A 288,358-nucleotide genomic window follows, 5' to 3' on the forward strand; every position below is an offset into this window, starting at 1 on the left:
GGGCCGTATTTATTTTAACTCAGTCATGAAAAGCACACAGAATATGACTTGAAGATATTTTTTTCCATCCTGTTCATGCATCTGCCTCATTTATGTTGCAAGGTAATTGTACCAACAGAATAGCCCAAATTCCACAGCCACCAGCAAAAGAGTGATGTTGTTCATTGTACTTACAGCTACACGTTGCAAGTTTTGAGTGGAAACCTAACTCTTCACATATCCTTTGCAGCCCTGGGCTCTCAGGGAGGGTTTTGTGGCATTTGAGAAGAAAAGCAACCGCAAAGCCCTTCAACCAAACTGATTAAAGAATCTATGCAGTCTGGAAATTGGGAAGTGTATATTAGGTTATTTAATTCAATACAAAACTATGCATGGAAAAAATAGGGGGAACTGCAGTGTCAAGAAGGAGGGGAGAAAATAGACAAAACAACAGACAAGAAAGAATGTCTACATAATTAAATTCTTAAGTATTATTGAATTAAAGTTATGAGATAAAAATATTTTTCAGTAAAAGATGTGTTTACACCTGGAAGCACTAAGTAGCAATTTCTTGTATGTTTAAGATATCTGAGTTAATACTCAGTGTTACGCAAGTACAATAACTTTACGTTCTTTATAGATTTTAATCTCTAATCTAAGGACGAGACACTGAAGCTTCTGGAAGAGAAGGTCAAACAGATCAAAAGCTTCAAGATCTTGTGTTTAACTACATATCTGCAATCTCTGAAATCCACTGTCCAATTTAATCCAGGTAAGTAGTGAGCACCTTTAGGCTCACCATTATCCCTAACATTAAATCCAGCCCTACCACTTCTAGCCACCCTTCACAGCCATCTCGTACATGTGGTCTTCATGGGATTGATTTTCATTTGGCCTCCTTTCTCCATAACTCAAAATGTAGCTTAAAAGTGAAAAAGCAAAGGGAAATGAAATTTGTGCAAGTATGAAAATCATTTCCACTTAGTAAAATACATTTAGTGTCTCCAGGATATTAAATCACATTTTAACGTATTCTCCTTATCTTGTTTCCCCTTCTTTAGATATAAATAAAACTTCTTTAAATCCACCAGGATCCTTGCTGCTTATGACACTGTAGCTCACAACCCATCATAGATTTTCCACATCTTGAGTAGTAGCCAAGCAACAGTTTCCAACTATCAATCCATTCATACACTAGTGAATATTTATCATCTAACACCCACATCTTTTTCCAACAGGACCTTTAGGTTCCTTGAACTTCTTCCAAAATCTGTTCTTTCAGGACATGTGCCAGGAAGATTAAGAATGAATCAAATATCATGAGTAACTCAGAAACCCAACTTAACATTTAACTTCTTTCCTTAACTCTTTAAAACATAGACTGCCCAAGGTGAAAAGAAATGTTTGCACTACGTGCCTTCCACCCACTCTTCTCCCTCAGGATATGCATTCAGACAACATGACAATAAAACAAACACCAAGATGTAATAAAATATGATATTAAAGGTTACTAAAGCACTATGGATTGGAGTAACACAATAGCACAGGAAGAACATTGGCCAAAAGATAGAAACAGAGAGAAGAAACAAGCTGGTCATTTTCAGGTTAGCAGATCTCACTGGTCAAATGCCACAGGGATTAGTACTGGGTCCTTGGGTATTCACAACGTATATAAAGGACAGATGAAAAGACAGAATGTGACGTATTTGCTGATAATACAAAGCTGGGTGGAAAGCAGGAGACAAAGTTAAGGGAATGGGTGAAAAGGTGACAAGATGGGTTAAAAGCAGGATATATGTTATTCATTTTGGTTTTATAAATAGAAAAAAAACATTTATTGAACAGTGAGGAATTAGCAATTACCAATAGAGAGGGATCCGTTGGTTCTTGATGCAGAAAGTAAAGGCATCAGTATAGAAGTAATTTGCAAGGCAAAATGTATGTTTGCCTTTATTGCAAGGAGTGTGTAGTGTCTGGGTTCTTTGTGTAACCCTGCGGATGAGGAACTAGACAGACTCAGGATCTCAGCACAGTTTGCTTGCTTATTCCAGGGGCCTCTCTGGACTGATTCTGTGGACCTCTGCAGGCAATTACTGCAACTCCAAGGGCGAGCTGATCACTTGACTTGGCACATAACAAGGTCGGGGCCTTAGAGCTGCAGTCACCCTTTAACAGCCTTCCCCTTTTAAAAAGAAATGACAGAAGAACATTATTTACGTATGTGCAATACAATTGCAGCATTAACGGTATCGGATGTCTCCTCAGCCTCTTAGACTTCTGCAATGTTGTTGGTGTGTCTCACTTGGGCATCAGCCAATCATTCCCTTCAGGATTCATCAGAATTTCTCTTGGGCTCTCTATTGCCACTTCCTCTGTAGCTTCTTTATGTACTGTAATAATATTCTCATTGAGCATATCTTGGGAATCATGTCTGAAATCCACGTCTGTCTTACGACTGGTGTTTTTATTGGTCTCAATCCCAGTGCTCTCACCCTCTCAAACAGTTTCCTTTAGAGTTTCAGTAGTCATATCAGTAGAAAGATCATGAATCCTTAAAGTCTCCTGGACCCACTTCTACTTCTGTATCCATGTCTGGGGAACTCCATCCTTTGTTCCCGTGTCAGTTGGGGTTTTGCTGCAACACTGCTGAGTTAATTTGGCCTCCTCAATAGATTGAAATCAGACATTCTCAAATCCTTTGTGTTTGCCTTTCTTCCTTGGTATTTCTTGAAAAGCAACCTTTTTTAAATTCTTCATTGTCCTCAATTATTTCAGTAGTGTGTGGAGCATCATTCTTTGCTTGCCTCAAAAACATGTCACCTTGTGCTCCAAATTTTTGAGGACCAGTATTCTCCATCCTTGCTGTGCTTTGCTTAACTTTGCTTAATTGCAGTTGCACTGAATGGTCTGAATAATTAGACAACATCAAAAAACTGTGGATATTGGAAATCTGTAATAACAACAAAAAATGCTGGAAACACTCAGCAGGTCAGGCAGCATCAGTGGAAAGGGAAACAGAGTTAATGTTTTGGGTCACTGACCTTTCTTTAGCACCTGAAACTCTGCATGCATGCCAAATAGGGACTGCATTTTCATGTAATCTCGGAACCTCCTGATGTATGCAGCTCTTACTTGAGATCTACACAAACTCTTTTTTTGCACATCTCTGAACTTTCCACAATTATTTGCAATTTCCCAAACCCACTCAGTCTGACTTTGTAGTCTGGACTTGCTGTAGTCTTGCATCCTTGGCAACAGTGCAGTGTTCAGATAGTCCTTCTGGGTTGAGGATGACTCAATCCACTCCAGTTCTGTGGTATTGATGTGGATGATGAAGCCAATGTGGAACCCATAGACAGTGCCACAAGTGGAGCAGGCGGTATTTGATGGGATGTTCCTGCCACCACATACGTTGATCTTCTGTGTTATCTGAGCGTGTGGACCAGAGGTTCTCAGTGCCATTCAGAGTGCTGTTTCTCTATTTTGAGCAGTCAAGAGCCAGGGATTCCCACCTTGGTGGGAAGGTTTAACTTTGGTGGGAAGTTTTCGAGAATATCCCTCTATTATTTCCTCTGTCCACTTGTCTGTTTTATGGGCCCTCAGTACTTAAGATGTTGGCATGGGAGAAGATGTTGTCATTGGTTCACTGATCGTGCCAGTGGAGCTGGAGGATTTACAGAAACAAGGTTGGTGATAAATCTTTTGAGATGCCTGCTGTAGGTAGTTCATGTCTCAGAGCGTACAGAAGGATGGAAATCACTCGTGCCTGATATACTAGGAGCTCTTTTCCAGATTTGAGGTCAAGGAGAGGTTGATTCCTGGATGAAGAGATTGTTGTATAAGATAAATTGGTCTATGTTCAAGGCAGTTTAATGAGAGGTGATGTCATTGGAGCAAACAAGATTCTGAAATAATTGGCAGGATAGAGGCTGGTTGTTGTTTCCTTTGTTTGTAAAGTCTAGAGTCAGGGATGTTGTCTCAGGAAAAGGAACCAGCCATTTGGGACTGAAAGAATGAGAAATTTCTTTATTCAGAATCTTTGTAATTCTATATATCATTAAGTGTAATGAAGGGTGAGATTGATAGATTTTTAGATACTAAGGAAATCAAGGTATATGCAAATCAGCTGAAAACTCAGACTTTAGGATGAATTACGACACTGCATAAGCAGAGCAATGTCAAAAGACTATGTAGCCTTGTCCTGTTCATGATTTGTGTTCCCACATTCCTATTGCAGAGCAATTGGATAGGATTGGAAGAGTTCATTTTCCCAACCAATGCCGATGTAATTGCAAATACCTCTATTGTCAGAAATCATATCCCACAGGCATTTGAAGGCCCAAACTATCAGGTTGCTTTAAATTTCCATCAGTTTGCAATAGAGTAATAAAATATTTTGCTCTGTGCTGTCCCTTTAAGAAGCATTTAATGACAGTGCTGTTTTAAAATGAGTGCCACCATTAAAATAAATAACTTTTTTTCTTTGTTTTGGAAATTCCCATGTGGTTAGCAGTTCCAAATGGTCTATTATTGTACAGATTCCTTTAAAAAAAGCTTAAACTCAGCTAATTACTGGCTTCATATCTACATATTTCACCTGTATTAGGATAGCTGCATGGAAGCACAATTTTCACACTTGTAAATTTGATATTGGTTGGAAACGAAAAGACTTTGCAATGATCTCCAGAGACAGTTAATTGGTAATTGTTTACTTAAAGTGTTCTTTGGGCCCTTTCTTTTCATGACTCTTTTGATTACATGCCCACTTGGAAGGTTTTTTCCCTGAATGTACAAGTCCCATGAGTGATCTCCTCCCATCCTTTTAGATCTACAAAGCAGATGCATTGGCTCTCACCCACCAGAGATGTCAGCAGAAGTTACTCTGGTTGACATTCCAGTCCATAAATGAAGTAATCATGGAGACAGTAAGGAAGTGATCCAGGCATGCTCCATGGCCGTGGGAGAATGATGATCTTGTCTGCAGACCGATGACCTGTGTTAACCATTGTCCTAATTGCCTCTTTCACATTTCGTGTTTGCAGAAGTGAGGCAAGTTACTGTAATTAATATTATTGCAAGTTAATGGTAGCTCCAGAAAAAAAGCATTTTGAAGATACTTTAATGATTTAAAAGCAACCTTATTATGCATAGTTTTAAAGATTGTAAGGAGAAACATCTCTCATTTGATCTTTCTCATGTGGTTAGGGTAAGGGGGATCCTACTCCTTGATGACTAACTGCATAATTGCATCTCCCAATCTTGTGTAAGGCAACAGTCACCATGCAGGACACTCTCCTCAGTCTTGTCTGAATGTTAAACACTGCACCACCAGATCACTTTTATCACTAATCAGGGCTGTGCATACAACTGACAGGAGGTCTTTTGTAAAGTGAAAATAAAAAAGAAACTGCAGATGCTGGAAATCTAAAATAAAAGCAGAAAATACTGGAAATATTCAGCAGGTCAGGCTGCTTTTGTGGGAACAGAAACAGAGCTAATGTTTTAGGAACATTATGGAGGGATACAGACATCGCGTAGCCAGAAGGGATTAGTTTAGTTAGGCCTTTAATTACTAATTTAATTAGTTTGGCACAACATTGTGGGCCAAAGGGCGTGTTCTTGTGCTGTACTGTTCTATGTTTTATTTTCTGTGTTCTATGTTTAGAAACTCTATGTTTCTCCTCCCACAGAGGTGGTCTGATGTGCTGAGTATTTCCAGCATTTTCTGTATTTTGTAATTACCCGATCTGTGTTTAGTGTCTCCAGTTTAGAGGAGACAGCAACATGTACTAAAAATAAAGTACATACAAGCATATTGTTGTTTCACCTGTATGGAATGCTGAGAAGTAGGGAAGGGGAAAAGGACAGTGTACCCTTCCCGTGTTTGCATAGGAAGACAGCACGGGAAGGGAAAGGCATTTAGGGTGACTGAAGAGGGAGTCCGGATATTGGGGAAGGAACAGTCTCCTTGGAATGCTAAGAGTTGAAGGCAGGTCAGTATCTGAAAGGTGAGATATTTTAATTTGAAGGTAGGGTCAAAAGAAGCAGGGTGGAAGGAGACTCGAGTGCAACATAAACACTAGTACAGGGCAATTGGACCAAATGGCCTGTTACTATGTTGTAAAATGGCATGCAATTGTTTACAGGTATGGTGAATTGGTTCTGTACCGATGAAATTGTGAAAATACCAAGGTTCAATATGTACAATACTGAATCAGTCTGTATTCCACTGAAGTACCCTTCTGAATAAATTTTCTTGCACATTCCGATATATGACTAAAGCAGGTTTTTATATATTGGGCCTACTCCCAACAACACACAGAGACCAGCATTTCTTCTATTTCTTATTATAACATTAGTGGTTTGTTAACCATTTGAAAACTCGCATTTGAATGTACCTGTATTGCTTCTCTTTTCCTTTTCTTCTCTCTTCTCCTGCCTGCTCTTCCATCACCCACATTTCCATCTATTTATAATCAGTTCAGATTATAAAGCAGTTCAGATTCAGGGCAGTGCCAATGCTAAACTTTCTTTCCACATCTTTCTGAGATCTAATAACTGCAATGGTACTTCATGAAAATTTTAAACAATGTGCTTAATATGCGGATGGTATTTATTCTGCTTCAGATGCTATCAATGATTTTCATTTGAGTTTCTCCCAGCACTTCCGATTTCACAGCAGAAAGTCCAGCATTCATATGCACCGCAATTTAATTATTCCCCAGTGAGCACTTGTATCACCAGGTAGAAATCCAATGAAAATAGTGGAATAGTAAGTTTTACACCACTTCTCCTGACGGTCCAGAATATTTCCCTTCTCTGCCAGAACCAACACATGTGTCTCCTTTTCCAGTCATTGCATTTCAATGCCAATTGGGACAATAGAAAGAAGTGTATAAAGTACTGGAGTAAAACCACAAAATGTTGCTCAAGGCTTCTGCAGATGGACATTTCATCTGTTTTACGGCTGACCACAATAGAAATGTGGATCATAAAAAATAATAATTGGACAATGTGAATCCTGGGTGTTCTTGTACATGAAACACAGAAGATTGGCATACAGATGCAGCAAAGTAATTGGGAAGACAAATGAAATGTCAGCCTTTATTGCAAAGCAGGTAGAGTGTAAAATAGGCAAACCTTGCTACAGCTGTACAGAGTGTTGGCGAAGCCACACCAGGAACACTGCAGACAGTTCTGGTTTCCTTATTAAAGTAGATTCATTAAGTTGATTCCTGAGATAAATGGGTTGTCTTATGGGGAAAAGTTGAGAGAGCTGGGCCTGAGGAGCAAGAGTTGATCTTATAAAAATACAAGATTCTGAGGGTGCTTGATGAGGTAAATGCTGAGTGGATGTTTCCCTGACAGGGGAATCCAGAACTAGGGGACATGGTTTCAGAATAAGGGGTTGTTCATTTAAGAAGGACAGGAGGAGGAATTTCTTCCCTCAGAGGAATCTTTGGATTCTCTCTAGGGTGGAGAATTCCAAGTCCAAGATTTATGATCTAAAGGGGTTGTGGAGAACAGACAGGAAAGTGGAACTGAGGCCAAGATCAGATCGGCCAAGATCAGATCAGCCATGATCTTTTTGAACAGCAACACAGGCTTGAGAGGCCAAACAGCCTACTCCTAGTTTTTAAGTTCTTATATCCCTAATAACTTAGATCATATACTGGTCTCAAAATTCCCCAGTAATCAACTCCAGACTGGTTCCTGATTCACTTGCAGCAATGACATAATATTCATTAATTCTCTGATATGAACATCAAACAAGAAGAGAGTTGAGTGCACTAATAGTTGGCATCCACATCTGGCATAAAGTGTAAACACTTTATAATATAATTGTTAACATACTGAGGAACAGGCATTTATTATAATTAATAACATTTGTGATTTTGTCTTCATTCTGTTCAGGATTGAAATAGTGGAAACGAGCTGTTCTCCCATGATAAACTCTTGGCATATCTGGTGTTCTTAGATTATTGTCCCATTATTATGTTCTATAATGAACATTTGGATGTTGTTGAGTGTACCCTTACGAAGGATAGACAGCAAAATCTCCGAGCAAGCTCTTTGCAAGAGGTCACTAGTGGCCATTGTTGACAGGTTTCTGTGATGCTTCAGTCACTGACTGCTGTACTTTGCAGTCTCTTGCGACAAGTAGTGTTTCTAAAGTACCCTCCTTGTGGTGTGGATGGGCCACAAGTAACATTTAATTTGAGCAATTTCCCACTGATCTTCCGTAAACCCATCCTGGGGGTCAGTGATGAGTCTCTTTGTCAGGTACAATCAGAGATCCCAGTTCAAGACAACTGCACAATCATTTGCTTCTAACAATCAAACCCACATTTCACATCCATATTTTCATTCCATTCCAACACGAACAGGCTATTTATTACACGGCAACTCTGTTCATATTCAAACTGCTGTGACATAATATATTAAAATACATAAGCATCCATTTGTTAATGATGAATGCATTTGACATGCAATGTAGATACGTTTTATACATTGTCCTTCATAGCCATTTTCAGTATATAATCATATTTAAAGATGTTATTCTGAGTGCTATACATCCAAATCAGATTCAGGTGTGTAATGCTGCCATGAAAGATTTAACCAAGGATTTAATCTCTTTGGAATTAGTGACAAGGCTGAATTTTCTCATGGTAAATTCTGCTCTGCTACTAAAGCCAAGGATATCCATACCACAAACCCCACCCACCTCACCTCCAATGACCTTCTCAACCTTCAACGTATTCACCTCAACTTAACACGTCCACCTCCACCAAACCACGCCACTGGACACAAAAATCCTGTTCACCTGAGACAGCAAGGGTGAAAAGAAATACAATCTCAAAAAAGTGTCAAATTCAGTGAGGCAATCTCTCAAAACCCAGGCCACCCACAGATTTTAGACTATAATCTAGACTGATAACTTCAATGAGTGCTGCACAATGGGAGGCGCTTTCGTAGGTTGAGTTACCAAACTGAGGTTCCTACTTACCTCCTTGAGTGAATGTAAAAGACTATGTGACATGGCTCTCTAGATTATCTTGTAGTAAAAATCATGATGACAACATGTATTTTCATAACACCATTTTAATAGTGCAGTATGCATGGCATGGTAGCATAGTGGTTAGCACAATGCTATTACAGTGCCAGCGATTGGGGTTCAATTCCTGTCGTTGTAAGGAGTTTGTACGTTCTCCCCATGACTGCTTGGGTTTCCTCCCACATTCCGAAGACGTACAGGTTAGTAGGTTAACATGGGTGTAATTGGGTGGCGCAGGCTCATTAGGCCGGAAGGGCCTGTTACTGTGCTGCATAAGTCAAAAAAAAGTTTTTGAACTTGGATTCTTTGTTTAACATGGCTCCAGAGAGCCATATCACATAGTCTTACTCAAGGAGGCAAGTAGGAACCTCAGTTTGGTAACTCAACCAATGACAGCACCTCCCATGAACCTTTGAAGAAAAGTTTAATATTGAAAACTAGAACAGTGCAAGATATTTTCAGTGACTTAAATTGATGTTTTTGTTTTAACCTCAGCTATAGCTCATATATATGCCTGTTCCTTCTGAACAATTTGCTGCCACACCATCCAGTTCCTTATTATCAGTGAAAAAGGGAGTACTTATAATACCTCAGGCCTGATGTACCACTAGCCAGCTGTACTGTTGTTGGCATCTACACCTCTGCAATGCATTATGGAAGTCAGACTGTGTTCGTCAGACTTCGCTGCCATTCCTTCTGCCCCACCTCTGGACTTGGCACTGAGCCCAGAGGTGGAATTTTGACATGCTGAGCTGAGATGCTGGCGTGCATTTATTTGAATGGAGTCACTGACCTGGATTGAAAAGGCATTTTCTTTATATTTTATTCAATATTAATGTTTTAATAACTTTTGCACTTATGTTTTAAGTCAATTTACTGTTTTCAAATTTTTATTTCAACTTTTATTTTATAGCTACTTAAATCTACTTCAACTGCTTTTAAAGTGCATTCAAGATGAATGGACATTGTTCCTTCACATCTAATATGGCATGGGGACAGCAGGCAAAGATCATTTATGATACTTTTTGTCCAACATGAAAGCCCATTCCCTCATGCAACTTTTGCTCCCTACCAACTAAATTATAATTGATAGACATAGGTGGTGCCAAATACACCAATATACAGTAAAACTCCATTAATACAACATACTCAGGGCTTTGGTGGTGCTGGACTGGCAGACTTTCCAGACTATTGAAACTTTATCCATATTAATACTCCAGTGCACTTTTAATTCACTTTTTCTTAAAAAAAGATATTACTCAGTCGTACAATACTTTTTCTAGAGAACCTAGCAGGTTGAAAAGAAGCACTGGAACCAGGGCTCTGGTGAGTCCAACCGGAACATGTGAAAAGGAAACTGTTGGGTTTCAAAGGAGCGCAGAAATGAGGCTTGGTAAATTTCAAGGGAACTCAGGAACCAGAATCTGATGAGTTTTGAAGTGTGAGAACTGGGCCTTGGTGTGTTAAATGGAGCATGGGAATCAGCATCTGGTGAGCTGGATGCCGAACCATCAGGATTTCCAATCAAATAGCAGGTCATCAGAGTTTAACTGTAGCTGCTACAGGAGAACATGTAGCCGATTTACTCCACCTTGTCAATTTTGAATCAAGTGCTATCAACCACAGCTTCGTAACAAAATTAAATTACTGAAGCTTTATTGGTGGTCACTACTAGTAATACAAGCAAAATATGGAATATTCAGATGGAATCATGTGAAGTCAGTTTATGAAATTTGAAGTGATGAACTTGCTGGATGAGATCTATTGAAAATACCTCCAAGAGCATGGGATGCATCGCAGCTCAGTATGGCAACCATTCTGCTCACGACTGCAAGAAACTGCAGAGAATTGTGGACACAGTTCATCACATCATGGAAACCAGCCTCCCCTCCATGGACTCTGTCTACACTTCTCGCTGCTTCAGTAAAGCAGCCAACATAACCAAGGACCCCACCCACCCCAGACATTCTCTTCTCTCCCTTCCCATAGGGAAGATATAAAAGCCTGAAAGCATATACCACCAGGCTCAAGAACAGCTTCCATCCCACTATAATAAGACTATTGAATGGTCCTCTTGTATAAAATGGACTCTTGACCTCACAATCTACCTCATTACAGCCTTGCACCTTATTGTCTACTTGCACTGTAACACTTTATGCTGCATTCTGTTGTTGCTTTTCTCTTGTAATACCTCAATGTACTGATGTGATGAAATGATCTGTATGGATGGCATGCAAAGAAAGTTTTTCATTGTACCTTGGTACATGTGACAATAATGGGGGGGGGGGCGGTGTTTAGGGGGAGCAGAAAGGAATTGTTGATGTTTTGGGAACATCAGGACTGAGTGGAGAAGGAAGGTAGCTGGTATAAAGAGTAGAGAGGGAGGGGTGAGACAGGGGTCAGTAGGTGATAGGCAGACTGAGGGTTGAGGGATGATGGGCAGAAGAGCCGGGTGCAGAAGGGGTGGTGTTGGGAGACAGAGGTAGATGGGTGGAAGCAGACATTGGGGGGGTGCCCAAATCTCTCTCCTGCCTCAAGGTACTTCTTAAACATTTGTCAGAGGTTGGTTTAATGTCTCCAATCATAAAATTTCCAAATGTCTTGGTATCATAGTTGTCTGATGACACTTCAGTGAAGAACCTTGAAATGTTTCACTAGATTAAAAGCCATATATATGCACAGTTGGTTACTGCAAGCTACTCGGTTGTCAAAGCAACCCAAATCAGGAAAAATCTTCCTCCCCCAATGGAGGAAACAAAATTGGAATCTTTTCCTCTCCCTTAACAGTATTTTGTAAATATGTGTGCCCTTGTTGCATCAGTGCATGTGATTTTCACCAGTTGGATAGCATACACCCAAGTATTCAGATAATTCTCCAGTTTGTTTGATGCATTATCCAGACATTTTGTTACTAGTACAAGAAAAGATTTCAGTGATTCAAATCACCCATGCAATATTTGGCACTACAGAAAATCATCTTGACATTTGAACCATATTGGGACAGACCTGAAAAGGTGGTGATAAATACTCTGTGATTAAGACTTAAATAAATTGCAAATATGCTACAGAATTGAAAAGATCAAAATATACCAATTTCTGAAGTTGCAAGAACTTCTATCAATTGAAATTTCAAAGCAAATGCTCTTAAAATTTGTACTTCCACAAGAAATGAAAACAACCTTATTTGAAAACTGATAGTGTGGATGCATCTAGCTGTACAGTTAGTGATAGGAAAACAAAATTTGCTCATACGGTGCAAATCTTTAAAAGTGCAGCATTCTCTTTTTAATTTTCTTGTGGATGCTGGAATATTTATTGATGCATTGCAACTGAATGAGCAGGAAAAATGTGCATTAAATCTGTTAATTAAGCACTATATTTGTTCAAGTGCATATTTATTGCTTTTATTACTTCCAGCTTGGCATCCATCGTGGCTAAACTCCATTTACATGATTTTGTTTTAAAGTACACTGAAATATCATGAACACTGCATCTTAAGAATTACATTTATTTGCCCCCACCCCTTCCAAGTGCCATAAGGCATCTTTTGTGCAGTGACTCTCCTTATAAGTGGTTATGTTTAATTTGCAAATGAACAATTAGAAGTAGCAAACATTTTACTTGCCAGAGCCCAAAATCACAATTGTCAATGGTACTGAAAAGCCAACAGTTCCAACCTCAGTTGTGCAAACACAAATGAATAAACAAACAAACCATGCATGAATAACTAGACCCATTACACAGTTAGGATAACATCTCTCAAAAACAGAAGTACAAATACCTGCATTGTCTCAAATGATGTACGTCATGGGAATGCTGGATAGCATACCAATTTAATTTTTTCTTATAATCTTGCAGTTTATATTGTGTTCAAACCTACTAAACAATTTGAAACTCATTCTTGTTTTCATTGAAAGCGTAAAGTATTGATAGGTTATGACCTTCAAAATAGTGCAAGCTTAAATGTTCAAATTTGCAACAGCGAAAAAAGCATCATCATTCTTATCCACATTTTTTTAATATTAATATATCTTCCATTAGAAATTTCAGCACTTCTGAAAACCAGCACACATGGTTGAACTGCACTGGAATAGTAACTTTTTAATATACAACACTTTTAACAGTAATGTCTCCATCTACACAACTGCAATCAGATCCTGTTAAGTTTTCGTTAAAAGCCATGTGCATCATGGTTGTTATTAAGAGGGAGTTTCTTAAGCACTTGCATACTCTGCTTGCAAACAGTGCCAAATACAAGTAACATTCATTACTGGCATAAAGGCTGCCATCTCAAGTCTGAACACAGGCAGGCTAAGCATCCAGACCTGAAATGGTAAAGACAACCTTGGTGTCAGCAATAGGTGATGAGAGTTTAATTTATTTAGGGTTAAACCAACTATGAAAGGAAGAATAACGTGATGCTGAATTTGATTTTTGCTTGGCTTTGTTGCATGACAAAAAAAAGTTTTTTGTGCTTTTGTACAATAAATTGCATCATTATTTTTGAAACTAACACAAAAGTTGAAGACATTTTAAAAAAATCATAGCAATTCATTAAACAATTTTGCACAAGTTGTAAACCATCATCATCAAGCAGTAGTGACCGAGAGCATTAGAGACTGACTGACCTCTTCTAAGGCTTCAACAACATTGTTTTCAGTTAATAATTAAGAAATGTGAATGAATCCATTTTCCTACAATTTTTATTTTCCCTGTAATCAGGCACCTAATCTCCCTACAATACTATTAACACCATAGGTGAAATTAGGAGTCAGCAACTAAGGAAACTTATTGGTGCTATGCCGCTGAATCAACTGGGTGGATTGCAATTTTAATACAGGAGCTGCAGCTAGCCAAGAAATAGCCCAAGTGCTCCCCTTACTACCATCACTTTAAAGTGACACAGTAAAATAACTGGTCCCTCCAGAACTTCTGTGCTTTCTTACTGACTCAACATTCTGTACCCTGTCCCCAGTAATCTACCCACCATTCAGTTCAGAATTCTCTGCCACCAATTTTGCACTGTGGCAACTAAAAGTGTGCGTGAAAGAATGTGTGAGGGAAATGAAGAGAAGACAAACATCAATATTTGATCAGCACTTCTTCGTAATGTATGTTTGTGGAAAAGATCTTTATAATCTAGATGAAAAATATAATCTGGATGAAAAACATTTTCTTAATAGCAATTGAGATCAAACACAGCAAATGATCTCCTGTAGCATGTAACAAGGAGGCACACCTTAGCTCTTTTGTAAATGTAGCTTTTTCACAGATTAATCATTGACCAATTTAATTTCATGACTATATAATATTGTAAGTTCTAAACAAAAAAGGAGGCAAGAATCACTGTTTACTCCATACTGGGGTTGCCATGGGCCCTTGTGGTGATCTATCTACTACAATGAATTCCTCAGGGTTGTCAAAGGCTTGATAGTGGATTAGTAATTCCTGGATAGCACATTCCTCAATCTGAAAATAGAAAAAAAAACACTTATAAAATTGAGATATAATAGTAATTTTTAAATAACTTCCTGGTTAGTTGAAAATCCACTGGCAACAGACTACCATGTCCCCCACACGAACATGATTTAATCATGGGTAATAAACACATCATATACAACCTTAGACAGAAACTACAAGGAGAGAAGATGAATCCAATAGGTTTAGATATTTTCCATCTGAAAAACTTGTTTAAATCAAATGAGATGAACAGCTATCAATAATCTAGGCTCCAGACTTTTGGGATATAATATCTGTAGTACTGGCCACAGAACCAATTGCTTAGTTTTTTCCCTCCTGAAACCTTCAAAAGCATTGCACTCTCAACATACAGAGAACTGGAGAGATGGGCTTTGGATCAGTTGACAGTTTCACTTGTCTTTTTTAACCCCAACTGCAAAGTAGTGTTTGAAGTTGTGCCCTATGCCTTCGACTGTCTAGCTTTGAGCAAATTGTAAAGCAGATTAAAAGAAAGTGCTCAGTGACCAATGCTGTGTAGCTGCAAGCTAATTGTGATTGTACAACTCCATGACCAATTATACACAGCACAAAAACATGTCCTTCAGCCCAACTCATTCAAGCAGACCAAGATGTCCATCTAAGCTAGTTCCATTTGCATGTTTCACCCATACCCCTCTAAATCCTTCCAATGTACCTGTCCAAATATCTTTTAAACACTCTAGTCATAGAGTACTACAGCACAGAAACAGGCCCTTTGGCCCATCTAGTCCATGCAGCCTGGTTTCCTACCTAGTCCAATCTACCTGCACCCATACTTCTCTCATTCATGCACCTATCGAAACTTCTCTTAAATGTTACAATTGAACCCGGATCCACCATTCCTGCTGGCAGCTCGTTACACACTCGCACCACCCTGAGTGAAGTAGATCTCCCTCAGATTCCCCTTAAATATTTCACCTTTCACCCTAAGCCTAAGACCTCTAGTTCTAGTCTCACCCAACTTGAGGGGAAAAAGTCTGCATGCATTCACCCTATCTACACCCCTCAATTTTGTACACTTCTATAAGATCTCCCCTCATTCTCCTGTACTCCAGGGAAGAAAGTGCTAACCTATTCAACCTATCCCTGTAACTCGGGTCCTCAAGTCCTGGCAACATCCTTGTAAATTTTCTCTGCACTCTTTCAAGCTTATTGATATCTTTCCTGTAGGTATGTGATCAGAACTCCACATAATACTCTAAATTTGGCCTCACCGTCCTATACAACTTCAACATAATATCCCAACTCCTGTACTCAATACCCTGATTTATGAAGGTCAATGTGCCAAAAGCTCTCTTTACAACCCTATCTACCTCTGTGATGTCACTTTCAAGGAATTATGGATCTGTATTCCCAGGTCCCTTTGTTCTACCACACACCTCAGAGCCCTCCCATTCACTGTGCAATTCTTACCCTGGTTTGTCCTCCCAAAGTTCATCACCTCACACTTGTCTGCATTAAATTCCATCTGCCATTTTCAGCCCATTTTCCCAGCCGATCCAGATCACTTTGCAAGCTTTGATAGCCTTTTTCAGTGTCCACTACACCCCCAATCTTGGTGTCATCCACAAATTTGCTGATCCAGTTTACCATATTATCATTGAAATCATTAATATAGATGATAAACAACAACAGACCCAGTACCGATCCCTGCGGCACACCACTAGTCACAGGCTTTCAGTCAGAGAGAGAACCATCTACTACTACTCTCTGGCTTCTCCCACTTAGCCAACATTGAATCCAATTGACTACTTCATCCTGAATGCCAAGTGACTTAACCTTCCGGACCAGCCTTCCATGCGAAACTTTGTCATAGGCCTTGCTAAAGTCCATGCAGACAACGTTCACTGCCTTCCCTTCATTAACCTTCCTGGTAACCTCCTTGAAAAACTCTATTAGATCGGTTAGACATAACCTACCACGCACAAAGCCATGTTGACTGTCCCTAATCAGGTCCCATCTATCCAAATACTTATATATCCTGTCCCTCAGAATACCTTCCAATAATTTACACATAACTGACGTCAGGCTCACCTGTCTGTAGTTTCCTGGCTTATTCTTAGAGCCTTTCTTAAACAACAGAACAACATTAGCTATCCTCCAGTCTTCTGGCACCTCACCCGTGGCCAAGGATCCGTTTTAAGAATCTCTGCCAAGGCCTCTGCAATTTCTGCACAAGTCTCCCACAAGGTTGGAGGGAACACCTCATCAGGCCCTGAAGATTTATCCACCCTAATTTGCCTCAAGACAGCAAGCACCTCCTCTTTCATAATCCAGATACGGTCCATGATCTCACTACTCTTTTTCCTCATTTCTGTAGACCCTGTGTCTGTGTACCGAGTAATCAAAGATGCAAAAAATCCATTTAAAATCTCCCCCATCTCTTTCGGCTCCATGCATAGACGACCATCTTCAAGAGGACCGATTTTGTCCCTTGCTACCCTTTTGCTCTTAATATAGCTACAGAAACCCTTTGAATTCTCTTTCACCTTGTCTGCCAGAGCAACCTCATGTCCTCTTTTCTCTCCTGATTTCTCTCTTAAGTGTTCTCTTGCATTTTTTATACTCAAGCACCTCAGTTGATCCTAACTGCCTATACCTGATATGCACCACCTCCTTTTTCTTTATCAGGGCCTAAATATCCTTTGATAACCAAGGTTCCCTAAAGCTGTTAGCCTTGCCTTTTATCCCAACAGGAACATACAGATTCTGTACTCTCGATATTTCACTCGAAGGCCTCCCACTTACCAAGCATCTTTTTCTCAGAAAACAACATCCCAATCCACGCCTGCCAGATCCTTTCTGATGCCATCAAAATTGGCTTCCTTCTATTTTAGAATCTTAACCCTAGAACCAGTCCATCCTTTTCCATAATAATCTTGAAATTAATGTAATTATGATCACTAGATCCAAAGTGTTCCCCTGCACTCACTTCTGTCACCTGCCCTGTCTCATTCCCTAAGAGAAGATCCAGTATCACATTCTCTCTAGTTGGGACCTCTACATATAGATTAAGGAAACTTCCCTGAACACATTTGACAAACTTGATCCCATGCAGTCTTTTTACAGTATGGGAGTCCCAGCCAATATGTGGAAAGTTAAAATAACCTATTATCACAACTTTAGATTTGCTGCAACTATCTGCTCTCTCTACAAATTTGCTTCTCTAAATCCTGCTGACTATTGGGAGGTCTATAATATAATCCCATTAATGTGGTAGTTCCTTTCTTATTCCTCAGTTCCACCCAAATTGCCTTGGTAGTCAAGCTCTCCAGTATGTCCTCGCTGAGCACTGCCGTGACATTTTCCGTGATGAGTAATGCCACCCCTTCTCCCTTTAATACCTCCCTTTCTATCATGTCTAAAACAATGGAACAGTGAATTGCCAGTCCTGCCCCCTCCTGCAAGTTTCACTAATGGCTACAACATCATAATTCAACATATGGATCCACGCTCGAAGTTCAACTTCCTTACCTACAATACTCCTTGCATTGAAATAGACGCAACTCAGAACATTAGTCCCACTATGCTCAATCTTTCGGTTTCCATCTTTGCTTGTAGTCTTAACATCTACTTTCCCCTTTGCCTCTCCATTTGCTCTCCTGCCAATCTGGTTCCCACCCCCCTGCAACTCTAGCTTAAACCCTTCCCCCCCCCAGTAGCACTAGCAAACCTTCCCACAAGGGTATTGCTCCCCATCTAGCTCAGGTGCAAACCGTCCCATTTGTACAGATTCCACCTGCCCTGGAAGACAACCCAATGATCTAAAAATCTGAAGCCCTCCTTCCTGCACCATCTGCTTAGCCACATGCTAAACTGCACTACCTTCCTATTTCTTGCCTCACTAGCACGTGGCACGGGTAGCAATCCTGAGATCACCACCCTGGAGGTCTTGTCTATTAATTTAGCACCTAACTTCCTGAATTCACTTTGCAGGACCTCATCACTTTTCCTGCATATGTCATTGGTACCAATGTGTACCATGACCTCTGACTGCTCACCCTCCCCCTTAAGGATGCTATGGACTCAATTAGAGACTTTGCTGACCCTGACACCTGGGAGGCAACGTACCATCCCAGAGTCTCATTCTTGTTCACAGAACCTCCTGTCTGCTCCCCTAACCAATGAGTCATCTATCACTACTGCTTACCTCTTCTTCCCCCCCCCCCCCCCCACCCCTCTTCCATTCTAAGCCAAAGAGCCAGACTCAGTGCCCGAGACCTGACCGCTGTGGCTTTCCTCTGGTAGGTTATCCCAACAGTATCCAAAACAATATACATTATTATGTAGAGTTTGTATGTTCTCCCTGTGACTTAGGTCTACTCTAGTTGCTCTGGTTTCCTCCCACATCCCAAAGTTCTAAACTGGCCCTAGTGCGTAGTGATAGAATTTGGGGTACTAGAGGAGGATGTGGGGAGAATAAAATGGAATCAGTGTTGAATTAGTGTAGATGGGTGCTTGCTGGTCAATGTGAACTCAGTGGGTCAAAGGCCTGTTTCTGAGCTGTATGACTATAATATTCCCTGTTAATACCCCAAATACACCTTTAATTCATTTTTAAAATTATGTTACATAGTACTATTTTTCCAGTGAACCCATTAAGTTTTAATGGATTCAGGGTACAGGGGCCCTGGTACTTTTCAGAGAACCATCAGCTAGTGAACCAGATGCTAAGCCATCAGGATTTCCAAATATTCTGTTAGGTTTTCAGATTTTTATTGAACTAGGCTACCTTTGACTCTAAATATACACTTTGATAAATACGTCCTGAACAAAATAAGTCCTGATGCAGTTTCGACCCGAGACATCGACAATTCCTTTCCTCTCACAGATGCTGCACGCCCACCGTATTCCTCCAGCAGATTGTTTGTTGCTCCAGATTCCAGCATTTGCAGTCCCTTGCGATTCCAAATGAACAAATCACTAAGAATTGGGCTGGAAACCACCACCCCACACCCCTCCCCATATTAGAGCACTTGCATATTTAATTGCTAGCTTTCTTTTCTTTCATCTGAATTTTTCGTATAGAGTTTTCCATAAAAGCTTTTTGAAATTGTTTACACTCCAACAACAGTTTACCTGTTTCATGTAACATTACCTGAATCAATGCCAGTGGCTTCTCCCTGCTCCTCACAAGTGCAGCCTCTTGCTGACGTTCCTCTTCTACAATAGCCGCGAATGTAATCGGAGTCATTGTTGGTTGACTTTTAGCAACCGTCATTAACCAAGGACTGTTAGAAATGAAGAAATTTCAAGTTAATAGACTTCCTGATTTAGAGACAGTAAGACCCAGTTGCTCTCATCATTGTTAAGAATTGCTGAGTATAAATTACATGCAGTTAGAAAAAGATTACTCATAATATTCTGAACCTTACATTTTTTTAATTGTTAGCAAGAATTATTTTGCTGAATTCATATTGTTGAAGCAAATACAAATACAATTTAAGAGTAAATTACTTCCTGTGTTTGCACTAGTAGCTTTGAATTTTTAAGTGACATAATAGGTCCAATTTACAAAGTGCTCATCATAACATTACATACATATTACAAAGTAAAATTCACAAAGGCAAGGCAAAGATTTATTTGCTTTAACAAAGTGGTTTACAATAAAGGCCTTATAAGGTAGATGATATGTAAATAAGCAATTGCTATGTACAAGCTAAAAAAAATGGGTTTGCAATCCTGGATGCCTACAGAAGTTCACCGATGCGTATGACATAAATTGAGACAAAGATGATTATTGACCTTCATAAGTGATCCACTAAAAATTGGGGAGAATGAAGTCACCATAAATCAGTCTTCAATATGGGTCAAAAATGTTTTTATTCATACTTAGGCACTGCTCTTATATTTAAAATTAACTTTGTAAAGCTTGATTTTATCTTTGGTAGAGACTCATTCATTTTCAGCACCACAAAATTCATTATACTCATTCTCTTGGTCTGACACAAAGTCTCATATCCGTTTCACTTTCACACCATGAAACAAGAAAAAAAATTCATACCTTGGACACATATCATCCAACTAATGACACCACACACGATTACAGAAATTAGCATTAGGGCCATATGCCTATAATGCTAGTTCCACTAACACAGCCTGTAATGGTCTAGAGTTGGTCTAGAACATAGCCAAGTTTACAACACAAGAGGCCACATAACTCATCATGTTTCCAATGGGTATTCACGAGAAAAATCTCAAAGCAATTTTGTTGCCAATTTCCTCAGAACTGTTAACCAAAAGAGTTACCGATATTTTTAAAATTCCCTTCCCAACATTTCAAGATCTCTACCAGCCTAAGTTTTTCCTCTTTTATTCAAAATTTCTCACTACAATACTTCACAAGCAAAAGCACAGGAATATGGGGTTAATAAAGAAAGCAGTGTTGAAGTGAAAAAAAAACCAGCCCGTCTTATTAAATGGCAGAGCAGGGTAAATGGGCCGAGCGGATAACTTCAGCTTCTATTTCTTATACTACAAAAACAAGTAAGTGTGATGATATTTGAAGGAACACAAACAAGAAGTGCTGGAGGAACCCAGCAGGTCAGGGAGCATCTATGGAGAGAAATAAACAGTCATCAGGACTGGAAAGGAAGAGGGCAGAAGCCTGAATAAGATCGGGGAGGGGGAGAAACACAGGCTGGCAGGTGATAGGTGAGTCCAAGTGAGAGGGAGTAGGTTGGGGGGGGGGGGTGGTGAGGAAGGAAAAAGTAGATACAAGAAGCTGAGAAGTGAGGTAGAAGAGGCAAAGGGCTGAAGGAGGAATCCAGTAGGAGAGGGCGGTGGACCATGGAATAAAAGGGAAGGAAGGAGGTGGGGAATAGATAGGCAGGTCATGAAGGTGGGGCAAGGGGAAGGGAGTTTCCCCCACACTCATGACCTGCCCATCTATTCCCCACCTCCTTCCCTTTAGTCCATGGTCCACTGACCTCTCCTACCGGATTCCTCCTTCAGCCTTTTGCCTCTTTCTACCTCACTTCTCAGCTTCTTACATCTCCCCCTTTCCGTACCCACCTACCTACCCCCCTCTCACCTGGACTCACCCATCACCTGCCAGCCTGTGCTCCTCCCCCTCCCCCCACCTTCTTATTCTGGCTTCTGCCCTCTTCCTTTCCAGTCCTTATGAAGGGTCTCGACCCAAAATGTCGACTGTTTATTTCTCTCCATAGACGCTGCCTGACCTGCTGAGTTCTTCCAGCACTGTGTGCGTGTTGCTCCAGATTCCAGCATCTGCAGAATCTCTTGTGTCTCTGATATTTGAAAGGCTGGTATTTGCTTTAGTCTGTTGTACAGCATTAAATAATCCTGGAAATTTTTAGCTGAACCAATATTTTGGCACTGTAAATTAGTCAGGATTGCAAACCTTAGCTGTCAGATTTGTGCTTATGGAGCTATGTTGTTAGCTTCACATTTGTCTGGAAAGAGAAAAGAAAAACTTAAAATTGACAGTAGTGTTTCTCTTGTACTCTCCTTGGAATCAACTGCAGAAGAAAAATGGTAGGAAAGAGTGAAGATGAACCAGTGTTCATACTTCTAACCAGCTAACAAGTGAATGAAATGCAAAATTTTGACCAATTACAGGAACCTAAGCACAAGCATTTATCAAACACTACATTACCTGCACTTCAACTGACTAATTTCAAGTTTAATAGAGTACTGCAGGCATCAGTGCTTGGTCCCCAGCTATTCATAATCTATATCACCAATTTGATTGAGGTGACTGAGTTTGCTGATGATATGAAACCAGGAGGAACTTAAGAGTAGGGAAGAGGGTGCAAATAGACTTCAAGTGAATGTTAGCAAGGTAAGTGAGTGGGCAAGAACATGGAAAATGTGAAAAAGGGTGGTTATCCACTTCAGTGCACAAACCTTAAAAAGAGAATTTTTAAAAAAGCATTAGAGATCAAGTTATGTTGATGTTCAAAAAGACCCAAATGCCATTGTACACAACTCAATAAAGGCCAATATTCAAGTGTGACATCTGAGGGCGTGTTGGCCTTTATTATGATAGGATTTAATTATAGGAGTAAGGATGCCTTACTACAGTTGGACTATTGTGTAGAGCTTTGGTTTCCTTACATAAAGCAAAGAGTATACTTGCCATAGAAGGACTGCAACAAGGATTCACTAGACTAGTTCTGAGTTTCGCCATACGAGGAGAGATTGAGTACACTTATCCTGTAATCTCTAGAGTTTAGAAGAATGAAAGGAAATCTCATTGGAACCAACAATTTTTTTGGTTTACAAAGTTCAACAGGCTCAGAATAAAGGGTAGGAGATGAGGAAAAATTTCTTCATACAGAGGACAGTGAAGCTTTGGAATTCTCCACCCTGGAGGCTCAGTCGCTGAGTTCATTCACAACAGAGATCAATAGATTCTGGAATAGTAAAGGAATCAAGGGCTATGGGAACAGGGCAGGAAAATGGTGTTGCAGTAAAAGATCAATCAAAACCTTGATGTATGGCAGAGCAGGCTCAAAGAGCCAAATGACCTAATCCTGCTCCTATTTCTTCTGTCTGAAAACATACAAGATCCATACTGATAACCAAGAACAAAGGAATTTGCACAAGATCTACTTATTTCAGAGCTCAAGCTACTTTGTAAAAAGACAAGACATAGTTCCTAATATAAAGTACTTCAGTAAAGAATGAGTTGACTGAATAATTCTATGAATATTAACAAATGAACATGAATGTTTAACTGAAATATGATTTAAATTAGTTCTCCCCTTGAAAACTTCACATGCACTTGACTGTACAGCTAAATAAATCAGGTTTTTTTTGATAAGATGTTGCACCATTTGCACAGGGAACAACAGCACTCACAAAATGTGCAAATCCTATAGAGAATAGTGATATAAAGATTGAAGTATTAAAATTGACAAATAAATTTAGCATCAATTGGTCATGTTGTGCTATGGATGATCCAATTTATAGTAGCAGTTGTGCCTAAAAGATCAGTAATATAGTTAGAGCTGAAGCTTTTCTTGTTCTAGAGTGGAGGAAAGTTTGGATTAGAAAATCTGAACATTTGAACTTGTTACGGACTCAGTGAAAGTCCCTTTAAGATAGAGAGTGTGTGTGTATGTGTGTGTGGGGCGTGCTTACATCAATAGAAGATAAAGGACGTAATGACGTTGTTGAAGAAGTCAGAAGAAGAAAGGAGAGAGAGAGAGAGAGAGAGAGAAGGGAGAGAGACACCAGCCTGCTTGTTTTCTCTATCGATGGATGAGAAACAATAACTGTGTTTGCCACTGAAATCCATGTATGGAAGTTGGAAGTAATCCGGTGGAGTTCACTTTGTTGCTGACCTGTAGAAGGAAACAGGTATTTGTGTGTGGACGACCATGATTCGCATGCTTTTCGGGGTGGGGAAGTCACTACCGAGTAAACACTGGAGTGTCGTTTGGGGTTCCATCGTGGAACATTTGGATTTCGTATTTACTCTCCCTATGTTCTCTACATCTACGTCTTATCTTCTGACAACAGTGGTTGTTGAAGAAGCCCTTGCTCATGTTTCACCTTATGGCTTGCGGAACTGAACTTTAAGAACCATTCCGGAACTTGGAGTTTGGGACTTTGTCACACACACACACACACACACACACACGTTTAGTTTTGGGGTTAACGTTCGAGGTTTAACATTTTTGAATTCTAACATACTAACATTTTTACTTTTATTTTACGTATTATCATAAGTAGTAATTAATAAAATAGTTTTTAACACTGAATCATGCTCAGTGTGTTTCTTTTGTTGCTGGTTCGTGACAAACTGGATACTGTTAGTCCGTTATGTGCTGATTTAAATAGAAGCAGAAAATGCAGGTAACACCCAGCAAGTCAGGAAGCATCTATTTTTATCTCAGCTTTCCAACATCTGCAGCATTAAAATATCAATTTAGTAAACTGATTTCAAAGTGAAATACTTTTCTTGAATTATTTACCTGATTGGTTGCTCATATTTGTTGTTATGCTGCTCTTGTTGTTTAGAACTATGTTCCCATGAGCTGGAAGGCAGGGAATCACCCGTTCTCTCTGATGACTTTTCTTCTACCAATAGGTCACGGAATGATTTTGGGGAGGAGAGCCCACTGAATGGAGTAGCCCTAAATGGAAGTATTTTGTAACAGTTAACAATTATATTTTGAAGTAACTAAACAGAACTAAATAAATGAGTATTGTTTCTGAGTTACATCAGAGCTGAGAGCATTGTTTATTTTCACTCCAGTTTTCAAATTTGTTTTTCATAAGGGGTAATCTAGGCCTTTTACCTTTGTTAACTTTCAATAAGAAATTCAAAACAGAAAAAGAAAATTAACGAATCCTAGTTGCATGCAACATGAAGCTGACAAATGAAAAAAAAATCACAAAGAAAACACCAAATATCAGTACTTAATACAACACAAAACAGATCTTGTACCTTAAATATTATTTAAAATCCATTCAATTTAATTTGCCATACTTGATCTTACCAAGCACTTCCCGTCTTTAATGGGGTTAATTGTGCAATCAGATTTGATTTCAAGGGAGGGCTGTCCAGTCTGTTGCTTGTGCTTGGCTCTTTAGCAGCCATTGCAATCATCTTCCTTTGTTTCTGAGAGAGCTTTCCTCCATGGCACAATGATTTATTCCCACTGTGAAAATATTGCATTGTTAAACCTTTCTTGCAGTGTTACATCGTTCTGGCAGACAATTTTGGAGAAAGAATTGCTTTGTATTTCAGTCCTAGAAATGTTATGGCTCTCTTTCTAAATTGGAAGAGTAATAGAGTCATGGAGAGATACAGCAAGAAAATAGATAATTTGGCCCACTGAATCCATGCTGCCCATTAACCACTCACCTACACTAATCTTACATCAATCCCATTTTTTCCCCACCTTTTACATAGACTAGTAGAAATGCTAGTTAAAATCCTCAGAATTCTTAACATATCATTACAACTTGTCTACTTGATTCCTAGGAAATTATTTCCTGAAGACCATAAGACATAGGAGCAGAATTAGATCATTCAGCCCATTGAGTCTGCTCTGCCATTCGACCATGGCTGATTTATTTTTCCTTCTTAACCCCATTCTCCTGCTTTCTCCCCATAACCCTTGACGCCCTCACTAATCAAGAACCTATCAACCTCTGCTTTAAATATACCCAATGACTTGGCCTCCACAGCCGTCTGTGGCAATGAATTCCACAGATTCACTACCCTCTGGCTAAAGAAATTCCTCCTCATTTCTGTTCTAAAGGGACATCCTTCTGAGGCTGTGCTCTCTGGTCCTAGACCTTCCCACTACTCGAAACATCCTCTCCTCATCCACTCTATCCAGGCCTTTCAATATTCGGTAGGTTTCAATGAGATGCCCCGTCATCCTTCTAAATTCCAGCGAGTACAGGCCCAGAGCCATCAAACGCTCCTCATACGTTAACCCTTTCATTCCTGGGATCATTCTCATACACCTCCTCTGGACCCTCTCCAACACCAGCACATCCTTCCTCAGATATGGGCCCCAAAACTGCTCAATACTCCAAATGTGGTCTGACCAACGCCTTATAAAGCCTCAGCATTACATCCTTGCTTTTATATTCTAGTCCTCTCAAAATGAATGCTAACATTGCATTTGCCTTCCTTACTACCAACTCAACCCATATATTTATTAGATATTTATTAATCACATGCACATCGAAACACTGAAATGTGTCTTTTTGCATTACTGAGAATGTGCTGGGGGGGCAGCCCATAAGTGTCGCCACTCTTCCAGCACCAACTTAGCATGCCCACAACTCCTAACCTGTATGTTTTTGGAATGTGGGAAGAAACCGGAACACCTGGAGGCTACCGTCAGGGAATCCTGCACTAGGACTCCCAAGTCCCTTTGCACCTCCAATTTCTGAATTCGCTCTGTTTGGAAAATAGTCTACACCTTTATTCCTTCTACCAAAGTGCATGATCATACACTCCCCTTCACTGTATTCCATCTGCCACTTCCTTGCCCATTCTCCCGACCTGTCCAAGTCCTTCTGCAGACTCCCTTCCTCGACATTGCCTGCCCCTCCACCTATCTTTGTATCATCGGCAAACCTAGCCACAAAGCCATCAATTCCGTCATCCAGATCATTAACATAACATGAAAAGTAGCAGACCCAACACTGACCCCTAGGGAACACCACTAGTCACTGGAAGCCAACCAGAAAAGGCCCCCTTTATTCTCACTCTTTGCCTTCTGCCAGTCAGCCAATCTTTTATCCATTGCTAGTACCTTTCCTGTAATACCACAGGCTCCTATCTTGTTTAGCAGCTTCACGTGCAGCACCTCGTCATAGACCTTCGGAAAATCCAAGTAAACAACATTCACCAAGTAAACAACATCCTTTGTCTATCCTGCCTGTCACTTCCTCAAAAAAAATTCCAAGAGATTTGTCAAGCAAGATCTCCCCTTAAGGAAACCATGCTGAAGCATAACAATAAAATTTTTATCTTCATCATCAGGACTGTACTATACCTAATCCATTATCACTTGCATATCAAGCCTTAGAACATTCATGATAATACTAGTTCCTTTCCATGGAACTTAAATAAGCCAAGTCTAATTCGACATCTTTGCCCAATGCAGACTCAAAAAGGGTTGTGACGAAAATAATGCTCAAATGTACATAAAATATACATATCCACTGTGTGGAAAAGATTCACTTAATAAATGGTGAGAAAACATGCTTATAAAAAAAGTATGGGATGATAAGAAATTATTACTGAGGGCTATGGCTTATTGATGCTAACAAGGAGCAAAATCCCAGTCTCAGAATGAAAATTTTAAAGATTTGTCTGAAGAAGGATCTTCAACAAAAAGAAAGCAAATTAGAATAATGTTCTACAATGTGTAAAAAAGCAGAATGGAGAATAATAGTGAAGATCTTTGTTCAGATTATGTCGTTTGAAGACCTTAAAAGCTTTATTCTCACCTTGCATTGGTCTTTGGCGCATTGACACATTTTTGCATATTTTCTTCCATTTCCATTATTGCTCGTAGGCCTACAGTGGGAGGGCTTGCAGGACTAATAAAAAAAATTAATTTTAGGATGTCAAGGAGAATTTAGTGAGTCACATTTAAACTGCTCTAATAACAGAAGGATTAATAAAATTAAACATTAGAACTATAAAATAGTCTCATGTATTGAAGCTAAGAAATACTGGAAATGCCTTTCTGCAAGTAGGAGATGGGTCAGGATGATAGGAAAGAAAGATCAAAAGCAGGATCACAATGATGGCAAGGAATCACTCAAAAGAGCTGAAGGAAAAAGCAAGAAACTCAAGGAAGGGCAAAGAGGGCACAGTAGAAAGGTGCAGCAGGAAGAGCAAGGAAGGTAAGATGGATTTGCGAGCTGGTACAATCACAGCGGCCACTTTTTGCACAACTTGCTCCCCCAACATCAGTTAGACTCAACATTAGGTGAGACATAATGAATGGCCAATATAATTCTGCGTAACCTCTCAAACTGAATTTCAAACCAGATTTCTATTTATAGCATAGTAGGCCATTCCTCTAACTTCTCTGGATGTCTTGCAGATACAACTGTGAATCCATTGTATTGTTAAATCAAATAATTGAACCGTAATTTTTTCAGCCTTAAGGTGAATACTGAAATTACAAGTTCATTTAATACAATCATCATTTATTAACGTTCTGCATTTCAAGCAAGCTCACTTTCTGCCCCTTTAACATCCTCCTTATAATTTACCCCTTTGTCTAACTTTTTGGACATCCTTTTTAATATTTGCTTAGTTGACTCGGTAACCATTTCTATCATGATCATCCCTCTGCAGTACTTTGGGAAATGTTTTTAAACAGAGAAAATATAATAATTACTAGATCATTTTCTTCAGCTATTCCCTCTACAATATCAATGAACTAGAAACAATTTGGACAGAATTTAGCCCTGCAGTACTCCAAGAGTTATTCCTGCAACTCTAGCCATTGTTCATCCTCAAATTTAATTACTCCATCTTCAGCGGTTGTGCTATTAGCTGTCAAAATCCTAAAGCTTTGGAATTCCCTCCACAAATCTCCCTACTTCCTTACTTCTTTTTCTCCTTTTTGAAGGTCCTTAAAGCTTACCTTTCAGACCAAGCTCTTGGCCATCTGCCCTTATAAACTCACTGACTTGGTTTCAGATTTTCTTTCACAACGTCAGCACAGAAATAGGCTCTTCAGCCCAAGTCATCCATGCCGACCAAGATGTCTATCCAAGCTAGTCCCATTTTCTTGTGTTTGGTCCATATTCTTCTAAATCTTTTTTATCCACATAACTGTCCAGATGCCTTTTAAACATTGTAATTGTACCCACCTCTACAGCTTCCTCTAAAGTAGCTCATTCCATGTACCCATCACTGTCTGAAAAAATTTCCCCTCAGGTCCCTTTTAAATCTTTCCCCTCTCACCTTAAATCCATGTCCTAAACTCCCCACCCGAGGAAAAAAGACTATGGCCATCCAACTCAGCTACGCCACTCATTATATTATATACCTCTAGAAAGTCACTCCTCAACCTCCTATGCTTCAGGGGAAAAAGTGCCAGCCTCTCCTTATAATTCAAGCCCTTCAATCCCAGTAACATCCTTGTGAATCTTTTCTGGAGCCTTTCCAGCTTAAAAACATCCAATAGCTGAGCAACCAGAACTGTGCATAATACTCCAAAGGTGGTCTTACCAACAATGTGTACAATTGCAACCTGACGTCCCAACTCCTGTACTGAATTCCCTGATCGATGAAGACAAGCATGCCAAACACCCTCTTCACCACCTTGTCTACCTGAGTCGCTACATTCAGGGAACTATGTACCTGTACCCCTAGACTTCTGTGTTTTACAACTCTCTCCAGGGCCCTACTATTTACTGTGCAAGTCTTACCCTGGCTTAACAAAAATGCAGCACCTTGCACTTGTCCAAATTCCATCTGCCATTCCTTGGTGCACTTCCCGAGTTCATCTAGTATATGTTGTAATCTTGATAACCTTCTTCACTATCCAATGCTCCTGCAAAGTTCTTGCAATGTTAAAGATATTGCAAAATTGCAAATTTTTGCTGTAGACTATACTAAATCACTACAAAGGGACCAAATGTAGAAATGACATGATATGCAGGCAAAACATATCATAAAATCCATTCACTGGACATTTTCTTTTATATATATCTGAAGTGGTGAAAAGGTGCAGAGGTTTGTGAAAAGATATGGGGGATTTGTTCAAGAAAGGTGTTTTAAACACATTTTCTTGCATTTGAGGACACCAAAAAGAGTGGGAATTCTAGAAAGCTGCAAGTAATTCACCAGATGTTCTTTTAAAAACAGTACATTCATACTAAGCATAATATTAATATAAAGGTTTTAGATTTTCTGAATTAGAAATTGTGTACTTCACCTCAGAGAACCGGTCGTCCACCCTGTAGCACTATTACAGCTGGATCCAAGAGAGAATTTTGGGTTCGACTCCTTCTTAGAAGGCAATATTTTCTCACTCATTTTTGCCTCTTCAGTTGGACTTTTTCTTTCTGAAATACGGATTCTTTCTTCAACCTAAAACGTGAAAAATCATCTATGAAAATACTGATCATTGACTGCTGGTTATAAAGGATTAAGGCAATTATGTGACAAAGGACAGACAGTAATAGATTACAATGCAGTAAATCCAATTGACAGGTTTGGACAGTGGCAAAGTGAATGGCAAAGTGAAAGAGCAGAACCTCAGCAATTCATCATCTAAAATTATTATATTTTTTGCAACTGGCATTACTGAAAGATTTGGGTATCCTGATTGACAAGATTGTGAATTAATTGTTCTGCTGCCCCTTTAAAATATTGGTATTATCAGCAAAGTAGGAAAGATAAAACTGGATTACTCTCATTTAGAGTACATTCACTACCGCTCAATAAATACAATGCATCTACCTTAACCTTGACAGTAACTCTACCCCATTTACTCCTCTGGATATCATGTTCATGGAACTGCTAACAGCCTCTTCCAAATTCTTTTATAGGTCAAAAATGGTACTGAATGCAACCAAGTCAAACTAGGATGGCAACTAAAGGTTACTAAAATTTAATTATTGTATAGGTCAGCTCCAGATACTAGACAGCTATTCTTTGTAGACTTGAATGGGCCAGATCTTCCTAATGAGTAGGCAGCTGGTCCATTGCAAACCACAGATTAGTACCAGTACATACATCGGTATATTCCAGAGTTTCACAGCTGCACACTGCAACAGTGATGTATGGAACGTGTTCAAGGTGAGATGGGATACATCCAATCTCCATCTCTGTCCCCGGAATCACCATCAAGTTCAATGGCATTCCACTGCAGCCCAAGCACTGGGGCCTGATACACTGCAGAGTCCTCACCTTTATGCCAGCTATAGCGGGGACATTTAGCATGGCCCTACTTATTTGAATGTTACTGCCAATCTTCATTTTTAAAAAAGTGAAAGTGTTTTGTTGATTTTAATTAATATTAATTAGTTTATATTAGTTAAGTGATTTGAAGTAAATTCAGTATTAAGTTTTTAACTAGCAGAAAAATATCTTCTATTTATTTTCAACTGTTTCTAAATTTCTTCATTCAAAGGGTAGTGAATCTTTGGAATCCTCATACGTCTACCAGAGACTGGAACTGCAGCTTCATAGCTCCAGCAGTTTGAGATCAATCCTGCCCTCCAGTGTTATCTGTGCAGAGTTTGCATGTTCTCCCTGTGACCTTGTAGATTTTTGACAGGTGCTCCAGTGTCGTCTTATGTCCCAAAGGTGTGCAGGTTGATATATTGATTGGCTACTGAATTGCTCGTAGTGCGCAGGTGAGTGATAGGAGCTGGGGAGAGTTGATGGGAACATGGAGGGAATAAAGTGGGATCAGTATAGGATTAGTGTAAATAGGTGTTTGATGGCCAGTATAGACTTAGTGGGCTGAAGGGCCTGTTTCTATGCTGCATGATTCTAAATGTTTCTGATCATATGAGAAATAGTGAAAAGGCACAAGTTGTCAGAAAGCCATCAGAGCACTCTAAGGGTGGGGCCTCAGTCTGAAGTACCCAAGGTCGAGTCACTACTTGTAGTACTCTGATTTATATAACAACTGCATGGAGGCCTTGGGAGTTGCACAACTGCATAAGACCATTGTGGTTACAGGGCATAGCATGGGGGATGATCACCAGCCACAAAAGGGCTCAACACAAATCCCACTCCTCACCCACTAAAACTATACTTGGAAATTTTAATTTGGATATATTCCAAAAATTGTGTTTGGTTTGTGTCTGCTATCATCTTGGTTTTATAGTTAAAAGTGGAGTAATCCACATGTGAAGGAAGCTATTCTATGCTAGAGAGAAAGCAAATTTATTCAATACAATTCTATTATGTACATACTTCATGCCCCATAGCCATTTTAATTAATTTGTGTAAATGACAGGTACAGGATTTCACATTAGTGATTTTTTTAAAATCACGATTCATGCTAGGTTGGCCTCTCCAAATGCACTTCACTTCCCCTTTATTCAATAACTGCTTTATAAAGCCTTTCAAAACAGTGATGAGAACCAGGCACCAAAGTAATGAGGAGCCATGACAAACCACAAAGGATAGGGTGTAATAAGAAATTAGGGAACTAACAAAGAATTGCCAAAGCCCTCCAAAACTGTGAAGTGTCACTAGGCTTTCCTCGGGTTTTGTTTCACTGTAACCATCACAAATCAACAACAAACTGTATTTAAAGGCAGACCTCTGACTTCTCCTGGCAGAATCCAGCTGCAAAGTCAGGTGAAGCTAATTCTCTGGGGCTGGCTACTCCGCCAGCATAGCTGCCTTCAGAATCAGACATCAACAGTTCTTGCAGGGATTCCACTGAATTGGTTTTAGCAGGTCTTAAAAAATCTGCAGAAATAAAAGGCGGATCTTACAGCAATAGTAATAACAACTTTTGTACAGTAAAATATTCTCAATGTGTATGTCATATCTTAGGTGTTTTCACAGCCCATAAAATGGTGGCACACTTTTAGTAAGTAACTGTAACCACGTTAATTACAGAATTATTGAAAGATGGCTTTTACCTGCCATTTAAGAACTAAAAGTCTACATAAGACCAGCTAAATAAAAACCTTATTTTCCTCCAAAGCAACCATAACAAAACTAGTGGATCAAATTGATAACTTGCTCTTTGTTTGCATCAGAACAGCCACTTATGCTCGCCATTCTTCTTCCCACTTTTTCCTTTCAATTGTGTAATCCGGCCTGATCAACACATCCCCGTGGGCTAGACTACATAACATCACAACATTAACAACACATTAAACAAAGGAGCTTAACTGTCCTTTCAACGGCTGTCTATCATTTCACCCCCATTACTAACAGTCCCTTTGTTCCATCTTTGCCCTCATTCACTTTCTCTGTTACTCAGATTAACTGGTTTTAAACTCCTATATCCCAGGAAAAAGACAGTAACCATTCACTTTATCTATGCTCCTTGTGATTTTATAAACCTCAGTAAGGTTACCCCTCATCCTCCTATGCTCCATGGAAAAAAGCCCCAAACTATCCAGCCTCTCCTTATAATTCAAGCCCTCCATTCCTGGTAGCATCCTTGGGAATCTTTTCTGCACCCTTTCCAATTTAACAACATCCTTCCTATTGCTAGGCCACCAGAACTGCATATAATACTGCAAGTGCAGTCTCACCAACAACTTGTACAGTTGTAACATGACATCCCAGCCCTTGTACTCAATGCCCTGACCAATGAAGGCAAGTGTGTCAAATGCCTTCTTCACTGCCCTGTGTGTTGCCACTTTCCAGGAACCATGTACTTGTACCCACTAGTTCTCATTGTACAACACAGTCCAAGGCCCTGCCATTTACTGTGCAAGTCCTACGCTGGTTTAGATTATCAAAATGCAACACTTTGCTCTTGTCAGAGTTAAATTCTGTCTGACATTCCTTGGCCCACTTTCCCAGTTGATCTAGATCCTGATGCAACTTTAAATAACCTTCACTATCTGCTATAGCACCAATTTCGGTATCATTCAAAAAGTTACTAACGATGCCAACTACATTCTCATCCAAATCATTAATATAGATGGGGAACAAGAATGGACCCAGGATCAACCCTTGCAGCACACCACTGGTCAAAGCCTCAAATCCGAAAAACAACCTTTTACTACCTCCCTCTGACTCCTATCAAGCCAATTTTGTATCCAATTGGCTAGCGCATGGATCCCATGTGATCTCACCATCTGGACCAGCCTACTAAGTACGATCTTGTCAAAGTGCTTACTAAGGTCCACATAGACAATCTCTATGGCCAATCCTCAATCCACTTGGTCACCTCTTCAAACAATCTCAAATTTGTGAGACAATTTCCATGCAAAACGCCATGCTGCCCATCCCTAATCAGTCCTTGCCTTTCCAAGTACAGATAGACCCTGTCAGAATCCCCTCCAGTAACTTGCCCACCACTGAGGTTCGCTCCAGTTAGGCTCACCGGCCTGTAGCTCCTTGGCTTGTCCTTTCAGCCCTTCGTAAATGAAGGACAACATAAGTCACCCTCCAGTCTTCCGATACCTTCATGCAGAATGTCTACATACTTTCACAACCCTGGCTTGAAAATCTCAATGTTTCTTTCTTCTGTTGAGATTTCCTGATATTTTTCAAACCTTGCTGCCTGCGTTCACTAATCTTCAGAAGCACAAGCTTTTGCTAGTTCTTTTGTGAACTACTTTAGTTTTTTCTACAGGTTTTACTTCACAGGTGTTTTTAGCTACTCATTCATCTGTAAACTGCATGTCACTTGTGCAAACTTGACAGCTCCAACAATGTCTTCCTATTTCCCTCCTAAAACAGACTACCTCACTGCTGCCTTCTGAGATTCCATCCAATTATCTTAATCAGTTTCTTATTCTTTCAACCTTAAACCAGGACTCAACACCTTAGCGAGTGCTGTAGTGTGGAACCACCATTAGAGGCCCATGCCACATGTCCTATAGTTCTTTTCCCTCACATGGGGCTAAGTATTTACAGAATCCTAAAGGTATCCTGAGACTCGTAGACTTTTAAAAGTTAAAGGCATCAAGTGAAATGCAGCAAAGACAGAATACTCAGTTTAAGCATCATGTCAGTAACAATCACAATGTCAGATAATGTATGCAACAGTAGAAAGTAACCACTTTCACTGAATAGTCACTTCGATAGGCCACTAAGGATTACTACATTACAAACTTACATAAATTGAGTACTTGTGCAACCTATTTCTAACCGTCCAGCATGCAGGATCCGCAAGCTGCATTATATGGCACCGAGGCCGAAAACCCGAAACATTGCACAACCTCATGAAATCTTGTCCCAACAGATGTTTCTGCCAAAAGACTAAACACACCAAATGAACAAACCTTGCATTTATGGCATCATTGCCCATAGTACAATTTCAGGAAGTAACATTTCTCGTTTTCATAAAAGATTGATTGGGGGGTGGGGGTAGTGGATATGAGAAGCATCAGGAAATCAAATGATTGGATGAAATTACTCAGTAATTGCACAAATCCATAACATCTGAGAGCAGTTAAGCAACCCAATTCTTTATTAATAGAAAATACTGATACCAAATTGGTAAGCAGCAGGAACTTAGTAGTAATATTGCTAAAAAAAATTTGTAAAGTTGTAATGTTTTTAATGTACAGAAAATTTCAGGTAATCAGGTCTTTTGCAATATATTTTTTAAAAATGAATAAAATGTTTATTCCCGTCAAAGTAGCCTTAAAGATCTTGGAAGTCCGTGGAATTATTATTTTAAGCAAAGTCTGTCCATCCATTAGGAACCCTGCAATTAATGTGAAGTACTTGGCTGCAGTTTTAATGATTAAAATGGATTTAGTTAACAGTTCTGCAAACATATGGCATCCTCCTAACTGGCTGCAGTCCACAGCACCTTCAATAGTCACTTTAGCTTTGCACATTATTTTCCGAAAGATCTTTCGATCTAAGATGCCCATGCTCATTCTGCATTGTGGCCTGACCTACATTCTATGCTTTCTTCAGAGGTATGAATCAACTAAAATTGTTACCACTCTCTTTTGCTCAGTTATCCGTGCCCCTCCCAAAGAGTAGTCTGTTTCCCCAAGTTCCTTCTAAATTACTAATGCGCTTGCTCGTTCTAGCTGATTTTTAGTTTTGTTCAAAAGTATTCTGGACTTACTATGGAATAAAAAAAATCAAGATAGACTTTGTGTGAAGTGATCTTTGGTCCAAGAGGGGGTTTGGCTCCCAGAAGTTTTGCAACTATCAATAACTATATTTAACTCTTGATCTCAGACAGGTCTTCCACTACACTTCCATTAGCTTGAAAGGACAATACTCGGACCAACAGTACTATCAGTCCTTTACCCCAACCCTTTGCTACCCCATTCAAAACACTACTTCAGATTTTCATAGAAATGTACAGCACAGAAACAGACCCTTTTGGCCCACCTCGCCCATGCTGTGTTGACTATCTATGTTAATCCCATTTGCCCTCATTAGGCCCATATCCTTCTACTCCTTCTCTATCTAATTACCTGTCCAAACACTTTTAGAGATTGTAATAGCATCAGCCTCCACCACCTCCTGTGGCAGTTTGTTCCAAATATTCACCATCTTCCGAGTGAAAAACTTGCACCTTAGATCTTCTTTAACTTTCTTCCGTTTCACTTCAAACCTGTCCCCTCTAGTTCTAGACTCCGTGCCCAGGAAAAAAAGATTCTGACCATCTATCCTCTTCAATTTTATAAACGTCTAGGAGGTCACCTCTTAGCCTCCTATGTTTCAGTGAAAATAAACCCAGACTATCCAATCTCTCCTTATAACTGCAGCTCTCCATCCCAAGCAACATTCTGGTGAATCTTTTCTGAGCCCTCTATTACTACCACATCCTTCCTATATTGTAGCAACCAGAACCGTACACAATACTGAATTCCGTCTAACCAATGTTTTGTACAGCTGCAACTTGACATCCCAACTCTTACAGTCAATGCCTCAACCTATGAAGGCAGGCATAACAAATGCCTTTTTCACTACCTGTGTCACCACTTTCAAGGAGCTATGGACTTGCACCCCAAAGTTTCTCTGGATATCAATGCTCCTAAGGTCCCTGCCATTTACTCTACACATACTACCAGAATTTGGACTTCCCTCACTTGTCTGGGTTAAATTCCATCTGCCTTCGCTCTGCCCAATTTTCCACCTTATTTATGTCCCATTGTATCCTTAGGCGACCATTTTTACTATCTATGACTCCACCACTTTTCACCTTAGCTGCAAACATACTGACCAAACCATCTATATTCTCATCCAAGTCATTTTGACACATTACAAACAAAGGTCTCATCACCTATCTCTGTGGCACACCACTTGTTACAGACTTCCATTCAGAAAAATACCCATCCAAAACTACTCTTTCCTACAAAGACTCCTTCCTGTGGCTTGCTCACCTGTTGAAGTTGGGCTCTGAATGAGATCAGATAAATGATATCCTCCCGAACTGTCAGATCGTCGTCTCGGTTTCTTCTTTGCCTTTGCTTTTGCCTTTTTGAGAAGTCTTTCTCTGAAGAAAAAGAGATTTAATTTGCCTGTTTAAATCACATGTCGATTTTACACAAAACGTGACAGAATTTAGGTTTTTCTACACTTTCTCATCTAAATACTTAAAGGCAAAGTACCTAATTTTCGGAACTTGCAGAAGTAAATTATTCATCACAGTGCCAATTTATGTTTTTGACATGGGGGCTAATTAACTGATTTAGTCGAAACAAAATTGAATAATCCAATCTCTCACTAGGCAATGATAACTGTTATCCTCAAGTAAAAGGAGCAAATCACAATTACGCACATTTAATAATAAGGCACATTGCTAAATTTAGATAAACTTTTAAAGCTGCCTCACTAAGCTGGAAACATCATAAAAAAAGGAAGATAAGTTTTTTTAAAAAGGGGAGGAATCTATTAGAACATAGAACAGTACAGCACAGGAACAGGCCCTTTGGCCCATGATGTTGTGCCGAACTAATTCAACGGCTAACTAAACTAATTCCTTCTGCCTACACAATATCCATATCCCTCCATTCTCTGCATATTCATGTACCTTTCTAAGAGCCTCTTATATGCCTCTATCATATTTGCCTCCACTACCACCGCTGGCAGTGCATTCCAGGCACCCACCATTCTCTGTAAACAAAAACACTTGCCCCGCACATCTCCTTTGAACTTAACCACAAATGTATGCTCTCTAATATTAGACATTTCAACCCTGGAACAAGACACCAGCTGTCAACACCATCTATGCCTCTCAGCTTATAAACTTCTCTCAGGTCCCCTCACAGCCTCCACCACTCCAGTGAAAACAACCCAAATTTGTCCAACCTCTCCTTGTAGCACATGCCCTCTAATGCAGGCAGCATCCTTGTAAACCTCTTCTGCACCCTCTCCTAAGCCTCCACATCCTTCCTATAATGGGGAGTTTTCTGCAGTACAGTATTCTGCAGAATTCATTAAACCAAATTCTGAGAGGTCAGCCAATTAATTTTGGAGAAACCCTGTTTAATCCCTCTTCACCATATGTAGGAAACTTACGAAATGCACCATCTCAAAAATTATCTTCAACGACTGCCCTTTACCTTCATTGATTAAGGAACCGGAAATTTTTCATAGTTTGGTAGCACTAAATATCCATTACAGTTTTAATCTTCTATTGAACTCCATTCCTGATAATCAGTTTCACTGAAGTCAGTGGAAGAAATACAGAGAGCCAGTAGCATAGCATCCTTTTAGCACTGGCCACTCAAGATGAATGCATCTCCCAAGGCCTTCTTCTGGGGACTGAGTCCTGCTAAACCAATTGGCCCACACCTCAAACACAAGTGTAAATAACCAGAACTCCTGAAGATCTGACATTCCAACATTTCTGAACATAAAAAATGCCTGTTATACTGTTCCCAAAACCTCTGGGGTTTTCTATTGCAGATGTATTTGTCTAATCAAATACATCTTCAGTTGTTCTTGAAAGCATTTAGTACAAAGCTGGTTAAGAATCAAGAAACAGTTTGGGAACCAACTAACTGAATCACAGAATCAGAAACTTACTGCACAGAAGGAGGCCATTGTGTTAATCTTAGCCAGTAAAAAAGCTTTTAGTGTAAACTTGTGTGGTGCAGTTGGTAAGTTACCAGACCAGTAATTCAGAGGCCTGGACTAATAATTGAAAGCTGCTAGTTCAAATCCCAGCACAGTAGGATCAGTTAACAAAAAGCATGGGAGTGCTAAAGAAAAAGCTGATGCATTTGCAGAGTATTCAGCCAAAAGTGCTGCGGAGACAATTTATCTTCATTTGCTCATGATCAGCCAATTTGATTTACCCTACTTGATATCAAGAAACATCTGAGAGCACTGGATAGAGAAGAGGCTATGGGACCAGACAACAACCAACTGTAGTCCTGAAGACCTGTGTTCCAGAAATAGCCACACTGTAGCCAAGCTGTTCAAGTACAATGACAACTAAGTGAAAGCTACACAAGAACGCCCTGTTCACAAAAAGGACAAATCCATTACGGCTAATTTCCATATAATCTGTCTACTCTCAACCGTCAGCCAAGTGATGGAAGTCATCATTCACAGTACTGTCAAGTGGCACCAATATCCGACTCAATGCCCAGTTAAGCTTAAGAGAGGACCAACTGGCCTAGGACTTCATCACAGCATTGGTCTAAGAATGGACCACAGAACTGAATCCCAGAGGCAAGGCGAGTGTGATCGTCCTTTCACCAGAGCATATGACCAAGTGTGGTATCAAGGTGCCCTGATAAAAAGGGAAAACCTCGAAAGGGAAAACACTCATGGTTGGGGGTCATAGCTTAACACAATGGAAGATTATGGTGGTCAGAGGCCAATCATCTCAGACCCAGGATAACACTGCAGGAGCTCCTCAGAGCAGTGCCCTAGGCCCAATTATCTCCACCTGTTGCATCAATGACCATCATTTCCATCATAAGATCAGAAGTGGGGATGCTAGCTGCTAATTACACAATGTTTGATTCCATTTGCAACTCCTCAGCAAATGCAGCAAGACCAAGACAACGTTCAGGCATGAGCCAATGAGAAAAGTACCAGGCAATGATTATCTCCAACAAGACAGTCTAATCACCTAACCTTAACATTCAATGGCATTACCATTGCGGAGATCCCCACTGTCAATATTCTGGGCAGAGGGGGGAGGGGGCATCATCATTGAGAAACTCAACTGGACCAACCACATAAATATCAGGGCTACAAGGGCAGAAACTCAGTCATCTGAGGCAGCTTTTTCACCTCTCGACAGCCCAAAGCCTTTCCATGAACAAGGTACAAGTCAGGAATGCAATAGAATATTCACCAAGTGCAAATAACCAGATCAAAAACTTTACAAGGACAGCAGCCAGTAATTAGCACCATATCCACCAACAGTAACATTTAATCCACCCACCACTGGCACACATGGCTGCAGAGTGTATCATCTACAAAATACACTCAGGCTCCTCCAACAGTAGCTCCCAAACTTGTGATCTCTACCATCAGAAAGGACAAAAGCAGTAGGTTCATGGGAACACCACCAACTGGAGGTTCCTCTCCAAGTCGCACATCATCCTGACTTAGAAACACATTGTCTTTCATTTTTAATGGGTCTAGACCCTGGAACTCCCTTTACAACAGCACTGTGGGAGTATCTTCACCAGACATACTGCAGCAGTTCAAGAAGACAGCTCATCACATCTTCTAAGGACAAATAAGGCAAGGCAAGTAATGCTGGCTTTGCTAGCAATGCTCAAGAAAAAAAATAAATAAAAATCGCTGGCAGTCCCGTGGTCTATGGTACATTAAGTGGTCATCCAGATCCTTTTTAAGATGCGGGAGTTTCTGTCTCCAACATTCTTTCAGATGGTTAGTTTCAGACCCTCCACCTGATCCACTCAACTGTTTTAGCAAAGCAACTCACCTTCCCTCTAATTCTTCTACCAAATACCTTAAACGTACGCTCCCTGGTTATTGAACTCTCTGCCAAGGGGTAAATAGGCTCTTCCTATTCACAGCTGACCTTACATAATTTTATAAGCCTCAATTAAATCTTCCTTCAGCCTCTTCTGCTCCAAAGGGCACAATCCCAGCCTTGCTAATCCTTCCTCATAATTAACAGTCTCTAGCTGTTGAGAAAACCTCCTCTGTACTGGTTTTAGTGGCATTGATTAGTAAATCATACCAGATCAATTTATCAAGGACATTTTCCACTTTCCTGCATGTTATTTTACTGTACGTGTCACAAACTTCATCTGCAACAAAGATACAATTTCTAAGTGGAAAGTATATCCTGATAATGTAATAGTGCCTCAGCACAGATGGGATAGATAAGTTTTCAGCTCTTTTGAACAGCAGGTGGATCCCTCAAAAAAAATCAAAGAACTAAAAAGAATCAACATTTAGCTGTTCTCATGAGAATCACGGTTTAAAAAATGTTTTAGCATAGCCACCCTTTTAATCTATTATGAAACATCTTTTACTTTCCCACCACCAACTTTAAGGGTGCAGTGCAGTGTCCAGCATTATATTCAAGTCACTATGCACTGACTTCTGAATGCGTCAAAATACTGTTTTGAAAATCAATGACACTTCACAAATGCATCAATAGACTGCGCCTTGCTATTTTCCTCCCATGGTCAAAAAACCCCAGCCCCGCAGCAAGTGCGTTTGAAGACAGATCCAGAGTCAAAAACTGCACTCCATATTTAACATCCATGATTGCCTCAATTAACAAAAAGATTTATAGAACATTAATTTTTTCATGCATCTGAAACTTATCTATCCGTACACATCTTTTTGATAAGAATTCAACCCTGAATCTGTGTGACTTATGGCAGAGTAGATATTAATTCAAGTTAAACAGTGATTCCAATAAAATTTAAACAATGCCACTGCTCCCTCAGCTGATCTAAATTTGAAACTACCTTAACTTCCTAAAACATTATCATATTTCCTAAAGAGTGCTATGCATGTTCAAACAGAAATCATTAGCAATAATGTATCTGAGTCAATAAAACAATCGAATGTTCATGGCTCCTATCCAGATGCAGTTGCAAAGGTATCAAACAGCGTAAATATTCCAACATTACACATTTATGACATGTTACATACTACTCATAATCAGCTTTTCTTTTTAAAAGTAGTAAATCACTATGTTCCTATGTAACACGTAATGCATAGGCCATGTACTGATCACAGTACTGTGGCGACTCATCGTCCGCGCAAGGAGTGGCGAGGCCCAAGATGGCACTGGGCCTCCATCTTCCCCAAGCGACGGGGAGGACCTGCACGCGCGTTAAGTTTTGATAACGTAGTGCGTACGTCATTTCCGTTTTCGGAGGGTGAGAACCGCACCACTTAAAAGGCCCGCGCAAGGCGGGTAAATAAATCAGTCATTCTACAGCTTGCAGACTCGTGTCTTTATTCTCGCATCGCAGTAGCAGCCGCTACGTTGGTGACCCCGACAGTCCAAACAGATTTTGGACCCACACAATGACCGACAATGCAGCAGCCAACACAGTGGCACTCAAGCTGCCCACCTTTTGGACGTTTCGGCCCCACGTGTGGTTCGACCAGGCCGAAGCCCAGTTCCATCTGCAGCAGATCACCTCCGACTCCACACGGTACTACCACGTGGTCACCTCCCTGGACCAGGAGACAGCCGCCCAGTCTCCTCCGGAGGAAGATAAGTACCTGGCTTTGAAGGCCCTTCTCATTCCGACCTTCGGCCTCTCCAGTCGTGACCGCGCCACCCGCCTGCTTCATCTCAACGGCCTGGGGGACAGATCTCCATCGGCCCTGATGAACGAGATGCTGGCCTTGGCTGAGGGACACAAGTCCTGCCTGATGTTGGAGCAGGCCTTCCTCGAACAGCTGCCCGACGACATTCACCTGCTGTTGGCTGACACCGACTTCAGCAACCCACGTGAGGTAGCCTCACAGGCAGATGTCCTGTGGAGGGCCAAACGCGAGAGCGGTTCGTCCATCGGCCAAATCGCCTGACCGCGTGTCCAACGCCTACCTAAACCAGTCCCAGCAACCGAGCGACCACACCCAGAAACACAGACGATGACACTGACGACCAGCTGTGTTTCTACCATCAGAGGTGGGGCGCAGAGGCCCGATGCCACCCACCCTGCAAGTTTCAGGGAAACGCCAGGGCCAGCCACCGCTGATGGCTATGGCAGCTGGCCACCAACACAGCCTCCTATTCGTTTGGGACAAGCAGTCCGGGCGTCGTTTCCTTGTCGATACTGGAGCAGAGGTCAGTGTTTTACCTCCAACCAGCCGCGACACTCGCAGCAGGAAACAGGGACCCGCCCTCAAAGCCACAAACGGCACAACAATACGAACAATCCAATTACAATTCAACGACAGCCGTTTTACCTGGAACTTTACCCTTGCCACCGTCGCCCAGCCACTCCTGGGAGCCGACTTCCTCCAGGCCCACAGCCTGTTAGTCAACCTACGAGGGAAATGGCTAGTGCACACCAGAACCTCCCAAACTTACTCTCTGGGAGAAGCCAGCCTACCAGCCCCACGCCTGGACTCCGTTTCCCAGTCTGGCAACAAAATCACCAAGCTCCTAGCCGAGTTCCCATTGGTTCTGGCACCTCAGTTCACAAATTCGATGCCCAAACACGGGGTGCGGCACCACATCACTACGACAGGACCACCCTTTCACGCCCGAGCACGACAACTACCTCCAGGCAAGCTCCGCCTGGCGAAGGAGGAGTTCCACCGCACGGAGGAGCTGGGGATCGTTCGCGAGCGACCACACCTCAGAAACACAGACAACAACACTGGCGACCAGCTCTGTTTCTACCATCAGAGGTGGGGCGCGGAGGCCCGTCGGTGCCGCCCACCCTGCAAGTTTCAGGGAAACGTCAGGGCCAGCCACCACTGATGGCTACGGCGGCTGCCCACCAACACAACCTCCTATTCGCTTAGGACAAGCAGTCCGGGTGTCATTTCCTCGTCGATACTGGAGCAGAGGTCAGTGTTTTGCCACCGACCGGCCATGACACTCGTAGCAGGCAACAGGGTCCTGCACTCAAAGCCGCAAACAGCACAATGATACAAACTTTCAGTACCCATACAGTTCAATTACAATTCGGCGACAGCCGTTTTACCTGGAACTTTATCCTTGCTGCTGTCACCCAGCCGCTCCTGGGAGCCGATTTCCTTCAGGCCCACAGCCTGTTAGTCAACCTGCGAGGGAAGCAGCTAGTGCACTCCAGAACTTTCCAAACCTACTCCCTGGGAGAAGCCAGACTACCAGCCCCGCGCCTGGACTCAGTTTCCCTGTCTGGCAACGAGTTCACCAAGCTCCTAGCCGAGTTCCCATCGGTTTTGGCACCTCGGTTTATAAATTCGATGCCCAAACACGGGGTGCGGCATCACATCATTACCACAGGGCCACCCCTTCATGCCCAAGCACGACGACTACCTCCAGACAAGCTCCGCCTGGCAAAGGAAGAGTTCCACCGCACGGAGGAGCTGGGGATCGTTCGCAGGTCAGACAGCCCCTGGGCCTCCCCCCTGCACATGGTTCCCAAAGCCACCAGCAGGTGGAGGCCCTGCGGCGACTACCGCAGGCTGAACGACAACGCCACCACCCCGTCCCTCATATCCAGGACTTCGCAGCAAACCTTTCTCCAAGGTGGACCTTGTCCGGGGATACCACCAAATCCCGGACCACCCTGACGACGTCCCCAAAACTGCACTCATGACTCCGTTCGGCCTCTTCGAATGCCGTTCGGCCTTAGGACGCTGAGCAGACCTTCCAGCAGCTGATGGACGCAGTAGGCCGCGACCTGGACTTAGTGTTCATTTACTTAGATGACATTCTCATCGCCAGCCGTAACCGCCAAGAACGCCTTTCCCACCTCTGCCAACTGTACTCCCGCCTCAGTGATTTCGGCCTCACTATCAACCCAGCTAAGTGCCAATTCGGCCTCAACTCTATCGATTTTCCTGGCCACAGAATCACCAGCGAGGGAGCAACACCCCTACCCGCCAAGGTAGACGCTATCTGCCATTTTGCCCGTCCCAACATGGTCAAAGGCCTGCAGGAGCTCATTGGGATGGTCAACTTTTACCATCGTTTCATCCCTGCAGCAGCCCGTATCGTGCACCCTTTGTTCTCGCTGATGTCTGGCAAGGGAAAGGACATCGCCTGGAACGATGAGGCTGCGGCTGCCTTCGTTAAGGCCAAAGAAGCCCTAGCAGACGCCGTGATGCTGGTACACCCCAGGACAGACGTCCCAACCGCTGTCACGGTGGACGCATCTAACACCACGGTCGGTGGGGTACTGGAACAACTAATTGAAGGCCGTTGGCAACCCTTGGCGTTTTCCAGCAGGCACCTTAGGCCACCCGAACTTAAATACAGCGCCTTTGATCGAGAACCTCTAGCGCTGTACCTGGCGATCCAGCATTTCCTGTACTTTTTAAGAAGGCAGGCCTTTCACCGCTTTCACTGACCACAAGCCATTGTCTTTCGCCTTCTCTAAGGTCTCCGATCCCTGGTCAGCCCGCCAGCAGCGACATCTGTCCTACATTTTCGAGTTCACAACAGATATCCAACATGTCTCCGGAAAGGACAATGTCTTTGCTGACACGCTCTCCAGACCGACCATCCACAGCCTGTCCCTGGGTATAAACTACGCGGCCCTGGCTGACGCACAGCAAGCCGACGACGAGCTGCCCAGCTACAGAACCGGCAGTCTCAGGCCTGCAGCTCCAAGATTTCATAGTTGACCCAGGACAACGGACCCTCCTATGCGACGTCACAACAGGTCAGCCCCGCCCTATAGTTCCTGCAGCCTGGCGGAAACACGTTTTCGACTCGGTACACGGGTTGGCGCACCCGTCCATCAGATCGACTGTCCGACTAGTCGCCAGCAAGTTCGTCTGGCACAGCCTGCACAAACAGGTCAGTGAGTGCGCCAAGACCTGTCCGCACTGCCAGACATCAAAAATCTAACGACACACCAAGGTCCCGCCACAGCAGTTTGAGCCTACCCGTAGCAGGTTCAACCACATTCACATCAACCTCGTTGGTCCCCTGCCTGTTTCAAGAGGAGCCCGGTACCTCCTTACCGTCGTGGACCGGTTCACGAGGTGGCCAGAGGCAACCCCCCTTTCAGACATCACGACCGATTCCCGCGCCCAGGCGCTGCTCACAACTTGGGTCTCGCACTTTGGTGTTCCGGCCCACATCACTTCAGAGAGAGACGCCCAGTTTACCTCCAGCCTATGGTCTGCACTAGCGAACATGCTAGGAACGCAGCTGCACACCACCACGGCCTACCACCCTCAGTCAAATGGGTTGGTGGAACGTTTCACCGCCATCTGAAATCAGCCCTGATGACCTGCCTGAAAGGTCCTAACTGGGTCGACGAACTTCCTTGGGACCTGCTCGGCATACGCACTGCCCCCAAGGAGGATCTCCACGCTTCATCAGCTGAACTCGTGGACAACTCCCCTGGTCGTCCCAGGGGAGTTCATACCCGCCCTTAGGGAGCAAGAGGAATAACCCGCGGCAGTCCTAGGAAGACTGTGCGAGAGGCTCGGCAGCTTGGCACCGATTCCCACTTCGTGACATGGTCAGTCCCCATCCTGTGTGCCCAAGGAACTACGAGACTAAGTTCGTTTTCGTTCACAGGGGCACAGCACAGGCACCGTTGCAATGACCATATGAGGGGCAGTTCCGGGTCATCAGAAATAATGGGTCCACCTTTACTTTGGACATTGGGGGCAAGGAAGAAGTTTTCACGACGGACCACCTCAAACCGGCCCATTTAGACCTACAACAACCGGTCGACATCCCAACACCGTGACGCAGAGGCTGACCACCCAAGCAACGGCTAGCACAGCCCGTGAACTTTGGGGACCGTATCGCCAGTTCTGGGGGGTGGGGAGGTTGTGTGGCGACTCACCGTCCACACAAGCGAACCGGCTCGGTGGTCGGGGTGTGCGTCGTCGGAGCAGCGAGGCCCAAGATGGCACTGGGCCTTCGTCTTCCCCAAGCGACGGGGGAGAAGTCGCGTGCGTGAAAAGTTTTGATGACATAGCGTGTACGTCATTTCCGTTTTCGGAGGGTGGGAACCACGCCGCTTAAAAGGCCCGCGCAAGGCAGGTAAATAAATCAGTCTTGTTCTACAGCTTGCAGACTCGTGTCTTTATTCTCACATCACGGTAGCAGCCGCTAGAGTACGAACAAATCATCAATACTTACTGCTGCTAAATGCCAAGTTACATGGCAATCTTTCAGCATTTACATCCCCCCCCCATGTGACCTAGAGAAGAAAGTTACAAACTTATCAGATTCCAGGGGGAGTTCTGTCAGCACACTGAAAATGCTGGATTCAATAAGAGTCCAAAAGCAATAACGCACTGAGATTCCCCAACACTTATGTAAGGGAAATCTGTGCTCAAATCCTGCATCAGATTAGACCTTCATTTCAGTTTTACAGCTGCGAGGAAAAAGGTGAAAAAATAAGGTACATTATGCTTTGTTAAATTGTGCTTGCTGTAATGTTTTATTTAACAGAATTTTAAGGTTTTGGTGATATTATTGTGAAAACATTTTCAGGGACACAAACATTTCAAAAGTGCACAGCACACTGGCCAACTGGTAGAGCTGTGCTATACAGCTCCATCAAGCTTGGTTCAATCCTGACCTCCGATGCTATCTGTATGGAGTTTGCACATTCTCCTTGTGATTCCTTGGGTTTCCTCCAGATGCTCCAGTTTTCTCCCACATCCCAAAGGTGTGACTTCGCTATCTATTAAAGGTTTTCTACCAGTTTTGTGGGCTGTGCTTATCGTATCCTCCCATGTGAGCCAATTACATCATTTGAGGCCCAGTTTCACCAGTCACGTCCGGGGGCTCTTGGCCACCAAGTTTGGCTTCATGGAGGAGGCAAGTTCAGGACAATAGGTGAACCAATGAGCAGCAAAATCTGGATCACTATCTGCTGCTGTGAACAGGCTCTCAAAGCATCTGGTCCATTGTCAAAGCATCAAAGAAATATAGCAATGGAGAAACACCCTTCAGCCCATCACATCTGAGCTGACCATCAAGCCTCCAGTTTTACACTAATTCTCCCCACATTCTCTGCAAGTTGCTCCCCAGATTCTACCAACTCATTAACATACTAAGGGTAATTTACACTGGCCAATTAACTTACCAACCAGCACATTTTTGAAATGTATGACAAAACCTGGAGGAAACCTACATAGTCACAGGGAGAATGTGCAAACTCCACACAGGCAGCACCAGAGATCAGAATTGAACCCAGGTCACTAGAGCTGAGGCAACAGCTCTACCAGCTGCACCTCTATGCCACCCTCGTCATCTGAAAGTTGGTACCTCCAATAGTGCAATAGTTCTCTCAGTACTATGAGGGAGTGTCAACCTAGATTTCAGTGCTGAAGTTAGTGGATTGCAACTTGATATTCTTGGTGGCAAAATTATTACAAACTGAGCCATGGGGAATACTGCTCAGGCACGATCTAATTGAATGGCAAGACAGGATCATAGGGCTGAATTTTCTTTTTACCCTTCCAGATCCAACATATTCACCACACCTCCTAGCTTTATTCCCCTGGTTAACTTCCCCAGCTCCATCAGGTGGATTTCATTTCACTCAGAAGTTAACCACACTATCTCACAGCCTTTTTTTCATTGCTGTCTTCAGACACCAATTATCCCCTTACAACAGCATGAGGATTCCAAAACCACAAACCTAACAGATGATTTTGCACAATGGCAGCTTTACAAAGTGTCCAACAATTTAAGCCAGTACTGCAGGGTGACCTTTGATGCAAGCATTTTCAATGCATGTGCAAACCTGCTACTTAAAAAGATTTACCAGTACTCAAACTATCAGGATTGAAATACAGTAACATTTTTCTTTTTTGGATAGTACAGAAGATAAAGGAAAACAAATCATTTCAACCAAGGCAGTACAGCCACCTACTTGGAAGGTTGCTCAATGTCCAATTCAATTTTGCTGGTCGCACAGTCATCAATCCCTTCGCCCAGAAAACTGATATCCGGACCATCTGGATAGGGAGTGATAATTCTTTTTTGCATTGCTGGAATCTGTAATTTTAAAAGTCAGAAGTTTCAAAACTCAGCTTTTGAACAAATATAAAAAGCAAATTCTATAAATGTAGTAAAGTATTGTGGTTTTATCTACCAAAATACACAAGTCATAAAAGCCTCAAAGTGATCTACCCATGGTTGATGAGAGAAATTCAAGTGTTATATCAAGCAAGAGGCTTATAAAGTTGCCAGGAGAAACTATAGGCCTGAAGATTGGGAGCATTTTGAGGCCAAACAAAGGAGGAACAAATTGATAAAGACAAAGCATAAGGTAAGAACTGATTGGTGAGAAAGAATCATAGAACAGTACAGCACAATACAGGCCCTTCGGCCCACAATGTTGTGCCGACCTCTAAACCTCACCTAAGACTACCTAACCCCTTTCTCTCACATATCCCTCTATTTTAAATTCCTCCATATGCTTATCTAGCAATCTCTTGAATTTGACCAATGTACCTGCCTCCACCACCACCCCAGGCAGCGCATTCCATGCCCCAACCACTCTCTGGGTAAAAAAACGTTCCTCTGATATCTCCCTTGAACTTCCCACCCATTACTTTAAAGCCAGGCCCTCTTGTATTGAGCATTGGTGCCCTGGGAAAGAGGCGCTGGCTGTCTACTCTATCTATTCCTCCTAATATTTTGTATACCTCTCTCATGTCTCCCCTCATCCTCCTTCTCTCCAAAGAGTAAAGCCCTAGCTCCCTTAGTCTCTCCTCATAATGCATACTCTCTAATCCAGGCAGCAGCCTGGTAAATCTCCTCTGCACCCTTTCCAACACTTTCCACATCTTTCCTATAATGAGGCGACCAGAACTGGACACAGTACTCTAAGTGTGGTCTAACCAGAGTTTTGTAGAGCTGCATCATTTACTCGCAGCTCTTAAACTTGATCCCACGACTTATGAATGCTAACATCCCATAAGCTTTATTAACTACCCTATCCACCTGTGAGGCAACTTTCAGGGATCTGTGGATATGAATCCCCAGATCCCTCTGCTCCTCCACACTACCCAGAATCCTGCCATTAACTTTGTACTCCGCCTTGGAGTTTGTCCTTTCAAAGTGTACCACCACACACTTCTCCGGATTGAACTCCATCTGCCACTTCTCAGCCCAGCTCTGCATCCTATCAATGTCCTTCTGCAATCTTCAACAATCCTCCACACTATCCACACCACCACCAACTTTTGTGTCGTCTGCAAAGAAAAACAGAATGTAAGAACTCTTGTAGAAAGACCAACGAGGGCAAGTGTTGCCCTTTACAGGCAGAGACAGAAGGAGTTATGGGGAATAAGGAAATGGCAGAGAGATTAACCAATTACTTTGCACCCATCTTCACTGAAGTCAACAACACACAAAACCTGCCAGATATATTAGAGAATCAAGGAATTGAAGGTACCAGGTATTAGTATTTTTTTTTGACTAAAAAGGCTGGTGAACATGAAAGTTGATAAATCAGAATCAGATTGATCATCACTGACATATGTGAAATTTGTTGTTTTGCAGCAGCAGTACAGTGCAAAGACAAAAAAAATCTATAAATTACAAAAATAATAAGTAGAGCAAAAAAAAGGAATAATGAGGTAGCGTTCAGGGATCATTCAGAAATCTGATGGCAGAGGGGAAGAAGCTGTTCCTGAATCATTGAGTATAGGTCTTCTGGCTCCTCTATATCCTCGCCAATGGTATTAACAGGAAGAGGGTTTGTCCTGGATGGTGAGGATGCTTAATGATGGATGCCACCTTCTTGAAGATGTCTTCAGTGGTGGGGAGGATGGTGCCCATGATGGAGCTGTCTGAGTCTATTACCCTCTGCAGCCTCTTGCAATCCAGTGCATTGGAGGCTCCATACCAAGCTGTGATGCAACCAGTCAGAATGCTCTCTACTGTACATCTACAGAAATTCATAAGTCTTTGGTGACATACCAAATCTCCTCAAACTTCTGATGAAGTAGAGCCTCTGGTGTGCCTTCATGATTGCACCCTGTTGGGCCCAGGATAGATCCTCTGAGATGTTGACACCCAGGAACTTGAAGCTGCTCACCCTTTCCAACACTGACCCCTCAATGAAGACTGGTGTGTGTTCTCCTACTTCCCCTTCCTGAAGTCCACAATCAGTTCCTTGGTCTTGCTGACGTTCAGTGCGAGGTTGCTGTTGTGACACCACTCAACCAGCTGATCTATCTCACTCCTGTAAGCTTCTTCATCTCCATCTGAGATTCTACCAACAGTAGTGTCATCGGCAAGTTTATAAATGGTGTCTGAGCCGTGCGTAGCCACACAGTCATGAGTGTAGAGAGATGAGAGCAGGGGACTAAGCACACATCCTTGAAATGCAACTGTGTTGATAGTCAGTGAGGAGAAAATGTTATCGCCGATCCTCACTGACTGTGGTCTCCTTGTAAGGAAGTTGAGGATCCAGTTGCAGAGGGAGGGACAGAGGCCCATAGTTTGAAGCTTGGTTATTAACACTGAGGGAATTCCAAAGACCCTGTGATTTACGTCTCAGAGCTTTGAAAGCAGACTCAACATGGATTTATGAAAGGAAAATCACGCTCAAATAATAGTTCTTTGACTAATCTGAAATTCATTGAGGATGTCACTAGTAGAATTGATAAGGAGAACCACTGGATATGGTGTACTTGGAGTTTGAGAAGCGGTTCCACAAGGTTCTCCACAGGAGTTTGATCAAAGTTGGAACACATGAGAATTCGTTACTGGACAAAGCAAAGAGTGAGAAAAAACAACTATTCTCAGCATGACAGGCTGTTACTGATGGGGTACCACAGGGATCGATAACTGCCCCAAACTTTTCACAATAATATTTTGGCTGAAGGGACAAAACACATTTCTAAATTTGCTGATAATACTATGCATCACAGGCTCAAAAGAGTAATACAGCATGGAAACAAGCCCTTCAGCCCAACTCATCCATGCTGACCAAGATGCCCACCTAAGTTTCTCCATTTGCTCAGTTTTGACCCATATCCCTCCAAACCTTTCTCAATGTACTTATCCAAATATCTTTTAAATGTTATTGTAATTGCCTCAACCACTTTCTCTGGCAGCTCATTTCATATACACACTTCCCTCTGCGTGAAGAGTTGCACCTCAGGTCCCTTTAAACCTTTTCCCTGTCACCTTAAACCTGTGCCCTCTAGTTTTTGATACCCTTTCCCTGGGGGGGAAGACTGTGTGCATTCACCCTGTCTATGCCCCTCATGATTTTGTACACCTCTAACGTCACTTCAGTCTCCTATGCTCCTAGGAATATAGCCCTGGCCTGCCCAACCTCTCCCTATAACTCAGGCCAGAGTCTTGGCAACATTCTTGTAAATCATCTTTGCATTCTTTCCAGCTTAATGATGCCCTTACTATAATGGGATGATCAAAACTGTACACAACACTTCGTGTGGTCTCACCAACGTCTTATACAACTGCAACATGTCTCAACTCCTATACTCAATACCATGACCGACAAAGGCCAGTGTGCCAAACACCTTCACTGCCCAATCTACCCGTGACACCACTTTCGGTGAACTATGTACTTGCATTCCTAGGTCCTTCTGTTCCACAACAATCCCCACGGCCCTACAGTTCACTGTACAAGTCTTACCCTGGTTTGGCTTCTCAAACTGCAACACCTTACACTTATCTGAATTGAAAGCCATTTACCAATCCTTGGCCCACTTACCTAGCTGATCAAGATCCCCTATAATTTGATAACTTTCTTCACTGCTTATGATATCACCTATTTTAGTATCATCTGCAAACTTACTAACCATGCCTTGTACATTCTCATCCAAATCATTTATACACATAACGAACAATAAAGGTCCCAACACTGGTCCCTGTAACACACCACTAGTCAAGGCCTCCAGTACAAGAAACAACCTTCCACTATCACCCTCTGCTTCCTACCATTGAGCAATTATGAATCCTCCTATGGCTGAGGAAGATGGAAGGATGCTTCACTGGGACATGGACAAGCTGAGCGAGTGGGCAAGAACACTGCAGTTGGAATTCAATATATTTGTTAAATGATAAGCAATTGGGTAGCACTGATGTTCAAAGAGACCCAAGTATGTTTGTACACAAGTTACTGAAGACCAGGTGCAGCAAGCAAGAGGGAAATGTTATGTTAGACTATTATGAGAGAATTTGAATACAGGAGTAGAAAGTGTTATCGTAATTGTCAAAGGCCTTGGTGAGACTGTCCCTGGAGCATCATATACAGTTTTGATCTCCTTACCCATGCAAGGATGCATTTAGTATAGGGGGAGTGCACTAAAGATTTGCTAGACTGGTTCCAGGGATGGCTGATTTACCACAGGAGGACTACAAACACTTTAAAGTTTAGATGAATGAAAAGAGATCTAACTAAAACATACAAAGTCCTTAAAGAGCTTGACAGACCAGATGCAGGGAAGAGGGTTCCCCTGGTTGAGGAGTCTGGGACTATAGGCCACTGTTTCGAAATAAGGGGCAGGCTGTTTAAGGACTGACATGAGGATAATTTCTTTTCAGTGAGAGGATGGTGCACCTTTGGAATTCTTTACGTTGGAGGCCTGTGAAGACTCAATGATTGCATTCATTCAAAACAAATGTTTTTTGAACATTAAGAGAATCAAGGGATATAGGGATATTGCTGGGAAATGACACTAAATAGCTCAGCTATGATGAATGGTAGAACAGGCTACAGGAGCCAGATGCCCTAATCTTACCACCTTTTCTTGTATTCTTCCGTTCTAATGTTTGTAGGAACTTGAGTGTGCAAACTAGCTATTGTATCTTCCTAGTATACAATTACCTACAGTTGAAAAGTACTCAATTTATGATAAAAAAGGCAAAAAGGAAAATAAGGTGGCATAGCACAATTAATAAAAGGGACAAGATCAATTATAGCAGTGGGAAATAATCTTGGTTTGTCAATCAAAAATGTAGAATAGTATATGTTCTGACAAAAAGTCTCAGACCTAAAACTTTAACGTTTCCACAGATAATGCCCAAACTGCAAAGTGTTTCCAGAACTTTGTTTTTATTTCTTATTTCCACCTTCTTTGGATTTTTATTTACAATCAAAATGTTGAATTAGAATCAGTTTGGATGGAACTAAGAAAAGTTGGTAGAAGTTATTTACAGGTCACCAAATTGTAATTATGAATATTGAGTTTCGTTGATTAGGAAATTAGATTAAAAAGGTATGAAAGCAAACAGGCCACAACTAGCATTTAAAGAAATACAGTAAAACATTAATCTAGCATGCACAGGACTTTGGTGCAGATTTTCCAGACTGTTGGATGTTATTTTATTATTTTGTTAGATGTTATACTTATCTTAAAAGATATTACATAGTACCTTTTCTGAACATGGTAAGTTTGAAGGGAGTATGGGAACCAGGGCCCCAGTAAGTGGTCAGGGAACATGATTACTATGGCCCCGAGCTGGAAAAAAGCGTGGTAAAACAGGGCTCAAAGAAGCAGGGTCCTGGTGAATGCAAAAATCACTTAGTGAGAAAGATGCTGAATCACTGGGATTTCCAAATGGTTGAATAGAGGATTATTGACGTTTTATTATTAATACATCATTTGCAAGATAATCATCCTTTAAAGTACAAAAGCCCAAACAAGAAAATAAATCTGCCGTGACTGACAGGAAAAATTAAAGATAGTCTTAAATCCATGGAAGAGGCATATAAAGTTGCTAGAAATAGCAAAAGATCTGAAGATTGGGAGTATTTCAGACCTCAGCAAAGGAGGACCAAAAATCTATAAAGAAAGGGAAGATACAACATGAAAGTAAACCAGCGAGAAACATACAAATGGATTGTGAGTGTTCCTATAGTTTGTAAAATGGAAAAAGCTACCGAGGTCAAATGTGGACCCTTTAGAGATAGGAGAATTCAAGGGGGAATAAAGAAATGGCAAAGGATTTAAATAAGTACTTTGTCTTCACAGGAAACAACCCAAAAAAAATCAGCCAGGAATACCAAAGAAGCATCTAGTAAGAATAAGGAACTTAAGAAAAGTAGTATTAAAATGTACTAGGGAAGTTAGTGAAACTAAAAGACAACATAATAATGCAACTTGACTGCATTTTGGTTCTGAATTTAGGTCTCGTATGAGAAGATACATTTCCACATTCATTTTTCTAACAAGACTAGATGTTACCCCAGTTCAATTCAGAAAAGTATTGAGATTTTCATGTGGTTCACTCACTTCTATCTCCGGAAGATCTAAAAATTCTTACCATATTTCGATAAGCAATTGACAGTTCCTTCAGCACTTCATCACTGAGAATATCCAGAGATCTGAAATTAAAAACCAGTAGCTATTCTCAATACTCTTCTTTCTTGTAAGCCTTCAGTTTGCATGTTTAGGTCAAAGTCACTTCTTATTCAAGTTACAGCTTAATGGCTTAAAACAATTTTAGAAACAAAATCAAAATTAAATCTGAACCATTTGTATTTAAAACAGCATCTCACTTAACCAATTTTATTTGGCTCTAACAAAGTGAAGCACGGGAAGGAACTGTACAATCTTAAGATAGATGAACGAGATAGAGAATGAGAGGGAATAAGATAGGGAATGAGACAGGGCAGGTGACAGAAATGTGTGCTGGGGAACACTTTGGATCAAGTGATCATAATTCCATTAATTTCAAGATAATTATGGAGAAGGATAGGACTGGTCCTCAGGTTGAGGTTCTGAACTTTAATGGCATCAGAAGGGATCTGATAAGATATCTTTATAAGTCACATGTATTTCACTGTGTTTCGATGTACATCTTTTTGCGTAGTGTTCTGGGGGCAGCCTGCAAGTGTCGCCACGCTTCCAGCACCAACATAGCATGCCCACAACTTCCTAACCTGGAATGTGGGAGGAAGCCAGAGCACCCAGAGGAAACCCACACAGACACGGGGAGAACGTACAATCTCCTTACAGACAGTGGCCGGATTTGAACCCGGGGCGCTGGTGCTGGAAAGCGTTACGCTCACCGCTACACTACGATTGGGATAGGCCGTTTTCCAGCAAAGAGATGCTTGGTAAGTGAGAGGCCTTCAAGAGTGAAATATTGAGAGTACAGACTGAGAATTTCTCTGTAGCTGTGACACTTCACTCTGTACTGTTATTGTTTTTACCTGTACTACATCAATGCACTCTGTACTGACTCAATGTAACTGCACTGTGTAATGAATTAACCTGTATGATCGGTTTGTAAGACAAGCTTTTCACTATACCTTGGTACAAGTGACAGTAAAAAACCAATACAGAATATGTTCCTGTTAGAATAAAAAACAAGGCTAACAGGTTTAGGGAAGCCTGGTTATCGAGAGATATTGAGGCCCTGGTAAAGAAAAAGATGGTGCATATCAGGTGCAGGCAGTTAGGATCAAATGAGGTGCTTGAGTATAAGAAATGCAAGAGAACACTTGAGAGAACTCAGGAGGGCAAAAAGAGGACGTGAGGTTGGTCTGGCAGACAAGGTGAAAGAGAACCCCACGTGTTTCTATCACCATATTAAGAGCAGAAGGGTAGCAAGAGACAAAATAGGTTCTCTTAAAGATCAGTGTGGTCATTTATGCATGGAGCCAAAAGAGATGGGGGAAGATCTTAAATGGATTTTTTGCATCCATATTTACTCTGGAGACAGCCACATAGATTAAAGAACTGAGGCAAAAGAGTAGTGAGGTCATGGACCGTATCTGGATTATGGAAGATGAGGTGCTACCTGTCATGAGGTGAATTAAATATCAAGGGCCTGACAAGGTGTCCCCTCGGACCTTGTGGGAGACTAGTGCAGAAATTGCAGGGGCCCTGGCAGAGATATTTAAAACATCCTTTGCCACGGGTGAGGTGCCAGAGGACTGGAGGATAGCTAATGTTGTTGTTGTTCAAGAAAGGCTCTAAGAATAAGCTGGGATATTCATAGGCTGGTGAGCCTGACATCAGTCACGGATAAATTATTGGAAGGTATTCTAAGGAACAAGATATACAAGTATTTGGATAGACAGGGCCTGATTAGGGATAGTCGATGTGACTTTGTGCATGGTAGGTCATGTCTAACCAATCTTATGAAGTTTTGAGAGGTTACCAAGAAGGTTAATGAAGGAAAAGTGGTGGACATTGTCTACGTGGTCTTTAGCAAGGCCTTTGACAAAGTCCCACATGGAGGCTGGTCCAGAAGGTTAAGTCACTTGGCATTCACGATGAAGTAGCCAAATGAATTCAACACTGGCTTAGTGGGAGAAGCCAGAGAGTGGTAGTAGATGGTTGTCTCTGATTGGAGGCCTGTGACTAGTGGTGTGCCACAGGGATCTGTGCTGGGGCTGTTGTTGTTTATCATCTATATTTAATGATTTAGACGATAATGTGGTAAACTGGATCAGCAAATTTGCAGAAGACACCAAGACTGGGGCATAGTGGACAGTGAGGAAGCCTATCAAAGCTTGCAGCATGATCTTGACCAGCTAGGAAAATAGGCTGAAAAATGGCAGATGGAATTTAATGAAGACAAGTGTGAGATGTTGCACTTTGGGAGGACAAACCAGGGTAAAGACTTACACAGTGAATGGTAGGGCTCTGCGGTGTGTGGTAGAACAAAGGAACCTGGGAATACAGGTCCATAGTTCTTTGAAAGTGGCATCACAGGTAGATAGGGTGGATAAGAGAGCATTTGGCACACTGATCTTCATAAAATCCCAACTCCTGTACTCAGTGCCCTGATTTATGTTGAAGTTGTACTGTACATTGGTGAGGCTGTATTTAGAGTATTATGTGCAGTTCTGATCACGTACCTACAGGAAAGATATCAATAAGCTTGAAAGAGTGTAGAGAAAATTGACAAGGATATTGCCAGGACTTGAGGACCCGAGTTAAGAGTTAATCAGGAAAGGTTGAATAGGTTAGGACTTTATCCCCTGGAGCGCAGGAGAATGAGGAGAGATCTTGTAGAGGTATACAAAATTATGAAGGGCATAGATAAGGTGAATGCATATAGGATTTTCCCCCTTGGGTTGGGTGAGACTGGATCTGGAGGTCATAGATTTAGGGTGAAAGGCGAAATACTTAAGGGGAATCTGGAGAAACACCTTCACTCAGAGGATGGTGCAAGTGTGGAACGAGCTGCCAGCGGAAGTGGTAGATGCAGGTTCAATTATAACGTTTAAGAGAAGTTTGGATAGGTGCATGGATGGGAGGGGTTTGGAATGATATGGTCCAGGTGTAGGTAGATGGGACTAGGCAGAAGACCAGGTCAGCATGGGCCGAAGGGCCTGTTTCTGTGCTGTATGACTGGATAGATTCTGAGCCAAAGGGACATATTAGGAGGATAAACCAAAAAATTGGTAATGTTGTTTTCAGATGTCATGAACACACACAGATATAGATAGATGATGGTACTTAAGGGAAGGAAGTCAAGAATATTGGTTGGCTCTTCAGTGAAAAAAAATCTTGGTACTCAGATCTGTTCCCTATATCAGTAGCTATCTCTATTCTCCTCTAGTACTTCTCAGTCCTCCATCTTTAAGCTCATGCATCCAAGCCCTCCCCCAGTGGCACCATGCTCCTAAATTTCCTGCACCTCTTCACCCCTTGAGCTTCAGAGACGGAGATTTGAGTTGACCTATCCTAACTACTCCTCCTTTTGCTTGATGTAGATTACTGTTTGACTATATTTCATTGAAGATCTGGGACACTTCTCCATGTCAGAGGTGATTGCAAATTTGGAAATTATAGTCTCACTATGGACTAACATCAAGACACACCTTAAGATGGAACTGGTGTTTGCTCTTGGAGGCAGCTACCAATTAATTGTAGAGGCTCCAGAGATTCAGAGTGTTTATAGAATTTGCAGAGCTACATGTGGAAAGGAAATTTTGTTGCAGCCATGTTTGATGGCAAGTTTGAGAATTCTAGGAGGCATCTTTTTTTCATATTTATGTAATTCAGGAAAAAAATATTTTAATACAATGGTATTTTCTCCTTTCATTATTCACCCTTAGTTTAAGAAATAAAAATACAAAACTGACAAAAATTTATAACTTTTTTTTAGTCCAACAAGTCGGTATTGGTGTTTATACTGCTCAAAGGCAGTAGTCCTCATCCATATGCCTGTCCTTTGCTCTCATCTTTGATCACAGTTTAAACAAATCTCAAACCCAACATTCTTAAATGTTAATAAGGAGGAGATTTTGAAGACCCCTGCCAAGCGGAAATAAGAAAGTGGCGTCCTAAAAACCAAAAGGGTCTGACTTATAGTTCCTTTCCACAGTTATCCAGAGCCTAAGGCATGGCAGCTGGAGAGGCCCTCTCAATTTGTAATATTAGTCATACAGCATGGAAACAGGCCCTTTGGCCCAACTCGTCCATGCCGACTTGTGTTGCCCAGTAAACTAGTCCCATCTGTCCATGCTGGCCCATAGCCCTCTAAACCCCTCCTATCCATGTACTTATCTAGATGGCTTTTAAATGTTGCTAATGTGTGGCCGCCTCAACCACTATTTCTGGCAGCTCCTTCCAAATATGCACCACCCTTTGCATGAAGAGGCTGCCCCGATATCTCTCTTAAATATCTCACCTCTAATCTTAAACCCATGTCCCCTTGTTTTAGGTACCTCCTCCCTGGGAAAAAGGACTATGGGCTTTCACCCTGTCTATACCCCTCATGACCTGATATACCTCTATCAGGTATCAGGTACTTCTATCTGATATACCTCAATCTCCAGGGACTGAAGTCCTAGTCGACACAACCTCTCCTTGTAACTCAGACTCCCAAGTCCAGGCAACATTCTGATAACTCTTTTCGGCACTCTTTCTAACTTAATAACATCTTTCCTATAACAGATGACCAAAGTTGTACACAATACTTAAAGTGCAGCCTCAACAACGTCTTATATAACTGCAACACAACTTCCCAACTCCTATACTCAATGCCCTGACTGAAGGCTAGCATGCCAAACACCTTCACCACCCTATCCACCTGTGACACCACTTCCAGTGAACTATGCACTTGCACTACTAGGTCCCTCTGTTCCATAACACTCCCCAGGGTCCTGCCATTCACTGTACAAATCCTACCCTGGTTTGATCTCCCAAAATGCAATACGTCACCTTTATCTGGATTGAAAGCCATTTGCCAATCCTCAGCCCACATACCTAGCTGATCAAGATCCCTCTAACTTTTCATAACCTTCTGCACTAATACCTTGAACCCAGACTTGTACTTTGGACACTCTGCACAGTTTTGGCTGGTGCTGGAGCTATAAAGGAACCTACAAGAAAAATCATTTATTTTTAGACCTAGGCTAATTAGGATGATTCTAATTGCCCCAAAAATAAACTTAACTAAAGCCTTAGAAAGTAAGACGCAAAAGCGTAAAGAGGACTACACACAAACAAATGATTTAATTGTGGTAGTAGGCCACAGCCCATTAAGATCACTAGTCACTTGATGGTAGCCTCAACTCTATATCCCTGCCTACTTGCACTCACCAGTCATCCTGTTACTCATCAAGAATTTGTCTACCTCTGCCTTAAAAATATTTAAAGACTCTGCTTCCACCACCTTTTGGGAAAGAGTTCCAAAGACTAGCAATCCTCACAGGAAAAAAATTGCCTCATCTGCCTTAAATGGATAACAATTTAGTTTTAAACAGTGACCCCTTAGTTTAGATTTTCCCACAAGGAAAAAAATGTCTTCTCCACATCCACCCTGTCAAGACCTCTCAGGACCTTCTACATTTCAATCGTCCCTTCTCATTTTCTCAAGTCTTTCAGATACAAGCCTGGTCTGTCCGAACTTTCCATATAAGACAAACCACCCATTCAAGGTAAACCTTCTCTGAAATGCTTCCAAAGCATTAACATCCTTCTTTAAGTAGGGAGACCAATACTGTACACAGAATCATAAAGTTGAAGGAATGCAAGAAGGCGGTAAAGCACTGTGGAAGATGGTGGTGGGGATGGGGGTAGAGGCTCAATGCTGAATGGTTGGTCTCCAATGGTAGAACAGCAGAATGAACACCAACTGATAGCACTATTTTCTGAGTGCAATATGTAACATCAATAAAAAAAAATCAAACCATTTATAAAACCTGATAAGAATGCTAAATGGACTATATTTGCAGACAATTGATTTTACCTTGTTTCAAGTAAAGCTGGCATATTCAGACATATGAATTGTAGACAGGACACTTTTAATTGTTCAGCGTTGTACATTGCAGCAAACTCCAAAAGTTCAGAAGCATTTTTCAAAGTTACTGAAAACACAATAGAGTTAATCTGTTAAAGAAAACATAGCCATGCATGAACAGGAAGAGGCCATTTTGACTCCAACCCCAAGTATAATCCAGCATTTGGTAAATAAAAAAAAATTGCAGATGCTCGAAATGAAACAGAAAATGCTGGAAGCACTCAGCAAGTCAGGCTGCATCCGTGGAAAGAGATTCAGTTAACAGTTCAGGTTGAAGACCTGAACTGGGAAAACAAGTTAGACCCGGGAGTCATGAAAGGAGCAGCCCCATCAAAAGGGGAAAGGAAGTTGTATCTGGTGCTGGAAATTACCAAGGATGATTGAATACACAGGCTAGTTAGATGGAAAGTGAGGACTAGGATAACTATTCTTGGTCTGTCCAGATGGAGATGGGGTAAGAGTAGAGATGTGGGAAATAAATGAGATACAGTCAAAGGTTCGGTCAGTTAGAGTAGAGAGGAAGCATGATTCAAGAAAGTCTCATCATGTGACCAAATACAATAGTGACAGAGGAACTGGGTGAATGGAATGGTCCTTACAGAGAGCTCGGGCGGGGGGGTGGTGTACTGTAGACAAGATAGCTAAGGAAGGTTATAGGCTTGTAACTAGCCTTTCCCCGAGATGGAGACCAAGATATCCAAAAATGAAAAGGAAAGATCAGAGATGTACCATATAAAAAGATGAAAGCCAGGTAGAAATTGGCAGAAGTAATGGAATTTTCAGGTTCTACACAAGTGCAGGCGAATCAACTGCATTTAATTTGCTTTGCACCACACTCTTTAACATACTCATCCAACAATTTCAGTTCTGAAAATTTCAGTCAAACACAAATAATAAAGCTACAATTTAAATTCTCAAATGCTAAGGAAAAGAAAATACTTGTGGCATTGCATTCTTTGTTTTTAAGGTGATAAAAGAAGTTTGAGGCAAATAAACCAGTATTTTCAAATCTCACTAATATGAATTGCATGATTTTATTTTACCAAATATAAATATTGCTAGAGCTAGTTTAAAAAATTTAATGTATTTTCAAGAAGATTTTCTAAAGTTTATTTCTATGTATTCTTGTTCTAACTCTGCATTCTTTTTGCTTTGCATTATCCAGCAGAGTAGTTTTCTAAACCTGTCACTCAGTAACATGCCCAAAAGACAAATTTCTTCTTTGCTTCATGGGCAAACACCTTTAGTTTCCAATCTTTCATTACACAGGGAGCATGGCTACAGCTACATGGATGGCAACTTGCATCCTAACATTTTGTAGCTTGGTGTAGTTCTACCTTTGGATGATATACTCTGCTTTCTGTGCAGTTTTGAAAGTCAATAGCATAACAAACAATGAGCTATCCATAGCCTATATAATCACTATATTAAAACCCAACCTCAATAAACATTATTTTGCCATAAAAGGATTATCTATGAACTCCAAACAAGACTATATGCTAGTTAGATTACTGGATTTCTTTGGACTACAGAACACGTTTACATCTGTTTGAGAATTTCAATCCAATTTTTAAAAATCTAGAAAGAAAAGCTAGTGCAGAAAAGTAATCATGAGCTTTCATTTCACATTAGAAACCCAAGTAATTCACTAATGTCCTGAAGCAAAAAAACTGTCATTTTTACCCAGTTAGGCCCACTCATGACTCCAACCCCACACCACTGTGGTTGAATTTCACTGCCAAATGAAGTGACCCACAGAACGAGCAAGTAAGCAAAAATCACTACAAAGAGCTAGCTGCAGTGGTTCGAGGTGGCAGCTCACCGCTACCTTCTTGGGGCATCCAGGATAGAAATTAAATAGATGTCATAAACTGGCTTTGAACACTTCAAACGCATCCCAAGAATTGATTAAAAAACTTAAACAGTTGGCAAAATGCAAGATTATTGTTTAGTCATAACCCAATATATGGAGACCTTTACTAACCCCATCTGAAAACATCAATATGACAGCAAAGATGTGCACATATTTGTGTAAGCTGCCATTAAGTGTTCCCTTCGCAGAGTACCAAGTCTCAATTCATTTGATTCTGCATCTCCTAAAAATGGGTACTGCATAACTAAGCAAAGCAGCTCACATTTTTCAGTAATGGCCACTTCACAGATTTCCTTGAGACGACTGACAAGCAGCTGATCGGCCACCACAAGCACGTTACAAATAAATTCAACGTCCTGTGAATCTATGGGAAAAATACAGAATGTGATCATTTATATTTATCATCATAAAAACTTATTTGTAAATGACAGAGTAATTCTTCACAGCAAAGCTAATAATCGCTCAGAGCTTTTGATACATCATGAAAGGCAGTTGAAGCAGCTGTAGGGTCACAATGTTAATGATTTAATCAGCAGTTATTTTGTTGAAATTAGTGCAAAGTGGTTTTCAGTGCATGAACAAGATAGGCATAAATAAGAAACAGCAACAGAAGATAGCCATTCAACCCCTTGAATCTGCCCTGCCATAGGCTGATCCATTCCTGCCCCGATTCCCTTGCTGACTAAAAGTCTATCAATTAACAACCCTTTTGAAGAAAAAATATTCCTTATTTCCTTCTTAAAGAGGCACACCCTTATTCTGAGACTACTCTCCCGATACAACCTCTTGTCAAGCTCCCTAAGAATCTTACATGTTTCAATAAGGTTGCAAGTGAGCTTTATTGCAAGGTTGCAATAAGGTAAGCAAGTGAAGTCCCAACTTATTCAACCTTCTGTGAAACAGTTCAAGTCAAGTCAAGTTTATTGTCATGTGCACAAGTACAGTGAGACACAGTACAATGCAAAACTTGCTTGCAGCATCACAGGCATATAGGTACAGACAAGACACACAATACAAATTGCACATAAAATTATACAATTAGGTGAAAAAAAGACTGCAAAAGAGCTTTGTGCAAAAAAATAAAGACACAATTGAAGACAAGTCCATGGTGGTGCAAGATGTGGTCCATTGTGTAATCATAGGGTTAGGGCTGTGCAGGTATGTTCAAAAACCTGATGGTTGTAGAAAATAAGCTGTTCCTGAACCTGGTGTGGGACTTCAGACTTCAGTACCTCCATGCACAAGGTCCAATGAGCAAATCAAATTTTGCCATAACAAAGAAAAAAATCCAAGTATTTTATTTTAAGAATTGCACAGTTGTTTAATACACTAAGATATTAATTTGAATTTGCCTCAAATTAACCCCTTTTCTGCTGGCCACAAACATCACCCACAGTCATTTTGCTTTTGTCAGTGAAGACACTTGAAGGAAAGGCTGCTGCACAAGAACTAACAACGTCACTCAAAATTGACAAGAACTGTTGCAGAGGAAAGTATAATTTGGCTTGCCAATGGTGAGAGCCTAAACTGCTAAGATATTCTACTTCCCAGAAAAATTCTTTGAAGCCTACCATGCATTGAATGATTAGCCTTTTACAGTAGAAATAATCCCCAATTAAATGCATCAAAGCTTCAAGCCTGGATGACAATACAAAAACTGTTCCAATAGTTAAGGTGACCAATTTCCAGTAAAAGAAAAAATTGCTTCACTTTAAATGCCAGGATTTCTTTGTAAGACCACTGGCACTGCAATCTCAGAGCATGTCTTTAATGAAAAAAATAATCACAGTACAAAAAATAGTTTAAGACAATCTTCTTTTCCATCATGCAGCTTTCAACCTTGAAAGGATTCTTGTTTTTGCTGACTCCTTTTCTGCTATAGTTCTGTAGGATAAGTTAATCTCCATCTAACATAATTGGTCATTCTTCGAGTATTGGTTGGTGGATTCACCTCCTACTGCATTAAAATAGAGCAAAATCCTGTCTAATATTCATGATATTTTATTCTAAGGATTAAAATATCAAGCACTAAACTATTGGGAAATTGAAGGGAGGCTTTTAGAAATTAATTGCATACATTTGCATGGCTTAATATGATTTGCAAGACAGGAATCAGGTAGTTCTGACCTTTAACAGCTGGAGCTTCATCTGTATAAATATAATCCAAAATAACTTCCAAAATATCAGAATGGATGGGCATTTCCAGTGCTGTGCAAGTTGACGCCTAAATATGAAAATAGAAAGAAGAATGGATAGGGAATGGGGAGGCAAGAAAATCAAAGTCAAGTCAGTTTTAGATTCCTTCAATTATGCTTCATTATATTTGTCATTGCCTCTCAAATTACTCACCTGGAGGCTTACTACATGTATAATATGTAGAGTTAATATGTAGTGTATGTTAGAGTGTTCTAATGGCCATATTTACTAAATAGCTTAAAAGAGCACTGTATAAATTTGAGTCACCTAAAACAGCAGCATTCCTTTAACCAGATTAAGGGAACAGTGGTATTCTTTTAAACACCAGCAGGACAAAACCCACCAGAGGTGGCACCAGAATGTGGCTTTGGGGGCACCACAACATTGATCCCACTAATCCTCATGGCATCTGGCCAAATTTAGTAAGAAAACCTTCCTACTGATTACCAACTTCAATCATCTCCCTGTTAATGAATTAGTACTCCTCACTGTTGAAGGGCACTTGGGGAAAAAAAACCAAGGTCAGCCAGGTACTCTAGGTGGGGTGAGGAACAGAGGATGGGGAGAATTCAACATCCATCAACAAGGAGGCACAAAAGACTGCAGAACCGGTTGGGCACCCCTGGTCAACTGTGAATAGTTAAGTGAGTTATAAGTCATAAAGTTAAAGATGAAACATTCTTTTCAACATTTTAAGCAAGATTAGTGCATTATTTTTGTTTTGTACAATTTTAGAGTGAAAAAGGAAAAGAGCACCATGCAAAAGTTTAGGCACCCCAAGAGATTTGAGCTCTCATAATTTTTACCCAGGTCTCAGACCTTGATTAGATTGTTAGGGCTATAGCTTATTCAGTCATCGTTAGGAAAGGCCAGCTGATGCAAAATTTCAAACCTTGACCCAACAATCAGCAGCCATGGGCTCCTCTAAGCAGCTGCCTAGCACTCTGAAAATTAAATGACGCCCACAAGGCAGGAGAAGGCTATAAGATAGCAAAGCGTTTTCAGGTAGCCGTTTCCTCAGTTCGTAATGTAAGAAATGGCAGTTAACAGGAACAGTGGAGGTCAAGTTTAGGTCTGGAAGACCAAGAAAACTTTCCGAGAGAACTGTTCGTAGGATTGCCAGAAAGGCAAATCAAAACCCCCGTTTGACTGCATAAGACCTTCAGGAAGATTTAGCAGACTCTGGAGTGGTGGTGCACTGTTCTACTGTGCAGCGACACCTGTATAAATATGACCTTCATGGAAGAGTCATCAGAAGAAAACCTTTCCTGTGTCCTCACCACAAAATTCAGCGTCAGAAGTTTGCAAAGGAACATCTAAGCAAGCCTGATGCATTTTGGAAACAAGTCCTGTGAACTGATGAAGTTAAAATAGAACTTTTTGGCCGCAATGAACAAAGGTATGTTCGGAGAAAAAAGGGTGCAGAATTTCATGAAAAGAACACCTCTCCAACTGTTAAGCACGGGGGTGGATCGATCATGCTTTGGGCTTGTGTTGCAGCCAGTGGCACGGGGAACATTTCACTGGAAGAGGGAAGAATGAATTCAATTAAATACCAGCAAATTCTGGAAGCAAACATCACACCGTCTGTAAAAAAGCTGAAGATGAAAAGAGGATGGCTTCTACAACAGGATAACAATCCTAAACACTCCTCAAAATCCACAATGCACTACCTCACGAGGCACAAGCTGAAGGTTTTGCCATGGCCCTCACAGTCCCCCGACCTAAACATCATCGAAAATCTGTGGATAGACCTCAAGAGAGCAGTGCATGCAAGACGGCCCAAGAATCTCACAGAACTAGAAGCCTTTTGCAAGGAAGAATGGGCAAAAACCCACCAAACAAGAATTGAAAGACTCTTAGCTGGCTACAGAAAGTGTTCACAAGCTGAGATACTTGCCAAAGGGGGTGTTACTAAGTACTGACCATGTAGGGTGCCCAAACTTTTGCTTCAGGACCTTTTCCCTTTTTTATTTTGAAACTGTAAAAGAAAGAAATAAAAAAGTAATCTTGCTTAAAATATTAAAGAAATGTGTCATCTTTAACTTCATGCCTTTTGGAAATCAGGTCATCTTTTACTCACTTAGCTATTCACAGTAACAGAAATTTTGACCAGGGGTGCCCAAACTTTTGCATGCCCCTGTATGAAGATAGACCACCACAGAAGTCCAAGTCTAAACCAATCAGATTTGGCTGGTTGAAGATGAAAGAACAAACATAGGCATGAAACATCTTGACTTTGTTATCTCATATCCACACATTGCCAATATTTTTGACCATATGACATGACTGGCAGAAGAGACCACAGTGCAGTAACTCATGGAAAATGCCCTTCTTGACATCTATGTTATGTGATACCATGATCCAGATAAATGATGTAAATTCAGAACAAGTCCAGCACCTCAATGCTGAACAATGATCTGCTACATACCTTCAACTGCAACAGAACTGTAATCGCATAGTCTAGCTTTTTCCCATTCTACCATTAGCATCAAGGCAAAGTTCTTGCCTACATTAATAAGCAATGAAAAAGAGTGTGCCTGGAACTGCCGATATTCCTTAAATGAATTGCCAGTCTGATAACACTACAACACTGGACTACATAGCAGAAGCAGCATGCTGTAGACAGAATTAATCAATCCCAAAGCTAATTGGAATTGGTTTATTATTGCCACATGTACTGAGATACAGCGAAAAACTTGTCTTGCATACCATTCACACAGATCAATTCATTACACAGTGCATTGAGATAATACAAGGTAAAACAATAACGGAATGCAGAATAAACTAACAGCTACAGGGAAAGTGCATTGCCGGTAGACAATAAGGTGTAAGGCCATAACAAAGTAGATTGTTAGGTAAAGAGTCCATCTTATCGTACTAGGGAACCATTCAATAGTCTTATAACAGTGGGATAGAAGTTGTCCTTGAACCTGGTGGTATATGCTTTCAGGCTTTTGTATCTTCTGCCTGATGGGAGGGGGGAGGAGAGAGAATGTCTGGGCTGGATGGGGTCTTTGATTATGCTGGCTGCTTTACTGAGGTAGCGAGAATCAAATCAGCAAGAATTGATCAGATTGAAGCTCTGCAGTCCTAGCAGATCCATCTCAAGCTCCTCATGGGCACCAGCAATCACAGGAGCCAATCAGCCAAATCAATTTGTATTCACTGACATCAAGGAAAAGTTTAGTCCACTGTCTAAAGCAGAGGTAAGAGACCTCAACAATGTTGTGGCTGCAGTGCTAAGAGCAGGGGCTTGAGGCTGCTGCACTTCACATTAAACTCTTCCAGTACTGAAATTTGCCCAGATCTATCCTACCCACAAAAAACAAAACAGGTCAATTTTACCATGAGGAAGAATAACCCAAATATTTAGGTCTACTTTCAATTATCAGCAAACAGTGATAAAATCACGCAACTCTTATTTATCAATAAAATGTTCATTACTGCCAAGCTTGAGTCCTGGACCATTTAACCTCATTCTAAACATGGGCAAGAGTTGAGTTGAGAGATGCAAGTTTCTGCCCTTGGGATCAAAGCAGGATTTCAGTTCATGTGGCATTATTAAGGATCCCTAAACAAAATTAAAGTCTCTTCCTGCCTACCAATGTTTTCAATAAGCTGGTAACTGAATTACTGCCAGCTGTGCAGAAGTTCTGATTAGGGAATTTTTGTGAATGGTTTATAAATAAAAGAATTTCGTATTCTGTAGTGAAATACCTTTCGTTCAAGGTTGAGAGATTAATATTAATGTAATAACACCAAGATTCCCTTCCTTTTCTATCTACCTATTTATGTTATAGGCTGAACCCTGTGCACACTCACAAATGTCCCCAAGGTCAACTCACTGACAATCCAGATGAAACTTCCAAAGGTCTGACCAGGCCACACCTTTCCTGACTGCACCACTATTGTAGTTAACAGTTCTCATCCTTAAGGTAATACTCCATTAGTCATAAAAACTTGTCCCCTTTGATCAAAGACCAAGTTTCATACTGGCCCTCTCTACTGGCCTACGTAAACAGTACTTTGGCTCTCTTCCACTTTCCTTTCTGGTATCTATATCAGCTGTTTGATGCATTTTTCGATGTTACAAAGTTATTTTGAATGACATTCCAGGTGATCAAATACAATTTCAGTATCTACAACAGGTTACCCTACTTCAATAAGATATTGGGTATTAAGACTATTAATAGACAAGGTCAGAAAAAAAAACTTGAAAATTTCCCAGTTCTTCTGCTGTTTAACCCAAGCTAACTCTATATTGACATGAAATGCCATGTGTAGAGAAACAACCCCTGCAGGCTCATATTTCAGAAAGCTTCTTAGAATAAAACTCAGACATACAACTGGCTCTGCCACGTGTCTCTTTTACTGTCCAACTGCCTCTATAGCCATACAGCCCCATTAATGGAGGCACTGTTGCTGCAAGTAATACAGAAGTCAGAAGAAAATTTCTCCAATGACTAAAGCCATATCTAACACAAAAGATGGATGAGGTTATTGGAATTTAATAATCTTAGCCCCAGGGCTTTGTTATAGAAATTCAAGTCTTTACCAACTTTCATTGCTTCAGCACTCATATGCACCAGGATAGGGATGAAATTCCAGATTGTGCTAGCAAATAACACTTGTGCCATGCAAGTGCCAGGCAATGAAAATCTCCTACAAAAAGTTTCATCACCTTCCCATGATATTCAATATTATTACCATCACTTCGTTTGAGCGATCAATGATCAGAAGCTTAAAGATCCAGTTACATCAATACAAAGGCTACAAGAATTGGTTGGAGGATATCCTGCAGAAAAGAGTCCACTGTATTCACATTAAACATCCATTCTCTCTGCACCATGGATGCAGTATGCACCACTTACGTGATGCACTGCAGTGACTCAAAGCCTCTACAATAGCACTTTCAAACACAAAAGTACCTTCCCAAATGACAAGTAGGCAAGTGCATAGGAACACTATCAACAAGTTCCAGGTGAAATTATTAACTATCCTGACTTGAAAATATATGAGCAATTCCTCATCATCACTGGGTTTCACATCCTGTAATTCCCTGTGTAACAACACTGAGAAACCCATTCAACATAAAGGTTTCAGTAGAAAAAGACAGCTAACCACCAACGTGCAGACAATTAGGGTGGTGCAGTGACACAGGTAGTGTAGCTGCTGATTCACAGATCCAACAATCCACATTTAATCCTGACCTCTGGTGCTGTCTATGGAGAGTTCTCCGTGTGACCACATGGGTTTATTCTGAGTGCTCTGGTTTCCTCCCACAAAGATGAACAGGCTGGTAGGTTAATTGGCCACTTTAAAAACTATCCTACTGTGTAGGTAAATGCAGAATAGGAATTGATGGGAATGCAGGGAGAATAAAACAAAATGGGGCTTAGTATAAATAGGTGCTGATGGCCAGAGTAGACTTAGTGGACCAAGGAGCCTGCTTCATTTCTGTATGACTCTGATAAATGTTAGCCTTGCCAGTGATATTAACATTCCATAAAAATCAAAATATTCAAAGACAAATAGAATTTAGATGGACTATAGAACATCTGATGTTGTAATAGTATCAGAATACTCCACAGTAAAAACTTCCCTGTATTCAGAACTCTTTTTCTGGAGAAATCATTTTCTATTTTGCACTATACAAAATGTTTGGTTTATGGAAAGAGTTTAAACATTAAAAACTTATAATTCAGACCGTTAGTTTTAACTTGGAATTTCAAACCATGTTAGTTATAAATACCTCAATCCAGGCGTTACTCAGCATACTGTGAAAGTACTCTAGAAGAAATGAAAAGCCACTATCAATATTCCTGAACAAAAATAAAAACTTACAAATAAAAACATGTTAAAAACAGGCATCTTTACCGAGTCTTGCACATAGCACACATTTGTGGCAGACAAACTCCTTTCCATCTTCTGACTTCAAAGTTACATCGCATAAATAGGAACTAAGAAACAAAGCAAAGGAAGGTAAAAAGATGAATCCAGGAAAGATCAGAACAATGAAACTGTCTGAGAATAGAACTATCTGAAGAAAATATTACTTTTATTATAAGTAAAATCTTTACCATTTTATAACAGAGCAAGGACTGTTTTGATGTACAGTACATAGTAGTTATAAACATAAAGGGCTTCTGGAATTTGCTTCTCTTCCTCTCAAATAGGTACAGATCTCATGTGCGTTTTATTTCATGAGCATTGCCAGCCCTGTGGTACCACAATTAAGCTGTCATTTTTTTTAAAATAAATCTTTACCCTGAGAGCCTGCTGCCTAACTGAGTGAATGAAGCAGTGAAGCTCAGTCCAAAATCATGTGCCTCAAAGTTAGTGCCCAAATAGCACTTTGTAGTAGTTAACTAGTGCTACCTTGTACAGCCAAATTCTGGCTGCCATTTCATATACAAAGGAGACTTAGTTAAAGCCAGAAAACCTATTTAGTTAGAGTGCTTGCAGAGAGAAGTATTCATCTCATCCTCATAGGATGGATTTGAATCCAAGTCCAAGTGCTGGATGGGGCATTGGACTAGCTACTCCTTCCCTGTCCTGGTAACAAATGTAACACATCTCATCAATTATTTTATAAAGACATCCAGATTTAATGCAAACAATTTGAGCATTAAAAGGAGACAATTCTAGAACTGAAAAGACTCAACAACCTTTATGCTCTGAAGACGAGATATATTTCACACAGAATGCATCAAGAAAGATGTGCCAGCTCTAATATAGATAAAGCAAGTCAGAAGACAGGACCAGAGAGTCATGAAGAAAGCAATCCCTTCGAAATGCTGAGGAGGAAAAGGGAAGACGTGCATGGTGGTGGAATCTCATTACTTTGCCTTCTCTAAATGCAACAGAACTGGCCAGTTCATTTGTGATATTGGCTCAAGGTTTCTCAGGCTGGCTTGCCAGACATTTCCTACAGCTCTAACACTTCACAACTTTTACATTCTTTTGTGTGTTCTCACTCTCCAACTTCTCTCATTTCATTGGCTTTAAATTCCTTTGTTCAGATTTTTTCATTCTAGCTGATGCCATTAATATATCATATGGATGGACTTGTTTATGGCTTTTCCCCATGGTAACCCTGGCTTCACCATTTGTCCTATCCATGCTTCCCCAACTATAAGTTTAAATAACCTTGTTTTCTCTCTTCCCCAGTTCTGACAATGGCCATCAACCAGACATGTAAATTGTTTCTTTCCACAGATGCTGCCTGATCTGCTGAGTGTTTCTAGTATTTTGTTTTACTTTAGATTTTCAACATCTGCAATTTTTGTTTTTCCACATATGATGAGCACTTTAATGTTCTATTCTTACATTTTTGAAGAGATATTGTACCTACCATTTTTTTTGAGCGAACTTCAATTTGCTTCCACTTATTTTATGCACAACTTTTATCTTCCAATTTTCCAATTTAACCCCATCTAGCCTGCAATATACAATATGTGGACTGTTATGAAGCATCAAATTACACAAGTGTAAACCAGGATGAAAATCCATGACCATTCCATTTCCGGTCATTAATTTTTGAATTTCCTGATTCAGATAAATCATACCCAATTTTTTTCATCCAAGTATACATGTGGAATGCTTTCCGAAGAACTTCAATGTCAATCGCAATAAGTAACAGGAGCTCCCCCATACTTTGTAAGTGAAACTAATCCCACGAAAGCAAATCTCTCAATGCTAATCAAGAGAATTAATAGGAAAATGTACACAAGGTTACCTTTTGTAGATACAAAAGAGATTTATATTAACAAGATCAAAACTGCTGAGAACAATGAAACCAATAAAGGTATTATTCTTAATCTAATGCCTTTGAACTATGCACTTGTATTGCAACTCATTTAATTGGGTTTTTACTCAGACCTTACCTTGCAGATAGACTGGAAAGGCCAAGTTTTTTTGCGGTAGCCTGCAGCATTTTAACTGGATTAGCCTCTTCATTAAGCCCTTTATTCTTTTTGCTGGTTTTACTTTTAGACTTCGATTTCTGACTCTGCTGGTTTTCATAAACCTCTGATGCAGATTTTCCTTTTAAATCTTCACAAAATTTGAATTTCTGCACAGAGCCCTCCAATTTGGATATCAGTGGATCTTGATAAGTTTCTATTTTATCCTTGAATTGGATTTTTGGTTTGTAGCCATCAGTTAGCAAATCACAGGTGTCCGTATATATGAACTGCAAAATATAGGCAAACAAGTCGGCCTGAATCTTATCCAGAACGTACAAGTCACATCCCACTGCATCATCATCTTGTAAATGGGCATCAGGGATCTCAATGTGTTCTCCATCAGGAAAGAAAAGCTTTCGAAAGTAGTCGGATCGCATGGCCAGGATGTACTTATGACTGGGAAAAATCTGATTGCCAACTTGACAAGTGACATCATGGATGTTGTCAGTTTCACTGGCTTCCCTGAGAAGTTTGCCAAAGTCTTCAGTAAAACTTGAAGAAGACGCATTTGGAATTTCATAGAGGCTAAAAAAAATTAAACATTCCATGAAAGGGTAAGGGTGCAAACAGAATACTGAACTAAGTGACACAGCAAACCATGGTAAAAGTGAATTTGGCAGAACGAATAGGTTAATGCAATGACCATTTATGATTCGTCATAGAGAAATGCGAACACATTTTTGGCAAATAGGCTATAAAAGGAGAAAATGGAAGTTTCGATAGAATGGTCAAAAATACCGGGATGGTAATATTTACATCTTAAAAATGTGGCAAGTCAAACAGAATAGGCTATAGAAAGAAAATGGCTCATGGCATATTATATAATTAAAAGTGAATGCAAGGAAATGATGCACAATTCATATAGGCTAGACATCAGGCCACATTTGGAGAATCAGATGCATTCAAGCTAATCCATTGCAGGAATATTAAAGGGCACATAAAGAGCATCAGAAAGACTTGAACAATGAGGGTCTTTATCCCAACAAGGGAGATTAAATAGAGTTATCTCATTGATCAACAAAATTATGAAGAATTTTAAGATGAGTTTCACCGATTGGCAAGTTGGTAGCCAGGAGGCATAGTCTAAGAATCATAATTAGGGAATAAGTTAAAACTATATTTGTGAGATAGAGATGTCAGTTTCATAGTACTTGAAAAGGAAGAATGTAAATCAACAGATACAGGATGCAAAGCAGGAAAATTAGATGAAAATAGATGGTGCTCACTGAAGTGAAGCAATGCGTTGAAAGCCCATCCATGCTATCTTTCCTATGATACTTTAAAGAAAATATTTATAAGATTTAGTTTCAAAAACTTATCCTACATAGTTCCTTTCATAAGCCTAGGTCACTTCAAAGCATTAATCAGAAATTCTTCTTTTATTCTAAGAACAGTCATTGTAAGTAACACAGTAGCTCACATAAATAGGAATAAGATAAAAAACAATTATTTCAGTTTATAAATGCTATCAAGAATACTGGGGAAAAACTCAAAATACTGGCATGGGATATTTAATGCCTACCCGAGAGGATGGAGAGAGCCTTGGTTTAACACCTAAGATGGAAGATCGCATTTTACTGTATTGCTCTCCCCAAGTACTGCTCTGAAAATATAAATCTGGATTTTGTGCTAACAATTGACCCAAGGGCAATACCTTTACAAATCTTTGGTCAAGTAGAAAATTAAATCATTTAATTATACATTTTCAATTAAATCCAAAGACATCAGGTGTACTGTTACTTTTGGTGAGGCATTTTAGAAAGTAGTACAATACAAAATCTGAGAAGACAACGCCCACAAATGATAAGAATATTTTAGCCTGGAGCAGCAATTTCTTTACTGCAAGCTTCTAATATTAGGCCAAATAAGATTCTAGATGATTGCATAGGTTTTTGCACATCTCAGATCCCCGTTTTTCATTTTCCACTTCCTTGTATATCCATTCAGCTTGTCAATTTATTAACAAAATATCCCTTTAGTTGATTCTCCTCCTTCCCTTTTCTCTGCATCTTAGAACTTGTTTAACTCAAACCTTTCCCAGACCCAGTGAAAGATTATCAACCTGAAATGTGAACTGCTTTTTTCCCCTGCACAGATACTACTTCAGCTGCTGAGCAGTCCTGGCAGTTTTTGTTCACAAGTTAACTTAATTCCAGTTCTCATAGCAGGACTACCATTTGACACCTTTCCCAACAGGTAAAATGATACCTGTAGTAAAGGATATTTCATCACACTGCTTAATTTCATACAAAGCAGTAATAAAACATCAGTTACATATTAAATAAAAGTTTAAATTGCTTAACAAGAAAACAACCACTGCCAGCAGAGGTTGTGGAGGCAGATACATTAGGGACATATAAGAGACTCTTAGATAGACATGAATGATAGAAAAATAGGGGACTATGTGGGAGGGAAGGGTTAGATAGATCTTAGAGCAGGATAAAATGTCGGCACAACATTGCGGGCCAAAGGGCCTGTACTGTGCTGTACTGTTCTATGTTCTAAATTAAACTAAGCTAACTACATTCTATAATTGAGATATTGAATGCAGTAGAATTTCAATAACCTGGTACTCTCAGGACTTTGGTGCCAGACTAGCAGATTTTTCAGACTATTGGATATTATTCCTATTAATACCCCAACACACTTTTATTTCACTGTGTTATATGTTATACAATAATATAACAAATTTTTCAGTAAACCCAGTGCGTATAAATGGAGTAGAAAATAGAACCTGGCAAGTTTCAGCTCGTTTCCGACCTCTGCCGGGCTTCAGCCACACACCCAACTCGTACTCCAGACCCCAGGCTCACACTCTGGACTAACAAGTGAGCCAAATCCCAAACCACTGGGATTTCTGAACAAGTGGAAAGTGGATTATCAGAGTTTCACTGTATTTTTGTCTGAACACTTTCTTAATGTAAGAAATATTTTATATTTCTACTTTCAAAAATGTGCATCATTGTCATACAGCATTGGAGGCCACCATTTGGCCTACTGGGTCTGTCAGTTTTAATGACAAAGCTATGCAATTAAAACCTTGCCCATTCCTCCCACACCTCCACCCCCCTCCCCCAAAAAGCATGGTTTGCCAAATATTTAACCAACTAATTTAGTAAGCCCGCTTCTACCACCCTCTTAGATAGGGCATTTCATACCACAACAACTCAGTTTAAAATACAATTATTCATGCTGCCTTTGTTTTCCTAATCACCTTACATTTGACAGATTTTGTTAGGCAAGGTCTTTCTTTCATTCCTGGGATGCAGTCATCACTGGCAAAGCCAACATTTATTGCCCATCATAACTGCATATAGGAGGTGAGCCTCTTTCATAAATCTTTTCAATACACATGGTAAAAGTAGAGTGTTTCAGGACTTCTGTCTCAGCAGTGTTGAAGTATTGGTGATATGATTTTAAGATCTGAGGGGCATTTGAGGGGCAAAGGTGCACCAGCTACCTTTGTAGATGATGGAGGTTATAGGTTTAGAAAGAGTGACAAAAAACCCTTTGTGATTTGCTGCAGTGCAGCTTATATATTGTACACACTATAGCCACAGTGCATTCATGACGAAAGAGTCGCCAATCAAGTTGATTTCCCCTGGGCTTTACCAAGCTCAAGTGTTTATGGAACTGCACTCATCCAGGTAAGTGGTGAACATTTTATTTCCTGACCTGCTTCTTATTGATGATGGAAAGCTCAATGACGAAGCAGCTAATCGCAGTTGAGCCTAGAACACCATCCTGAGGAACTCAAGCAGCAATGAAAGGGAGGAGGGCAGGGGTGGATGAGATGATTGGCCTTCAACAAGTATGACTCCGGTCAGCTGTGAACTTTCCCCATTTTATCTTAACTTCACTTCATTTTAACAAAGGCCCAGTCACACAAGATTTGGTCAAATGCTGCTTATATCTAACCTAGAATCTAGCTCGTTTGCCCATAATTGGACCATGACTTTAATGAAGTCAGGAGTAGAATGATCATTGCAGAAATGAAAATGAGCACTAGTGATCTAATTGTGGCCCTCAGTTATTTAACGTTATCTTTCATCACTTCAATGCTGGTTAATGGTGGACTAAATGAGGTGGCAGTTAAACTAATTTTAGTCTACATCTTTTGTTGGGGTATAAAATAATGTAAAGTGAAGCCAGCTGAGGCACAGATCAGACATGATTTAATAGAATAGTTGAACAAACTTCAGATCGAATCACTAACTCCTGTTCTTATGTGCCACAATTTCCTGCCATACCACATCTGCTATTTTACAAAAAAATAGTACATCACTTGTGATTTTGAGAAATATAGTTGACCTTGAAGACAATATCCTGTTAGCACAACATCATCAGCTATGCTGAAAGTCAGTAGTTAGAATGTTTGTGATCTAATTAGCTACCAGACAGGAAGAGGGACAGGGACAAAAGGAGTTTCCTTCTTTATGCCATTTGTCCTGCTAGGTAAGTGAAAACTATGCATGGACTCTGCACAAATTAAAAAAAGTTACCTAGTTTTAGGATCAGACTGTAAAATAGCAAAGTTGCGCCCGTTTGAATCAGTGGCAACAGAAACAGCACGATGAACACATGGAAGTTTCTCGAGTTTGATCCTTTCATACAAGCTGCTACTCAATTCTGTAGTGTTAATCACTTGATCCATAGGATTCTGCAGAATGCAGGACAATTCATCTAGTAAAAAAGGAAAAATAAATTCAAGCAATATTATACTTTTTTAATGAAATAAGACTAAAATTCAAATCAGATGTGCCTTGGGAAATTAGAGTTTACACAGCTTCCTCCTGCATTAAAAATAATAAAAAAAATTTTGAGATGTGTATTGAGAAAATGTTACATGTCATTACAGCAATTCAGTGGTGTGTGAACAGTAGGAATATTATTTTTAATGAGAGAATCTTGTTCTGCCAGTGATAGATTATAGTAACCCAAGTACCAAAGCAATGACAGGTCTGATGTAAATTTCTAAAGACTTTGATCATAGTGACAAGTCAGAATACGAAATCCATGTCAGAGATCAATAGTTTTAAAAACAAAATCAAACAAACTCTTCTCCTTAATTCTTTCCATATCTAAGCACAAAACAAGATAAACAACTGATGAAAAGTCAAAGATGAATGGAGATGTGTGCAAGTTTTTGTTTTACACACCGAGTGGTGGGTGCCTGAAATGCGCTGCCGGGAGCATTGGAGGCAAATACGAGAGAGGCATTTAAGAGGCTCTTAGATAGGCACGTGAATGTGCAGAGAATGGAGGGGTATGGACATAGTGTAGGCAGAAGGGATTAGTTAGGCACTTGATTACGAGTTAACTTGTTCGGTACAACGTTGTGGGCCGAAGGGCCTGTTCCTGTGCTGTACTGTTCTATGTAACCTGAAACAATAACTCTGGTTCCTACAGATATTGCCTGGCGTGCTGAGAATTTCCAGCATTTTCTATTTTTATTTCAGATTTCCAGCATCTGCAGTTTTTGCCTTCCAAAGGAAAACATCTCTACTGCTATGACCACCTGGGTAATCAACCAATAATGATGAAAAATATCAAAATTCATAGGCAACAGCAAAGCTGTGCATTTAAAGTCATGCCACATAATTCTGTTTCCTATATACATACTCACAATTCATATTAAAAAAGAGCAATCAAATTAAATAAGCATACAACTAGTCAGTCATTCACAAGGATCCTAGTCAACCACTGAAGGCATATTCTCTGGTTGCCCCACCATATGGAACAATACAGAAGTGAGCTAGATAACAGCATGGGCAATATGGAATCCTATTGAATTAGATATGTTAACAAATGCAGGCAAATAATTAACAACTTCAAATTACTATGTAAATTTGCACAAGCTAAAACTTCTCAAAAATTTTCTTTTAAATATAAAAATGTATACATCTGTAGAAGCATTCGCGGTTCATTTAAAGATACTATTACTAAAACAGTTAGCATCTCCTAGAGCTCAATTTTAACATAAATAAAAACATTAAAGGTAAACCTAGTCGCACCAAGGCAGAATCAGGTGCAAGAGCTCAGCAGCACAAAAGTGCTCAGTACAAATTTAAGCACAATATGTCCTTGATAATCTGTTAAACTTAATAGATGGAAAATCACAAGCAGCTTGTACTTGGATCTACAATGAGTAGTTATACCTGCCAATTTTTGCATTCAGGCACTGGAGAGGAAAATCTGCCTTAAGCCAACATTTCAGTTTTGGCTTTAGTAGGCTGATTCAGCCTTTTTTTTTTCAGAAAATGAAGTGTGGTTTTGAAATCCACAAATGCCAAGAGCTAGTTGAGGGTTGTTTTGTTTTAGGGAGGAGAATAGGCTAGAAAAAAAATAGTATGGGTAAGAGACCAAAATTAGGACAAAGTATTCATATTTAGCATTTGCAGGCAGAATTTAGATAATTTATATTTAAATATTATTACAGATACCATCACTTGGCACATTAAAGAAAACATACCACATGTGTAGCTCGATTTATGATGCACCAAAGCTATAATAAACTAGTCAAAGGCATTATCAACTAATTCTGCTGTGTCATTAAACTTTAGTCCATACAAACAAATCATTTCAAACACGACTGAAATTTTTACCTTTCTTTTCCAAATTCCTCTTTTCTGATCCGGTCCAGCTTCCTGTAAACCCATCTCCATCTTGTGTTACAAAAATCATTCCATTCTTGTTCAAAGCAATGTCAGACATGAAAACCTGTCGTCCATATGCCCAACGGCACTGTTTAATCAAACAGTTTGATGATCTCCAACAAAAAACCTAATAAGGGAAAAAGAGGGTAACTGATTATATCCCCTCCTATAAATAATACATAAAGAATGATTCGCTAAGCAAAATCTCCTCCTGTATATTCAAAAATTATGAATTGGGAATGATACACTTGGTCAGGAGATTTATACAGAAGTCAGTATCCATGAATCTGACTTTCAACAATTGAACCTTCCAAAAAATCTAGTCACCTTGTCATGCTTGACAAGGTCAGGAAAAGAGAAGCTCCTTAAGAAGGTCTCCCTATCCCTTTTTCTGCACAATTCAATAAGTGACCTAGATAACTGCAACACAGAAGCAAGCTACAGTAAAATTCTGTTAATCCTGCACACTTACGCCTTTGGTTGTGCTAGACTAGCAAATTTCTGGACCATTGGATGTTATTCATATTAATAGTCCAAACAAGATTTTTATTCACTTTGTTTTCAAGATGTCACACAGTAGAATGATAACTGTTGCAATGCACCCACTAAGTTTCAGGGAACTGCAGGCACCAGGATCCCAGAGATTAGGAGGGAGGCAGGGGCACCTGCGAGGTTTATCATTTTAATAGAACGACATGTAGAATATTTTCAAATGGAAAGAACTGGTAAATGTTGGTGTACAGAGAAACCTAGCTGTGCTCGTACATGAAATAAAACTTGCTGGTTAACAGTCACATTCAAACCTATCAAATGCCCTGTTGAAAGACAAACACATCACAAAATACTCAGAGCAATGCCCTAGACCCAACCACCATTACAATGACTTCTCCATCACAAAATCAGAAGCTGGATTGCCTGATGGTATTTGGTCAATGTTCAACTCTTCAGAAAATGAAGCAGAATGTGCTTGCATGCACAAATTAAATGGACAATATTTCAGCTCAGAGCATTATACAGCAACCAGCATTTGGCCCACAGGAGTGAAGGGCATTGACCATCTCCAATTAGAGAGATTCTGACCATCTCCCCTCACCAGCTGTGGGATTTAAATTCAGTTAATTAAATAATGGCAATCAGGAAACTATTGAATTGTCCTGTATAATTCACAAATGTCCTTCTGGGCAGGAAATCTATTATTCTCATCCAGTCAGCCCAAATGCAACTCTTGACACAGATTTAATAGGATAAATATCCTCCTTCTGAGTCATAACAATTCTATTGTTCTGAACATTCAGTAATATTACCAGTATCAAATCGCAACCATCAATATCCCAGAGGTCACAGTAGACCAGAAACTTAACTGTACAGACTCTCCACACATACAAATAATGCAGACACAAGCTACTATATCATGGCAAGTGATTTGCCTTTTGACTCCTCACATCCTTCCCAACACTTAAGGCCCAATCCAGGAGTGTATGTGAAGGAGTAATCCTAACTTGCCTGGATAAATGCAGCATCAAGATTTAAGAAACTGGCCATTATCCTAGACAAAACAGTGCATTTGATTAGCAATCCATCCATCAATAGGGCATAAACTAAGTGTTATCATAATTATGGCAAATGTTAAAATACTGCTTAGAAAGTGCACACTGGCTGCAATATACATTTCTACATGGTGTAGTGCAGCAACACGTCAAGACTTCCTTGACAGCACCATCAAACCCAAGACCTTCATCATCTGGAAGGCTCCCAGCATGGAAACACCACTACCTGTAAATTATCCTCCAAGTTAAACATTAGCCAAATGTAAAAATATATCAAAGATACTGGGTCAAGATCCTGGAAACCTAACAGTATAGCAGGTGTAGCTTCACTACAGACTAAAATGGTTCAAGAAGCGACTCAGTGTTACATTCTCCAGGACATTCCAGGATGGTCAATATTGTTGTTTTCACACAAATCATCCAGAAATTGACAATGTGTGTTAGCTAGCTCAATCCGTGCCTTCAGTGGAACTCGCTGCTACTGCCATAAACAGAGTGCTTGAGTTTAACCTACAGGTTTCAGCACCTCCAGAAAGTTCAAATTTTGGTAATCAATGAGGATCCAAATTCCAAGGTAAACCAGATGTTTAAACAGGTATGCCTTATTAGCACATCACATATTTGTATCAAATGAACATCTTTGTACTCCTTGTGCAAATCACTTTCTTTCAGAATTACTTTATGTTGGCTAAAAAGGCATCCCTTTCTTCATGAATCTCAAGAGCAGTAACTGAAGTTGACTCGTGTCATAATTACCATGTTAGAGAGCTAAGAAAGCTGAATTTCCGATTCAAGGTTCTGCACTTGCTTAGTAAAATGGATACATAGAGCAACTCATCCAGCAGAATAAAAGCAATAGTCGCTCATGAAAATTAAATAGAGACAGGCTTCAGTTAGTAAAAACTGGTGTCCATCAATAACAAAGTGCTACAAAAACACTTACGTAGAAAAGATTCTTTGTAGCAATAATTTTACTAAGGTCTTTGTCTACCAACTTCAACCCAGGGAAAAAAAAATTCATGTTAGAAATAGCACTTGAAATGTCCCTCATTCTTACCACTGAATTATCTATTGTATTTCAAGCATGACTATTAAGCTAGCTAGTCTCACTTCTGCTACAGAGTTCAGCACAGTAGGCGGCTTGTGCTCCTGCTAATTGCCCATTTGCTTATATTGATGAGCTGCTAAGTGTACAATATTTCTTCTGTAATCCATTAGGTTGTGCAATTCCTGAAGCTTCATAGTCTTTAATAAGATCTGTCTGCCCTTTCGATGGGTCTTGACATTAATTTCCACTATCATCGCAACATAAAACTTTATTACATCCTCGAAATTGCTCGTTCTATGCTGAAAGAAGATTTAAAATTTCTCATTCAACAACTTACTTAGCTGATTTTACATTCACTAGGGTGGACCGGAGATGGATTGAAGTGGATAATTATACAGTTTAAATATTACAACCATCTTAATGTTTTTAAACTACAACAATCACTGGTGCAATTTCCATCTTTTGCACACCAGCATTTAACATTGCCTGAACAGAACACACAGAGATGAGAACCCTAGGCAGCAATGTTGTAAACTGGTTATAATGAAATGTATTTAATTTCTTCAAGAAGACAACGATTAGTTCATCTAGCCTTTCCCTTTAAGCCGCCCAATAGGTATTTTATTCAATTTGCAATCTAATAATCTAGTATCCTTTTCACTCAAGAATTCATTCAGCACTTAAACAAAACTTGGGGCGGCACGGTACTGTAGCCGTTAGCACAACGGTATTACAGCGCCAGCGATCAGGGTTCGATTCCCGTCGCTGTCTGTAAGGAGTTTGTACGTTCTCCCGTGTCTGTGTGGGTTTCCTCCGAGTGCTCCGGTTTCCTCCCACATTGCAAAGACGTACGGGTAGGTTAATTTGGGTTTAAAATGGGTGGCGCGGACTCATTGGGCCGGAAGGGCCTGTTACCACGCTGTAAAATAAAAAAAAATCATAGTTTTCTGCTTCATATCAGTTGATATTTCACTCCCCCAATTCTAGTGCCTTTACAACGTATACTGTATAATGTGTCTTTAACATAGGAAAACATCCAAACACATCACAAAGGAAGAAAAAAGGTAGTTGAATCAAAGGCAGTAATAATAGGAGTAATGGCCAAAGAAGAGGCAGAAGTGGATGAACAAAGATGTTAGGCAAGGAATTTAAGAGCAAGACCACCAAACAGTTAAAGGCACCACTGCCCTTGGTGGTAACTGCTAGTAAGGAAAGAGAGTTTTAACACAAGAGTGAAATGAGAGGCACAGAAGGTAATGTACGATGGCAAGAACAGGAATGATGTGCTACACAGTATTCTAATTTGAGGCTTGTATGAACAGTGATTTGCAGAGTGTTGTGTACGGGAGAGTTTTGGAGTAATTCAATCTAGAAGTAAAGATACAAAATGAGCTGATGGGCTAAAACAGAAATAGAAATGGTCAATGTCAAAACAATGGAAGCAGCTGGCTTAGTCCTTATTTAAATAAAATGTCACCAATGCTTCCTATTTCCTTTGATGCTCTAGCATGGATCTCTAGCCAGCTTCTGCTCCACTGTTATACCCCCTACAGAATCCAGCTGTGGAGAATAGGAAAGACTGGACAGCAAGGTCCAGGACGTGGGCATCATACATGTCCCAAAACTAGCAATTACACCAAGAGTACTGAACTATCAACAACACCTGACAAAATTCAGGCCACAGTATTTTAAAAATGAACTGCTACTGTGACTAAAATGAGTATTAATGCTCGGGCCACTAGATGGCATCTGTAACATAAATTCAGCATAACCAAACTTCAACTAATAAGTTTCAGATAAATATTTTATGATCAAGCATTCGGTCAAATTTCTTTTCAGGTCCATGAACCACAACATACCTTAAATATTATAAAATTAAAGTTATTTTTGATAAAACATGACATCATATTTACATGGAATTGGCTAAGGCAGACCAATGTGCCAAGAAACACAGTTGCCACCAAACTATATACTAGTTTTACATGGGCATGAAAACCCCAAAAACAAGATAAATTAACTTCTCTAAAATAAGTTTGTTTAACTTCCAGATTACATAAAACAGATTATTCCATTGGTGGCATGAGGAAACTCTGCTGTAACAACAGATATAGAAGGGTGGTGATCAGTAATTCTCCACTTTTTTGACAATACCTGTGCCTAGCCTCCACTTGCCAACACCCAAGGAATCATGGCCAACAGCAACAACTCAGAACAGAAAATGTGAATCTTAAGCATCAGCATACTTCCTGTCAAGTTCTAGGGTTCTGGGGGTGGGGGTGGAATCTGAAGCACAATTTAAAAACAAAAATCAAACTACAAATGGAATATTAATATGCTGTTTATTCTATGATTCAATACCAATTCTGTGACTAAAATTTGTATCTTTGCTAAAAGCCACTAGATGGCACCAATTACACAGCATATACTCTGCTCCCACATGAACAGAGGCTGAACAAAGCTCAAAATCTGTATCAATGCTCAATGACAAATTTACAAAAATTCTGGAGGAAGTGTTGAAGAGAATGCTTAATTGACAAAATGGCAGCCTAGTGGGGCAGTTCGTAGAATTACTGCCTCACAGCAGTAGAGACCTCACTTCAACCCTGAGCTCAGGTGCTGTCTGTGGAGTTTGCACATTCTTTCTCTCTGTGATCACGTGGGTTTCCTCCCACATCCCACAGATGTGGGAGTTGGTAGATTAGTTGGGCACTGTAAATTGTCTTTGGTGTGTAGGTGAATGATAGAATCTGAGGTGAGTGGAGAATACAGCTTTAATGTAGGGTCAACGCAAATAAGTGGTTAATGGTTGATGTGGACTTCATGCTGTATGACTCTAATAGGTTTCCTTGTTTTGTTTTGTTCATTGCAAATGCCTGTAGTGTAAACTACCTATCCCCACAAGACCTCACATTAAACAAAATATATCTTTACATATTTGCATAATTAGCAGAAGTCAATGTCACATAGAACTACTCAAGGACAGAAACAGAAATTAGTACTATTACCTCCAACTGATTCAATTTAGCAGAAGGAAGCCAACTGAAACATGCTCAAACTAGAGATTTTAAATTCCCAATCCACTTCCTTTTGTGACAAAATTTAGGCAAATTATTTTGTACAATTTGTGAAGAAACCAGAACCCACCAAACTTGAGAAAACAGAAGCCAAAAAAATAAAAACACTTCACATATCGAACATATAACGTTAAGCAGTGGGTAACTGCTTTCAGTACCAATGCTAAAAAATATTTTGAACATTTTACAAACCTTCACCCTTCAAGTATATCAAATTATAATCAAATCTTTGCTTCATCATCTCTTTTCCATCTTGTTCATGGAGAAAAAAATGGTCTAATTTGTGATTCTGGCAAGGTTATTGCCCATTATTAGCTAGCCAAAGATGGTGGAAGTCCTCGTGTAGCAATTTTTTTAAATGATCATTTATTGCCTTGCTGGCTGTTTAAGAGGACATTAGGAATCAGTCATGCAGTTTGGCACTTAAGTTGTGTGCTGATCTGGCTAGCTAAGGGTGGCAGTTTTCTTCCTCTAAAGGCCATAAGTGATGTGGCTGGCTTTTGTAACAGAATTAACTGTTCTGTACTAAACAACTTTAAAATGTCATCCAACTTGTTGATATTGATCTCATAAAATAGTATGACAACTCAGCAAATGCTACCAAAAAATGAGATTAATGCCTGACTATTTTTAAGCATGGGTATGAAGCTGAGTAAGGAGGGGGATGTAAGGTAATACCTTTTCAAAGTATATCCTTTCTCACCCTGCTCATTCCTTCACAGCCCAGCAGAATACAGTCTTTTAGCTGCAGGACATAGAGAAACAAGTTACTCTGAGCAAAGAAAAGCAGTTCAGAGCAGACACAGACCTTTCCACAGCCTGTGAGGCAACTAATCTCAGTTTAGGAATACCATCCAACTCAAATCTGTGCACCTTTAGGACAGTGCACACATCACTGATCAATGCTATGTGTCACTATCACAGTAGAGAGGGGAGGGGGGCAAAATACATCTCCACTTACCCTGCCTGCTTCATCCAGGGCCAGTATACAAACTTTTTCACCTCCTCCTTCATTAAGTACCTGAGGATCAACTTTATGATCCAGATGTCCACCAATAACAAGAACTTTCTTCAAGTTTAATTGCCTGCACAAGTCCAAAGAAACAATTAAATTTAGTATCTCTTAAAAAGGTAATTTTACATTCACACAAAAAGGTAAGAAGTTATGGCAACATCCTAGATAACAAAAGCAATACAAGGTCATTATCTAACTCAATTACTCACCCAGACTACTATTTAGATGCAGCATAAACATATTTAAGTTGCTCCTTAAATTTCTGACTTTAATCATTTCATTCATTATCCTTCATCCTTTTTTTTCCTAGCATCTGAAGTGTACTTTTCACTAACTTATACTTAACAACTACTGGAGCTACTAGCTCATCTCCTGGATTTATTCCATAATCTATTTAATATTTTATGTGCCAGCATGAGGACTGTCTGTCTCCATTTTCTCCCATGACAATACAGATTGAAATCATTTAACATTTCCTCATGGGTCAAGCCACCTGCACTCCAAATTATTGTTGTTCATCTTTTTTGTTTACTTTCTCCAATGCTGGTAAATCTTTTACACAGCATGGTGGCCAACACAGCAAGTAGTATCAATCAGTGGTTCACCAATTGTTTAAATATTGACAGTAATCAAGCTAAGCATTATTCTCATTACAAGCATAATTATAAAAATACAATACCACAGTGCTCATATTGGGTTGTTCTTCCAAGGAAAATAGATTTAATATTTTATTACCTTCCACTTCTTCTAACATATCCGTACAAGTTGAAGGAACAACCTAGAGAATTATTTGCATCAATAGGCTTACTTAAAATGCCTTGGATAATGGCACAAAGGAGTGGTTTAAATCTGAGATCCACTTTCTGAAAAATTATCAAGCTAATTGCAAACATATCTGGTTTTGAGATTCAAAAATTCATCAAAATAGTCCAAGCCTTCTGCATCCCCACCCCCCCACACACCAAAAAAGACAATCTGGCTCTCTGCAAAATGGTTCAGAGAATCACTGGCTGGAAAGCTAGTTAACACCACAAAATGGACATGCTGATCATCATCCAAAAACAAAACACAGCAGATACTGGAAATCTCAAATAGAGAAAGAAAATGCTAGAAATACTCAGCAGATCAGGCAGCATCTGTAGAGAAAGAAACAGTTCTTCTTTTTCCACATATGTTGTCTTACCTGCTCAGTATTTCCAGTACTTTATTTTTAATGCTGAACTTCGTTGGATTCCCCAAACTGTCCCTATCATCTAAGAATTTTCCAGTGTGCAGCCTCATAAATTCAAGTTCAGTAGATGCTATAAACCACCTTTAAAGATTTCCTCCATAGTAGTTAAAATAAGATTAAAGGCAATTAATTACCTTGAAGCAATCTTCTTGCATTGATAGCCTGTTAACAGGTAAACATCTCCTCTTTCTGTAACACAGACTGTGGCCCCATCACTTGCTGCTACTAGAGAGATCACCACATCCTTATGATGCAAAGCAGATACTTGACGAGGTACAAGCACACAACGTTCCCCATTAGGATCCATTAAGTAACCTGAGTCAATAATTACATAAACTGTAAATATTAACATGTGGGGATAAATCAAAGGAATTCACAAGCATGCAAATAAACACTCACCCTTCGGAGCCCTAAATCTTTGAAAGGCAAGACCAAAATGTCACAAATTCAAATCACGCAAAAGCAACAACAGTTACTGTCTTAAAAATGTACATTTACAATGATAATATGCCAATACATTTATCATATATTTTGTTTTTTTTTTACAGAGGACAACTTATTCTGACCAACCATATTTCCCAAAATTACACATTTAAAATGACACTAGTTTGCTTAATAACCCATGCGCAAATTGTTAATAACCAAGAGCACACGAGATGTTAATGATGGCGGAGTGGAACAATGTTCATTTCACCTCTCATATCCAAATATTTAATCATTTCTGCCCTCAAATAACTGCAAGTGTCTGAAGTAAAACAGAGACCTTACATTTTCAATTAGATCCCAAAGACAATGCTCAAAGTTAAAATCCCACACTAATGCAATATAGTGTGCATTTCTAAAGATGAGGCAGAATAATAGGACTTTGTGCTTTATACTAGCCTATCATGGGATACAAAAGAAAGTGACAACACTTGATATTGATGCAATAAAAACAAAGTGGAGGACCATGCAAAGTGAAAAGAACAACATTTTAATTTCTGTATACCCAAGGACTGAACTTTACTGTTCTAATAGAAACAAAAAAAATGCCATGTGGCTTACTTGAATTTTTTTTTCCCCTTTATAAACTGATAAAACTTAATTCCAACAATAAATAGTATCTATGCAGGATTTACATTTTGCTTTCAGAATGCTGCATGCAGTTTTTAAAATGCACATTTAGTTACTGCCTAACTCTTGTCCATGGCAGAAACTGGCCAATGGTGTGACAGTGGTGAAAAGAGATAAATCATGGAAGGAAATGGGATGAAAAGTTCCCGGTGTGCTTCATTACGTAAAAGAAGGTAAACATTTGCCACCCAATTCAGTCTTATGGTTTTCATTTTAGAGACCATGTCATCTACTACAATAGTTTACAAAGTGAGGATGAAACTCTTAGGTGGGTCACAGAATATTAAACAAAAATGGGTTGCATTCTCCACTTAGCTAAATAAAACACTGGTTCACAGACTGGAAAACATATTGTTGGATCATGTGGGTGAAACTTTTAGTTAAAGTGGGTTGCCTGAAAACAAGCACTAGTTTAGCTGAAATTTAGTCACAAAATTTCTATATTCAACCAAACAACTAACAGTCTCAATAAAAGAAAACCAATAAGACATTGTAATTAACATGATCATCTTTTGTGCTAAACCCATTTCCTGGCACACTGGAAAGTAGGCTCACTTCAGTTCCTTGGCTTATATGAATAAAGTCCCAATATGAATGATATGATCCACTATGTCCTTAGAAACAGAATTAAGGCCAGCCTTTATCACCATGTCTAACAAATGTCAGGGATGTGACACATGTAGTTCTAAGTCAGGGAGAATGGGATTTAAATCATGAAAAAGATTTGCCATGTAGCTTGCAGAATCAGTGCACAGACATGCCACATCAGCCCTGACTTTGATTACAATTTAGTTGTGCTCATAGTAACCAAAAATCAACAACTTATTGGCTGGTTTATTTAAAATTAAAAAAAGTTAATTTACTAAATAGTAATAAGACTGAAACAAAAATCCCTAACCAAAACCAAAAATTTTTAAAATAATTTAAACTCCTTGAATAAAATGGCAGATAGGGGAGGGGTATTTATGTGCAAAATTATCGTGACATATTTACCAGTTCAAGAGTCAAATGTGAAATTACATCTTACCAAGCTGACCACCATTCAGCCCCATGGTATACAGAGCATCCTTTGTCCACAGAACAGTGTGAAACCTCCCCACAGCAACTCCAATCACAGTTCTTCCTTTAAGGTTTTTGGACTGTACCTTTACAAACATTTTAAAAAGATGTATTCTCATAAATGTTAAGCACAAAAGTGATAACAAGTTCTGTACTTATTCCAAATCAACAGGCTTACAAAATTACTTAATTCCACAAGATTTTAGAATTTGTACTTTGACAGGTATAATCAAAAATTAAGATCAGTAAAAAGATTAGAAGTATTTATACAGAGAATATCTCCCATCATTATACACCTTAATTTTTTGGAAAAAGTTACCAATTGTGTTACTACAATTTCCAGTTTGCGCAATGATGTGCAAAGTAAAACTGGTCAATGATAAGCACATCAACCCCTCTTTGACCGTACCCTAAAGAACCTGTTGTGATTACCTGTCTTGGTAAACTACTGCTGGCAGGGGGAGGTGCAATGCCCAGCTGATTGTAAATATTCAGTCCAAAAGCATAAACAGATCCATCTTCTGTCAATACAATGGTATGGTCCTTCGCAGCTGCCACCCTAGAACAACGGTGGCTTGCTAATCCTTCAACCATTCGGGGAACCTAACAAAACAGCATTTATGCAGCAAACTTTTATTCAAAAAGTTTCAGCAGAAATGTTTACATGTACCTTTAACAATGTTTCACCAAGCAGCTAAGAAAAAGTTAAAGAGGTGAACTGTAGAAGCAGCAATTATGATCATTAAAAAAGTATTATACAAAGTCTTAGGAAATAATTTTAATTTCTAAGCAAAAGGGGGCACTAATAGTAAAGGATAACCCATAACACCATGAGACATAGGAGCAGAATTAGGCCATTCGGCCCTTTGAGTCTGCTGTCATTCAATCACAGCTGATTCATTTTTCCCTCTCAAACCCATTTTCCTGCCTTCTCCCTGTAATCTTTGATGCCCTTACTAATCAAGAACCCATCAACCTCTGCTTTAAATATACCCAATGACTTGGCCTCCACAGCCATATATGGCAATGAATTCCACAGATTCACCACCCTGACTAAAGAAATTCCTCCTCATCCGTTCTAAACGGACATCCCTCCATCCTGATGCTGTGCCCCCGGTCCTAAACTCTCCCACTACTGGAAACATCCTCTCCACGTCCACTCTATCCAGGTCTTTCAATATTCAGTAGGTTTCAATGAGTTCTCCCCCCAATCCTTCTAAACTCCAGCAAGTACAGGCCCAGAGCCATCAAATGCTCCTCATACATTAACCCTTTCCTACCCAGGATCATTCTTATAAACCTCCTCTGGACCCTCTCCAACACATCCTCTCTTAGATATGGGGCCCAAAACAGCTCACAATACTCCAAATGCCTTATAAAGCCTCAGCATTACATCCTTGCGTTCATATTCTAGTCCTCTTGAAATGAATGCTAACATTGCATTTGCCTTCCTTACTACCAACTCAACTTGCAAGTTAACCTTTAGGGAATCCTGCACTAGGACTCCCATGTTCCTTTGCACGTACAATTCATGAATTCTCTCCCTGTTTAGAATATAGTCTTTGTCTTTATTCTTTCTACCAAAGTGATAACCATACTCTTCCCTATGCTGTATTCCATCTGCCATTTCTTTGCTCATTCTCCAAAACTCTTTTTTGCTCTTATGCAGTCTTTGACTTCCCTTGTCAGCCACGGTTGCACCACCCTTCCTTTAGGATGCTCCTGGAGCGCAGGAGAATGAGGGGAGACCTTACAGAAGTATACAGAATTATGAGGGGTATAGATAGGGTGAAAGTATGCAGGCTTTTTCACCCACAGGTTGGGCGAGACGAGAAGAAGAGGTCATAGGTTTAGGGTGAAAGGTGAAATATTTAAGGGGAATCTGAGGGGGAACTACTTCACTCAGAGGGTGGTGCGAGTGTGGAATGAGCTGCCAGCTGAAGTGGTAGATGTGGGTTCAATTGTAACATTTAAGAGAAATTTGGATAGGTACATGGACAAGAGGGGTATGGAGGGCTGTGGCCCAGGTGCAGGTAGATGGGACTCGGCAGAAAACCAGGCTGGCATGGACCAGATGGGCCAAAGGGCCTGTTTCTATGCTGTAGTGCTCTATGACCCTATGACTCTTCTTCTTTGGGATGAAATGATCCTGCATCTTCTGAATTACTCCCAGAAATTCCTGCCATTGCTGCTTTACCATCATCCCTGCTGGAGTACCCTTCTAATCAACTTCGGCCAGCTCCTCTCTCATGCCTCCGTAGTTAACTTTACTCAACTGCAATACCAATACATCCAATTTTAGCTTCTCCCTCACAAACTGCAGAGTGAATTCTGTCATATTATGTTCACTGCCCAAGGGATCCTTTAGCCTAAACTCCCTAATCAAATCTGGTACATGGCATAATACCAAATCCAGAATTGCCTTTTCCCTACTGGGCTTGACCACAAACTGCTCTTAAAAGCCATCTCGTTGGCATTCTACAAATTCCTTCTCTTGGAATCCAGTACCAACCTGATTTTTCCAATCTACCTGCATGTTGAAAAAAAACATGACCACCATAACATTGCCTTTTTTACATGCCTTTTCTATCTCCTGTTGTAATTTGTATGTCACATCCTGACTACTATTTGGAGGCCTGTATATAACTCCCATCAGGGTCTTTTTACCCTTGCAGTTTCTTAACTCTACCCATAAGGATTCTACATCTTCTATTCCTATGTCACTTCTTGCTAAGGATTTGATTTCATTTTTTAAACCAACAGACCCCCACCCCCTCTGCCCACCTGCCTAGCTTTTTGATAGGATGTGTATCCTTGGATGTTTAGCTCCCAGCTGTGATCTTCTTTCAACCACAACTCTGTGATGCCAACAACTTCATACCTGCCAATTTCTAACTGCGCTATAAACTCATCTAGTTTATTTCATATACTGCGTGCATTCAGATACAACACCTTCAGTGCTGTATTCAACACCCTTCTTCTCAAATTTGGCTCCATGTTGCCCAAAGTTAAATTCTTATCCCTTTCTAAACATTGTCTTATTCTTTATTCTGGAGACTTCAATAACCTCTCCTGAACTCTCCTTCCCTTTTATTTTATCCATATTTTTCTAAACTGTTGAACCCACCCACCTACCAAATTGAAAATGTTAACTTCTCATTTTAATGTTAGTATGTTGGGAGACAAGTGATAAACTCAACCTCAAGGAACAGAGCCATTCCTGATATATTGGTTAAGAGGTTGAGCCCTTCCACTTTAATACAACTCCATGATTGCCAATCCCTGAGCTCTTATTCTTCCCTTCCAATGGCTGCTCCCCTCCCAATGACTGTTGGTTATCACACTGCTTCCTGAAGACTGCTCCTCAGCTACCCATCCAACAGACAACCTTGATTATTCCTTATGCCGGGAAGCATTTTATAAATAAAGTCAGTCCCTGCTGTTAAATTCAACTATCACCAGTAAAAATATAATCTGGATTTCATAACGGGTGGATCAGTCCCCAACATCTGTTTCCTATTATTGTTGTAGACATACTTCAAAAAGGATAAAATGGTACCCCAATTTAGAATCTTTAAAAATGTAAGACACCCCATACGCCTCAACTATGTGGGAGAGGGGAACAAAACAAAATAATGAATTCCAAGTCAGAGGGAGAGAGGTGGCAAAAAAAATCACTGAAACTTTGTTTGATGACCTAGGTTACTGGGAGATACTGTTAAAAGCAAAATGCAGGGGCCAAAATAAGAGTTTCAAGACAGCTGGAAGCTCTGATATTCAAAATGAAGCAAAAGGGAAAAAAAAAACAAGAAAAAAAGTTTTTTTTTGGAATACCCATCCAGAATATTCAGCGACTTGGTGATCAGACAAAAAATTCCTAATATCTCAAAAGCAGGAAACTCATTTCTCTCCCTCATATCATCAATAATAGCTCATTCTTTATCTCAATGTCATTTTACTCTACTGACACCAAATTCTTTGATTCTTAATATCAATTGATGTCTTTCGTGAACACAGTCAGCAAATAAGCTTCCACAACTCTCGTGGGTAAAGAATTGCAAAGCTTAATCACTCTCTGCATGAAGAGATTTCTTTTCATCTGTCTTAAGTGGTCAAACCCATATTTTGAAACTGTGCCCCTGGTTCAAGACTCCTCCCCTAGCCAGAGGGAACATCAATTCTGCATCTACCCTACCAAGCCCCATTAGAACGTTGTATGTTTCAGGAGAGTATAGACCCAGTATCCGCTCAAGAAAGAACAGGTCCAGTCTGCCTAATCTTTCTTTATAGAACAAATCCACCATCCTAGGAATCAACCCGGTCACCTTTGCTGCACTCCTTCTATCCAGGGCCCCATATAATTGGAGCAAGTCTAACTCAGGCCCTATTTATTTGGAACAAGACATCTCTACACTTATACATGTTCTTACAATAAAGGACTATGTACTATTTGCCTTACTAATTGCTTGCTGCACCTGTATAATTCCCTATGATAATTCACAAGCTTTTCTCCTTCACCAGTGAAGCACCAACTTTATCATTGTGAAAGTGTTGGGATAACTGACAATACAATCCTCAGCAGTTTGGGAAATTTTTTTTTAAACCAATATCACTTATAATCAAAGAGTGGGACCCAGTTCACGATAAATACACTTAGCCTACTAAATTCTGCACGTTCAACATCTTTTTGTTCTGGAGAGGAGAATGACCACAGACAGGTTGTTACATCAGTTCTAACATTCTGGTTATGCATTCAGATTGTTTCACAGAATCTCTGAATACAAGAAATCACAAAGGTTAATAGTAGTCTCAATTTCTGCATATCCAGGCCTCTTTCTGTTGAAATGTAAATGCATAATCTTCTCACCTGTTGCCAAATCAGGTTAGATGATCAAATGTGAGAATAAACTAGAAAACAGACTCCACTTGGAACTTGAAAATGGATCAGGCAATCTGAAAAACTCCAACAGTCCATGCAACTCTAACTACTGCCCAAGAATAGGACTACAAATCAGTAAATCCCAACAACACTTATCAGAAGTCTAGATATGTGATATTGCCCTCACTTGGATTCACCAAATTATCCTAGTCTCCAAACAACAGATGCATGACAACCATACTGACAACTCTCCCTTTAATCTGAGACTATGCACCCTAATTTTACATTTCATTCCCAGGATAAACAACCACAGCATACTTATCCTGTCAAGCCCCCTCAGAATCTTTAACTTCTTTCACTAGCATCTTGAACAAGGGGGGGGCAAACTACAAGGGGCCAGTCATTTAAAATTGAGGTATGTGGAAATTTCTTCTTGCAGAGTGTGGTGAATCTCTGGTATTTTCTGCCTTGGCTGGTGGAGTAAACTGGGTCATTAGAAGTATTTAAGGTGGAGGTGGATAAATATTTGATAAATTGAGAAATAGAGTATGGAGAAATAGCATAGAAGAGTTGAAGCCAGCTTAGATCAGCCATGATCATATTAAATGGTGGGGCAGGCTTGAAGGCCTACACCTGCTTTTACTTTCTTGTGTTCTTGTTCTCCTAATATCCAATGAATATAGGCCAAATCTACTTGATCATTCCTCAGGGTATTCTCCCTGTTCATACTACGTAATAGCATAAAATATATTCTCCCCTTTCCTAAAACACTATAAAAATATAAAAGATTTTTATTTACTAGTTACATGTACATCAAAACACAGTGAAATGAGTCTTTATGCGTTACTGAGAATATGCTGGGGGCAGCCCGCACGTGTCACCACTCTTCTGGTGCCAACACAGCATGCCCACAGCTCCTAACCTTTACATCTTTGGAACGTGGGAGGAAACCAGAGCATCCGTTGGAAACCCACACAGACACGGAGAACGTACAAGCTCCTTACAGACAGCGGCAGAATTTAACCTGGGTTGCTGGCGCTGTAATAGCATTACGCTAACTGCTACACTACCCAATCACAAATAAGTGTAACAAGATTTTTCTTTTAATTTACATACAAGGTACGTTTGTTCATCTCCATGTCCAAGGCGCCCTCCCTGACCATGACCGCAAGTATATACTTGACCTTTCTGGGAGAGGAACACAGAATGGAACTTGCAAAGCACAACCTGAAGGCATAAAAGAACAAAATAAAGTAAATAATTTGAAGAGTGAAGAGATTTTTGTTGTTCTCAATTTTACATGTCCAAGTCTTGTCTGTCCCATTGGGTTATGGGAAATAGTTTCCACTAGTAATTATAGAAAGCAGTATCTTGATCCTATTACAGCAACAGCTTCAAATTTGGTTTCATTGCCGTTTTCCCAAACCATAATGGGTAGAATAAACTTGATGCAAGCTTTGTGTCAAACAATACAAATCTAATCCAGAGCAAAGTTCAAAACATATTAAAGAAATAAGAAAGGTAGGCCCATCTAGCACCTCAAATCTGTTCTGCCACTTAAGATTAAGGTTGATCCGATTGTTAGTTTCAATTTCACTTTCCATCATGATCCCCCTTAAAACGTAGTTTCTGCCAGAATTGAAAAATCTCTTTCAGCCTTGAATACATTTAAAGGCTTAGCATCCACAGCCCTCCAGAACTCAGAATTCCAAAAAATTCACAAACCTCAAAGAAATTATTTTTCAGATCAGCCTAAAATGTACCTCATGATCTTGAGATCATGCCCCTGATTCAAGAATCCACCAGTAGAGCAAACATCCACAAAACATTCTACCCTGTCAAGTCACCTCAGAATTTTATGCCATTTTTCAATTAGATTACTTCTTGTTGTTCTAAACTCCAAGTACAAGCCCAATCTACTCAAACTTTCCTCCTAAGGTAAATTCTTCTTCCCATGCACCAATCTAGTAAATTGTCTTTTCACTACATCCAAAACAAATACACCTTTGATTAAATGAGGAGACCAAAACTGTTCACAGTATTCCAGAATGATCTTACCGAAGTAGGATCTATTTTTATTGAAACTTGTCCAATTGGAACACAATTAACTTTCAACCAGACTGTGAACAATCTACTAAAAAGCAACCTATGATTAAAGCAGTAATCTGAATGATACTTCGTGAACAAGATAAAGCTGTAGTAAACCAAACCATTGCTTAGTTTGATAACCAAGACATATAATGCATTTTAAAAATTCATTTGTGAAGTCAGTAGATCTACACATACCAATCAGCATAATACTCCCATTTTAAATTACATGCTATACTATTCAAAATTTTGCAATATCCATTCCTTTTACCTCAAAAAAAAACTACTTCATTTCCACAAAATACACAATTACAAGTTCCATATCCCTTCCATTACATTTAACTTGCCTGAATTTAGCTTCCTTCCCAACACTGTTACCAACAACGCCTATAAATATTTGAAGTGAACTACAAATAGCAAAACATGGCAATCACTTTCCCAGGCAAATACCTAACACTGTTCATAATCTTAGTAATACTCCACCCTGCCTGTTCATCTACTGTTGAAATCCTCATCCATACCTAGGTATCTCTTAGTTATTGCAACCCACTTGGGTGGCTCTCACATTCTACAATCCATACATCTGAGGTTATCCAAAACAATGATGCCCCTGCTCTAATTCACCATTGCTTGTAGATATACTTGTTTCCTAGTTAAGTAACACCATGATTTTAAAATACATCCTTGTTTTTAAATCTTCCCCTTCCACCTACAGCCTTGCCCTTCTGTAATCACCTCCAGTCCTACAACCCTCTAACATGATTATTCTCCTAATTCTGACCACCTTCACACCCCTAAAACTAAGCACTCACACAGATCGGTGACAGTGCCATAAATAGCCAATCCTCCAACCTCTAGAAGTCTCGTGCCAAACTTTTACACCTCTCATTGAGCCTTTAAAATACTCCTTAAGACCTACCTTCTCAACTAATCTCCCCCACAATATTGACTTCATGTGGTTCAGAGTATAATTTTGTTTCATAATGACCTTGAGATGTTCTACCACTTTAAAACCAGTACACAAATATAATTTTTTGATGATGTCACAGAAAATAAAGCTTGTGCTTTTGTTTTAAGTCTTATTCAAATTTGAGAGATTTAAATCTCAAGCTCAGGATGCTTAATATGATCTATTTAGAGGATAAATGTAGAGGTGTTTTACAGTTTTCTTAAACATTTGAAATCTTTTTTTCAAATACAAGACAAAGGGCACACACTTCAGACTAAATATACATAACTAAATTAGTATTAATAGACATTTCACAGTCTCAGGATATTTGGAATACCTCTACTAATCAATTAAAGAACTAATGTTTTTCTGAGAAAAAAATCCAGCTGTCAATTTATGTAGAACATTCTGCAAGCAAGAAAATGAGATTAGTGATGAATTCATGTGCTTTGCTTTAAAAGAGTATATGGGAGATGGGACTTCTCTTTATACTTTGAAAAGTGTCATGAGATAAGGGAGCTCCAAGACGCAGGCAGGGATAACTCAACATCTCACCCAAAAGATGAGACTTGCAAAAATATAGCACTTTTTCAATCTGATGCATCGACCTGTTTTAATGGTCTTGGGGGTAAAGCTTGAACCAACATACAGAGAGTGCTACCACTGAGCTAAGGTGACACTGCAAGATAACCATTGGGAAAATTATGAAATGTCTTCTGTGGAGCCCACATTTTATTATAGGAATGGATTTTAAAATATAGCATTATTGTAGGAAATGTTTTATACCTGTTTAATATAGGTCCCTGATCTCGAGAAGTAATCTACAAGCTCAGGGTGATGTTTGCTTTGTTGGTTTCCATGACCAAGAGTAAAATTAGTGTTGTTACCCCATGTATAGACTTCAGTAGGATCTAGAAAAAAAACTTGAATATACACATCAGAAGTAAAAGACATTAAACCACTAAATAGAAAGCTCAAATATTCACATCTAAATCCACTGATTTATTAATTCCAATTGCCAAAGCACTTTTATAGAATAAACTAAAAAAATTTTAAACAAAATTTGATTTGTTTTCTTTTACAAAACTTTAAGCATATTTTCTCTTGCTCTAAAGTTGATCCACTTTGTAACTAGCCAAGCAGGATTACAGATTGCCTGCTTACAGTATTTGTTGATGTCAACTGCAGGCCGCTCCCATATTTTCTCTCTCAAGCCAACCAGTTAGTTTTATCTGCAACTCTAGTTCTCAGAAGGGCTTTCAATGAAGCTTGTCTGTTTGCAAATTATGACCGTATTAAACAGATGGTAGAGTAAATTGCAAATAATGAATCTCTAAGCTAGTCTTGTATTTAAGTTGTATGCATAAGTCACTTTTAAAATGTCATTGAATGTCTCTCCAATTCCATTTGAATCTGGAGCTGATAGACAGTAATATGTGCTCAAAATCTTTCTACTACAAAAATGCAGGAAGCTCAAAAGAAGTTGATAGTCCTCAAAAAGAAACTGCAGAGAGAAAGAGGTAAATACCAGTCTTTCTATAAATCACATATGATGGTCGATCTTTCATGGCCAAGTCGAGCGTACATAACCCTTCCTTATCCTGCACATAAAGGCTACTCCCACCGTGCTGCAAAACAATATGGAGAAACTCTAAATTAGAAACTATAAATTTGACATGCTTCAAAGCCAGAGATGTACAAGACAAAAGCCAAGGAACTCTGAATCCCGAAAATTTAATGAAGTCAGCACCAAATTGTAATTTTAATAAATGGTATAGTCGTGACTCAAGCAATAGAAAGACCTTCCAATTACAGTTAAGTTTAGTTAGTTACTGATTTGCTCTTCCCCAGTATTCTGGATTTTGCATGGAATGGCTGTCAAGTTTGGGATTTCCACACATGCTTGCACAAACACAAAAGTTTCACACACACCACCAGTGATTTCTCAGCTGCTCTCCGATGCTGGACTCAGAGTTTAGCAAATCTGCAAATGTGTGGCAATCCCTCAGTACTTATGCCAACTTAAACCTGGCGCCAGCAAATCTCCTACAGCAATTTCAAACTAGGAAAATAGTCACAAGGAATTAAGGTGCTGGTGTTTTAATCTTTTAATTGTTCAAATGTTTTATTAAGAAAGTTAAACTGTTTATCTTCTAACAGTTTGCTTTTTTTTAAAAATAGTTTTGGAATGTTTTGAATGATGAATACATTTGCAGGGTTCTGACATCCAGCTAAGTTAGGGCATAACACAGCTGGAGGCTGCAAAGGTCCGTTTTCCCGCCAACCCCCCCACCAGAGTTTAATGGACAGGATTTAAAGTGAAAGACTTTGTTGCCATGTGCCCTTGCCACTGACTCAGTACTCAGCAGCAAGTTCTCTGCAGGGTATGTGAGAAAGGAAAGAGGCAGGAACAGCAATCATTGATTCAGTTCCTCAAATTAACTCCGTTAAACATCTGCAACCCAACTCCATAATCCAGCTTTTCACCTTACCCCTGAAGATCCATAGTTGATAAAAATCTAAGATTTAAAAGTAGCAACTGATCTAGTATCAATTGCCATTTGTAAGTTCGAGACACAAATGTTTTGTTTTCATTTGTAGGATCTCGACATCAATGGCAAGGCCAACATTTATTGCCCATCCCTAACTGCCATCCATAAACATTTCCACTTCTGTCCAACTGTATCATGGGAGGAAAATCACTGATGAAGTAGCTGAAGATTGTGTTGAATGCTTCCCAAGTTTGTTCCTAAAATGTTTGCCTATAATTTCTATGCCCCTTCATCCTAGACTTCCCAACCCGCCAAGAATTTTTTCCTCCTAGACTCCCCAACCAGCTGAGAAAGTTTCCCTGCTGGACTCCCCAAATAGTGGAAATGGTTTCTCCGAAGACTAACACTGTGTTGGCCTTCAGTGCAAGAGAATTTGAGGTGTCTTACTTCAAGTACATACAGCCCTTGTGGAACTACACTTAGAATGTCTGTATAGGTCCTGTCTCCCTACTGAAGGAAGGATATACCTGTGGTACAGAGTGTGCAGCAAAAGTTCACCAAATTGACAACTGGGGTGACATTTTTGTCTTATGAGGAGATAAAGCAAACTCAGCCTATCTTCTTTAGGGTTTAGAAACGCAAGAGACTGCAGATGCTGAAATCAGGAGCAACAAACAAGATGCTGGAAGAACTCAGGTCGACATTTCCAGTCAAGACCTTTCAAATGAATTGCAGTCCAGATGAAGGGTCTCAACCATTTCCCTCCACAGATGCTGCCTGCCCCACTGAATACCTCCAGCACTTTGTTTCTTTAGGGTTTAGTTGAATGAGATGTGACCACTTCAAAATGTACTACATTCTTATGGGGCTTGAGAAGGTAGATGCAGAATTGATGTTTCAGGACAAAGGCGAGGAGAAATTTCAGAACCTGTTGGGTGAATCTTTGGACTTCTCTACCCAAGAGGGATCTGGAGGCTCAGATGCCAAGCATATTCAAGACAGAAATCAATTTTTTTTTAGATATTAAGGGAGTCAAGAGATATGCAGCAAATGCAGGAAAATGGTGGTGTTGGGGTGAAAGATTAGCCATGATCTTACTGAGTAGCAGAAAAGGCACAAGGATGGAAATGGCCTACTCCTATTTCTTATGTTATTGTCCCAAACCAGCAGAAATATATTCTGCCCTAGACTCCACCAAGAGCAAAACTGGTTTCTCCAATTACTCCTCAACAATCTTATAGGTTCATTTTCCAGCATTGTACTGGATAGTTAATTGATAGGATTTTTCCCCAGCATCGATTCTGTTAACTAGTCTAAGCTCTATTATTCATCGTGTTAATTAATCTGGGGTGTCAGCAAATTTCAATAGAATTGCTCATGTACAATATCATTTGTGCAAATCAAAATTCAGCACAATTTCCTAAACAATATATCACATCTGTATTCCATTAATGCTGTTACAAAAATCAAGTCTCTATTATATCTTATAAAAAATAATAAACAGTTTGCTCCTTTGTGTCACTGGTTACTGCCTTTGAGTCACTTCAAATACATAATGGGTTTTGAGTGACTATAAAGTCTGAATTTTAGAATTTCCTCAACTCCACAGAAGATCTTTGATGCCAAACCAACCTGAGGGCTGATCATTCAATGACTTTCTTTGATCTGTTTTCTCCTGATAACACAAAACAAGATGAAATAAAAGAAAACTTCTGTATTACAAGATCAAGAAATTAACCATACAAGTGGACTCCTGAAATAATTTTTAAAAATACAAAATCAGAATAGATTACAATACCTTCAAAAGAAACATAGCACAATCAATGTGTCCATAGAAGATACTTCTGTGCAGGGCAGTCCATCCAGATTCTTTGTCCTTTGCAGAAGGATCAGCCCCTTTTCTTTCAAGAAGCCAACCCAAAACTGACTTTTTACCACAAGATGCAGCCATATGTAGAACAGTCCTACCAAAGCTATCCTTCAGGGAAGCTGCATTGTAGCAATAAGATGAAAGGAAGACCTTATTCTGGCCTTCCGTTCCCTTTGTCATCACCGAAGTCACGTCGAGGGCATGCTGCAAAGATCGGCATTTTGGAGTGCAGTCAGCAGTCACAGAATTCATCTTGTATCCTCTAGCCAGGTCTTCAAATCTTAAGGGCTATGGAACTTGATGCCTAGAAACTATCAGGGCACTAGATTTGTGCTTGTGTTATAAAAAAAACACCGCACTCTAGCAATTCTGCACTCTTAGTTACATTAACTCAGTACATGGAAGCAGTACGGAATTAGTTCAAGATACTGCTTTTTTATATTATAAAACATTATATATAATATGGCTCTCTGTTGCAATTAAATAGTCAAAAATAGAAATTTAGTTAAATCTGTGGAAAATAAAAACAGTTGTAAACTTCCAGTCAAAATATAACCATCGCACCCTCCTGAATATTGTTCCTTTGAAGCCAACCACCACAGGGGAAGGGAAGCTCCCCTTTGACTCTTTTCTTCTTTAAGCCTCCATAATTGCAAATGCTACCTGTAAAAAAAATCAAAAAACAGATCAGTGCTATCTAAATATTTCCAAGTATTGTTCCAATTTACTATTAGAAATAAAAAAATCCCTATTTACCCACATATAAATTTTGACAGGATATCTTTTACAAGATTGTGGAGCACGATTAGACTATTTCTCCGCTTAAGCTGTCCCACCATTCAATGAGTCATGCCCGAATATTCAAGGCCCAACAATGAGTCCACATACAATCCTTTGCCCCATTTCTTTTAGTCGTTTCGTAAATTAAATCTATCAGTTTCAGATTTATGTTTATTGTTGGCCTAATATCCACTGCCATTTGGAGAAACAAGTTCCAAACTTTATGTACTCCTTTCAAATGCACTCCCTAGTTTTGGACTTCTCAACCAGCTGAAATGGAGAGGAGCCCTTAAAATCTCCACAGATTCCTTCAAAGATCAATATATGTTCCAACAAGGACTTTGTACAACTACGGTGTAACTTTACCTTCGTGTACTCCAGTTCACCAGAATTAAACTAGCATTTCATTGACATCCTCTGATTATTTTCTGGACCTGTTCATGTCATTGTATTGTTCAACATACATGTGCCCACTCCTTCAAATCTTTTTGTACCTCCAAATGCTTTTAGTTTGTTACCATTTAGATTATACTCTTCCGTCCTTCCCACATCCTAGCCAAGCCTACGTGGCCCAGTTTCCACAAATTTATTCACCATTAATCTAGTAATCTCTCTTCACAATTGAATGTTTCACTCTATACAGCCTTCACTATCACCTATCTTTGTATATGGACAAAGGTGACCCCATCACCCAAGTCATTTATACATAAAGTGGAAACTCAAGGCCCCACAGATCTATGAGCGATAGTATCATTCACGTCTAAAGTATGAGTATCAGCCCATGATTATCTCTCTCAGTCTCGTGCTAGTCAATCAATTTCTTAGTCAGGTATACAAGTCTCTTTCACTTCCATCGGCTTCAATTTTAGCTAATAGACTCTTAAAAGGGACTTTATGAAATGCCTCCACTAGTCCACAGAATTAACATTTCCCTGCCCACTACTTCTGCTAGTTCTTCAAAACAAAATTCAAGCAGATTTTGCAGAAATGACTATCCTATACAAATGTATTTTGTGTTTCTTTGCTCAAGAAAATTGAGGTGGTCAGTCATTCTGCCCTTAATAACAAACCCTAATAATTTCCTGACAACAAAAATTAGACTAACTGGTCTGCAATTACTTGGTTTTCCCCCTCTTTTTCTTCTTAATAGAATTTTCTGGATTGGGGAAATATTCCATTTTAGATGCTCAATTTTGTAACTTCAGTGAACAGTTTCCCAATGGGCAAGGTAACTATAAGATCATATTTTGGGCATCTGCAACGTTCTCACCCACTTCCTTGAAAATCCTGGATTGGTAACCATTTGGGCCTAGGGATGTGTTATTCCCATGAAATGTTATTTAGCCAGTACTATTACATTGCTGATTCAATAGTTCCTACAGAATAAATGGAATTTTCTTCTCTTTACAAGGAACAGTTAGTGTGCCATTTCCTTATTTTAAATTATAAAATTATTATCTGCTTTAAAAGGGACCCCCTGACCATCAGTTTTTCCCCAATAGAAATGTACCGAAAGGCAGAGTATCTTTCTTTAATTGATTAGAAGTTGAATGCTGATAGCGGTCTTTTAATTTTTCATGCCAGTCAGTGTTCAAGTTTCTGAACTATAAGTGAATGCCTTATGACCCTTCGGCACACTCTCGAACCAACATGCTATGGTCATCAGTGCATATGCCCTAACCCTTGAAGCTTTGGACAAGGCAAAGGAAGATATCAAACTTGGGCGAAAAAATTCCTTAACCACATGCCAATGGGAGACAAACTCACTATCATGAATGACTTCACCACCAATAAAAGAAGTGACTCAACCCTCTGGCAAAGCACGACCAACGAGAAAGAAGCAAGGTAGGCCAACTCCAGTGGGGCCATCCTCTTGACAAAATGGTTATAAGTAACACCCTGTTTCATCAGTGAAACAAAACATAATGTCACAGCAATCTCCCTAGTCCAAGACATGACACCTGCTAGATTACATCATCTAAGCAAGGGACCACAAACATGTGTAAATCACTCACGCTGACCACCACCAATGACTACTGGCCTGACCACTGCCTAATCTACCATTCTCTCCATTAACCCCAAATGTCAAAAGAAGTGATCTCACAAAGCATGAATGGAGACCCCACAAGGTGAGACAGTACCTCACAAACAACCTATTAACCCAGGACTGCAGAAGCTGCAGTCCATAGCTCACAGGTTTCTCTGAAGTTTGCCCTCAGTGGCTAATGTGAAGAGAGTCTAGTTTTTTTTTCTCAATAGAACCAGGACTAGTTTGATGAGAATGACCATGAGATCAAGGGACTAATTAACCATCAAGGTAAGGTGTCCCTGAATTGGAAAAGAATGACGATACAGGTATTGAGGCAGAGGTGCAATAGAAAACCTGGCTGGAGGATGGAGTACAGGAGGCTCAGCAATTTGCTGATACACAAGATAGTGACTTAAGCACTTTAAAAGGCATGTAGGGCTCAAACTCAAGGCCCCATTTCACTTAGAACCAGAATGGAGATTAACTCATCAATACTTGCTGGAAGGAGCAAATTGAAAACCTCCTCAAGACTGTGTCCTTGATGTGAGTGCCCTTGACTCTATCCCACAGCAACCTACTTGGGCCAGCTTCCACCATTCTTAACTGACAAGCAGCAGAAAGTGTCATATCCCACCAGAAAGTGAATAAGACACCGGGAGCAGACGTACCCCCACTGAAAATTTAAAAACACAGCAGTGAAGACCTTCTGTCACAAATCGCCTCACTGCCCACTTCTGGGAAGAGAAGGATATGCCACAGGAGATCAGAAATGACCATCATCAAGAAAGGAGACAAGTCCGATTGCAGGTAAGCCGAGAGTAGTCTCCCTGCTGTCTACTAAAGGGAAATTCATCCTCAACTACCTCCAGTCAACGGCTGAAGAATTGCTCCCTGAATCAGTGTGGATTCCATCCATCCAGAAGTACAGAGGACATGATCTTCACTGCATGACAACTCCAAGAAAAATGCAGGGAGCAGCACCAACCACATACATCAGCTTTCTTGACCTTACCAAAGCCTTTGCTCTATCAAGCAGCAGGGAACACCACAAATTTGGCTACACAGAGAAACTTGCCTTCATCTTACAGTTGCTTTATGATGGCACACAAGTTGTGATATTAACCAGTCTTGAAGACCAGTGTCAAATAAGATTGTAAACACTATCTCAATTTTTCTTGGCACAACATTGCATCTCACCTCCAAAAGATATCCCACAAGAGTGGAGCTAATCTTTTGAACTAATAGAAAGCCTATGGCAACTGCACTCCAGAAACAAGATTCCCCAATCAGCAAAGGTAGAGTGCCAAGCCATGACCAACGCTTTCACTCAAGCACAAGTGGATGGGCCTTACACTCAACCTCTGCAAGACAAAAAAGGTCCTCTACCAACCTGCCCCAGATGTAGCACACTGCCCACTGGTAATAAAGGTCCAAGACAAAACCCGGAAAATACCTACCACTTCCCATATCTCCAATGCTACTTCTTGGTCGAAGCCGATATAAATTAAGGTGGTAGTGAATTTCATCAATGTGCCAGAAGTCTTTGATCAGTTGAGAAAAATAATATCTGTACATGAAGATCAGAACCACAGATTTAGCACAAAGCTCATGGTTTGCTGGATAGCAGTGATCCCTGCCCTCCTATATGCTTCCAAGACCTGGGCTACCTGCTGCGGGCATCTCAAAGTACTAGAAAAACACCACCAATGCTGTCTCCACAAAATCTTCCAAATTCATTGGAATGGTAAGCAAACCAACATCAGTGTCCTCTCCCAAGCCAACATCCCCAGTTTGGATCCACTTGTTATTTTCAGTAGGCTATACTGGCTGGGCCATGTCATTCACCAGACTTCCAAAACAAACACTCTATTCCAAAGCTGTCATGAGAAGAAAGGATTCAAGGCTGTGTTCAAAGCTTCCTTGAAGAAATGAATCATCCCCATTGACTCCAGAGTATCTTTGGCCCATGACAGCTCAAAGTGGGAAAGGAGCATCTGGGATGACAGAAAACCTTTAAGCCATACATTAGCACAAATAGGCCCTGCAAAATGGTGGAAAGGAGAGGACAACCTCAAACCATTCATCCACACCATCAGCCACAACCTGCCACATCTGGGGAAGAATACAGGCATCATGGGGGGGTAGGGTTACATTCCTAGAAAAGAGTAAACAATGTGATTTTCTATAATGTGAAGCATGTCATCTGCGCATGCGTCCAGAAACACAAGTTGAAAAAAATTGTTTATCTGTTTACTTTTTCACTTAAATTCTATAAGAGTGAATTTTATTCCATATCTCAAATTTTTGGGTAACAATTTCTGAATTCTGTTCAGGCAAGTTTTCATTACCCAAACAGCTGTAAGGCCAGGGACACCTGTATGCTGTTCCCACATTGGCCTCAATCACCTCAGAACCTACAAAACTGGAGTGGATACAAGTCATCCTCGATCTCGAGGGGCTGCCCAAGGAGTATACAAATCACTGAAAATTAACATGGAGGTACAGCAATTAGGAAGGCAAAGATTATGTTGGACTTTACTGCAAAAGGATTCAAATACATGAGTTGCTCCAATAGCATGGAGCTCTGGTGAGAGCACTTCTGGAATACAGCGTACAGGCCTGGTCACTTGAGCCAACAAAGAATATACTTATGATAAAAAGGGAGAGAGCAAAGGTTCACTAAATTGATTCCTGGCATGGAAGGTTTGTCCTATGGAGGAGAGATGAAGCAAACTGGGACAATACTATCAAGTTTAGAAGAATGAGGGGCAATCTCTTTGAAACTTGAAAAATTCTTCTAGGACCTGAACAGGCAAATATTAAATGTTTCAACTGACTTGTCTGGCTACAACCCAGAGTCCTGATGCAGGGTTTCAACCTGTAACATCAACAATTCCTTTCCTCCCACAGATGCTGCTTGACCCACCGAGATCCTCCAGCAGATTACTCTTATTACTCCAGATTCTAGCATCTGCAGTCTCGTGTCAATATAAATACCAAGCAACAAGAGAAGTTAAGTGGCTGGGTATTGCGCAGCAAACAACTCATCTTCTGGCACCTCAAAGCCTTTCCACTATCTATAAGTCAGGAGCGTGATGGAATAGATTCCACTTGCCTGCATCAGTGCAGCTCCAACAATTCTCAAGAAGCCCAACACCATCCAGGACAAAAGCAACCCGAGGACTGACACCCCGTCCATCTCTCTAAATATTCATTCCCTGAATCAACAGCATACCAAGGCTGCAATGCGTTCCACCTTGCACTCAGCTGAAAGTCAAAAATCACAAAAGCTTTGCTATCTGTTTATCCTCATCTGTCAAAGCTGCAATGCACATGTATCCTACCCCCATTCAAAATATACTGTGTTGTATGTACTTGGTCAGAATCAAATAGAAGCTAGCACTGAAAGATGTTTTTACTCTAATGAAGCCTCTCAACAAATCAGTTTAATCTAAGGCTATAAATAAAACATGGTACAATGGTAGATTTCTCCAAATAGAGCAAATCAAGACTACAATATAAAAAAATAAATCAGGTCTCTTTACGAATCAAGACAATAGTTCACCAAACCTCAATTATAGTTAATTTTTTGTCATGAAACCAGATTTTCCAAAAGCATAATATTAGATTGTGTTTCTGCACTGCTGCATTACAATTTGTACAAAATTAATGACTATTCAGAAATTCAGCCAAGTTTTTTTTCCCTGAGACCTGTATTTCAGGCCTTGTATTTACATGATCCTGGTTGTAATATTTTCCATTTGTTTTGAGATTTAAGACAGTTCACATGCCATTTAAGGGAATCTGACACACAAGATGTATAAATGATCTCAATGTGCAGTTGATTAAAATGAGATGATACATTCTATTAGCAGAAATCAGAATGCATTTATATTTTCATTCATTCCAGGAATGAAAATTCAGTATTGCGTCATGTCCCTGTAACGACTGAAATATTTTCAAAGTATCATATTTTTTTGTTCCCTCTATTTTTTGGGGTTGGGGGAAAGAGCATCAGTCCCACATCAAGCTGAAATGGGTCATTTTGTTACAATGAAAAGACCCACACAAAAACCTGTGCAACTAGCGCTGGTATGAAAGCTGAAAACAGAATATGGTGCATTATGGCAGAGATCAAGATTTTTCTGGAGTGTACTACCTGTGGCTACTGAATGAAGTAGAGACCATGTTGACATTTAATAGGTTTATAAATAGCTCAAAGAATTAGCAATAGTTCCATTATACAGTGTTTTAGCAAGATTTTTTTTTAAATCCAAAATGCTCAACAGGAGTGTAAGAAACAAAAATGTAATACTATGCCAGATAAGGAAACATTAATACAAACAAGAAAAAGTTTCTGCAGAGAAGTTGCTTTCCTGATAGCACCTCCATAGGCGAGAACATAAACATACATGTCTGTGATAGCTGTTAATAAGGACTAAGCTCATGCTGCTCAGCTTTTGAATTAACAAGTTCAAGGCTGGCAGACAACAAAGCCTTTTAAAACCCTTTGAAGTATCATTTAATGCCTTCAAGATGCAAATCATATTTAAATAAATCATCAAAATAAAAACAAAATGTTTCTATGCACTTTCAACATTTAATATTGTAAAGCAACAAGGGAAAAAATAGAAGCGCTGTTAGTCACTTTGAATAAAATAAATAACTTTGAACATGAAATGGCCATCCATCATTTTCTACATTGGACACTTTTTTTTGAAACAGGACCACACTATATCAGGGGAATCACTGGTATATGTGTCAGTAATAACCAGAGGTACTGAGAGAGGACACCTAATTGGGGAACAGATGTAACTTTGGGCTCGAGAGGTCTAATCAATTTCTTTGATTCATTTACAATATTTCACTGCATTGCAGACTTATTGAAACCACTTGTAACCTTCATTTGGAACCCAGAAGTTTATATTCAGTTCAATATATTTGCTTGTTTCAAAAGCAAGGTACCTAGTGAGTTTACTCCATCGAACCCCATGCCCAGTTCAGACTGCCAGACGATGGTAAGTGAAACTCTTATTTTAAGAATCATCCATCATCTTTCCTAGAAGACTATTCTTTTGCTAACCTCAAATGTCTGAAAGAGTTCCCAAAATAGAAAAAGTATAGTTTAATATGGTTGCCAAGAGCAACATTTCAAAGTCTGAAACAGATGAATTGTACTCCAACATAGAATGCACTCATTTTCCTTTTTTTTGCCCTTTCCTGAATGCAATGAGTTATGCAATGGCAACAATTCCCCAATACCAGCAGCCCACTGTGGAAATAAATCTACAAGGCATGTAATGGCAAACTACTTTACCACAAAACCCACTGTAGTGACGCCGAACTGTCACCACACATTTGTGCACCCTCTGCAGCAGTTCACTGCTCGGGACTCAAGAAAAACAGTCAAAATTTCCTCTCCTAAAGTTGCCAGTTAACAAAATTAATTGAAGTATACTACACCCACTACTAATCTTTGGTATAGATTAACTTCACACTCTAGACCTGGGTTTGAACAATATAATTATGGAGAAAACAATTAATATGAAAAGACAGATGCCACAATCCAACATTCCCAAATATTATAGCTATTGATAACAAAGTAATAAGTCCTCAAACTTCAATCACAGAACCAAGAGATAAATACAAATTTCATAAGTTTCAAGAAAGCCCACTTAATTTCACACAAGACAGGCTATCAAATGGCCTGTCAACAATAGGAACAGATGGCCAAAGAGCTGTTCTTCAATTCACAGTATGGATTCTATCTAGAGGCATAATATACATGATTTTAATCCACATCATCTTCAAGAGAAATGTAGGGAAGTGGGAGGCACGGTAGCATAGCGGTTAGCGTAACGCTATTACAGCGCAGGCAATCAGGGTTCAATTCCTGTTGCTGTCTGTAAGGAGTTTGTATGTTCTCTCCTTGTCTGCGTGGGTTTCCTCCCACATTCCAAAGATGTACGGGTAGACCAACATAGGATTAAATGGGTGGCGCGGACTTATTTGGCCGAAAGGGCCTGTTACTGTGCTGTATAAATAAAGTTTAAAGGTAAACATCAACCACTATACCTGACCATTTTTGATCTCACAAACATCTTAGACTCAAAATGAGGCAACATCCTTTTTAGATTTGGCTCCCCTCAGAATCTCATCTCCAATTTACATTTTCAATATGATGACATGCAAGCCCTTATCTTAACCAATGGTTCACATCAGACCCAATATCACTACAGAATGTCGTTGAGCAAGGCTACAACATCATTCCAACACTTGTCGCAATCTTTCTGCTGCAGTGTACCTCCAATGAGCTACCCACTTGAGGCAAACTGCAAAACAAATGGGAAATTGTTCAAACTACATCACCTCCTATCTGGAACCAAGTTCACCCTCTGTTTCAGTCATTAACCCACAGTATGCAGATTATGCTCGTTCTTATGTACATGCAGAGGACGAGCTCCAAGCTATCATTGTTTCATTCTCTGAAGCATACAAAAAAGAAATGGGCTCCCATTGAACATTCACAAGTCAAAAGGTCCTCTCTTAACCTGCCCCCATCGGACAACACAGGCTTCCCACAATGGAGTTTTACAATAAGACCATGGAAATTATGGATCACTTCTTATATTCTAAAGCTATCATTCAACAAAGGCTTTGAAAATATCAATGATGAAATTCCGCGATGCCTTTGGGGCAGCACCATAACTTTTGGTTGTTTGAGAATATGTATGTTTTATAATCAAGACCTCAAACCCAGCACACTTCTTCTGAGAAGCAGACTGGCTACAGCACATACCAACCAGATAAAATTCTCAAATCCATTGACAGGATAGACAAACTAAAATTACTACCTTCTCACAGGTCAACCTCCCCAACACTGAGGCTTCAGTGTTTCCCAGACCACTCTGCTTGCATTCCCTACACAAAACTCCCAAAACATTCTATTCCAAGCGCCGTCACAGTAGAAATTTACCAGCTGGCAAGATGAAACACTTCAATGATGATCACAAAGACTCCTTCAAAACATTTTACATCTTCACTGATTTGTGGGAATCCCTTTCTCATGATTGCTCACAATGGAGAAGGAGCATCTAGGACAAAACGGAAGACCTCAAACAGAAGTCCAGAGTAAACGTCAGAAGGAATGCACCAGCTACCAAGCTGCCCACCTGCTGTTCCCAGTCAAGCACCTCCAGTCTCACCTGAGGAAAATGTCTGGCAAACCCACACTGGCCTCATCATTCACTCAGAACCACAAAACTAGAGTGGAAGCAAATCATTGTCAATGCCCCCTTCCCCCCCACAAACTCATGGACTTCCTAAGCAGAAAAGTTCCATGAATTCTGATAGAGAACTCAAAGTGCAAAAATAAAAATCAATAAAACTGCAGATGCTGGAAATCTGAAATAAAAATAGAAAATGCTCAACAAGTCAGGTAGCAACTGTGGAATGAGAAACAGTTAACATTTCAGAACAGAGACTCTTCCTAAGTAACTTCATAGCAAAGTCTCACCACCCAGCGCAATCATGATCTTCAGCAACTGTTAAGAGTACCAAATGCAGAACTGAAGCACTGGTTCCAGATAACACGTGGGACTGAGTTTCATCCAACCTGCCATATGCACTAATTCCGCTTCTTTCTCCTGCCCTAATCCCACAACCTCACTGACTTGCTACAACATCTGTGGGATGAGCAGCACTGGATGCCTCCACTCTGCAGGACCAGAGGTTCCTTTTCTGACAGCCTTTGACAGCTCCCAGTTTCCTTCACAGACATTTAAAAACATCAGAATTGAATAAAATAATTAAATAAAAACAATTTAGTTCAAAATACAGCACTGTACCCTGTTAATTAAAAGCATAAATATGTACTCAAAGCAAAATAAAAACAAACTTCATTTTTAATTAACTTCCACAATAAGATTAACAAGGAAGGAAACCGAGTACAAGATAAAGCTTGCCAAAATTCTTTTTTTAAAAATCAAAAGTCTCTTTAGATATTTAAAAATAAAGTTAATAAAGAACTGATCCTACAGAAAGTGAGCATGGGGTATCAATACAAGAAAAATGAGAAATAGGGATTTTGCATCAGTCTTCACGACAGAAGATACTAGTAACATCTAAGAAATAGCTGCATATCAGGAACTGGAAGGAAGGAAAATTACAATCAATCATCAGGGAGCAAGCCATTGGAGCTGCTAGATGACAAGTCTCTGAATCCCAACAAACTTCATCCTAGAGTCTTAAAAGAAGTGGTTTGCAAGATGGTTGATGCACTGATTTTAATTTTCCAAAAATACTCAGATTTATGGAAGGTTCCATAATAGTGGAAAAAAGCAAGTGTAACTCCTTTATTCAAAAACAGGAGACAGATCACAGGAAACTACAACCCATAACCTAAGCAATTTGAAAAATTCAGTGTAATTGGGCAAAGTCAAAGGTTTGCGAAATAAATAACATTTGACTAATTTCTAAGAGTTAAGTGAAGAATTAGCATGTGTTGTAGATAAAGAGGTACCAGTGGATGTACAAAACTTGGATTTCTAAAAGGCAATTGATAAAGTGCCATATTAGAGGTCATTGCAGAGAATAAGCCCACAATGTGGGATGTAACAGAATAGCATGGATATAAGATTAGCTGGATAACAGGAAACAGCATAAAGCACAAGTAGGTCCTTTTCTAGTTGGCAAGATACAAGGAGTGGTGTGCCACGGGGATTGGTGCTGAGGCTTTATCTATAAAAATGAACTGGATAAAGGTACCCTGGGCATGGTTGTTAAATTTGCTGATGTCACAAATATGGGTAAGAAGGTAGGTTGTAAAGAGAATATAAGGAGGCCAAACCACAAAGCAATATAGTGGTCAAAATTCCCACAAATGATATCCAATGAAGCAAGATGTGAAATTGTCTCCAATGGTGTGGACAACTAAAAAAAACATATTATCTAAATGGTGAAGGATTTGAGCTCAGAGATACAGAGAGATCCAAGTATCCTCATGCATGATTCACACTGACCAGAGGACAGAAAATGTGGTATCTTTGTTCAAGAAGGGCAGCAGGGTTATTGGAAAACATTCTGATAGATAGGATTAGCTCTGCTTGGAAAGGTGACGATCAATCAGAGATAGCATGGCTTTGTTAGGGGGAGATCCTATCAGACAGGTAGCAAAATGCATTGGTGAGGGCAGTGCAGTTGATATAATAAATCTGGACTTCAGTTAGGCCTTTAACAAGGCCCCACGTAAAAGACCGATCCAAAAGGTTAGCGGCTATGAGATTCAAGACAAGTTGGCAAATTGAATCCAAAAGTGGCTTGCTGACATGAGGGAGAGGATAATGCTGAAGAGTTCTTTTTGTGATTGGAAGCTTTTTAAAATATATATTTTATATAATGTGGATGTGAATGTAGGAGGTATCTTAGCAGATGACTAAAGAACTGATAGTGTTGTTGATAGTGAAGTGGATAGCTTTAGGTTACAAGAATACATTGACAAGTTGGTAAATGGGCAGATGGAATTTAATCCTGATAAGTGGGAGGTGATGCACTTTAGGAGGACTAATAGGGGTTGGACATAAACAGTGAATGGTAGGGCCGAGGGTGTACTGAGGTACCTTTGCATACAAGTCCAAGAATACCTGAAGGTGACAGCACAGTTAGAAGAGGTGATGAAGATGGCATATGGGATACTAGACTTGATTAGCCAGGGCACAGAATAAGAGAAAGGATGTTATGGTATAGCTTTATAAAACATTAGTTAGGCCACAAGTGGTCCTGTCATTATACTATGGGATGGAAATCAATTGCATGAGAAAAGGAGCAGAGGAGATTCACTAGAACGAACCAGGAATGGAGTTTTTCATTTATGAAGAGATACTGGAAAGGCTGAGTTTATTTTCCTTGGAGAGGACAAGCCTTTTGGGGGTGGAGGAGAGTGGAAATCTGGTTGACGTATACCAAAGTATGAAGGGCATATACAGGGTATAGTGGGAAACTTTTTGCTACAGTAGGTGTCAAAAACTGAAGACATAGGTTTAGGGTAATGGGGAAGAAGTTTTGAGTCTACCCACGGAAGATATTTTACACACAGAGGATGGTGGATTCCTAATGCTCTGCTTGAGTGGGTGATGGAGACATGTACTTGCACAGCATTTATTAAGTATCTAGACAACCACCTGAATTGACATAAAGGTTACAGGCCAAGTGCTGGTAAATGGGATTAGTGTAGATGGATAATTAATGGTTGGCGTGGACATGATGGGCCAAAGGACCTGCTTCTGCACGACATGACTCTAAGCTTCTTGAAGGTTCAGCAAGTAATTAGAGAAGTTCAGAGAAGGTTTACTAAACTAATATCTGGAGTGGATAGGTCTTCTTACAAGGAAAGATTGGACAGACTAAGCTTGTATTTGCTGGAGATGGTGACTTGATTGAAAATACAAGATCCTGATGGAAGTTAACAGGGTAGACATGAAGAGAATATTTCTCTTTGTGGGAGAATCCAGAACTAGGGTGTCACTGTTTAAAACTGTGTGGATGTCTGATTAAGACAGGTGAGAATTTTCTGCACCCCTCCCCTCCCCCGCCAAACACCAAGAGAATCAAGTTTTCAAAACTCTCTTCTTCAACAGGTGGTGGAAGCCATCTTAGATGGCAGAGAAAGATAGATACTTGACAAGCAAATTGGTGAATGGTTAATACAGGTAATGGGAATGCAGTGGAGGTTACAATCAGAGCAGCCTTCATCTTATTAAGTGGTAAAGCAGACTTGAGCAGCCAAGGTGCCTACAACTGCTCTAACTTGTATGCTTAAGATAAATAGCCACTAGATACATTAGAATACAGTCACATTTCCCCAAGGGTTTTCTTCTCCATAATTCAAGAATCTACTTAAATTTATGAGTGCAGTTATTCAGACCACCAAGATAGGCTACTGGCCACCTAATAATGCACATAAATAACACACCATCTGAAAATACAAAATTAAATGAACCTTCTGTTCCCCCCCCCCCAAGTGAAATGTACTAATCTGAAGCAACAAGCTTTTCACATTTCTAAATAGTGAATTACAGTCAATAGTAAATATGCAAGTTTCCTTTCAGCCAGTTCACAAAGGTGTTACACAAGAGTATCGAAGTTACGTACATGCAGATAAAAGAGACTGTGAGCAAAGAGCTATATTATCCTGGACTATGTGTGGATTAGCACAAATTACTTCATTAACAAAGGAATCTATACAGTGGGTTCTCTAGTTTACAGTTCCATATCTGGTTTTAAAACAAAGAGAAGGTAATTAAAACTAACCATAAGATGGTATGTCTGACTGTAGATTTCTAAGCAGGTCTAGATTGATTATTTCCATACATCTGGCTGAAGATTTATCTTGCCTCATTCACACATGCCAAGCATGACCACAGCTAAAGATCTAGACATACTTGGCAGTTCCTCCGAACTTTAACTGCATGGTTTTCCATTACCATCATAGCTGGACTAAATGTTATTTGAATAGAAAAGTAGTGAATGGATTTAACAAAGGTTTAGAAATAGAAAGATATTTTTGATATAAACAATCTTCCTATCCTGATAAAGCACAGATTGATTTTTTTTTAGGATGTTGATGGGACAGTTGTTTGATACAGCTTACATGGATGTTAGCAAAGCTTTTCAAAATGTCTCACATGGCAGGCTTGTCAAAAATGTAAAAAAGTCAGTTTCATTTGTATCTCCTTGACAAATTGGACCCAGAATTGAATCGATGGCGGGAAGCAAAAGTTAATGATTGGTGGATGTTTGCATGACTTGAACGCGACTAGCCATGCATTTCTCCCCTCCCCCCCACAGACAGGGCCCCTTGCTTTCTGCAGTAAATGCTAATGATTTTGAAGAAGTCGATCAAGATGACCAGGCCAAGAACATAATACTACTAAGTACTTTGTTGCTGAGATTTTTGAAACTTAGCTTCGGTATTAAATCACCTCCATTCACAACTTGTTTATTGCTTGTGATCATAGCTCCAGCTTAAGTACACAAAACAACACTGCTTACAAGTTTCCCTACTTTACTTCCCAAACTACCACAATAATTACCCGCAATTTAGGAAAATTACATGATTTTCCCCCCGCAAGCTTTCCTGTAATCTCTGTATAACACAACTGTTGCTACTTTTATGCTACACTCATGTAATTGCACTACTGAATGAAATTTATGGTTTTTTCCCCCCAAAAAGGTGGCATCTGGAAAGAGCATTTTGTGCAACTCTAAGCAAAGTACTGGCTTTACAGTATTAGCAGTGGAAGTATCAAAGGTTTATTGGGTACTGAATTTGTATTTAATGGGCTGAATATCTTTTCCCCTCAGCCTTTTGACTACAGGACTCAAATGGCAAATTGGCAAAGTGCATTTGTTTAAATGCTTTTCTTCTAACACAAGCCTAGTGACAACTGGTGCCACTTTAGGATTTAATATATACCTTCTGCCTCCATGGCTTTCACTCACTTTCATCCTCAAATAGCCATTACAAACAGCTTGAGCCATATTAAATTTATGCATTACACCTTAGTGGATCAATGGATTACAAACAAAATACATGCAATGTTACTAACAGAATTCATTCACACCAAATATGGTTTGATATTCTTTGATGTTTATCTTTCAGACTACTTTCATCTTATAGCCACTCATATCACCACAAATCTCAAACCGACAAGTAGCACTTACTTCAGCTCATGTGAGAATAACCTCATACTTTTTGGACCAAGTTGATGAAGGGCTAAACTTCCCTCCACACAATACTTTATTAGGGCAGACAAAACTTAAGTTGTATTATTGAGTGCTATTATGACTTTACATCTCTATGCAATAAAGATGACAATGATACCGTTTTTAAAATTCATTAGAATATACATTTCGCCATTCAGAACTTTCAACCTCATGGCACTATGCAAAAATATGTATACTTTAACAATGTTTTGTTCCCATGCAAACTGTTTAAAGCAAAGTATATGAGCCATACAAGTAAAACAAGAACGTCACACATGTCCATGCAAATAATGATACAGTTCTCCAGCAATAAATTTCACCCATGCTATGGATTTTCTATAGATTTAACTCGGCCAACAGATTCATGGTCACCTTCCCTTATTCTCCACCATGTAAACTTCAGGCTATCAAAAACAGTTCCATGTGTCTTAACTTGAAAGATTTTCTGTTCACTCAGCACTCTCAGTGAATCCTTGTTAAGAAATATCGTTACTTTAATATTCAACTTCCTTTCCACGAAAACATACAAATTAGGAGCAGCCTGCTCCACCATTTACTAAGTTCATGGTTCATCTCATTCTATGATCTGAAAGACTCCCAATCCTCAGAAAAGATTTCACTTTATTTGTCTTAAATTGGCAACTCAATTTTTAAAACAACAACCCTTAGTTCTAGATTCTTCTCATAACCAATACAAAAGTTAAAAGAATTAAATACAATTTGAATTCAGTGTAATTCAAGTTTCACCAATTTAAAAGTTTCTAGCACAAAACCAATCCCAAGCTCATCAGCAGCTTCCACAATTTTGCCTGCTTTTAAGCAAGCTCTAAAAAACTAAGATGTGGAATCTTTGCTCAAACATGTACCCATTGGTGTCATGGTAAGAACTTTTTCTTTCTAAGTTTACTGAAGAGATAACTTTGTCCTAATCTAATTAGAAAATATCTTTGTACATTAAAAATTTAAATCTTCAGTAGTCTAAATACAAGTTACTCACAGGTGGTGAGCTGACCTTGTGATGTAAAATGATCCCCCCCCTCCCCCACGCACATTAATCAAGCTTTACCAAGTCACCACTCTGATATAAATGAATATTTAAGTCAATATTTGAAAAATTACTTATGAAATCTAACCAATAGTGACGGTTCATGATTGGCTTTGTATTGAGTGAACTGCAAGCAAGCAAAAGGGGAGACATAATATGCCAAAACCAGTGCAATTTGTGCTAGAATCATTTGCAGTACCTAAAACAGATACTCTTCTGCAATATGACGGGACAGTAACTTGAAAAAGAACAGCCACACCAATTGTCCCATAGAACTGCAGGCAGACTAAAAAAAGCAGGGACATTCTTTTGTAATACAGGAAGTCACTGGGTTACGAAAGAGTTCCGTTTTTGAGACTGTTTGTAACCTGATTTTGTGTGTAACTCGGAACAGTATCCGCGCATGCACACTCGGCCCGGGGATCGCGGCCGCACACATGCACTTGGCCCGGGTTTGGGCCAAAGAAGGTATACCGCCACCGTGGTAGGATCGGAGACCGGGCCCGCTTACCAACCGACCACAAAGGTTGGTTTGTAAGTATGGATGTTCCTAAGTCGGGCGTTCGCAAGTCGGGGACTTCTGTAGTTGCAAACAGATAGACCAGCCATTCTTAGAGCTCAGTAAACAAAAAGATGATGTCAGAGTTGTCTAATGATAAATGACCTGTGAAGGAGAGACTGCAATACTAGAATTTTCTTTACTATAAAAAGGAAAGATGTTACTCAAGGATGTGGTTCTTAGATATATAAATTAAACAATTAATTAATGTTCTAAATTACAGAACTCTGGAACCAAATAATACAGGGTCAAGCTTAGAAAAGAGATGCTGCACATACACAATGATCTAAATATTTTCTGCAGACAATGCTGAATATTAGTATAGAAAACTGTATGAATGAACAGAATAGCTACAAAGGTACAGTCTATCAGGTCAAGAAGAATTAGCCGAGCTAAAGCTAATCTATTACAGAGCTAACATTGTGGCCTTTAAGGCCTGCCAAGGTCTCGACCAATTCACCGGAGGAAACATCATTCATCAATATTATTGGAATCAAATCCTCTTGCCCAAGTACAATTAACATTCAATATATTAGTATTTGTTTATTATTGTCACTTATACCAAGGTACAGTGAAAAACTTGTCTTGCAGACCATTTGTACAGATCAATTCATTACACAGTGCATTGAGGTAGTACAGGGTAAAAACAATAACAGAATACAGAGTAAAGTGTCACAGCTATAGGGAAGTGCATTGCAGGTAGACAAATAAGGTGCAAGGTCATAACAAGGTAGATTGTGAGGTCAAGAGTTCATCTCATCGTATAAGGGAACCATTCAATAGTCTTTTCACAGTGGGATAGAAGCTGTCCTTGAGCCTGGTGGTATGAACCCTCAGGCTCCTGTATCTTCTGCCTGATGGGAGAGAGAAGAGAGAATGACCTGGGTGGGTGGTGTCTTTGATTATGCTGGCTGCTTCACCAAGGCAGCAAGAGGTATAGAGAGAGTCCATGGAGGGGAGGCTGGTTTCTGTGATGTGCTGGGCTGTGTCCACAACTCTCTGCAGTTTCTTGCGGTCCTGGGCGGAGCAGTTGCCATACCAAGCCGTGATGCGTATGGATAGGATGCTTTCTATGGTGCATCGATAAAAGTTGGTGAGCATCAAAGAAGCCATGCCAAATTTCTTTAGCCTCCTGTGGAAGTAGAGGCGCTGATGAGCTATCTTGGCCATGGTGTCTATGTGGTTGGACCAGGACAGGCTATTGGTGATGTTCACTCCCAGGAACTTGAAGCTCTCAACCTCAGCACCATTGATGTAGACAGGTGCATTGGTTGCCAAAGAACATAGAAATTGGGAATGCTTGGTAAAATCATAGCACCACATGGTAAAGAAACATTTCTCCAATGTTTCCAAGGTCTGTTGTATCCCAATCATAAGGTGTAGCTGCAACTAGTGTTGTTAATACACATCTTTAGTGTAATGTTGCCAAGCATCAGCATTCTTCAAGCAAAGATTCTGTCAGCTCTGGCCTGTGCATATGATGAAAGATGGCTGCATCCCCAAGTATATTCTATATGGGGAAATGGTTCAAGCCAAATGGCCTATGGGTGTGCCTAGAGCTGTTTTAAGGATGCTAATTAAAGAGATATGAAATCTTTCAAAATTGATTATGGCAAGTAGGAAACTGTAACTCATGAAAGAAGCCAATAACAACATTGACTATGGGTAAGCTTGAGCCACCATGACAATCAATTTCAACAGCTCCACAGTATGGAACAACACCATTAAACAAGGCTAAAAATCCACAGACCATCCTACAATATCAAATAAATTATATTTCAAATGTGGCATATGGTATTCACAGCTTTAGAGTTACTGGCTTATTCAATTATCAACAGAAATGTAGTACATGATAGGACTTCAGCTTTGACAGCTACACATTGATTATCTCACATGGATGGAAGGATGCCAACTAGAGAAGCAAATTCAGAGCTATTTTAAATCAGACATTCATGCAAACAGGTGCAACCCAGCAACTTTTTCAATTTATACTTTAATATTCCAGGTAAGGTCCAATATTTGGATAGATTTGTATCTCATTCAAGTTACAGCTTCATGTGGAAAATCAGGAAATTAACTCAGGCATCGCCAGCTACGTGGGTTTAGGGTTAACTGAATGCGGAAATGCCAAGTTATGAATATTTGAAAGTGGACGAGTTAGAAAGATTGATAACAGGTTTTTTTTTCGTGGCAGTGCTTCATAATTGAAAACATTGCCAACTGCACGATGAATGGGCTTGTGTATGAAGACGGCCACGTAGTCAATGCATTGCCAGGAAAAGCCTCGGGAGGATAGCAAAGCCAGCGTTATTCAGTAACATGCCCTGGGCTATAATGAAAAATAAAGCCGTGTTGTTCAATTTGTGTTTTTCTAATGCAAAGGCCCGCAGTGAGTGGCGAGCTCTCCCTCTGACAGGACAGGTTACACAACAGACAAGCTGGCCGGGGCCCCCCGCAGCAGGCGTGGCACCAGAACCCCCAGACCCCTGAGCCTGCAGTGAAGAGGAAGCACTCGCCAGCCCAGGGCCCCCCTGCACCCAGTGACGGGCAGCCCGATCGGTCGGTCGGTAGGTCGCGCCGGCCGGCCGGCGTTGGATGAGCCGCGGGCCGGCCGGCCGGCCTGCCTCCGCCACCTCCCACTCACGCCGCCGGGTCAGTCCCTGGGCTTCGGGCCCTCCTTACCTCTCGCTAGTTGAAACGGGTGTATCGGGCGGCAGTGACGGCGGACTGGGACGGGTATGAGGCAGGGGGGGCCATGGTCACACTCAAGCCGGCTGCTCCTTTCTCTCCACGACCACACTCAGCCGGGCGACCGTACGCAGCAGTCAGCACCTCACACCGCAGCGTGCTGCCATTGGCCCGGCCCCTCAGCATCGCCGCTACTGACTGGACCGATCTAGGAGGGCGGGGCGAAAGTCTGTGGGTCAAGACTGCCTCCTGATGGTTGCGAGTGAGTGATTGACTGGAGATCAGGGACTTCTGTTGCTGTCTGTTTGCAGTCTGTTCACTGCGCTAATGGGAGCATTTTATCTTTGTAGGTGTGTTGCAGAATTGGTTCTTTTATTATAGGAACGACAAAACGTTGATAATAAGCCAAATCTTGGTTTTGCCAGTGGTACAGCAAAACATTGTAATGGAAATACACTAAATTGCTTTAACTAGAATGCACTTACATCTTTGTGTGAGAGTTGCAGACCCAAAGCATACCCCGGGGCCCAGGCGTGACACAAAAATACAACCAGACCAGGAAATACATTCAATTACTGCAATTGGAATGTATATATCTACCACTTATCATGTTATGCAGTAGGTTATGCCAATGGCTATGAGGGATGTTTTGCCTGAGAGCAAGTTGCATTTAGGAATTGCTGGTCAGCTATGTAATGTTGTTGTTGAGGTATTTGCTTTTCCAAGGTAATGGATGTCTTCTGATATGAATGAACAACTGAATGATTGACCGCCTGTCCTAAACCCAAATTTCCTCAATTCTCCCAGAAAATAAATATTTTCCACTTGCTCCACAATTTGACAATGTATTTCTAATATACTTTTCTATCTCTCCAGTTCTTTCTCTATACCAGTGGTTTTCAACCTTTCTCATGCTGCGGCCCCCCCCCCCAGAACATGTCCTTGTTAGATGGCAGACCCCCAAAGCCCACAAAATGAAACAATCGATAATTCATGCATATAACACTTAAATTACTGCACATAGGCCCTATGGAAATAGTGACTATTTCAATCGCCGATAATTACCAGCGGTGTCTTTCAGTGTTCAGTTCAATATGAAGGTTGTGCCTGTTTTGCACTGCAGAGTTTATCCAAACATGGTGGTATGTGCGACAGACATACGCGTATGTCATCCTCAATACTCAGTCTTGATCTGTATTTGGTTTTCATGGCAATGACTGCAGAAAATGCTATTTCGCACAAGTAAGTGGTTGCAAATGGTAACAGAACATTGACTGCTTCGCTGGAAAACAGTGGATACTCCCGGGAACATGCTATCCAGAATGACAACAGTGACATTCAGTTGAACTGCAAGCGCAAAGTCCTGTCAGATGACAGTTCAGCCAATTCTTCTTGTTCACGTCCAGTTAAATCAGTAAGTATGCATTCAAACAGATTTCGAATCCAATCAAACATGCTCGTGTCATCGTCGCCGAAATACTCATGGAAATAATGTGACAGCTGTTGAACATGGTTCAAAACGGTGCTCGCAATGGCCTCTGTCTTAGTCTCGTTCACTGTCAGAAAGTCAGCCAGCAATGGAAACATATCATAGACGCCTTGCTCGCATCTTCCCTTCCAGATACGGAGTTTTTTCTGGAAGACATTGATTTTGTCACGCGTTTTCAGAACATTTGAGCCAGGTCCTTGCAATGATAGATTTAAGCTGTTCAAAATGTTGAAAATATCTGCAAGATAAGCTAATCTGGCAACCCACGTCTCATCTGTCAAGAACTGTGCCAATGATCCGTGATGCTCATTTAGAAAAATGAGCAGTTCATCTCACAATTCATATACACGCTGCACAACGCGTCCTCGTGACAGCCATCTGACTTCTGTCTGTAGCAACAAATGCTTATGCTTGGCTTCCATTTCACGGCGTATATTTTCAAACAAACGATGATTGAGCGGTCTGGCTTTGATAAAGTTAACGATTTTAATGCACGTGGAAAACACACCTGCAAGATTTTCATCCATATCCTTTGCAGCCAAAGCCTCATGATGAATCATGCAGTGAGTTGCTGCTACATGTGGAGCTACTTCTTTCATTCTTGCGACTAGACCCGACTTCCGTCCCATCATTGCAGAAGCACCATCCGTGCATACTCCAATACACTGTGTCCACGCCAATGCCGATTGTACTAAAAAAGTGTCAAGCACGCAGAAAAGTTCTTCACCAGTTCTACACCATGGGAGCGCCTTGCAAAACAAAATGTCTTCCAAAGCCTCTCCTTCCCAGCAATATCGAACATAAACCAACAACTGTGCAGCACTGGTAACATCAGTACTTTCATCAAGCTGAATCGCAAACCTGACTTGCTGAAGTCATGCTATCAGCTGGTTCTGTATATTTTCCGCCATATCGCCAATTCTTCTGCATACTTTGTTATCAAACAGTGGAATGGCTTTCAGTTTTTGACTCGATTCTCTTCCCAGTACAACTTTGCACATATCTACTGCTGCAGGCAGCATAAGCTCTTCTCCAATTGTGTGAGGCTTTCCGGAACATGCTATTCGTAATACTACCAAATATGATGCGCAAAGAGCCTTCTCATTTACAGTGGCGCAAGCTGTCATTTTGCCTTTCTGCTTGAGGTACAGGTCCTTTTGCCGCTCAAAATATTCCTTAGGCTTACTGGCAATATCTGGATGCACTGTTGTTAAATGGCGCTTCAGTTTTGCTGGTTTCATTGCATCGTTGGACAGTGTTTGCAAACACACAACACAGAGAGGTTGGTCCGCATTTGTCCCCACTGCGATGAAGCCATATAAAATGTATTCTGGATCGTACTTGCGTTATTTTCTCTTTCGGTCACCCTTATCCCCTTCGTCATCAGAATCTTCCGGTTTCTGGTCAACTTTTCTCTTCAGAAATTTCTCAATACTCAGAAATACACACTGGACAGTTTAATTACTATTACTGATAAACAAAATTATCAAAACTAATCTAAAATTTACACACTTGCGCACTTTTTGTTTAACAGTGACGTCACTGTGGCGTAAATGCACGTTAAGTAAGCAATATTATTAAGGCACACCAACAACGTCACTCAGCCTTACTAACACTACAGTGCACAACAGAATAGTAGTGAGTAGTGAACACTACTGACTACTCTGACTACACAAACTGAATATTAAGCGGCAGCTTACCAGAGGGGAACACCGTCTAAGACTCTAAGATTGTCGCCTATATCAGATAGAATAGATGTGGCCGATTTTCTGAATAATGGAAAACTGGAGCAAGCAAGTAAGCTACATCTTTGTAACAGGTCGCTTTTCCATTTTTTTCTTGGCTTGTTCACGGACCGCCTGGCAACCCGCCGCGGACCACAGGTAGAAAACTTCTGCTCTACACTACCATTTAAATTTACATTGATGTTCATGGGAGAAGTAGAAGTAGTTCTTCCAAATGTTGCCTTCCCAGAAAAATGTATTAAAATTATATTAATTTTGCAATCATTGATAGACCTTCCAATTAAATGTAGCCAGTTTATGTTTAGTTAGGCACCACAATATCTTAAATTAAACATTCAGTATGTATCTGACTATTTAGCTGCTACAAATTCATTTACAGGCTGTTGATGATAGTTATTCAGATTAAATACAAAGCCCATGCATACTGAAAGTGTAAGCCTTACAGGGTGTATTGTACAGTCATTATTAGTACTCCATCAGTGACAAAAGTAGCTTCACATGGTTCTAATGGAACAGATGCTGTCTCAGCACTTCATGGCTATTTGCAATAAAATTAATTCCATTAAAGCAGTTGAGAGAAAGCAAACTGATGCAGTTATTTTGAGACAATCATTTTCTGTCTGTTACTGAATGTGGTCATACATGGTGTTCTACCATTGCGTCCAGTTGTTGTCATGTTATAAACTTTCAATAAAGGTATGAATTCCAATAATGCCATACTAAGTACGCCAAAAATCCAGGCTCCATTGTAGTTTGTGAAGAGGAAGTGAGTAAAGAAAGAATCCAGCAACATTTCTTGATGCAGCTGCAAATCATATTCAACACACAAAACATTGAGTTGCAAGTCAAGTGTTTTCATTTCTGAGAAGCTGAATTGCTAGTTTGAGTATTTTACCAATTTTACCAAGTGATTAATAGAAAAACAGAGGAATATTTTGGACAGGAAAGGGCTTAATGCATATAACCAGTTTTACTGAAGTAAGTCAGTTACTCCACCGATTCCAAAACTCTTCCTTATTAACAAGATTTAATCCTTTTAAAAGCTGTCAGGGGTTTTTGCACCATCTTCTCAATCAACGTTATTGAGACAAATATGGAATTTAATAATATGGAATTATTATGGAATCACAAATATGGAATCACAAATATGGAATTTAAAATACATGTTAAGAGTTTTACAGAACACTGGTCACATGTACTTTAGCAAGAAAAACAAACTGCTTGAAGAACTCAGCATGTCAGGCAGCATCAAGAGAGGGAAATGGACAGTCAACATTTTGGGTCAAGACCCTTCATCTAGGCTGCAGTTTGTACAGAATCCAGCAAAAATTCATCAGTATTACATATGTGATTGAGAACTTTGACTGTGAAAAGAGTAACTTGTAACAAAGAGATTGAGGACAACCTGATTGTTGTGCATAAAGAAGTAAAGTAAACTGGAGAGTTTGGTGTGTGTTTTCTGTACGTAACTGCCCTTGAACTAAATGGCACATTAGGCCATTTCGGAGGGTAGTTAAGAAGCAATCACATTAGTAAATCATGAGTCACAGCTAGGTCAGACTGCATAAAGAAGGCAGAAGGACATCAATAAACTAAATGGGCTTTAATGATAATCATTCTCACCATTAGAGACAAAGGTGGAAAGATGTGCCTGGAAGCTATGGAAGTGGGTGAGGTTCTCAATGAATACTTCTCTTCAGTATTCACCAAGGAGAGGGGTCTTGATGCTGGGGACAGTGTTGGTAAGGTTAATATTCTAGAGCATATAGATATCAAGAGAGAGGATGTGTTGGAGCTGTTAGAAAATATTAGGACAGATAAGTCCCCGGGCCCTGACGGAATATTCCCCAGGCTACTTCGTGAGGTGAGGAAGGAGATTGCTGAACCGTTTGCTAGGACCTTTGAGTCCTCGTTGTCCACGGGAATGGTACCGGAGGATTGGAGGGTGGCAAATGTTGTCGCCTTATTCAAAAAAGGTAGTAGGGATAGTCCAGGGAATTACAGACCAGTGAGCCTTATGTCTGTGGTTGGCAAGCTGTTAGAAAGGATTCTAAGAGATAGGATCTATGAGCATTTAGAGAATCATGGACTGATTAGGGACAGCCAGCATGTCTTTGTGAAGGGAAGATCTTCCCTCACAAGCCTGGTAGGGTTCTTTGAGGAGGTGACCAGGAAGATTGACCAGGGTAGTGCAGTAAATGTGGTCTACATCGATTTTAGTAGTGTGTTTGACAAGGTTCCACATGGTAGGCTTCTGCAGGTCAGAGGACAAGGGATCCAGGGAGGTTTGTCATGTGGATTCAGAATTGGCTTGCCTGTAGAAAGCAGAGGATTGTGGTGAAGGGAGTGCATTCAGGTTGGAGAGCTGTGACTAGTGGTGTCCCACAAGGATCGGTTCTGGGACCTCTGCTTTTCGTGATATTTATTAATGACTTGGATGAGGGGGTGGAAGGGTGGGTTAGCAAGTTTGCAGATGACACAAAGATTGGTGGTGTTGTGGACAGTGTGGAGGACTGTCGAAGCTTACAGAGGGATATTGATAGGATGCAGAGGTGGGCTGACAAGTGGCAGATGGAGTTCAATCCGGAGAAGTGTGAGGTGGTACACTTTGGAAGGACAAACTCCAAAGCGGAATACAAGGTTAATGGCAGGATTCTGGGCAGTGTGGAGGAGCAGAGGGATCTGGAGGTTCATATCCACAGATCACTGAAAGTTGCCTCACAGGTGGATAGGGTAGTTAAGAAAGCTTATGGGATGTTAGCTTTCATAAGTCGTGGGATCGAGTTTAAGAGCTGCAAGGTAATGATGCAGCTCTACAAAACTCTGGTTAGACCACACTTGGAGTACTGTGTCCAGTTCTGGTCGCCTCATTATAAGAAGGATGTGGAAGTGTTGGAAAGGGTGCAGAGGAGATTTACCAGGATGCTGCGTGGATTGGAGAGTATGGATTATGAGAAGAGACTAAGGGAGCTAGGGATTTACTCATTGGAGAGAAGGAGGATGAGGGGAGACCTGATAGAGGTATACGAAATATTAAGAGGAATAGATAAAGTGGACAGCCAGCGCCTCTTTCCCAGGGCACCAATGCTCAATACAAGAGGGCATGGCTTTAAGATAAAGGGTGGGAAGTTCAAGGGAGATATCAGGGGGAGGTTTTTCACCCAGAGAGTGGTTGGTGCATGGAGTACACTGCCTGGAGTGGTGGTGGAGGCTGATATGTTGGTCAAGTTCAAGAGATTGTTAGATAAGCATATGGAGGAATTTAAAGTAGGGGATAAGTGGGAGGAAGGGTTTAGTTAGTCTTAGGCGTGGTTTAAATGTCAGCACAATATTGTGGGCTGAAGGGCCTGTATTGTGCTGTACTGTTCTATGGTTCTATTACCAACATCAACATTTCAGGAAAAGCCATTGCTATATTGGCACAGTAGGAGTAACACCAGGTGACCCCTAAGCTGAATAGTTGCAGAGATCACCAGGCTAAGGGACACAGTCTACCAATTGTCACTTCAACTACCAGTCAGTGCAACAAGCAGGTTAGAAATTGGACTGATGAGATGATGACTGGCAAGTCCAAAGGTATGAGGGTAAAGTTGGGTGGGAAGGATGAATTTGACATAGGTGAAACATAATGCAAAAAATCTATTATTTTAAAATTCAAAAGAAAACAGTTTAAAGCTTGCTTCAATGATTTTGAGAATGTTAAATACATGGCCTTGGCGACCAATGCATAATCAGCGTGGTTCCTTCCCTCTCCCATGGTTCTCTTGTAATCTCTGTCTTATCCATTCGCACTTATTTCTCTGCAAGTGGGTGAGAATGTTGAGGAAACAATAAGAATAAAATATTTATGATAACAAATGTGTTGTGTTTTCTACTCCATTCTTATTTGTATCCCCTACGAACTGGAGTATACATTTACCCATGTCAAGGTGAACAATGGCATGGTCCAGGAATCTAATAAAATGCCATTATTATTGCATATGAGTTTACTGGAAAGTTAGTATGTCATTAAAAGACTCCTCCCCTGAACAATCAAATATTCCCTCTCATTGGGTTATAAACCACCTGAAGATTTATGTAATATGCAATAGGTAAAGATACAGTAATCAGTGTAAAGCAGTGTAGTTATGACATTTAAAAAAACTGCCATTGTTCGTAACACATATACCTGATAGAAATATTTTACCATGAACTCTCTCCATGGATTGAAACTTAAAAATGGATGTTTGTTCTTCAATATGTCATGGAATCAAACTATCCCAGTTGCTCTGTTTGTGGGGTGGTAGTGGAAGCAGATACGATAGTGGCATTCAAGAGGATTTTAGGTATGCAGGGAATGAAGGGATATGGATCATTTGCAGGCAGAAGTCATTAGTTTAATTTGGCATCGTGTTTGGCACAGACATCATGGGCTGAAGGGCCTGTTTCTGTGCTGTATTGTTCTATTTTCTTTTTTATGTTTCTTAGAGGATATAAATCCCCATTATAAATCCAAAACTGGATACCACTGGCCACAAAAATTTTCATCAAAATGTCAACAATAATATCACTGATCCCCTCTTTACTCATGTGTCTGACCCATGTTTTTATGCTGAATACCATCACTTACATTATTGATACCATTCTGGCCCTTTAAGTCTTTAAACCATCCAAATCCCTTTCTAGAAATAATCTAGGTTGGCTCCTCAACACAGTATTGCTGTTCTGCTTTGCTGCAGGTGTTCTCTTTTGAATATAACATTAAACCAAAGTCCAGTCCATCTTATTAATAGACATGAAAGATAATGTAACTCTATTTATAAAAGAACAGAAGACTTCTCCTGGTATTCTCGCCAATATTTATCCCTTTGATGAACATCGCTAAAACAAATTACCACCCTATTCACTTCATTGTTGTTTATAGGATCTTGCTGTGAATGAATTCAGTGCCAGATTTGCCTATGTTACACCTATAATCACACTTGAAAATACTTCATTGGCTGCGATGTACTTTAGCAGTTGTGAGGTTATGAAAAGCATTATGACAATAGTGGCAGAAAGAATCATGTGACTCCAGTGGGTTTCCCCCACCATCAAACATACCCTAGCGGTTTTTCCATATTATTGTCACCTGCTGTTGTGGCCACATGGACACTTGCCGCACCCTCCAGGAAGCTGCAGGATGCCTGCTGAAGTTATATCATGAGTAGTTTTGTAGTAGCTTCTTATTTCTCCATTTCCTCTCTTCAAGCTTACTGTGAGTTGTTATAATCTATCATTCAACAAAAAAAAGGAGAAATTAGCAGAAAGCAAAATATAACACTGTGATTTGAGAAAGCAAACCACTTTTGCCATTAGTAAATGATTCCATTCAATGGTCAGGATAAGAATGCTCAGGCCAATCAAGATGCAGCAAAAGGCTGTGTTTGCTTTAGGAACTACTAAGTGCCTTGAGGATCTCAAAGAGAAAAGCACCTTACAATGTGCAGTTTTGATCAGCAAAGATGCAATTTACAACCTAAGAATTATATAATCCCTTATCAGAATTGGCCTTGACCATATGTAAAACCAGGCGGAGTGGAAAAAAGATTTTTCAGCAGAAGAATGATTTTAGTTTTATCAACTCAATACTTCTCATTACATATGCTTCACATGTGCCCTTTAGAAATGCTGCTAAATAAGAAAATCACAGAATGATTGAAATGCAAGGAGGATTTACCATGAGGATAAAAAGTATTCAGATATTACAGAACAAAATGAACTGGTTGAGAGGGAGATAAGTCTTGATCAGAGAAGGCAGCTTTTGAGGTATAGAAATTACAAAAGTTCAGAAAAGTCCATTAACCCCTAAAGAGCATGCATATATATGTATGCATTGTATGTATGAATTAAGAGGCAAGGACTCTGGGGAGAAAAAAACATTCCAAGAAATCCAAACTATGATGACAACAGAGAGAAATTCATCTTGCTGATGTTCAAAAGGGGACAAGTTTAGCAAGCTTCCTTCACTTCCTCCGAAGAATGGGTTGTGCAAAATCATTAATCATTGCTGGAATTGCTTAAGTTATCAATAATAAGCTGACAAAGCTAGAGGTGTATCTGATTTGCCCATTATTCGAGTCTATTAATTTGTTTGTGGTTTTTAATATTAAACTGTAAAGGATAGCCACAGCAGCTACTGAGCTAATTTCAGAGGGCACTTTGTCAAAAACATTAAGGTGAAGGAATTAAAGATTTATTTAGTAGCATTTGAATAATATATTTATTAAGGTAACTCCAGAAGTCCCAGATCCTGCACAAATGACTTCTAATCTGCCCACAACAAAAGACTATCCTGATGACATTGTATGACCTCTTCATGAATTAATATCCTTTCTTAGGCTCCCTAATTCTCTTTAGCACCTTCAACACTGTCAGCAAACTCTTCTTCTCTTCTGCCTTATCTCCCTAATCTCTATTCATGGCACTGCTTCTGAGTTCCATTCATGCTTGACCTAGCAATACCATTACATCACCTTAAATGGCATTGAGGAAGATCTTGTGATAGTGTGAAACAGATGATAGTGAATTGGCAGCCCATTTTAGATCTTTCACAATTTTTAACTCCAATGAAGACAAATCACTGAGCAAAATTTACTATGAACATAATAAAAATAACTGTAAAGAGTGCAAAAATGCATCGAAGTAAAAAGGATTAGAAAATCCTTTTAAAAAGGCTGAAAATAAAAGGTTGTCAAATAACATGAAGGTAAAACAAAACAATGGTTTATGAGCAGTTAATATCGGTAGAAGGTAATGACCCTCAAGGACGAAAACAACTGCAGAATTCACAGAGTATAAGTTATCAAGCGCCGGCGGTGTGCACTGAAGACTGTTGAAAGGTAATTCAAGATTTTCCAATTCTTCTTAAATATGCAAATATACGCTGCTGGAGTCGGGAGAAGTTAAGGTCACAACACCTTCAAACCAAACTAGAAGTAATAGATAAAACAACTAACTGTAGACCAAATGGTTGGCGTTATGCTGACCAGCAAAGATTGATCAGAGTGGGAAGACTTGGATCAAGGACCATCGACATTGATTTCTTAAATAAGGTAAAGAGAGCTGCATTGGTTTAGCGTTTTAAGGTTGTTCAGGAGATTTCATGTGTGGGTTTTTCATGTGTTCTATAATAGAATAACTTGCTGCAGAATGGTTGGAGGCGAATGGACTGTAGAGAGAAATGCAGTGTGATAGGGAGAGAGGCAGTATCAGAAGCCCGTATGTGCTGCAAATTGTGAACAAAACAAAAACATTTACAATTGAAAGCTTGAGGCCTTGTAACTTGGCAGAGTTCGGTATGAAGCAGTCTAAGCGCTTTAGCATAGCCTCTGGGAAGGTTCATTGTAATTCACAGACATATTTAGTAAGGTGAATTCTTGAAAGTGTGGTCTCTCGGGTTCCTTGACTTGGTAATTCATTAATCATCCTTCGGCTGTTGGATTTCTGCGGGTACAAGTACAGGGTAGCGAGACTGTCTCATTGAACTCATCCCACAAAGAGCCAACATCGCCTCTAGGGGGACCTTCTGTCTTCATTCCATTTCAAAGAAAGCCCCGATCCTCAGTGTGACTTCCTGCAGCAACAATTTCTACAACTACAGCCGAGGATCACGGATTAGTGAAGTGACTCAACAAAGAAGGAAGCAGTTGGCCCCCCACCCTGCCTCTTTGAAAGAGTTATCCAAATAAAATAACCCCCCTCCCCTTTTATAAGTTACCATTGAATCTGCTTCCATCAATGTTTCATTCCCAAATCACAATTCACTAGGTAAAAAATCCTCATGTTGCCTCTGATTCTCTTAGCTACTACCTTAAAACCATATCTTTAGTTTGCCGACCTACTTACGATTACAGATTCCCTCTGTTTACTCCACCAAAATGCTTATATAATGTATATAATAGAGCTGTCGATGCCGACCCGGGGGACACCATTGCACATTTCCTTCCAATGCATTAAAAACTTCGCGGGTATTCTCGACTTTCTTTTAGCCGCTCCCCTAAAACCTATAGGTTTTCAATTTACAGACAAATCCATGTTATCGGACAAGAGGACACTTCATGCGAGCACTATTGGACGTTATATTGATGGCCCTGGAATGCAACTCCTTCCCTCCAGCACCACTTTCCTCTGATGAACTTGCAGTATCTAGAATGCAACCACAATACTTTAATGACATCCGACATCTTTTACTGACATCTTTTACAAACCTACTGACTCCCAGTTACTTCGATTGCACCTCTTCCACACACACCCCTCCCCCGTCACTAGCAAGGATGCTATTCCCTTCTCTCCGTTACTCCGCCTCTGCTCTCATGATGAGGCTTTCCATTCCTGGACATCGGAGATGTCCTCTTTTTTTCAAAAATCGGGGTTTCCCCTCCACTACTATCAATGCAGCCCTCTCCCGCACCTCCTCCATTTCCCGCACGTCTGCCCTCACCCCATCTCCCTCCCCCCCAAACAAAATAGGGATAGGGTTCCCTTTGTCCTCACCTACCACCCTTCTAGCCTCCGCATCCAACACATCATTCTCCACAACTTCCGCCATCTCCAACGGGATCCGATCACCAGGCACATCTTCCCCTCCCCTCCCTTCTCCGCTTTCCACAGGGATCGCTCTCTCCACGACTCCCTTGTCCATTTGTCCCTCCCCACCAATCACCTCCAGGAACTAATCTCTGCAACCATGCTAAGTGTCACACTTGCCCCTACATTTCCTCCTTCAGGGCCCCAAACAGTCCTTCTAGGTGAGGCAGAGCTTCAGCCGTGAATCTGTCAGTGTCATTTATTGCATCTGGCGCTCCCGGTGCGGCCTCCTCTACATCGGTGAGACCCGACGCAGATTGGGAGACCGCTTTGTCGAGCACTTTCGCTCCGTCTGCCACAACAGGCAGGATTTACCGTTAGCCAGCATTTTAATTCCATTTCCCATTCCCATACTGACATGTCTATGCACGGCTTCGTCTACTGCCACAGTGAAGCCAGATACAGGTTGGAGGAGCAACACCTAATATTCCGTCTTGGTAGTCTCCATCCTGATGGCATCAACATCGATTTCTCCAATTTTCCGTAACCACTCCCCTCAGTTTTCCTCCCCCCCCCCGTTTTCCCTTTTCCTGTGGCTCCTTCCCCACCTCTCTTTCCCCTCCCATGCCCTCACAACATGCCCACCTCCTTCCCTTCATTCCATGGTCTCTTATCAGATTCCTTCTTCTTCAGCCCTTTGCCTCTTCTGCCTATCACCTCCCATTTTTTACATCATTCGTCTTAACCCTCCCTCCCCCTACCCCTCGCCACCCTCCCCCCTCCCCACGCACCTACCTTCCTCCCTCACCTGGACTCACCTATCACCTGCCAGCCTGTGTTCCTCCGCCCTACCCTTTTATTCTGGCTTCTGCCCTCTTCCTTTCCAGTCCTGATGAAGGGTCTCGGCCCGAAATGTCGACTGTTCATTTCTCTCCATCGATGCTGCCTGACCTGCTGAGTTCCTCCAGCATTTCGTGTACGTTGCTTCTGCAGAATCTCTTTTGCCTCCACAATGAAAAGTACCCTGAACATTGCAGCTGGGTCCGCTCTCACCTAACTGGGTAGTTGCAAATTTTAACCCTCCGGAGGTGTGGTTGGACCTGGGATAATAATTGCAGGCGTAGCAGATTGTGTGGCATCTTCAACCCTTCCCACGGGCCAGGAGCGTTTAATTGGGCGGGAAGGGGGAATGCGACAGTGGTGACATTTCCTGGTTGTGGCTCGTTGCTTGGTTAAAATATTGCAAGAATTCGTGCAGCATTGTTAGTGAAGCCAAGTAATGCTGGAAAAAAGGGTATATTGTATGAAAGATTCCAGCACACTCACCTATACCTATATGGATTTGAAGACCAAATAGGAGACGAAAGAAAACATATTTAATTAACTAATAATAATAACAATAATAATTAACCTGTTTTTATGTTTGGATAGGGCTTTACTTTTCAATTTTATAAAGTCATCTCGGTAAGTTTTAACAATTATTTCCAATTCCGCTGTATCTCTGCCTCCTTGGAAACGGTCAAGCCTAATGTGTTTTCAAAACAAATCGAGACCCAGCAATGACCTGATAATGTGTCTGGCCTAAACGTAAAACTGGTATCTGCAGAATCTCTTGTGTCACTGATATTTCTTCAGAATGTTCCATAATTCTTCTGGGTTCTAACTAGGAACACGACAGGAGGCGGCCCAGGCTGTACGGGAGCAAACTGTATTCACAAACATTTTGTACTTTGGTGGGGGGGGGGGGTCATTTTACATGGTGATCGATTGCGGGATTCAAAAGACGATCATTAAGCAACTTAGACCAGCTGTTTGCGAGAACCCCGAGCGAAAGGGCAATGGTTCATTAGAATCGGTGCCATTTTCCAGAAGAGATCCTTTATCCTGATACAGGACAAGAACCAAGCAGATTAATGCAATGTATATGCAGCCGAATCTGTAAATATGCACCTGTAATCTATTGAATTAAGGAGCCAACATCCATTCTAATTATTTGAAAAAAAGAAACAGATGTTTGAAGGGAAAGTGATATTCCAGAAATGTAAAAACAAAATTCCATGCTCTCAATGTAAGAAGCTTGGCTCTACTTCAAATGTTGATGAATTTGCGTGCGAGATGATAAGAAGTTTCATTGGCCTCTAAGGAACAGTGCTCCCTCTTACTATTTGTTACGGCACCTATTACACCAAGTGAATACAAGGATGCCTACTTTTCCGTCCATGATTTTATGTTTTTAAAGTCATCCCTCCCCTCCCCACCCCCACCAATAACTGATTTGCGATGTTTAATAAATAGTATTAAGCTATGTAAATAGAGGAGCGCGCCGTATTCCGCTTATTTGCAAAAGCGCAGATATCTCCCTTCCAGTTCTTTAATAAAGCATTTGCTCAATTCATTCAACCTTTCCCATTAGCACAAAAGAAACGCGCCCTTTGCTTGCGGTGCGAAAGCTTGTAGCGGAGACGCGGGGGTCGGTGAACACCCCCTCTGTGTTCGAATAGTACTATCCACGGCAATCACCGAGACACAGCGAATCATTTCCTTTCTCGCAGCGATTGGCAGAGAAATTCTTGAAGTGTGTTAAAATTAGACCAGGGTCCAGGAAAGGAGGAAGAGGTGGTTTGGGTCACCGGCTCTCGCGATTGGATTTGCCTATCTCTTTTCTTTGCGATTGTTTTATTTCCCCCCTTTTGGGCTTCAGCCATAAAACCGAGAGACAAAACAAAAACACGTAACCCGAGACCTTAGGAGCACATTCTCATCTCCCGGCTGCTGCCCCGTATCCGGAAGAGCTTTGAACAACACGCAGGGAAGTGAAACTTCCAGCTGGCGGGAATTGTCGCCCACGGGAGCGAGGGCACAACACGCGGAAAAGTTCACATTTTCCAAGGGGGATAGCGAAGAAGAAGCGAGCGAGGTGAGGAGGAGTGGGCTCGGGGGGTGGGGCTCATGAAGCTCTCCTGCCAGGAGCCAGTTGAAGCCACACACATACACACACTCACTCACTCTGAGGGAGAGGAGGTTTACCGGCGCCTCTGATTTCCTACAGTAAACGCTCCGCTCGCTTTAATTCCCACCATCCGGTAAAGACTTAGATCGGCCGGCTCCCGTTTGCAACCCCCGACCCCTCAAACCTTCCCCCCCCCCCCCCCCGCTAACTTTCCTTCTCCACCTTCTGGACAGTTCCTCCCTCCCACCCTCCCGTGGTGAGTTTATTTGAAAGTTTGGGTGGGGGAAGCCGGCGATATGATGACTGGGTCCAGCCCAGTGCAAACTCTGGGTCGTTGCGATGGGGCGAGAGCTTGTGTCCCGGCTCGGCTCGCCCTGCTCTCGAGACTGGCGCTGCTCCTGCTGCTCAGCGGCTCGGCGTGTGTCGGCTCCTCCGCCCCCTGCCCCAGGTTTTGCGAGTGCTCCGAGCCGGCGAAGACGGTGAAGTGCGTGAACCGGGAACTGAGTGGCATCCCCAGCGGCATCCCGGCCAACGTCGAGAACCTCTTCATCACGGGCAACGGCATCTCCACTCTCGGCGCCGGGGCATTCGGCCAGTCGCTGGAGCAGCTGGTTACCCTCAACCTCAGCGGCAACAAGATCGAAGCCATCGAGGCGCTGGCGTTCGCTTCCATGCCCAGGCTCGGGCGGCTGGACCTCAGCAACAACCGCATCTCCGCGCTGCACCCGGAGGCTTTTGGAGGCGGGGGACGTGCCCACAGCCTGCGGGAGCTCAACCTGAGCCGGGCGCTGTACAACGGCTCGATAGTGGAGCAAGTCTCCGATCTGCTCCAGAACGGCACCCTCGCCAACCTGGTGCGCCTCGAGCTGTCCGACAACGATCTCTTCTACGTGCCCGACCACACTTTCTCCCGCTTGACCAACCTGAAGCAACTGGAGCTGAGGAACAACTCCATCGTGACCTTCAGGGACACTTTCCAAGACTTAAACCTGCAGATGCTCGACCTGAGATCCAATGCGCTCAAGACGGTGGGGAACGGCACACTGGCCGAGCTGAACAGCCAGCCCCAGCTTCGGGTCGACCTCCGGGATAACCCCTTTGTCTGCGACTGCGGCATTAAGGAATTCCTGGGCTGGCTGCAAAGCACCGACAAGGTAGTGGAGAAAGACAGCTTGCTTTGTGCGTCGCCGGAAAGTATGGAAAATAAACCCATCCTCCAGGCTCGGTACTCCGACTTGGAGTGTTCTTACCAAGGAGACATGGAGAGCGTTTTGCAAACTTCTTACGTCTTTCTTGGGATAGTTCTGGCCCTGATTGGGGTGATCTTCATGTTTGTGCTGTACCTGAACCGAAGAGGCATCAAAAAGTGGCTTAACAACGTAAGGGATGCATGCCGAGACCATATGGAAGGTTATCATTACAGATACGAGATTAACTCAGACCCCAGATTGACAAACCTTAGCTCAAATTCGGATGTGTAATGTACATTGCTGGGGAAATTTGACTTATTTAAGACTAAAGACAGTCTGGATGGATTTTTTAAAATGATTAATTATTTGTAGTCATTGCATGATAACATCTATTCATAACAAATGGCTTAAAAGTTGCTGTCACTTCCATGGAAACCCGACAGTGACAAAAGGTTTGACGCTCACAGTGGGAAGTGTTCCATGTGCTGCTGTGTATGTGTGTGTGTGTGTTTATGTGATCTTTTTCTTTCTCTTTTACAACCTGCTGTGTAACGGTGCCAAAAAAGGGGAGAGCTTTTGGAAGGCAGTAAAGGTCTCCAAGCCCTGCTTTCATAATAGACTACTTCTTGAAACTTAGAGGATTTAGACCTCCAATGTATTATAGTCGGGGAATAAAAGGATTAAATGCTACAGTAACCGTTTTACCATTTCATGGAATAATAAGGCAGAACAACCGATAAGAGCAATAAAAACGGTGCCGTAGCAGTTTTGAACATTGTCTTCCCAAATTCGGAAGTTTTATCATCGGTTCCCCTAACAGTGTTCCGGCACAGAACAACCGATTGGTTCGGTGCTTTATCATAAATTCCAGCCGCTTAAAACACGCTAGTCACAGAACGAAAAAGGCGCCTACTATCGTCGTCCTATTTAAGTACAACCATAAGTCTTTAAAGTTTACCTGTCTCCCATCAACTTTACAAAACAAAGTGATAAATAAAGTCTTGGGTTTTTTTGTTGTTGGGCACTCGAGTTACATTTGGGTAAGGGGGATTATTGGAATGAAAACTGGTCGTCAGTCTGTTCCTGTGAAAGGGCGCTGTTTGAAAACATCTGGATGCACAAAGATCAAGGACTCTTCCTACCCCATCCCCCAATTGTTGTTAAATAGAACGGCATCCCCACATGGAGAGTGGTTTAATTGATGTCACCCGCAGGCCTCTCTTCGAGTGTCACATTATCTGAGAGCTGTGAAATCTCGCTTGACAACCTGTCTATTTCACGAATGTACGTGCGGGTGAAAACAGCAAAATCATTTAAATGCTGAGCCTCGCAAGTTCTTACGGATTTTAATTGAAAGGTGCATCTTTGCAACTCAATCGTTTTGTAATATTTTCGAGGCTGTATGGACTGTCAAGCCACCTAACTCCTCGGTTAAAATTTTAAAAAGTCATAAACCTACCACAAAAATATTGGTTAACTATGTTTGGCAAAACCAACTTTTAGCAATTAGTAGCAAAGGTTTTTATATGTAGAACGCACGCACACAGAGACACTGCGGAAAAGAATCGTGCAGAGCGGGTATGTAAATAACAAATATTTGCACGTACAAGCCTGCATTATTTATCAAAGTAGTCAACTAGATGCACAACCCGACAGTAAAATATTAGAATTTGAATGCTTAGCACCACTTGGTATAGTGCATGATTGTTCAGGGGAAGGGTTGCATCGGGGTAATACTAGAAAAAATTGTTAGCCGGTGAATGAATCCAACTCATAACATTTGTTCAGCTTCTCAGCATGAGTGAGTCTTGCAACATCACAACAGCACGGTACGTTAACATCTAAACAATTGGCTGTTTTCATGTACAGCGACTTTCATCTGAGCATTAATAGGTGATGAAACTGTTTCACTTTAGTTCTTTTCGGTGCACATGCATGTCATAGATGTGAAGCGTTCTCACCTCAGAACATTTCGGTGCATGTGCTGTGGAAAAGTTTTAACAATTCTCCTTTCTCTAATTTGATCTGCAGTAAGAGAGAATTAACATTTTACACAACATACAGTGGAAGGTTTGATGGAATGATTTGATAAAACCAGATGGGAATGTGAAATAGTGCCAAGCTGATGTTCATAATCTTCAGATTTGTAATTGCATATCAATTTAATTCATTTGAAAATGTTGTCAGTGATGTGGCATATTGCTGGATGAAGCATTGCTTGTTTTGGCAAAGAATAAGCTTTCCAACTTGCTGCAGACTAGCAGTTCCTCCTTCAGTCACAAACAGCAGGGAGTTCTTTAAACACTTTGCTGTAATAACACACCAGGTTGTAGAATTTGTATCACCTGATATTTCAGAGAAATCGGATTGCAGACCGTAACTAAAATCTAGTCCTGAATTTGTAGTCTTGGTGAAAGAATATATGGGGCAGATCAAACAAGTTGTATAGAGAATAGTCACTTATAAGATCCTCTAATAATGTGGCAGAAGCCTTTATAAGCTCTGAGCTGTGGCTGATATTTGTAACATAATAAGACCTAAAACCACAACTATTAGAAATCCACTAATGTCTTTTGTTATGGGCATCTACCTATTTGGTCTATCCAAAATCCACCTGAAAATCTATATTTTTTACTGGTATTAATCATTTGAATTTCTATACCAGAGGGGGAAACATAAGATATCGCAGTTCAATTGATGACTTTTATCCATATCTATTCTTTGAAATGTATATATAGTATATAAGATGACTTTAGTTATGAAACAGCAATCTGACATGCATTGCTTATATGTAGGCTATATTTTGAACTTATTTGCCTGGTCATATGTAACTGTAAAAAGAAGGTAGCTTATTCCCTTCATAAGCTGCTGTTCTTAAGCAGATTCTGTTTTTCATTTGTCACTTTTCTTGTTGCAAATGCTAGTAATTGTTTTTATTGTCATTTTCAAAAATGTCCTTCAACTGTATCCTGAATTATTTTCTGCAAGAAAAGATGAGCAGGTATGATATTTCATTGATCAAAAAAGAAAAAAAAACAGACGGAAATCTAGGTTAAGGCCATCTGGAGTGTATTTTATTCTGATCTATATATAGGTTTGCGCAGTGAAGAGATGGCAAGAAATGTGCTGAATACAGCTTTCTGCCATGTCACACTCTTGACTAGTATCATCGGTCTTATGGATACTAGCAACATAAACAAGGCCACGATGGGGATGGTGGGGTATTTGGGGGGGGGGGGGGAAGGTAAAGTACATTTACTATTTGGTTTAATAATGCTACTTATGTAGTCATCAAGAAATATCTATCCATGAAGGAATCATTGCATGCAACAAAAGAGCAATGTAATAGAAGAACAGAAGTTGGAATAAAAAGAAAGTCACATTACTAGAGCCCTGAAGAACGTAAGGATATTCAAGCTGTATGTTGTCTGCTTAACAATGGCTTTGTTAACTTTTATTAAGAAAATAAATAATATTGTAGCTTGATTCTGGTCTTAATTTACTATGGATTTGATTAGTGACATTGATTACTTTGTGTATGTATGTGTGTGCATGTGTGTGAGAGACAGAGTTGCTGCTGAGTATAGTTGGTACCTTTACTTTCTGTGAATGTCAGCTGCATTTTCCCCACAGTAAACACGTTCATCTGAAGCTATTCATTTTCATTTAAAAAAAACATGGCAGGGAACAAGAGATAGAATTTGTTCTGACTAATTAAGAGAAAAGTTATTCATCATTGATACAGTAATGTCCAGTCACCCTGTGTGATCTGATTTCCTTTGACTTCCCTGTCACTCAAGTGAGATGTTGAGTTACAGCAGCAGTCTTCAAACGTATTTCTTACATACTCAGCAAGACCTGCAGTGTTCACTGAGTCTGTCACAGACAGATGTTACTTTCTGGTGGTAAAGTTACCCAAACCAAAGCCAGGGCTGACTGCAACAACGACAGAACTAAAACCCACAGCACATTGGCTGCTGAATAACAGCAAAATGCATTTATATGGCGTCTTTAACAGAAAATGTTTAAAAAACAATAATAACAACTGACCAGAAAATAAAATAAAAAGGCAATTTTGAAGAAGGGTTTTATAAATAGAAGCACTGGGATTTAGGAAAAAAATCCTAACCACTAGAACTGATGTAGCTGAAGGATTTGCCTCCACCTATGGAGACATGTAGAGTGATACTTGGCAATGGTGAGAACATGTGGGATGACAGGATTGAAGAATATGATCTGGCTGGTGTTTTCCCCAGCTTCATGCTACTCTGTGAGTCCTTTATTTGCAGCCATTGCTTTATTTGTGTGTATGATGGCAAAACCCATCTACTCAATTCTCTGGTCAACTCAGTCTGCTAAAAGTTGCATGGATATTGTGGATTAGGCCATGGAAAAACTATGTGAAAATGATTATATGAATATTGAATTTCTCGGAGACATAACCCAATGCAGATCAGTAGTAACAGAAGGGATAGACTAACAGAATTAGCCGAACAAATATGGCTATTAGAATTTAAACATTCGTTGGACTGGTAGACTGATGTGGAGAGCACTGTAGAAGTTGATCTTGGGCAAGGGTCTTAGTGACACTGGGGAAGGGTAGATGGCGCCCATACTGCAGAAATATTGATGATGGAGCTTTAGGCATAATTGAGGATGAAATGGGATGCTGACGTTTCACATAATATTGTTCTGCCTTGCTGAGTGTTTGTGGGGGAGGGGCAAGCAGTAGAATCAGTGACAAAGGACTGCCAATAGGAGTCTTCCATAACTTGGCTTGGTAATCAATCTGTCTGCACCTATAAGGCCACTGAATTGAATGTTAGGTGGATCTTGCCACCATATGTTTAAACAAATACATAAAATGGCTGCAAGTTGAATAAGCAAGGAGCAGAGTGTAAAAAGCAGCAGAGCAAGTATATATTTGGGAATGTATCGCATGTGCTGGGTATGTTTGGACAACAGGAGTAGACTCACATTAGGATAGGTCTTGGACTAAGTATGATATTATTCTGGGTGCACCAAAGAAGCTCATTATCAGGTTAACCTTATCTGAGCAGCTGACTGTTGTCAAGGTAAAGATGTAACATTATTATTGGCTAAAGTTTTACAAAAAGAAAAATAGTTTATTTCTCCTTGTTATTTGCTTTCAAATTATGCCACTCAAAAGTTCAAGTGCACCGATAGTGTAAATAGGAGCAAGCTTGGCTTTCTGATCTCAATGAACAAATAACCAAAAAGCTTTACTTTGTGGAAAGGCTATTTGGCAAGACTTTAGACAGTCATTTATACATCCAAGGAACCGTGCTCTACTGAGTTAATCGTCACCAAAAAATGAAGAGGAAGAAAGCAAAAATAGTATGAAATATGGAAGATTTAGCTTTTGTGATTAAAAGTTGCTTGCAAACAATAGATTTTTAAAAATCATAAATTGCTGTTTCATTTTGCATGAAAGATTTTTTGCTTGCCATTATGTATTCTGTTCCTTCTTGCATTAAGAATGATCAACAAAAGCATGGTGTAGAGGTTCTTCTTTGAGCATAGTTGGAAAATTATGGTCAAAATAAATTTGAAATTGCCTTGGTTAGGTTAGGCTTCAAGTTCCTGTTTAAAATGTATTTGTCTAATCACAGATGTAAAATATTACAATAACCAGTGCAATTGGTCAATGCAATTGTTTCTTGTTTCTCTTTTCATTAAGACATACTCTTTACGTATTTATGAATAGTAGCCTTGAACAATATTTTAACTGCAACTGAAAATAAATTCATCATAAATAAGATAGTAAGGGAGTTCTAGTCCTTTGAGTAACCCTTTTCTTTAAAATGAAACAAAATTAGTTTTAAAGAGCCTTGTATTAGTTTTGTTAGTAGTAAACTAAATCCATTTTAACATGAAAACTTCAAAGAAAATGTTCCTGGTGCACTCAGGATATGAATGCAATTTGACGAGTCTTTCAGTACCTATGGAATCACACAATTTCAACTGGGGGCATGGCCAGATTTGTAGCCATGACTTAATTTGGGTGAATTGAGTCCTGAACCAGCATAGGAGATCATGGAAAATAAAGACATATATGGTTTGGGGTATAACTCTTCCATGTCTTAAACTCTTTGCTCTTTTGTAATAGTTGACACAGTCTACTCAAATGGTGTCAATATTACGAGCACAAACAAAGAAAAACCTGACCCCCATATGTTTAAAATTAGTTTAATTCCCCAGAGACTATTCTAATACAGTAAATACTAACCTTTTAAGTGTAACCTTGAGACATAGTAGGCTGAGTAACTGCACTTTCTTTGGTTTTGTACCATTAAATTCTGAATGCGTTTACGCCATAGTGGAATTTTAGATTAAATGTAACTACTAACTGCAGAGTTCGGAAAAGCTCTCCAAATCCTTTGTTAAAGCTGCTCAGGGTTGACTTTCGTCCTGACATAGACTACTAATAGGTTGAGTTGCCTTACAACATATATAGTCAAATTTACATTATTTACATATGCATTGAGTGCTATTTTCTGTCTGACCTTTCAGTTGGAACTTGCACCAGTTCTAACCCATTAAGTCTTGTCTAATCTAAAGGCAAAATTATCCATTAGGTGTTTTCACCAGGGAGAAAAACGTAGATTGTTGAAAGAATTCAGATGCTGGTAATATCCACTGAAAATTAAATGATCTTGACCGGAGGTTTTTTTGGTTATGGATTTAAATCCCCAGTCTCCCTCTCTGCATTGTACATTATATTTCTACTCTGCATTTGCTTTTAGTTATATCATAACCAGTCTAGTTGTTTATGTTTAAAGTGGATTAAAAAAAACAGATGCTGCAGTCATTTAATTACTTCTGTTGAAGGTATGCTCCATTCTTAAAGCTGTATATAGCTAAATACGGTCCAAAGCAGGTTTACTTCAACAGAAGATACATAAACCTAATGTTGGAAATAAAACCAGTTTTTCTCTTTCAGCTTCTAAGTGGCCTGCTTTCAATTCCTGTCCACTTCTCTGCAGAAGCGGAAAGAGATTCCAATATACATTCAGAAAGACACACTTTCATGCTTTTAACTTGTTTGTGGGTTCTGTTTAATTTCACAGCCTTGCACTGGAAAATGTAAATTACTCCTAAAATCATGTTACCATCACTGGACTGTGTATTATAATAGGTAGAGTGAAAGTGTTTGATTGTTACTGTGGTATTCGTGTGTACCTCATCAAAACTTAACAATGACTCCTACCCTTTATACTAATCAGAATCAGGTTTATTATCACTGACTTATATGTCATGAAATTTGTTGTTTTGGGGCAGCAATATACTGCAGAGACATAAAACTGCTATAAATTATAAAATAAATAAATAAATAGATAAATAGTGCAAAAAGAAAGGAATAACGAAAAGTGTTCATGGACCGTTCAGAAATCTGATGACGGAGGGGAAAAAGCTGTTTCTGAATCACTGAGTGTGGGTCTTCAGGCTCCTTTACCTCCTTCCTGATGCTAGTAACGAGATGAATGCATATTCCAGATGGTGAGGGTCCTTAGTGATGGATGCTGCCTTCTTGAGGCACTGCCTCTTGAAGATGTCCTCGATAGTGGAGAGAGTTGGGCCTCTGATGGAGCTGATTGAGTCTACAACCCTCTGCAGCCTCTTGCCATCCTGTGCATTGGAGCCTCCATACCAGTCTGTGATGCAATGTCAGGATGCTCTCCACCGTACATCCGTAGAAATTTGCAAGATTCTTTGGTGACATACCAAATCTCCTCACGAGGTAAAGCCACTGGCATGACTTCTTTGTGATTGCATCAATGTGTTGGGCCCAGGATAGATCCCCTGGATAGAACTTTTTGGCACCCAGTTGCTACCTAAGAAAACATATCCTCAAAATGAACATTGTCTTGTATTGGTGGAGAAGGAGTGAAGGAAATTAACAACATTAAAAACTGCTGTGTATACTTACAGTGGAATTATGTTTAACTCTATGACAAGCAAAACAAGTAGAAAATGCCATGAATTAAGTTATCTCTTCATTATTAACTGAACATTGTATTCTGTTTAACAAGCTCATTAAGTTTTGGTTATCGCACTCCATTGACTATTGCTGGGATATTACTGTGATTGATGTTTAGTATAAATACTCAATAAAAATGAAAATTGGGAATAAAGTATAATGAATGTTCTAATCAATATTGCCCATTTTATATTCTCACATCAAAATGACCCCCCAGTGTAACAGGAGTGGATTTCTCTCCTCATTTCACTGGAGATCTTAACCAACTTAAAGCAAATAGCATAATGCTATTAAAAAGTAGAGAGAGGAATTTGATATTAGTGCATTAAGCATATGAGAGAACAACAGCTGCTGTGATTTCTAGGGTGGTGACTCACATTTGTGCTGGGATGTGCTTACAATGAAGTACAAATCTCTGCTGCTATATACCATTTCCCCACATGCTTCCAATTATTTGTCAGTGTTATTTACAGTTATCTGTTTCTTACATGAAAATAGTATTTCTATACTTCTACCAAGTGTACCAAGACTACAATTTCCTGGAGATAAGCTGTCGAACCTACTATTTTCCCAACCATCAGAGAAATTGGACGTGAACCTGTGCCTGTTTCTAATATTCCCTCTGTGGTGAAATGCAACCTTGTTCTGTAGTCTATATTTCTTTTTTTTTTCTAATATGAGCCTAAGTAAAGATCCTGAGATTTTCATTTTTATTCATTCAAGGGATGTGGGCTTTGCAAGCTGAGCCAGCATTTAATTGCCTATTACTAATTGCCCTTGAGAAGGTGGTGGTGAGCTGCCTTTTTGAACCAGTGCAGACCTTGAGGTGTGGGTATATCCACAATGCTTGTACATAGACCATAGAACAGTACAGCACAGGAACAGAGGTGATAGGCTTGTGTACTTTTGAACAGGCCAGGATTTTTCAGCTACACATACAATTGTTGGCAATGTCTATTCCATTCTCCAAATCACAGGAAGCAGAAGTGGACAGATGAAAATATAAAATCAGAGTATATTGATTTTCTGCTAGCCTGTAAACACTAGAGAATCCATAACTTGAATATGGATGTTCCTTTGCTGAATTAATCTCAAGACACTGTGATTTTCTCCTTCATTTCTCATTTTAAATTGCCTGGAGGAAGTATAATTCCCCATCATGTGGTATGCCTTTCTGCTTTCCACCCTCCCCACCCCCCCACATCTGTCCTGATCATCCTACCCATGCCTAAAGGTCAAGTTATAACCAAGGATTGCAATGGAAAATAGTTAGGGGAGGGATCAAAATCTTTTTAGTCCCATTGCTGAACCAAATGGCAGTTAAGCAGGCAGTTAAGAATCATGTTGGTGTGGAGCTGTAGTAACATAGAAGATGGACAAAATAAGATTTGATCTTTCCCTAATGATCATCAGTGAGTCAATGTTCATCTCAACAAAGTATTGCATTAAATTTAATATGTAGATTTTGTAAGCAAAATGATGATTTTTTCTTTTAAATATGGCCTGTCAGGCTCATATTGCTGGCATCAAAACTGACAAAAACATACTTATCATTAGTCTCGGTTGATGACTCTACCTTTGTTGCAGAAAGATGTTGATATAGCACAGTAACTCTTACACAATTTCCCACAACTTTCTCTTAATTTTTTCCCTTCTTTCTTTAAGACACCAATTCCAGCTGGAATATCTTCCAATTAGTCAGAAAACTCACAACACAATTCTGTGCAGTTCATTTACCAAATGATTTGTCAGGAATTCAGCTACATGACTTTTGAAAAAGCTGGTAATAAATGTTGCTATTTTTATATTTGGTTTCTGCAATATTTTACATGTATTTCCTTCTCACACATTATGAAAAAACACCTGAAAGAAACATGCATTGATGTTTGTTTTAAGCACTGATAAGATGGCAGTGGGCAGCATTTCCTATCCGACTGCCTGATGACATCAGCAGGAGCTGGAATGAATATTGAGATTCATTTAAATACAAGTAGGGAGCTGCTTGTTTATAGGCAGTTCATTGTTTAGGAGGTGGAATATACCTGCTGTTTCTTAAAGCCTGCCTCTACCTCTTAAATGGGAGATGTCATTTTCAACAATGGCATCTGAAAGGCATGTGCAGCAACAAGAATTGTGTCAGTGGCCAAACTGATACGGTTTTCTGATACTGTGTTGGAGGTACTTATTGAAAATGATGGGGCTAGGAAGGAGCTGCTGCTTCCCTAATGCAGAACAGGTGCCAAGAGAAATAAAACAGCTCGCATGGAAAAAGAGGTGGCCAAACAGATCGGTGATAGTGACATCACTCCCAGAACCAATTTGTATTTCCAACTTACCAGAACTGTCAAGGCGCAACTCTTTTACTCTGAGTACAGCAGTCCAGTGTTTCATTGTGCACAGTGGTGAGAATGGCTCTCAAAATGGAGTCATGAGCAATCAAATTAAGTAATAAAATTTGCTGCACATTATCCAAAGTGAAATTAAAATTTTAAAAAATGCCAGAAATGCTCAGCAGGTCAGACAGTATCACTGGGGAGAGAAACAGAATTGATATTTTGGGTCAATTCTGGACTGCATCAGAAATGGAAAAGAAAGAGCAAAGGAGTATGCTAAGTTTCAGAAAGAGGAAGGGTGGAGAGAACAGACTGTCTATGAAAGGGTGCAGACCAAAGTTGTCATTCCGTCTCCTGGCCACCCTTGCCATCTCTGCAACTTAAACCAATACCCCTTCCCCTTTCTCTCACTTTTCCTTGACTCAAAATATCAACTCTGGTTCACTCCCTACTGATGCTGCCTCACCTGCTGCGTGTTGTTTCCAGCATTTTCTGTTTCTGTTTCAGATTTCCAGCATCTGCAGTTTTGTGCTCTGATATGACTGCTTCCCCTGAAGAGAACAGGGAGGTTGGCCTGCCTCATGGCAACAGCAGGAAGATAATTCACTTCAAGTTCAGCATTAACGTGATGAAAACATTGTCAGTCAGAGATAATCTAAGTGTTCAGGAAGTGAAATTCATTTCCATTCAGAAAATTTAATAATAAGGAAAGAAACTGGTGCCTTTCATGGTCCCAGGACATCCCAAAGAACATAACAACTAATTATGTACATGTTGAAGGACAGTTATTGCTATATTGAATGAAACCTAATATTAGCCATGTTTTGCAAACAAGGTCTCACAAGTAACAAAGAGAAATATTGATCAGGTAAGCTGTTTTTGTGATGCTGTTGTGACCAAAATACTAAGTTACAATGGGAATCTTTACTGTTACCTTTCCATCATCTGCAGCCCTTTGTTGCCTCCACCTATCACCTCCCAGCCTCTGCTGCTATCTCCACTCTTCCCTCCTCCATCTGCACATAACCCCTCCTCGCCTGCTCCACCTATCGCTTGCCTGCTGACTCCACTCCTTCCCCTCACTGCTTTATACTATCTCCCTTCTATCTTTCAGTCCAGATGAAGGGTCTCAAACTGAAATGCCGCCTGTCCATTTCCCTCCACAGGTGCTGCCCGACTCACCGAGTTCCTCCAGCATTTTATTTTGCTCCAGATTCCAGCATCTGCAGTCTCTTGTGTCTCCTCCTTTAATGTTACCCGCAGCAGCAAAAGTTAAACATCCTACTTGAAGACACTGTCTCCAACAGTGCAGTGTTGCCTCAATTTTGCATTGATTTGGCACCTTGGATTCTGGAGATAACTTTCTGACTCAGAGATTAGTGTTGCAACGCTGAGCCAAGGCAGGCACCAAAGGGAACCCAATTAGAGCCTTGGCCCTCAGAAGTTAAGGAATGCAGCAACATTGCAGGACAGGATGGGCCATGGTAGAGTCATAGAGTCACACAGAATAGAAAAAGGCCCTTCAGCTCGCCACATCCATGCAAACATTTTTTGCCCATCTACACTACTTCCATTTGCCTCCATTAGGTCTGTATCCTTTTATTATCTTGCCTTTTCAAGTGCCTGTCTAAACATCTCTTAAACATAGTGATTGTATCTGATTCCACCATCTCCTCTGGCAGCATGTTCCAGATATCACCACTCTTTGTGTTAAAAAAAACTTTCCCCTCAGACCTCCTCTGAAATTCCTTCCTCTCACCTTAAACCTATGCCCTCTAGCTTTTGATACCCTTACTATGGGAAAAAGGTTCTTGCTATCTGTTGTGACTCTGAATAAGCCACAGGAACATTGGAGTTGAAGATGTAGAAGGTCTTTCAGGACAACAAACTGGCATTCTGGAAGAATGTCTCTTGGATAAATCTCAAAAGAATTTCTGGGCAACCTCATTGGGCTCAAAGAACATTAAGCGTTTGCATTTTTTAAGCACAAAAATATCAGCAAGTGATTAAATATATCTCAATTTCAACATTTTGGGAACACAAAAGACACCAGATGCTGTAACCTGGAGCTAAAGAAAACTGCTGGAGGAATTCAGTGGATCAGGCAGCACCTGTGTAGGCAGAGGTGTTTCGGTTTGAGACCCTAAATCAGGACTGAGGGTAAAAGGGAAGATAGCCGGTATAAAGAGAGTAGGGATGGATGAGGCAGGAACTGGCAAGAAATAGGTGGATCCAAGTGAGGAGAGGTTGATGGGCAGATGGAGCCAGGTGTGGGAGGAAGGGGTGGAGATAGCAACAGGGGCTGGGAGGTGACTGGTGGAGACAACAACAGGCTGCTGGTCATGGAATCCAATAAGAAAGGAAGGTGACGAGTGAAATCAGATAAGGGAGGGATGTTGAGCAGATGGGAACAGTGGGAGGAGGTGAGGGGATTGTGTGGGTAGAGTGTGTGGGTGATAGGCAGAGGGATCCAGATGGGGGAGTGGAAAGAAACTGGGTGACGGGGGCTGGGTGAGGGGGGGGGGCGGTTGGAAAGAATGGGGTAACCTGGGTGGATAAGAACGAGAGAGAAAGGAACAGAACGGGAGTGGGTTACCTGAAACTGGAGAATTTGACATTCATGCTCTCAGGTTGTAGACTACCCAGGCAGAATATGAGGTGCTGTTCCTCTCGATTGCATTTGGCTTCACCTTGGCAGTGGAGGAGGCTGAGGACAGATCGGTCGGTCTGGGAATGGGGAAGGGAGTTGAAATGGTCTGCAACTGAGAGCTTAAGACGGCCATTGCAGACAGAGCACGGGTGGATGGCAAAGCGGTTGCCCAGTCTGCACGTGGTCGACTACTTTACTAAACACCTGCTACACGGACGTAGAAGAGGCCACATCGAGAGCACTGAATGCAGTAGACGAAGTTGGAGATACATGTGAATCTCTGCCTCACCTGGAAAGGCTGTTTAGGTCCCTGGATGCTGGTGAGGGAGGAAGTGTAAGGACAGGTGTTACGCCTCCTATATGAAAAACATGATGATGCTGCAGAAACTCAGCAGGCCAGGTAGAATCCGTGGAGAAAAGCAGGCGGTCAATTTTTCGGGTCAGGACCCTTTTCAGGACAGAAGATAGGAAAAAGCAAAGCACAATATATAGGATGGAAAAGCAGAGCAGTGATAGGTGGACAAAAGAGGGGAGGCAGGGTGGTGATAGGTAGATGCAGGTAAGAGATAGTGGGAAAGGGGGGTGGGGATTACCTAAAGTAGGAGAATTCAATATTCATGCCGTTAGGCTACAAGGTTCCAAGACAGAAAATGAGGCACTGTTCCTCCAGTTTGCACTTGGAATTCAACGGTCACTTAACCTGCACCTCCATACACCTGCTACAGTTGCAAGGGAAAGTGCTTGATGAGGAGGAGGAATGGGGTGGGGAGGGACATACAAACCAGGGAGTCATGGAGAGAAGGCTCCCTGTGGAAGGCAGAAAGGGGTGGGGAGGGGAAGATGTGACTGGTGGTGTGATTGTTTTTCAGTTGGTTGGAACCACAAAGAATGAAGTGCTGGATGCAGAGGCTGGTAGGGTGAAAGGTGAGGACCAAGGGAACTCTACTTCTGTTCTGTCTGGGGGGGGGGGGTGAGTGCAGAATGTGAGAAATGGAGGAGATGCAGGTGAGGGCTCCATCAACCACAGGAGGGGGAAAGCCACGTTTCCTGAAAAAGAAGGGCATTTCAGATGTCCTGGAATGGAAAGCCTCATCTCCAGAGAAGTGCGTTCCGGATTGCAACCACCCCCTGGGTGAAAATTTTCCTCAGATCCCCTCTCAATCTCTTAATCCTCACCTTAAACCTGTACCCTTTGCTCTTAGGCACCTCTACCACCGGTAAAAGTTTCTTACATCCACCCTAATAATGCCTTTCATAATTTTGTATACCTATACTGTTCCCCCCTCATTTTCCTCTGCTCCAAGGAAAACAGTCCCTCTTCATAACTGAAGCACTCCATCCCAGCCAACATCCCGGTGAGTCACTTTGCACTGTATGGATATGAACGGGGTGGTGTGAGTTCGATCGCAGGCATCAGCTTTCGGAATGACCTAAGTCTGTAGCAGGTAGAATGGGAGACCGACCAGGAGGTTTTTTAGAATCGTCAAGCATAGAGCGAACTCAGATGACTTGCTTTTATCAATGATTACACCTTTCTCACCCACACCAAATGCTCAGGCTTCACAAGTCGTGGTCGGACCGCTCTCCAGTTAAAGAGTGCACCCACAGCCCAGTCCATGGACTGCGATCATTAACCTCACACATAAAGTCACAGGTCATTTCTGCGAGGACGTGGCTGGGGAATTTAGCAGCAGCTAAAACGGGCGGTGCCCTGTGAATTTGCAGAGGTGGAAATATTGTTCCAGTGACGGGAAATATATAGAGAGCAAAGCTCTAGACCTAGAGGGGTCAAATATGGCTGTACAGAGCCCGGCTCAGTTTCGAGACAGGAAAGCATTCAGGTTTTGGGAATGGCGGGGTGAGGTTCAACACAACGTCTCAACTCTTCCTAATGTTTACTGGGCGGACTCCCCTTCCCCGCGCCCAGTCAGTTATGTCAGGCAATCTGACAAATTAGGTACATTGAAGAGGGCTGAATGTAGAAATTACAGCGGAGTTTGTGAGCGCCGAGGGTCCCACATTACATTAGAGCGGGGTCCGACGCTGGGATTCAGCGGGTGGAGCGAATGACTGGGATCCTCTGGCAGATCGCAGAACTTATCTGATAAGATATTTATTTATTAGTCCCATGTACATCGAAACACACAATGAAATACGTATTTTTGCGTTGCTAAGAATGTGCTGGGGGCAGCCCTTATGTGTGGGGTTAATGATCGTGGGTTTGGCTGTGGGGGTTCTGCTTAACTGGAGAGCGGCCTGAACCACGACTTGTGCTGCCCAAGCATTTGGAGTGGGTGAGAAAGCTGTAATAATTGTTAAAAGCAAGTTATCTCAGAGCCTGAGCAACATCCAGTATAAATCCCTCGGTCACGGTTCCTTAATCATCGTGGTCAGGGTGGGACGCAGAGCATAACCCTGTTTGGCACAGTTTGTGACGACAAATGTTGATGACAGGTGACCTAGCTCTGTTATCCGGGCCACTGGACCGCTGGATAATTGAGAGTGGCAACATCCATACCTTTCCCACAGCACTTCACAATTCACAGCATACACAGCCTGTGTCAGGACAAGGGATACCACAGAAACATTGGCGTTCTGCTCAACCCTGTAGCTGGCACAGAAGTGGAGAGACGCCTTGCTGTGTGCAATTACCGCAAGACTTGAAGGTCGCCAGAAATGACCAGCGGGCGATCGCTCATGCCGCCACTGCATTTCCCTTCCACCAGTTATAAATAATGTTCTCGTTCGCACCGCGCTCTGTCGATCAAAAGAATGGTTGCCGCTTTCTGGCTGCTTATAAAAAAAGAAATAAAACATTCCTTTACTATTGAAATTTGATCTGTGATATCCAATTTATATTGTTCTTTTGACCTTGGATAGAAAAAGGTTCATTGACTTCCGAAAATGGAAATCACATTCTACAAGGGAGACACAAGAGGCTGCAGATACTGGAATCTGGAGCCACAGCCTGCCGCCCGACCCGCCGAGTTCCTCCAGAGGTTGTTGGTTGAATCACGTTCTACAACCATGTGTTGCAGATACAGAGAAGTGGAGCTGACTTTTGTGCTCCCAGGGGTTTGAAACACTGCCTTCTGCCCGTGCCGTTACTGACCATTGATGCCGCTTCTTGTGTTTCTCCGTGGATATTGACAATACTAACGTAAGTGATGTAGACTGTCACCCAAGTCCGTCCACATTAGCAAAAGGATCTTTCAATTGCCTGTCTGCATGGAACTAAACACAGGGAATGTGCCGCGACTCATATAAACCATACATTCAGATCACAAGAGTACGCCGGAGGAAGGTTCAACATACGGCAAACATCCCATTTCCAAAACCCAACCAACTCCACACATGGAGTGAAAGAGGATCAATAAGACCGGCCAATCTATTCCAACAAGGGGATTCCCTCCTCGTCGCTAAGAAGCCGCTGTAACTATTGTTGAAGAAATGAGCCTTTAGCTCACATTACAGCTAGGCACAAGGGACGTTGAAAGGTTTCAGCGTTCCGATTTAGACGCTACATTGGATGCGATCAATAATTAAAAGTTGCCATGTTGAGAAGCCATTAACTCAGGAATAAAGCTTTTTGGCCCCAGTATGTACACACCCAACAGTAAGAATAATCGTTTCAATAACCATCATTTTGGCGACCTTCCAATGTTACAGAACTAGGTAGCAAACTGACAGAAATGGGTTCTACCCAAGCTGCCTCCCCAGGCTTAATCCTCTGCAGTGAAAGATTAGGAAATTTGCAGCCAGGGAACACCTTTTGTCAACCTTTTGATTGATCCACTGGTGGTATTTTTGTCTGTAGTTAGGTCAAGCGTAGGTTCTACCGAGAGAGAGAGAGAGAGAGAGAGAAAGTCAGAGGGTGTGATTAGTGCACTATGTTAATCAGAGCACAGACCAAGAAAAAATAATTCATATAAACTAAAAAAATGTCCATTCACCTGTTGCACCTGCATGATTTAATTGAGTTGTTTAACTGGAGTTACTCTTACCTAATGCAGAAGTCAGCTTCTGTCAAACAAGGAGTAAGCTTTCTAAATCTTGTTCAATAAGTGGTAGGTGTACAAGGACAGGTAGAGTTGTGCTATCAGCTGATCCAATTGGTCCATAGTGGTTACTTCCAATTCTATTGAGAAAATTGCTGTTTCCTGTGAAATGCCAATGCTTTGATGTATGGCTCAGAAGGTTAGCTGTTAGTTTAAAGAAAGAAATATTTGACAGCTGTGAAATCACATCAAATTGGATGAATTCCCTAGCCGTCCTAAAGATGGCATTGGTGGTCTGATTGATTGGATGTTCCCCTTGTTGATCCTACAAGAACATCCCATTGCAGTTGGAATGAGCAAGTGAGGTAAAAATAGCTGTTTTCTCTTTGACAGGTATCCAAGAGATGTTTGGGCATGAGATCTGGATGCCACATTCTGGCAAAGTTACAAGCAGACCAACATAACAGCCGAGTGCCAGCTAAAGAAAGAATGCCAACCCAGGAAGGCAGGTCACACAAACATATGTACCAACATATGAATTAGGATCAGGAGAAGGCCACTTGGCTCCTCAAATTTGCTGGATAATTTAATAAGACCAAGGCTGGTCTGATTGTAACCAGAACTTTGCATTCCCATTTATCTGTGCTAACCTTTCACCCCCTTGATATTCAAGTTTCTTTCTATTTCTGTCTTAAAAATATGCAAAGACTTCTTCCTCAAAGTGGAGTAGAAGTAGAGTTCCAAATTCTCACGACCGAGAGAGAAAAGTAATTTCATTTCATCTCTGTTTTAACTGGGCAACCCTTTATTTTTAAACAGCAACCTATCATTCTAGATTCTCCCATAAGAGAAAACATACTTAACATATCAACTCTGCCTAGACCCTTCTGGATCCTGAGGTTCAACCAAGTTTTCTCTCACTCTTCTAAACTCCATTGGATACAACCTAGCCTGAACCATTTTGCAAGATAACCCACATATTCCAGGGAGTAATCTAGTAAACCTTCTCGGAACTGATTCCAATACATTAAAATCCTTCTTTAAATAAGGACTCCAGTACTGTACTCAATACTCTAGAGCTAGTCTCATCAACCTATATAAATGAAGCAAAATTTCATTACTTTTGTATTAATTTCCCATAATAATAAAAATTAACATTCTGTTATCTTTGCTAGTTATGTGAAATACCTATGTACTCGCATTTTGTAAATCATGGACTAGAACACACAGCCCTTTGCATCTCAGAGCCCTCCAATCAACAATATGCTTTTTGTTTCCCTGCCAAAATGGATAATTTCATATTTTCCCACATACTCCATTTGTTGGAACTTTACTCATTCACTCAACATATCTATGCCCCTTTGTAGCTTTCTTGCATCCTCTTCAAAATTTACATTCCTTCCTACCTATGCGTGATCAGCAAATTTAGCATCCATATCTCTGATGCTTTGTTCCAAGTCATTTATACGAAGAGTAAAAAGTTGAGGCACGAACACCGATCCCTGTGGCATGCTACTTGTTGCATAAAAGGATTAATTTATGTCTATACTGTCTCCTGTTAGCCAGCCAATCTTTTCTCCATGCCAATATGTAACCTTATGCACCACAAGGTTTTTATTTTATGCAATAACATTTGATGTGCACCTCATCAAGTGCCTTCTGGGGTTCTAAATACATCCTTTATCCACATCACCTCAACTTCAAAGTTGAAAAATTGATCAAGCATAATTTCCCACTCATGTAACCATGCTGACTCTCCCTGGAATTATATTGAAATTTCCTACTATAACATCTTTAATAATAGCTTGTAACAATTTCCCTATGACACTTGTTAACTAACTACCCTGTAGTTTCCTGCTTTCTGTCTCCCTCCGTTTTAAAATAAAGGAATTACATTTTCCATTTTTCCAATCTAATTGTATCTTCCAGAATCTAAGGGATTTTGACAAATTCAGACAAACACATTTCTTTTAAAATCCTGGGCTGAAGTCGATCAGAACCCAGAGAATTGCAACATCTGTCTTGCACAGCTTATCATAACTTCTGAGTCTGACTCATACTGCTATAAAATCTTCAAGAGTTTGAGACACGTATGGTTGTGTAGTTGGATGGTTAACCTTATTCTTATTCAATGCTGCTACACTTGTCAAGCTTCTTCACCAGCACCTCTCAAATTGACGACCTCTGGCAGCTAGAAAGTCAAAGACAGCAAGAGCATGGGAGCACTACCACTTGCAAGTTCCCCTCCAACCAGCACACAACCTTGACATGAAAACATTCCGTCATTGTTGCTGGACCAGAACCCAAGGACCTCCTGCTTTAAAGCCCTAGAGGATTCCCTTCATCATAGAGATTACTGCAAGTAACTAAAGTAGTTCACTGACATCTGCAGCAGAACAATGAAGGATGGGTATTAAATGTTGATCTTGCCAGCAATGCCCACTTTCCCAGTATGAATAAGGAAACTCTGATATTTACATTCTTCAGGTCTATCCCCTCCTCCATCTATATTGGATTCGGAGCAAATTCCATTAGGAAACTCATGTGCTCAATAGGATCTGCAGGCACTAAATCTGCTGGTAGTCTGGTGAATGTCTATGGCAAAGACACCTGTCGATCTCTATCCAAGGAAGACAACCATTTGAAAAATATGGAGGTCAATCTGAGGAAAGAACAATGCAGAAGGTTAGCACCCTGAAGTGTAGCATTCCTCCCAAGGTTTACCCACCTGAAAGATACAATGAGTGGAATGGAGTGATGATGATTTAAAAAAAACAATTTTATGGCATGTGTCAAGGGCAGCATTTGTTGACAATCTTGAGAAGTTGGTGATTGGATGCATTCATGAAACACTGCAGCAGTTACACTGCACCATTTTAACTAACTGATTAACTTCCTAAGCTATTTCAGCAAGCAGATAACATTCAACTATGTTGCTTGGAGTCACACATCCAGGGTATTCTCCACTCCCAGCCTCTACATTATATTTTTCTTATGAATATTTTGATTTTGCCAGTTATACCTATCATATTGCACAATTAAGGGTTTTCTTCTCTACTTTTTCACAGGATCTGCATGTCACTGGCAAGGTCGATATTTATTGCTATCCAACTTTGCAAGAAAATTAAGGTGGTGAGCTGCTTTTCTGAAATCCTTTGGTACTCCTGCAGTGCTGCTCGGTGGGATGAAATATTTAGGCACAATGATGAAACAAAAGGTGATACATTTCCAAGGACATGTTTGTTTGTGACTAGGAGGAGAACTTGCAGATAGTTTTATCCTTGGGCATTCATTGCTGTTGTCCTTCTAGGTAGGAGGTGATAATTAGTATGGGTGAGGCCACACTGGACAATTTAAATAAATTTGCAACTGAAGATGTGGTTTGAGGAACCAATTTCATGCAACCAAAATATGATGAGACTGAGTATAGTTCAGAACTCTGCTTGAGGCATATTATTCTCAATTTATCCTTCCATATTGAATCTCCGTTGCCATTTAATCCATAGTGCACATGTGGAAATTTGAAGCCAAGGCATGAACGTTTTGTAGAAATGTAGTTAGGTCAAAAAATGTATCTGCCTCACTAAGGGGAAAATAATTTAAAGGTGTGATTAGTATAATACTTTAATCATTGTTAATTAATTAATGAAAAATGGGCCAAACAAAAAGGGAATTTATAGAATTAAAAACAACTAAATCCATACCTCTGTTGCACCTGTGCAATATGATATAGTTTATGAGCTGGAAAAACACTAAAGTTGCACTCTACTCTTGCATTGCTTATGTCGTAGCCAACCACGAATTAGCTTTGCAATCCTTGACCAAGAAGCATTATTCTGTGCCAGGTCATAAGCAATTCTGCACTGATGGTCGATGCCTAAACAGGATGAGAGTTGTATGCAATTAAGAACAGAAGGAAGATCAGGTGTGTGTATGTGTGTGTGTGTGTGTGTGTGTGTGTGTGTGTCTGTCTGTCTGTCTGTCTGTCTGCGCGTGTGCGTATGTAGCGTCAACTAGAAAACTCAACGAATGACTAGGTAAGCTAATTGCACTCCGAACCAGCTTGATGGGTGGAAGGGTGAGAAACTCAGCATGAGGAGTGACATTGATTTGCCTTTCTACCATTTGGTTTAATGGTGACCATCTTTGCTTTTCTATCATTTACCTGGAAATGCTAGGAGTGAAAAAGACCAGTAGTATATAGAGGCAGGATTTGTTTTGCAGGACCTATATCAGCAAGGGGAATAAATACGAGAAGATCTTAAAGATTAAAACTAAGAAGCAAGCTGCAGTGAAAATGAATGCAGTGACTTCCAGCTTTACCCGATTGTGGGTAAGCATCCCTTAATGACAGCTCTGGCTGTCTAATCAAGTTCCTCCAATAATCAGTACAATACTTAAATGGATTAATTCTCCAGGTAATTGTTGTTTTGCTCACCTAATATTTAGGCATATGGCAAAATGGTAGAAAGGCAAAATTGGTCACCTTTAAACCAATTTAGCAACTTTGTTGGTTAATAATGGAAGTTATAAATATTTAAAGCACCATTGCCCAGTGCAAAACACAAAAAAAAACATGATTTAAAGCAACTTTCCAAGTCATGGTAATAAGGCCACTGTTATGCTTTTTATATTTTGCTCTTTTCTGCAGAATTTTAAAAATGAATTTAATTTATACCAACCACATAACAAGACATTTTGTTTATTCAGCATTCCGGTAAATTACTTTCCTGCTCATATCTTTGCTATGTCTCCTGCTTGAAGTCCTTTTTGCCATTCTGCTTTTATTTGTTCTTCAGTTTCAGAATGGAATTGCTTCAGATTAATAACTGAGGGAATAATATATTTAAAAAATGCAGTGTGGCATCTTGGAAGTGAAGAATGCCAAATATACTTCCAGTATTCAGCAAAAGGAGTAACCTGGTATTTATGAGGCAGTTAACTCAACACCCACAGTGTAAAGGAAGCATTTTACAGATTGCAATGCAAATCATTCAGTTTGGGATCCCTATTTAAGGGGGGATATATTTGCACTGGAGGAAACTAAGGGGTTCACTAGGTTCTTTCCAAGGATAAAGTGGTTGCTTTATAAAGAAAGATTAAGCAGGTTGGGTTCACATTCTGATGAGTTCAGAATAAAAGGTGATCTTTTTGAAATGTAAAAGATTCTGAAGGGGTGTAACAGGGTAGAAGCTGAGATGATGTTTCCCTGCATGGGGGAATCTAGGACCAGAGGCATAGTTTCAGAATAGGAGGGTCACCTATTTAAAACAGAGAATTCAGAAAATGGATGCGTAGTAGTTGAAAGTCATTTATACCAGCTCCAGGACATCACTGCATCCTTGGCCTGGCCACCTTCAGCTGCTTCATCAATGACATTCCATCCATCATAAAGTCAGTTGTATAAATACTGTGGCTACAAGAGCAGGTCAGAGACTGGTATCCCACAACCAGTGATCCACCTGCTGACACCACAAGGACAAGTCAGAAACGTATTGGAATACGCTCCACTTGCCTCATGAGATTCACACCACAACTCTTTAAAAGCACAGCCTTATCCAGAGCAAAGCAACCCATTTGATTGGCACTCCACCAAACACCCTCAGCATTTATTCCCTCCACCACCACCTGCAGTGTGTACCATGTGTAAAATACACTGCCATTACTCACCTAGGCTACTCTGTCTGCAAATCCCAAATCAACAACCTCTACCATCAAGAAGGATAGAAGGACGCCACAACCTGCAAGTTTTCCTCCAAATTCTCTACCATCCTGATCTGGATATGTATTGCAATTCTTCATTATTGCTGGGCCTAAATTTTGGAACTCCCTTCCCTACAGCACTGTGAGAGCAACTTCATCATCAGGATTGCAGCAGTTCAATAACTTTTTTCTGAGTGTAATGAATCTTTGCAATTCTCTAGTCCAGAGAGCCGCAGAGACTGAAACACTGAATGTATTCAAGCTGAGGGAGACAGATTTTTCAACTAGAGGGAAATCAAGGGTTGGAAATCTGAAAAGAGGCAAAGATCAGATCACCCAATATCTTACTGAATGTTGAAACAGGCTTGAGGGTCTTTATGGCCTACTCTAACTTCCTTTTCTTAAGTTCTTATGTTCTTATTGTAAATAAATTATTATAGAGCATACATTGTGAGAACATGGAAAATGAGTTTATAATATTCCCTATGATTTAAATATTAGCTGCAACCAGAATTATTTCTGCATGAAGATTTAAGTTTCTTTAGCAGCGGTGACTGTTTTCTTACTGATAGGACATCATGGCAATGAGATTTGCTTGTCTTAGATGATTTTCATATGTTTGTATCAGGTTAATTGTGTCAGAAATTCGTTGCTGGTTACCTGGGGTGGGGAAACACAAACGCTTCCAATTAAGAGTCCTTTGATTTTTGAAATCCAACATACTACTTTAATCTTGTGCTCTAATTATACATAGTTTAAATTTTGAATTTTCATTAACTTTCTATATCTCTCTGCTTTGAAATTATACTCAAGCTATAAATTAATCTGACAAAAATTGTCTGAACACTTCGATCTGCTTGTAAGGAGTGAAACTTTGTCCTGGTGGGGGTGAAGGGAAGTTATTAAAGGAAGAATGATGGTGAATTGGCTGCCTGCTTTACATCTGGTCCACACATTTCTCTTAGTGGAATCAATGGGTCAGATTTTTCAGGGAAATGCCAGTAGTTCTTCATGGAATTGTTAATTTTTCCCTGTGTAAATGCCACTAAGTGCTGGAAATACATGTGAATGTGGATGCGTAAAATTTACTGTTTGGTCATTTCTCATCTTTTCCACATTGGAAACCACATAAGAGTCCGGTGATTAAGCATAAAGTTGAGGCAATTACTCAGTAAGTATAGTGGAGAATCTGTCTAAAGTTCCCTGTAACCTCATAGATCTGAAACAATAGTGGAGTCTCCAGTTATTTGAATGGAGAAGAACAGTTGCAAGGGACGTAAATAATTCCCCTTGTCTGTATTAACTGACTTTAGTTAAATATTTTAACTATATTGAAATATTATTAACTGTTGTAGTTATTGTTTGGTTTAGTTTTAAAAAACTGTCTTTAATAGTTTGATTGATTTTTAATAATCCGTGTATGCTTTTGAGTATTTCTATTTATCAGACATTCAGAAATATGCACTGATTTTTGCAGATCTGACACCCAGCTAAGCTCTGGGATGCAGCTTAGTAAGCTGCCAGAGATTTTTCAAGTAGTTTCTGTGAGGACTTGCTCCTGGTTCTCTCATAAAACACTATTTATATGTGTAACAACCTGCCACCAAGCAGGGCCTCAACACGAAGGGTCAGGGACAACTTCCACCAGGAAGATGACATTGGCAGATGTGGAAGAGGTAATTTTATGCTTTCAACATAGGATAGCTGTAAGTACAGGTGCTTGGCAAAGGCATTGAATTCTAGATCACTGGAAAAGATTAAGGGACTGTTGATTTAGCTGGTTTCTGCTTCCTTCCAGTTATAACCCATGGTTTCTCTGCATAAACAAGAAAATGTAAAGGACATTGCTTATGATCTCTAGTGAATAATGCACCATAATTAGGAGGTAATCATGTCACCTGATGCAATATTGACCCAGAGAACAGGGTTGGTTCAGTAAGAAAGGTGGTGTGGAAGCAGAAACTGCCTTTCTGTCATGCATACTTAAGATGATGTAGATTACATCTTGCAAACCACAGGAATTTCTGAGGAAATAACTGAAGTGATGCAAACACTATTCACTTGTTATTGCTTAGCTGAGTTTTCAAATATCATTCTACTAAGTCCCTCAGGTAAGAATAACAGCAATTATTGAGGTTTGAGGAACAAATGGCTTGCGAGAAAATTCAGGGCATAGAAAGGCTGTGCAGCCACAGTTCATATATATGATTATTATATAATGGCTTGACTTCCATAATGCTTATTGATCCCTATATTAGCAAACACTGATTCTGTTTGGTGACCTATTCTTATATAAAGATAAAACACATTAAATATTTCTATTAATTTCAGACTCACTTCTCAACAGATATTGATCCTGCTCTTTTTAAACAATAGTAATTGATCTCAAATCCTTTTTCCTGGCAATCTGTTTCTTAAATAACAAACAGCCTGGATGGACTCTGTGGTGGTTTAGGAATAAAAGTCAGAGGGGCTAAATCTGTGAAGAATATAGGGTGCCTGGGAAAATAATAATCAAGAATACTCATTAGAAATTCATGATTGATATAGAACTGTTCTGGTGTTATCAAGTTTTCTGAAGATGTAAAGCAATTAGGCAAGTAATGATGAGAAAGAAGATTGATTACCTTTAGACGCCAAGGCTAATTAGATGTCTTAAGCATGGAAGTAGATCACAAAATGGATAATTTTTGCATAATGCTGACAGGAACAGCTAATAATGAACATATGTATAACATGAAAGAATTTGGTTTTAAGTAAGCCAGTGGGAATTACATAATTGATTAAGCTGAACTGTACTGGACTTAAACCATCCCGTTAAAAAGGCAACACAATTAAAATTCCAGGGTTTGATTCACTTAAGCAAATAAAAACAAATAATGACAAAGGGTCTAACCATAACTGATCATGTAGATTTGTGGAATTTTGCAAGTCTAAAAACTCATCATCACAATTAAGTTCTTCCTTTTAATGGGATAACATACCATGATTTCAGTACTTGACCCACTCAAAGTGAACTTAACTTAACAAAATAAATATATTTAGGATATCAAAATAATGTCAAAGTGTTAAAATTGTTGATTCAAAGTTAAAATTCCATGAAGTCCTCACTACTCATAGGAGACATTGAGTGAGAAGGAAACTTGAATGAAAATCAAAAGAACTGCAGATGGTGAAAACCTGAAATAAAAATAGAATATGCTGAAAATGCTCATCAGGTCAGACAGCATCTGTAGAAAGAGCAACAGTTAACATTTCAGGACACATACCCTTCAAAGTGGAAAGGAAAGAAAACAAATTAGTCTTAATTTGCAGAGAAGGTTTGGAGGGATGAATGGAACAAAGGGAATACCTCTAATTGGGTGATGCCAGGTTACTGTGGAGATACGTTGTAGAGGTTTTCCAGTAGATGGGATAATTGAGGTGGTTAGAGAGAGAAAATTAAAAGAAGGTACAAAACAAAGACAATTAAAAATTGAGAATACACCCAAAGGATTGTAAAAGTTGTGAAATGCAGGGCTGTAAGATATGCTCAGCAGATCAAGCCATGCTAACGGAGGGAGAAAAACTGAGCCAATATTACGGCTGATGACTTTCAGTGGAAATCACCAGTTCTGATATAGACAGAGAAAGTTGTAGAATTTTGTCTTTAGTCTGGAAGGCTGCAACATGCTGAGATGGAAGATGGCGTGCTGTTCCTCAAGCTTTCAGTGCCAGAGGCCAAGGACAGAAATATCAAAGTGTAATTGGGGTGGACAGTTAAAGTAGCTGGCAACAGAGAACTCTGCATCACCCTTAAGGTACTGGAAAGATACTACAGAGGGTGTCTCCATATAATCCATCAGATTCACTGGAAGGATAAGTAAACCAACATTAATGTCCTCTCCCAGGCCAACATCTCCAGCACGAAGGCCCTAGTTACACTCAGTTTACTATGCTGGGCAAGCAACATTGTTGATGTCTGAAACAGACTCTTATAAAAATAAATACTCAGTAAATTTATGAGAGTACAGTGGAAATATCTGACTCTGAATACATTGGAAATATAACATTTATAGTTAAATTATTGTAAATGTTCATGATTCCAAATATCAAATGAACCTTTACAATTGCAGTAACACTCACATAGCAATTTATGTTTGCTGACTACTAAACCTATAAACAGATCAAAAAACATAAAATACCCTTGATAGCCAGTTCGGCATTTTCTCATGCACTCAGTTTGCTCAAATCATAAATACAATAATGCTAAATAAGCACTTGTCCAGAAGTTATTTGCTGCAGTTGTTGCAACTGGTAATAATGATTTCTAGTTGGTAACAAAAAATATTGCTAATGATGGGATTGATGATCTGCAGTCAACCAATGCAATTCAAGTGTAATGTCAGTGAATTAGTGTGCTGGAAACTAGGCTAAAGAGGTACTGGGTTCTCACAGAATATTGATGCCCACTGCTCCTATTTTTTCTTGTATCAGTGACAATACAGCATTTACAATAACCTTCAGGGTGGTATGATTAATATAGAATGTCTTATTTACCAAGGTGCATTGCATTTGCCCAAGAGGCATTGTCAAAGGGCAAGCATTTAAGGTGAGAGGGGTAAGTTCAAAGGAGGTGTGTGGAGCAAGTATTTTATTTACACAGAGTGTAGTGGGTGCCTGGAATGTGCTGCCAGGGATGGTGGTGGAGGCAAATATGACAGAGGCATTTAAAAGGCTCTTAGATAGGCACATGAATGTGCAGAGAATGAAGGGGTATGGACATTATGTTGGCAGAAGAGGTTAGTTTATTAAGGTGTTTAATTACTAGTTTAGTTAGTTTGGCACAACATCTTGGGCCGAAGGGCCTGTTCTTCTGCTGTACCATGTTCAATATTCTATGTTCTAAGATGTTTGATGGGATTCTTGGGTTCTCAGCAGAACAAGATTCTGATCACATGATCCACTGCAATCAGTCAATGAAAATAAGAACATAAGAGCAAAGCAGTAGTAGGCCATTCAGCCCTTCATGTCTGCTCCACTATTCAAAGGTCACAGTGTGACTTTCCTGTACAAACCCTTTGATTCCCTTACTATCTAAAAATGTACCATCTTGCTTATACTCTGCAACTGAGCCTCCACAACACAGAGATTCCATTACCAGACACATATTCCCCTCTCTTCCCCTTTTAGCATTTTGCTTGGAACATTCCCTTCGTGACTCCCTGCTCCACTCCCCTTCCTACAGCACTTTCCACAATAAGGGGACATAACTGAGGCACAGAGAAATTTCTTCTCCCAGAGGGTGGTGAATCTCTGGAATTCTCTGCCCCAGCAGGTGGTGGAAGCTGGGTCATTCAAAGCATTTAAAGTGGAGCTGGGTAAATATTTGATAGGTCGAGGAATAGATGGGTATGGAGAAGGCACAGAAAAGGAGTTGAGGTCAGCACAGATCAGCCATGATCAGATTAAATGGTGGGGCAGGTTTGAAGGACCAGTTGGTTTACTCCTGCTCCCATTTTCAGTGTTCTTGTATTCCAACCACAGGCAACGCAACACTTGTACTTTCACCTCTTCCTTTCCCACCATTCAGGGACCCAAACAGTCAAGTGATGCAGCAATTCACGTGCATTTCTTCCAATCTGATGTATTGCATTCACAGTGTGGTGTCCTCTACTCTGGAGAAACCAGATGCAGATTGGGTGACTGTTTTGCAAAACATTGGCCTTGAGCCCACAGAGGTGACCCTGTGACCCTCTGCAAGGTTATAATGAGGCCTAACAGCACCTTGTCTTCCATCTGAACTTAATATTGAATTCTTCAACTTCAGGTAACTTAATTTCTCTGTCTGTATCAGTTGTCCATCTGTGATATTCACTCAGCCTGTTTGTTTCCTCCCTTTTTTTTCATCTGGGAGTGGAGGACATACCCAGTCTGACCTGCCAGGCAAGTCTTCCTGCTCTGCATTTCGCAACTCCTACATTCCTTTGTCTATGTTCTTACTCTCTAACTGCTCCTATTCATTCATTGATTAGAAAACCTTGTTTACAGCTTATTCCCATGGTCACTCCAGTGTTACCCTATCAGAGACATCCCCTCTTCTCCACCCTCCCTGCAGCTTAACGAATTTCTTTTGTATCCTTCCCAGTTCTGATGAAGCGTATTCATCCCAAAACATTAGCGCTGTTTCTAATGGTTAGTACTTCCAACATTTTCTGTCTTTATTTTAGATTTCCAGCATTAGCAGTCTTTGTTAATAATCTCCACAGCCCTCTTGGATCAGGAATTCCAAAGATTCATCACACTCTGGGTGAAGAAAGTTCTTTGAATCTCAGTCCTGAATGGATGACCACATATTTGGAGACCGTTACTCTAGTACTAGACACCTCAGCCAGGGGAAACATCTCTGCAACTAGCAGATCAAACCTGTGAGAATTCTGTACATTTCAATGAGATCACTCCTCATTCTTCTAAACAAGGGTGTATAGACCCAGTCTGTTTAATTTTTCCTCTTATGACAAACCTGCCATCCGAGAATTAATCTGGTGAATCTTTGCTATTCAGGGGGTCCCCGGGTTACAGAAGACCTGATTTACAGAAATCCGACTTACGCAAATTCTTCCAAACTCTGCTGTCAGGTCCAGTACTCTGGTTACTTCACCAGGAAACAATGCATCTAGAGAAAAAGCCAATGCCTTCTCCAAACTCTCCTTCAGGTGAGATCAAACGTTATGAAGCCCAAGCCACCTCTCGTTAGCACACACTTTTATAAAACCGAGTTTTCTTGCTGATGAGCAGATCAGCTCTCCCGTCACTCCACCCTGGCTGCATTCAGACAAACATTTGCCACAGTTCACTTGCTGGTAACAACTCCTAATCACCTACACTGACCTTCCCCTGTCTACTCTTTGCAAATCAGTCCCCAAGTGCTATCGAGGCTGAAGATTATGATATTGGGGAAAATGTATGTCACCAACTTTTGGAAAGTTTAGTTTATGGACAGGTTTCAGAAATTGAACCTTTACGTAACCTAGGGACCCCCTGTACTTCTTTTATCATACGCACATCCTTTCTTAGGTAGGGAGATCAGACAAGCCAGGTATCAACGCTGTAGCAGTTAGCGTAACGCTATTACAGCGCCATCGACCCGGGTTCAATTCCACCACTGTCTGTAAGGAGCTTGTACGTTCTCCCCATTCTGCGTGGGTTTCGTCTGGTTGCTCCGGTTTCCTCCCACATTCCAAAGACATACAGTTTAGGAGCTGTGGACATGCTATGTTGGCGCCGGAAGAGTGGCGACACTTGTGGGCTGCCCCCCAGCACATTTTCAGTAAGGCAAAAAGATGCATTTCACTGTGTTTCGATGTACATGTGACTAATAAATAACTATCTTGTCATGTCTTGTCTTATCTTATCTTGTCTTACCAGAGTCCTCTATAATTGGCGCATCGGGAGACCACAGTCAATGTGGATCAGTAATAAAATCTCCTTCTCGCTGACAATCAACACAGGCACACCTCAAGGATGTGTGCTTAGCCCACTGCTTTACCCTCTCTACACTCATGACTGTGTGGCTAAGCACAGCTCAAACACCATCTATAAATTTGCTGAAGACACCATTGTTGTTGGTAGAACTTCAGATGACAATGAGGAGGGGTGCAGGATTGAGATAGATCAGTTGGTTGAGAGCTGTCCCCACAACAACCTCGCACTCAACATCAGCAAGTCCAAGGAATTGATTGTAGACTTCGGGAAGGGGAAGCCAGCAGAACACACACCAGTCGTCCTTGAGGGGTCAGCGGTGGAAAGGGTGAGCAGCTTCAAGTTCCTGGGTGCCAACGTCTCGGAGGATCTATCCTGTGCCCAACACATTGATGGCCTTCTTCATGAAGAAGGCCCAGCAGCTCTACTTCATTAGGAGTTTGAGGAGATTTGGTATGTCACCAAAGACTCTTGCATATTTCTATAGATATACAGTGGAGAGCATTCTGACTGGTTGCATCACAGCCTGGTATAGAAGCTCCAATGCACAGGATCGCAAGAGGCTGCAGAAGGTTGTAGACTCAGCCAGCTCCATCATGGGCACCACCCTCCCCACCATCGAGGACATCTTCAAGAGGCGGTGCCTCAAGTAGGTGGCATCCATCACTAAGGACCCACACTATCCGGGGCATGCCCTCTTCTCATTACTACCATCGGGGAGGAGGTGCAGGAGCCTGAAGACCCACACTCAAGAAGACCCATGATTCAGGAACAGCTTCTTCCCCTCCAGCATCAGAATTCTGAATGGTCCATGAACTTATGAACAGTACTTCATTATTCCTTTTGTTTTGCACTATTTTTGTAATTTATAGTAGTTTTATGTCTTTGCACTGTGCTGTTGCTGCAAAACAACAAATTTCATGACATACAAATCAGTGATAATAAACCTGATTCTGATTCTGAGAAATACGACAGGAAACATCTTCTGATGACTGGTTACTGACCTGAACAGTTAACCTTGTTTATCCTTTCATGGATGCTGCTTGACCTGCTGGCTATTTCCAGAATTCCCTAGCTTATTCTCGATTCTTATTTCCAGGATCTGTAGTACTTTAATTTGGAAGTTTGTATTGTGTATTTCAACCTACATGGAAGAAAGGGCATGATTCTAAGTCCTACCTTGCTGGGCATCTTTGGAAGAAGGCAAGGGCAAGTAGTGAAAAGAAAACTTGAGACAATAGGAGTTGAACAGCTCCTACCTCAAGCAATGAGCTTAACCTCAGTATACAGGTAACTCAACTTCATCAAGGAACAGACAAGGGAAGTGGCTAGAGTACCCAAATCAGAATCAGGTTTATTATCACTGACATATGTCATGAAATTTGTCGTTTTGCGGAAGCAGTACAATGCAAGACATAAAGACATAAAAATTACTATAAGTTACAAAAATAAATGAATAGTGCAGAAGAGGAATAATGAGGTTCATGGGTTCAAGGATTAGGTTTATAGGTGCTACCTTGCTCCTTCATACACACGCAAACACTATTTCCCTTTTTGACATCTGTTCTTCTATTGCTAATTTTGCTTTGTTTTAATGTACTCCAATACTATTACAGCTATCATCTTATATTTTTCTGCATGCATTAATGAGAAATATTAGCAATAATTCCTATAACCACATGCACTCACTTATTGCTTCAGCAGCCATATCCACTTAAATATGGTCTGTGATCCATTAAAAGTTAATGGTGCCTCAGATTTCACCTTCCGAAGGCCGGGGGCTCTGAGCACCCTTCCCAGTCCATGCAAGCAGGCCGCTTTGAACAATAAACAGGACCAGCCACAAACATTTACTTGGGATAATCTTCCCTCAGCTCAGAGGTTTGGTTCTTTCAACTTCATCCTGAGACTGGAAAAATATTTCATTCATATGGTTAACACCATCAAGTAAACATTTAAAAATAAAAGATATTTTTATGAACATTGGAAAGCATTAACAGTACACAACTATTTTCCATGATCAGAAAGCTATGGCATCAAATCAGTTTAAAATGTTGACCATGACAAATTTATTTCTCCCTTATTTTTAAGAGTATGTTAGAAATCATAGTTGATATCATTGGCATGTGCAGACTTAACAGTGTCTCTGCTCAATTTCTTTTCCAAGAATGTAATCCTACTTAAAATAAATGAGTTAAAATCTCTTATGGTAACAGATAGAGAGAAGTCCTACAAATACGTTATATGGTCTGTGATGTTTCTGAAAGTAATTTGCTAGTTTTATGTTGTTCTGCTTTCTGTCCTTGAGTATGTTGACAGGAAGGTCAGTCGAGCATGAATCTCTTCTCAGACTCCACCAATGATTCTTTGCAGCCAGCTGGCAGAGAACAGTTGAGTTGCAGCCAATTTCCCCTCTGTCTCCTCCTCAGGAACCTGCTTCCTATACTGTCCTCTGAGCACTTCCTACACTTTTCATACAGATGAGGGTATGGCATCACCCAACCTATGGAACTCGTGGAGATACCTTTTATGACTCTGAGAATACACACATTTTTACTGCATCCCAGTGGCTGCTATGTGGGGAAACCCAAATATGGACATGAGGAAAAAACAAAATTTCAAACTGTCTGGGTGGAGTACATGTGTCATTGAGGCACCATGCCAACACAATATCCAAACTGTTAGATCCTTTTCTATTGTAGTATTCAGAATAACCATTTAACTTACACATCACCAATCTTAATAAATGTGAGACTTCAGGAAGTACTTGAAAAGAAAGGAGGATTAGAATTTATGTATAAACTGGTGAAGAATACAAAACATTATGACTGAAAAATTGGTTGTTATTGTTTTGGACAACAAAACTTTTGGCACTAGTTTTTAAAAAAACAAAGAATATCTTATTTTTGTCAGCATTAATACTACCTGCTCAGCTATAAAAGGCACACAGAATCCATTGAGCAGCTACAACTGAAAACAGTGTGAATCTTCAGGCTAGAAGGTGTTTAAACTTAATTAAAAGTCACCTTTGATGAATTGGTTTTCTTCACATCCTCACATTACCACTTGCTGCTATAATATTCATTGGTTAGGGCACACTCAGTTACAGAGAAACCATAGAGAGTGGGATCACTTCCAAGAATTGTCGTACAATGGCCCAGGGGTCACTGGAGCCCAGCACCACTTCCAGCTGTGACACTCAACAGGTTTGTTGCTTCATTTACCTCTGAGCTTTCATTCACATCCCTCCAGCTCCAGAAGTCAACTTAAACTGTCAGGGCCAGAAGTAGAGAGCTGAAGAAAAAGGAGAAAAAACATTTGTAAGCCCTGTGTTGATAGTAAATAAAACCTCACTACAATACAAATGGTGCTCATCTCCCAATGATAGTTGTATACAACAGATCTGCTGCAGTTCAGCCTGAATATTAGTTTCTAATAACCTTATACCTTATTATGCCTGCTAAATTATTTGCTTAATTAGCTATTTTATTCTAAATTTATTATGGTAATTTATTTAAAGTAAAGCTAAGCATGTGGAGATGCGATAAAGATATTGAAAGTAGGATTACTGTACTGTCAAAATAACAATTAGATGCACCAACTACATGCAATACTACAGAATCTTTATGGATGAAGTCCATTCATTTCCAAAGTGTAGGTTACAAATGTTACATCTGCAAAGCAAAGTATGAGCTACCTGAAGTTTAGTTTGTAGGTGACAACAGGCTTTGGCATTATCAAAAAGAAGGTAATATTGAAATGTGATATTATAAAGAAGGTGTAGTCTCTTTATATTCAGAACAGTTAAATAGCATGATCTAAGTTCTTGTGAGGTTGTTTCTCACTGTTCCTAGCTGTGTTTTAGACAGTTATTTCCCAATTGTGTCAAATGCCAGAAGGCATAGGTTTAAGATGAGAGGGGGAACGTTTAAAGGAGATTTACAAGGCAAGTTCTTCTCACACAGAAAGTGGTAAGTGCCTGGAATGTACTGCCAGGGGAAGTGGTGGAAGCAGATATGATAGCAACATTTAAGAGGCATTTAGACAGACACATGAACAGGCAGTGAATGGAGGGATATAGATCATGTCCAGGCAGATGAGATTAGTTGGATTGCTATTATGTTTGGCACAGACATTGTGGGCCGAAGGGCCTGTTCCTGTGCTGCACTGTTCTATGTTTTATGTACTATGTAGCTGTTCCCAAGCTGATAAATTATACTCTGTGGATCCTGGAATTCATTACTCTTCCCTTGGAAAAAATTACATTTGGAAACACTTTTTGTGACAGGGATCTGCCTTTCGCATTCTGAACTGGGACTGGCAAAAAAATGTGGCCATTACTAATCTTGCAGTACAAGCACTGAGCCTTGAGCGTCAGACACAAAATCTCATTGTTCTTTAAGCAGACCCTTACTGAACAAAGCCAGCAGTAGCATTTGCAGAATTCATTCATTTTCCAAAGCATCAGCCTGACTGTGACTTCAGAGCACAGATGACATATGCAATTAGTCTGGAGCTCTGCTTGTACTATATCTTAAGGAGGAGGCTGTGTTTCATCCTTTAGAAAGTTTATTTATTTTCTTCAAGCCTGCTGAGTGCACATGCCTAAACAACCCTTACCAAGATCAACTAAAACAGCATCTGCCAAAGATCAAAGAGTGACACTAGATAAGTCCCAAAAAACACCATGAGCCCTGTTGAATTTCTACATTCCATTACATATGTATTACTAATAAATTATATACATTGCCAAAACTCATTCAGGACAGAAATATCCAAAAGGCTGGTGAAAATAGAAAAAGGCACCGCCATTGATCACTGAGTAAAAAAAATAGTACAACTATCGACGTTTACAGCATTTAACCCAACACAACAAATTGCTGAAGCAATCTGAAACTAATCCTGTTGCCCATGTAATCTCTTGGTTCTCTGTATCACCTACATATGAGGAACTGAACAAGCGCACGGACTCAGGAACTGTAGCACAGCAATGGTCTTCATTCCAAGGATCTCTCTGAACTGGTCTGGCAAACCTCTGCAGACAGTTCCTATAATCCAGCAAACTAAACACAGTCACCCTCTTACAGTCGATATCAAACACACTACTCTTGCTCACCTTTTTAAAAAGAGACAGAAGAACATTTACAAACATGCCGTACAATCCCAGTTCAGAATTTATTTGGGCTCTCTGTTGCCACTTCCTCTGCAGCTTCTTTATGTTCCATAATAATGATCCCTTTAAGTATACTTTGGTAATCATGCCAGCCCCAGTCATTCCCATTTCCATCTCTTTTGAAAATTATCTTTGTCCAAGTTTAGCCTGAATTTCATGATCACTGTCAAATATTGTCCTACAAAAGGCAACCATAGGCATCCTTATCCCTTTCATCCAGGGCATCACAAGTTTCTTGAAGGATGATTTAGAGTATTGCGTGCAGTTCTGGTCACCTCACTACAGAAAGGATGTCGAGGCTTTAGAGAGGGTGGAGAGGCGGTTTACTAGGATGCCGCCTGGATTAGAGGACATGTGCTATCAGGAGAGGCTGGACACACTTGGGCTCTTTTCTCTGGAGTTGCAGAGGCTGAGGGGTGATATGCATAACATTATGAGGGGCATAGACAGAGTGGACAAGCAATATCTTTATCCCATTACTGAGCGATCCAATACCAGAGCGCATGCATTTAAGGTGACGGGGTTAGGTTCAGAAGCAACGTGAGGGGTAAGTTTTTTACTCAGAGGGTGGTGGATGCCTGGAATGCATTGCCTGACAGGGTGGTGGAGGCAAACTCATTGGGGGATTTTAAGAGGGGCTTGGATGGGCACATGAATGAGAGGAAAATGGAGGGATATGGGCATTCTGTAGGTAGGAGGGATTAGCTACGTCGGCACAACATTGTGGGCCGAAGGGCCTGTTCTGTGCTGTACTGTTCTATGTTCTATGATGTGAACAAGTGGTGATGGTGCACATCATTCACTTCCATTCCTGCCTTCTATCCACCCTTGGATCCTTTGGCTCTGTGATCATCTCATCACTTGCATTTGTGTTGAGCACAGCCTGGTTTTGGATTCATGATTTTCTATATTTTTTATTGTTACTTCCACTGATTTTGCATCTTCTTCAGATACAAAGTCCTCCTGGATTAAATCGGGTGAATTCCTAAAATTCTTCCTGAACTGCCCCTTCCCCCTACCATAGCTGACAAAGCTCTTGACCACATCTCATCTATTTTCCACAACTCTGCTCTCCTCCTGGACAGAGCAAGAGCAGAGTTCCCTTGGTCCTCACCTTCTATCCCACTAGCCTCTGTATTCAATGGATCATCCTTCACAAATTCCACCAGTTCCACAAGATTCCACCAGCACACATACTGTATATTTGCCTCGCTCCCCTCCCCTTTCAGCATTTTGAAGGGATTGGTCCCTTTCCAACTCCCTTGTGCATTCATCTCTCCTCATGAACCACTCCCTGTCAAATGGCACTATCCCATGCAATCTTAAGAAATGCAAAACTTGTCCTTTCATCACTCCCCATCACACCATGTAGGGACACAGACAATCTTTCCAAGTGAAGCAGTGATCTAGTTGCACTTCCAATCTTGTGCACTGCATTTAGTGTTCACAATGTGGTCTCCTCCACATTGGAGAAAACATACTCCAATGTATGTTGTATGACCGCTCTGTGAAGCACCTGCATTCAGACCGCAGGGACGACCCTGAGCTTTCTGTTGCCATCCCCTTTAGTTCTCCATCCCACTCTGACCTCTCTGTCTGTGGCCTTCTCCACTGTTACAATTAGCCCCTCGGCAAACTTGAGGAACAACATTTTATAAAGTGGTACAGTACAGAAAGGGGCCCTTCAGCCCACCATGTCCAGGCTGTCCTTCTTGCCCATCTGCATTAGGACTGTATCCTACTAAGCCTTGCCTATTTGTGTCTGTCTGAATGCTTCTTAAACATAGTAATTGTAACTGACTCCACCATTTCCTCTGGCATTGTGTTCCCGCTATCAACCACTCTCTGCGTAAAATACTTACCCCTCATATCCCCTTTAAAATTCCTTCCTTAGACCTATTCCCTCTTGTTTTTTGATATCCCTACAAGAGGAAAAAGATTCTGACTATCTACGTTATCTATGTCTCCCATAATCTTATATACTTCTATCAGGTCACCCTTCAGTCTCCTTCACTTCAGGGAAAACAAGCCCAGCCGATCCAATCTCTCCCTATAATTAAAGTCCTCCAATCCAGGCAACATCCTGGTGAATTTCCTTTGCAGTTTCTCCAGTGCAGAATATGGGCGCTGTGCAGTTTTTTGCATTCAATATTGAATTCAAGATCACAAGATCACAAGACAAGGGAGCAGAAGCAGGCCATTCAGCCCATCGAGTCTGCTCCAAGGAAAAGGGAAAAAAAGAAATGAGAAATGGGGAATGGGGAGGGGGGGGGAGAAAACCTATTCTAAACAAGATCACTTTCTCCAACTTCAGATAACTTGCACTTTCTTTCTGTGTGTATCAGAACTGGCCATTTCTGCCTAGTATATTCTGACAACAAGGAACGCTCCACAGCCTTGCTATTAGCAACATTTCACACAAAGAAGCGTGTCTGATTTTTAACTGCCAGAATAAATCATTTGGTTTCATCCCATCAGTGTTCTCCCACATTCTCTGCAGCTGGAAACTAACTTGTTTTCTCGCTTTCCCAGCTATGAAGAAGGTCCTGTACCTGAAACATTGACTGTTTCTTTTCCCACAGATGCTGTCTGGTCTACTGAGTGTTTCCAGCATTGTCTGTTTCTATTCCAGATTTATAGTATCTGCAGTTTTTTGATTTTCCCCAAATTCTCACCAGTCTTGCTGCTGGTGCTCTTGTTGGTACCTTATTCAGCAGTTTCTTTTAAAGTTTTGTCCATAGTATCAGTAGAATGATCACAAATAGTTACAGTCTTCCTGGATCCTTTGCCACTTATTTGTCTTTGGGGAATACGATCCTCATTGTTCTCCTGTCAAATTTGGCTTTGTTGCAACACTGCTCAGTCACTTTGGCCTCCTCAATAGATTGAAATCAGACAGTGGCACGTCCTTTATGTTTGCCATTCTGCCTTGATTTTTTGAGCCACAATAATATTCTGAAGAGTTATTTCTGCTCCATAATGTACTGGGTTGTTTAACACAAATACTGGACCCATATTGCTTTGTTTGCCTAGTTGCATTAATTGGCCTTTTGTTGCCAGTGAAGTCAACAACAATGGATTGACTCTTGACCTCAGTGCTCTGCTTCTGTTTCACTGCTGTTTTCAGATTGATAGTCATGGCTTCCTGTGCTATGAGGAGAGGCAGGAATTCCAATGTGAATGACACAATGGAAAATTTATTTGAGGGTCTCCTACTTTATCTTATGTGGAAGCTTTTTGACAAACTATATTCTCAGATTACTTCCTTTGTTACCTGCTGTGTGAAGAATGACTGCATGCCCCAACAGTCTGTTTCCATTGAGCTCTAATGCCCTTTCCAGTTGTTCCTCGGTTTCACAGATCTATTTCTTGTTCGACCCAGTTTGGACATCAACAACTAGTAGAATCTTTCCAGTGAAGAAGGCAGTATCTTCTTCAGTTGCTCAAACTTCTTTACAGAATTAAGGTTTCCAACAAAATACAGAAGGGCAAGAATGATATGCTTCTGTCCTTTGGCTTATGTTCAGCTGTTTCCTTTATATGGTTCAGATCCATCCCTGTCTTCCTTTATTGTGTCTGCATTTGTTTTCCCAGATACTGGCACCATAAGAATTGTGTCTTCCTCATTCCATATTGTGTGAGTGCAAGTTCAAGATCTGCAAGGCATCAGACTCACACTTGTTGAGTCAGGGAAAGGTTCTCATGCATCTGAATGCCAGTATAGAAGGGTCTGAGCTTATTTTGATTTGATGTGCTGCATGATGACTGAAGACTTGATTCCAATCCAGTCAACCAATTAATTCTATGTCTACACCTGTAGTGTAATATCATAATTGGCAACTCAGCTTCCTGAAAATTGTGCACAGAAACTTTGCCCAGTGATTTTAGTATCTCACCTGATTATGTGCATTGCACTATACTGTTGTTAGTTAATGGAATCCGACTTAACCTTTGACTGTAGATGTCTCTTCCCATGACCTTCTCTGACATTCAGTTGCATAGTGGTCTTTAATCACTGTTTTGTTTTCCCCTTTTGGCTGCTTCCTGTGGCATAAATGTTGTGTAGAGTGTTGTGTAGATTACCTCTCTGCTTCTATTTAATAGATTTAGTATCTGTAAAGCTGGGAATCGATGCATTGCACGTACACCATTCTATGCCCACTCGTGCAGGTGACTGCTACGTGACTATAAGTGAAAACATCAAACTGTTCTGGTATGGCTATGATTGAGCAGAGTGGTTGCCTGACAGTATTAACAAGTTTTCCCACTGAGACACCCCTTATTTTCACATGACCCATGCTTGATGACAACAACTCCTTCATTCCGTACTCGTTTTATTCCAAGGACGTGCATGTATATATGCTCCCTGCACTGCATAGAATTTCCCCAATTTTCTGGCACTATTTCCATGACTGCAGCAATCTTGCACAATAGTTTAGGTATGAGCTCTGTTAGGAGTGAACCTGAATATACTTGTCGACAAGTCCACACACAAATCAATTTTGCAGCACATCACCTGGAAACATGCTATGGCTATAGTGTCTGACAAATTCATTCATTCAACATAGAATTTACAGATTGGTTTTGGTTGTGCATTCAAAAATTTCTGAGGGAACTCAGTTAAAATGGCTCTGTGATCTAGCAACAATGTGATTTAACTGGGTTGTGAGCTGTGAGCAGATTAACTATCGTGGGATAAGTTCCCAGACCCATTCAATAGGTGGCCTTTTTCACTCCTGGACAACATTGTTATCACCATCACTGCCCCCATTACCTCTTTCCTATGGTTGGTACGGAAGACAGCTCCATGCACTCCAAGTGGAGATTGAATGCTTCCTGTGGCTATATACCCCCCGACCACCCAATGTATCCAGCTAGTGTCTGACCTGCCATTTTACAGAATTTTATACAAGCTCCTCTTTGCATGCCTCTGGACTTTCCTTGATTATTTGCAATATTTCAAACTTATTCAGGTTAACTCTCTGTAGTGTGAACTTTCCATAATCTCCCATCCTTTTTGTGTAGCATATGAGTTCATTGTGTAACCTTGTGGGTGAGGAACTGAATTGACTCAAAGACTTGCAAATTTAGTGTAGCATGATAGATTATTCCAAGAACCTCTCCGGATTAGTGTGGTAAATCTCTATGGAGTGTTACCTCAATCAGAGAGCAGTTAATCACATGACTGATTACTTAATAAGATAACAACCCTGGAGGTATAGTCATCCTTTTACAGCCAATACCAAGTAAGCGACAGCCTGGGTCTCTCCATATATCTCCACTTCAAAAGTTTACCCCTCCCTTAAAAGGTGCCATGATCCTTGTTGTAATTATTCCCTGTGGCACTAGATAACAACTCTCAGCCTAGAGAAATTTTTTCAAGCATCCTTCCTCACTTTCAATTACTGGCTTAAATTGACAACCTGTTTTGCCTGACTCCCCTGTCAGAGAAAATAACACTTCCCTATAAATACTGTCAAAACGTCTCATTATTTTAAGTTCTTTCTTGACCTCCTCTGCCCCAGTGGAAACAGTCCCAATATCTTGGGACTCTCCTGATAATCTGTAGTTTGGTATGACTGGTATCAAAACTGGATGTGTTGATGCACAAGGACATTGTCTTCTCAATGCAAAAATTCAAACTACTGGAAGAAATCAATGGGTCAGGCAGCAAGTTCCTAGGAGTGAACATCACCAATAGCCTGTCCTGGTCAAATCATATAGATGCCACGGCCAAGAAAGCTCACCAGCGCCTCTACTTCCTCAGGAGGCTAAAGAAATTTAGTATGTCCCCTTTGACACTCACCAACTTTTATCAATGCACCATAGAAAGCATCCTATCTGGATGCATCATGGTTTGGTATGGCAACTGCTCTGCCCATGACCACAAGAAACTGCAGAGAGTTGTGGACACAGCCCAGTGCGAAACGGAAACCAACCACACCTCCATGGACTCCGTCTTTACCTCTCACTGCCTTGGTGAAGCAGCCAGTATAATCAAAGACCCACCCAGGTCATTCTCTCGTCTCTCCTCTCCCATCAGGCTGAAGATACAGGAGCCTGAGGGCACATAGCACCAGGCTCAAGGACAGCTTCTCTCCCACTGTGATAAGACTATTGATGAGATGGACTCTGACCTCACAATCTACCTTGCTGTGACCTTGCACCTTATTGCACTGCACTTCCTCTGTAGCTGTGACACTTTACTCTGTACTGTTATTGTTTTGCCTGTACTACATCAATGCATTCTGTACTAACTCAATGTAACTGCACTGTGTAGTGAATTGATCTATACGAACAGTATGCAAGACAAGTTTTTCACTGTACCTTGGTACAAGTGGCAAGAATAAACCAATACCAATACCAATCTGTGGAGACAAAGGATCTGGTGACATTTTGGGTCAAGACCCTGCATCAGGACTGAGAGTGCAGAGGGAAGATAGACAGCTTATAAAAGTGAAAGGGAGGGGTGAGATAGAGGCTGATAGGTGATAGGTGGAACCAGGTGAGAGGGGGGTGATGGGCAGATGGAGACAGGTGGGAGAGGGGAAGGGGGAGTGTTGGGTCCGAGGCTGGTGGGTGATAAATGGAAACAGATTAGATTTTATTTACCCCTTTATTTACCCACTAGGTTCCTCCAGCAGTCTGTTTTCTTTGCTCCTGATTCCAGCATCTGCAGTCTCTTGCACTGTACATTTCCATTGTATTCCCAATGATCCTTCTAACCACATACCATTCAAGAGCTCCATGCAATACTCCATGCACTGCCATTACCTGGAACAAATTCATCACCGTTTCTTTTACTTCATGCCATTATTAATACAAATCAACTTCTACTTCACTATTTTATAGTAAACCACTCATCTTCATGAAATTGTAATGAAGTAAAAGGCAGTACAGATCAACATCATAATTCTATTCCAAAAACTGGCCACAAGGGTAGTCAACTTCACCATCTGCTCTTTGTTCATACATACTACATATAAAGGTGAGTAAGTGGTCATGGTTACTTTTACCTTTTGGGCAGTACAGTGGGACAGCAGATGGTGCTGCGAATCACAGCTCGAGCAACCGAGGTTCAATCCTGAACCTGGGAGCTGTCTGTCTGGAGTTTGCACATTCTCTCTATCATTGTATGAATTTCCTATAGATGCTCTGGTTTCCTTACCACCTTCCAAAAATGTGGGTGTTGGTAGGTTAATTGGCCATTGTAAATTGCCTTTAGTACATAGGTGAATGATGGAATCTGGGGGGTGTTGATGGGAATATGGTGAGAATAAAATAGGATTAATGCAGGAATGGTATAAATAGGGCTTGGTGGTTGGTGCAGACTCGCTGGACTAAAGGGACTGTTTCTGTGCTATGTGATTCTGTGACTCTATGAGTCACTAACCTAAACTTACAATACAATGCCGATCCCAATTTGGAAACCCACTGCCGTTCCTCCACTGTTGCTAGGCCAAAATTGTAGCACTGTCTTCCCAACAGTATTGTGGTAACACTATCAACTCACAGACACAGGCAGAATGAGGAATAAGGAATGAACGGTGAGCTTATCAGCAACGCCCACACTCACAGCCTGTAATTGACTGAAAAATGGTGAGCCCTCAGGAGTGATAGTGCCATTCCTATCATACCTTGCAGCTCACTAGCAAAGGGCACAGGTTTAAAGTGTCATTTCTCAGTATGCTTGGTGAATAAATAGTCCTGTCAAATCTTGGATGATCATGTTAAAACTGTACCTCAAAATATCTATTGAATATGAGTGCCCAACACTATCAAAGCCAAAAACTGGTCCCTTCCTCTGATCCCTAGTTGCCACAGAGATCTCCTGGACTACAGCTCTTTCTAAGTTGTTTTGCATTGTATGACAAACATACAACAATATGCTTCAAGTATGTATAGTGGATAACCACATCCTCTTCACACTTTTAGTCATCCATTTCTCATGCAAGTATGTGGAAAATCTCTCTGCTGGTGAATCATTGGCCTCAGTTTTAACTCCCTCCACCTGGCAAAGACTGGTTAGGTAAGCAGCTAAGGCAAAGGCTTGTTTACTTTAGGTCTACTGCCTCCAGGCCTTGTCTAGTTATGAAATGTATCTCTAGAGAAGGTGTGGTTGAATTCTGGAATAAAAGAAATCACAGGGTTATTCATTAAGTATAAGGATTAGGTGAGAGAGACGGCTTGGTATGGCAACTGCTCTGCCCAGGACCGCAAGAAGCTGCAGAGAGTTGTGGACACAGCCCAACACATCACGGACACCAGCCTCCCCTCCTTGGACTCTGTCTTTACCTCTCGTTGTCTCGGTGTAGCAGCCAACATAATCAAAGACCCCACCCACCCGGGACATTCTCTCTTCTCTCATCTTCCATGGGGTAGAAGATACAGGTGCCTGAGGGCACGTACCACCAAACTTAAGGACATTTCTACACCACTGTGATAAGACTATTGAACGGTTCCCTTATACAATGAGATGGACTATGACCTCATGATCTACCTTGTTGTGACCTTGCACCTTATTGCACTGCACTTTCTCTGTGGCTGTGACACTTTACTCTGTACTGTTACTGTTTTTTTTACCTGTACTACACCAATGCACTCTGTACTAATTGAATGTAACTGCACTGTGCAATGAATTGACCTGTACGATCAGTTTGTAAGACAAGCTTTTCACTGTATCTCAGTACAAGTGACAATAATAAACCAATACCAATAAAATATAGAGAAGTAAGTGGGGAATGAGATTGAAGAGTTTGCTCAGAGAGCTAGAATAGACTTGATGGCCAAATGGATTCCATTGGGAAATATAAGAAACAGGAGGTCTCAATGACACAATTCATTTCACGTGCCTGGGGAGAGGAGCAGACATCTTCCCCAGTAGGCCCAACCTAGCAGAAGTGGAGAGTGAAAAGGCCCAGGTAAAAAATGCGTAGGCTTCCCTGTGGGCCAGATAGCACCAGAGCCCTCTGCGAACCACAATGCACAATAACAAGGATTTTCTGGAGACACAGGAGAATGGAGCAACAATCGACCTGCTGGAGAGGAAGCAGCATCTGTGGGGGGGAGAGGAAATGTCGACCCATCCTTCATCATTTCCGCCAGCTGCAATGAGATCCCACCATCAGCCACACCTTTTCCTCCCCACCCTTTTCTGCATTCTGCAGGGATCACTCTCTGTGACTCCCTGGTACACTAATGCCTCCCCACCCACTCCCCATCTCCATCCCCCCTCCTGGTTCCATCCACATACTACCCACCCATTTCACCCACTGGCTCTCCCCTCTCCCATCTGATTCTGGTTTTGTTTGCTCTTCTTCTCTCCCCTAATGGTTCCCATTATCACCTTCCTTATCTCTCAGATTCCAGCACTGGTAGCCCTTTGTGTTCCTGCTTATCTCCCTCCAGCAGCTTCTCCTCCCACCTGGCTCCATCAGCCACTTTGTTTTTTCTGCCTCCATCTATTATCCACCTGCTTCTGTCTCCCAACTCCACTTCACTCTCTCTCTCTCTCCCCTACCTGGCTTGATCTGCCCGTCATCCTTCACCCCTCCTTGGTCCACCAATCACCTCTGGCTTCTGTCTCACCACTCCCCCTCTCCCTATTATACTGGCTGTCTCCCATCTCCACTCTTAGTCCTGATGCAAGGTTTCAACCCAAAACATCGACAATTCCTTTCCCTCCACAGATGCTGCCCGACTTGCTGAGTTCCTGGGTCTTCAATATTAACTATATATCTGTCGGGTATCACAATGCTCATGATTTCCTAAATTACTCAGAAAATTGCATTGTGCAACTTGGTCCTAAAGCCCCTATATTTCTTTGTTCCAATTAAGAATGCACTGGCAGCAGCACTTGTTCCCTATTTAAGTGATTTTGCCCATTATGATGAACATGAATAAGCAGAAGTTTTCCCTGGAATGAAAGTACACTAAGGGCAAATTAGGCCAATGCAACTTTAAAATGCAAATTCACTGAGCACCGGGGAAGCAGCAGCACTATCATCATTGGGTTGGCCCACACTATCTGAGCCATGACATTTTCATCTTTATCAACGGTTGCACACCTGGCCCATATCAGACCCACCTGGATAACTTTAAGTTTGCATAGTTTGGCCCATTTTTAGTTTTGGAGTGTATTTCTTTTAGTCCAACAATTTACACATTTTTTTTAACCTTCATTAACAGAAAGTCAAGCACTTACTGTACTGGCAACCCTATAGATGTTATATCGTGAAAAGTGTATTTTTTCAAAGCTGGAAAGACACATAATTCTCCAAAGGTTAAACAGTCACGGTCTGTTGTTTATTACTGGGAGAGTGACTAATGTATGCAAACCACATGTAGTGCTTGTTCCAGCTATATCATGTGTCACACATTGTCACTCTGTTTGGTTAAAGGGGTATGACTATTGAGCAGATTTCTTGCTCAAGTGAATACATTACATGACCGAGCCTATAACTTCCTGACAACCAGCTCCAGATTATCTCTGAATAAACCAGCAGCAAAGATATCATAATTGTTAACCCTTCCTCATGCACCAAGGGTGTGGAATGGGTAACCTGCTGGGTCCTGCTCTCACACTTGCTGCCAGCATTCCAAGGTTTACCATTACCATCTTCCTTCAGCTTTCAGAAAGTCCAAAGTTTATATTCGATAGATTTTAATGTTAGACTGCTCCAAGCCCTAGCATAAAATTGGAACGATGCATGTGCTATACAATATATCAAGCAAAGGAATTGAATTTTAATCTGATTTTAATGGTGGCTATGAACCATTCCAATGCAAAAAGAAATGGAGATATTTGACAATGCAATTATTATTCAGCTGAGAAAGTTACTGGAGAAAGTTACTGGAGAAAGCACGTCAAACCCACAGGGACTTTGTTGAAGAACTATTAGTTGCATCCTAGCCAATATCATTATATGATCATTATTTCACCAGCAGTGACACAAGGAAAGTGTTTTTTATATAGGAAATGGAATTAGGATTAGGCTACTTGGCCCTTCAAGCCTGCTCCACCATTCAATAAAATCACAGCTGATCTTTTACTTCAGCTGCATTTTCCTGCACTAAAACAATATCCCTTCATTCCTTTAACACGGAAAAATCTGATTGCAGCATGGTAGTGTAGCGGTTAGCATAATGCAATTGCAGCACCAGCGACCCGGGTTCAATTCCCACCCTTGCCTGTAAGGAGTTTGTACATTCTCCCCGTGTGTCTGTGTGGGTTTCCTCCAGGTGCTCCGGTTTCCTCCCACATTCCAAAGATGTACTAGTTAGGAGCTGTGGGCGTGCTGTGCTGGGGCCGGAAGAGTGGTGACACTTGCGGGCTGCCCCCAGCACATAACGCAAAAAGATTCATTTCACTGTGTGTTTCGATGTCCATATGACTAATAAATAAATATCTAAAAATAAATAAATATCTAAATCTTTCTATTTCTGTTTTGAATATATTCAAAGACTCAACCTCCAGAGTGAGTATCTATGAAATGGGCTGCACTCCCTAAATGTGTGCACATAGGCGTTCAATTAAGACCTTCAAAAGGGAACGGGATAAATACCTGAAGGTAAAAAAACCTGCAGGGATATGGGACTGACCAGATTGCACCACAAGGAGCAAGCACTGGTCCAATTAGCTGAATGACCTCCCTCTGTGCTGTAACAAGTCTACAACTCCAGTCTACAATTCTATTAAAAATAATGCCCAATGAAAGACTCGTGACATCCGAACAGACACTAAAATGTTAGTGTACAAAGCAGTGGTGATCCCAATACTCCTGTATGCATCAGAAACTTGGACAACATACCGACGACATCTGAAGACACTTGAAAAGTTCCATCAATGCTGTCTTCGAAATATCTTAAATATCAGCTGGGAAGATAGAAGAACCAATGTCAGCGTGCTAAATGAAACAAAAACAACAAGCATTGAAGCCTACATTATCAAGAACCAACTAAGATGGAGCGGTCATGTTGTTTGAATGAAAGATGAACGTCTGCCGAAACAAATCTTCTACTCCCAGCTTAAAGTAGGCAAACGTAAAATAGGCAGACAACAGAAGAGATTCAAAGACATCTTAAAAGCCAATATGAAGAAATGTAACATCGACATCAACAATTGGGAAACCAATGCCAAGCACAGGAAACTCTGGCAAACCATCATCTGAGAAGGAACAGCAACCTTCAAAGCCAACAGATGTGCAGAATTAGAGGAAGAGAGAAGAAAATGGAAAGAGAGGCAGCAACAACCAAAGCCCAATCTGCCATCTGGAACGACCTGTCCTGAATGTGGAAGAACTTTCAGATCCAAGATTGAACTCAAGCCACTTGACAGCCCATAGATAGATCAACGGAATGAAGGCCATCATCCTCGATCTCGAGGGATAGCCATGACAAATGCCCAATGATGCAAAAACAGGTGAGATATCACCACTCTTTCATAAAATATTAGACATAATGTAGCAGGTTAAAGGTTAATAAGTGTAGAACCTCAAGGATAAAAACCTAAGTGGAACGAAATGACAACAGGATCTTATCAATTTACTGGGATTCTCTGAGAAATGCTAAACCTGTTGACAATTTAAGTACCGCATTTAGATTCATACCATGAAAACAAGCAAATAACTAAACAGATGATGAAAACGGGGAAGGAGGTAAAATTGAATCAAATGGAAAAGGTAGTTGGGAAATGACAATATCAAGAAGGTGGCGGTGCTGGGTCAGGTGGTTAAGTCCCCGGGGGATCTATCCCAGGTTATTGAAAGAGGCAAGAAGAGGAGGTTGCTGGGGCCTTGAAAGAGACCTCTGTATCCTGTCTAACCATAGGCGAGGTCCACAGGTCCAGAGGACTGGAGAATAGCCAGTGTTGTTCCTTTGTTCAACAGGAAGAGCAATAGGGATAATCCAGCACGTTATTGACCCGTGAGAGGGAAATTATTGGAGAAGATTCTTAGGGACAGGATTTGTAATCATTTGTAAAAGCATGGATTTATTAGGGATAACCAGCATGACTTTGTGCAGGGGAGGTTATGTCTTATGAAACTGATTGTACTTTTTGAGGTGTCGAAAACAATTGATGAGGGTAGGGCAGTGGACATTGTCCACATGGACTTTAGTAAAGCATCTGACAAGGTTCCTCGTGGTATGCTGATCCGGGAGATTAAAGCACATGGGATGCATGGTGAATTGATGGATTGGATTAAAAATGGGCCCGGCCATAGAAGACAGAGATTAGTGGCAGAGAGGTGTTATTTTGAGTTAAGGTCTGTGACCAGTGGTGCTTTGCAGGGATTAGTGCTGGGACCTCTGTTGTTTGTGATTCATATATAAATGATTTGGATGAAAATGTAGGTGGGATGATTAGTAAGTTTGCAGATGACACAGAAGCTGTTGGAGTTATGGATAGTGAGGAAGGTTGTCAAAGGATATAGCAGGATATAGATCAGTTGGAAATATGGGTGGAGAAATGGCAGATGGAGTTTAATCCATACAACTGTGAGACATTGTACTTTGGGTGGTCAAATGTAAGAAGAAGGTATTTGGTATTGGTATTGGTATTGGTTTATTATTGTCACTTGTACCGAGGTACAGTGAAAAACTTGTCTTGCATACTGATCATACAGGTCAATTCATTACACAGTGCAGTTACATTGAGTTAGTACAGAGTCCATTGATGTAGTACAGGTAAAAACAATTAACAGTACAGAGTAAAGTGTCACAGCTACAGAGAAAGTGCAGTGCAATAAGGTGCAAGGTCACAACAAGGTAGATCGTGAGGTCATAGTCCATCTCATTGTAGAAGGGAACTGTTCAATAGTCTTATCACAGCAGGGTAGAAGCTGTCCTTAAGTCTGGTGGTACGTGCCTTCAGGCTCCTGTATCTTATACAGTAAATGGCAGGACCCTTAGGAGATGAGATGTACAGAGGACTCTTTGGGTGCAGGTCCATAGAGTGGCAAGAAAAGTGAATAGGGTGGTAAAGAAGGCGTATGGTATGCTTGCCTTCATCAGTTGGGGTGTTGAGTATCAAAGTAGGGAAGTCATGTTGCAACAGTATAAAACTTTGGTTAAGCCACATTTGGACCGTTGTGTGCAGTTCTGGTTGCCCCATTACAGGAAAGATGTGAAGGCTTTGGAGAGGGTGCAGAAGAGGTTCACCAGGATGTTGCCTGGATTAGAGAGGTTGGACAAACTTGGATTGTTTTATCTGAAGCATAGGAGGCTAAGTGATGACGAGATAAAAGTATATAAAATTATGAGAGGCATAGATAGGGTATATAGAGTTTTTTTTTCCCCACAGTGGAAATGTCAAATACTAGAGGGCATAGCTTTAAAGGAGAAAGTTTAAAGGAGATTTATGAGGCATGTTTTATTTTTACAGAGAGAGCTATGTGCCTGGAACATGCTGCCAGGGGAAGCGGTGGAAGCAGATACGATAACAACGTGTGAAAGGTATTTAGAAAGGCACATGAACAGGCATGGAAAAGAGGGATATAGGCCATGTGCAGGCAGATGGGATTAGTTTATTTTGGCATTATGGTCGGTAAGGACATCGTGAGCTGAAGGGCCTGTTCGTGTGCTGTACTGTTCTATGTTCTATGTTCCATCTGTCAACAAGTTAAGTAGTCTTTACTGGATGCCCCAGTGTTCATTGCCACTATTGGTGCTCATGAATTGGAGCAGAAACAGAAATTAAGTTGAGCAAGTTTGTGAATTGGGGAAGATAAAAATTTCGTATAATGGGAAGAAACAACATAAATTTAAAGTTGAGACGCAGGAGAGACTGCAGACGCTGGAAATCTGGAGCAACACACACAAAATGCTGGAGGAACTCAGCAGGTCAGGCAGCATCTATGGAGAGAAATGAATAGTCCATGTTTCGGACTGAGACCTAAAGTTATTTTAGAGATAGGATATGGTGAGCCAATATCCAGCACTGCTTCTAACATGGCAAAACTGTGAGTGTTAGTTTTATTTCCCAGAAGTTGCGAGCGAATCAGAAAGACCTCATTGAAGCTGATCTGAAAGAGATGACAGAAAAGCTTAGGGTAATGTTTCAATGTAGGAAGATGTTCAATGTCTATGCCTCTCAGAAGCACCTTACAATGCCTATTTCACTCTGTCCCTAACTATTTACCAACCTCTATGAGGGAAGCCGACTGTCAACCCAAATTCAGAGCACCTTTCATGTTGGCAACTTTTGTCAGTAGTCAAGGAGACAAACAGCTGAACCCCTGTGAACAGGCCATTGTTGACTTGCTTGATGTACAGCTGTGTACTTCAGACGTGAGATCCTACTGATGATCCCATTCTGGATTGGAAGGAGCCAATGGCAAGGGAGTTAAGGGCCATAGCACCTTTGAAAACTGAAGCACAGGCAGTTGTAGGAGGCTGCAGGGTCTGCAACAGCCTGCTGCAGAAGGAAGACATTGTGTTGGATGACTCTTCACATAGAAACTGGCCTCTGGCTTCCACTTCTTGTGTCATTGCTTCCTAAGTGCAGCTCCCTTACATACTTGCTCTGCTGTTTTTGTTGATGGCTGAGATCTCGCCTCCTCCTCACAACATTCCTTCACCCCAATAAAACTGGTAGGAATGGCAAGATGAGAAGCAGAAGAATGTGTCATGCTGTTACTCAGTACTTGGGCTTCAGTAATTCTGAGAATCCAGACGTACCATTGGACCAGGCAGGCTTTAACCCATGAGGCAGGCCAGACTTTATCTATGGATCTGGCTCAGTATTACCAATGGGTCAGGCCAAGCTTTGTCCATGGGTTAGGTCAGGCTTTACTGGTACATCAAGCCAGCCATTACTCATTAGTTAGGCCTGGTTTTACCAATGGGTCAGCCCAGGCTTTACAAGTGGATCAGACCAGATTTTATCAGGACATCAAGCCGCATATTAGTGGTGGGGCAGGCCAGGGTTTACCACTGGGTCAGGTCAGGGTTTACCGGTGGGTCAGGTCAGGGTTTACCAGTGGGTCAGGCCAGGGTTTTACCACAGGGTCAGGCCAGGGTTTACCAGTTGGTCAGGCCAGGCTATGATAAGGAAAGTTTGGAGTCTACAGATAAGGATTGAGAAGCTGCAGATGTAATTCATTGTCAATAAATATAAACTAAAACCTTTTGGTTAAGAACATGTAACATGATTGGATCTTTGTTGACCAGATGGAGGAGAAACATCAGTGTAGATTGATTACAGCAAATGGTCCTTTTCCATATTGTAATTTGAATAACAAAGTGTTGTTTTGCATTCTTGTGAAGTTGCTGACGAACTTTGGACTTCAGGTCCAGCAGTTCAACAGTACAACATTCAAGTGCTGTTGTTGCACGATGGCTGAAATTGAATAACATCACAGATGGCCCTCGCCATTTGACACCCGCATAAACCCTTCTTTCAAGAATTAGTTCTTTATAACCTGCAACATTCCAAGTCGAGATTCTTGAGCACCTGTTATCCTCATTACCACATCAGGGAACATCAAAACTGACTGAAAAAGCTTCAGTAAGTACATAGAGAGAAAAGGGCTGGTGGAAACAAAGGTGGAACCTCTACCATTAGAAAGGGGGGAAATTATAACTGGAACAAAGAAATGACAAAACAATTAAATATATTCTTCACAAAGGAGAATACAAATAACCACCCAGGTATGTTGGGGAACCAAGAGTCTAGAGAGAGGGAGGAATTGAAGGAAATCAATATTGGTTAAGAAACAGGACACTGGGAATTAATGGGGCTAAAGGCCAACAACTCTTCTGGACCTGATAATCTACAAGCCAGAGAACTAAATGACGTGGCCCTGGAAATAATAAATGCATTATGGCTATCTTCCAAAATTCTTTAGACTCTGGAGCAGTTCCTGCAAATTGAAGGGTGGCAAATGTAATCCCACTACTTAAAAAATGAGGACAGCAAAATAAAACAGGAAATGACAGATGAGTAAACATAATGTCAGTTGTGGGCAAAATGCTAGAATCAATTAAAAAAGATGCATTGGAAAGCATCAACGGGATTGGACAAAGTCAACATGGGTTCATGAAAGGGAAACCTTGCTAAACAAATCTCTGGGAGTTTTTTGAGAATGTAACCAGTAAAATAGATAACAGAGAACTAGTGTATATGTTTTTTTTCAGCAGGCTTTTGATAAGGTCCCACATAAGAGGTCAAATTGTAAAATTAAAGCACCAGCGATTAGGAGTAATGTACTGGCATGGATTGAGAAGTCATTGACAGGCAAGAAACAGAATAGGAGTAAGTGGGTCTTTTTCCAGGTGGCAGGCAGTAACTAGTGGGGTGCCAAAGGGTTCAGTGCTTGGGACCCAACCATTCACAATATACATCAATTATTTAGATGAGGGAATTAAATGTAACATCTCCAAGTTGCAGATGAGACAGAGCTCAGAGGAGGATGGGGAGAGCAGTGAGAAGGATGCAAAGAGTCTCCAATGTGATTTAAATGAGTGGGATGAGCAGACTTAATGTAGCTAGATGTGCAGTTATTGACTTTGGTTCCAAAAATCTGAAAAATTTAATTATTTGAGTGATGATATATAAGGAAAAGGGAAAGTGCAAGAAGATTTGGGTGTCCTTGTACACCATCACTGAAGCTCACTGTTCTACTGCAGCAAGCAGTTAGGAAGGCAAGTGGTTTGTTTGCCTTCATTGCAAGAGGATTTGACTACAGGAGGAAGGACGGATGATTTACTGCAGTTGTACAGGTCCCTGGTAAGACCTCATCTGGAATTTTGTGCGCAGGTTTAGTTTCCTTATCTGAGGAAGGATGGTCTTGCCATGTAGGGAGTGCAACAAAGGCCTACTAGACTGATTCCAGGGATGGCAGGACTGGCATGCAAGGAGACTTTGGGTCAGTTAGATCTATGTTCACTTGAGTATGGAAGAGTGAGAGGGGATCTCATAGAAACCTATAGAATTCTTACAGGACTAGACAAACTAGATATAAGGATGATGTTCCTGATGGCCAGAGAGCCTCGAAGCAAAGGACACAGGTAAGTCAGCTAGAACCAATATCCGAAATTTTTTTTACACAGTGGGCGGTGAACCTTCTCTAGCACCGAAGGCAGTGGAGGGCAAGTCATGAAATGTATTCAAGAAGTACTTAAGATATATTTCTTCATGCTAAAGAGATCAGGAATAGGGGGAGAAGGTGGGAACGGGGTACTGAAGTGAATGATCAGCGATGCTTGTGTCGAATGGCGGAGAAGGCAATAATTCTATATCTGTAATACACAAATAACTTACTGATACTCAAGCCCAAATTTTCATCTTCTTTGCATTTTAGGTGGTGTTCCAGCTAAAAATGAATCCCATCCATTGCTGCTGTCCATTGGATTATTGTGGATAGGTAATGCTATACAGGCAATGCCCTATATTGGAGCACTGAAGATGAAAACTTACCTTATGTACGTGAAGGAAAATAAATCAAAATGTACTGTGTATACGTTCTATCCCCAATTACAGCAGACAATTCAAACCCAATCTAAAATAAACATTTTATGGTTAGAAGGGAAATAATGGGAAGGAAAAATGCTATGTTTTTTGCTATTTTGTAACAAGATTTTTTCAGTGAAGTATTATTGAATCCAACAATCTGTATAAATATTTACCACGTCCATACCAATGATCTACCCTATACTTGACATAAGCAGCTGAAACTTCAATAAGGTGGACATGTACAAGAAAATCCTTGTCAGCCACCATGCATTTGTGATAACGAAGATGGGCCAGTATTTGTTGCTGATTCTCTGAAGGAAATCATTTCCAAATATTCTTGAAGAACTAAAATAGAGGATTACTCTGAGAGCTTCAAACAGTGATATAAGTCAGAGTTCATTCAGAATAAGGAGATTACGTTTCAACAATGAGATGGTATGAAGTATTTAACACAGATACTTATATCAGTCGGTAATGTATTCTGGAATTCAGATGTTTTTTTGGTACCTTGCAATGCTTTGACTGAAGTGATCAATGTAGAGATCTGTACTGCAGATGTTTAACGATGCCTTACAATGAAACAATTCTTCAAAACGTTTTTGTACAATGACTAAAAGTGAAAGGCATATTTTCACTTAATTTGTAACTTATCAACATCACCAGGATTAAAAAAAAACAGCACATGTCTTTTTTGATTATTGCACAAGATCATTTTGAGTCAGGTTATCAAGACCTTGGAGCATGTTTATTTGTATCCATAGCTTGTGATACATGTCACATTAGCCAGCAGCTGACAGTGAACACTGCTACATTCTTGATTTGTGCCAAACTAGGGATGAGAGGTGGACATGACACGTGGTGGGAAAATTATCGGAAATCCTCAGAAAGTCAGACAGCATCCATGGAGAGAATAGCTGCATTAATGTTTCATGCGTAGACCTTTGAACAGAAACTGTTCTGGTTTGATGTCAGATATCTAGTGCCTGCTTTTTCATTTGCTTTTTTTGTATGAATCCTCTCTCCCTCCATGTGTTAAGGTATGTTGTTTGAAATTTTTAACTCGGATTGTTAGATTTTTATTTGGTAAGGATATTAAGGTATATGGTACTAGGGTGGGTAAATGGAGACAAGGTACAGATCAGCCAAATTCTAACTGAATAGTGCAACTGGCTTAAAGGACTTACATTTATGGTTCACAATAAGGCAATTGAAACCACATTACTGTAAATATGGAGACACAAGAGACCACAGATGCTGGAATCTGGAGTAACAAACGGTCTGCTGGAGGAGCACAGTGGGTCGAGCAGCATCTGTGGAGGGGAAAGGAATTGTCAACGTTTCGGGTAATTATGGTTTATTTATTCTAATTTGTATTCCATGACCAAATACAATACAAAATGTTGTTGGTTTTATGATATGGATTTAAGTTTTCAGTGAATTATATTCAGGGAGTCCAAGGTTTATCAGTACATTTCTGCAAAGTGTATATTCCCACAATATATTACTTTGCAGTTTTCCATGTTGTGACATTTGTCACCCATCTGTCCATTTTGTTTACCTTCCTATACCCTCCTGAAGAATTTTATTTTACTATTTGCTAAACGTTCTATTACATGAAACTTAATACCCGTTTTCATGGAAAATTGGTAAAACTGTGTTTGCTTCTTTGAATGTTCTTATCCTTCTTTTAATTTCATAAGGAATTAGATGAAAACCCAAAAGGAAGAAAATGTAAAAGTCTCTGAAGTATAAAGTCTTTAAAAGGAAAAAGATAAATTCAGAAGCAGTAGTTAAGTATTGCCAAATTAAAACATTTACATATTCTTGTAAATCTTTTAAATTGAGAGGTCAGTGGTGGAAGTGAAAATTCCATGAATCTTGGTTTGAAATTTGAGCGAGAATATTTCAGATTTCTAATAGCCTTTGTGTGAAGAACTGGTGCTTTAGATCATCTTTGAAGGACTTGCACAAAATTTAAGATTAGAAAATTTAGGCATGTGAATATGCAGTGAATGGAGGGATATGGACCATGTGCAGGCAGATGGGATTAATTTAATTAGGAGTCATTAGCTTAATTAGTTTGGCACAACATCGTGGGCCAAAGGGCCTGTTCCTGTGTTGTACTGTTCAATTTCTATGATTCTTTGTTCTAGATGCTTCCACCAGGGGAGATAATTTCTCTCTATCTACATTATCAAATCCTCAGTTTTATCAGTGTTACTCAAGGGAACTCAAAACTGGATGTCCAGCACATTCTTCTTGATGTCCTATGACCAGAACTGAACACAATTTTCAAGCTGCAGTCCAACTGGGAGTCTAAGAATGGCAGTACAACTATTACTCCTTTGCAATTATATAAAGGTCCCATTGCAGAAAACACTTCAGGATAACAGAAATTAAACAATGTTGATTCACCAGGATGATAATATCAGGAATGGGAAACCATAGGAATGAGAGCAGCAAAGGTTAAAAGGATATTTAATAGATGTTTATGAAATTGTGAAGGGCCTAGAGAATGTGAAACAAAAAAGGCTATACATAGAAACTGATCCCCAGACAATAGGACTAAATGTGCTATGTAGTTACGTCAGCACACTGTATTATGCCTTCAATGAAATGAGATTTGGAGTACAATGATAATAGAACTGTTTGGTGCTATTGACCCAAGAAAATTTCCAGGCAGAGTTCTGTTTGGGTGGTCGGTAACCAGGAGTTATCAATTTCAAATTATCATTAAGATTATGAAGAGAGTGTTTAGAATATATTTTTAAACATGATATTGTTGGAATAGAGAATGCTTTGCCACAGGATTGGAGTTGTTAAGACAGACACCCTTGCATCTTTTAAAGAAAGACAGGACAAATATTTGAAAGAAAGAAGACACAGACCCATCAAGGGAGTTTGGGACAAGGGAATTCGTTTTGAGTTGCTCCAACAAAGGTTCCAATTAGGCTAAGTGGTTTCTTTGTGCACCGTAAACCACTATGATTCTGTAAGTTTTTCAGCCTATGCTCAGTAAATACTTCTATGTGTATTTCACAGCACAAAATTGGGGCAGCACCAAAAACAAGAATTTTTGTCCTGTGCAAAAGAAGACAGAAGATACTTTTAACTTGTATGTATTTAAATAAAAATTTCAGGATGAGTGAGCCTAGGAAGTTGAATTTCCTACCTGTTCCTATTGGGCTTAAATTCTCTAATGCCGGTACATCAGGTATTCCAGGCTGCTGAGCCAATGGCAATGGTGCAGCACAGCTACCAGGAAGCAGAGCCACTGTCTCACAGCTCCAGTGCTCTTGAACTCTGCTTGATCGTATGGATTCCCCCAGGTGCTCTGATTTCCTTCCACATCTAAAGATGCGTGGATTGTTAGGTTAATTGGTCACTATAAAATTGTTGCTAATGTGCAAACAAGTGGTAGAGTTTGGGTAGCAGTTGATGGAAGCTGGAGGGGTGGGGGGCAGAAATGGGAGAATAAAATGATTTAGGGTAGGGCTAGTGTAGATCCAGATGCTGGATGGTCGATGTGGATTCAATGTGCCAAAGGGCCTATTTCCCTGCCATATCTCTCTATGACTCTAGAACTTTGAAGGAATGTTGATAAATGACCGAGTCAATGTGATGTATGACGGGAATCTTGAGGTGATGCTGTTCCCACAGTGATCTTCAGTAATAGATGTTCCAGTGGAAGGAGATTCTTCAATATAACATTGATCAGCTGCTACAGTCCACACTGCAGAACTATTCCAACTAAGTTACTGTGCACTACCAAAGAAAAAAAATGCTCAACAATAAAAAAAGGATTTCTACTTTGAAAGTAGACTGCAAGAAACTGCAGAGAGTTGTGAACACAGCTCAACACATCACAAAAACCAACCTCCCCTCCTTGGACTCTGTCTACACTTTTCGCTGCCTCAGTAAAGCAGCCAAGAGTCCACCCACTCCAGATATTCCCTCTTCTCCCATCAGGCAGAAGATACGAAAGCCTGAAAGCACGTACCACCAGGCTCAAGGACAGCTTCTATCCCACTGTTATAAGACTATTGAATGCCCCCCTAGTACAATAAGATGGACTCTTGACCTCACAATCTACCTTATTATAGCCTTTTACCTTATTGTCTGCCTGCACTGTACTTTCTCTATAACTGTAACACTTTATTCTGCATTCTGTTATTGTTTTCCCTTGTACTACCTCAATGCACTGATGTGATGAAATGATCCATATGATGGCACGCAAAACAAAGTTTTTCACTGTACCTCGGTACATGTGACAATAGTAAATCAATTAACCAATTTAAATTGCGAGATATGTTACCAATATCTGCTTCAAATTTTGAGTCATTTACATGCAGGCCATCTGGGGATTGTAAACATGAGGACTCTTCCAATATTCATATTTAATGGCAAAATATAAACTATGAAATTTAGCAAGTCATATGGGACCTGATGCATGCCTATCAGAACAAACAGCAGCCTTATATGTTTATTCTAATCCATGGAAACAGCTATAATGTTTGAGAAGAAGCCTCAGTAAATTCTGTGAAAGCTCATCCAATGATCCAGAACAATATTCAACATGAAATTCATCATACTTAACAACAAACTGCAAAACAGCACCACATCTACCGTTTACTGGAGACTTTATAATCCATCAGAAAACGGAGAAGGGGAAAGCAGTTGAACATTGATAAGGAAAGAATTAGAAGACTATATATTTGGATAACTTCATAAGCAGGTTGACTTGTAGCCTCAATGTAATGGAAAGTTTTGACATAAATAGCAAAAGTGCAGTGATCATAGAACAGCTAATAAAGAACCAAAATTTAAATTGTGCCAGATTTGCACAGGCTGGGTGTTTCTGGTATAAGGTGGAGTAACCAAGTTGTGGATTGTTTTTGTTTACAGAACCCTGTCATTCCACAGAGATGGGGCCTTTGAGGCGAAAGCAGACATAACATGTACATTGGCACATTAGTGCCTAGTATTGTCCCTTGCTGGGACATTCAGGCAAAATTGCCCTGCTCTGGATAGTGTCTGCTGGGTTCTGTTTATATTCCACCTTACCCTGCAAGTAAGAAATAAAGGTGCCAGTAAATGCTGTGCAATTTGTTTGGGTGATGTGACTGTCACAGTTGAATAGCTGCACTGTGTGCAAGCTGTGAGATGTTGGTGTGAGGCTTTCATGCTGTGTGTGTATGGTTTGTGCAGTGAATCCCATGAATATTTAGTATGAGTCTTGACTGACTGTTGTAGGTGAGTGAGCAGGATCTGAAACAAGTGCAGTGGTTTGATACAGTGTTGGAAAATACATTCAATGACCATGACAACACATGGGAGATCATTGACCTTCTGAATCCAGGTCTCTGGGGCTTCTCTCCCAAACATGAACAAGGAATATCTTTGTCCATCAGCAAAAGCAATAGGATGCTTCCAAGCATATAATTGAAACAAAGCCATTCTACAGGATAGTGATACATTACCAACTGTTTCATCTGAGCATGTCTATTGCAGTGAGTCATTTGAGGATTGAAATGAGGATTGCAGGAGATAAATTTCTGCAGACTGAGATCAGACTACAAGAAGAATCAAGGGAAACATATGATTCTCATTTGGGAGCATAGCTGCCTTGGGGATAATTGAGACTGCAGCACCCAGGGGAGGAGGAGGAGGCAACTGTTCAGTCTGTGAACAGCCCCTACATCCAGCTTACCTGAGCTCTTCCTGCCTCATGTATCAGTTTATACATTTGGCAACAGACTTTGTCAGAGATTAAGAATCCACTGAACACACAGACGTTACAACTCGAAATATTATCTCTGTTTCTCTCTCCACAAACACAACCTGACCTGCTGAGTATTTTCCAGCATATTCCAGAATTTCAGAGTTCAGCAATAATTTTCTTCTGTCCCGGTTGTCGTTCAGAAGGTTTTGGTGAGGTGGCTTCCTGAAGTATTGCCTGAGTGATGTTGGATGGGAAGTTTGAGGATTTTGACTGAGGAACTACAAAGCAACTACTAAGCAACTACTAACCTCCCTGTGCTCCTGCTGTTCCTGTGTACTTTTAGGCAGTAAAGGCCATACACAGAAAACAAGCCACATCCCCCTGCACTGCCATTTACTGTGGAGACTTGTAAGAGACATAACCCTGAACCTCCTCTTAGAAGAGGGCCCACATATCACACAAGAGTGAGAGGCCTCTTACACTGGGAGTTCCAATTTTTTAGTTCTTCGGGGGCATCCTTAATTGTCCTCTGAACTGAATAGCTTGCCGGGCCATTTCAGAAGGCAGGGTAGGGTCAGCCACACTGGAGCACACCAGGTTATGATGGCAGATTTACTCCAATGAACAATATAATTGGACCAGATGAACTTGTATAACAGTTCTGTAGTTTCATGGTTACCATTCTGCAGCTGCCATTGTAGGATTAAAGGTCATGTCTTTGGATCAGTGGTCCAGGCCCCTGGAGACTAGCCCAATAAACTAATGGCTCCATTACCGGACCCTATCCCCCATGTTTACTATATGATATGGAAATGATGTCAGGATACACCCAGAAGTGCCTAATTAAATTTTTCAAAGTGATATTTAACATCCTGCAAATGGTGGTTACCACATTTCACTAAGGAAAGTAAAATTGATTTTCTGTGATATAATGCAGAAAAAATACACAGATTAATTTCTATCCAATAATTCCCTAAAGCCAGCTAAGCATTGGGTTTATTGTTATTGATATGTCTTTGACTCGAAAGTAAATTCTTAAGTTTTAGAGGATGAAAATGGACATGAGATTTTTTGTATTCAAGTTTCTGCAGCCAGCTCATTGACAATATTTCTGGGGAAGATTGGGAAGGGTGAAGGGTGTAGGGAGTAGAGACTGAAGCCACAACCTGCTGTCTGGAAAATGAGCCAAACCATTAAGTTCTTGTTCTCTCTTCATAACATGTAGGAAAAGATACAGTGCCAGCCGGGTCACTTAACCCCACTTAATCATTGTCCTTTTGAAATCAGAATACCTAAAATTACAGAGAAAATTCTGTTGTCAACTTAAGTGAATATTTCAAATCATAAAAAAGTGAGAAAAGAAAATCATTTGAGACAAATAGGTCATTAAGCTTGATTTAAATATTATTTATTAATTTTGTTTAGACAACTAACGAAACGTATTTCAATGCACACCATTTATACACCATTCTTCTGTGGTAAAATGTTAATATAGTTACATCTGCATAGTGAATTTTAAAGCCTCTGTCTTTCCAATAGAAAGGAGAAATGCCATGGTGAATGGGGAGAAGAAGAGGGAAATATGTTTGTTTTGGATTGGACTGTCACCTAAATGCACATCGGTTGCAACAACTAGATGGAAGCAAATCTTGGCTGCTGAGTACAAGAGATTCTTAGATTGAATACTGTTTACTTTATAGGCCCAGATTAGCTGGTATTACAACCTTTCAGATGATTCATTTTACTATTTAAATATTTGTTAAATATAACTGAATAAATGCTACAACGGGTGCAAAGTACAACTGAAGGTAGTCAATTACAGTGCTGTGTTGGAAATTTAGATGGCTCTATTTGTCACATCGGCCGTATTAAATAAAAGCCATGATTTATACTTCATATGTTCTCTCTTAATCAGATTGCTTCTATTTGCATGACCAATCAACTGTTGGCAATGAAATGATCTGGGAGATGTGTGTTTTATTTATAAATTCAGATAGACAGGAGAATGGGATTTAAAAATTCACATCTTTCAGATTCCCTTTGGTTCTGGGGAATGGCTACCTCATGAAATTTGCATGATGCAATCACATTTTAACAAGAATTTGACAGTCTATCTTAGTTCTGGAAAAACATACTGGGACCAAAAAAAATCACTAGTGTGTGGGGCAGGAGCCTGGAGCCTTCCCTAGCTGTGAGCAATGCAATGCAGTGGGGAATTGCCTATGGAGCTCAGGGCTTGTACACAAGTCATGAGCAAGCTTCATTACGGCCTTGGGTTTCGACCAAAACTGTTTAAAACAGCACAAGGCAGAATAAAGCATGTCAGGGTTGAGGAAAAATTTTTCAGCACAGTATATTCTTAACATGGCAAATCTTTTTAAATATTTCATAACTGTTTACAGATATAATTCTAAAATACCACTGCTTTGATGCAGAATTTCTTTCCGTACACGATATTTGAAACTTTCACATATATTTCAACAAGTAAGGTCATTTTATTTATTTATTAAACTGTTTTCACTGGCAGGAGGGTCAGGAACTAGACGATATAGATTTAAAATAATTGTCAAAAAAGCCAGAGGAGAGATGTGAAAAAAAATTATGTTGTCAGTAAGTTATTTTGGCCTGGAATGCCTTGCCTAAAAGGGTGCTGAGAGCAGAATCAATAGCAGCCTTTTAAAAGAGAGTCAGCCACCTTCTTCAAAAACAGAAACAAAATTAAAAGCTATGACAAAGAGTAGGGTAATAGCAATGGAATTGTTGGATAACTCTTTCAAAAGAAGGGCACAGACTAGATGGATTGAATGGCCTTTGTAGTGATGACTATCTGATTTGTCTACAAATTGCCCCAATTGCAATACAAATAAAAATTCTGCAAATACTTAACAAGACCTGTGATATCTGTAAAGGAAGAAACGGGGTTAAAATTTCAGATCTCAATGCCCTTTCATCAGAACACAACCTTGGCTGCAATATTTTATGGTATAAATGCCAGAAGGTGTAGGAGGGATGCAAGAAGGATTGTAGGGAACGCCAGGCCACAGAACCCAGAATGTGGCACATTAATCTGTTAAAGACCTTGCAACAAAAATCAAACTTCCGGAGGAACTCAGCAAGTTGAACAACATCTGTTGGGGGAGAGGAAGTGTCCACATTTCAGGTCGAGACCCTGCATCAGGATGTTGAGGTACTTTTGATCTACAATTATTTTGGCCCTCTTCTGGCTTGAACTTCCAAAAAGTTGTGTACTCACTGCCTTTTTCTTAGACCTGGCCTTTGCTTAAATGTAATGTCTCAGTCCTCTTTGTCAATCAAAATAATATCAAGTTTTTTTAAATACAAAAATAATAGTAAAAATTTATATCATTATTTGAGACTGTCCTTCAATGCTACTATTTCATCTTCAATGCACAGTGTTCCTTTAATGTCCAGTTGCCTTAATAGTTCCCTTCCAGTGTTCTAGGTGAAATTTAGATGCCTTGATCACAATGAAAAGAAAATTCCAAACTCCTTTGCTTTCAGCAGAGAGGAGCACTCACAACAAATCAGACCAACAATTAAGGTAAACTATGCTCCACATTTATCACTTCCCACATCGTACTTCCTTGCAAGTATTACTTCAGTGTGGGAGTGCAAGAGCATGGAACACACACAGGAATTAATTTAAGTTATTGTGAAATCAGATGTTTGCCCTATAGCTCATGGCCTAATGAATAGAAGACTTCAGGTTACATTATTCCAAACACGATGTTGCATTATTCTGTCTCCTACAGTTTCTCTTCTTTAAACAAGAAACTTCTTGCCATATTCGGTTTATTTCATGGTTACTTACATTCTCCAACTATTTGGTTCCACCATTTTAGCAACAACTTCTGACCCAGAAATGCCTGGTATTTACTGTTGTTACATTACCACTAGATGGTGCACATTTCTTCATCCTTTTATCTTTGTATAGAATGACTTGATAAACCCTAACAAATTTGCATGTTAAATTTCATGCATTTTAAACTGATTCTTAACATGGCTTCTGTACATTAAATTTCAATATATGTTGCTAATCTAACAAAATGAATGCATATATGCTTCATCACAAAGTCAACAAGATGTTTCAGTTGCCAAACATTTCTCCCAATTCTGGGCAACACTGGTTCCTGTTGTTATGATGTGGTTGAGCTGCAACAGTAGCTGTGGTGCATTGTGTGTTAACTCATCATCAGCTTCAGTTTGCTGAACCTCTTCCACGTCTTCCTCATATGAAGCCTGCTCTTGTATGTGAAATATCATCACCTCACAGGACCGAAGTCATGACAACTGTCAGATGACAATGAGTTTCTGCTACTATTCTTGCATTCTTAAATTCTTTCCACATTAACCAGTTTTAGGGCCTGCATCTCCTTTTCCTGTCCTGATGTGGTAAGAAGCTTACTCTTCCTTCTCTCTTTTCCTTTGTTTGTCGAATACAGTCTGAATTTTAGGCCTCATTGAACTTGCAGCTGTTCTGGTTCAGCAGTTCATGAGTCTCTCAGCTGGGCTAAAAGTGACTCTCTTTGTTGCCATGTTTCTTTATGCAGGTGTGTATTCTCAATTGCCTTTCCCAAAAACAATTTGGCTGTTTTTACAACACCTTCTGCCCTTCCATTGGATTGTGGTTAGTGTGATGATAATTTTGAGTGAATGGTTTCCAGTTAGCTGTAATCTTTAAAATCTCATCTGCTGCAGATTTTTGGGCCATTGTCTCTACAACCTTGTCTAGAATACAGCATCTTGCAAACTGAGCCTTCACTCTGTGAATGACAGCTGAAGATATGATTGCAAAAAATTTGCAGGAAGGTGGAAAAATAATCAACTATCACCAGGTGATTTTTGGTCACAACTGTGAAAGGATCTGCTGCTACCTTCAACCAAGGTCAATCTGACAACTTATGTTTCAGCACAGGCAACTTCTGTTGCTCTGCCTCTGTAGCTCTGCATACAACACACTTTCACAGAATCACAGAATTTTATGTTAAAGAGGATAAAATCAGTGATAAAATTTAAGAAAGGTAGTTAGGAGATATTGATCAGTTAGTGAGATAGGCAGAAGAATGCCAGATGGAATTTAATTCTGATAACTGCGCAGTGATGTGCTTCAGGAGGACTAATAAAAGAAGGACATACACAATGAATGGTAGAGCCCTAGAAAGTACTGAGGAACAGTAGGACCTCAGTGTACAAGTCTAAGGATCCCTGAAGGTGGCAGCACAGGGAGATAAAGAGGGCATTTGGGATATTAATTTTCCTCAACCGGGGAAGAGAATATAAGAACTGGGATATTATGGTACAAATTTATAAAACATTGGTGTGCCCATGGCTGGAGTACTATGTACACTCTGGCTGTCAGAATACATGAAGGACGTGGTTGTGCTGGAAATGGTGCAGAGGAGATTCACCAGGATGTCACTTGAGATGGAGAGTTTTAGTTATGAGGAGAGACTGGATAGGCTAGGTTTGTTTTCCTTGGAGCAGAGGAGGTTGAGGGGGACCTGACCGAGGTATACAAAGTTATGAAGGACATATCGAGTGTAGAGAGTAGGTAGTAGGAAACTTCATCCCATGGCAGAAGTCTGTAAAGCTAGAATCTATAGGTTTGGGGTAATTGGTAAGAGGTTCAGAGGGGATCTGAGGAAAAACTTTTTCACCAAAAGGATGTTTGGAGTCTGGACACACTGCCTCAGTGGGTGATGGAGACAGGTACTCTAACAACTTTTAAGAAGCATCTAGCTGAGTATTTGAATCATAAGGCGTAGAATGCTATGGAAGGCATAGAAGGTTATGGACCAAGTTCTGATATATAAGATTAGTACCAATGTGTACGTAATGGTTGGCATGGACATGGTGGGCTAGAGAGCCTGTTTCTGTGCTGAATAACTCTCTGACTAAAAAAGGAGGTATTAGAAAGGCTTGCTACAAGTGGCTAAGGAACCTGGTCCAGGTGGGATGGATACTGTGTTGCTCAGGGAAATAAGAGAGGGAATTGCGGAATCCCTGGCCAATATCTTTTAAACATCCCTAGATTCAAGGTGGTGCCTGAGAACTGAGAATTTCAGATGTTGCAGCCCAATAACTACAGGCTTATCCGTTTAACTTAAGTTGTGGGGAAGTCCTAGAAACAATGACTGGGAACAGAATTGGCTGTCACAAGAATAAATGTGGATTGATTGAAGAAAGCTAGCATGGGTTTATTCAAGGCGAATTTTGTCTGACAATAGAGATTTTTGATGAAGTAATAGAGAGGGTTGATGAGAGAGATTCAGTCGCTGTGGTGTATATGAACTTCCAAAAGGCATTTGATGAAGCATCACATAATAGATGGCATCAAGATTGAAGTAGATGAAATAGAAAGGGCTGTACGAGAATGGATAAATAATTAGCTAAACAGAAGGAAACAGATGTAGTAATGAAAGGTTGTTTCTGAGACTGGAGATGTGAATTAATCCTTCCATGCCTCTAATGGTTAAACTGAAAAAAATGTTCCAGATAAAAAGTACAACTCAAAAAGACTCCACAATCTGCTTGAAGGACAGTTTACAATGCACAGGGGAACAGTCTACTGATAAAGCCAGGCCAATGGATTTATCAAAGACAAAACATTTCACAGAAGCTAACAGCCCAGGCCTATGTGACAATGTAACAACAGAGAAACATGACACAGATGATACATCCAATCCAATGGGAGCACGGTCAAGAACTGATCGTTTGGCTGATCACGTGCCCACACCAGTGGACAATGGGGAGAAAGACCTGAAGTTATAAATATTGGTACTGCTGTTAGGATAGATGATGGGCAATTGGGGATGGTGAGGCTGCAGTTGGGGGTGGTGGGGCTGCAGTGGAGGGCAGTGGGGTTGTAGTTGAGGGAAGTGGGGTTGCATTTGGGAACCTCAGGTTCACAGATGACAGCAATGAGGCTGCAGTGGTGGGAAACCCATGCGGTCAAGGGGAAAATGTGCAAACCCCACACCGAAAGCAGCAGAGGTCAGGACTGAATCGGGATCACTGGAGCTCTTAGGCAGCAGCACTAACTGTTGTGTCATTGCGCCACCCCAACTGATTTAGACTTAAATGTACAGGACACAAAACTTGGAGATGTCATGAATTGTGGGAACGTTAGTAAATGAGTTCAAAGATTGAGGCTGGTGGAATGGGCCAGGTGAAATGTAATGCTGAGATATGCGAAGTGTTACATTTTAGTGGAAAAATAGAGGAGAGGTAACATAAACTGGAGGGCACACTTGTTAAAAGAGGAACAAAAACATATAGACCTGAGGGTACATGTGCATGGTTTAGAAACTGGCAGGTTAGATTGATGAAGCGATTTAAAAAAATCTACAAAATCCTGGGCTTTACCAACAGATGCATAAAGTTACAATGAACCTTTATACAGAACATTGATTTAGCCACATTTGGAGTATAACAGCCAGTTCTGGTTGCCACTTTAGAAAAGATATGAAGGTTTTGGAAAGGCTGCAGATGAGATTTACCAAAATGGTTCCAGAGATAAGGGACTTTAGTTTATGGACAGATTGAAGATACTGGGATTGGTCTCCTTGGTATATAAACAAAAATTGCTGAAAATACCCAGGAGGTCAAGGAAGAGAAACAGAGTCAATGTTTCTAGTCGAAGACCCTTCCTTGGACTGGGAGAGATTGCAGGGTATTTAAAAGCAGTCAAGGTTTAAAATCATGCAAGGTATATACAATGTTGATAGAGGGAAGCTGTTACCATTAACAGAAGGGCCAAGAGGCAGGAGACATGGACTGAAGCATTTGGTAAAAGAACAAAGGATGACATGAAGAATATCTTTTTTATGCAGTGAGATGTGTGGAATGCTCTGTCAGGATTAGAACTGGAGGCAGATTTAATTGTACTGTTCAAAATGGAGCTACGTTTCTAAAAGGAAGGGATCTGCATGGTTGTAGGAAGAGAGCAGGGTAGTGGGACTATCTGGATCACTCTGAGATCAAACTTCACAGACCGACTGAACTCCTTCCATGTTATAATCATTCTGCGATTCCGTGTGAAGTCCTTCATTACTGCATTCATCCGCAGTCATTAAAGTGATTCAGGAGCTCACCCCAAACATGCATTCTTTCCCTGAAGTAATGAGTGCATCTGCTGTAGCATTCCTCTCCTCACTGATTCTCATGCCACCACCCACATCTCCGAAAAGCAATCACTCAAAAATGCTGAGCTCACCTTGAATGTAGGGGAATGGAGACAGACCATGTGGGAGCTCCTGCTTCTTCGCTGCTATCTATCCGAGCAACTGCATTCGATTCCTGCAGCATAGTACATTGTGATGAACCTTGCTGTAGCTTCATCACCAGTAGCTTTGCTGTAGGTTCATGCTGCAGTTCCTTGTGTCTGCAACCTGCTTTTCCCCCAGGAAGATGCACACGACTCAGACCGTATCTGGATGGTTGACAATCTGCAGATCATCTGTTGGTAAGACGGCAGCCCTTTTCTGTCATCCACATTGCACAGCACAGCAAAGTTGCTCTTCGATTTGTTGGACTGTTTGGCAATCCAACACCATTCGTCCTCTTTCCTCATCAGTTGCCTCAGTGATTCACACACCTTACTCAGTTAGGGTAGGAACATGCCTGTGCAGATGGGCCAAATGGAACTGGACCCAGCTCACCACCCACTGTCGCTGCCGGCAATCCTCACGCACCCAATCAAGTTCACTCTCCACACCTGGGGGGCATCCAACAAAGCACAGTGAGACCTCAGCAGTGAGCAGATGTCTGGCCATCCCCCTTCTGCAGTAGAAGAGGTGAGCAGCTTCAAGTTCCTGGGTGTTATCATCTCAGATGATCTGTAGATGTAACTATAAGGAAGGCATGCCAGCATCTCTACTTCCTTAGATGTTTAAGGAGATTTGGCATGTCATCGAAGACCCTGACAAACTTCCACAGATGTACAGTGGAAGGCATTCTGACTGGTTGCACCATGGCCTGGTATGGAAACTCCAATGCACAGGAACACAAATAGTGGACTCAGCCAATTCCATCATGGGTACGGCTCTCTCCAGCATCAAGAACATCTACAAGAGGCGATGTCTCAGGAAGGTGACATCCATCATTAGGGACCCCCACCATCTGGGCCATGCCCTCCTCTTGACGCTGCCATTAAACAGGAGGTACAGGAGCCTGTAGACCCACACCTCAAGGGTTTAACGATAGCTTCTTCCCCACTGCCATCAGGTTCTTGAACCAACCTAACACTAAGTTGCACTGTATTTCTTTTTCTCTCTCTCAACTTGCACTAGTGTAGTTATTTTTATTTTGTCATGTAAATTATGTATAATTTATGTTAACTTAAGTTTATATTAACATGTTTGTCATGTACTGTGTTGCTGCTGCAAAAAAGCTAATTTTCATGGCATTTATACCCTGGCTATAAACTTGAACTTGAACTTCCATCCCCCGCTTGACGCAACCTGACAGGAAGCAAGGTTGGGGGCCAAGCCTAGATCTGCATCAAGGCTGTCAAAGGTTTGGAGCCATTTTAATTGTCTCTGGTAGTCATCGATAGTGCTGTAAATAATTAATAAAAACCATTGAAAAATTTTTGAAATAAAACTAATTAAAGCACATTAAAATACTCCGAAATAATTAAAAACTTTAAAAAAGTAAAAAAATAATTAAACTTGCCTTTTTCTCCTTCTAATGTCCAGGCCTGAAATTTCCAATTAAATGTTTATGAGGAGTCTAATGCTTTTCTTATTCTTAGGCAGTCTGTCAGAATTGAGGGTGACTTGCTTCCACTCTGGTTCTGTGGATACTGAGGGGGCTAATGGGGAAAATGTAGGAACAGCAGACTCTTCCATAGATGGGGCAGGAGGCAGCTGAGGGGGCAGATGGCTGGGTAATTTGTAAGGTGTTGTGCTCCTTCTGCTACTTAGGACTTCTGTGTGCTCCTGATATATGGCCTTGAACTTCCCAATACACTCCTAAATGCCCCTTTCTTTGAGCTGTCATGGGCCAGAGATTCTCAGGAGTCAATGTGTCTGTTGCAATTCTTTAAAGTGGCATTCTTGAATCTTTTCCTCTGATCACCTGGTAATCTCTTATTTCTTTCCCGTGACAGAACTCAGAATAGTGTGTCTGTTTTGGGAGGTCTGTGTTGAGCCTGTGAATGACATGACCTGTCCAACATGGCCAACTGGGAGTAACTAGAGTCTCAGTCCTGTGGATGTCTGTCCAATGCCTTGAGATGATAGCTGTAGATAGTCCAGGTCTGAGAAGCATAAAGGAGGGCAGGGAGAAGTGCTACCTGATAGTGATCAGTCTGATACCTTGATCTTCAAATCCTCAACTGAGCAAAGACTGTACTGGCGAAGTGATACTACACCAGGTTTGACCAGCATATAATCAGAGTGAGATTTCCCAAATTATTATATTGTAGCACTGGCCATGACCAGTCTGTGCAGTTAGAATCCACACAGAGACCAATGATGGAACAGAATGATGGAAACACCAGCGTGCATTACTCAGTACTTCCGGACTTATAATGGTTCACATAAGTCTGGCACTTGCTTACCTGGGACTGATTGAATGCTGGTGATTATCCACTTGGAATCTCTGACCAGAGCTAGATCATTTCTCCCCACTGTTACCACAGAAGGTTCTAACTTGCAGATTCAACCACCTCCCTTATAGAACACAGAACAGTACAGGACAGGATCAGGCCCTTTGGCCCTCCATGTCTGTGCCGACCATGATGCCAAGTTAAACTGCACTTGTGCCTGCATAAGATCTATATCCCTCCATTCCCTGCCTGTTCATGTGCCTGTCTAAATGCCTCTTAAACATTGCTATTGTATCTGCTTCACCACTTCCCCTGGCAGCAGTTGCCAGGCACCTACCAGTGTAAAAATAAACTTGGCACGTAAAATCTCCCTTAAACTTTCACCCTCTTACCTTAAAGCTACACCCTCTGGTATCTGACATTTCCACCTTCGGATAATGACTCTGACTGTCTACCCTATCTACGCCTCTCATAACTTTATATACTTCTATCATTAGCCCCTGAGCCTCCGATGCACCAGAGAAAACAATCCAAGTTTGTCCAACTTCTCTAATCCAGGCAACATCCTGGTGAACCTCTTCTGCACCCTCTCCAAAGCCTTCAAATCCTTCCTGTGACCAGAACTGTTCGCAAAAGTATAATCCCATGGAGAAAAAGTCAGGTACTGGATTATACTCTCCACGGACATCAGATAGGGAGGTACAATGGATGTCCAACACTAACTCCAGTTTACATCATTCCCTTCTGGTTAGATTAAATTAGTGTTTCAAGGGAAGCTCTTTTGTGCCAGGTAAGTCCACAAGAAGGGAATGTACTGAAAAAGTATTGTGTCAACATTAATCTCAACACCAGCATGAAATATTGATGGTAATGAAATAATGTTTTTTTATTGTCTCTTTCCCATTGGTTTATCAAATTATAATATTTTATTTTGAGTAAATATTCTGACATCTTCTGATGACTCAGCCCTTGCAAGGAAATTTTTTTCCATAGTTTCTGCTGGATATAACAAAAATAAAAATGATTTGTTTTTGTCGAGATTCTTCATAGAAAAACACCACAAGGTGCTTTATAATTGTGCAGATGATGGGCGATCTAAACCTTGGTCTGACGTGGCCTTAATGAGGATCTGCAGAGAAGAGATGATTAGGAAGGGAATTCCAAAGTTTGAGGCCTTTTGTCTGAAGCCCAGACCACCGTGATAAAGGGAAAGGAATGGCAGCATCATAGGAATAGAAAAACGAAGAGTGACGATGGGAATCTAGGGCTACAGTTACCTCATTAGTGCCTCTTTTTCTGCCTTAGTATATGGTTCCTTTGCCAGGTGATCTCCTGCTTCACAAATTTTCTTGCACAGCAGCTGGGACCTTCAAACACTTAGGCCCAAGCTTTGTGCAGGAAATGCAATAACTGTTGCAGATGCCATGTGATCAGCTGTCTAGAGGGCATAGGTTTAAGGTGAGAGGCGAAAGATTTAAAAGGGACCTGAAGGGCAACATCTTCACGCACAGGTTGGTGCATACATTGAATGAGCTGCCAGAGAAAGTGGTTGAGGCACCCAGAATAACCTAATTTAAAAGACCTCTGGATAAAGACATAGATAGGAGGGAATGGGACTAGCTTAGTGGGCACCATGGTCAGCATGTACAAGTTGGACCAAAGGGCTTGTTTCCATACTATATGACTCTATGACTCTTAAGTGGTTAGATGTTATTTGATCAAACTTCTAGAAACACCAACAACCAGAACTGGCACTAGCAATGCTTTGAAATTCACTTGTGTATCGCTCTTTATTTTAGCACCACATGAAGGAAAATGTACTCTTCCCAGAGTGAAAGATGATAATGACCATTCCTGGATCGATTCACTCCACTCTGGGAATTCAACTCGCCATTTCCTAGTGTGTCAGATGCACATTAAATGACATAATTCCCTGACTAATGCTTCTTTTCCACAGAGAAATTCGTTTACATTATCCTGGGAATGCCCAAGGGCTGGTTTATCAATGCTGTGCTTGACAGAGACTACATTTAGGTGAGTCTCATTACTTACCATCATTCCTTCAGGCCACCTGCCCTAATATGGAACTGAACCCCTCACCCACTGATCTCACCCAGTCAGCCAACCACCGGCTATGTATCCCCCCAACTCCCCCAGAGCTGGCTTTGTTCCTCGATGCCATAGAAGGCACAAAGGCAAATGTGTATTGGTTCTTTCATATTGCCCTTTGGCCTTGAGGACCACTGAAGTCCGCAGCAATGGGCCCATGACTGAAATAATCGTTGGCAATCATATTGTGCTCCATTTGGTGCACCTTAATTTCTTGGCCCGTCTGCTTTGTGCAGCCTCTAACATGAATAGCCTCACTTTTGGTGGTCTTACTCTACTTCTTCTGAACATAGCAGAAAGTGGATTCTCACTTATTAGTGAAACTTATTAATGAGACTCTAGGACTGAAATATAAATGAACACAATTCCATGAAAGCTCATGAGAACCATCTATCAGGCTGGAAGAAGATATTGTGCTCTTTAAACCAGCACTCACTCATTTGCAACTGTGATCTACTTGACTGAATGACAGAATATTACAGTGAAATTACCAGTAAGATGTTGCCTGTTGCAGCAGTAGCCACCATAAACTGTAGTTTCTGGATGGCAATGGACCAATGGGGAAAGTGATGGAACAACTGAGCTGGACTGTAGCAGCAGCATACTTAAGGAGTTAAGCAGTGGATGGGCTAAAATAAAGGTTGAGGTGAGCAATATTACAGAAGAGGACATGAGGTTTAGTGCTTTGTTGGAAAGCAGGGGTTAAAGCTTGGTTAAAGTTCAAGAGGGATGACATGGCATGGTCTGCTTTAGCGAGAAGAAGTTATCAGCAGCCAGCAAGCGGAGTTTGTCGTCACAGCCAAAGGTAATAGGTTTGATCTTTAGAGGGAGAGCTGGAGGAAACTATGAATCACAATGAACTGTCTGATGACATGGAGGTAGTGGAAGTGTTGAGAACAGTGCTGGAAAAGGTTAAAGTGGACAGCATCAGCATTCATGTTAATGCCTGGAAGTTGACTAAGTGCCTTGCACACATATCTGTGCACCTACAGAAACTGGTCACATCTACAGTAAGTATTCCCATTCTGTGAAAGTGCAGCTTAGTGTAAGCACTCTGTGAAAGTGCAGGTTCGTGATGTCAAGGAAATTCATTAAAGTTATATAAGCCAACTGCCTAGCCTACACTGGTGACTCATTTGTCCTTTGGTATTCAAGACTCAATAGGAAGTTTCTTCAAGGGCAACTAACTTCTGAATGACTGTTAAGTAAAGTATTAATCTGTGGGTCTCTCGAAGCTTTTGCCTTTCATTGATATTGCTTTTAATGAGTGCTAGCTTTCCCCTTACAGGTAGCAAAGGCTAAGGTCTGGGTTCCTGATTTAGTCCCAAATGCCCAAAAGCAGATCATATTGTCCAAAAAGAGAACAATAGAATGAATGCTTAAAAAAATTCATTTTAGATTTCAGTGAGAGCAGACCTTAAGGTCTGACTGTTTCTGTTGCATCTCACACCACATGGCAGCACTGCGTGGTATTACTGTCAACCTGTCAGAGGCCACCAATAACAGATGGAAGGTGGAGATAGAAAGCCAAGGGGTGCAGGAACCAGATCATGGCTATTTATGAAGCCATCATCTATAATCCCTTTTCTACCAGGTGAGTGGGCTCTTTTGTCTCAAGGCAATGTTACAAATCAAGGTGAGGTAAGCATCTGTCAAGCTTTTCATCCTCATAGGAAAAGAGTAGGGTATTTAGCCCTTTAAGCTGTTCTGCCATTCAATAAATTCACAGTTTATCTGTGACCTGGTATTACATGCCCTCTTTTCACCATATCCCTTAATACCTCTGTCCATCAATAATCTATCAAGCACAGATTTTAAGTTAACTATTGACCCAGTATCAATTTGGAGTAGGGAGTTCCATTTTCTCCCAGACTCCAGATTAGGAAATGTTTCCAAACTTCACTGCTGAAAGACTAGCTCTAATTTTTAGACTGTGCCCCCTAGTCCCAGACACCCAAATCAGCAGAAATGGTTCAACTACATTATCAATTTCTCTTAACGTAATGAGAAATGTTCGTATTACTTCTTAATTTCCCAAATTCCTGGGAATGCAGTCCTTGTTTGTGTAATCTCTCCTTGCAATTTAACCCTTGGAGGCCAGACATTATTATGTCAAACTAGTATTATCGTCTTCTTGAGCAATACACAAAATGCTGGAGGAACTCAATGGGTCAGGCAGCATCAATGGAGGGAAATGGACAGTCGACGTTTTGGGTTGAGACCCTTCATCCAGTGTCCTGATGAAGGGTCACGACTTAAAACGTTGACTGTCCATTTCCCTATTTAGATGCTGCCTGACCTGTTGAGTTCCTCCAGAGTTTTGTGTGTTGCTCCAGATTTTCAGCATCTACAGTCTTCCTTGTGTCATCCTTATTTTCTTCTTGAGTTGTGGTGGCCATGAACTACTCCAGAGCACTCCAGGCATGGTCCAACCCGGATACTGTATTCTTCAAAACTTCTGGTGGGACAAGATCAACCTGCGAAAACCTTTAAACTTGTAAAATCAAGTATCATTGCCTTAAAAGTGGATTCAGTTGAGACAGGCATTGCAAGAGAAATATTCATCAAGACGTAACTTTTATAAAGTTAATTCTTAATAAGGAAAAAACAAACTTCTGGAGGAACCCAGCAGGTCAGGCAGCATCTGTGGAGGGAAATGGACAGTCAACTTTTCGGGTCGAGGCCCTTCATCTGGACTGAAAGAATAGAGGGGGAGATAGCCAGTATAAAGAGGTGAGGAGAAGGGGTGGAGCAGGAGCTGGCAAGCAGTAGGTGGATCCAGTTGAGGAGAGGTGATAGGCAGATGGAGAAGGGAAGAATAGGAACAAAACAGAGGCTGGGAGGTGATAGGTGAAGGTAACAAAGGGATGGAACCTCATAGGAAAGGAAGGTGGTGCATGGATCCAAGTAAGAGAGGTGGGGTGGGCAGGTGGGAATAGTAGGGGGAGGGGACCCAGGGGGAGGAGTGTGGGGTAATGGGCTGATGGAGTGGGTGTAGGAGGGGAAAGAAGCAGGGTGATAGTGGGCTGGGGTGGGTGTAGGAGGAAATGCGTAGATCAGAGGAGAGAGAAAAGGGACAGAGGGGAACAGGTTACCTGAAACTGGAGAATTCAGTGTTCGTGCCATCGGGTTGTAGGCTACCCAGGTGGAATATGAGGTGCTGTTCTTCTAGATTGTGCTTCTTCTAGTCTTCTAGCTAATCTGCTGTATCAGCCACTGTCCTGGTACAATAAGTGAATGTTTTATTTACAGACTCATTCTAACACAGAACCAATATAGTACAGTCATCACCACATGTACCCTAACCCCAAAAGCGGCGAATGATGCCAAGGAGATGTTGAGAAAACCTGGCCCTTGACCCAGAAGGAGACAAACTGATTCTCTTTTGATGCCGGCTTCGGAAAGGATGCAATATTCCGGAAAGGTGTGTTCTCAAGGAAGGAGTTGGGAAAGGAAACTCAACAGAGGCTTCTCCTGATAAAATGCTTTGAGTACAGTCTTTGCATAGTCCAAACCTATCTGGAGAGAGTATCGTGTATGCGCCATAATCACAAAGGAGATTATTAAACAAAATTAGAACACGTGAGATTGGGAATAATATACTGGTATGGACTAAAGTTTAGTTAATGGATAGAAGGGAGAGTAGGAATAAATGGGCCATTTTTGGCTTAAAGTGCTTTGACTTGTTCCGAGAGACAAACATAAGTCCTAATGACAACATCCTTGTTCCAGCTCCTTCTGGCACCTTTTAAATTATGTCATCATTAGAGAAAGTGAGACTGCAAGGATGTCCATATCATTCCCACCATAACAGGTACCATTGCCCACTGGATTGAGAGTCACTTAATCATTCTGTTACCTCCATCAGCTGGACCCCAAAATAATGGTGGCAAGAGAAATGTTGCTACGAAAATTCAGTGTTGAAGGAGTTGAGGATCCCACAAAAATGTTCTCCTCCATCAGTGCCTCGCAGGCAACCTGACACTTCCCAAACAGCAGGAGCCACAGAATTCCCGCAGTGCCTTGACTGCCCTGAGTCCAACATAATTAACACCCGTGAAGAGAGTTTTTACTTCTCTAGCAGAAGGCAGCAGGATTGGTGTGATGAGAATGACCAGGAGGTCCAGGATCTAATAATCCATGAAAGCAAGGCTCTTATGGACTGGAAACTCCAGCATGCCTCAAGGGATAAAACACAGTTCGACAGGCACCTGAAGACCAAGGTCCAACTGAAAACTCAATATCAAAAGAGCAGATGGTTAGCTGAAAGAGCACGGGAGATCCAGCATCTCACTGATAAGTATGACAAGCATCGATTCAAGACCATCTGCAGCCCAAATACCCAAGGTGCACCCTGCTAAGAGCCAACGTTGGAGAGCTTATCAAGGACAGAGAGGTGCTGAGCATCTGCTGGCAGGAAGTACTCATCCACTCCTGTCCTTGACATAAGTGTCTTTGACTCCATTCCACAGTACAGTGTCTGGTCTATCCCCATCAACATCACGTGCCAGGAAGGGACTGAAAAGGAAATAGATCAACTGAAGAACAATGGAGCCTCTGGATCACCATGCACCGTGTGGACCAGACGGCGGCATCGGGTAAAGACAGAGGGGGTGGCGTTTGCTTCATGATTAACTCATCGTGGTGCACTGATGTGGCAGTTCTGTCACAGTCCTGCTTCCCCGACCTGGAACATCTGGCAGTCAATTGTCATCCATTCTACCTACCAATGGAATTCTCCACTGTCATCCTGGTAGCAGTGTACGTTCCACCCCAACAAACGTCAAACTGGCACTGGAGGAGCTGACCACTGTGATCAACAGTCACGAGACAGCGCAACCTGATGCCTTCCTGATCATCGCGGGGAACTTCAACTAGGCCAGCTTGAAGAAGCCTCTAACAAACTACCATCAACATGTCACCTGCAGAACCAGAGGAGCCAATACACTTGATCACTGTTACACAACCATCAAGAATGCTGACTGTGCCATCCTACATCTGCACTTTAGTAAGTCCCGGCGTATAGGCAGAGACTGAGGACCACAGCACCAGTGGTGAGGACTGCAAGGGTATGGTCAGGGATGCGGAAGACCATTTACAGGACAGCTTTGAATCAGTGGACTGGACCATATTCAGAGATTCATCTGTAGATCTGAACGAATATGCCACGGCCGTCACTGACTTCATCAAGACCTGCGTGGATGAGTGTGTGCTGTTGAGAACGTACCGAGTTTTCCCAAACCAGAAGCTCTGGATGAATCAGGAGATTTGCAGTCTGCTGAGGGCTAGACCTGTGGCGTTCAAGACCGATGATCCAGAATCCTACAAGAAGAACAGGTACGACCTACAGAGGGCCATCATGAGAGCAAAAAGGCAATTCCTTGTGAAGTTAGAGACACAGTTGGATGCACGACAGCTGTGGCAGGGTTTGCATGCCATTACTTCCATAAGGTGAAACTTAACAGCATAAACGGCAGTGATGTTTCACTCCCTGATGAGGTCAAGGCCTTTTATGCTCGCTTTGAAAGGGAGAATAACACTACACCTGTGTGAGGCCGATGTCAGAACATCCTTCAAGAGGGTGAACCTTCACAAGGTGTCAGGCCCCGATGGTGTACCTGGCCGGGTACTGAAAACCTGTGCCGAACAACTGGCTGGAGTGTTCAAGGACATCTTCAGCCTCTCACTGCTGCAGTCTGAGGTTCCCACCTGCTTCAAAAGGGCAGCAATCATACCAGTGCCCAAGAAGAATAGAGCCAGCTGCCTCAGTGGCTATCGCCCAGCAGCACTCACATCCACCGTGATGAAGTGCTTTGAGAGCTTGGTTATGGATAGAATTAACTGCTGCCTGAGCAAGGACCTGAACCGGCTGCAATTTGCCTACCGCCACAACACGTCTACAGCAGATGCAATCTCACTAGTTCTCTGCTCAGCTTTGGAGCACCTAGACAACAGAAAAACATACATGAGGCTGCTGTTTATCAATTACAGCTCAGTGTTCAACACCATCATCCCCTCAATACTAATCAACAAGCTGCATAACCAGGACTTCTGTACTTCCCTCAGCAACTGAATCCTTGATATCTTTATCAGGAGACCACAGTCAGTGTGGATCGGTAGTAACATCTCTTCCTCGTTGACAATCAACACAGGCACACCTCAAGGGTGCGTGCTTAGCCCACTGCTCTACTCTCTCTACACTCATGACTGTGTGGTTAGGCACAGCTCAAAAGCCATCTATAAATTCACCGATGACACTACTGTTATTGGCAAAATCTCAGATGGCAATGAGGAGGAGAACAGAAGTGAGATAGATCGGCTGGTTGAGTGGTATCGCAACAACAACCTTGTATTCAATGTGAGCAAGACAAAGGAATTGATTGTGGATTTCAGGAAGGGGAAGTCGGGAGAACACACACCAGTCCTCATTGAGGGGTCAGTGGTGGAAAGGGTGAGCAGCTTCAAGTTCCTGGGCATTAACATCTCGGAGGATCTATCTTGGGCCCAACACATTAACGCAATCACAAAGAAGTCATGCCAACGGCTCTACTTCGTTCGGAGCTTGAGGAGATTTGGTATGTCATCAAAGGCTCTTGCAAAGTTCTATAGATGTACGGTGGTTAGCATTCTGACTGGTTGCATCACAGCCTGGTTTGGAGGCTCCAATGCACAGGATCACAAGAGGCTGCAGAGGATTATAGACTCAACCATCTCCATCACAGGAACAACCCTCCCCACCATTGAGGACATCTTCAAGAGGCGGTGCCTCAAGAAGGCAGCATCTATCACTAAGGACCCTGGCCATCTGGGACATGCCCTCTTCCCGTTACTACCATCAAGGGAGGAGGTACAGGAGCCTGAAGACCCACACTCAGCATTTCAGGAATTGCTTCTTCCTCTCCACCATCAAATTTCTGAATGGTCCGTGAACCCATGAACACTACCTCATTATTCCTTTTTTTGCACTGTTTATTTAGTTCGTAATTTATAGTAATTTTATATGTTTGCAGTGCACTGCTGCCACAAAACAATGAATTTCATGACATATAAGTCAGTAATAATAAACCAGATTCCGATTCTGATTCTAGAGCAGACGGTATTCCTATAGTTCTAAAACCTGGCTGAGAAAGTTCGGACATAAATTTGCATCACTGATTCCCACATCTGGAAAGAGGGGACCTGCCAGGGGACCTCAGAAACATTATAATTGTGTATGGGTCATAATCACAAAGGGGAATATTAAACAAAATTAGAACAATGAGATTGGGGATAATATATTAGCATGAACTGAAGATTAGTTAATAGACAGAAAGAAGAAATGGAATAAACTGCATATTTTCCTTAAGAGCCTGCAAATAATAAGTGTGCTGCAGGGATTGGTGCTGGGGCCCCAGCTGTCAGTAATCTATATCAATGATTTGGATGAGGGGATGAGTATCATATATCCAGGTTTGCTAATGATGCAAAACAGGGTGACAGTGTGAGATGAAGAGCAAGCAGAGATATAGCTTGGCTAAGTGAATGGATGAGAACATGGCAGATGGTATATAATGTGTAAAATTGTGAAGTCATCCACTTTGGTACAAAAATAACAAAGAACTTTTTTAAATGATAAGAGATTGAAAGATAAGATATTTATTTATTAGTCACATGTACATCAAAATACACGGTGAAATGCATCTTTTTGCATTACTGAGAATGTGCTGGGGACAGCCTGCAAGTGTCGCCACCTTTCCGGTGCCAACATAGCATGCCTGCAGCTCCTAACCCGTACGTCTTTGGAACGTGGGAGGAAACCAGAGCACCCGGAGGAAACCCACGCAGACACGGGGAGAACGTACAAACTCCTTACAGGCAGTGGCCGGAATTGAACCCGGGTTGCTGGTGCTGTAGTAGCATTATGCTAACCGCTACACTACCGTGCCACCCCATTTTGGTGTTCAGAGGCCCCTGGGTGTTCTTGTACATGAACCGCTGAAAGTTAACATACAGATACAGCCAGCAGTCAAGAAGTCAAATGGTATATTTGGTTTTCTGACAAGTGCAAAAGCAGAAATGTTAATGACCTGCCCATCTCCTCTCCTCCCCTCCACCATCCTTTATTCCATGGTCCACTGCCCTCTCCGACCGGATTCCTTCTTCTTCGGCCCTTTGCCTCTTCTACCTACCATCTCAGCTTATTACATCTTCCCCCCCCTCCCCCACCCACCTACCTTCCCCCTCTCACCTGGATTCACCTATCACCTGAACTCACCTATCAACCTGCCTACGTGTATTCCTCCCCCTCCCCTCACATTCTTATTCTGGCTTCTGCCGCCTTCCTTCCCAGTCCTGATGAAGGGTCTCGGCCCAAAACGTTGACTGTTTATTTCCCTCCATAGGTGCTGCCTGACCTGCTGAGTTCCTCCAGCACTTTTTATGTATCGCTCCAGATTCCAGCATCTGCGGAATCTCTTGTGTCTCTGTTTTGCTCCAAAGGGCTTTGGTGAGACCAGACCTGGAATACTTTTTACAAGTCTGTTTTCCCTATAAAGGAAAGATAAACTTCCTTTCTTTTTCAGTATTTTTTATTAATTCCAAATAGAAAATGCAAAGTACATGAAACAAAAGAAAAAACAAAATGTTACAAAGTACATTGTATTGAATCAAACTTGAAATCACAATACTTCATATTAATAAACAGAAATGATAAATAACTAATATTATTGATAATATTGATAATAACTAATGAAAGATATACTTCCAAAAGAGGGAGTTCACTTGATTGATTCTTGGGATGGGGTGTTGTCCTATGAGGAGAGGTTAAGTAGGGACCTTAGGCCCAGTCTCTAGAATTTAGAATAAGGGGTGATTTCATTAAAGCATGCACGGTTCTTACAGGGCTTGAAAGGGTAGATGCAGTAATGATGTTTCCCCGGGCTAGGTTGTTCAGTGGTCACAGTTTCAGTAAAGAGCTGGGAAGAAATTTCTTCACCCAGAGGGTGGTGAATCATTTGAATTCACTGCTCAAGAGAATTGCAAAGACTTGGTTACTAAAGACAGAGATCGATAGATTATTGGATTTTAAGGTAATCAAGGGATATGAGGTTAGTGCAGGAAAATGACAATGAGGCGAAAGATCAGCCACAACTTTGCTGAGTAGCAGAGCAAGTGCGGGGGCTGAATGGAGCACTCCTGCTACCATTTTGTACATTAGTATGTTCTTATACAGGGCTCCGAGACATTTTAACAGGAGTAATTTATGAGTGATTATAAATGGTGCTGCAACGGTTTGCATTTTGTTGTGAATATACTCTAGCTAACCAATATCATCCCCACCCTCAGTCTTCTAACATGCCCAACCAATATTTTTTGCTGGATCTTCCAGCCATTCATGGCTCAGTTACAGCCATAGTGTAGGCAACCTGACAATCATTGGTGAGCTCGTGGCAGATTCCACAAGATGTGGCAATTACTGGCACACAGAAGTCACATGACCAGCCCTCTTGCACGCTGATAACGCATCTTCCTTTGTTTTGCGGGTAACTAATGTGAAAACTCTTGGTGATGTTTCTTGGTTGGATAAAAGGAATGTGGTGACCAACACTTGGAATAAATGAGGAAGAAATCGAATTCAGACTTTCCCCACTCACTCTCCCCACCAAAACATGAGTCTATCCACCAAGTTAGTCATATTCTTTAGATTCCTTACATTTGGTATGATAGAGTTACAGGTTCATTAAAAAAAGTTTTCTTTTTCTTTTAGCAGTTCTTTATTAGCATTTTCATTTCTAACTGCTACAGATGTGGAACTGACCGCTGGCACAAACTATATGCATATATAGAGTCATAGAGTTACACTGCACAGAAACAAGCCCTTCATCTTAACTTGTCCAAGCCGACCAAGTTGTCTACTTGAACTACTCCCATTTTCCCGTGTTTGGCTCATATCCCCCTAAACCTTTCCTATGCAAGTATAGAGATGATGGAGTCACTGAACTGCATCCTCTCCACAACCCCACCGGCAATTTTGATCCCTGCTCACCCATGGGGAACTCATTCTTCTGGGCAGGAGTTAAACTCAGGAAACACCAATAAGGCCTTATACTTCCAGTGGCCAGGCATTTCACTGCCTCTTCGTTCTTGCCCACTTGATTCCCACTGCTGGTTAAAGTTCCAGGTCCTGCTTACGTTTGTGCTTCTGTATTCGTAAAGTGTTGGACTCAAGCTTTGTGCTGCTTCCTAAGGACAGGATTTGCACACCATACAAACTCAGAACAGTTGATTATGGAAGAAACTGCTCTTTGAATCCCAGTCTTAAAACCTGGGTTTAATTATTTATGCAATTAATGAATTGGCAGGTGTTTTGTTGATTTATAGATGTCGAATGATAAGTTGTGCACAACCCATCTGTGCACTTTCTTCCATTTCCTTTTTCCATCGTTGGTCTAAAATTTCAAGGCAGTGTGCGGTTCAGTGCACAGTGGCCGTTTACAGTATCTAATGCACTGTGCACTTTATATATGACTGACAACTCCAGGTTACATGCAGTCAAGTGTTTATTTATCTAATATTTTATTAATTTTTAATATGATTGTAAATTCAGACCATAAGAGTAATTTTGTAGTATGGACATGTAGGATAAATGGCAGGGAAACAGGCCAACAGGTCCATGCCAGCGTTTACATTCCATTTGAACGTCATCCTATTCTTCCTTATTTAATTCTACCAGTGTAACCCACTGTCTCTTTCTCCTTCTTTGAATTGCCCAGCCTCCTCTTAAACACATCAGTGCTGTTGCATCAACCAGCACCGGCACATTCTGCATTCCCATCACTATTTGAGTAGTTTTTCCTAAATCCTCCATTAGATTTCTCGTTAACCATCTTACACTGGTGACCTGCTGTTAAGCTCTTCCAAGTGGAAAAGTTTTCTCTGCATCCATCTATTAAGACCCTTCATAATCTTAGAGATGCCTATTAAATCACCCTTCATGTTTTCTTGTTGAACCTGGTTGGTGACCTGTATTTCGAGTGATTTGCTACAGCATAAAATGACAAAAATGTACCAGGAGTTGGGATGGGACTTAACCTAATTATCCTGAGACTTCTGACAACCATCCAGTGAAGGTGAATTTAAAGGACTGACTAGATCATCCCACCCATAAGGAGATGGGAAAGATTAGACCCTTGTAAAGCATTACCCAAAAGTGAGCTAAACTAGCCATCTGTAATTTTCTTTGATTAAATCCTTTGAATTATAGGCCTACAATGATAGGTTTGAACTATAGGCTGATTGTTGACTTCAGGAAGGGGAAGGAGGGCAAACATGTGCCAGTCCACATTCGGGGGATCGGCAGTGGAGAGAGTCAGCAGCATTGAATTCCTGGGTGTTAACATATCAGATGACCTGTCCTGGGCCCAGCACATAGATGCAATCACAAGGAAGGCACGCCAGTGTCTACTTTCTTAAGAGGTTAAAGAGGTCTGGTTTGTCACCAAACACTCTAACAAACTTCTACAGATGTACTGTTGAAATTATCCTGACTGGTTGCATCATGGTCTGGTACGACAATTCGAATGCACAGGAATGTAAGAAGCTGCAGAGAGTAGTGGACTCAGCCCAATACATCACAGACACATCCCTCTCCACTATCAGTATCTACAGGAGGCACTGCCTCAAGAAGGCATCATCCTTTACCAAAGACTCCCACCATCCAGGCCATGCCATCTTCTCACAGCTACCTTTGGACAAGAGGTATAGAAGCCTGAAGTCCCACACCACCAGGTTCAAGAACAGCTACTTCACTTCAACCATTCAGTTCTTGAACCAACCAGCACAATCCTAATCACTACAGTTTAGCAACACTATGACCACTTTGATCATTTTGCATTAAAATGGACTTTGTTTTTTTGTTGTGTTAATTGTATTCTTTCTTGTAAAAATTCTGTATAATTTATGTTTAATTTACGTTTTTCTTGTGAGTGCTGTTTATCTGATTCTATGTGCCTGTGATGTTGCTGAAGGTTTTTCATTGCACCTGTGCATACATGTACTTGAGCATATGACAATAAATTTGACTTAGACTTTGACAATCAAGTATAACTTTGACTTCACAATGAGTTAATCTGATTGTGAAATTCAATCAAGAACCTCAAATTTAAGCAACTGTAACAAATCTTATCATAAATGCAAACAAAATTTCTGTGTTTAAAAATACTCAGGATGGATCTTAATGGACAGATACTCCCACTTGGAAACTCTACACCACATGACATCCGTAGGTAAATCTACATTCTGTAAAGTTTTCTGGCTACCGAATCTTACTCTAAAATGCTTTCCAGTGATTGCTTGGACCAATTGAACCTTAATCATTGTTCAGTCTTCATGGAAATGGATGGGATTAAAAGATGCATCAAGCAAAATTAAACAATAAGAATCCCAGCATGGAAGCAGAAAGCAGAATCTGTGGTAGGAAGTACCACTCATAAATCCTGAGCCTAAAATCCTTTGGAGGAGGTCAAATCTGATCAGCATGGAGACAATATGAAAGGTAAAGAAGCAGGCCTCAGGATCAATACTATCCACTTCCTCCGTCTTGTCCTGTTCTCACTTGCTCCAACAGAGGCAGTATCATGTCCAAGGGCCAATAATGTGCCTGAGCACAATATTACCAATATTATTGCTAATGAGAACAGATTTTCTCTATTTACCCTTCAAGACTTTAAATACCTCTCTATCAGATCCTCTTGCAACCCCCTCCATTATGAGAAGAACATACCCAGTTTCCCCATCTCTCCACATTAATTAAGTCCCCTTACCTGGAATTGTATCAGTAAATTTCTTCCAGTTACAGAGGTGGGATTGTGATTGTGCTTTCCACAGTTCCCCATAGGTTACAGTATAATTTCTGACATCATTGAGAGTGTTGGCATGTATAGTGGCTAAAGCATTTCCTCCTTATGTCCTTAATGTCCTTCCATTGCACAATTTCAGTACTCATAATATATGGAATATATTGACAGTAGGCTATAGCAGTGAGCATAAAATGTCCCAACTATTGCACTGCAACTACTTTCTACTATACATTCCAGTCATAAGGTGCTCTCAAGCCCTGACAAGATGAAACGCAGATTCTAGATTCAACCTCCAGTGATTCTGCTAAAAAAAGCGCATTTCACATTCAAACTGAGGGAGCACCAGGAGACTTCATTTGGCTGACAAACTTCTTGTACCAGGTTTTCGCACCAGCTTATCTTTTCATTCTTATGGGAAAAAATAGCATCTTTTTTATGCCAGAATGCATCCAGTTTCATGATGTTTATACACAAAATATGCACTGAAGAAATAGTTCTTCCTGCAATGTTCACAATGCCGTGTTCACACTATTCATAAGAAAAAATATTTAATATCTTGGTATCAACTCAATTATATATTTTGGAGAACTGAAACATCTTGTTAGCAATTTAACAGAGGACAATGCCTTCATTTTAATCTTTCATTCACAATTTAATGCACTTTGCTATATGGGCCATCTCTTGAAATAATGTCATCATGACAACAAGTTTTGTCAAAGAAATAGGATTCACAGCTTCATAACTGCAACAACTGTTGTCTGCAGTGTCAAAAAGTATGACTCTAAGTAATTTGAAATAATCTCTTACACAATAACAATAGGTAGCTCTATCTAGGGGTACGTTTCATAGCTTCTGTTGCCTGAAATGTCAGGGAAGCACTAATTTCAATCCAACCATAACAGTTAAGATTAAGATTAAGATCTTCATTAGTCACATGTACATCGAAATACACAGTGAAATGCATCTTTGTGTAGAGTGTTCTGGGGTCAGTCTGCAAGTGTCGCCATGCTTCTGGCGCCAACATAGCATGTCCTAACCCGTACGTCTTTGGAATGTGGGAGGGAAGCAGAGCACAGTCATGGGGCGAACATACAAACTCCTTACAGACAGTGGCTGGAATTTCACATTTATGCTCTAACTTTACACATCTTTTCCATTGCTCATACAAGGTCTTCATCTTCTACAGTTTTTTCAGACTGTCATTATCAGTTTTCAATCAACAACAGTCACAGTACAATTTTAAGTATGCGCACCCCTCACCTATGGTGCTTTGGAGACTGAGGAATGGTCACTGGCTGTTAACATAGAGAAATCTCTGGGCTGGGAAAAGTTGTGCAGCCAAAGAGAAGAGGAGACAGCAGCTTCCATCACATCCAACAGGAGGTGATGAGGGAGACTGCGGGAGTCAGATGGTATGTCAAACATGGAAGCAGTCTTCAGCTATGGCCAGAGTGCAGTTCAAAACCCCTGAATGGCTCTACTACTTAGCCCAACCTGCTCCACAGCAGCCCTTACAAGCAATTACCCAATACCATGGGGTGATTCATTGTTGGTGAAGCACCAATGGAAGGCAAAGGTTCCCAGTATCAGATTCCCAGTATAGCCATGCTGCCAGTAATGCTTCTCTCTACATACTGTGCAGTAATGGCCCCTTTTAGTGCTGATTCCATTTGTGCTCTCATTCCTGGGAGTGCATCCTGGGTAATAACTGAGTTTGGGCGGAAAGCCCTGCCCTTTGTCAGACCATGGGGAATCCCTACTGTATGGCTAGCACCTGACGTACCAATGACCCAGTCTAATTTGCAGCTCCTCTGGGACACTCCTCTGAAGGGCAATGGGATTTTAGCCCCCAAATCTCAGCAGCTGGATGTTATGCCATTGTGTTTCTGCTGGTGGTTCTTACCATGGTGCTTTGGAGACTGAGGAATACAAAACCTGGTCCCCTCTCATACACATCATGTCTTTTAGATCAGATTAACTCCTAGCTACTTTAAAGTCCGGGTTAAGTGGAATAAAATAGCCTTGAATTGCTCACAGATTTTGAGCACAGCCTTTAAAAAAAGGAACAGGATTTCTTTTGAAAGAAGTGGGCATCAATATAGCTCATCATCCACTGCCTTGAAGGCAACAATTGTCAGTAACTTGGCCCTGTTTCCAGTTTAATCCAGCCCTTGTTGACAGTAAGATGTACGATATTCATGAAGATCAATGACTCGGTAATACGGCTGCACAACTTACATCCATCCACGCATCTTGTGAACAGGTGCAGAATGTTACATATCATTTGTTGCCCGGGTGATGATCTCAGTGCTGTTGCTGTTGTCGTTATTACAGACAAGGCCACATTATTGCTTCATTAATGAGTAAGTACATCAAACTATGATCACATACAAGGAAAAACAGATGGAATTAGGTCTCAAAGGTGGAGAAACAAAGGACTGTGGATACTGGAATCTGGAGTGAAAACCGAGCTGCTAGAGGAACTCGGAGGGTCTGTGGAGGGAAATGGACAGTCGACGTTCCAGATCAAGAGCCTCCATCGGAACTGGTCTCAAAGAAATCTGCTTTTCCAAAGTAGAACAGAGGGTTTTCCATTTTGGCCATAATAGGCGGCCTTGGCTCAAATTTTGTTCAGAATAATGCTTGTTTTCAGAAGTCTTTATTTTGCTCAGGCTTCTTATAGTTTTGGTCTCCCTGGGAAGTACGTACCAAAGTGGAGAGCACCACTAGGCTGGTTCACTGAATAACGGATTTGCTGTATGAACAGAAATTGAATAGATAAGTCCTGTACATTCTAGAGTTTAGAAGAGGGGAACTCATCGAAACTAATAAAGTTCTTATTGGATTCAATAAGCTGGCTGCTGGGAGCATGCTTCAGCCAAATGAGGAGGCTAGAACCTCAGAATAAGGAACATTTGGGAATGAGATTAGGTAAAAAAACATTGTTCGCTGGGAAAGTGGTTAATCTCTGGAATTCCCAACCCCAGCAAGCTTTGGACTCTCAGACTTTGACTTAATTCAAAACAGAGATCAATAGAACCATAGAACCATACAGCACAAAACAGCTCTTGCATATTGGACAGAATACAAAAAAAAGCAAATAATGACTTAAAAATTAACAAGAAAAGAAGAATTAGAGTAGGAGATAAAACCAGGCAGAAATGTAAAAACAGATTGCCAGAGTTTCTTTAGATATTTAAATAGGAAAGGTGTTAACAAGAGAGTGTTGGTCCTATCAAAAGTGAGTCTGGAGAAATTAATAATGGATAGTAAGGAGATGGCACTTACCATCAAAATTTGGGTGATCATAAAAAGATTGGGATGTGGAAGAGATAAAGCATCTAAAGACATACAGCAGTAGAGTACTACATGAAAATGGAGAATGGGTCGTGGGATGGGGGTTGAGAGATTTATGTGGATCATGAAGCCCTCCATTCCTGTAAATTTTATGCATTAGGGCCACAGTAGAATAAATCCAGACAAAATCCTTCCATTGTGATATCCCACCCACTATAAATAGTTAAATTCATGGTAAAAGCATGTTGGGAACCAGATTTGTGGTTTTGGGGGGAAAAGTGCAAATGATCTGGGAGAGATTCTGGAGGGTTGAGGTGGGGTTGAGAATGAGGATAAGATCCCTCAGTAGAGAAGATGGGAGGGGAAGGTGCAGTGCATTTCCGGAGATGATCCTGGGATGTTCAGCTATGACAGGTGGTTAGTGGGAGGGTCGGGTGGGGAGTTGGATTTGGAGCTTAAAAAAAAATTGCTAGAGGAACTCGGTGGGTCAAGCAGCATCCGTGGGGGGCGGGGGGGGGGGGAAGGAATTGTTGATGTTTCGGGTGAAGACCCTGCATCAGGACTCAGAGTGGAGAGGGAAGACAGCTGCTATAAAGAGTAGAGGGGGAGTGGTGATGGGCAGAGAGGAGTCAGGTGGGGGAGGGGGAGGGATGGAGTTGAGAGACAACGGCAAGTGGGTGATAGGTGGAAGCAGACAAGGAAAGAAAGGGCAGATGGAGCCAGGTGGGAGGGAAGGGAGGGTGAAGGTGGAGACAGAGGCTGGAACACAAAGGCTGGCAGTGCTGCAGTCTGATGTAAGGAAGGTGACAATGGGAACCACATAGGGGAGGGATGAAGCGCAGATGGAACCAGCTGGGGGAGGAGATGTGTGGCCAGCAGGTGGATGGAACCAGGAGGGGGTGGGGGGGGGGGCAAAAAAGGGTGATAGGGGCTGGGAGGGGGGACATAAGTCACACGTACGTTGAAACACACAGTGAAATGTTTCTTTTGCGTAGAGTGTTCTGGGAGCAGCCCGCATGTGTCGCCACGTTTCTGGCGCCAACATAGCATGCCCACAACTTCCTAACCTGTATGTCTTTGGAATGCGGGAGGAAACCGGAGCACCCGGAGGAAACCCATGCAGACACACGGGGAGAACGTACAAACTCCTTACAGATAGCGGCCGGAATTGAACCCAGGTCGCTGGCACTGTAATAGCGTTAGGCTAACTGCTACAAAATGGGAGGACTAAAGGTGGATCAGAAAGCGAGAGAGAGGGGGACACAGAAGGTAAAGGTTACCTGAAATTGGAAAATTCAATATTCATACCATTGGGTTGTAGACGACCAAGGCGGAATAATGAGGTGTTGTTCCTCTAGTTTGCATTTGGCCTCACCTTGGCAGTGAAGAAAGCCGAGGGCAAACAGGAACGGGAAAGAGAGTTGCAACGGCACACAACCAGGAGCTCTGGATGGCCATTGCAGACTGAGCGTAAGCGCCCTGCAAACCAGTCACTTAGCTTGCACTTGGTCTTGCCAATGCAGAGGATAAGATAGGATAAGAAAAGATAAGATAAGATACCTTTATTAGTCACATGTACATCGAAACACACAGCGAAATACATCTTTTTGTGTAGTGTTCTAGGGGCAGCCCGCAAGTGTCGCCACACTTCCGGCTACATTAGGAGCACTGAATGCAGTAGATGAGGCTGGAGGAGGTGCACGTGAATCTTTACCTCACCCAAAGGGCTGTCTCTGCATTTGTGGCTGATTGGATGGGAGTGATCCACTATAGAGAAGATAAGGGAATGGAGTTTTGACTGAGAAACATGCAATTGAGATGATTTGGTGTCAGTTTTGCCCCTTTTCAGGCATGAGTAGGTGATATGTTGGGGTTTTGGGTATGTAACTCAGGACATTAGCAGCTAGGGTATGGGACATGGGTGCCCAGTCATCATGTAAATTTAAGAAGAACCTACGTGACAGAAGGCGGACGCTTCAGACTCCCTGGCATCAGCCCAGGCAGGGTGGAGTTATTTAAATAATGCTGAAGCAGGCCTCAGCTCTCCAGCTAAGAGTCACTTCAGTAATCAAGGCCCATGTCTCTCTCACTGAAACTCTGGATCTAATTTCAATGATCAACTAAAAAATTCCAATACACTGTACACAAAAAATGTTGAGCCACATGATTGAATTTCCAAGCCTTTTTATCAGAGTGTTTAGTTCACTACTTAAGGGAATCCCATATTAAATGACTTTAAAAAGCTCTACTGAACAATTAACTGGTTACATTGGATTACAATTGTCAGCTTCTGAGAAAACTAAATACCTTTTAATTTTTAAAAGCTGTTATTAATATATGCTTATTAGTGTCCTTGGCCAAGAAACTGTATCATAAGAGCATAAAAAATGGAATTATCCATCAGGCCTCTCGATCCTAATCTGCCATTCAAAGAACTCATGGCTGATTTGAACTATGGTCATAATTTCATTTTCTTGCCCAATTGCCATAAGCCCTGATTCCACTGAAGACGAAAAATCTATCTCAACTTCGACCCAGGTTTAATCCAGACCTCCAGTGTTGTCTGTGTAGAGTTTATGTGACAGTGTGGATCTCCCCTGGGTGCTCTGGTTTCCTCCTACATCCCGAAGATGTGCAGGTTGATAGGTTTATTGGCCATTGTAAATTGAGTATAGTGTGTAGGTGAGTGTTGTAGCCTGAAGGAAGTTAACAGGAATCTGGGGAGAAGAAAATGAGTTAGGGTAAGATTAGTGTAAAAATAGGTGTTTGATGTTCAGCACAGACTGATTCGGCCAAAGGGGCTGTTTCCTTCTTGTATCCCTCCATGACTCCAAAATTGTTAATATCTCAGCAACTGCAGTGCAGTAGTTGAATTTCTATCATCACTACACAATCTGCTTTGGTCAGACTTTCAATGGAAAATCATGATTGCAACACTGTAACACATCTTGCACTACTTATGCATTGAATTGTATGGTTTTTGTGGAATACTCTACACAAAAGATCCATTTCACTGTGTTTTTCGATGTACATGTGACGAATAAAGAAATCTTATCTTTTGTGCATTAGAAGAATGATTTGATACCAGCATGACAAATTGTAGTGTATATACATGCAATAAAATTTGTGAAACAAGCACAGAAAACCATGTATGAACTGTAGGAAGAACCCCCACCTCTACCTAACTATTTAAAGGGATATAAACAGGAAGTGCTGGAAATACTCATCAGGTCAGGCAGCACCAGAGAGGAGAGAATCAGAGTCAGCATTTCAGTTCAGGACCCTTCATCAGAAATGGAAAGGTGAGAGGACAAGTGTATTTTAAGTTGCAGAGAGGGGGAAGTGGAGAGAACAGAGAGAGGTCTGAGAAGGGGTGCAGACCCAGTCATCAAGGTAATCAGTATATGAGATACCTTTAGACCCCTTTCTCATATCAATATATGGATCTACAATTATTACATACTTGTTGGAAACTAAGTTGGAGGAGACCATACTGGGACTGGAGAATGGTGCTGTAAATATTAGTTCAACTTGTATTGGAGGCTGAGCAGCAGGTTGAACTTCTTTGCCATAAAAATTGAAGCTCTGTGGTCCTACCAGGAAACCAATAAGCTGCATCGGAGCTTATATTTGATTAAGTGCAGTCCTGACTGCTGAATGAGCCCTCTGACTTGTTGCCAATGATGAACAATTGTCAAAGTGCTGCCTTGTTGATGTCACACACAAGCAATGCCCTGGATAATAGCAACATCTTTAGCTGAATAAAATGTCCAGAACTATCAGTGTAAAATTGATAGTAAATGAAAGGAAATCAGACAGAGTGCATGACAAGTAGTCAATCTTCTACACTCTACAATATATAAAATACCTTCTCAATCTCTCTGTAATGGCTCCCATCCTCTGTATCTTTACAAAATGATGCAGGGTAAAATAAGTTTCTTAAGTTTGTTTAGTCAGAAAGAATCCCCAAGTGCTAACAGGAGGAAAGAACAAATATATTGCAGCCAACTGACCATGTACAGTACAAAACTGTACATCATTAACAAAGCATATCAGAAAATCAATAAAACGTACATTGCGTTGGAGAAAAGTCCACATTGGAGACTGGTAATCAATAAGTTCATTGACATATATTAATTTTTTCACTGCAGATGGAACTGTGACCTGCACTGTACATTAAATTAGTATGAAGATCTGGTTTAATCTTGGAGCTGGGATTTGTGCACTGCTGTAAAGGTGTCACATTTTATGTTCGTTTTGAAATATCACAATGCAAACTGTCACACATTGCGGTAGCAAAGTAATCTTAAGAAATATTGCAAACTAGAAAGAAAGCCAATCATTTCCTGACGACTTTACAACTTGGGAAGCACAGCTTACCAGCAGGTGTCAATCTAAAGGAAAACAATTAGAATCTATTCAACCTCAAGATGCACTTATTTACAACAATTATATGGAATGGTGGCCCTTAAATGAACATTTTTTTTATACCCTGAGTTACAGAAGTATTGTACATTTACGCTGTACAACTTTTCTCCAACATGAAATGTACTACTGGGCTTGACAGGGTGAAGTTTGTTGTTTCTTATAAGATGTAAAACCTCTCCGTACAGGCTTGGCATTGACAGAAATGGCATTGTTTATTTCTTTTGAAAGAAACTGGGAAATTTTGTTGAAAGAGCTTAGTTTTTGTATATCTTATTGGCAGAGAAAATTGAGACCAGAAATTCATAGCTGTGTTCTACTGACGTTTGTATGAGGATATTAATGACTTCAAGGCTTCATCCCCTTTGGACTTGTGACATCAGAGCCATATTTCTAATGGACATTAGTTCAGGCTCATGTTCAAGCTGAAATCAGAGCAGCATACAGTCTAGCCAAATGTAAAGAGGACATGACCCTCATTCCAGGTGGATTATACCCAAGGATTCTTGAAGAGACTTGAATAATGTCAGCACAGGCTAAGTATCCATCTATAAAAATTTAATTGTGAAAGGATTAGTGTTATAGAACTGGAGAACAGCAATTAAATTGCTTTCTTCAAAAAGGAATATGGAAATAATCCAATAAATATGGCCCAAATAGTTATAGAAACTCCAATCTCTGCCAAAAGAATATAGTTTTTTTAAAGAAGAATGAATCACTTAAAGCAATGGCATACTTCACTAACTCTTCAGATGAGCTAGATACTGAAGACTTCACAGAAAATAAAGTTCACTTGTTTACTTTTCCACCATAGACTTGCATTAGAGAATTATATACAAGAATCACATACATTGTTAACTCTGTATTCTGCAATACTCTATTCTCTTTGATTTTACCTTGTGAAGGTGGTTTTGGCCCCCACTCTCTGAAGGTCTAAGAGGTAGCGTTTCTCATCAATGTGAATTGTGCTTCTCTGTGGCAGAATTATTCCCTGCTCATCAAGTTTACTTCTTATATTCTCACTTCAGACATGTATATCTAGTACAATGCAATCCAGTATCTAGGCCATGATTTTACTAAAGTATAGATATGGAAATAATTGCTGCACATGTTTGTAATAATATTCTCAGTCATTCTGTAGCAGTGATACATAGATATTTGGGGCATCCAGGATCTTACAAAAGGAAACAAGTTATATAAAGCTCTATTTGGTGCATAACAAAAGAATGACATAATTTCCCGCTTACAAATCACCAAGAACATAATTGTTTTATGTTGCTGACAAATGATACTAACAAATCCCTAGTTGGTGTCTCTAGCTTGGAAAGTGAGAGTCACAGACATCTTTATTGCCAATGCTATAATGTGATTGGATCGACATAAGATGGCAAAACCTTTTTTTAATTCCTCATAGAGGTAACACTGCATCTGATTATTGAGCATAACTTTCTAATGCTGGTGTATAGTGACGCAGTAAATAACTGAAATCTGTTTTCTGCAAAATCCTCAGAATCCGGCTCTTCTGGCTTAGAGTCAGAATCAAATCCCAGGAATGAGCAGAAGCTGTTTAATTTCTTCGTGCCCGTGCAACATAGTAATGCAAACAGAATGCACAAATAATATTTATATTTGGAATTATTCCAAAAACAGTTACTGCTCCCAATGGAAAACTCTTCACCCATGCACAGTGATAGGGTGAGGGAAGTGCTGCTGTGGTTCTGTAGCGAAAACAGGTGGACTGATGTACAACAATTGCTTCCATCTGGTGTAATCTATCTGCCTTGGAGGAGAAACAGGTAATCAGAGTTTATTAATCAGAATTTTTTCTCATTGACCTGCAATAGAAAGAAATTCCAGCCAAGGGCTCATAGCAACAAAAGTCAAATTCTTTACATGATTCAAACCTGTCTTTATCAGACAAGAATCATGCAAATATATTGAAATCTTTTAAAATATGTATTCAAGAAAACATTGTCTTGATTTTTGTATGACTTTTATGTTCTTTGTCATTGTTATTTTCAATGTGAAAGTAGTGCTAAAACATAAGAGATTGAGGATATCCTTTGTACCCCACCGCACTGACTGAAACATCTAATTAAAAATAAAAGATTCAATACCTGAAGTGAAATTTAGCTCTTTATATTTTTTCTATAAATTGATGTAAACTTTGAACCAGGGAATAAGAATAGACAATAGAGAAGCCCACCAAAGCCTGTTACTTATACCTCCTTATCATTTTCCTCAATCTCTTCTCTCTCCAGATGTGCATCTAATTGCCTCTTGAATCCGTTTACACTGACTACTTCAAAAGCTTTGCCCAATTGTGTGGGAGAGAGGGAAATCCATTCACAGAGTTTATGAACCATTTTACTTCATCAATTACCATGTTCAATAGACGAATCACTAAAGTGCAGCTCTTTCCCCAACTACCAGATGTCATTAGGCATTTTAAGATACTGTAAATAACTTTCAAGTCACTGTAGCAGTTATTACTCGATAAACAAATTTTTAACATTTAATTATTTTGTCTTTGGTTCATATTCAATTTAAGATTATTTCACCGCAATGCTCCTTGAATGAAAACCATGTGTTTTCCTATGTGATGTATTTAACTTTATTTATGACACTGACAGCAGCAGAAACTGTACCCCTTGAAAATTTCAGACTTAAAGCCTATTTAAAACAAAAAGACTGGTCAATGGACAATGTCCAGTACTGGCACAACATGTCTGGGGAAAATTTGGACTAGGACATTACAAAGAACTTCAGAAATACAAAACAGGAGTAAACCATACATCCCTTGAGTATCATCCACCATGTAATCATGTCACAGCTTATTTCCCAGCTCACTCACCTTCCTACCCAATCCTATTTCCCTTCGTTCTTTTAATTTCTAGAAATCCATCTGACTTAACCTTGACCATACTCAGTGACCGACCATCCGCAGACTTCCAGATTAAATAATTCCAAAGACTTAAAATACTTTTTATTCGCAGGTTTCTACTCTTAGTCTTTTTATCATGAAATAATGTGACAAAAGTCACACATTCTTTAGCTGTAACATACAACTGTTTGAAATAAAGACCAAGAAATCATTTCAACAAATAGTACAGACAATGTTGATTAGATGCTGCAAGTATTATAGCCAGTATTATCAATGTCCGAGAAAGGAACTCCCTGCAAATGGAAAAGAGTACATGGGAAGTGGATTGGGGAGTATTTCCATAAATAGTACACAATGAAGAGGACATTGAAAATCGATGCAGTGAACAATCCGAGTTATGCTGGACAGAGATAGGGTCAGATTCAGATGGTTGAAACACAATGTACCTAGTGCCAAACCAGGTCATTTCTGTGAAAGGAATGTCCACCAGATGAATCTACATCGAGATGTTGGTATAACAGCAATAAGTGATGTTTCAGTTTGCAGCATGCCATCAGTCTTAAGGTGGTGCATTTGAAAACAATGAGTCACTTACTGTTGATGTACAACAAGGCCAAACTGAAGTCAGCTGGGAGAAACCATATGCCGAACAGTCAAGAAATATATGATGTGGATTTCATCAGAGGAGATTAGAAGGATCTCACACCTGCATTTGGAAGTAGTACAGTACATGGGACTAATAAAGGTACACGTGACAGATCATGAACATTAGTTCATTGCATGGAATCACTTCAACTGGGAAGATTTGGTACTGCCTGGGCAAAGATATGCATATACCCAACAAGCTTAGCTGAACACACCTCAAGGCCAAGAGATGCAGAGGATATTGGGTTTGAGATAACCTACATGGCGACATATAATCCAATCATTGATGCAAGAGTTGGAGGAGGCAAGATGATAAGATGGAGCATTTGAAGTGAGAGATTCAGAATGGGTTGGAAGGAGAGACCATGTGAGGCTAAACCTCTTTTCAGACGATGCTTCCACATGAAAGATGAACAGAGCATTCAGAGTGACCTGATCGTCAGGGGTAGGGGATACTTGTTCCCAAGCAATAAAGAAACAACACAATCAAAAGTTTTCATGACATTTACATGGGGGCAAATATTTGCTGTCGCAGAGCAAGAGAAAGTATCTACAGATAAGGGATGAATGGAGAGATCGGGGTCTGTTAACCCAAGAACCTCAAATACTTTGTGCCAAACTAAAGCAAGTAGAGACTGGATAGTTATTTGGGTGTTTCGTTTATTTCTTTCTATTTTTCATTATAAAAAAGGGGTGTAACGTTTGTGATATTCATCAAGAAAGTAATTATTCCTTTAATGCTGTCATGCATATAAGGATTATATCATGTGACTATATGCAGGCTGCTGTTGGCTCTGGAGAAGGTGTTTGAGAGAAAGCAACTGTGAGGATGCCTGATGGCTTTGTAAACTGCTTCAGGAATAAATTATTTTTGTTTATAGTTTAAATTACAGACCACCTTCAGTATATTAGAGCAGAGGTTTTCAACCTGTGGTCCGCGAGCAAGCCAAGAAAAAAGTGGAAAAGCGACCTGTTACAAAGACGTAGCTTACTTGCTTGCTCCAGTTTTCCACTATTCAGAAAATCGGCCATATCTATTCTATCTGTTATAGGTGATAATCTTAGAGACTTAGACAGTGTTCCCTTCGGGTAAGCTGCCGCTTAATATTCGATTTGTGCAGTCAGAATAGTCAGTAGTGTTCACTACTCACTACTATTCTGTTGTGCACTGTAGTGTTAGCAAGACTGAGTGACATTGTCGGTGTGCCTTAATAATATTGCTTACTTACCATGCATTTACGCCACAGTGATGTCACTGTTAAACGAAAAGTGCGCAAGCGTGTAAATTTTAGATTAGTTTTGATAATTTTGTTTATCAGTAATAGTAATTAAACTGTCCAGCATGTATTTCTGAGTATGGAGAACTTTCTGAAGAGAAAAGCTGACCAGAAACCGGAAGGTTCTGATGACGAAGGGGATAAGGGTGACCGAAAGAGAAAACAACAAAAGTACGATCCAGAATACATTTCATATAGCTTCATCGCAGCGGGAACAAATGCGGACCAACCTCTCTGTGTTGTGTGTTTGCAAACACTGTCCAACGATGCAATGAAACCAGGGAAATTGAAGCGCCATTTAACAACAGTGCATCCAGATATTGCCAGTAAGCTGAAGGAATATATTGAGCGGCAAAAGGAGCTGTACCTCAAGCAGAAAGGCAAAATGACAGCCTGCGCCACTGTAAATGAGAAGGCTCTTCGCGCATGATATTTGGTAGCATTACGAACAGCAAGTTCCAGAAAGCCTCACACAATTGGAGAAGAGCTTATACTGCCTGCAGCAGTAGATATGTGCGAAGTTGTACTGGGAAAAGAATCCAGTCAAAAACTGAAAGCCATTCCACTGTCTGATAACACAGTAAGCAGAAGAATTGGCGATATGGCGGAAGATGTACAGAGCCAGCTGACAGCACATCTTCAGCAAGTCAGGTTTGCGATTCAGCTCGACGAAAGTACTGATGTTGCCAGTGCTGCACAGTTGTTGGTTTATGTTCGATATTGCTGGGGAGGAGAGGCTTTGGAAGACTTTGTTTTGCAAGGCGCTCCCAGGGCGTACAATCAGTGAAGAACTTTTCTGTGTGCTTGACACTTTTTTTGTACAATCGGCATTGGCGTGGACACAGTGTATTGGAGTATGCATGGATAGTGCTGCCACAATGATGGGACGGAAGTCAGGTCTAGTCGCATGAGCGAAAGAAGTAGCTCCACATGTAGCAGCAACCCACTGCATGATTCACCATGAGGCTTTGGCTGCAAAGGATATGGATGAAAATCTTGCAGATGTGTTTTCCACGTGCATTAAAATCATTAACTTTATCAAAGCCAGGCCACGAGCATGATACAAGCATGTTTGATTGGATTCGAAATCCGTTTGAATGTATGCTTACTGATTTAACTGGACATGAACAAGAAGAATTAGGGCAGCAGGGTAGCGTAGTGGTTAGCGCAATGCTATTACAGCGCCAGCGATCGGGGTTCGATTCCCGTCGCTGTCTGTAAGGAGTTTGTACGTTCTCCTGTGTCTGCGTGGGTTTCCTCCGGGTGCTCCGGTTTCCTCCCACATCCTAAAGACGTACAGGTAGGTTAATTTGGGGTTTAAAATGGGCGGCGCGGACTCGCTGGGCCGAAAGGGTCTGTTACCACACTGTAAATAGTAATAAAAAAAGAATTGGCTGAACTGTCATCTGACATGACTTTGCACTTGCAGTTCAACCGAATGTCACTGTTGTCGTTCTGGATAGCATGTTCCCGGGAGTATCCACTGCTGTCCGGCAAAGCCGTCAATGTTCTGTTACCATTTGCAACCACTTACTTGTGCGAAATAGCATTTTCTGCCGTCACTGCCATGAAAACCAAATACAGATCAAAACTGAATATTGAGGATGACATACGCGTATGTTTGTCACACATACCACCACGTTTGGACAAACTCTGCAGTGCAAAACAGGCACAATCTTCACATTGAACTGAACACTGAAAGACACCGCTGGTAATTATCAGTGATTGAAATAGTCGCTATTTCCATAGGGCCTATGTGTAGTAATTTAAGTGTTGTATGCATGAATTATCGATTGTTTGATTTTGTGGGCTTTGGGGGTCTGCCATCTAACAAGGACATGTTCTGGGGGGCTGCAGCATGAAAAAGTTTGAAAACCACTGTCTTAGAGTGTAAATAAAGAAGATGCAGAGACATCAGTCTCTCGACATCCACCCTCTCAATCCCTGCCAGAATCTTGCATGTTTCAATGAGATCACATCTTGTTCTTCTAAACTTCAGTGAGTACGGGCCAACCTTATTCAAGCTCTCTGCATTCATCAACCCTCTGATCCCAGGAAGTCAAGCACATCTTTCCTTAGGAAAGGAAACCAATTATCCACTCAGTTCTCTAGTGTGGTCTCACCAAGTGTATGTAAAATTGCAGCATGACAACCTTGCTCTTTTACACTGCAACCCCTCTGCAGAAACATCCAATTTGCCTTCCTAATTGTTGTAAATTAAAATATTTTAATGTGATAATAAGGCTTTATTAGCCCCGCTGTTAAACAGTGGATAGAATTCCTCATAAATATGGCTATAATTTGATAGATACAGGCAGAGGAGCTAACTAAACCATATTCTAAAGAAGGAAAAGTTAAAGTCAAGTTTCAAAGTTCACATAGGGAGTAGATTGTAATGGGGCCCTAAGACTGACTTAGAAAGCATATCTCAAATTGGCTTCTGCAGACTGACTCAACACTTCCTAAACTTGCTCAGTATATCATGGAACGTTACACTGGGAAGCAACCTTCATAGGGGTTATTTAAAAGGATTTTCATCTCCCTTAGCCAAAGCATTTCGTTAGCTATTTCAGGCTGCCATTGATTTGATCTTCAGCTGTTTCTGCAATGATTCAAAACTTATTTCCCCTTTTTAAGAGTTTCAGTACAACATTAGAATTCTGCACAGTTGAGGTCACAAAGCCATGTCACCTGTTGCAGCATGCACTGGAGGCCCAACCTAGGGCACAGAATGTACTGCTTGCTGCTGCCAAGGTCACTGTGACCCTGAATTTATATGCTACTGGGTCTCTTTGGGCTGTAACAAATGACTTATGCAGCATCATTGTGTATGCTATGTGCTGTACTCAGGGAGGGCACTGGGGCCCTGTACTCCATGAAAAGAGACTCATCTACAACTGATACATTTTCCTCTTACACAAAGATAATTTTGTTTTGTAATTTGTTTTTAGTTGCTCACGCAACAGACAGACCTCAAAGAAAGTCACCTGGAGTTATTGGGGGAAATTCAAGCCCAACTTGCTGTATGGGAAACTCACAAGTTTGGGTGGATCCCAGTCCCACACTCCGCCTATTTTTTCTGGCCCTTGGATTCACTTTACTTCACCTTTCTGGCAGTAATGATAGGAAAATCCCACGTAAGACCCACTCACAAAAGGGTCTGGAACAGCTAGACTCCGATAGTAATGTCCACTATTTGAGAGAAAGTGGGAACAGTTGTTAAATTTTAGTCATTATACTCACTGTTCTTGTGGAAAGAGGCAAACTGCTGACATAGTTGGTGTTCCACAAGCCTGCAGTGAGATTCACTGGGGACTGGCAACACAGATGCTAATCACACAGGTTCCACCCAGATGGTTCACTTTTGTTCTTTTCTTGGCCCCTTACTTCCAGGTTTTTTGCTGCTTAAATGCTGCTCATTGCTGATATCTTTCATTCCCGAGCACTGAAACATTAACTTTGTTTGTCTCTCCATTGTCACTACCTGACCTGCAGAGTGGTTCTGGTATTTTTTTGTTGTTGTTGATTTCAATTTCTCAAGTTACCCAAATCCCTTTCTATCTTTGACAAGTTTTTTTTGAGTCATTGAGTGGAAACAGGCCCTTCGGCCCAACTTATCTGTGCTGACTGTGTTGTCCCAGCGAGCTAGTCCCATCTGCCTGCATTTGGCCCATAGCCCCCTTCCTTTTTCTGGGTGAAAAACCTCCCTCTGATGTCTCCCTTGAACTTCCCACCCATTACCTTAAAGCCATGTCCTCTTGTATTGAGCATTGGTGCCCTGGGAAAGAGGCGCTGGCTGTCCACTCTATCTATTCCTCTTAATATTTTGTATACCTCTATCATGTCTCCCATCATCCTCCTTCTCTCCAATGAGTAAAGACCTAGCTCCTTTAGTCTCTCCTCATAATCCATACTCTCTAATCCAGGCAGCATCCTGGTAAATCTCCTCTGCACCCTCTCCAGTGCTTCCAGATCCTTCCTATAATGAGGCAACCAGAATTGGATACAGTACTCCAAGTGTGGTCTAACCAGAGTTTTAAAGAGCTGCATCATTACCTCGCGGCTCTTAAACTCGATCCCACGGTTTATGAAAGCTAACATCCCATAAGCTTTCTTAACTACCCTATCCACCTGTGAGGCAACTTTTAGTGATCTGTGGATATGAACCCCCATAGCCCTCTGCTCCTCCACACTCCCCAGAATCCTGCCATTAACCTTGTACTCCGCCTTGGAGTTTGTCCTTCCAAAGTGTACCACCTCACACTTCTCCGGATTGAACTCCATCTGCCACTTGTCAGCCCAGCTCTGCGTCCTATCAATGTCCCTCTGTAAGCTTCAACAGCCCTCCACACCATCCACAACACCACTGACCTTTGTGTCATCTGCAAACTTGCTAACCCACCCTTCCACCCCTCATCCAAGTCATTAATAAATATCACAAAAAGTAGAGGTCCAATCCCTGTGGGACACTGCTAGTCACAGCCCTCCAATCTGAATGCACTCCCTCCACCACAACCCTCTGCTTTCTACAGGCAAGCCAATTCTGAATCCACATGGCCTAGCCTCCCTGGATCCCTTGGCCTCTGACCTTCTGAAGAAGCCTACCATGGGGAACCTTGTCAAATGCCTTACTAAAATCCATGTAGACCACATCTACTGCACCACCCTCATCGATCTTCCTGGTCACCTCCTCAAAGAACCCTATCTGGCTAGTGAGGCAAGATCTTCTCTTCACAAAGCCATGCTGGCTGTCCCTAATTAGTTCATGATTCTCTAAATGCTCATAGATCCTACCTCTTAGAATCCTTTCTAACAGCTTACCCACCACAGACGTAAGGCTCACTGGTCTGTAATTGCCTGGACTATCCCTATTACCTTTTTTGAATAAGGGGACAACATTTGCCACCCTCTAATACCATTCCCGTGGACAACAAGGACTCAAAGATCCTAGCCAATGGTTCAACAATCTCCTCCCACGCCTCACTAAGCAGCCTGGAAATATTCCATCAGGCCCCGGGGACTTATCTGTCCTAATATTTTCTAACAGCTCCAACACATCCTTTCTCTTAATATCTACATGCTCTAGAACATTAACCTCACCAACACTGTCCTCAGCATCATCAAGACCCCTCTCCTTGGTGAATACTGAAGAGAAGTATTCATTGAGAACCTCACCCACTTCCACAGCTTCCAGGCACAGCTTCCCACCTTTAATCTGACCTACCTTTACTCTAGCCATCCTTCTGCACTTCACGTACAAGTAAAAAGCCTTGGGATTCTCCTTAACACTACTCGGCAAAGCCTTTTCATGTCCCCTTCTCACTCTCCTCAGCCCTTTCTTAAGTTCCTTCCTTGCTACTCTATATTCCTCACAAGCCCTTGCTGCTTACACCTTATGTATGCTGTCTTCTTCTTTCTAACTATTTGTTCCACCTCTTTCGTCACCCACGGTTCCTTCACCCTGCCATTCCTTCTCTGCCTCACCAGGACAAATTTATCCCTAACATCCTGCAAAAGATCCCTGAACATTGACCACATCTCCATAGTACATTTCCCTTCAAAAATGTCATCCCAATTTACATTCCCAAGTTCTCGCCTTATAACCTCATAATTCACCTTTCCCCAATTAAATATCTTTCCGTCCTCTTTGCTCCTATCCCTGTCCATGACAATTCTAAAGGTTATGGAGCAGTGGCCACTGTCCCCCAAGTGCTCACCCACCGATAGATCTGTCACCTGTCTCAGTTCATTACCTAAAACTAGATCTAATATGGCATTCCCTCAAGTTGCCCTGTCAACATACTGTGTCAGGAATCCGTCCTGGACACACTTAACAAACTCCGCCACGTCTAAACCTTTGGCACTAAGTAGGTGCCAATCAATATTTGGAAAGTTGAAGTCTCCCATTATAATAACCCTGTTATTTTTGCATCTTTCCAAAAACTGCCTCCCAATCTGCTCCTCAGTATCCCTACTGCTACCAGGGGGTCTATAGAATACTCCCAGGAGGGTAACTACTCCTTTCTTGTTCCTAACTTCCACCCATATTAACTCTAGAGAGGATCCTTCTACATTATCCACCCTTTCTGCAGCTGTAATATTGTCCCTGACCAGTATCGCCACCCCTCCTCCTCCTCTCTCCACCTCCCCATCCCTTTTAAAACACTGAAAACCAGGAATATTCAATATCCCTTCCTGCCCTGGTGACAGCCAAGCCTCTGCAAGAGCCACAATATCGTAGTCCCATGTACTTATCCAAGCTCTCAGTTCATCACCCTTATTCCTGATACTTATTGCCTTTAAGTAAATGCACTTTAGCCCATCCACCTTTCTACTTTTATACCCTGTACTCTGCTTGTCCTTCCTCAAAGCTTCTCTGCCTGTTAGATCTGACTTTTCCCCATCCACTTCTTGTCTGATCTACTCCTCTGGTTCCCATCCCCCTCGCAAACTACTTTAAACCCTCCCGAACCACCCTAGCAAACCTGCCTGCAAGGATTTTGGCCCCCCTTGGGTTCAGGTGTAACCTGTCCTCTCTGTACAAGTCCCTCTCTGACAGTGTTAGAAATACGTGGAAAAGACCCATACCATTTTACCTCCTGGTGAATGGGTCTTTTGTCACTGGGGAAGGGATTCATATGAAGCAACAATACAAAAGGTAACTACTTGTGCATATAAATTTTGCCACATTGGATTATCGATTTAACAAAGCAGACCTTCTAATGGCACTAAACTCCTTGCCTGCCTGTGCTTGGACCACATTGTTTCATAAAGCAAGGTCTCAGGCATAGACAGAGTCAATGTGGATTCACAAAAGAGAAATTGGCTTGAACTTCTTGAGGTTGTAACGAGCAGAGTGGATAAGGTTCAGGTGATTGATGGGATGTACTTAGACTTTAAGGTGGCCTTGGATAAAATGCAACACGAGATTAATCAGGATTAAAGTGCATGTGGTCATGTACTGACATGTATGGAGGACTGGTTAACAGTCAGAGAACAGAAAGTTCTAAATGGGACACTTTCAGTTTAAGGGACTGTGACTAGTGATGTGCTGCAAGGATCGGCTTGCCAATGATACCAATCTGAGCGGCAGTGTGAGCTGTGAGGAGAGTGCAATGATGCTTCAAGGAGATATGCACAGGCTAAGTGAATGGGCGAGGACATAGTGAATGGAATATAATGCAGCAAAATGTGAGCTCATCCACTTTGAAAAAATTCACTTAGAAAAGTAGAATCGCAGAATATGTTTTAAATAGTGAGAAATTGGTGTTGAGGTACTTGGATGCTCTTAAACATGAATCACTGTGAATTAACATACAGGTTTAACAAGCAATCCAAAACACAAACAGTGTGTTGGCCTTTATTGCAAGAAGATTTGCATGTAAGAACAGACACATCATGATCCAATCATAAAGACCCTTGATGAAACCATCTTGAATATGGCGTACACTATACCTCAGTACAGTATCCTAATGAAGAAATACTTGCAATAAAGGAAATGCAATGAAAGTTAACTACATTGATTCCTGGAATGGCAGGCTTATCCTATCAGAAGAGATTAACCAGTTGAACTCTGTATGCTGCTGAATTTAGAAAAATGAGGTGATCTCATTTAAAACATACAATCCTAAGGGGCTTGACAGGGTAGACATGGAAGTGATGTTACTCCTAGCAGGGGTGTCTAGAACCAAAATCAGGGGTGGCCATTCAGGACAGAGATGAGAAGAAATCTTTTCACTCTGAGGGTTTGAATTCTCTGCCCAAGAGAATTCCAAAGGGCTCAGTCATAGAGTTTACTCGAGACAGAAATTGATAGTTTTTTTTGATATTGAGGAAATCAAGGGATATGAGGTTAGTGCAGGAAAACTGTGCTGAGGTAAACGATCAGCCAAGATTTTATTGAATGGTGGAAATAAGAAAAGGGACCAAATGCCCAAAAGCTTCTGTTTCTAACGGACTTAAATTTTCAGCTCAGAGCTGATCAGAGAGACTCAGTACTTTTATTGTGGGGCAAAGACTCACCCAGGGCAAGTGACCTTGGCAGCCAGTGAGATCCCAGGTTCTACAGTTGTTCGAGCTGTTGCTTAAGTTTACAACATTTAAGAAAACAACCTGCAAAGTAATAAAAAATTAATTAAAATAATTTCAAAAAAATTAAGAAGAAACTTAAAGCTCTAAGAAACACTTGCACACATTGAAATGAACTAAAATCAAATAAGAAGGTTTACTAATCATACTCCCGACAGCCATTTCTTCCCAGCAGTTTCAATGAGGCCACTGCACTTGCAGCAAATTTTAAGCTGGCACAGAGTGCAGAAGCAGCTTTCCCGACTGGAGAGGTTGGAATTCTGTGGAAGATCACATTACCCTTCAGACAACTTGGGGAAACCCCAGTGTGCACAAATTTAGCTGGGGAGGACACCACAGGCAACCTGAGCCCCAGCCAGTACTGGGTTAGACTTTGGGGCTTCCACAGAGAAACGCAGGTAAATCTGGCACTAGCTGGAACCTGGGCAGAAGATTCCAGCCAAATTCATCCGGGGAAGCGAGACAAACTGAAGGGCAAACAAGAAAAAGAGAAAATAGTCACTTATCCCAGGAAATTCCAGAGCACTTTTGCAGGCAAGGAGAAATGGTTGCTGCTCATGGCAGCTCATTTGTGCATAGCAAGATCCCACAAGCAGCAGCATCATGACCAAATAATTTCTTCTGTGATCTCAAATGAAGAATAAGTACTAGTTTTGCTGTTCTTTGATTTGGATTTTTAATATCCACTTCAGGGAGCAATGGTTTAATGGCTCCTCTGAAAGACAGCAACAGGGTAGCATTCTCTCAGTACTGCACTGAAGTGTCAGCCTAGAATTTAACACTCAAACCTTTAGAATGGCTCTTGAACCCACAGTTTTCTATCTCAGAAGCCAGAACACCAACACACACAACATGCTGCTATTTCCAGAATATTGCTGAGGGATGAATGTCTCATCACCCCAAAACTAATTCCTATACAGTGCCCAAGTATCTTTGACTAGTATTTTATGACCACTGCTCATGTTGTTTACAATGGCACTGATTCAAATGTTCATGTCTACAAAGAAGAAATGAGGCATCACACACTTATTACCACATCAGCTACTAAAATGCTGGAGAAAAGCCACAGATCCACTTGAAGAGTGTAATCAAATGCTCTTCCAGGCACAGTGGAAAAACTATTAATCATATCCACTGCCACTGCACTGTATACAATGGAAAGCAAAGACCATGTGTGCACAGAGTAAATTTTACACGTCCTTTAATTCTGAGGTTTTTAAAAAAAAGGTGATTGCTATCAACTGGTCATATTTGACCTGGTTAGTTATATGATATTTTCAGTCTCACATCTTATGGTGAGATTGGGTTAAAGATTGATCTGGTTTTGAGAGCATTTGAACTTAATGAAATTCCAAAATTGGTTGAATACCCTCACTGTCAATACATTTTTGTTTGTTTGAACAAATTACTTATTTATGGGTTGTTTGAGTTTCCATTGTGTAACCAGACCTCCCTTTTGTTAAACACACATGACTGTAATATTGGCAAAATCTATGACTTATTTCTTCACGTTGGGTAAATGTCAATTACAGTCTCAATGGAACAATATGTTACTGGCTCATCACATGGGAATGGAAAGGTTTCTTGGAAAAGCAAATGGATACAATCCCAAACTGCTTGTCCCTTCTTGATTGATCACAGTCCTCTGCCCTCCTTCACACTGTAACCTAGGAATTGCTATTGGGAGGAAAGAATTATATCAGTAGCAATTGCACAACACAACCCAGAAGTTCTGAGGCTCTGAGGTTCCTTTATTAATATTGACAATGTGGACTTTTGATGGTGGGAGGGAGGTAGGTAGGGAGATTGCCTTAAAAATGAAATGAAGCATTTTCTTATAGCTGGGCAGCTTCTGCTTCTTGGGTGCTCTCAAGTTACTGTCACTTTAAGATGTTGTCTGAACTGTCCTTGGTTGGAAGACTCACTTGTTAGGTGGACCAAGGCTACTATGTGGAGCCATGGACTCTGACACCTAAATGACAACTTTGAACACAAGCAGGGCACATGTGTGATACAATCCATACTAAAATCAGGGTTAATGCCAGATGTAGCAATGGTATCCTGACAGTGTTTCATTGTGCTTAGATTGATGTAAAAAGCAATAAAACAACAACCAGCTTTTACATTATACCACATTGCCTTGTTGAACTATCAAAACATCCCATGGTACCTCACAGAGCATTATCAGACATAACCACACTGACCAAAGTAAATTAAGAGTTGACCAGAATATGGTGAAAGAGGTAAATTTTAAGGAGTGTCTTAGATTCCAAGAAAGACGAAAAAAGAAAGGTGTAAGGAGAGAATACCAGAGTTTGGAGCATAGGCAGCCAAATGCACAGAAGGTGACAGTGAAGTACAGAAGACCATATCAAGGTGCACATAGCACTCGGGAGTGTTACAAGACCAGGCAGGATTCCCGAGATAAGCATAGATTTTCCCACCCGGGCATGAATTCTAAATCTGTCTCTCAATCGAGCTAAAAGATCCCAAGGTCCTGGTGGCCCTATCCCAAGGCACGGTAGTGTAGCAGTTCTCATAACACTTTACAGTGCCAGCAACCTGGGTTCAATTCCCACCGCTGTCTGTAAGGAGTTTGTACGTTCTCCCTGTGTCTGTGTGAGTTTCCTCGGGGTGCTCTGGTTTCCTCCCACATTCTAAAGACGTACGGGTTAGGAAGTTGTGGGCATGCTATGTTGGCGCCGGAAGCGTGGCGACACTTGCGGGCTGCCCCCAGAACACTTTACGCAAAAAAAGATGCATTTCACTGTGTTTCGATGTACATGTGACTAATAAAGGTATTTTATCTTAATAAGATTAGGGGGTATTGCCATGATGTCCTTGTACTCGGGGGCTTCATCCCAGAAAGGTAGAACATGTCTGCTGCACCAAACTTTGGAGTAAAATGAACCTGGAAAGAAGCCCCCAAAATTGATGGCTCCAAATGAGCATGTCCAGCTAATTTGTAATGGCTTTAAATAAATGATTTAATTGGAACAGGAACTGGACAAGCTGGGATTAAAACCCCATGAAGCAAAAAGTAATGCAAATTTGCAAACACAAGCAGAATCCTCATATGAATCAGGACAGGAGTAGGCTATTCAGTCTCTTAGCCCGTTCCATCATTTAATAATAACCTCACCTCCTCATTTCCTTCTATCCATGCTAACAATTCACACCCTTGCTTATAAAGAATGTACCTACCTTTCCCTTAAAAATATTCAAAGAATCTGCTTCCACCATCCTTTGTGGAGGAGAATTCCAAATACATGATCCTCTGAAAGAAAAATTGTTGTCTCATCTCAGTCTAAAATGGATAACCCTTTATTTATAAACAATGAGCCTTAGTTCTAAATTCTCCTACATTCTCTCCACTATCCAACACTTAGGATCTTCTATGTTTCAATCAAAGTCCACTTAACTCTTCTAAACTTCACAAGTCTGGACTGTCCAGTCTTGTGATCAAGAATATAAGCAATTAATCTCCTAGAATACTTGATTGGAACTGATTGGTTTAACTCCACCCACCATACCCCACTTGAAGAGCTGATGCTCAATATCCATTATGGAGCTATTCTGTATAAAGACAACCTTGATTCTTCTCAGAGAATGAATTTGACTTTTAGTGCCCTGCATATTGTGGCAGAATGACTAAGGTAAATAAAATGATTTACCATTAGTAAAAATGCAGTATCTTTATCATAAACACCTTTTCACTGAGACAAAGTGTACATCGACACAAGCTCAGTATGCAGTTCCACTTGCGAATATGCTAAAAATGTGCCTGTGGCCTTCTGGAGAAATCTGCACGGTTAGCATTTTGACCACAAACAATTATTTTATCTTTATCTAAACATGTTGTAATAAAAAAAGAACTAATATTTCTCAACAACAAGAAAGCCTAAAGTATTTTACAACCAATTAATTATTGTTGAAATGTAATGTAAGTAATGTCCACAGAAGGCTCCCAAAAGCAGCAATCTGACAGTAACCAGATAATTGGTTTTCCTTCATCAAAGATGCTGGGTGGGGAAGAAAGGGATCCTCGGTCATACATACAAAACATGCAAAGTTGTAGCAGCTTCGTATTGAACCCAGCTTCCAAAATTTGACTTCATTGACTTCAAAGGAATCAGAAGCAGAATACAGTACAGTGCTCAGACAAGACTACAGCACACATTTAATACTTGACTGAGGATGAACTTGTTCCCTTCCCTATCTATGTTAACTGTTTTATAATTATCTTGGATTAGCTCTGAAATCCCTTTTATCATTAGGGATTGATGTTGACCATTCTCTAATCTGCTGACACATATGCCCACTTGAATTGTCTTTATCTCCTTGTGCCCTTGGATGGTGAACTCAAGCACTGGAATGACTGGCCCCCGGATTCACTTGCCCGAATTGCTCATAGCACCAACAGTTTGCAGCAGTGACAAAGCTGCACAGAGGCCAATCACTCAACTGGCGAGAGAGAGGCATTACGAGGACCTGCATAGGGGTGGGGTGAGGTTGGTGGTCAAGGTGAGGATTGTTGGGTGGCAGTGAGGAAGTAGCGGGGAGATGGCAGGGTAGGGTACAGTTGTCGAAAGCCATGTTCAAAGTTTAACAGCAAACAGTAACAAAATGCCTGTTGCTGTTTTCACAGGAGCAAGTTTCATGTCATCTATGCAACCAGCTATCAAGATATGAGTCAGTTCAATAACATATTTGAAATCAGCTTCCCATTTAACCTCACAATATATTTATTGTCAGCACTGCTCCAGCCAATGACTTGAAGGTTGAGCAGTGCATTTGATTCACAGCAAACAGTCTAATAAAAAGTAGATAAAGCTAATTGACTCAGAACATAGAGCGGCAGAAACCACAGCAATTTCCCCCATTAAAAAGAAAGTGATTGCTCCAGGAAGCTGCAGTGCGTGGAGGATAGTTGCATGTAAATTATGTGCATAAAATTATTCTCAGTCACTAACAATAGGATGGACGCTTTAAGTTTCACAGTTTCTAAGTGAGATTCCCAAGGATGGAAAGCTTAGGGGTGAGAAGGAGATGGGACCTGCTGGCCCCTGAGGCAAGTGCCTTTTACAATACTCCTAATGGCCATGATGGGTTGAACACTACTCACATTTCCTCAATGAACATTTACTAATCACAGCTTAATTCACCCAAAACCTTTCATCCCAAACACTTCCACCCCTATCCCCAATACTGTTCTCTTCTGTCCCTTCTGCCTCCCCGCCCTCCAAAGTCTGACCTGCAGCAGATTGGTTCTCCACTCATCACAATCTTTCTCACTGCCCCTCCCTAGTGTTTCTCCTCCTCCCCCTCCCATCTCTATCACCAACCTCCACTATTTTGCTGACCTCTCCCTCCTGCCGCCCACAAGCTCTACTCTCCCAATGACCTCTTTTTGTCCCAGCCTCTCACACCCCAAGACCTGATCTAAGACACTTCAGCTCTACTCATGCCTCACCTTCTCCACACAAGCACAAATCCCCGTCTCTCACTTTCCTAATTAATGAGGTCTGTAAACCAATGATCCCCAGTTGCAGCCTCCTGTCATAACCTTCTCCACCTGGTAACTCGCCTACCTCCTGAGCAGAATAGGGAAGAAAATTTCTCACGAGGATGATCCTTTAAATTCAGGATTTTGCACAGTCCACACATTCCCCCTTCTCCTCATAAACATTGGATCACAGCTGACTAAGTACTTGGATAAATACAAACTGGATAAATGAGTAATGATCTTCCTAGATTCTGGAACAGTCCCTGCTGATTAGGAGGTAGCAAATACAAGATCACTATTCAAGAAAGAAGGAGGAGCAAAAAAGTACAGAACTAAAGACTAGTTCACCAAACAACTGTGGGAGGTTGGAATCCATCATTGAGGGCATGGTAATAGGGCATTTAGAAGTTCATTTTCCTGTACCCATAACCCTTGATTCCCTTGTTGATTAGAAACCTACCTACTGTATCTATAAATATACACAAGGACCCTGACTTCACAACCCTTGCCACAAGGAGATCCAAAAACTCACAACCCTCAGAGAGAAGAAATTCTTCTTCATCTCAGTCTTAAGTTACACCTGTCCCACCTTGTTCTGAGGCTATTCCTTTGGGTCCAAGACTCTCCCATGAGAGAAAACATCCTCTCAGCATTTATCCTGTCAAGTCCCCCAAGAATCTTAATAGTTTCAACAAGATTGCCTCTCTTTCTCTAACCTCCAATGAGCAGCACTCCAATTTGTTTAATCTTTCCCAAAGGACAATCTCTGCATACCCAGGTTCATCGTGGTCAACCACCTTCAATGAAGTAATATATATTCTAAAATTAGAGCACTTTCACTGTGCGCAGGACCCAAGATGGGGTCTCACCTGTGCCTTGTATAATATGAGACTTCCCTATTTTCCATTAGCCTTCTCTTCACTTAAGTATGTTTTATCATTCTTCTTTGCAACATGAAGAACTACCCACATTATACTCCATTTGCCAACTTTTTCCTTGTTCATCATCCTATCAATATCTCTGCAAACTGTTTGTGTCCTCTTTACAACTTGCCTTCTCACCTATTTTTGTATAGTCTGCAAATCTGGCTTCCTTCCTCCAAGTCATAAATATATAGTCAACAGTTGCGGTCTCAGCACTCCACTGGTCACACTTGCCAAACTGCTGCTTTCTGCCTGTTGGCCAATCCTCAATCCGTCCCAATATATTAACTCCAACACCATGGACTCTTACCTCGTGACTTAACCACGAACAGGTGAAATCTGAGATGGAGAGACTGTAATGCGACTGCAAGGAGCACAGTGGAGGCTTCCTCAACCACAACTCTGTTCCTGACATGGATATCCAACAGCAGCCAATTCAGACCAGCCTTGCTACCACTCCTGACCAACAAGGAGTCCAGAAAGTCGTACCCCACTAAAAAAATAAATGGGCCTCAGGAGCACATGGTATCTCCATTGAAGTTCTCAACTTAGCAGTCAGGAGTTTAGCTCCAAATTCGCAGCCTGATTGCCCATATTTGGGAAGAGGAGAGTATTCCATGGGACCTCAGAAGTGCTGTAATTATGACCATCTTCAAGAAAGAAGACAAACTTGACCATGGTAACTACAGAGGAATCTCCCTGCTCTCTTCCACAGGGAAAGTCATTGCCAGGGTCCTCCTCAACTGCCTCCTCCCTGTGGCTGAAGAGCTGCTCCCCAAATTACAGTGCAATGGGTAGTGATTTTCACCACGTGACAACTCCAAGAAAAATGCGGGAGCGGCAGCAGGCAACTATACATGGCCTTTCCTATCTTCACCATAACCATTGGCTCCATCAAAGGAGACGGACTGTGGAACAGTCTCCTTAACTTCAGCTGCCCACAGAAATTTGACTTCATTTTATGTTTACTCCATGATGTCCTGCAAGCCAAGATCCTAACCAGTGGGTCTACAACGGAACCAATCTCAGTGAAGACTTCTGTCAAACAGGACTGAGTCAATGGCCCATCACTTTTCTCTTTCTTCCTCTCTGCAATGTTACACCTCACCTCCAACAACCTTCCTGCAGAAGTTGTGCCAAATATTCAGTACTAATGGGAAACTGTTCAACCTACGGTGACTACACTCTGTACCCCAGAGTTGAACTGCAGTATGCAGACGGTGCTTGTGTTTGTACAAGTCTGAACTCCAAGCCATCGTCTCCTGATTCACTGCAGCATGAGAATGGATGGACCTTATACTCTACATCCACACGGCAACGGCTCTCTGCCAACCTGCCCCTGCTGCACCACACTGTCCTCCAACAATAAAGGTTCACTGCGATACCCTTTAATGTTAGAGGCCACATCTCAACAAAGACAGATATCAATGGTAACATTCACCACCACCACCACCTGCAATGTGCCAGCATAGTCTTTGGCCAATTGCCGAAAAGAATATATGAAGATCAAGGCCTTGCACAAAGCTTAAGGTCAACCAGGCAGCAGTGATCCCTGCCCTCTGATGAGCTAACGAGATCGAGACTATGCACAGCAGAGATTTCAATGCGCTGGAGAGGTACCTCTAACGTTGCCTCCACAAAATCCTCCAAGCTCATGGATGGATAATCAAAACAACATCAGCATCTTCTCCCAGCCAACATCCCAAACACTGAGGCCCTTGTTACATTTTGGTGGCTACATTGAACGGGCCATGTTGCTCACATGTCCAATACCAAACACTGTGTTCTGAGCTCTGTTATTGGGAAGATATGACTAAATGGACAGATGAAAAAATTCAAGGATGTGCTCAAAGTGACCTTGAAAAAATGCAGCATCCTCACTGACTCCTGGGAATCTCTGGCCCAAGACCACTAAGTATAGAAGGCTGATATTGAGAACCTTGAGTCCAGGCAATAGGAGAACAAAGAAGGCCTTGGTAAATGACAGAACAAGCACACCACCTCACAAACTATGCATCCTTCCACCCTGTCATCTACCAACTGTCCGAAATCACAACAGAAAATTTGGAGGCACTCGACGGGTCGGGCACCACCTCTGGAAAGAGATGCTGCCTGAACTGCCAGGTGTTTCCAGCTATTTCAGTTTTTTTTAATCTCAGATTTCCAGCATCTGCAGTTTTTTGACTATCGCCACCTGCCCCGTCTGTGGAAGAGTCTGCAGTTCCCATGCTGGCCTCACCAGTCCCCTCAGAACCCACAAAACCAGAGTGGATGCAAGTCATCCTCCATCCCAAGGTGAAAAAAAAATCAGGAATTACATAAAAGAGCTGCAGAACAATGGTGAACAAGATGAGATTTTCTTTGCAGCAATAGTTTTCAATGTGTAGTTACTGATACTTGTTTTATAATCACAGATTTTATTTAATTAACTGACTTACAATTTCCCATCTGCTGTGCAGGGATTTGAACTCAGTGAATTGTCTCTCAATGATTCATCTAGGTATTATGCATTATACATTCAGTAAGTCAACCACTGCCGCTATAGCATTTTTGCTCTTTCGGCCTGATTACCCTCTATACCAATGTTCCCTAACAACATTTACAAAAATAATTTTCTGCAAAGCTTAAAGAGCAGTTCTAAAAGTTGAGATAATTTTCAAATCTTTAATAATAGCTTTGCTGAGTGCTTTGTTTTGCTGCTTGAACACATCCTTATTATTAAAGCATAGGAAAGTGACTGCAGGGCAGTGTAGTCTAGTCCCAGTTAAATAAAGGAGGATGCAGAGTCGTAGACAGTCCTACCTAAAGCATACTTTTTAATTAGATTCTGTGAGAATCCAAACGCAACCCCTAAGCATGTTTGAAATGGCAGTTCATTCGACTTCTAATGGTGAACTATCTCCCTTTTGTCTGTGAGGCAATTCACTGGTGTGTAAATTTTTTGACATAATGATGACACCGTGCTTTTCTTCCTCCTTAGTGCTGTGCCAGTCATTTCTTCTGTCTTTTACTTACTAATTGCAAATGTGCCAACACATTCTGTTTGCCTGGGTAGAAACTGTGGATTTTAATTTGAGGCCGAAATCCCTTCTTTTTCCAGAGCTAGGAATGGCAACCTCATGTATTCTTTTGCTGATAATAGGTTTGTAAACACAGTCATGTGCTCCACTGTCACGAATTTGTGTAAATTACCCTTCAAAATTTCAAATTGTAAAATAAAAACAGGAAAGAACAGAATGGAACGTCAGGCCAATTAACTTCGAAGAGAAGCGTGGGCTGAAGTTTTGAATGTTAAATGACGTCAGAACTGGCCAGAACAGTTGACGTGAGCCTGTGATCCATGCTGCCTGTGGAAGCCACACTCAAAGTGGAGCCAGACTAAAGCTGACTTTACCTTTCACAAAGGAAAAACCTGCACCCTGGAAATCTGAAATAAAATCAAAAGTTGTTGGAAATACTTAGCAAATCAGGCAGCACTTGTGAAAAGAGCAACAAAGCTATTGTTTAAGGTTATGAACTTTTTGCTCACCTGGAACATTGGAACATTGACTCCATTTCTCTCAAGTCAAGTTGAGTTTATTATCATGTACGGTGTGGTACTGGTACAATGAAAAATTGGCTTGCAGCAGGATCATAGGCTCTCTGCAGATGCTGCCTGATCTGCTGAGTATATCAAGTATCTTCCGTTTTTATTTCCATTTTGCAATCCTCCTCAGACTCAATGGAGTCACAGCAGAGAATCATGTAAAATCTGGGGGTGATGGGCTCTGTCACTGTGCCTCCACTCTGCCTGTGGTTTTCCACTCTCACCACCTCCCAGGACAGTTGCTGGACTCCCTTCCTGGGGGGTAGTGCCAATAGATGGAACAGTATCACTACTGCTCTCCGGGACTGCCATTGGAATCATGGAGAAAGATCCCGGGAGGTGGCAGTAATAAGCTTAAGCTCCCCTGTGGAGCTAGAGGATCTCATAGCAACCTCCTCTCCCCATAAAGTTGCTCCTTACCCTCCTGTATAGTCCTTAACCTCTGCCAAGGCCCAGCACTTATTGCCCTGCCTCTTCTTGTGGTGTTCCAGCAATGGTGTTATTGTAACTTTCCCAATATAAAATAACAAGTTATGCCCATTTTGCTTAACTTGGAGCTGCATTCAGCTCCTTCGATTTACCTTCCTTTCATTTTGAGATACTATATAACTGGAAACAATCTTGCTGCTAACTCAGTGGCTCTGTTCGTGATTCAGGTGTAACACCATGAATTTCAAGTTGTCACAACCTCAGCTTGGAGTAACAGCCAGGATAAGGTCAGAGATGTCACTGCTGAGGAGGTTTCACTATATCATTGCACTCAGGAGCAGCAGTGCCGATCTGTAGGAATTTCTGACTCAGAAGCTGCTCACTTGATGTTTTCCAGTTGGCTGTATTCTGTCCAAATATATTCAGCTGACGAACGGTCTTCAACCTGAATTGTTAACTCTGTTTCTCTTTCTACACGTGCTGCCCACCTGCTGAATATTTCCAGTATATTCTGTTTTTATTTTTGATTTCCAATATCTGCATTTTTTTGGGGTTTATTTTCAGCTAACTACTGGATGTTTTCATATTAGCATTTGTATGTTTTAATATTAGTTAATCAGCATCTACAAAAGTAAAAAATTCCTGACGCCAGAAATGTGCAATAAACCAATAAATGCAGGAAATATTCAATAGGGAGAAACAAAGGACTGCAGATGCTGTAATCCAGATGAAAAACACGATGATGCTGGAGGAACTCAGCAGGCCAGGCAGCATCCGTGGAGAAAAGCAGGCGGTCAACTTTTCGGGTCAGAACCCTTCTTCAGGACTGAAGATAGGAAAAGGGGAAGCCCAATATATAGGAGGGAAAAGCAGAGCAGTGATAGGTGGACAAAAGAGGGGAGACAGGGTGGGCACAAAGTGGTGATAGGTAGATGCAGGTAAGAGATAGTGATAGGCAGGTGTGGGGGGGAGGGCAGAGCAGATCCACCAGGGAATGGGTAAAAGGGTAAGAAGAGAGAGGAAAAAAAAGCTTGGAAAGGGAAGAAGAGAAGAAGCATGGTGGGGGTGGGGTGGGTGTTTTGTGGGGAAGGGGGATGGGGATTACCACCTAAAGAGGGAGAATACAATGTTCATGCCGTTTGGCTGCAAGGTTCCAAGACGGAAAATGAGGTGCTGTTCCTCCAGTTTGCGCTTGGAATTCTCCTGGCAGTGGAGGAGGCTGAGAACTGTCATATCAGTGATAGTGCAGGAGGGGGAATTGAAGTGACTGGCAACGGGGAGATGCAGATCGTGGTTACGGACAGAGCGCAGGTGTTCTGCAAAATGGTCACCTAGTCTGCGTTTGGCCTCACCAATGTAGAGGAGGCAACACGTGGAGCACCGGATGCAGCAGATGACATTAAGGGAGGTGCAGGTGAATGTCTGTATCACCTGAAAGGAATGTTTGGGTCCCTGGATGGATGTGGTGTAGGGGCAGGTGCTACACCTATGGCGGGGGGAGTGGAAAGTCCCCGGGGTGGGAGCAGGATGGGTGGGGAGAGAGGAGTGAATGAGGGAGTCGCAGAGAGAGCGGTCCCTGCGAAAGGTAGAAAAGGGTGGGGAGGGGAAGGTATTCTTGGTGGTGGGGTCCCACTGGAGATGGCGGAAGTGGCAGAGAATGATGCGTTGGATACGTAGGCTGGTGGGATGAAACGTGAGGACAAGGGGGACCCTATCCCTATTGGGTCTGGGAGGGATGAAGGTGAGAGCGAAGGTGCGGGAAATGGCAGAGATATGGGAACAAGCTCTTCAATAGGTCAGGTCACATTAATAGAGAGAAAAGCAATTAATGTTTCAAGTCAAGGCCCTTTCATCAGAACTGGAAGAAGTTAAAAATAAAACTGATTTTAAGATGCAGGAGAAGCAGGGAAGATGGAGAGAACAAAAAGTGAGGAAGGCAGGAAAGATTAAATGACAAAGGGGAGCCAGTGCAAGGTGAAGGAGGGTGGTGATGGAATGAACAGAGAAGGAAAAGAGCAGAATGGAGGAGGTGTAAATGGGAAAACCATTATCTGAATCATTATCTGAAACTGCCAAGAGAAATACTGAGGAGGCTGGAAATCTGAGATCAAAACAGAAAATGTTAGAAATATTCATTATCTGAAAATGTTGAACTTAACTGTTGAGTTCAGAATGCTGTAACGTGACTAATAGAAGTTGAGATGCTGTTACTTTAAGCTTCAGTTGAAGAGTGGAGGAGGCTTAGGACAGAGAGCAGCACTTGGAAATGGGGCAGAAAGTTAAAGTGACAGGTGACCAGAACTTCAGGGTGATACTGGGGGCTCTTCTGTGAAGTGGTCACTTAGTCTGTGATGGTTGTACAGGTGCAGAGACAACCATATCATTGACAGGAAATACAGCATAATAAATTGAAGAAAATGCAAATAAATCACCAATTCACCCCCAAAAACTGTGTGCGCTCTCTCTGCCCACTGGTGCCTGGTGTATGAAATGTTAAATAAAATCAGAAAATGCTGGAAACACTCAGCAGGTCAGGCAGCATCTGTGAAAGGAGAAACTGAGTTAACCACTCAGGTCTGGGAACCTTCATCAGAACTGGGGAAGGGGGAAAAAAATGGTAGTTTTCAACAGCAGAGAAGATTGGGGGTTGATGGGTTGAATAAAGGGTATAGCTCTGATGGGGTGAGTTAATAAGGCAGTTAAAATCAAATGCTTCTTTATCTGTGCTTTGGGTTGCTAATAGCAGGGCAAGGGGACATGTGGGACAAAGTGAGAGAGAACTGAGCTAAAATCAGAGATGGATTACTGACCAAAATTTGATATTGAGCCAGATGAAAGACGAGATGTTATTGCGTAAACTTGCATTGAGACTCGTAACCGTGCAAGAGGCTACAGGCAGGGAGGTCAGAGTGGGAGAGGGATGGTGCATTAGGCAGGGAGCAACCAGAAGCTCAGGGTCACTCCTGTGGATGGTGCACAGGTTCTCCACAAAGCGATTACCCAGTGTGCGTTTGGTTTCTCCAGTGTGGAGGAGATCACATTATAAACACCAAATGCAATACACTTGACTGGAAGAAGTACAAGTGAATCACTAGTTCACCTGATGGGTCAGCAAGAAGTGAAAGCTCAGGTTTGCAGTTCCTCCAGTTACATGGGGAGGTTCCATAAAAAGAGAATGGTCGACGGTGATGGGAGAGCAGTCCAGGGAGTTGTGAAGGGACTGATCCCTTTGAAGTGCTGAAAGGAGAGGGGAGGGTAATATGTGTCTGGTGGTGGAATCTTGTCAAAGCTGGTGGAAACTGCAAAAGATGGTTTATTGAATCCATATGCTAGTGTGATGGAAGACAAAGACCAGAGGAACTCTGTTCTCATTCTGTCCCGCAGGAGAGGATAAGATAAGGTAAGATAAGATAAGATAATATATCTTTATTAGTCACAGGTGCATCAAAACACACAGTGAAATGCATCTTTTGCATAGAGATTTCCAGGGACAGCCTGCAAGTGTCACCACACTTCCGGCGCCTACATAGCATGCCCACAACTTCCTAACCCGTACGTATTTGGAATGTGGGAGGAAACCGGAGCACCTGGAGGAAACCCACGCAGACATGGGGAGAACGTATAAACTCCTTAAGTGGCCGGGATTGAATCCAGGTCACTGGTGCTGTAATAGTGTTACACTAACCACTACACTACCGTGCCTGCCCGGATGAGAGTTAAAGTGCAGGAAATAGATGAGATGTGGTAGAGGGCTCCATCATCTACAGTAGAGAGGAATTCTCAGTTCAGGAAGAAGGAGGAAATTTCAAAGATCATGGCCATTTGCTGTTTTCATTAGAGATTTTCAGCATCTACAGTTTCTTTAATGAAATGTTCAATGAAATGTTGGAACAGGGCATATCAGTGACTATACTGCTGCAGCAGTGAACGGTAAACTGTGAGATGTTGCAGAATCATCCAGTGAAGGCTGGATGGAGCCTGAACCATGAATATGCGATGAAGGGAGTCCTTACCCCAAGGTTGTAGTTGCAGCTGCACCAGGTTTCAGTGAGATCATCCTTACTGAAGCACAGGCTTTTCATACCGTGCTTCACATGGAAGAATGTCTGCTCGAACACTCTGGTTAGATACGGCCTCCAACTGAAACGTCTTCCTCTGTCCTCCTCCTCTCTCTTCTAGCTGCTTGCCTGGATCTGTGTGGCATTGGCTCATACTCCTAGAACATAGAACATTACAGCACAGTATGGGCCCTTCGGCCCACGATGTTGTGCCGACATTTTATCCTGTTCTAATATCTATCTAACCCTTCCCTCCCACACACCCCTCCATTTCTCTATCATTCATGTGTCTATCTAAGAGTCTCTTAAATGTCCCTAATGTATCTGCCCCCACAACCTCTACCGGCAGTGCGTTCCACGCACCCACCACTCTCTGTGTAAAAAACTTACCTCTGACATCCCCCTTATACACTATCTTCTTCCAACCACCTTGAAATTATGTCCTTACTTACTGGTCACCTTACTTTGCAAGTAAAGGCTTGTGAATACATGAATTTTTTTTTAAAACTGCAGATATCAGAACCCTGAAATAAAGAAAATGCTGGAAAAACACAGCAGGTTAGGCAGCATTTGTGAAAAGAGAAGTAGTCAATGTTTCGGGTCAATGTTTCGGGTCTATGACCCTTCATCCTGCTGGTTTACCTTTGACTGGAAGTAACAGCTTTGTGTAGAAATCTCGAAGTCAGCTGGCAAATGTCAGCACCTTGTAGACATCTGCAACCCTAACAAGAGCCCCCACAAGTCAGAATAAAAAATCAATCAGCAAAAACTTATAATACCTTTACGTGACACTTTTAAATAATACCACTTCATTTTAGGGGTTCGGGATATTATTCAGGTCATTCTTTCTTCTCTTCTCTCCTAGCAGGCAGAAGATACAAAAGATTGAGAACACCTACCACTGGGCTCAAGGACAGCTTCTATGCCACTATTATAAGACTCTTGAGGGGACCTCCTATACAATATAGATCAGCTCTTGATCTCTCAGTCTACCTCGTCATGACCCTTGCACTTTATTTGTCTACCTGCACTGTACTTTCTCTGCCATTGTAACACTATAGTCTGCCTTCTGTTTTGTTTTCCTTTTGTACTACCTCAATGTACTTATGTATGCAATGATCTGTCTGGATGGCATGCAAACAAAAGCTTTCCACTGTATCTCGGTATGTAGTACAGCACAGGAACAGGCCCTTCGGCCCACGATGCTGTGCTAAACTAATTAAATGCCTAACTAAACTAAACTGCCTACACAATGTCCATATCTTCCACTCTCCGCACACATTCATCTCTCTATTTGAGAGCCTCTTAATATTTGCCTCCACCACCTCCCCTGGCAGCACATTTGAGGCACCCACCACTCTAAAACACTTGCCCCGCACATCTCCTTTGAACATGTGACAATAATAAATCAATTACCAATTTACACTGAGCTGCAAAATGACTATGCTGAGGTCAAATTGGCATTGCACATTAATTGATGACATGAGCAGTGTTTGCTTTACATACTTTTAGTGGCCACTCATTGCTGCATCCTATGAATGCTCTATTGTAGCTGGGATGTGTTTCCCAGTGAGTAGACATTAATGATCCCAATATTTCACCAATATTCCTCAGGAGTGACTGTTATAAGTTTAAATAATTCCAGGCTTTCCACCGCAAACACAACAGAATTCAGCAATGAGTTAAAGTTATAATCAAAGTGCAAGTGGATGAAAGCACTCTGAATAATTGGAGAGGATTCCAAAAATATCACAGTAATTGCTCTCACAGGTTCTCCCAGAAGAAAATGTTGAGAGTTTTTGTTCAAATCAGGTTTTGTCAAGTATAAGATTTTGTGAAAGAACATAATTTCTGAAAAAACATGCGGACAGACACATTATTTTAAAGCAGATCTGATCACTTCAAGAACCACAATTATTTTAGCTGAAATTTGGTGGCCTAGGAGCTGAATCAATCTCTAAGATCAAGTAGTTTCTCTAATTTAGTGCCACTAAATGCAGCGCTACCTATTTGTTTACTGAAAAACTGAAACTATATGCGATTACAATTTCCCTAATGGGTTGCCATTTTCTTGGGAAAATGCTTGGCAGAGTTTTTAGTCGTTATTTACCAACACACAACATAACTACAAAACACATTGTTATGCCATTTAGCCAAGCTAACTGCTATACTGAACATAGCATGCTGTTTTTATCTTCCCTTGAAAAGAAAGTTTCTCTTTTCCATCATCCCCTTAAAAGACTTCATAGTTACTGAACTAAGGTCATAGCTATGCTTATGCAAAATCAAATGAGAACCAAAATGAGGGCAAACATATTTGACCTTTTCCTTACTAATCACCTATTGCAGTTGCATCTGACCATGGCTATTGATGAAAATAACCATTGCATGTTTCTTGTAGTGATGCAAGGCCTTATTAAAAACCTTATTAGGATCTATTTATACAATAGCCATATAGAAAAATCTACAGGAGTATAAAATGTAGAGCAGTGAAGCTAGAAAGAAAATTAAGAAGGCAACGAATGTGCATGAAAATATAACAGCCCATAAAAGCCCATAAAATCTGGAAAACACAGATATTTTACAATTGGATAAAGATGTAAGAAAGGAAAAAGTAGGGTCTGTGTGTGGAAGAAGATGATGTGGCTCCTATAGAAAGGGAAAATATATTGCAAATCTTTCACTGTAACTGGGTGAAAATCCTGGAATCCCTCCGACTACAAAGATTGTAGAGGTTGAAATGGATTGCTCTCACCATCTTCTCAAGGTCAGCCAGGATATTAACTGTGGGCCTTGCCAGCAATAACTAGATCTCTTGAATGAACAACAAGAAATATATCCGAATGTCAACTTTACAAAAATGCTGTTAGTCACAGAACAGAATATTATTATGTTTTGTTGACAGACGAAGATAGGAAAAACTATTTTCAGGAAAAAGGAAATAGTATGGAAATGGATCAAATATTTTATGTTTGTCTTCACTGAAGAAGATACAGAAAACCTCCTGGAAAAAGTGGAGAACTATTATTCTAAAATAAAAGAGGAGTTCAAGGAAATCAGCACTGGTTAAAAAATTAGAGTTGGAGAAATTAATGGGACTAAAAGCTGATACATACCTTAGATCGAATGACCAATCCTAGGGTTTCAGGGAGGTAGCAATGGGGATGCACTGGTTGTCAGCTACCAAAATTCTATAGGTTATTGAACAGTTCCCACAGATTGGAAGGTAGCACTAATTAAGAAAGGAGGGTGAGAGAAACCAGGAAACTACAAAGCAGTTAGCCTGACATCAGTGGAAGGGCAATTGTTGCAATCTATTATTGAGGAAGTGACAACAGAACATGGAAGATAATAATAAGATTCAGGAAAGTTAAAATGTTTGACAGATCTATTGAAATTTTTTGACGCTGTAACAAGCAGAATACATGACAAAACAATCGTTAACACAGTTAATGGGGACACACAAGTGATAATTAAACAAAATTGTACTGGTACATTTGGAAGAAGGATTGGTTATTGGACAGAAAACAGAGACTGGGTCATTTTTGGGTTGGGAGGCTGTCACAAGTGAGCTGCTGCAGGGATCAGTAAAAATGCCCCAGCTTTTCATAATCTATATTGCTGATTTAGATAAAACAGCAGAGTGGTGCAGCTAGTAGAGCTACTGCCTCACAGCTCCCGCAACCCAGGTTCAATCTTGATCTCTGGTCCTGTGTACATGGAGTTTTCACATTCTCCTTATGACCATGTGGATTTCCCCCGGGTGTTCCACTGTCCTCCAATATCCCAAAGACATAGAGGCTGCTAGACTAATTGGTGACTGTAAGATGCCCCTGGGATATAGATGACTACCAGAATCGTGGAGGAGTTGGGGTGGGAATGTGGTGACAATAAAAGGGGATTAGCATGGGATTAGTGTAAATGGGTGTTTGACAGTTGGTACTGTGTAACTCTATCACTTTATGTAGGAATCAAGTGTAATATATGCAAGTTGGCTGATGATACAAAGCTAGGTGGTAATGTGGACTGTGAGGAGGATGCAGAAAGACTACAGAGGGATATAGACAGTCTAAGTGAAAGAATGAGCACATGGTAATGGAATATAATCTGGAAAATGTGAGATCCACTTCAGTCAAAAAATTAGAAATGCAGATTATTTTAAAATAGTGAGAGGTTGAAAGATGTTGGTGTTCAGAGGGACCTGTAGTTAAAGCACAGCAAGTTATTACAAAGGTTCAGCAAGTATTTCGAAAGGCAACCAGTTTGTTGGCCTGTAATGAGAAAGGATTTGAATACAAGAGTAGAGACATCTTGTTCCAATTATGGAAAACTCCTGGTGAACCCAGATCCATAATATTGTAGACAGGTTTGATTTCCCTACCTAAGGAAGAATGTACTTGCGCTTGGAAGAATGCAGGGAAAGTTCTCCAGATTGATTCTGGTAGACTAAAGACAGATTAAATAAACTGGACTGATATATTTTTGATGTCAGAAAATGAGAGGTGATTTCACTGAAGTATATAATTTATAAGAGGCTTGGCAGGGTAGGTGCAGAGTTGATATTGCTCTTGGCTGGGCCATCTGGAACTAAAGATCACAGTCTCAAAATAAGGAATTGGCTGTTCAGGACAGGGATGAGGATAAATTTCTTTACTCAGAGGGTGGCGAATTTCTATAATTCACTAACTAAGAAAGTCATGCACACTGAGGATATTCAAGAGAGTAATCAATAGATTTTTAGATTATAAGATAACTCAGGGATATGAGGTAAGTGCAAGAAAGTGGTGCTGAAGAAAAAAAAATCAGCAACGATCTTATTGAACGTTGGAGCAGGCACAAGGACTCGATGACCTAATCCTTGTTGGATTTTTTATGTTCCCAGTTTCTTCTAAAATACATGTCCAATAGTGGAAGTGAAGGTTTCAAATCAGCATTCCCAGTACTGTATTCCCAAAACATTTAAAATGCTGCAATTTATCTGTTAAAATCTTTTCAATGTACCCTTGTGCCCTTCAAGCACCAGATAAAAATGATTGTTTAATATCTATGCAAATTTAAGGTTTTATGGAAATGCTTTTCAGATAAAATAAGTCTGGTGAGCCACTTTGGATGATATTCAACCACATTACAGACATTGCATAATTCTCCAAAAAAAAGTTTCTCCTCCTCCTCCTTTTATCCTTGCTGAGATGATGGGACAGAGTTAAGGCTCCTTTGATTGTTGCAGGCCCTTTGCGCTTAAGTGGCTCCTCTCTACATGAGAGCTTGGGAAGTGAATATTGTTGAGCTCTTTGGTGTGTAGACCAACCTCACCAACCCTACAAATATTTGAAAGCTGCGGGAAATACTTGGTAATAAGAAACTTTATGACATTTCCCTCTTCTTTGTTTTGGAATACTGAGAGGAAGTATAATGCTTTCCCTCAATGCTAATAGCCCAGTGGTCTAATTTGCTACCAGCCTGCCTGCTGTGGTCCAACATGATCCCTTGGAGTGCATTTCATCATTTTTGATAATTATTGACTATATCATTGAGGGATAATTCTTATTTCAAATAATTCCAAAAGTTGAAATGTGTTCCTTTGAAACACATTGGAACACAGTTGCTATTAAGATGATAGTATGCTGCATGATTGTTGATATTTCCATGTCGGATAGCTGATATTCCCCTGTGGAGAAATAATCCTTCAAATGAATGCAGAGTTGATCTGTTACTGGGCACAGTGCTGTCCTGAATATGTGCTGATGATGCCAGATTCTGCAGAGTCATTCTGATGTTATTGTCCTTGCACAGCAGGCCAACATCCCAAAGTATTCATTTTGTTTTAATGCAACCATAGTTGTGTCGTGGCATATTGGTGTCCCACAGACGTCACAAAGGATCCCAAAATCCAATTGCATTTTCACTTAATTGCCAGCACTTATCCCCTCAATGCAATCTGCAAAATTAAGCTCCTTTTGTAATAAAGCTGTCAGCTGGAGCCTCCCTCAAACACCAGATTGGTCTCATTTAAGGTCCCTGGATCCCCAAACTGAACTCAGTATTGTAATTAGTCATACATGTTTTGTTATCTCTTCACATTGAGCATTGTCAAATAATTACTCTGTGTATATACGTAATCAACTTTGTTTTTCTTCAGTCTGATAAAAGAAAAATAGAAAATGGGATAGAAATTGATTTATACATGAACCAAGGCACTTGAGTGACGCTGTGTGGGGGACTTGGCCAGCTTTTCCTCTTGTCACAGACAAAACTCAGTGTAAGGTTTTGAGTGAGTAAGCAGGCTGATTATAGTTCTAAGGTTCTGCCTATTTATCCTGAGTCATTTAGGGAGTCATATGTGGCACAGTAAACAAGATTGTGCCACAACATTTGAACCACCTGAAGGGCAGTGGTGAGCTGAAAATCTGCTGGGTATAAGACAGTGGACCTCTTCAGGTGTGGCTGCATAGAAGAAGGTGCTCCCCACTTCTCCCACAACGACAGTGCTTGCAGGGGAGAAATGGACAGCTGAGAAAAGGATTGGAATGCTGACTAACAACCCCACAAAAAAATTTATGGATGTCTTCATTTGAATGATGAACAAAAATCTGTTCAAGTATTGCAGCTCAGCTAACCCTATCAAGGTCTGCTCTTGCGCAGCACCTTCAGCAAAGATGTAAGTAATAGTGTATCTCTTTAAGTATTGCATGTGCATTTCCCTTCCGTTAAAGCCTATCCTTTTTTGCATGGCTTACACTTTATTTTGCATATGCACTGTCAAACGTAGCAGCAATAGTGTCAACCATACTTTGCAGTGATGACCGATGTCAGTGCTGAGTACCCAAGCGCTTCAACCATTTAGGCATTACAAGCATGGGCCCATGTGACCTAAATTTTCTTTGTGTGTTTTCTGTGCCATAATGTGTTTAGCAATATATTTTACATCTCAATTCTAGCCCTAAATACATCTGGTTTGCCACTGAATAATAATTTTGTTTAAAAGAAACAAAAAAAGAACTGAGTGCTTTCAGGATAGACGAGGTTTCTGGGGTTGCACTTGTATTGTCCAAATTGGCACCAATCTGACAATAACTTATGAGTTGAGCTAAACTGTTAAGTGTGATGGTCAGTCAATTATATTGACAGTCAAAGGTTAGATGCTGCCCGTGTGAATTCCAGATCCAGCCTTTGGATAGTCACATTACAGAAAACACTACCAACACACCTCAGGTGTGGTAATTTTCATGCCAGGTGGACATAAAGTCCAGCAAACCCACTAACTGATGTTGTTGCATTCGTGATAGCATTCCCATTAGGTGAAAGCTTCATGAGAAAAGCATCAGTTCTTTAAATTATTCCTCATAGGCATCAAGTGAACCATGTATTCCAATTGTGTGGACATCCTACCTTATCTGACTAATGACAATATTCCACTAGATTGTTAACAGAAACAAGAAACAATGGAGTGAGTATTCCTCAGTGTGTTTGTATTGCAGAGATATAAACAAATGTAATTTGCAAATATTTGAAAACTTTAACATCAGAAGATATAGCAAGGAACTTCCTGGAGGTAAATTCAAATAACCTAAAAAATAAAATATTAGGAGGGTCATACAATGATGGAGCTGGTGGGCAACACAGTTGCACAGCTGGTAAAGCTGCTGCCTCACACCGCCAGTGATGCAGGTTGATCCTGACACAGTGTTGTCCATTCTCCCTGTGGAACGTTCTCCCTGTGACTGTGAGGGTTTCCTCCAGATGCTCTGGTTTCCTCCCACATCCCAATGATGTGTAGATTAGTAGGTTAACTAGCAACAGTAACTTTTCCCTTGCGCTCAGGTGAATGGTAGAATCTGGGAGGAATTAATGGAAATGGAGGTGGAGAATATAAAATGGGATTGAAGTAAAGAGGTGCTTGATGGTTGATGCATACCCTGGTGAGCTGAAGGGGCTGTTTGTGTGCAGTATAACTCCTAAGTTTTGTGACATGCAATTTGGTCAGAGATGTGTTTCAAGAAGAGTCATAAAGGAGAGATGCTGGACAGTTGGAAAGCTTTTAGCAGAGTCTTCCAGGCTGAGACAAAGTAACTGAAGCCATGTGCTGCAATGATAGTGGGAAGAGAGAGGGCAGATGAATAGAACCCCGAACAGAGGTGAAGGTAAGCTGAAATGGGCCAGTAGTGCATGTCAGTAAGAAAGTGGTTGAAGCATTCAGTAGAAATAGGTAGTGTAGATTATGTTTATCATACCGGTAAAAAAATTAAGTTGCCTTCATCCCTGCCCTAGAATCAGAAGCAGGAAGGGTCCGGGGTGCAATAGTTGTAGGGTTAGAGGAGAGCACAGAGTTAGGGAGAGCCGAGACCACAAATGGACGTAAACACAAAAAGGAGAATTTTAAATTTGACACACTGAGGTTCTAGAACTAATATAATTCAGGGAGGTGATGTGAGAGTGGCACTTGGCACAGGAACATTTATGCGTCCCAGTTTTTTTCAAAACAGGTCTGTCTAAATAGTTTGCACTATTCACTCAAAGAAGATCTTTCCTCACTGAGCTCAGAATCAGGTTTATTATCACTGACATATGTCATGAAATTTGTTGTTTCGCGGCAGCAGTACAGTACAAGATGTAAAGAGGTAAAAATTAATATAAGTTACAAAAATAAATAAATAGTGCAAAAGAGGAATAACAAGGTAGTGCTCATGGGTTCATGGACCGTTCAGAAATCTGATGGCGGAGGGAAAGAAGCTGTTCCTGTAACGTTGAGTGTGGGTCTTCAGGCTCCTGTACCTAGTACTACACAGAGCTCAAAGCCAACATTCCCATATGAAGTGTATGGTAGCATTGTGTTCAATTTATTGGGTTACCATCCATTCACCTGAATTATTGACACAAAAGTGAAATACTGAAGATGCTGGAAATCTTATATAAAAACAGAAAATGCTGAGAGACCCAACAGGTCAGGCAGCATCTGTGGACAAAGAAGCAGAGTTAACATTTCAAGTTGATGAACCTTCAACTGAACTGGTCTTCAACTTGGACCATTGATCAGGAGAAACTACTTCAAATCTCACCATGGTACTTTGGGAATTGGAACCATAGAACCATAGAACAATACAGCACAATACAGGCCCTTTGGCCCACCATGTTATGCCGACCTTCAAACCACACCTAAGACTATCTAACCCCTTCCTCCCACATATCCCTCTGTCTTAAATTCCTCCATATGCTTATCTAACAATCTCTTGAACTTGACCAACTTATCAGCCTCCACCACCACCCCAGGCAGCACATTCCATGCATCAACCACTCTCTGGGTGAAAAACCTCCCTCTGACATCTCCCTTGAACTTCCCCCCCATTACCTTAAAGCCATGTCCTCTTGTATTGAGCATTGGTGCCCTGGGAAAGAGGCGCTGGCTGTCCACTCTATCTATTCCTCTTAATATTTTGCATACCTCTATCACGTCTCCCCTCATCCTCCTTCTCTCCAATGAGTAAAGCCCTAGTTCCTTTAGTCTCCCCTCATAATCCACACACTCTAATCCAGGCAGCATCCTGGTAAATCTCTCCAACCCCTCCAACGCCTCCACATCCTTCCTATAATGAGGTGACCAGAATTGGACACAGTACTCTAAGTGTGGTCTAACCAGAGTTTTGTAAAGCTGCATCATTACTTCACAGCTCTTAAACTCAATCCCATGACTTATGAAAGCTAACACCCCATAAACTTTCTTAACTACCCTATCCACCTGTGTGGCAACTTTCAGTGATCTGTGGATATGAACCCCCAGATCCCTCTGCTCCTCCACATTGCCCAGAATCCTGCCATTTACCTTGAATTCCGCCTTGGAGTTTGTCCTTCCAAAGTGTACCACTTCACACTTCTCCGGATTGAACTCCATCTGCCACTTGTCAGCCCAGCTCTGCGTCCTATCAATATCCTTCTGTAAACTTCGACAGCCCTCCACACTATCCACAACACCACCGATCTTTGTGTCATCTGCAAACTTGCTAACCCACCCTTCCACCCCCTCATCTAAGTCATTAATAAATATCACAAAAAGTAGAGGTCCAATCCCTGTGGGACACTGCTAGTCACAGTCCTCCAATCTGAATGCACTCCCTCCACCACAACCCTCTGCTTTCTACAGGCAAGCCAATTCTGAATCCACACGGCCGAGCCTCCTTGGATCCCTTGGCCTCTGACCTTCTGAAGAAGCCTACTATGTGGAACCTCATCAAATGCCTTACTAAAATCCATGCAGACCACATCTACTGCACCACCCTCATCAATCTTCCTGGTCACCTCCTCAAAGAACCCTATCAGGCTTGTGAGGCAAGATCTTCCCTTCACAAATCCATGCTGGCTGTCCCTAATTAGTCCATGATTCTCTAAATGATCATAGATCCTATCTCTAAGAATCCATTCTAGCAGCTTACCCACCACAGACATAAGGCCCACTGGTCTGTAATTCCCTGGACTATCCCTACTACCTTTTTTGAATAAGGGGACAACATTTGCCACCCTCCAATCCTCCGGTACCATCCCCATGGACAACGAGGACTCAAAGATCCTAGCCAACAGTTCAGCAATCTCCTTCCTAGCCTCATGAAGCAGCCTGGGGAATATTCTGTCAGGCCCCGGAGACTTATCTGTCCTAAGATTTTCTAACAGCTCCAACACATCCTCTCTCTTGATATCTACATGCTCTAGAACACTAACCTTACCAACACTGTCCTCAGCGTCATCAAGACCCCTCTCCTTGGTGAATACTGAAGAGGAGTATTCATTGAGAACCTCACCCACTTCCACAGCTTCCAGGCACAGCTTCCCACCTTTGTCTTTAATCAGACCTACCTTTACTCTAGCCATCCTTCTGCTCTTCACGTACGAGTAAAAAGCCTTGGGATTCTCTTTAACCCTACTCGACAAAGCCTTTTCATGTCCCCTTCTTGCTCTCCTCAGCCCTTTCTTAAGTTCCCTCCTTGCTACTCTATATGCCTCACAAGCCCTGTCTGATCTTTGCTGCTTACACCTTATGTATGCTGCTTTCTTCTTCCTAACTAGTTTTTCCACCTCTCTTGTCACCCACGGTTCCTTCACCCTGCCATTCCTTCTCTGCCTCACCAGGACAAATTTATCCCTGACATCCTGCAAGAGATCCCTGAACATCGACCACATCTCTATAGTACATTTCCCTTAAGGAATGTCATCCCAATTCACACTCTCAAGTTCTCGCCTTATAGCCTCATAATTCGCCTTTCCCCAATTAAATATCTTCCCGTCCTCTTTGCTCCTATCCCTATCCATGACGATTCTAAAAGTTATGGAGCAGTGGTCACTGTTCCCCACATGCTCACCCACCGACAGATCTGTCACCTGACCCGGTTCATTACCTAAAACTAGATCTAATATGGCATCCCCTCTAGTCGGCCTGTCAACATACTGTGACAGGAATCCGTCCTGGACACACTTAACAAACTCCGCCACATCTAAACCTTTGGCACTAAGCAGGTGCCAATCAATATTTGGAAAGTTGAAGTCTCCCACTATAATAACCCTGTTATTTTCGCATCTTTCCAAAATCTGCCTCCCAATCTGCTCCTCAGTATCCCTACTGCTACCGGGGGGCCTATAGAATACTCCCAGGAGGTTAACTGCTCCTTTCTTGTTCCTAACTTCCACCCATATTGACTCTAGAGAGGATCCTTCTACATTATCCACCCTTTCTGCAGCTGTAATATTGTCCCTGACCAGTATCGCCACCCCTCCTCCTCCTCTCTCCACCTCCCTATCCCTTTTAAAACACTGAAAACCAGGAATATTCAATATCCATTCCTGCCCTGATGTCAGCCATGCCTCTGTGATAGCCACAATATCGTAGTCCCATGTACTTATCCAAGCCCTCAGTCCATCTCCCTTATTCCTGATGCTTCTTGCATTTAAGTAAATGCACTTTAGCCCATCCACCTTACTACCTTTATAGTCTGCACTCTGCTTCTCCTTCCTCAAAGCCTCTCTACCTGTTAGATCTGACCTTTCCCCATCCCCTTCTTCCTCTGACCTACTCCTCTGGTTCCCATCCCCCTTGCAAACTAGTTTAAACCCTCCCGAACCACCCTAGCATACCTGGCTGCAAGGATATTGGCCCTCCTCAGGTTCAGGTGTAACCCGTCCTCTGTACAGGTCCCACCTTCCCCTGAAGAGATCCCAATGATCCAAAAATCTAAAATCTTCCCTCCTGCACCAACTTCTCAGCCTCGCATTTATTTGCCATCTCCTCCTATTCCTACCTTCACTATCGCGTGGCATTGGCAGCAATCCCAAGATTGCTACCCTTGAGGTCCTGTTCTTCAGTCTTCTGCCTAGCTCCCTAAACTCACTTTTCAGGACCTCATCCCTCTTCCTACCTATGTTGTTGGTACCAACATGAACCACGACTTCTGGCTGTTCTCTCTCCCTCTCACGAATCCTGTGGACCCGATCAGAGACGTCCCAGACCCTGGCACCTGGGAGGCAACATACCATCTGGGATTCATGCTCACTGCCACAAAACCTCCTATCTGTTTCCCTGACTATCGAGTCCCCTATCACTACTGCCTTCCTCTTCTCCTTCCTTCCCTTCTGAGCAGCAGGAATTCAGTTAATTAAATACATTTGAAACAAAAAGTTAACAGTCATGATACTAACACATTGTTGTAAAAATCCATTGGTTCACTAATGCTCTTGAGTGTAAGGAGTCTGTCGACTTTGCCTGCTCTGGCCTTTATGTGACTCTAGTGAGATTGTCTCTTGGATGCCTTTTAAAATAACCTTGTAAGCCATATAGTTCAAGGCAAAATTAGGGATGGACAATAAAAGCAAGAGCACAAAAACTTGGCAATGACATCCACATTGTGTGAATGATTTTCAAATAAAAAATATCTAATTAACTCTTGCTACAGTTACAGCCTTGGCTAATGCAGGTAACTTTGTTTTAAATGGCAATGTTAGCCCTGACGATGTTTACTGGCATTTTAGTCAGGATCGGGTGGTTATAAAGCCATTAAAATCAAAACTCACCTTGAGGAGATTAGCAACATTGTTTTTCACACCAAGCACAGATCTTGCTGACAATCCAGTTCTCTTTGAAAACAGATCTTCAGTGGGAAGTAATAATAGACATTTGATAATGGACATCTGTAATAACCAGGGCTTTCATAATCAAGTTTGACTTTACAGCTCATTTAAGGCATGACTCAGGCTTATTTGTGATGAATCTCAGCAGACACAATCTTCCAGCACTGATGTTTCTTCCCATGGCTAAAATGAAGGACTCCCAGCTGAGAGTGTGCTTTGTATTTTCTGAGCTGAGTAACAGCACCAAAGTCATCTAGTGACACGTAAAAAATTTGTTACAAAAAATAGAATCATCATGATCCAGTTGCTGCCTCATTATATCTTTCACACTTCACATGCACACACACACCAACCTCAGTGCAAAGTGCTCCTTGCATTGAATGTCCTTGGTAATTCAGTGAGTGGGCTAGGGGCTGTTGGTGGGTGGTGACATTAGACACAGTGAGAAACAGGTGAAGCAGCAAGACAGAATACTATCCTTTCATCTCTGGAAATTATCTTTGAAATTAAAACCAAATTAACGATTTGAAAATTGCCCTTTCACTAACAAGGTTACTAAGAGTGTGGAATTAAATTATTTGGAAAATCACAAGTCAATTCTCAAAAGCTCTAAGTATGAAATGTATCACTTAAATCTCTGTCATTAGAAGAAAACTAACATGTAATTAAGATTAAAATCATAGTCATAAAACTTGTAGCATCTTTATTTAACTCCTCCTCCTCTTGTCCCCAGATAGTCAAAAATCTTAAACAGCTCCTTCAGGTCTCTCTTGCTCTTTGGTGGAGGTCCCTTGCAGCTTCTCTATACCAACCAGACCTCCAGTCGAATTTGGGCCTATGAATTTAAAAGGCTGCTTTTTGTTGCCTGTTGAGAAGACCAGAGTGCAATGGAGATGATGAGATCCAGGCAGGATATTGGCAACTTAATTCAGCCTGCTATTTTTAAATGCACACCCGTCTGGATTTAACTATGTAGGTATGGTTACAATTGCCATTCCTATATTAGTCTCTCCCCTTTTAATACCTTATTCACATTTAAACCTAACCTTCAAATCTAGTGACAAAGGTGAAAGTTTTCATATATTAGAGCAATAAATTGACCAATGCTCCAATGAATGCATTGTGACCCTACATACAATTGTTTGGTTCTTCAGACTGTGACTGAATGCAACGTTCACAATGCATCCGTTGGAGCAAATCAGGTCAATTCCCCACTCTCAGTAACCTTGTTAGTGAAAGCGTAATTTTGATCTCAATTAGCTAGGCTGTGCCCAGACTACACTTGTGTGCTCTTCTGAGGTGCCATGGCCTATCATCAATTTTAAACTGTTGCCACTCCTTTCAAAAAAGTGATCACCTCGCCCTGCCTTTCTGAAAGACATATCCAAACAGCTCTTGAAATAAAGAATTTTATAAAGCTTATTTCTATCTGTCAATCTGATTGGCATGTTCCACCTACATGGAAGATAAGGCTTTTCCATTAGTTCTAACACATTATACAGAATGCCAGTTGATTCTGAACTACCACAGCTAAATTATTACTGAGAGATCTAGGAATAAATGATACAAGACAAAAATGTGGATTTCTGTAGGACTCTAATACTATTTAAGTACACTGAAGATCCAAAAGATTAAAATGTCAGACGTGGCCATGACTACTCTCTTCACTATCAACCACACTACCAATTTTCATATCGTTGCAAACTTACTAGTTGCAAATTGAAGTATAACCCTGATTATTCCTTCATTTTGCTGCAGTCAAATACAGGACTGTCATGAAACTATAGAGTCAGATGGCACAGAAACAGGTCCTTTGGTCCACCATGTTCCTGTCCATCACTGAGTACTCCCCTACATGAATCCCATTTACAACACTTAGTCCATAGCCTCCTATGCCTTGGCAATTCAAATATTTATCTAGATACTCCTTAAATGTTGCGAGTGTCTCTGCCTCCACCATCCCTTCAGGCAGTATGTTCCAGACTCCAACCATCCTCTGTGTGAAGAGAACCCTCCTCAGTTCCTCTCTATTCCCCACACCCAGATCTCTCGGGTCTCTCCCACTCCCTCAGTCTTTTTCCCTGCTCCCTATGCTCCCTCACCACTCCCAAATCTCCCTGCTACAACCCTAGAACCATCCTCATCACTCTAAGCTTGCTCTGTCACCATTTGCTCTGGAACTAGCTCCATAGTTTGTGATACACCTTAAATTACAGTCCACTGTACGATTGGAGCCCAGTGCTCGTGGAAAGTTAATCTTGCTAGATTCAGGCTGTGGGGGGAAAACACAGAACAAAAAAAATCTCTTCAAAAATGCACGAGACATAAGAAAATAAGATCAGGCCTCAGCCCTTCAAACATGCCCTGCCATTCAACAAGGTCATGGCTGATCTACCCTAGGCCTCATTTCCTCTTTTGTGCCAATTCCCCAAAGCCCTCAATTCTCTGACCTTTCAAAACTGTATCACTTCCTCTTTAAACAATCCCAATGTTCTCGTAGCCTCCACAACCATTTGGGCTGGAGGATTCCAGGGATTCACCATGCTGTGTAAGCAGAAATTCCTTCACACCTCAGTTTTAAATGACAGCCCCCTTTTCTTGTGACTATGTCCCCTCATTCAAGAATCTCCCACTTGGGGAAATATCTCAACATCCATCCTGTTCTGCCCCCTCAGGATCTTATTTGGTTCAATGTGATCACCCCTCATTCTTTAAAACTCCAAAGAGTATAGATCTAATTTTTTACCCTCTCGTGATAGGACAACCCTCTCATCCCAGGAATTAGCCAGGTGAATCTCTTTTGGACTACCTCCAATACCAGTGTATCCTTTTTTTAAATAAAGGAACTAAAACTGTGCGCAATACTCCAGGTCTGGCCTCATTAGTACCCAGTATAATTGCAACTTTCTTATTTCTAAACTCCAACCCTCTTGCAATAAAAGTCAACATTACCACTTGCCTTCCTAACTATTTGCTGCACTTACCTGCTGACTTTTTTATGATTCATGTATTCATCCATTCACATATGGAATACTGTGTGCAGTTCTGGTTGCCACATTGCAAAAAGGATGTGGAGGCTTTGGAGAGGGTGCAGAAGAGGTTCATGAGGATGTTGCCTGGATTAGAGATGATCAGCTATAAGGAGAGGCTGGACAAACTTGGTTTGTTTCCTCTGGAGTGTCGGACGCTGAGGAACGACCTCTTAGAAGTATGTAAAGTTATGAGAGGCATAGATAAGGTCCTTCCAGGGTGGAAATGTTAAATACTACAGGGCATAGCTTTAAGGTAAGGGGGGAAAGTTTATAGGAGATTTGCATGCAAGTTTTTGACACAGGAAGTGGTGAATACCTGGAACACGCTGCCAGAGGAAGTGGTGGAAGCAGGTATAATAGCAGCATTTAAGGGGCATATGAACAGGCAGGGAACAGAGGGATATAGATCATATGCAAGCAGATTAGTTTGGATTGGCATCATGGTCAGCACAGACATTGCTCTTACTAAAGGAAAGAAACAATTAGCATGGCATGTTTTCATTACTATGAGGAAATAAAAAATCCATGTAGTTTGACTCATACAGCCTGTCTAATTTTGAACGCCTCTATTACCCTGCTGTGATGCAACTTAGTCAAAAGGTTTTCATGATGCAAGCATTAAGTTATATTGTTTTAATATTTGGACCACCCAGTGTGTTATATGTGACCCCTGCTCGTTCTCAATCTTTTCTCAGATAAGGTTTTGCAAAAACGAAATATTATGGATGTCGGAAATCTGAAATAAAAACAGAAAATGCTCAACACGTCAGGCAGCATCTGTAGAAAGAAAAGAAGAACTGACAAGTTAACTGATGATATTTCATCAGAACAACTTCAGTTATTTGAGCATGTTCATCACTTAGACCTCAAAGTCCTAGATTTGTGGTTCTTGTTCTTTAAATTCTCACTATCGTGACTATAAATAGGAATATGACATGGAGTCACAGAAACGCACAGCATAGAAGCAGGCCCTTTGGCCCACCACGGCCCATTGACCCACATTAGGTCCATAGCCTTCTCTACCATGGTAATTCAAGTACTTGTCTAGATGCTTCTTAACTGTCACAAGAGTATCTGCCTCCACTACCTCCTTAGGCAGCACATTCCAAATTCCAGCCACTCTTCCTCAGATTTCCTCTAAGCCTCCTACCTCTCATCTTAAGCCTATGCACTCCTGTCTTAGATAGCCCACCATGGGAAAAAGATTCTTACTATCTAACCCATTTATCCCATCATAATTTTGTATACGTCTATTAGGTCACCCCTCAGCCTACTCTGCTCCAGTGGAAACAAACCCAGCCTATCCAGTCTCTCCTTATAAATGTAATGCTCCAATCCAAGTAACATCCTAGTGAATCACCTCTGCATTTTCTCCAGCCCAATTACATCCTTCCCACAGTGTGGTGACCACAACTGCACCCAATACTCCAAGTATGGATTGACCAATGTTCCACAAAGTTGTAACCTGATATCCCAGCTCTTATATTCTACGCCATGGCTGATGAAGGCAAGCATCCCATATGCCTTCTTCACTTCCCTCTTCACCTGTGCTGCCACTTTCAGAGATTTATGGATTTATAGCCCAAGGTGCCTCTGTTCATCAACACTCTCTAGAGCCCTACTACTTACTGTGTATGTCCTATCTTTGCTTGCCTTCCCAAAATGCATCACCTTGCACTTATTAGTGTTAAGTTCCATCTGCTATTATTCTACCCAACTCTCCAGCTAATGTATGGTATATCATGCTGTAGCATTCGACAACCCTCCTCACTATCTATGGCACAGCCAATTTTCAAACTATCTGCATACTTACTAATCATTCCCCTTACATTCACATCGAAGTTGATAGTATGTCACAAACTTCAAAGCACCAACCCTTGTGGAATACAACTGGTCACAGACTTCCAATCAGAAAAACCCTCCATCACCACCCTCTGCCTCCTTCAGATACACAGAACCTGAGCACAAGCACATAAGTAAATTCAAAATAATCTGATGCAACTTTTGTTTTAGGACAGAGAAAGCCTGACTGCACTTAAGGTGCAGTTAGGGTTAGTTGATTTTACATGGTGGCAGAGAGATTGGTCAATGCTGCTATCACTTTGCAGCCTTTCCTTTCTTGGGTATCAGGTATTGTGTAGGGACACACGGAATGTGACAACATTTTGTGATGTTATGGTGGCCATCGTGTGCCAGGGACAGCAAAGCAATCATCTTTTACAAGGTTAATGGCAGGAGTCTTGGCAGTGTGGAGGAGCAGAGGGATCTTGGGGTCCACGTCCATGATCCCTCAAGGTTGTCACGCAGGTCGATAGGGTTGTTAAGAAGGCATATGGAGTGTTGGCCTTCATTAGTCGGGCTACTGAGTTCAAGACCCGCGAGGTGATGTTGCAGCTCTATGGAACTCTGGTTAGACCACACTTGGAGTATTGTGTTCAGTTCCGGTCGCCTCATTATAGGAAGGATGTGGAAGCTTTAGAGAGGGTGCAGAGGAGATTTACCAGGATGCTGCCTAGATTGGAGAGCATGTCTTATGAGGATAGGTTGAGTGAGCTAGAGCTTTTCCCTTTGGAGAGGAGGATGAGAGGTGACTTGATAGAGGTGTACAAGATGATAAGAGGCATAGATCGAGCGGACTGTCAGAGACCTTTTCCCAGTGCGACAATGGCTAACATGAGGGGACATAATTTTAAAGTGATTGGAGGAAGGTATAAGGGGGATGTCGGGGGTAAGTTTTTTACACAGAGAGTGGTGGGTGCATGGAACGCACTGCTTGCAGAGGTTGTGGGGGCAGATACATTAGGGACATTTAAGAGACTCTTAGATAAACATATGAATGATAGAAAAATAGAGGGCTATGTGGAAGGTAAGGGTTAGATAGATCTTAGAGCAGGATAAAATGTCGGCACAACATTGTGGGCCGAAGGGCTTGTACTGTGCTGTAGTGTTCCCTGTTCTTTCCATACTAAGGCCTGTGAGGATTTAAGAGGTGGAGAATGTTAGAGCTGTGGTGAAACAAGGAGTCAAAAATCCTGCTTCCTTCTGCAGTACTATTAAGTTATTTGACATCTGATGACCCAGCTAGTGGCTGCACGTATGCAGCTGCTGCTGGTGGAGACTGTATCCTTATGCTGATTTGTGTGAATGTAAGTGGTTTTGAAACTGCTCTCTTACCTGTCTGTAGCCATTCTTTAGGTTAGTAGAAGACAACCAGCAGGGAGAACGTGAGAAGAATAAAAAAATGGGATTGACCTAGAGTAAATGTAGCTGGATGGCTGATGGCCAGTGCCGACGGATTGGGTTGAAGTGCCTGTTGCCGTGGTGTATAACTCTATGACTGCATGAGTTTGGAATGTTGACTGCCACAGTGTAAGGATTTATGAAAGGCACTGTTACCTTGTCCAAGGCCTCTGTAAGTGAGCTCCCTATTTCAGGTGCCACCGCTGTCACCATAGGACAGACTGCAGTGCTAGCAACCCGTGATCCATGGGAGAGCGTGTGTCTGGGTGCTGGAATTGATGCTCCTCTGATGTATGGAAAGTGAGGTAAATCTGAAATAGAGAACACTCAGCAGGTTAGGCAGCATTTGTAAAAAGAGAAACAGTTAATGTTTCATCTTCATCATACAAGGATAGAGAGTTTTTAAGTTACGGAAAGGCCAGAGGAGGGATGGATAGGACAAAGAGAATATTTCTGATAGGTTGAGGCCAAAGTTGTGGTGCTTTGGATGATTCCTCAGTGCTCTGCTAGTTTCTGTTTGTCTGTTGTCCCACCAAGATCTGCCCTGTATTTTAGTAGTCTTGCCTTTATATTAAGCTGCCACACTGCCACCCGTACACTTGTGCTCACAGCTTCACTTGTGCTTCCTCTGGTCTCCCTCAGTATCTGCATCTCCTGTAGTGCATATCATGGTGCTGGTTGTATAAACTAAGCAGGTATCTGACTCCAGTGCTCTTTAGATACAGCATAGTGCCACAAGATTGGGATGTTACTGATGTGGTATTGTTGAATAAAAGAGGAGAAAGCAAAGTATTGAGTCAGTACAGGCTGGGTAGCCTGGTATCAATGGTGGGAAAACTGTTGGAAAAAAACTCAGAGGGACCACATACATCAGCAGTTAGACAGCAACGGGTTAATCAAGGACATTCAGCATTGGTTTGTTAAAGGAAGGTCATTTCGGACTTTCAATTGAATTTTTTGAGAAGCTAACAAGGAATGTTGATTAGGATAGTGCATTTGTTGTAGTCTGCCTGGAATTAAGCAAGGTGTTTGACAAAGTCAAGAAAGATCAAGAAGGGAGAAGCCCATGGGATCCCAGACAAGTTGGATTGAAAATTCTTTCGGCTGTCCAAACAAAGCAATGGTTGACAGGAATTTTAGTGACTGAAGGACTGTATGAAATAGGGCTTCCTGGGGCTCAGTACTGGTTCCTTGCTTTCTCTCACAAAAATTAATGATTTATACAGTATGTACTGAGTTGATACACTCATTAACCACCAATGCTGTTATTTTCATACTTGTGCTCACTTGACACCGCCCCCTCCCCCGCCCCGCTTCCTCTGCTGCCTCAAACCTGCACCTTCTGTAGTGCCTGTAATGGTGGTGATCACAGTTACCAAGTTGGCCAATACCAAAATTGGCAGTGTGGTTGATAGTGAGGGAGGATGCTACTAAGGGACTGGTTGGATGGGTGCAAAAGCAGCAAATGGAAATCAGTCTGGAGAAATATGAGGTAATTCACTTGGGTAAGGCAAACAAGGCAAAGGCAATACATGATAAAGAGCAGGATATTGAGAGGTTGAAGAACACAGTCTATGGTAGCAATCATCCTCAGATCAAGAGATTTGGCCTATCTGGTCTATGCTGGCTCTCAGAGCAATCCCATCAATTCCACTGATTTCAGGGTAACCTGTTCTGTGTCATGTGCCCATCAACTCCCCACTGATTCTACTACAACCTATCTATTCTGGGGTCAATTTATCGTTAACTATCCCACCAACCCAAATATTTCTAAGAAGTGGGAGAAAATCGGAGCATCCAGAGGAAACCCACATGGCCACAGGGACAAGGTGCAAATTCCACACAAACAGTGCCCGGGGTCAGGATCAAACCTGGGTAGCTGGAGCTGTGAGGCAGCAATGCTACCCAATGTACCACCACGTCAGTCCTAGTTTTCTGTGTATTTGGGATGGATACTAAGCATTTAATTTGAGGTTGTTAAGTGTGCTTTTTTGATTCCAAACCCTGGAACAAATAATTATGCCATTAAGAGTGGCCCTGTTGCCTGGATTGGAGAGCATGTCTTATGAGGATAGGTTGAGTGAGCTAGAGCTTTTCTCTTTAGAGAGAAGGAGGATGAGAGGCGACTTGATAGAGGTGTACAAGATGATAAGAAGCATAGAACGAGTGGACAGTCAGAGACTTGTTCCCAGTGCGACAATGGCTAACACGAAGGGACATAATTTTAAGGTGATTGGAGGAAGGTATAAGGGGGATGTCAGGGGTAAGTTTTTTACACAGAGGGTGGCGGGTGCGTGGAACGCACTGCCTGCAGAGGTTGTGGGGATGTTTAAGAGACTCTTAGATAGACACATGAATGATAGAAAAATAGGGGGCTATGTGGGAAGGAAGGGTTAGGTAGATCTTAGAGCAGGATAAAATGCCGGCACAACATTGTGGGCCAAAGGGCTTGTACTGTGCTGTAGTGTTCCCTGTTCTTTCCATACTAAGGCCTGTGATGTTTTAAGAGGTGGAGAATGTTAGAGCTGTGGTGAAACAAGGAGTCAAAAATCCTGCTTCCTTCTGCAGTACCATTAAGTTATTTGACATCGGATGACCCAGCTAGTGGTTGCATGTATGCCAAAGCAGGTGTGCTGCTGGTGGAGACTGTATCCTTATGCTGATTTGTGTGAATGTTAGTGGTTTTGAAACTGCTCTCTTTCCTGTGTGTAGCCATTCATCAGGTAAGTAGAAGCCTTATGCCTTACCTCTACTAAGTTAGAATTATACATCAAGCAACTTGCTACCCAAAAAATGCCCTGACTGATGAAACCACTCATGGTACCTCCAAATGGAATTTGGAGACCTCCCCCTCATATCTAACTCTGCTCCTATCCTCGAACCACATTTCAAGTTTGACATGGCTAGATAAATCCTCGGTCTCATTTTCACTTTAGCCGTTGAAGACTGTTTGATAACTAACTTAACCAAGAGTGATCTTCGACGCTGCACCTGCTAAAATTATGGAAGTCACAGTGAATAAGAAATTAATCGGTAGATTTACTTCTCAAAGTATGACGACACCTTCAGGTAATCCCAGCTAACTGTTGGCAAAGTGGAATGAGACGACTAAAATTGGGTGAGGTACGGTTATTCCTTTTTCTTAGTCTCTAAGTTTTTCCTCAAAATTTCTGCTTTTAACCAGGTTTTTCTCTAATTTCTCTCCTCGCTCAGCATCCATTTCCCTTAGGTCACACTGAAAAGCTGCGGGACATTTTCAAACACTGAAGACATCACATAAAAGCACTTTTCTGTTGCTGTTGCTGTCAGGATATTGAGACAGTCAAAGTCATTTCACATCCAATCAGTCTGAATTTCAAACAACAGCACTTTTGAATGCAAATTGTTGTCAATTCATTTTCAACTACTCTGAAAATAAATCTTATGGGCAACAAAAATAATTGGCAGAAAATATGCATAATTTCTTTTCTGGCAAGCTGGTCTGATTTTATGTTGAACAGAATAGTTTAAACCATTGCATTGGACTGACAGTTAATTAAAATATCTCTTTCCTGGGGTGTGCTAAAAGGATTGTATTGAGAGGATGCACACTGAGTGTTTTAGTAATGTGAATAACTGAAGAACCAATAACAAAGCTTAAAGAATTTGATATAACTCAGGAATAAAATCACAGATGCGGCACAGAAACAGCCCTTCAGCCCTCTGAGTCTGTATTGACCATCATGTATCCATTTTTACACCAATCCTACCCTGACCCATTTTATTCTCCCTCATTCCAATCAGCTCTCCCCCAGATGCTACCAGTCATCTACACACCAGAACAATTTACAGTGTCCAATTAACCTAGCAACCCACACATTTTTGGTACGTGGGAGGAAGTTGGAGAATGCAGAGGAAACCCATGCGGTCACAGGGAGAACATGCAAACTCCATGCAGACAGCACCAGAGATCAGGACTGAAGCAGGGTTGCTGGAACTGTGAGGTAACTGCTTCACTGGCTATGCCACTGTGCTACCTTCAAATGTTTTGCATTATTGTCCCTTTCCAGGCTTTAAAAGTCTTTGTTAGCTTATTACCATTTTAAAGATGCTGAGGTGAAAGCTCTCCATTTGGCACTCCAGGTACTCACTACCTGGAGTGTCCTTTTATTTCTCCAGTTTTTCTCAACAAATTCTACACTCCCTTTCTAGAACTCTGACCACTCATTGAGGCAGGTTCTGTTCTTCATTCTTGCACTTTCATCGAAAGTGTCAGCTGTCCCATCAACACAGCATGGGAGAGCAGCTGAGCTAACAATGCTAAATAATCAGCAGAAACAGGACATGGATCAATTGTCCCATCCTCAGATTTATATACTCAACTAAATTCATGTTTCCCCATTACCATGGAAGAATTTTTCTCTTTTAATTCAGTTCCCAGGACTGGTAATTTTGTAACTTTACCACCATAGTGCCACATTCTCTGACTTAATAGACACCAGGGAATGAATTAAGTCATCTCACGGAGCTATTACAAGAGCCATCACTGATTAGTCATTCTTAGCCTTTTCCTTATGTCTGATTCAGTTGTGAAAATGATTAATTTAGTCTTTGCTAAGGTGCATTTAATATGAACTTGTAGAATTTATGAAGTGTCAGAGCCTAACAGTTGTGGCATCATTATCCATTTAAATTTATTGTCAATCTGATGGTCCCAATTTTACCCAAGAGTTAAGATGAGGCTACTGGCATTTCTGACGTCTGAGAGCAATTTCTGACATTTGCCCAAATGCAGTTAAATGTGAAAATCAGCATCTTGTTAAAAGATTTGCTTTCTTCCTCCAAAGACTTTTCTATGTCAGTTTCTCACTTACAAACATAGAGGCATTATGATACTTATACATTGAACATGCTGGAAGATGTTAGGACTTGCCCATTCAAATGAAAATGAATATTAATGAAATAATAGCATAGCCCTCCCCCCCAAAAAATCATCCCTGTAACTGAAAATTAACTCTGGTGCCTCATTCCATCACATATTTTAATAGTTAGAGATTAAAAAAATCTATTTATTATTCCTGACTGTGCTATCACTCTCTTAATTTTATTTTTCTTTCCCATTATTTTGATGAGTACGCAGCTGAAACATTGAATTAAACTGCAAATGTTGGAAATCTGAAATAAAAACAGAAACTGCTGAAACTACTCAGCAAGTTGGGTAACATCTTTGGAAAGAGAAAACAGATTTTGCTTGTTCTGCTGTTTTGTTCCAGCATTTTCTGTTTTTACTTCTATTGTATACTGCTTGGTTTAGACTCTATGTTCATGATGATGGTCAGTTTGACTGTTTTTGTTTAACTTGCTGGATGTGGACACTGCTGGCAATGTCAGCACTTATTGTCCATCCTTGAGTGCATCTAAATTGAGTTAAGAGTCAACTACATATGGAGTCTGGAGCCACATATAAACCAGACTGGGTAAAGACAGCAGATTATCTTCCCTGAATGTCATTAGTGGACCAGATAAATTTTTAAATCAATCAATAGTTTCATGGTTACCTATACTGAGACTAATTCCAGAGTTATTTAATTACTTGAATTTAAGTTCCCCGGCTGCCAGGTTGGGATTCATACTTGTATCTCTTGATTGATGTTCGAAAGCTCTGATAGCTTGTCCACTGACTTAACTACACTTCAAGGATGTGAGATGTTGGTTTTCCTGTTCACATGGGACACAGATGCTCTATGAATCGTCCTACACTTTCAAATGCCCGCTGGCAGTCAATAACCATACAAAGATTCATGGGCATCTGTAAGCATAATGAATGGTGAACAATTATTTACATCCCAAAATCTGGCCCATCAAAGCAGGTCTAGAATAGACCATGTTGACAGTTCAAAAAAATCCATTTGAATGTACATCTGAAAAAGAATTCTCAGTTAATTGTTGGTTACAACAACCATTTCATAAGCCCTAAAGAGTTGTCATTCAGATTGGAGGCCTGTGACCAGCAGTGTGTCACAGGTTTCTGTCATTTATCTTAATGATTTGGATGACAATGCTGTTAACATGGCTAGTAAGTTTATGGATGACACTGAAATTGATGTAGTGGATAGTGAAGAAGGTTATCTAAGATTACAACAGGATCTAGAGGAACTGGGGAAGTGGGCCAGGAACGGCAGATGGAATGTAACTCTGAAAAGTGCAAGGTGTTGCATTTTGGTAAGTTAGACCAGGGCAGGACTTACACATTAAATAGTAGGGCCCTGGCGAGTGTTGTAGAACAGAGAGACCTAGGGCTACAGGTACATTTTTCCTTGAAAGTGGTGATACAGGTAGAGAAAGTGGTGAAGAAGCCATTTGACTTGCTTGTCTTCATTGGTCGGGGCACTGAGTACAGGAGTTGGGACATCATGTTGCAACTGTACAAGTTGTTGATGAGACACGCTTGGAGTACCGTGCACAGTTCTGGTCGCCCAGCTATAGGAAGGTTGTCATTAAGCCGGAAAGGATCCAGAAAAGATTCGTGAGGATGTTTTCAGGACTGAAGGGCTTGAGCTATAAGGAGGGGTTGGATAGGTTGGGACTTTTTTCCATGGAGCTAAGCTAAGGGATGACCTTATAAAGGTATATAAAATCATGAGGAGTTTAAGTAAAGAGGATAGTCACAGTTTTTTCCCCAGGGTAATGGAGTCTAAAACTAGAGAACATTGGTTTAAGGGGAGAGGGGAAAGACTGAAAGGGGACCTGGGCGGAAACCTTTTCACACAGAGGGTGAGGGGGTATATGGAACGAGCTGCTAGTGGAAGCTGTAGATGTGGGTACAATTACAATGTTTAAAAGACCTTTAGACAGGTACATAGATAGAAAAGATTTAGAGGGATATGGGCCAAATGCAGGCAATGGGACTAGCTCAAATGGACATCTTGGTTGGCATGGACGAGTTGGACTGAAGGACCTGTTCCCATGCTGTATAACTCTATGATTCTATAAATTTTACATGACTTGATCTCAATTTCTGAAAACTCATTTATATTAAAATATATTTCACAAGCGATCTTTGCGATTGTTTCATGTTCCATGGAGTGCAAGGATATGTTCTTAAATCAGATGATGTCATAAATGATGAGAGTAAGCCTTGAGTACTTTACAACATCATCCAACATAATCACTGAATCACAGCTTGAAGCACTGCCAGATATTTATGCAAATTATACATACAAATTGTTAAATGAAAAATGTTGTGACTAGTTGTTCACTGCATCTGCCATTAACAGTGGAATGCAATTCATGAGGAAATTTTTAACAGGGAATACTTTTATTTTTAATTATGATATTTGCATATCCTACCACGCATTATGATTAGGTGCTTCTCTGTGAGTCAGTGAATAGTTTTGTCACCCAGAGATACAATGAGTCACACAAACTGGGGAAAGTTGCAGCTTTGATTCTGGAACCACGTGCAGTTAGCCGAGAAGAGGGTAGCTTCAGCTCCTCTGAAGAGGGATGCAAATGATTCTGTGAAATAACTGTGGGGATGCAAACTCTTGAAGGGAACACAGTGGTATAGCTAGTAGAGCTGCTGCCTCATAGCTCCAGCAACCTGGGTTCAATCTGACCTCTAGCGCTGTCTGTATAGAGTTTGCACGTTCTCCCTGTGACTGCATGGGATTCCCCCATGTGCTCCCGTTTCCCCCACATCCCAAAAATATGTAGGTAAATTGGCCAATATAAATTGCCCCTAGTGCATAGGTGTGTGGTAGAATCAGGGAGGGAGCTGATGGAAATCTGGGGAGATTAAAATGGGTCAGGGTAGGATTAGTGTAAAAATGGGTGCTTAATGGTCAGCACAGACTTGGTGGGCCAAAGTGTCTGTTTCCATGCTGTATCTCTCTATGACTCAATGAGAACCCAAAAGAAAACTGGGAAAAAATGTGTTCTTTTCCACAGAGAAGGATGCGACAGCTTTAGAGAGGGTGCAGAAGAGGTTCACCAGGATATTGCCTCCATTGGAAAGCATGAGCTATAAGGAGAGGTTGGACAAACTTTGTTTTCTCTGGAGCGTCAAAGGCTGAGGGGTGACCTGGTAGAAGTATATAAAATTATGAGAGGCACAGATAGGGTAGGTAGTCAAAATTTTTTTCCCAGGTTGGAAATGTCAAATGCTAGAGGGCATAGGTTTAAGGTGAGAGGGGGAAAATTTAAAAGAGACGTGCGAGGCAGGTTTTTGTTTTACACAGAGTGGTAAGTGCCTGGAACGCACTGCCAGTCGAGATGGTAGAAGCAGATATGACAGCAACATTTAAGAGGAATTTAGACAGATACATAGACAGGGAATGGAGGGATACAGAGCATGTGCAGGCAGATTGGACTAGTTATACTGGCATCATGATTGGCACAGACATGGTGGACCGAAGGGCCTGTTCCTGTGCTGTACTGTTATATGCCTCTGTTCTATGAATTAGAGAACATAGACATACAGTTCATGGGACCATGTCCAGTTTCTCCTAACCATCCAGTGGATTGGTCAAAGATGGATGTAACTTGAAGCAGACTGCACCAGTCAAGGGCTGTAGTGCAGAATGTTGCTAATTCACACATAGAAACCATGCACTAAATCTCGCCCAGTAGTAGAAGCAGTCCCAGTTAAATGCCAGCAAGTTTAGGACTTGGGCACGTAAGATTCACCAGCAGGAGCACACAACTGCCCAGCATTTAAACTGGGAAATCTGCCTGCGTCTCCTGTGCCAGGTACAGGAGCACAAGCTACTTGGAGATTCTATAGCTGCAAGGAAGAAAGATAATTAACTTCCAAATTAATTTTGCTGTAATATTTTTTAATTATGTAGAAATGTTTTAAAGTGTTTGGGGTGATTTTATTTAATTTTATTTCCTTTAAAATTTTCATTTTTATTTCTATTAAATTTTAAGATTGTAATAGTTTTTGGATGCTTCTGAATGTCAGGGACTTTCAGAAGCAGTGAAAAAGTTGACATTGTTTGGGATTTGGACATTGCTGGCAAAGACCATCCCCAATTACCCCCTTGAGAAGGTGGTGGTGGACTATTGATAGGACATTTCAGAAAGCATTTAAAGATCAACCACAAGGGGTGGGTCTGGAGTCACATATGGGCCAGATCAGACAAGAATAACAGATTTCCTCCCCAAAGGCATTATAGTGAACTAGACTTTTATTCAATAAAAACCCCATACTTTTCTGGTCCCCATTACTAAGGCCAATTGTAAGTTTCTGTTTATTTACTGTATTAAAACTCCACAACTGCAGTGCTGGGATTTGAATTCACGTCTCTGGAGCTTTGTTCCAGGGCGCTGGATTACTATTCCCTAAGTTAACCATTCTGCAGAAACTCCCCCAGGATAGAACCGTTTCCTATCAGTAGATGTGACTGTAAATTTAGTCCTGTTTAACATATCAGCCTGAAGATGTCCACGGTGACACCCAGGAAGCCACCATTGGCTTGATGTTCTTTTGCAACAACAGATTTGCAAGGAGAAGTGGAAGCCCCATGCCGATGATACTTCACAAGAATTTCTGGATAAGACCAGAACCTTGCGAATGAAAGTCAAAAAGACTGCAGATGCTGGAAACCTGAAGTAATTTTGGTTCTGACCAAAGGAGTTTGACCTGAAGCATTAATTCTGCTTTGCCTTTTATAGATGCTGCCTGACATACCAAGTATTTCCAGTATTTCCCATTTTTCTTTCAGAACCTTTGAACATGGATTGCGGACACAACAACCAAGGACTTACCACCACTGTTTCAACCGAATCAGAATCATGGCTACAAAATAGAAGGTAATCTCCATTCCATCTGCTTTAATAGGATCACGTCTCATTTCTCTCTTTTTCTGGCAGTTTTTTTGATATTTATTTCAAAATTGTTGGCAAGAATCATATCGCTATGTAGTTGCTCAGTTGGAAGCCAGTAAATCAGTCCTGTAGTTTCCCAAATACAACTTTAGATTCACAAGCTGATATAGTGATCTTTGTACATCATTGCTTACCTCATCCACAAGCAAATAGATGCTCAATTCCTTTGGAATATCAGTCTGTCATGTACCCTACATACCCCTCTAATAATCAAATCCAGACACTGGTACTCTCCCTCCATCATGCCAGTTCTGTTTTCTGTTAAAGCTCTTGAAGTGTAAGTTGTGACTGACCTTGCTTGGGGTGCAATCCCAATCCTCCTTCAACTGCTTTACTCTGTGGAATTACATCCTGTTTGATGTCAGAATACTTTTGATCAGCACAGTCAGTGTGAGAGCATCTGCTGGTTTGATTTGTCATAAATTTCTGGCGTCTGGCTAAGATCAAGTTAAAGTCTGCTCTTATCATTTAATATGCGGCATCTTATCTCAGCTTGAAGCAATTTCAAGAATGCCAGCCTGGCCTTGTGTTAGTGGCGGTTAGCGTAACGCTATCACAGCGCCAGTGACCTGGGTTCAATTCCGGCCGCTGTCTGTAAGGAGTTTGTACGTCCTCCCCAAGTCTGCGTGGGTTTCCTCTGGGTGCTCCGGTTTCCTCCCACATTCCAAATACGTACGGGTTAGGAAGTTGTGGGCATGCTATGTAGGCGCCGGAAGTGTGGCGACACTTGCGGGCTGCCCCTGGAAATCTCTATGCAAAAGATACATTTCATTGTGTGTTTCGATGTACCTGCGACTAATAAAGATATATTATCTTATCTTATCTTACCTTATCTTATCCTCTCCTGCGGGACAGAATGAGAACAGAGTTCCTCTGGTCTTTGTCTTCCATCACACTAGCATATGGATTCAATAAACCATCTTTTGCAGTTTCCACCAGCTCTGACAAGATTCCACCACCAGACACATATTACCCTCCCCTCTCCTTTCAGCACTTCAAAGGGATCAGTCCCTTCACAGCTTCCTGGACTGCTCTCCCATCGCCGTCGACCATTCTCTTTTTATGGAACCTTTCCATGCAACTGGAGGAACTGAAAACCTGAGCTTTCACCTCTTGCCGACCCATCAGGTGAACTAGTGATTCACTTGTACTTCTTCCAGTCAAGTGTATTGCATTTGGAGTTTATAATGTGATCTCCTC

At 41.1% G+C, this 288,358-nt stretch overlaps 2 protein-coding genes across 2 annotated transcripts; one reads left to right on the forward strand and one right to left on the reverse strand.

The window, feature by feature from the left end:
- Positions 1 to 12,833: 12,833 nt before the first annotated feature.
- Positions 12,834 to 122,042, reverse strand: ibtk (inhibitor of Bruton agammaglobulinemia tyrosine kinase). The gene is made up of 28 exons (XM_052025105.1): positions 121,854 to 122,042; positions 101,925 to 102,659; positions 99,163 to 99,262; positions 98,421 to 98,545; positions 95,714 to 95,824; positions 90,151 to 90,321; positions 89,687 to 89,804; positions 87,681 to 87,861; positions 86,262 to 86,385; positions 79,581 to 79,758; positions 77,478 to 77,658; positions 72,895 to 73,500; positions 72,363 to 72,449; positions 70,886 to 70,968; positions 70,761 to 70,798; positions 64,937 to 65,033; positions 63,072 to 63,173; positions 60,886 to 61,003; positions 54,994 to 55,054; positions 48,614 to 48,738; positions 37,013 to 37,125; positions 32,284 to 32,435; positions 29,938 to 30,092; positions 27,485 to 27,577; positions 25,006 to 25,167; positions 24,478 to 24,639; positions 19,632 to 19,764; positions 12,834 to 14,503 (listed from the first exon to the last, which is right to left on the reverse strand). Exons 2-28 carry the CDS (start codon positions 102,246 to 102,248, stop codon positions 14,378 to 14,380), a joined length of 4,026 nt encoding a protein of 1,341 aa, XP_051881065.1. The 5' UTR covers positions 102,249 to 102,659; positions 121,854 to 122,042; the 3' UTR covers positions 12,834 to 14,377.
- Positions 122,043 to 136,547: 14,505 nt separating this feature from the next.
- tpbgb (trophoblast glycoprotein b) lies at positions 136,548 to 141,266 on the forward strand. Its single transcript, XM_052024697.1, has one exon. It carries the CDS (start codon positions 136,887 to 136,889, stop codon positions 138,069 to 138,071), a length of 1,185 nt encoding a protein of 394 aa, XP_051880657.1. The 5' UTR covers positions 136,548 to 136,886; the 3' UTR covers positions 138,072 to 141,266.
- The last annotated feature ends 147,092 nt before the right edge of the window (positions 141,267 to 288,358 follow it).

This window comes from Pristis pectinata, chromosome 10 (assembly GCF_009764475.1).
Source record: "Pristis pectinata isolate sPriPec2 chromosome 10, sPriPec2.1.pri, whole genome shotgun sequence".
NCBI lineage: Eukaryota > Metazoa > Chordata > Chondrichthyes > Rhinopristiformes > Pristidae > Pristis > Pristis pectinata.

Bases quoted from the DNA above. Each gene is read 5' to 3' on its own strand.
- ibtk (XM_052025105.1), bottom strand. From the start codon at position 102,248: ATGAATTCTGTGACTGCTGACTGCACTCCAAAATGCCGATCTTTGCAG. The intron at 70,799-70,885 runs GTAAAGATGCCT...CATTTCTTCTAG, and splicing joins TGTGCTATGTGCAAGACTCG to AGTACTTTCACAGTATGCTG. The intron at 19,765-24,477 runs GTAAATAATTCA...CATTTCTAACAG, and splicing joins AAATATGAGCAACCAATCAG to TCCTTGGTTAATGACGGTTG.
- tpbgb (XM_052024697.1), top strand. From the start codon at position 136,887: ATGATGACTGGGTCCAGCCCAGTGCAAACTCTGGGTCGTTGCGATGGG.